Raw genomic sequence first — 288,358 nt, 5'->3', positions numbered from 1 at the left:
ATCGGTTACCTAAACGCTGCTGCATTCCTGCTGTCTAAGTCCGTTGCCACTCGTGGAAGCACTCACGGGGTCCCAGGTCGTAGAGGAGCTCCAGGTGCTAACAGCGGTCCCCGCAGCAGTCTTCATTTCTTCAAAGTCCAAGTTCTTCAGCCTCGTCTTTCAATCACAAACCACAGTCTTCATTTCTTCAAAGTCCAAGTTCTTCAGCCTCGTCTTTCAATCACAAACCACAGTCTTCATTTATTCAAAGTCCAAGTTCTTCAGCCTCGTCTTTCAATCACAAACCACAGTCTTCATTTATTCAAAGTCCAAGTTCTTCAGCCTCGTCTTTCAATCACAAACCACAGTCTTGAGTTCTTCTTTACCGGAGTTCTTAAGCTTCACTCTTCAAGTCATTTAACCATAGACTCTAATTCTTCCAGTTTCTTCAATTTCTCCAATATTCGTGTACAGCCTGATTATTCATTAAAACTACAGTTATCTTCCTACGAAGTCGTCCTTTTTTTTACGCCCTCCGGCCAACGTTAACACTAAAGGTGTGTACACACGGTGAGATTTTTTCTTGAGATTTTGACTATATAGTCAAAATTGCAAGAAAAGTTAGTGCAAATCGCAAGGTGAAAGTCACCTTGCGATCCCGATGCGCGGCCCCGCCAGGTCGGCATCGCAAGAAAAGATAGACTGTACAGGCAAGTCAATTCTTGCTAGATCGGTGTACTATCTAGTTCATCTCACATGTCAATGACATCTCACATAAGCCAAAATCTCACATAAGCCAAAATCGTAAGCACACATAGTCCATATCTCAAGAAAAGTTAGTCAAAATCTGTCCTATCTGGGCTCCGGGGAGTTCAAGGGAAATCGCAAGTAAAAATCGAACATAGCAAGAATCTCACCGTGTGTACACACCCTTAGTTTGGCTTCCACCCCATGAGGAGGAATTACATTCAGCCACCTCGTTTACTCTCCTCACAGGTAGCTGTCCCTTCAGCCAAAACTCGGTTGTCGGAACCCCAACTTTTTCAAACCCAGCCTGTAACATGACAGCTAGGAGCTGATTGGCTGTTACATTATCACCGTGCAATTTATCACTCTCCAAGGTTTGATAAATCTGGGTCTTTGTAAAGTGTCATATCCACCGTTCCACTTACATACACTATCAATATGCCAACATGCTATTACCGTCAAGTAATGCGAGTTCTCATATATATCAGTAGTTGGGATCTCAGTCATTTAAATAGGAGGCTTCATAGTATAAATATACTGTAGGTTTACAATGGTTAAATGTAAAACCAATGCAGTAAGAATTGATTTAATACATATACAGTATACGGTATGTATTACTTACCTATGGAGATAATGCAATCCAGGATTGAGGCAATTCCCACGCTATTCTGACCCATTGCATACATCGCAACTTTTAATATTTTAGATTTGGGACCCCTCTGCATGGCGAAACAGCGCCTGCTGGAAAAGAGGGCGTGGCCTCAGTAAAAGGAGGTGAAGCTTCGCAAGAATGCCACGCCAGGGTCGGACTGGCCCACTGGAGAACAGGGGTAACCACCGGTGGACCCCACTGCCTGTGGGCCCACCTCCTCCTGTTATTAATCTTCTACATTAACATGCACGTACAAGCAGTGTTTACTATATATACTTATCAAGGGACACAGCCCATGTACTCTCTACTGGTTAGCCGGGACTCTGTGTTGGTTGGCCACAACCTTAAGCATGGGCCCCTACCACTGCATTTCCCCGGTGGGCCATTATTGCCCCAGTCTGACACTGTGCCACGCCACCCGTTTTCGTCACTGCGGGGGCATGCCCAGTGCTCTATGAGCTGCTGGCATGCCCCCAGTCCCTCTGTGTCCTGTGAATAGACGCTGTGCACATGCGCACAGCATCTGTACACCGCTGCTGCAGCCAATGACAGGAGCCTCCCAACTGCCCCCCGCCCCCGCCCCCCTCCACCACCATGGGACACTGCGGCCTGAGGGTGGGACAGCAGGATAGTCCCCAAAAAAGGGACTGTCCTGCGAAAATCATGACAGTTGGGTGGTATGCCATTGCTTGTTCTCCAGAACTGACCTAGGGGGTAATTCAGACTGGATCGCTGCAGCGATAGCAGTCTGAATCCCTTTGTGGAGTGCGCCCTCGCACAACGGGAGACCACTGAGATGCCAACAGCATCTCAGGACTGCAATCGCCTCTGCCTGATTGACAGGCACGCCAGGCCAGCGGCGTTAGAACTGCATTGGTGGCTCGCGGTCCATACAGCGCAACCGTATCCGGACCATTGCGGGGGCGGGCTGCGGTGGCAGCCGCTGAGACCCGGGACACTGAGGGTAGCCGCCTGCCAGCACAGTTAGGCTGTGCAGGCAGGGAGCTACTCGCCGGGTGCAAAAGCATCGCCGCTGTGCACCCTTGCGGGGTGGGGAGGGGGTAGGGCCTGACATGTGGAATGGATATAGCCCTGTGCTGGGCGTCACCACGCATTAAGTGATTGTAGATGTGCTAAATTTAGCACATCTACAATCAGATCTTAATTACCCCCCTAGCTCTATGTATTAATAATTGTGGCAGTGCCGTGATTACTAGTAGTCCATATTCAAAATGACTTTTTCATTTTACCACAAATGTCCTTTTTATGTACTAGGGACTGTCCCTGCGAGGGGTGGTCTTCAGTATGCCGGCCGTCGGGCTCCCGGCGACCAGCATACCGGCGCCGGGAGCCCGACGCCCGGAATATCAACACTTATTCTCCCTTGTGGGGGTCCACGACCCCCCTGGAGGGAGAATAAAATAGTGTGGTGCGCGTAGCGCGCCACCGTGCCCGTAGCGAGGCGAGCGCAGCGAGCCCGCAAGGGGCTCATTTGCGCTCGCCACATTGTCGGTAAGCCGGCGGCCGGCCTCCCGGCGCCGGTATGCTGGTCGCCGGGAGGCCGGCCGCCGGCAGATCGTAGTGAACCCCCTTGCGAATTACACCACAATCGACCACAGTGGAGTCTGTCACATTTCTGAAAGACATCTCGAGAGAATCTGACTCTGCGCATGCGCACATCTGCCCTGATTCTGATTTGGAAGTAGAGCAAATAAAAAGCTGTGCACCTAGGTTACACCATGCTGCACTGCAGGTGAGGCAGATGTAACATGTGCGGAGAGAGATTTGGGTGGGGGGTGTCCAAACCGAAATTGAATTTCCAGTGTAAAAATAAAGCAGTCAGTATTTAGTTACCCTGCACAGAAACAATATAACTGGATTTGCTCCCTTTGCATTGCACATTGGTTTGTTCCAGATACAAAGTTATACCACTTTCACCAGACAAGTGTGACAATCCTGGCTTTTAAGTATCGGGTCATTTTGCTGGTCCTAGCCTTACCCCCTTCCACACAGGAAAGCAAATTACCAGGTGAAGCAACTACCCGGTAATTTTCCAATCAATGCTGGTATTTCTCTGTGTGGAGGGGTCAACCCGGGTTGCAATTGCCGGGTCTCTGACCCTAGTAAAAACCAGGGTTGAAATCCGCGAATTTTGACCCGGGTTGACTTTTTCACACAGAGAGCCGGATGTACTAAGCAGAAAATGCGGTAAACCCCCTGTTTACCGCATTATCCTGATGTACTAAGCCCCGGCCGGCTGGTCAGCGCTGCGGCGGGGTTCGCCAGCTTTAGCCTATGGGCTTCTCTCCACGGCGCTGTGTGAGGGATCCGATCGGATCCCTCCCAGCATGCCCTGCGGCCGCCCCCCGTCACCCCGCGCATGCGCAGACTGACTCCTGGGGACGAATCCCGGAAGTCGGGCTGCCGCTGCGCATCGCGGAGGACAGCTCTTATCGGAAGAGCTGTCCTCCGCAATGCTGATCGCATATGTTAGTGCATATGCGATCAGGGCGGCGATGGGCAGCGATGTACATTAGTACATCCCGCCCAGAAAAAGGACCTGTGTTAATTGGCAAATTACCATGTAAAAGTGCTTTACCCGGTAATTTGGTTTTCTGTGTGAAAGGGGTATTACTTGTCTTTTTTGCTTTACTTCCAAAGCAGAATCAGACTCTGGTCAGTTGCCTGAGTTGGATGGAGGCTGTAGGACAGGGGCCCTCATTCCGAGTTGTTCGCTCGTTAGTGGTTTTCGCAACGGAGCGATTTGTCGCAAACTGCGCATGCGCAATGTTCGCAGTGCGTCTGCGCCAAGTAAATTTGCCAAAAAGTTAGGTATTTTACTCACGGCTTAACGAAGAAATTTCTTTGTTCTGGTGATCGGAGTGTGATTGACAGGAAGTGGGTGTTTCTGGGTGGAAACTGGACGTTTTATGGGTGTGTGCGGAAAAACGCTGCCGTTTCTGGGAAAAACGCGGGAGTGGCTGGAGAAACGGGGGAGTGTCTTGGCGAACGCTGGGTGTGTTTGTGACGTCAAACCAGGAACGAAACTGACTGAACTGATCGCAGTGGCAGAGTAAGTCCCGAGCTACTCAGAAACTGCAAAGAAATTTCTATTCGCAATTATGCAAATCTTTCATTCGCAATTCTGCAAAGCTAAGATTCACTCCCAGTAGGCAGCGGCTTAGCGTGTGCAAAGCTGCTAAAAGTAGCTAGCGAGCGAACAACTCGGAATGAGGGCCCGGGATCGTACCCCTCTCCTGTGAAGCTGCCTCCGTAGGCATAAAGCTTTGCTGTTCAGGATTTGGAAAATAGCAGTCAGACTGCATCCCCCATTAATATTAATTAATAACGGAGACTGCAGTCTGCAGCGCTAACTAGCCTTTTGCAAGAGAATTCTCCGAAATCTGTATTAGTACATAGCAAGTAAACATACAATTATGCAGAAATTTCAGGTTCTACTTAGTTTTATGAGGTAAAAAAAGCTTGATAAATAGTCCCCAGCTTTAGCAGCCATGGAGAGCGGAGTATTTTGTGAAAGGAATCTCAGACCATTTCACTTTACTGACTACCATAGATACTAATCCTGTATAACCCCTTTCTGTCGTCTCTTTCCCCAAATCAGTGATCTGACGTCAGCTGCGCTCTAGGAAACGTTATAAGTTTTAAATAGTGGCTTGACAGTTCCTGTAATGGTCTGGGACGCGGCTAAAGCGTACCTGAGGGGAACGTTTATTGCCGCTCTCTCCTCATAAAATAAACTAACGCTCTGAGGACGATGAATTATCCAGAACACTGTAAACTGCAGAGCCAAGATATTTAGCTCCTGATACTTCTGCTGTAAGATCACAACGGGAACGAGCTCGTAAAGCACATTTTAGTAGGCTAAGAACAGTCACTGCTGACCTTTTTTTTTTTTTTACGATAATCATAAATTTATTTCATGTGGGGATTACGTGGGTAATATGGTGGCTCTGCTATGCAAGCCGCCTGGGAGTAGTTCTGCCGTTATGTCAAGCGGATACAGAGTCACATGTATCACATGTAGAATTCTAATTATCTCATACGGTAATCTATAAGGGTGCATTATTCCCAGTATTCGGTATAGACACTCCAGTCTCCATAAGTGCATGCTTTAATGAATTCTTACCTAGACACCTTAACCCTGTTGTATTGTGGGACCAACATGAAGACGTCTGAAAAATATGGCATTACATTCCCTCAGAGACAGACTAAGGAGGCACAGGATGCCCCCATGACACCGGGGGAAATGAATGATGTCATCTGGTTGGTTTAGTGAAGGAAAACTGCAGGAGCAGACGGGATATCAGTAGACTCACATATTATATTACATTTATTGATATTGTGGGCCCTATGGGGCTGATTCTCATTCGGACGGATCTCTGTGCACGGATGCAATGGCGAGTTTTAGCGTACAACCAGTAGTGGATATTGCTACGGGCACGCAGGATTTTTTTTGCCCGCGGTGCCACTTTCCGGAGGGCGCCGCCACCATGGCAAGATCTGCTACTGGTGCCCCCCGGTGCTCGGTAGATGCGGTGCTGTGCGGTGCGCGATGAAGTCATCACGCATTGCATTGTGGGAGTGGCACATAGACACTAGGGGTCATGATTGACCTCTAGTGTCTATGCGGTGCTATGGGAGGGACGTCATGAAGTCTCTCCCATAGATCAGAGGAGCGGCAGCAGCGGTCGGGAAGCAGGAGCGGGGATTGTAAGTATTAATTTTTTTTTTTTTTAAGCGGCGCAACTAGGTGGCACAACTCTACAGGGGGCACAGTACTGGGGGCACGGTGCAACTAGGTGGCACAACTCTACAGGGGGCACAGTACTGGGGGCACGGTGCAACTAGGTGGCACAACTCTACAGGGGGCACGGCGCAACTAGGTGGCACAACTCTACAGAGGGCACAGTACTGGGGGCATGGCGCAACTAGGGGGCACAACTATACAGGGGGCACAGTACTGGGGGCACGGTGCAACTAGGTGGCACAACTCTACAGAGGGCACAGTACTGGGGGCACGGTGCAACTAGGTGGCACAACTCTTCAGAGGGCACAGTACTGGGGGCACGGCGCAACTAGGTGGCACAACTCTACAGGGGGCACAGTACTTGGGGCATGGCGCAACTAGGTGGCACAACTCTTCAGAGGGTACAGTACTGGGGGCATGGCGCAACTAGGTGGCACAACTCTACAGAGGGCACAGTACTGGGGGCATGGCGCAACTAGGTGGCACAACTCTACAGGGGGCACAGTACTGGGGGCACGGTGCAACTAGGTGGCACAACTCTACAGAGGGCACAGTACTGGGGGCATGGCGCAACTAGGTGGCACAACTCTACAGGGGGCACAGTACTGGGGGCACGGTGCAACTAGGTGGCACAACTCTTCAGAGGGCACAGTACTGGGGGCATGGCGCAACTAGGGGGCACAACTATACAGGGGGCACAGTACTGGGGGCACGGTGCAACTAGGTGGCACAACTCTACAGAGGGCACAGTACTGGGGGCACGGTGCAACTAGGTGGCACAACTCTTCAGAGGGCACAGTACTGGGGGCACGGTGCAACTAGGTGGCACAACTCTACAGAGGGCACAGTACTTGGGGCATGGCGCAACTAGGTGGCACAACTCTACAGGGGGCACAGTACTGGGGGCACGGTGCAACTAGGTGGCACAACTCTACAGAGGGCACAGTACTGGGGGCATGGCGCAACTAGGTGGCACAACTCTACAGGGGGCACAGTACTGGGGGCACGGTGCAACTAGGTGGCACAACTCTACAGAGGGCACAGTACTGGGGGCATGGCGCAACTAGGTGGCACAACTCTACAGGGGGCACAGTACTGGGGGCACGGTGCAACTAGGTGGCACAACTCTACAGAGGGCACAGTACTGGGGGCATGGCGCAACTTGGTGGCACAACTCTACAGAGGGCACAGTACTGGGGGCATGGCGCAACTAGGTGGCACAACTCTACAGAGGGCACAGTACTGGGGGCATGGCGCAACTAGGTGGCACAACTCTACAGAGGGCACAGTACTGGGGGCATGGCGCAACTAGGTGGCACAACTCTACAGGGGGCACAGTACTGGGGGCACGGTGCAACTAGGTGGCACAACTCTACAGAGGGCACAGTACTGGGGGCATGGCGCAACTAGGTGGCACAACTCTACAGGGGGCACAGTACTGGGGGCACGGTGCAACTAGGTGGCACAACTCTTCAGAGGGCACAGTACTGGGGGCACGGCGCAACTAGGTGGCACAACTCTACAGGGGGCACAGTACTTGGGGCACGGCGCAACTAGGTGGCACAACTCTACAGGGGGCACAGTACTTGGGGCACGGCGCAACTAGGTGGCACAACTCTTCAGAGGGCACAGTACTGGGGGCATGGCGCAACTAGGTGGCACAACTCTACAGAGGGCACAGTACTGGGGGCATGGCGCAACTAGGTGGCACAACTCTACAGGGGGCACAGTACTGGGGGCACGGTGCAACTAGGTGGCACAACTCTACAGAGGGCACAGTACTGGGGGCATGGCGCAACTAGGTGGCACAACTCTACAGGGGGCACAGTACTGGGGGCACGGTGCAACTAGGTGGCACAACTCTACAGAGGGCACAGTACTGGGGGCATGGCGCAACTAGGTGGCACAACTCTACAGAGGGCACAGTACTGGGGGCATGGCGCAACTAGGTGGCACAACTCTACAGAGGGCACAGTACTGGGGGCATGGCGCAACTAGGTGGCACAACTCTACAGAGGGCACAGTACTGGGGGCATGGCGCAACTAGGTGGCACAACTCTACAGGGGGCACAGTACTGGGGGCACGGTGCAACTAGGTGGCACAACTCTACAGAGGGCACAGTACTGGGGGCATGGCGCAACTAGGTGGCACAACTCTACAGGGGGCACAGTACTGGGGGCACGGTGCAGCTAGGTGGCACAACTCTTCAGAGGGCACAGTACTGGGGGCACGGCGCAACTAGGTGGCACAACTCTACAGGGGGCACAGTACTTGGGGCACGGTGCAACTAGGTGGCACAACTCTTCAGAGGGCACAGTACTGGGGGCATGGCGCAACTAGGTGGCACAACTATACAGGGGGCACAGTACTTGGGGCACGGCGCAACTAGGTGGCACAACTCTACAGAGGGCACAGTACTGGGGGCATGGCGCAACTAGGGGGCACAACTATACAGGAGGCACAGTACTGGGGGCACAACTCTACAGGGGGCATAACTGACCACGCCCCTTCTCCGTGAATCCACTCCCCTATTTTTTCGCCCGGGGCGCCACAAAGTCTAGATCCGGCTCCTGTGTACAACACATAAGCAGAAGTGGATTCACCCATTATTGCGTAAGCATCTCCAGTTGTGGGTTGCATAGAACTTGGCCAGATCTGTCTTTCCGTGAAATTGGTCTTTTTGGGGTGGCAACAGGGCAGCAACGAGTGCACGGGACCACACAGACTATGGCCATTACGGCTATATATATATTGGTGCATCTGGCTGGGTGTACCGTACACTTGCTGTAGGGACTGCCAGCAGAGCAGTAGAGAGCCTGCTGGGCCCAGGTATTTTTCAGGAGGCGTGGCCTAGTCACAGGGGGAGTGGTCATGCACCCTTAGAAAAAAAAAAGATTTTTTTTTTAGTTTAAGCACTACCTGGACCACACTGCAGCGTGCTGGACTGAGGGGAAGAGCTGCAGATGCTGCTGCCAGGTAATAGGGGGACCTGGGCCCCCACTGGGCCCCTCCATCAGACCTGGGCCCCGGGTAATTAGTACCCTCCCTCTCTCTGCGCCAATGACTTTCGGTGACTGACATATAAACTGGGCGGACATATTTAAATGCCCACCCATGTGTGACGTCAGGCACGACACATCGTGCGGACGATTGGTAAGTGTGTCTGCAGTTACCCGTCATTAGGTCGGCGGATGGACCCGTCGGCCAGATGTGTACCCAGCTTCTCTGTCTCCGAGGCTTGATACATCTGGCCCATTGATTTTCCTTTCTCTTATTGAAAATGGATAATTCAGTAAAATGCAACAGACTTGTTACATATATGTCAGTAAAACCTTAGGAAGGAAGTCCGTGGGCAAGTCAAGAACATTCGGGTTAGTCAACAAAAAAACCCACAGTATTTTGATTTCACATGTCTGCTCTTCACATGTCTATTTTATTTATAGTTTATAGTACCGTACATAAAATACTTTATTTTTAATTATTATTATTATTATTAAAATTTTTTTAGATTATGTGGTGTTTTTTAGATTATGTGGTGTTTTTTAGATTATGTGGTGTTTTTTTAGATTATGTGGTGTCTTTGGTTATTTCATTACAACTGTAAAAGAGAAGTGATAGAGGAAGTATTATCAGTATATGACTATAGCGTGACAGGTCATCACCCATGTTGTGTCATATTTATGACTCCCAATCACACAGGGTTTTTGTGTAATTTGAGCAGTGGCGGAACAAGCAAGCGGTGGGCCCAGGTGCAACAAAATGCTTTGGGCCCCCCCCCCATCCCATCCAAGTCCACCCCACGGGCAGTGCACGCCGTAGGCGCGCGCAAAAATACATAGTGGCGTGGCTTCGTGGGGAAGGGGTGTGTCCACAAAATAATACCAATTCATAAAACGGTGCACAGTAGTCTCCATTCTTCAAATTACGCCGCACAGTAGCACCACTACACCAGGTAGAGACCCTTTTACTCCTTACAGCGAACAGATTCCCCTTTTTACACATAACGGCAGACAGCGTGCACTTTTTACACATAACGGCAGACAGCGTGCCCTCGTTACACATAGCGGCAGACAGCATACACTTTTTACACAATGGCAGACAGCGTGCCCTCGTTACACATAGCGTCAGACAGCGTGCACTTTTTACACATTACGGCAGACAGCGTCCCCATTTTACACATTACGGCAGACAGCGTCCCCATTTTACACATTACGGCAGACACCATACACTTTTACACATAACGGCAGATAGCGTGCCCTTTTTACACATTACGGCAGGCAGATTCTACCTTTTTACACATAGCGGCAGGCAGATTCCCCATTTTTATACATAGCGGCAGGCAGATTCTACCTTTTTACACATAGCGGCAGGCAGATTCCCCATTTTTATACATAGCGGCAGGCAGATTCCCCATTTTTACACATTGCGGCAGGCAGATTCCCCATTTTTACATTGCGGCAGGCAGATTCCCCATTTTTACATTGCGGCAGGCAGATTCCCCATTTTTATACATAGCGGCAGGCAGTCCCCCCTTTTTACACATTGCGGCAGGCAGTCCCAACAAATAAAGAAAGAAAGAAAGAAAGAAAGAAAGAAAGAAAGAAGAATTATACTTACCCTCTCTGTTGGCTCAGGCTCCTCGGTGCAGCTTCCCGGGCAGTAGAGAAGAAGGAGGAGGGAGGTGAAGGAGGTAGCCGCAGCAGCGCTGTGTTACTGGTGGAGGCGCTGCTGCTGCTGCCCCTCTGCTTCCCTATAGGCTGTTCTCAGAGACAGCCTATAGTGAAGCAGAGGAGCAGCAGCAGCAGCGCCTCCACCAGTAACAAAGCGCTGCTGCGGCTCTCTCCTTCACTGAGAGACTGTGACCTGTTTGTATATGAGGGAGGGAGGGACGGACCCTCCTCCCTCCTTCGTGTGTGGGTGGCCAGAATCGTTCCTTATGACGGACGGGTCACGGGAGCGCTGGTGTGCGGCTGCGGCATGACATACAATGAGTCATTGTGACTCATTCATGTAATGCCGGCCGGCGGCTGTGGGCCCTTGAGTGCGGCGGGGCCCCAGTGCAATGCACTGCCTGCCCCGCCAGTAGTTCCGCCCCTGAATTTGAGTACTAAGCAGCCAGCAGAACGACACACATTACATCACTTCATTACCTGTTATTGGGACTAATTTAAGACTGATTGCAAAAGCAAAATCTTCCTCTAATGGGCAAAACCATGTGCACTGCAGTTGGGGCGGATGTAACATGTGCACAGAGAGTTAGATTTGGGTGGGGGGGTGTTCAAACTGAAATCCAAATTGCAGTGTAAAAATAAAGCAGCCAGTATTTACCCTGCATAGAAACAATACAACCCACCCAAATCTAACTCTCTCTGCACTTGTTAACTTATATCTATCCCCCCTGCACTGCACATGGTTTTGCCCATTAGAGGAAGATTTTGCTGTTGCAATCAACCTTGATTTAAGCCCATTGTGCATTAAATTGAGTCTGGTGGCTTTTTTATGATATGCTAATTCGCGTTGGGTATGGGTGACCGGCGGCTGGCATCCCAGCGGTCAGCATCCGGCAGCTGGGATCCCGGCAGTCAGCATACCGACACCGAGATCCCGGCTGCCAGAATTTCAGCAGGGGGGGAGAGAGCGCAATGAAGCACATTGCGGGCTCGGTGGCTCGCTGCACTCGTCACAGGTTCTATTCCCACTCTATGGGTACCGTGGACACCCACGAGTGGGAATAGTCCTGGGCCCCATGCCGGCATTCTGGCAGCCGGGATCCCGGTGTCGGTATGCTGACCGCCGGAAACCCGACTGCCTGGATGGTAACTACATACCGCTAATTCTATCACAAACAATGACATATGTGATTTCACCTTACACATGAAACTTTTGACAATATGGGGGCGGGAATTTCACCATAGGGGTAACATCACTCGCAATGACTCACACAAATTCCCGCACCTCCGGAACTCAGACGCTATCACATTTACCCATTGGTCTTACACACAGACTGGCTCATGTGTTTTGTATACTGTATATATATGTACTGTCAAAGTCAGAAAAATGTCTCTATGCACGTTGCCATATTTGCACCGCACACTGGTCCGCGCTGCGCATGCGTACGCTCTCCCGTGAAGGCGCATACCCGCGATAGCGTGCACTCGCAGGCGCGGTATGCGTATTTACGGTAGAGTTTATGTAGTCGTAGCGTGCGACTCATTCGTTACAAATGTTCACAATTAATGTAGTTTGTAGATCATGGTCACCTTGATAGATTCTGAAAGTTTGGTTAATATAGAATGTCCCTGAGCTGAGGAATCCCTCTTTGCATCGTACGAAGGGTCTAACAGGAATCATACAGCAGTGTTTGGTACCCATCGGAAGAGTATTTAATTAGCAATATTCCGGTGTTGGTTTGGAGCGTATTAATCGCTCGTGCGAATAGTTATGGACATAAGAAGTTTATGTCCATTTCTATTATTTACACATACTCAGGTATGCGGCGGGAAACCCAGTTTCCCACCCACCTGAGCTGTTGGAAATCGTCACAGCCCACCTGTATGAATCACCCTATGACCTTTTGTTATGATGCAGGGCCGAATTCCTTCGGCCAATGGACAATGGGATTGTAGGACCAGGAGATTGCATTGTGTGTGGGGCATAAATAGGCAGGCCGACCACATCCAGCTCTCACTCTTCAACGGTTCTCATTGCTGAAAATCGGGTGCTGGATGTCCAGGCGCATGCGATCGTTTCCCCTTGTGCGTAAGTTTTCTCTCCGTAATCATTGTCTTTCTGTGTGCCAATTTCTCTCATCTCTCTCTCTCTCTCTCCCTGTTCTGTTCTCTCATATCTCCCCTAGACTAGGCTAGTATTGTATTGTATTAGATAGTATTGTATTGTATTGCATTTAGGTCAGTGTAGTATTGTCCTTTTGTATTTATTGTTTAGTTCTGTGGTTAGGAAGTCTCTGTTATATTGTAGTGTATCATTTGTACTGTTATCCCCTTTTACAAATATATTAGATATAATACAGTTAATAGGCTTTGGAACCTAAACCAGTATCTGTGTATTTTCTATAGTGTTAAGTGTTCACTTGAGCGTCGGTGACGCTCAAGCAGCCTTGTAGTTAGTCAGGTTACACAAGGTTGCACTTACACCCTGTACTCACATTAAGGTATTCTGTGTATTTCATTTGTATAAGGTTTAAACATAAAGGTATAGTGCTGTGAGCGTCTGCGCCGCTGGTGACCTCCTCGTGGTCTCGAGCGTATGCTACGCTACAGCGAATCATTACTCTAGTCATAACCAATAACGTATCCTGTGATCACTGGGCCGTGAGCGAACGTGACGCTTGAGCGTCTCGCTTACTGCTGAGCGATCGTTACGCAAATAGCGTACCATTACGGTACTTCTTAAGTAAACAGCGTACAGTGTTCTTAGACTTCATAAAGGGTTGTTTATACGACAAAGGAATTTAGCATTGTCAATTGGGGACTCGTCCGGTCCTTCTCATATCTGCACTAGGTAGATCAGCAGACATTATCCCCCAGCAAAGGGTGGGAGGTTGTCTCACAGTTGCTGACGGGATAAGCGTCTGCTTCGCTTAGATAAAGAGTGCTGAAGGAATCCGGGAACCAGAAGTAAGAACAAAACGCTTGTGTCTTTTAAAACTGTTTTATTTCTCTTCTGTCTTGCGTATACACGCACGCATACATATATCTGCATTTTCTGTTTCATTTTCGTATATCACTATTCCTGTTTGCCAAATTTTATAGTTGATAGAAAGTGCTAAAAGAGATTTGCTGTTATTTCATAGTAGAGGTGATAGTTAAAGTATAGAACAACACACGATCTGCCTGGGAGATAAGGCAGTCAGTGTGGATTGCGGTAGATGATCAGGGATCATCTACATTGATAAAAGTATATATTGTGTTACGGTGGATCTTTACATTGCGTACACGTGTCTATAACAAAGACTAGCGTACGCAATCCAAAAGGAAGACGCACGCAGCGTTCACTACGCAACGTAGCGTCCGGTTACGCCCACGTAGCTCAAGTCACGAAAAGTTGAATTAGCGCAAAGCGATAATTAGCGCAAAGGCGATAAGTAACGCACAGCGGTAGATAACGCGAAGCGGTAAATAACGCAAATCTATTTTTGGAAAAAAAAATCTGAAATTTAGTTTAACAGATCCTGCTCCTAATTGGTAACACTGCTGGCCTGAAGAAAAATTTCTGCGCAGAAATAGATATAGAAACAAAGCGTACATGTGTTGAGTGAGTGTGGTTTTGTATACATAAGTTTATACAACTTTAAGGTGGAACCAAAAGGAAAGTCGGGTACTCGTCAAGGGACATACGTGTAAGTGACATATACGGTGGCTAAGGAGGCATCCTTGGTTAAATAATATTTGAGCATTAGAGTATAGCGGACCATAAGGTAACAAGACCAGGAGGTCATAAGGTAACAAGACCAGGAGGTCATAAGGTAACAAGACCAGGAGGTCATAAGGAACAAGACCAGGAGGTCACAAAATAGACAAAGAGGTCCGCTATAAAAGTCCAGTGGCACAACGCCTGGGGTGTTGGTGCAGAACCCATATAGGCCATAAGCTCTTGCTGAAGGAATCGCGGCCGGAAACATCGATTCCATTGATCTTTCAGTACATGACAAGTAGTGCTTGTGTACTGAACGATTGGACCGCACGTAATTGTGTGCAGTAGTTAGTAATCTGACCTAATACCATTAGAGTAAAGTGGTCACAAACGCTATTTGTACACTCTGACGTGATTTGTGTAATTTTTTATTTTTAAAGGGAAGTTCGCTGGTCACTCGGGAACTATCCAACAACCGATACTTGCTGGGGACTGGTAGGTCCAGCACGCCCCAGTAAATAAAGGTTCACAGGGGCCCTGGGTTGGGTACCGCAGCTCTGGTTACAGTTATTGCAGTACTGGCCAACGTGGGCGAGAAGTAAGTGGGGTACTTGGTAAACCACCACCGCCGGCCTGCCCAGGACATCTTGGTTTGTTTGTAAGGGTTCGCTGAAAACCTTGAGATAAAGATCCAAGGAGGAATAAGCAACACCTGCAGATTATGGGGGCCATTTGTTCAGGTAGGGGGCGATCAACCTCGGTTCGGGTTGATTCAGGGAACCGGCCAGTCGGGTCGGCACGATATGTGATGTGTGAGAAATATGGAAATCACGCTGAAGTTTTATGTGATGAATGGGAGAGAATGACTGTACAAGACAGGGACAAATTCCCAAGAATAGGTAGCTTCAGTCCAGAAGTGTTACAAAATTTAAGGAGGAGGATATGTCTCATTGACCCAACAAAGAGACAAAGTAAACATTATGATTATTTGCAGTTAGGGCAACAGGAAGGTGAATTACAAAGAGATTCAACTGACTTTTCTGAGAGGAGAGACAGTGGCATCGGGAGAGGAGTTGATTGCGGAGAGAAAAACACAAGGTTGAACAATAAAAACGCTCTTAGCAACTGTAGTATAGAGTATAAGAACAAGTGTAATAAATGTAACAATGATTATTGTAATACTGTTGAATGTACAACTATTAACCTATGCAAGTTGCATCCCATGTCAAACTTCCCCCAGGAATACACTCATGAAAGTGAACCCAGAACGATGTCAGCACCTCTTCCAGCAACCATCACAAAAGCCATCCAGGTGGACGCGACCAAATTGGTAAAGGCAATAATCGAACCCCCTAACGGAGGGTCAGGTGAGGTCGTGTCCACAGGTACGTACAATGTTTCATGTCACGCACAAACAAATATACCCCAAAATGTAAGACCAACACAAGATGATGTAACTGAGCTCGATCTGGCCAGGGTGATCTCAGTCCCCAATGGGAAGACTGACGATCAGGGAATCATTCCCGTCAAGGACAGTGCAATGCGCTGTCTCTGGTCCCGGACCGAATTGAGATCAATTATGTCTGAATTTCCTGATCCTAGGAAAAATCTAGCCAAATGTCAAAGGTTTATTAAAGAACTAGGAAACGCCACAGAACCCACCAACAAAGAGTGGCGGACAGTGCTGAGGGCATGTTTGCCCTCCAGGGTTGACCCTGAAAAATTCATTGCTGATTGTAAATTAAACACAGAGGTACTTTGTAGGGAGGAACACAATCAGGAATGTATTAGGCAGATTAACCGACAGTTAGGAATATATTTCCCAGCTGCTGTCAAGTGGAATGACATTTTCTCCATAAGGCAAAACGAAAGGGAAAATGTTTCTAATTATTTCAATCGAGCACTGCAAATAATGGCTAGAAACACTGGGATCGCAGACATCAAGACAAATGCACAACATAAAGGAATAGCGGTTAAGGTATTGATGCATGGTTTAAAAGATGAATTAAAAACAAGGGTACAGACCACCAACCCAAACTGGAGAGATATCTCGGTGACCGCACTAAGAGAGGCCGTCATCAATCAGGATCAGAATATCACCAGATACAGAGAGTCTCAAAGAGATAAGTTAATGGCAGCAAATATACAGGCCCAAACCACAAGACCACCCCAACAAAAGCCCCACACCCCTGCGAGAAATCCAGATATGGAAGTCTGTTACAATTGTCATAAAAAGGGACACTTTGCAAGAGATTGTAGATCAAGAGAAAGACAACACCATAATCATAAAATCCAAGGAATCAGGGAAGTACAGGGGAAACGATTGATGATGATGAGCATCCGAGCGTTTGAGGAGGCATCAAATCAACCAAAACCTCAGGTCATTGACACGTGGAGGAAGCCCAGGATTTGTTATCATTGTAGAAGAGAAGGGCATTGTGCCAACAACTGTAATAACCCACATAAAGTTAGACCCCCTAGACCAAGAAATGAGCAAAATTACAACACACACCATTATAATCAAGAATCACATAGGCAGGAAAGGTGATCATACGACTGATGGTAAGCCTGAGGTAACGGTTAATAAAGTGGGAGGTCATTCACTGAAGACACAGGAATGACCAGGTTAAACGTTGTAAATGTATTTGTGAAAAATGTTTTTTTTTTTTTTTCTCTCTCTCTCTCTATCCCCATCTCTGACGAGTATTGGTAAGAATTCACACATTGCATACCCACTTGGTCCTTGCAGAAGTCTACCAAACCCCAGCATGACCTCCGCCACAATGTATTTCTGGCCAGATACAGACAGTGGAGTAATGCAGGTGCTGGTGGGGAGGGACTGCTCAAGGAGACCATTAGACACATAGATATGACAGCCTAATAAGTCTGACAATGTTTTTCTAATGCTAACAATGTTTTCTTAATGTTGACAATGTTTAAAAATGCTTTGTTTCTCTTTTCTTATTTGTGGTTATTGTCGAGTTATGTAATGTATATATGCACATGAAGTGTTCTCTATCTCTTTTGTTTTTTTGTTGTCTCTCTCTTCCCACTCATGTTTCCATGGTTTAAAGATGGTATGTCACCCCTCAGTTGGACCAATGGTAATGTCAGATTTTTTGCTCCTTACAGAAAGATCGCCGGTTAGGAAGGAATATTGTATCACCAGAATGTTCGTTTGGAAGACTGAGAGACAGCACCTTTGAGAGGATAGCAGAACAAGAAGAACAACAAGACGAGAGAACTTATTATCGTAACAAGTTCTCTCCCCCTCAAACTGTTTTCTTATACCCCCTTTACAAATTTCTTCTTTTCTCCTCCTGTAAGATGGACTTGCCCCAAGAGACTGTGATATGGATTTTTCTGTTAACCATGATGTTGACCAGAGCAGTCTGTTTCGGTGAGAGTACCAGTGAGGTCGAGAAAGGATCCAGAAAGGTCCTGATGACTGAGACGGAGGTGTAAATTTCCAATAGCAACCCAATCACCAAGCAAAGGCGAGTACCGGGCACGATCTAACAACCATGTTATCTGTAAACATTTTCTTTGAAGGATTGTTAGTTCAAAAAGAAAAACTGTATCTGTAGGCTCTGTGACAATGGTTGAAGATGGAGGCATAAAGAAATGCCAATCCAGTTTTAATATCCATATGGACCAGCATCCATTGAGTGACCATCACTCCTTAGTGGGTAACGTGTTAAATAAAACAGATTGTTGGGTATGCTCTCAAGTACCTCAGGGTCATAGCAAATCAGGGCTAGTACCATTTCCTTTAACGTTAGGGGAGGTACTTGAGCTAAGGGGTGGGAGACCGGTGGACCGGAGGTTTAACATCTCCAGCCCTCCTAGTTTGAAGCTCCACCAATACCATGTGGATAGGTCCCTCATATGTTTTAACATCTCCAATCCCAGAAAACCGGGAAATTGGGAAGTGTCATGGAGCAACCTTACCATGACCTTTTCACACAAGAGCAGATAGAATGCCTACAGATACAGAGCTCGTACGCCATATAGCCAGTAGAGGAAAATCTTTTCGGTATCGATATACCTTAGGAAATAGGATTACTAGAGTTGGAGAGGTATCACCAGGATACTGTGCACATATCGTACAAACCGATACGTGCATTAAGCAGATGGAAGAATTAGGGTCAGGAGATTTCACCTGGAAGGTTTGTAACATGATCATGTCCTTCTCCGTCCCTTATGTTCTCCCCGATGATGCATATTTCATATGCGGGAGAAAGGCGTACAAGTGGCTTGCCCCAAACTCTGAAGGATTGTGTTATATTGGAAAAGTATTGCCTGAAGTGATGACTGTTACACATGACAAAATGAAGGACATACACCGTGGTGCCCAAGCTCCTTATACTCACACTCATTACGAGCACCGAGTTAAACGACAACTGTCAGAAAGGTTAGAGCATCCGGCCTCTGAGCTTATCCATGAATCCACCGGGATTCAGGTTCTGGTAGCGTTAGATTTCACTCGCACCGCTCGAGGTGTGATGAATTATAGATACATTTCCGCACTCGCCAATTTGTTAGATAATATCACTGAAATGTACGATGACACGTTTAGATACACTGGAAGAGAACTTCAAGCTTACAAAACAGAACTAGTTCAGCATAGGATGGTTCTTAATTATCTTACAGCAGTAACAGGCGGATATTGTGTTACATTGGCAACACAGTACGGCATAAAGTGTTGCACGTATATCACAAATAGCACCGAGGATCCGGTAGAGGTCATAGACCAAAAGATGGATGATATTCTGCAATTAAAGTGGGAATTTCGTCGAAAACACAATCTCACCCTTGCTGCTGTAGGTAATGAGCTGACTGGTTGGGTGTCATGGTTGAACCCGCGAAATTGGTTCTCCGGTTTGGGAGACTGGGCTCAAGGAGTCATAATGGATGTTGGAAAGTTTCTACTATGTATCTTGGGTGTCATTATATCGATTGGATTGATATTTAGATGCGGGCAGGCTTTAATGAGGTGCAAACAAAGTACAAGAGTGATGAGCTTGAGGAGCGAGGAAACTGTAATTAACCTGGATTTGATTTATGACCCAATGATAGAAACCAGAATGTGATGAAAATGCGATTATACGGTCCGTTTCTTTCACCTGTTTTTCTGCTTTTCTCCAAGATACAAAGACCCCCTTGGACGAGGAAGTTGACGAGACGCTATACAGACAACAGACAAGCACCAAAGAAGAAGATTTGACAACTTTAAATATGGACACTTGATGAACTTTGCCATGGATCCCCAGTTTCCCTAGTATTTTTAAACTCACGCTAGCCCAACATTTCTGTAAATCTGATGGCTCAGACAAAGCTATTTGCTCATGCCTAAGGAGCAAAACAGCGCAAAGAAGACGACTCTCAACAGATACCGAACACAACTTCAACAACAGATGTACATTTCCCTGACATAGAATATCATTGCATTTTTCGTAAGTGTTCTTTATCTTCATCTCTACAACCCTCAGGTAACGACACACATAGACGATAGGGAATACAGGCACAGATATCAGCAACCACATACCTCCCCCATTCATGTATCATCAACTAAAATGTGCATCCCCATTTTGTTACAACCACAGCCGAAATGAGCTCGGTAGAGTTTGACAGCCCATCCACAGACCTGTACCACAGGATAAGAAGGAATTCAAATGTATACTTCGCAATACCTCGAAGCTTGATTTACCACACGTACGGCACGATGATACATGACCCTCCAAACATGGACTCATACACACATGCTTCTGCTTTCTCACTAGGTCATACCCTCTTCACACCTACTCCACTCTTCTCCCCTACCCAACCATGGAAATCAATTAACCCCTGACTTACATTTTTCTCCTTAAATATTTTAGAAGGTGGCAGTTATTATTGACTGCCAAAGGGTGGACTGTCAAAGTCAGAAAAATGTCTCTATGCACGTTGCCATATTTGCACCGCACACTGGTCCGCGCTGCGCATGCGTACGCTCTCCCGTGAAGGCGCATACCCGCGATAGCGTGCACTCGCAGGCGCGGTATGCGTATTTACGGTAGAGTTTATGTAGTCGTAGCGTGCGACTCATTCGTTACAAATGTTCACAATTAATGTAGTTTGTAGATCATGGTCACCTTGATAGATTCTGAAAGTTTGGTTAATATAGAATGTCCCTGAGCTGAGGAATCCCTCTTTGCATCGTACGAAGGGTCTAACAGGAATCATACAGCAGTGTTTGGTACCCATCGGAAGAGTATTTAATTAGCAATATTCCGGTGTTGGTTTGGAGCGTATTAATCGCTCGTGCGAATAGTTATGGACATAAGAAGTTTATGTCCATTTCTATTATTTACACATACTCAGGTATGCGGCGGGAAACCCAGTTTCCCACCCACCTGAGCTGTTGGAAATCGTCACAGCCCACCTGTATGAATCACCCTATGACCTTTTGTTATGATGCAGGGCCGAATTCCTTCGGCCAATGGACAATGGGATTGTAGGACCAGGAGATTGCATTGTGTGTGGGGCATAAATAGGCAGGCCGACCACATCCAGCTCTCACTCTTCAACGGTTCTCATTGCTGAAAATCGGGTGCTGGATGTCCAGGCGCATGCGATCGTTTCCCCTTGTGCGTAAGTTTTCTCTCCGTAATCATTGTCTTTCTGTGTGCCAATTTCTCTCATCTCTCTCTCTCTCTCTCCCTGTTCTGTTCTCTCATATCTCCCCTAGACTAGGCTAGTATTGTATTGTATTAGATAGTATTGTATTGTATTGCATTTAGGTCAGTGTAGTATTGTCCTTTTGTATTTATTGTTTAGTTCTGTGGTTAGGAAGTCTCTGTTATATTGTAGTGTATCATTTGTACTGTTATCCCCTTTTACAAATATATTAGATATAATACAGTTAATAGGCTTTGGAACCTAAACCAGTATCTGTGTATTTTCTATAGTGTTAAGTGTTCACTTGAGCGTCGGTGACGCTCAAGCAGCTTTGTAGTTAGTCAGGTTACACAAGGTTGCACTTACACCCTGTACTCACATTAAGGTATTCTGTGTATTTCATTTGTATAAGGTTTAAACATAAAGGTATAGTGCTGTGAGCGTCTGCATCGCTGGTGACCTCGTGGTCTCGAGCGTACGCTACGCTACAGCGAATCATTACTCTAGTCATAACCAATAACGTATCCTGTGATCACTGGGCCGTGAGCGAACGTGACGCTTGAGCGTCTCGCTTACTGCTGAGCGATCGTTACGCAAATAGCGTACCATTACGGTACTTCTTAAGTAAACAGCGTACAGTGTTCTTAGACTTCATAAAGGGTTGTTTATACGACAAAGGAATTTAGCATTGTCAGTACATTATTTGCATCATTATGAGGGGGCACCGCACATAGCACTGCAGGGTAGGGGGCGCTGTTGGCAGCACTTGTCAATTATCTGTTTTAATTAATTAATTGCAGCTTCCCCCCTTTTTGAAGCCCGGCATCTCCTGACCACCCCTGTCTCCTACCCCCACCGCTTCTGTCACTAATACCTATACAACATTCATGAACTTAACTTGAGAGCTCTTTGTTATTCAGTCACACTGTCCTTTATTACATTTCGGGTGCGGTGGTGCTACGGGTGGGGGAGGGAGTCCAGAGCCACCGCGGGTGCTGGAGGGGGGGTGTGGGGGTGCAGCGGATTGGGCCCGGAGGTACTGTGAGTGGGTGAGAGGCTGGTAATGCTTCTCCTCCTGGAAGCAGCTAAGCTGCTGTCCTCCCTTTGGCAGTGGCTCTCCCGGAGACTCGCACAGCAGCCAGTCACTATTGTTAGCACCAGTGTCCCAACGCTCCGCATTACAGGGAAGAAGATGCACTCAATAAACTGCAGCTCCCAGCAGCCCTTAGTGCTAGAGTGCTTCGGTGCTAAGGGCTGCTGGGAGCTGTAGTTTATGTAGTGCGTGCACTTCCCTGTAATGCGGCGCGTTGGGACACCGGCGCTAACAATAGTGACTGGCTGGCAGAACTGACTGACTCGCTGAATCAATGTAAAAGGTGAGAGTGCTATGCAGTGTACGTGACACTACACACCCACTGCACTGCACAGCACTGTCACCTTTTACATTGATTCAGCGTCCAGACATTACCCTCCGCGATATCACCCACTCTATCCGTTACATTAGCCATCTCGGGGCTTCCAGGCTGGCAGCCCAGGTGTTGTGTTGCGGAGTCAGGGCCTCTGGGGAACTAGGCGCGGCTGTGGTGGGGAGACACTTCTGTGACATCACACGCAGAGGAGACTCCGGGGCTCAGAGAGTATGCGGTGCAGGGAGGGCTATGAAAGTCTTCCGCTGTGCAGCTTTAATACACATCTATTGCGGTGGCCGCAGCAGCTTTTGTTCCACCTGCGCCGCGGCTAGGGAGTGGGGATTGTTGATGCCGGAGGGGGCAGGTGGACTGGCAGCAGGACATAGGACGCTGCAATAAAAGGATTTTTCCCCCCCTATCTACAGCTCAGAGACTTGCTGCAGATGCAGTGGCATTCCCTCCAGCTGCACCTTTTTGGCAGGTACAGTACCTTTTTTTTATGGTCTGTACCGATTTTTGGCTCTCCAAACTTCCATTGAAAGTATAGGAAAAGGGGTGTGACCATGCCCTTTACCTGTGGCCACGCCCCCTTTTCGAATTTGTAGCTATGTTTATGTGTAAAGTGTTGGAGGGTATGTTGCTGTAGATGCATGGGGCCTATTTTGTGGTGTGGGGCTGGAGCTGCAGCTTTATCAGTCCCACTGTTAATCCTGCTCTGCGAACACACATCAGCCAATAGCCAAAGGGCAGAGCCTCCCATTGGATGTAAGCTATGTGGGAGGGCGTTTCTCTCCCAATCTGCTGTGGACTGGGTGTGATAGACCTGCTGCTAACCCAATGAGAGCTCCTAGCCTGTTATCCACACAGTCATTCTGAGCTATTATATAGGATATATATATATATATCTATACTGTATATATATAAAATGTGGGAAGGGGCATCATGGCATCAGATTGAGGTTTTCTCTGGGATCTGTCTTGCTATGTCCCTTTTCCACGAGACATGCGCCTTATGTTCCTATTGAAAAAATAGAGGGGAGGGGGATGCCAATTTTCTCTCTGGCACAGGGCTCCAAAAAGCCTAGTTACGACTCTGCAAGCTGATATGCTGGTACATTATCTGTCTGCACTTTATTTCTCTCCAAGCTGTGATAAATCTGCCCCTATAATGTACTGAGAGAGTAATAATGTGATGAGAGATAAAGGTCTGTATGTACTAATCTTGGAGAGAGATAAAATGGAAAGAGATAAAGTACCAGCCAACAGCTTCTAACTGTCATGTTTAAAACACAGCCTGTAACATGGCAGATAGGAGCTGATTGGCTGGAACTTTATGTACTCAATTATCGCAGTACGAGTTGGGCCGAGTTTATCACCTGTCAGCCACATCATCAGATACGGATGGTGATAAATAGACCCCTTTACCCAACTCCACTTTATGTCTTGTTAAAGCTTAATACATTTGGGCCATAGACTCCTAACTACTGTACCAGCCAATCAGCTCCCAACTGCCATGTTACAGGCTAGGTTTAAAAAATGACAGTTAAGAGCTGATTGGTTGGTACTTTATCTTTCTCCAATTCATAGTACATCTGCCCCTATATGTTCTATACTGGTACATACAATGTAAATATACCTGTATCCCCCAACCCTGCAGTACGTATCCCCATATTCACATCTTCCTCCCAACCAAATTTCATTATTTACTCATCCTGTTCTACCCAAAGTCACCATTGCCAAGACGTTCACAGCCAGACGTCAAACTTTTTCTTGCCAAATACACAACTAACTAGGTGCTTCATCGCGCCCTACGGGCGCTCTTCACACCGTCGCAAGGTACTATGCCCCCTTAACCCTTGCATGCCTTTCTGGGGTTCAATATTTGTATTATATGGAGTATTACCTGCATTCCTTTGATAGTGGTTAAATATTGCACAATGAAAGGGCGTGCGATGGTGAAGGAGGCGCAGCCCCTTGCGACGGCGTGAACAGCACCTGCAGGGCACGATGTACAGAATGCAGCGGGTGCGGGGGGGGGACTGCGGATGGGGGAGGGTGTCTAGATGCTGCGGGTGGAGGGGGGGCGGATGCGGGGGGGGGGCCAGATGGGGAAGGGTCGGGAGGTGCTGCGGGTGGAGGACGGGCAGGTGCGGGTGGTGCGACGGATGGGGAATGGGGTCCGGAGGTGCTGCAGATGGTGGAGGGGGGTGCCGTGGGTGAGGGAGGGGGGGGGCGCGGATGGAGGAGGGTGTCTGCAGATGCTGCGGGTGGAGGGGGAGGCAGGTGTGGGGGGAGACATATATGGGGGGTGGATGGTGGAGGGGGTCTGGAGGTGCTGTGGGTGGTGGAGGGGCGGGGGAGTGGGAGCCATGGGTGGTGTAGGGGGTCTGGAGGCACTGCGTGTGGGAAAGGGGTGGGTGAGGGGGGGGGACCGCGGATGGAGGAGGGTGTCTGCAGATGCTGTGGGTGGAGGGGGAGGCAGGTGTGGGGGAGACATATATGGGGGGTGGATGGTGGAGGGGGTCTGGAGGTGCTGTGGGTGGTGGAGGGGCGGGGGAGTGGGTGCTGCGGGTGGTGGAGGGGGTCTGGAGGCATTGCGTGTGGGTGAGGGGTGGGGTGCCACATGTGGTGGAGGGGGAGGTGTGGTGCATTGGGGAGGGGTCTGGAGGCGCTGCGGGTACTGTACCTGCCAAAAAGGTAATTGGAGGGTATGCAGCAACAGGGCCAGGACAGGGGTGACAGGGTCAGAAAAGGGGTGACAGGGTCAGAGAACAGGGGTGACGGGGCCAGGACAGGGGTGACGGGGCAAGGACAGGGGCGACGTGGCCAGGACAGAAATGACAGGGACAGGATAGGGGTGACAGGGCCAGGATAGGGTTGACAGGGCAAGCACAGGGGTGACAGGGCCAGGATAGGGGTGACAGGGCCAGGATAGGGGTGACAGGGCCAGGATAAGGGTGACAGGGCCAGGATAAGGGTGACAGGGCAAGGCCAGGGGTGACAGGGACATGACAGAACACAGGGCACGGGAGAGATTGGTATTAGGGACAAAACAGTGGTGACATACAGATGTGTCTTACCGGAGTCACTGCTGCTGGCTGCTGCTGTTCCACTCCAACCTGTTGGGATCTGCTGCTGCTGGAGACTTGGCATGGCTGACTCTCTCAGGCTGGAGTCCTGCTTCCTCTGCCCGCCCGCATCCCTCACCCCACTCCTCAGTCACACACCGCGGACCTCGCGGCTGCCGGGCACTGTGGTAAGCGGAGACTGGGAGTGACTGGTTAGCCCCCAGGAGAAGCTGCGGCTGGAGGGAGGAGGAGGTCGGAGCCTGCAAGCAGCGCGGACTTCTGCAGCGCTGCCCGCCGGCTAAAGTGTGAGAAGAAGCTGGGCGCACCTCACAGAGGGCGGCAGCGCTGCAGCTAGCGGTGGGGTTGCTGGGGCTGGAGATAACAGAGGCAGTACGGAACCTGCACAGCGGCAGGTGCCCCACAAAACTGCAGCTAAGAAGCGTGGAGTGTGCCAGAAAGTGACACTCCTCCACGCCAGAGAGCCCCTGCTGAGTATGCTGATGTGGGGGGTCAAGCACACAGTGAGCCGGTGCCTGTCTGTCTGTACGGCATACCCCCTCACAACCCCCCGTACCTCCCCACTGTCCCGATTTTCGCGGGACAGTCCCATTTTTTTTGGGTCTGTCCCACTGTCCCACCCGTGGGGGGGGGGGGAGGGCAGTTGGGAAGCTCCTGTACTCGCTGTTCTGCTTAGCAGAGCAGCGGTGAATAGACGCTGTGCGCATGCGCACAACGTCTATTTAGTGGAGACAGGAGGAGAGGGGGCATCAGGGGGTATGAATTAAGGGGGGGCCCGGCAGCAGAGACGAATTAAGGGGGGCCCAGGGGGTACGTACCGCGGGCCCCACAGTTTTAGGGCACCTCCCCCGGCTGGAGTAGCTCTGTCCCAGCTCTGAAGCTCCCCCGTCCTGCCAGCAACAGCAGCAGCATTGTGCTGCAGTCAGCACACGCTGCTGTGTGTTGGCAGGTCTGTGGTGTTGCAGGGAGGCAGCAGCCTCCCTGCTTTTTTCTGCCTGTGCCGGTGTGTAGGGGGGAGCAACCAACCCCTCTGGATTTACCCCTAGCTGAGGGGCCAAAATCCCATTTAAAAAAACCAACAATTCCCGGAATTTGCATAAGGGGGCATGTCCACGCGTCCCACGATTAGGCCACGCCCCCGAACCCACAGCAGGCACAGCAATGAGATAGGGCCCCCCGTCTCAAGTGCCCTGGGCCCCCCGGACTCATAATCCGCCCTGGAGGCATGCCAGCAGCTCACAGAGCGCTGGGCATGCCCCCTCACTGACGAAAACAGGGGCATGGCTCACAATCGCGGGTCCTCCCGTGAAGCCACGCCCCCTTTTCGCCGACCACACCCCCTTTTTTGCCACGCGTGTGTCCCTCCTTCTGCCTGAAGAAAGTTGGGAGGTATGCACCCCTGCCTGTGCCATGCCCATACCATCTGCTTCTGCTCCTAGGGCCAGATGCATCATGGCTTGGAGAGTGATAAAATGGAGAGTGAAAAAGTGGCAGCCAATCAGCTCCTAACTTCCATGTCACAGGCAGTGTTTGAAAAATGGCAGTCAGGAGCTGATTGGCTGGTGCTTTTCCACTCTCCATTTTATCACTCTCCAAGCGATGATGCATCTGGCCCCTAGTCTCCTATAGATTTGCCCAGATCTGTGACTCATTTGACTAACTCCGCCCAGTGTTGTGACTCCGCCCAGCGTTAACAAATGAGGCACAAAGTCACAGATCTGGGCTAATATATAGGAGATGGGCTATTCAATTGTTGCTCCGATCAGACGCCCATTAGCCGAGGCAGTCACATCTCAGCTCGCAGCCCCGGAGGCAGCAAGCTGAAATGTGCGAGAAGTCGGCTGTTTGGGTGACCAAACAGGACTCTTCCCCGTCACGCCCATTAGTTTAGACAGGCTTTGCCGCTTTAAGGGGACAAATCCCTGTCTACCTGGGCGCAACAAGCATGCTAATGGAAGGGTGCCCAAAACAATTGAATAGCAACGATGGGCGTCCTTTAATTATCGCATTCGGACAAACAATTGAATAGCCCCCAATGTGTCCAGCTGCACATTTTACCGATGTCCACGTCACTAGCAATTGGATTGCTCCACTACGCAAAATTCACTAGATAGGAGACTTAACCTGCAGAACTTTTTTTTTTTATTGGGAAAATCTATCAAATTTAATTGTAGTGATTAATTTATATAGGCTAATCATTGATTATAGTCTTCTTCTTCTTCTTCTTCTCCTTTATAAAGTGTTATCATTTTCTGCAGTGTGGTACAACAGCAAGTATACAATGATTACTATGCTAGAACATCAATGTAGACAAACGTTATCAGGACACTGCTTTCTAGAGCTTACAGTATAAAAGAACCAATCCATTTAAAATCAACAATAAAATCAGCCCCGCTTCTCTAAATCGGCACATATTAAGAAAGAATAAATGAGATGTGACCCTTTAATATGGCAAATGCAGTTAAAATCTCCGTGAGTACGTAAATCCCTGTTCCAGCACAATCAGTGATAATGAACACAGGAGGAATGGTGCAGTGCTTAGGGGTGGGTGAGGCTGGCTCAGTGGGTACATTTTTTTTCTGCTGATCTACGTATTGAATTAATCTCCGCTGCAAATGAGTTATTAAAAAAAAAAACCAACAACCCTGCCTTTTACATTCTTCTATGGTTGTGCTTATCAGGTAATGGACTTTTCTAGTCCTTGAAAAATCTCATTAATGTATCTAGCCCAGAGACTGTCTTTATCAGCGGACTCAGATCTGACTGCATTCACCTCCCTCTGCAGAGGAAATGTAAAAAAATGAAATTGGATTCACACAAGACGTGGACTGCCTCACTTTTAACTGGTGCCGGCAAGAGGATCTAAACTACAAGAGTCATTTGTACTAGTTAGGAAAATTATCTGTAACATTTTTCTTTTTTTTTCTTTCTTTTTTTTAATGGATAATTGTAAAATTTCATTTCTAATTAAACGTGCCTTGTGTGGAAGAATGATTTATCTTTATTTTATAACACATATACATTAAATGTTTGGGAATGAATGATGCTGCATAGAACCTATGATTTGCATTTATTTGTAAGGCTTGTTTCTTTTTCTTCCTCTGCAATGTACAAAGGGAAAGCAATCAATTTGCCAGCTGTCGGGATTTCGGCGGTCAGGATACCGACGCCGGAATCCCGATAGCTGGCGATGCCACCAGCCGGAATACAACGACCTCAATGGAAGAATGTACAAAGGGGGGTTATTCAGAAATGGACGCAGATGATTGATTATGCAGCCAGATCTGTGTCCATCTCCTCACATGCTGGGGGCCACCTAGCAAAGGGCAAGGCAGCCCAGAATTTGCGGCGCCGCCTCATGATGCGTCCGGAATTTAATTGTGGACGCGTCGATTAGAGGTTGACCCCTGCCAGCGCAGCCTGGCAGGTGGTACGTCGAAACATTTTTTATCGGAGCAGCTACGTGTGACGTCACGCAGTTGTCCCGAAAATGCTTGCAACCCCCCCTGTCCCAATCTCACGCAATGCCGCCACCCGAACACCCGCAGCTGTCAGTCATCTTCAGGATGCGGCCTCAAAGAGAACGATTGAACACTGCGGCTGGTGCGCGTGCACAGACTAGATGGACACGGCTGCTGCATACAGACGCGATACTACGTCCATCTCTGAATTGCCCTCAAAGTGTACTATTTTTTAATAATGGGGGTCATTCCGAGTTGATCGCTAGCAGATTTTGTTCGCTGCGCAGCGAACAGGCAAAAAATCTGCACTTCTGCGTATGCTGCGCAATGCGCACTCGCGTCGTACTATTACAACGAACAATGTCGTTTCACACAAGGACTAGCGAAGATTTTCAGTCGCTCTGCTGGCCGCAGAGTGATTGACAGAAAGAGGGCGTTTCTGACCGTTTTCAGGGAGTGTTCGAAAAAACGCAGGCGTGCCAGGAAAAACGCAGGCGTGGCTGGGAGAACGCAGGGCGTGTTTGTGACGTCAAAACAGGAACTGAACAGTCTGAAGTGATCGCAAGCACTCAGTAGGTCTGGAGCTACTCTGAAACTGCACAAAATGTATTTGTAGCCGCTCTGCGATCCTTTCGTTCACACTTCTGCTAAGCTAAGATACACTCCCAGTGGGAGGCGGCATAGCGTTTGCACGGCTGTTAAAAACTGCTAGCGAGCGAACAACTCGGAATGACCCCCAAGGATGTGGAGAGTTAAACTACGTTATGTTTTAGACTGTTGTTAAAGCATGGGTTGTCAATGTCAAATGACATTCCTGTGTAATGGGATTATTTCCCCATGTATGGAGTCATTATTCCTCTCATTTGCTCCTTTTCGGAAAGAAAAAAAAACAAAAACAGCAGTTTGTCGCCTCTGTTCTTTTCATTTACCCATCATCACATCCCAGAGACTCCTGACATACTTTAATTCTCTCGTTCTTGATATTTTTACTTCACCCCAGTAGGCAAGCCTTGGGGTTTATTTTTTTATTTTTATTTTTTTTAATATATTGATACTATTTTTCCCTGAATCTATGCCTTATAAGTGTTTGGTATTGTTCTATTTTTTGATCTGTGTTGTATTTGTTTAACACTTGCTTTTACAGAAAAAAATGAAGCTATAATTAATAAATAAATCACAAATTATGGTAAAACTACATTTCTGGTAAATATTTGCATGTTACTTAGGATACAGAAAATTGAAATCTGGATTAAAGATGACGTTAAAATATATATCTGAGTCATTAATAATAACTAGTTATTACTATTAGCTTGTTAAAATGACGGAACAACATAGCAGAAATGTCGGTGCCAGCGACTGTGCGTGTCCATATAGAACAACACTTGAATTGATCTATCGGGCGCCATCTAGTGGCTGCTGATGCGCAAAACACTTGAATTCCCCCCATAGAGGTGAGGAGCAGCGTTACGCTTTTATATTTTATATAGGATGTTTCCCTTTGGATAAAGAAGAAAAGTTTTAACCAGAAAGGGTCATTGATTGACCGCTATTTTAAAATATTTCTCCAAACCCTGTGTCATATAAAAAAAATTACTCCCATCTCCGATCATTCAATCCAGTGTTTTCCAACTTCAGTTCTCAAGGCACACTAACAGTGCAGGTTTTAAGGTGAGCGCATAAGCAAATGCAGGGGAGGGGGGGGGGGGGGGGGGTTCTCGTTGCCCGGAAACCCCTCCTTCTCTTCAGGGCTGTCTTTTCGTATGGGCTCAATGGGCTCTTGCCCAAGGGCCCCAGGACTATAAGGGCCCTAGGCTGATAGCTGAGGGTCACCTAGGGAACCGGAGATATCTGACTTGAAAGCAGGGGTCCCCAACCAAGACTGTTAATTGCTCTTCCCAGTCTGATATCTCGGGTTCTGTCTGACTTAGAGTATTTGTGAGGATATAAGCCAATAGCTGCAACTCTCCCCTTTTGGTGGAGTCTGGCAGCTTGTCTCTACTATGCCCAGAACCAGAGATATCAGCCTTCAAGCAGCTGATCCCTGCTCCAGCTCCACACGCCTAATATGCAGTTTTAGATTTTTGTTGGTTAATTGCTCTGGCTCCTGAACTCTGACCCCCAAGTCACTAATACCCAGAGCCGGCGCCACCACTAGGCAGCTTTAGGCAGCTGCCTATGGGCGGCGGCCACTGGAGGGCGGCAGGTCACGCTTACTCTTACTCAGCTCCTCCTCTTAAGAGGAGGAATATTTCAAGCGTTACCGGAGACGCGGAGAGGAGCAGAAGAACTGTACGTACGGTACCACTAGCCGGCAGCACGCCCCGTAAGCAGAGTGTGTTCTTGTGGTGCGGGGCGGGAATATGTCGGCGCGGAGAGGAGCAGAAGAACTGTTACAATAGCCGGCAGCACGCTGCATACTCTATGTGCATAGAGTATTAGAGCTGCTGCCGATGGGTTACACTCACACTGACAGCGCTGGCGGGCGGCTGATAACAGTTGGGCGGTCGCGGCATCCCTGCAGCGCTGTCAGTGTGAGTGTAACCCATCGGCAGCGGCTCTAATACTCTATGCACATAGAGTATGCAGCGTGCTGCCGGCTATTGTAACAGTTCTTCTGCTCCTCTCCGCGCCGACATAATATTCCCGCCCCGCACCACAAGAACACACTCTGCATATATGACGAGTCCTGCAGGGATAATTATGTTGTGCTAAGTGAGGGACTGGTGCTACACTGCGGAGCAGACTGCGGGCGGCTCCCCTGCTGCTGTTCCCTGTCTTCTGCAGCCTGCAATGTAGTCGCCTCGGATTGGTCCCTATTATACAATTTTATGGGCAGAATTCTTTGCTTTACTGGGGCTCCTTGTCAGTGCTCCATTCCTCTACTGGTGTGTGTGTGATAGATATATATATATATATATATATATACTGCATTGCATTGAATGTATAAATCTTCATTTCGGCCGCACTCAGGAGTAATCTATCCTACGGTGTCCAGACACATTGTAGCCTGTCTGGGGGTCCCCGCAAAATGTCACACATAGTGGCTTTTTAAAATATAATTTTTAGAGGCTGTGTGAGGGTTGTTTTTTTTTTTTTTGGGGGGGGGGGTGCAGCAGGTATATGTTTTGCCTAGGGTGCCGAAGAACCTTGCACCGGCCCTGCTAATACCTCCTGAAAGGTGGGACTCTTCTAGTTTTTTTTTTATCCCATTCAAAGCTAAAAAATATATTTTCAGGAACTTGAGATATCTGCAGTCAAGCAAGCTGCCCTCCCACCAGAAAATGATAAATATTAAGCCCACTCCACTATCCACCCCTCCCCTACGTATTAAACACCCCCTACCACCCTGCAAGTCATGTACCAGGGCTTTTTCATTCAACCCAATGCCCCCTTCTACAGTTTAGCCCCATCTGTGCAGTAAAGGAGTAATTAGCAGAAATTACTGTTCCAGGTCCTACATGCTGAGCGGAAGATAGAACACCCCCTACCACCCGCGGGACATCAAAGCTGCCGCTGATAGCACCTCCCACCCCTACCGCTGCAGGATGGGTAGGGGGCCCAGTACATTGCTGTGCCCAGGGGCCTACACTGCTGTTAAGACGACCCTGCTTCTCTTGGCAATTGGCTCAAATTTTGACAATAGCAACGGTGTATAATACGATTACTAGAACTGCTGCCACATCATGCAAGTTAAGAGACAGAGCAAAGCTGCTACAGGTGCCCAGTGGTAGCAGCTTCTTCTATCAAGTTTGCTGTGTGTGGATCTGAGCACTCAGTCAGTGCACTGGACCAGAGAGTAGCTACCAGGAAGAAGAGACAGGAGCCTTACCATGAGGTGGGAGAATGTGTGCTTAGAAAGTGTAGTACTGGTTCCATTGTGTTGGCGTATTTATTTATTATAGTATGTTTAACCTTTTTCATGACAACTTAGCTTATTTATATTCATTAAATGTTTGATACAGTCTATACTATAGACAGTCTATACAGTGTTACATATTAATACTGTATTCCATGTTCTGCAGAGTGGTAGACTGTGGATTACATTTGGAACCCCCCCCTCTAGAAATCCTGCGTTTGCCACTGGAGCCCAACTTAAATAGTACCTGTTATTTTTACTTAACCATCTATGCTCAAGCCTGGATATCCTTAAAACCTGAACTGTTAATGTTCTTTGAGGACAGAGGTTAGGAAACACTAATCTAGTCTAATTGTTTCCATGACATAACTATTACATCATCATACGCCGCTACTGTCATGTCACCCATCATTGTAGGAGCTTTTGTCATTCACCTACTGAGGATTGATGCTACTTTATATTAGGTCTTCGTAACATATGTCTTTGGCATGAATTGTGGCCTCATTCTACTGATATTCAAACTGAAGCCATCATTAAAAACGGGGAAGAAACATTTGGTGCATTTACCATTTTTCAACAAGCCACCGATTTACTTCCAGCCAAGAAAGATGATACAAGTAAGGGGCTAATTCAGACCTGATCACAGCTGTGTGTTTTTGCACAGCGGCCGATCAGGTCTGAATTGCGCATGCGCAGGCACCGCAGTGCGCCGGCGCATGCCATAGATGCGATCGGCATCTCAGCCCAGTGATCGCCTCTGCCTGATTGACAGGCAGAGGCGATCGCTGGGCGGAAGGGGGCGGGCCGGCGGCGTTGGGCTGCCGTTTTGGAGGTGCGGTCCGGGCAATGTAGGCATGCCCGGACCGTGTGGGGGGCAGGCCGCGGCAGCTGTGTGATGTCGCACGCAGCTGCTGCGACCCGGAGAGCGATGGGTAGCTCTGCTGGCAGGAGGCTACCCTTCAGGTACAAAAGCATCGCCGCTGTGCAATGCTTTTGTACTTGTGCGCGGGGAGGGGGTGGGGGGGGCTGAGCCAGACATGCGGGGCGGACTAGCCCTGTGCTGGGTGTCCTCCCACATGTCTGTGAAAGTGATCGCAGATGTGCTAAATTTAGCACATCTACAATCGGGTCTGAATTACCCCCAAAGACAGATATACTAGAAAATGCAGTGAAAGGCCCAAAAGACCCTGTACTTATGATTAGGGGAGATTAGTTCTGTATAACAGCAGTAGATTTATAGACAATGCGGTGCAAGACTAGAGGCAGCCCCACAGTGTTAGATGTGTAGAAGGACCAGGCACTGAGACCATATAACTATAGACAACCAAGAACATTATAAAGACAAAGCTTTACATTTACTTTTATGATGGTTGGGGGCCAACCAGTAGGATAATTGAATAAAGAAGGCTCAGGATATCCACAGCTGATTTAGTGAGGAAGTATCCCATCATTGGTGGACGATTTGGTGGCCTGTCTATACGGCACACACAGAGGACAACATAACAGTTTAAAATATGTTTCTTTTTCTTGATTAATGATCCAGTATCTATTGATATCACTATGGGTGGTTATTACTTTAACAGTGGCTGTAACCATTCCAGGGGCAGGCATTGTACAGATGGAATTGAGTTGTGTAGAAAACTCTTGCACCTAAGGCCATTATCATTGTAGAAGAATTGTCCAGAGTGAATAAAAGAGCTGGACAGAGTCCTTTTTCATGGTAATTGCAGAAGGAGAATTGGATTGGGACGGGATTCTCACACTTAAATTATTTAAGTTACCATTCATCAAGATGTTATGCCATTCCGAGATATTTTCTAGGTATTTCCATCAAATGAACAGTGTAACAGTTTAAAGGCCAATAAAAACTAGCCTATGACCAGTGGCACCGAGAGAGGGGGGTACAAATTACCTGGGCCCAGGTCTGAGGCCCATGCCTCCTTTGATTTGGCCATGCCCCCTGAAAACTACCTGGGCCCAGCTAGGCTCTCTACTGGGGAGGCATGCCCTGTGAGTGGATGCTTCTCATGTGCTAGACACGCCCCCAAAGAGGTGTGGCCATGCCCCCTGCTTGCTGTGGTCACACCCCCCCCCCCCCCCCCTCCAGGGGGCTGGGGGGACCAGAAAGTTGTTGTATCAGGGCCCAGGAATTCTCTTGGCAGCCCTGCCTATAACTAATATGTTTACCAAGGAAATATATGGCAGCCATCTTTGTGACACAATATTCATTTATATATGGAATGCATTTGAGTCAAATATAATGTTTTAGACAAAATGTATTTTGTCAACTTTCCGATGTATTGATTTATTTGATCAGTGAGGGATACCGCACATTTGCAAGGTATTATTTTCACTGCCTGAAAGGCCACAACTATTTAAGCTGCAAGAGGGTGTGGCTATAAGGAAATACTAAAACCCCCAGAATGCATTTGGGTCGTCTACAAAGAGAGGGGTCAGCCAGGTCAGTGATGCTGAGGGGTCTGGCGTCATTAAGTGGGCGGTGTGGGAGGTATGATGTCATAACTGTGTCATCATGTCCTCGCTATACAATGCCATGTTTACCGACATTACAAAGTGGGAGGATGAGCTTTGATGACAGATTTCAGCTCATATCGATGCATTACGCTGACCAGACCGCCCACTTCAACATTTCTCAAATGTTCTAAAATTCACATATTTATTAGTCATTCCGTTTTCCCCGCAAATGTCATTTTTTTTTTCCCTGAATAAATAAATAAATAAATATTTCTATTTTATATCACAGTATTTACATACCTTACAATGAGCCGGGGAAGCAACCTTTTACCATCTCAAACCATTTAGTGGTTGCTGTACCGGGCAGTGGAGACCATAGCAACCAATATTCTTGGTAGTGGCATTTATCAGGTACATTGTATAAAATTATAGGTAGCGGCTGATTGGTTGCCATGGGCAACTACTTCACTGGCCCACGTCTCTATTCTACACTGCTTGATACTGTACATTAGCCTCTTCGTATCATCCTCATTGTGACGTTTTAAGTAAAGTGCTTTTTAATGTTCTAGCTCTTCAAAAAGAAATGTATGTACGGCTATAGCGTAGTCAAAAACAAGTTTTAGAGGACAAAATGTACAGCTATATTGTACACTTAGGGGGGTATTCAATTGTTTGAACAGTCAGTTGGGTGTCTGTTTTTTCCTATCTAATAGACAGGAAAAAACAGACACCCAACCGACTTTTCAAACATTTGAATTCCCCCCTTAGGGTGTGGAGAGCGAAATATAATTGCAGAAAATGAGGCAGATAAATCATCTGACATGGTATCCAATAATGAAGTTGATAATATTGCCAAGTTAATTGATTTATTGTAATACCTAAAACAAAACTCATAAAAAACGAACAACAGAACATACATATTTATCTATACATATAATAAAGCATTTTTTGTAATATATTTTAGAAAAATATACTTTATAGTATTGATATGTTTAAATGGTATATGTTCAGGATCCCGGCTGTCGGGATCTGACAGCCGTCAGAACACCAACAACGGAATCCTGAAAGGATCAGGATCCAGACGACGGAATCCCGACTGCATCCCGAAGGTAAGTATTAAAGGCCGCCTTAGCTTTAGGTTGCTGGAGCGGGGCTTAGGTTTAGGCACACTCCAGGAGGGTGGTTAGCAGGGCCGGTGCAAGGTCTCTCTGCACCCTAAGCAAAGCTCCAGCCTAGCACCCCCTAACCTGCAACTCCCCCACCGGCAACCTCCCGGAGACAAGATACAGGTGACTACTTGTTGGGAGGGGGGGGGGGGGGGTGAATTACATCATTATACATATACTGAGAAAAGGGATGACACTCAGGCCTTTTAAAGTAAATAAGGAAATTGTAAACCAAGTCACAAAATTTTGTGACATTGTTCACAATATACTTTCCCATTCAAATCCTTCAGTGATGACCATTATTTCTCCCCATGTATACACACTAACTGGCATGTTGGGAATCGTATAGGACACTGAGACCAATTTCACATTTTGCTGAGTGCCGGATATATATATTGCATCCAGTGGCGTGCAGTGAGGTCAGTGGCTGGTGAGGCACTACAGCCATAATGTCCACCGGATCCTGCCGATGACCCCTACCGCCACCGAGCCAATGCCCGCTACTGCCTCTGAGCCAATGCCTGCTGCCACTGCCAATGGCTTACAAACTTGCCCACCATCAACTGACCCAGCCCTCCGCCACTAATTTGCATCTCAGTCCGATGCCGCCAATGCCCGCTGCCTGCCTGCTCATCATACTTGTGATATATTGTACATTTTTATAGAAAAAAAATAAAAATGAGTGTTTGGGACTGGGAAGGGAGTGGGAGAAGGACATGAATGCAATTTTGTTGTCCAGGGCTTCCATTAACTTAATGGAGAAGGGTCTTAATGGGTTAAAAAATGTAAAAAAACTGCATGAGGTCCCCCCTCCTAAGCATAACCAGCCTCGGGTTCTTTGAGCCGGTCCTGGTTGTTTAAATACTGGAAAAAAATTGGACAGGGGTTCCCCGTATTTAGACAACCAGCACCGTGCTCTTAGACCGGTCCTGGTTCCAAAAATACGGGGGACAAAAGATGTAGGGGTCCCCCGTATTTTTAAAACCAGCACCAGGCTCCACTAGCCAGGGACATAATGCCACAGCCGGGGGACACATTTATGTAGGTCCCTGCGGCAGTGGCATTACCCCCCCAACTAGTCACCCCTGGCCAGGGTTCCCTGGAGGAGTGGGGACCCCTTAAATCAAGGGGTCCCCCCTCCAGGCACCCAAGGGCCAGGGGTGAAGCCCGAGGCTGTCCCCAGCACCCCTGGGCAGTGGGTGCCGGGCTGATAGCCATAAGTGTGTAAAAAAAAAAAGAATATTGTTTTTTGTTGTGGAGCTACAAGGCCCAGCAAGCCTCCCCCACTTGCTGGTACTTGGAGAACCTCAAGTACCAGCATGCAGGGAAATAACGGGCCCGCTGGTACTTGTAGTCCTACAACAACAAAAAATACCCAAATAAAAACACAACACACACCGTGAAAGTCAAAATTTATTAAAACACACTTACACACTCACACATACTTACCTACATCCCACGCCGGTCACGTCCACTTGTCCATGTAGAATCCAATAGGTGGTTCCTGTAAAAATGTGAGAGAGATTACTTACCTACATCCCACGCTGGTCACGTCCACTTGTCCAGTAGAATCCAATAGGGCCGGTACCTGTAAAAATGAAAATTATACTTACAAACGAAGTAATCCACAGGGGGAGAGAGAGAGAGAGAAAGAGAGAGAAATGAATGAATATTATGCCCTCACTGACGCGGGAAGATGTTAGCACAGACAGGGGAGAGTGCTGCTGCTGGCTGGGAGGATGGAGCAGGCGCCCCCAATAGTAATGAGCCCAGTAGCTGTGCCCTTCAGTAGTTGTGACCCCTCTAGCTGTGCCCCCAGTAGCTTTGCCCCCTGTAGCTTTGCCCCCTGTAGCAGTGCCCCGAGTAGTTGTGACCCCTGTAGTTGTGCCCCCAGTCACTGTGCCCCTTGTAGTTGTGCCCCTTGTAGTTGTGCCCCTGTAGCTGTGCCCCTTGTAGTTGTGCCCCTTGTAGTTGTGCCCCTGTAGCTGCGCCCCTTGTAGTTGTGCCCCTGTAGCTGTGCCCCTTGTAGCTCTGCCCCTTGTAGTTGTGCCCCTAGTAGTTGTGCCCCCAGTTGCTGCGCCCCTTGTAGCTGTGACCCTTGTAGTTGTGCCCCTCGTAGTTGTGCCCCTGTAGCTGTGCCCCTTGTAGTTGTGCCCCTGTAGCTGTGCCCCTTGTAGTTGTGCCCCTTGTAGTTGTGCCCCTTGTAGTTGTGCCCCCTGTAGCTGTGCCCCTTAAAGTTGTGCCCCTGTAGCTGCTCCCCTGTAGCTGTGCCCCTTGTAGTTGTGCCCCCAGTTGCTGTGCCCCCAGTTGCTGTGCCCCTTGTAGCTGTGCTCCCCTGTGCCCCTGTAGCTGTGCCCCTTGTAGCTGTGCCCCTTGTAGTTGTGCCCCTTGTAGTTGTGCCCCCTGTAGCTGTGCCCCTTATAGTTGTGCCCCTGTAGCTGCTCCCCTGTAGCTGTGCCCCTTGTAGTTGTGCCCCCAGTTGCTGTGCCCCCAGTTGCTGTGCCCCTTGTAGCTGTGCTCCCCTGTGCCCCTGTAGCTGTGCCCCTTGTAGCTGTGCCCCTTGTAGTTGTGCCCCCTGTAGCTGTGCCCCTTGTAGTTGTGCCCCTGTAGCTACTCCCCTGTAGCTGTGCCCCTTGTAGTTGTGCCCCTGTAGCTGCGCCCCTTATAGTTGTGCACCTGTAGCTGCTCCCCTTGTAGTTGTGCCCCTGTAGCTGCGGGGCGGACTAGCCCTGTGCTGGGTGTCCTCCCACATGTCTGTGAAAGTGATCGTAGATGTGCTAAATTTAGCACATCTACAATCGGGTCTCTGAATTACCCCCAAAGACAGATATACTAGAAAATGCAGTGAAAGGCCCAAAAGACCCTGTACTTATGATTAGGGGAGATTAGTTCTGTATAACAGCAGTAGATTTATAGACAATGCGGTGCAAGACTAGAGGCAGCCCCACAGTGTTAGATGTGTAGAAGGACCAGGCACTGAGACCATATAACTATAGACAACCAAGAACATTATAAAGACAAAGCTTTACATTTACTTTTATGATGGTTGGGGGCCAACCAGTAGGATAATTGAATAAAGAAGGCTCAGGATATCCACAGCTGATTTAGTGAGGAAGTATCCCATCATTGGTGGACGATTTGGTGGCCTGTCTATACGGCACACACAGAGGACAACATAACAGTTTAAAATATGTTTCTTTTTCTTGATTAATGATCCAGTATCTATTGATATCACTATGGGTGGTTATTACTTTAACAGTGGCTGTAACCATTCCAGGGGCAGGCATTGTACAGATGGAATTGAGTTGTGTAGAAAACTCTTGCACCTAAGGCCATTATCATTGTAGAAGAATTGTCCAGAGTGAATAAAAGAGCTGGACAGAGTCCTTTTTCATGGTAATTGCAGAAGGAGAATTGGATTGGGACGGGATTCTCACACTTAAATTATTTAAGTTACCATTCATCAAGATGTTATGCCATTCCGAGATATTTTCTAGGTATTTCCATCAAATGAACAGTGTAACAGTTTAAAGGCCAATAAAAACTAGCCTATGACCAGTGGCACCGAGAGAGGGGGGTACAAATTACCTGGGCCCAGGTCTGAGGCCCATGCCTCCTTTGATTTGGCCATGCCCCCTGAAAACTACCTGGGCCCAGCTAGGCTCTCTACTGGGGAGGCATGCCCTGTGAGTGGATGCTTCTCATGTGCTAGACACGCCCCCAAAGAGGTGTAGCCATGCCCCCTGCTTGCTGTGGTCACACACCCCCTCCCCCCCCTCCAGGGGGCTGGGGGGACCAGAAAGTTGTTGTATCAGGGCCCAGGAATTCTCTTGGCAGCCCTGCCTATAACTAATATGTTTACCAAGGAAATATATGGCAGCCATCTTTGTGACACAATATTCATTTATATATGGAATGCATTTGAGTCAAATATAATGTTTTAGACAAAATGTATTTTGTCAACTTTCCGATGTATTGATTTATTTGATCAGTGAGGGATACCGCACATTTGCAAGGTATTATTTTCACTGCCTGAAAGGCCACAACTATTTAAGCTGCAAGAGGGTGTGGCTATAAGGAAATACTAAAACCCCCAGAATGCATTTGGGTCGTCTACAAAGAGAGGGGTCAGCCAGGTCAGTGATGCTGAGGGGTCTGGCGTCATTAAGTGGGCGGTGTGGGAGGTATGATGTCATAACTGTGTCATCATGTCCTCGCTATACAATGCCATGTTTACCGACATTACAAAGTGGGAGGATGAGCTTTGATGACAGATTTCAGCTCATATCGATGCATCACGCTGACCAGACCGCCCACTTCAACATTTCTCAAATGTTCTAAAATTCACATATTTATTAGTCATTCCGTTTTCCCCGCAAATGTCATTTTTTTTTTTCCTGAATAAATAAATAAATAAATATTTCTATTTTATATCACAGTATTTACATACCTTACAATGAGCCGGGGAAGCAACCTTTTACCATCTCAAACCATTTAGTGGTTGCTGTACCGGGCAGTGGAGACCATAGCAACCAATATTCTTGGTAGTGGCATTTATCAGGTACATTGTATAAAATTATAGGTAGCGGCTGATTGGTTGCCATGGGCAACTACTTCACTGGCCCACGTCTCTATTCTACACTGCTTGATACTGTACATTAGCCTCTTCGTATCATCCTCATTGTGACGTTTTAAGTAAAGTGCTTTTTAATGTTCTAGCTCTTCAAAAAGAAATGTATGTACGGCTATAGCGTAGTCAAAAACAAGTTTTAGAGGACAAAATGTACAGCTATATTGTACACTTAGGGGGGTATTCAATTGTTTGAACAGTCAGTTGGGTGTCTGTTTTTTCCTATCTAATAGACAGGAAAAAACAGACACCCAACCGACTTTTCAAACATTTGAATTCCCCCCTTAGGGTGTGGAGAGCGAAATATAATTGCAGAAAATGAGGCAGATAAATCATCTGACATGGTATCCAATAATGAAGTTGATAATATTGCCAAGTTAATTGATTTATTGTAATACCTAAAACAAAACTCATAAAAAACGAACAACAGAACATACATATTTATCTATACATATAATAAAGCATTTTTTGTAATATATTTTAGAAAAATATACTTTATAGTATTGATATGTTTAAATGGTATATGTTCAGGATCCCGGCTGTCGGGATCTGACAGCCGTCAGAACACCAACAACGGAATCCTGAAAGGATCAGGATCCAGACGACGGAATCCCGACTGCATCCCGAAGGTAAGTATTAAAGGCCGCCTTAGCTTTAGGTTGCTGGAGCGGGGCTTAGGTTTAGGCACACTCCAGGAGGGTGGTTAGCAGGGCCGGTGCAAGGTCTCTCTGCACCCTAAGCAAAGCTCCAGCCTAGCACCCCCTAACCTGCAACTCCCCCACCGGCAACCTCCCGGAGACAAGATACAGGTGACTACTAGTTGGGAGGGGGGGGGGGGTGAATTACATCATTATACATATACTGAGAAAAGGGATGACACTCAGGCCTTTTAAAGTAAATAAGGAAATTGTAAACCAAGTCACAAAATTTTGTGACATTGTTCACAATATACTTTCCCATTCAAATCCTTCAGTGATGACCATTATTTCTCCCCATGTATACACACTAACTGGCATGTTGGGAATTGTATAGGACACTGAGACCAATTTCACATTTTGCTGAGTGCCAGATATATATATTGCATCCAGTGGCGTGCAGTGAGGTCAGTGGCTGGTGAGGCACTACAGCCATAATGTCCACCGGATCCTGCCGATGACCCCTACCGCCACCGAGCCAATGCCCGCTACTGCCTCTGAGCCAATGCCTGCTGCCACTGCCAATGGCTTACAAACTTGCCCACCATCAACTGACCCAGCCCTCCGCCACTAATTTGCATCTCAGTCCGATGCCGCCAATGCCCGCTGCCTGCCTGCTCATCATACTTGTGATATATTGTACATTTTTATAGAAAAAAAATAAAAATGAGTGTTTGGGACTGGGAAGGGAGTGGGAGAAGGACATGAATGCAATTTTGTTGTCCAGGGCTTCCATTAACTTAATGGAGAAGGGTCTTAATGGGTTAAAAAATGTAAAAAAAATGCATGAGGTCCCCCCTCCTAAGCATAACCAGCCTCGGGTTCTTTGAGCCGGTCCTGGTTGTTTAAATACTGGAAAAAAATTGGACAGGGGTTCCCCGTATTTAGACAACCAGCACCGTGCTCTTAGACCGGTCCTGGTTCCAAAAATACGGGGGACAAAAGATGTAGGGGTCCCCCGTATTTTTAAAACCAGCACCAGGCTTTACTAGCCAGGGACATAATGCCACAGCCGGGGGACACATTTATGTAGGTCCCTGCGGCCGTGGCATTACCCCCCCAACTAGTCACCCCTGGCCAGGGTTCCCTGGAGGAGTGGGGACCCCTTAAATCAAGGGGTCCCCCCTCCAGGCACCCAAGGGCCAGGGGTGAAGCCCGAGGCTGTCCCCAGCACCCCTGGGCAGTGGGTGCCGGGCTGATAGCCATAAGTGTGTAAAAAAAAAAAGAATATTGTTTTTTGTTGTGGAGCTACAAGGCCCAGCAAGCCTCCCCCACTTGCTGGTACTTGGAGAACCTCAAGTACCAGCATGCGGGGAAATAACGGGCCCGCTGGTACTTGTAGTCCTACAACAACAAAAAATACCCAAATAAAAACACAACACACACCGTGAAAGTCAAAATTTATTAAAACACACTTACACACTCACACATACTTACCTAAATCCCACGCCGGTCACGTCCACTAGGCCATGTAGAATCCAATAGGTGGTTCCTGTAAAAATGTGAGAGAGATTACTTACCTACATCCCACGCTGGTCACGTCCACTTGTCCAGTAGAATCCAATAGGGCCGGTACCTGTAAAAATGAAAATTATACTTACAAACGAAGTAATCCACAGGGGGAGAGAGAGAGAGAGAAAGAGAGAGAAATGAATGAATATTATGCCCTCACTGACGCGGGAAGATGTTAGCACAGACAGGGGAGAGTGCTGCTGCTGGCTGGGAGGATGGAGCAGGCGCCCCCAATAGTAATGAGCCCAGTAGCTGTGCCCTTCAGTAGTTGTGACCCCTCTAGCTGTGCCCCCAGTAGCTTTGCCCCCTGTAGCTTTGCCCCCTGTAGCAGTGCCCCGAGTAGTTGTGACCCCTGTAGTTGTGCCCCCAGTGACTGTGCCCCTTGTAGTTGTGCCCCTTGTAGTTGTGCCCCTGTAGCTGTGCCCCTTGTAGTTGTGCCCCTTGTAGTTGTGCCCCTGTAGCTGCGCCCCTTGTAGTTGTGCCCCTGTAGCTGCGCCCCTTGTAGTTGTGCCCCTTGTAGTTGTGCCCCTGTAGCTGTGCCCCTTGTAGTTGTGCCCCTTGTAGTTGTGCCCCTTATAGTTGTGCCCCTGTAGCTGTGCCCCTTGTAGTTGTGCCCCCAGTTGCTGTGCCCCCAGTTGCTGTGCCCCTTGTAGCTGTGCTCCCCTGTGCCCCTGTAGCTGTGCTCCCCTGTAGCTGTGCCCCTTGTAGCTGTGCCCCTTGTAGTTGTGCCCCCTGTAGCTGTGCCCCTTGTAGTTGTGCCCCTGTAGCTACTCCCCTGTAGCTGTGCCCCTTGTAGTTGTGCCCCTGTAGCTGCGCCCCTTATAGTTGTGCACCTGTAGCTGCTCCCCTTGTAGTTGTGCCCCTGTAGCTGCGGGGCGGACTAGCCCTGTGCTGGGTGTCCTCCCACATGTCTGTGAAAGTGATCGCAGATGTGCTAAATTTAGCACATCTACAATCGGGTCTGAATTACCCCCAAAGACAGATATACTAGAAAATGCAGTGAAAGGCCCAAAAGACCCTGTACTTATGATTAAGGGAGATTAGTTCTGTATAACAGCAGTAGATTTATAGACAATGCTGTGCAAGACTAGAGGCAGCCCCACAGTGTTAGATGTGTAGAAGGACCAGGCACTGAGACCATATAACTACAGACAACCAAGAACATTATAAAGACAAAGCTTTACATTTACTTTTATGATGGTTGGGGGCCAACCAGTAGGATAATTGAATAAAGAAGGCTCGGGATATCCACAGCTGATTTAGTGAGGAAGTATCCCATCATCGGTGGACGATTTGGTGGCCTGTCTATACGGCACACACAGAGGACAACATAACAGTTTAAAATATGTTTCTTTTTCTCGATTAATGATCCAGTATCTATTGATATCACTATGGGTGGTTACTTTAACAGTGGCTGTAACCATTCCAGGGGCAGGCATTGTACAGATGGAATTGAGTTGTGTAGAAAACTCTTGCACCTAAGGCCATTATCACTGTAGAAGAATTGTCCAGAGTGAATAAAAGAGCTGGACAGAGTCCTTTTTCATGGTAATTGCAGAAGGAGAATTGGATTGGGACGGGATTCTCACACTTAAATTATTTAAGTTACCATTCATCAAGATGTTGTTATGCCATTCCGAGATATTTTCTAGGTATTTCCATCAAATGAACAGTGTAACAGTTTAAAGGCCAATAAAAACTAGCCTATGACCAGTGGCACCGAGAGAGGGGGGTACAAATTACCTGGGCCCAGGTCTGAGGCCCATGCCTCCTTTGATTTGGCCATGCCCCCTGAAAACTACCTGGGCCCAGCTAGGCTCTCTACTGGGGAGGCATGCCCTGTGAGTGGATGCTTCTCATGTGCTAGACACGCCCCCAAAGAGGTGTGGCCATGCCCCCTGCTTGCTGTGGTCACCCCCCCCCTCCAGGGGGCTGGGGGGGACCAGAAAGTTGTTGTATCAGGGCCCAGGAATTCTCTTGGCAGCCCTGCCTATAACTAATATGTTTACCAAGGAAATATATGGCAGCCATCTTTGTGACACAATATTCATTTATATATGGAATGCATTTGAGTCAAATATAATGTTTTAGACAAAATGTATTTTGTCAACTTTCCGATGTATTGATTTATTTGATCAGTGAGGGATACCGCACATTTGCGAGGTATTATTTTCACTGCCTGAAAGGCCACAACTATTTAAGCTGCAAGAGGGTGTGGCTATAAGGAAATACTACAACCCCCAGAATGCATTTGGGTCATCTACAAAGAGAGGGGTCAGCCAGGTCAGTGATGCTGAGGGGTCTGGCGTCATTAAGTGGGCGGTGTGGGAGGTATGATGTCATAACTGTGTCATCATGTCCTCGCTATACAATGCCATGTTTACCGACATTACAAAGTGGGAGGATGAGCTTTGATGACAGATTTCAGCTCATATCGATGCATCACGCTGACCAGACCGCCCACTTCAACATTTCTCAAATGTTCTAAAATTCACATATTTATTAGTCATTCCGTTTTCCCCACAAATGTCTTTTTTTCCCCCCTGAATAAATAAATAAATAAATATATATTTCTATTTTATATCACAGTATTTACATACCTTACAATGAGCCGGGGAAGCAACCTTTTACCATCTCAAACCATTTAGTGGTTGCTGTACCGGGCAGTGGAGACCATAGCAACCAATATTCTTGGTAGTGGCATTTATCAGGTACATTGTATAAAATTATAGGTAGCGGCTGATTGGTTGCCATGGGCAACTACTCCACTGGCCCACGTCTCTATTCTACACGGCTTGATACTGTACATTAGCCTCTTCGTATCATCCTCATTGTGACGTTTTAAGTAAAGTGCTTTTTAATGTTCTAGCTCTTCAAAAAGAAATGTATGTACGGCTATAGCGTAGTCAAAAACAAGTTTTAGAGGACAAAATGTACAGCTATATTGTACACTTAGGAGGGTATTCAATTGTTTGAACAGTCAGTTGGGTGTCTGTTTTTTCCTATCTAATAGACAGGAAAAAACAGACACCCAACCGACTTTTCAAACATTTGAATTCCCCCCTTAGGGTGTGGAGAGCGAAATATAATTGCAGTAAATGAGGCAGATAAATCATCTGACATGGTATCCAATAATGAAGTTGATAATATTGCCAAGTTAATTGATTTATTGTAATACCTAAAACAAAACTCATAAAAAACGAACAACAGAACATACATATTTATCTATACATATAATAAAGCATTTTTTGTAATATATTTTAGAAAAATATACTTTATAGTATTGATATGTTTAAATGGTATATGTTCAGGATCCCGGCTGCCGGAATCTGACAGCCGTCAGAACACCAACAACGGAATCCTGAAAGGATCAGGTTCCAGACGACGGAATCCCGACTGCATCCCGAAGGTAAGTATTAACGCCAACGGCCGCCTTAGCTTTAGGTTGCTGGAGTGGGGCTTAGGTTTAGGCACACTCCAGGAGGGTGGTTAGCAGGGCCGGTGCAAGGTCTCTCTGCACCCTAAGCAAAGCTCCAGCCTAGCACCCCCTAACCTGCAACTCCCCCACCGGCAACCTCCCGGAGACAAGATACAGGTGACTACTACTTGGGAGGGTGAATTACATCATTAAACATATACTGAGAAAAGGGATGACACTCAGGCCTTTTAAAGTAAATAAGGAAATTGTAAACCAAGTCACAAAATTTTGTGACATTGTTCACAATATACTTTCCCATTCAAATCCTTCAGTGATGACCATTATTTCTCCCTATGTATACACACTAACTGGCATGTTGGGAATCGTATAGGACACTGAGACCAATTTCACATTTTGCTGAGTGCCGGATATATATATTGCATCCAGTGGTGTGCAGTGAGTTCAGTGGCTGGTGAGGCACTACAGCCATAATGTCCACCGGATCCTGCCGATGACCCCTACCGCCACCGAGCCAATGCCCGCTACTGCCTCTGAGCCAATGCCTGCTGCCACTGCCAATGGCTTACAAACTTGCCCACCATCAACTGACCCAGCCCTCCGCCACTAATTTGCATCTCAGTCCGATGCCGCCAATGCCCGCTGCCTGCCTGCTCATCATACTTGTGATATATTGTACATTTTTATAGAAAAAAAATAAAAATGAGTGTTTGGGACTGGGAAGGGAGTGGGAGAAGGACATGAATGCAATTTTGTTGTCCAGGGCTTCCATTAACTTTTTTTTTTTTTTTTAAATAACTTTTTATTGAGTCATCATGAAAGTCACAAAAAGCACATAAATCATAAGGTTATACTACACAAACATTAAGAACAAGTAGTATACATCAACAGTGTCTACATTAATCATCGGTTAAGACATTATTCTTCAAGAAGAAAGGTTTACAGTAATCATGCTAGTGTTATCGTACATAATATAAGCAACCCAGAGGGAGGCCGCCACAGCCACCCACACCTAGACCAGGGATACCGGTTGTTCCTGTGTGGCTAGTTAGGTACCACGTGGTGTTTTTGAGGCTGTTATGAATGTTTAGGCGTGTGGTAAGGGGCAGGGTGGGGATGTAGGATTCCCACAGATGAAAGAATCGTTCCACTTGTTTACCCCTGTCTACAATGACCTCCACCCAGTCCATCCTAAATATATGATGTAACTTGTTTAGGAATAGTGGTATCTGTGGCGGTGTACTATCTATCCAACCCTGTAGTATAGTCTTTTTCCCCGCAGCGCTTAGGGCTATCAGTAGTTTTTTACATTCCGATGGCAAGCGGAGGGCAGGATCAATAATGCCCAAGACTGCCCATTCAGGGGTGAAGGGCACGTGGGTAATTAGATTTGCCTCCGCATATCTCCTAACCAGGTGCCAGAAGTATTGCACAATCGGGCATGTCCACAAACAATGAAAAGTGTCTGCTTCACTCTGATGACATTTTGGACAAGAGTGCGAGTCGGTCGCTCCCATGTGGAAGCGCCGTAGTGGGGATAAGTAGGTGTTATGATATACATTAAGAAACAACTCAGTGTACATGCTTGCCGGGAGGACCTTTCTGGAGTAAAGTAGAGATGAGCGCCGGAAATTTTTCGGGTTTTGTGTTTTGGTTTTGGGTTCGGTTCCGCGGCCGTGTTTTGGGTTCGACCGCGTTTTGGCAAAACCTCACCGAATTTTTTTTGTCGGATTCGGGTGTGTTTTGGATTCGGGTGTTTTTTTCAAAAAACACTAAAAAACAGCTTAAATCATAGAATTTGGGGGTCATTTTGATCCCAAAGTATTATTAACCTCAAAAACCATAATTTACACTCATTTTCAGTCTATTCTGAATACCTCACACCTCACAATATTATTTTTAGTCCTAAAATTTGCACCTAGGTCGCTGGATGACTAAGCTAAGCGACCCTTGTGGCCGACACAAACACCGGGCCCATCTAGGAGTGTCACTGCAGTGTCACGCAGGATGTCCCTTCCAAAAAACCCTCCCCAAACAGCACATGACGCAAAGAAAAAAAGAGGCGCAATGAGGTAGCTGTGTGAGTAAGATAAGCGACCCTAGTGGCCGACACAAACACCGGGCCCATCTAGGAGTGTCACTGCAGTGTCACGCAGGATGTCCCTTCCAAAAAACCCTCCCCAAACAGCACATGACGCAAAGAAAAAAAGAGGCGCAATGAGGTAGCTGTGTGAGTAAGATAAGCGACCCTAGTGGCCGACACAAACACCGGGCCCATCTAGGAGTGTCACTGCAGTGTCACGCAGGATGTCCCTTCCAAAAAACCCTCCCCAAACAGCACATGACGCAAAGAAAAAAAGAGGCGCAATGAGGTAGCTGTGTGAGTAAGATAAGCGACCCTAGTGGCCGACACAAACACCGGGCCCATCTAGGAGTGTCACTGCAGTGTCACGCAGGATGTCCCTTCCAAAAAACCCTCCCCAAACAGCACATGACGCAAAGAAAAAAAGAGGCGCAATGAGGTAGCTGTGTGAGTAAGATAAGCGACCCTAGTGGCCGACACAAACACCGGGCCCATCTAGGAGTGTCACTGCAGTGTCACGCAGGATGTCCCTTCCAAAAAACCCTCCCCAAACAGCACATGACGCAAAGAAAAAAAGAGGCGCAATGAGGTAGCTGTGTGAGTAAGATAAGCGACCCTAGTGGCCGACACAAACACCGGGCCCATCTAGGAGTGTCACTGCAGTGTCACGCAGGATGTCCCTTCCAAAAAACCCTCCCCAAACAGCACATGACGCAAAGAAAAAAAGAGGCGCAATGAGGTAGCTGTGTGAGTAAGATAAGCGACCCTAGTGGCCGACACAAACACCGGGCCCATCTAGGAGTGTCACTGCAGTGTCACGCAGGATGTCCCTTCCAAAAAACCCTCCCCAAACAGCACATGACGCAAAGAAAAAAAGAGGCGCAATGAGGTAGCTGTGTGAGTAAGATAAGCGACCCTAGTGGCCGACACAAACACCGGGCCCATCTAGGAGTGTCACTGCAGTGTCACGCAGGATGTCCCTTCCAAAAAACCCTCCCCAAACAGCACATGACGCAAAGAAAAAAAGAGGCGCAATGAGGTAGCTGTGTGAGTAAGATAAGCGACCCTAGTGGCCGACACAAACACCGGGCCCATCTAGGAGTGGCACTGCAGTGTCACGCAGGATGTCCCTTCCAAAAAACCCTCCCCAAACAGCACCTGATGCAAAGAAAAAAAGAGGCGCAATGAGGTAGCTGTGTGAGTAAGATAACCGACCCTAGTGGCCGACACAAACACCGGGCCCATCTAGGAGTGGCACTGCAGTGTCACGCAGGATGTCCCTTCCAAAAAACCCTCCCCAAACAGCACATGACGCAAAGAAAAATTAAAGAAAAAAGAGGTGCAAGATGGAATTGTCCTTGGGCCCTCCCACCCACCCTTATGTTGTATAAACAGGACATGCACACTTTAACCAACCCATCATTTCAGTGACAGGGTCTGCCACACGACTGTGACTGAAATGACGGGTTGGTTTGGACCCCCACCAAAAAAGAAGCAATTAATCTCTCCTTGCACAAACTGGCTCTACAGAGGCAAGATGTCCACCTCATCATCATCCTCCGATATATCACCGTGTACATCCCCCTCCTCACAGATTATCAATTCGTCCCCACTGGAATCCACCATCTCAGCTCCCTGTGTACTTTGTGGAGGCAATTGCTGCTGGTCAATGTCTCCACGGAGGAATTGATTATAATTCATTTTAATGAACATCATCTTCTCCACATTTTCTGGATGTAACCTCGTACGACGATTGCTGACAAGGTGAGCGGCGGCACTAAACACTCTTTCGGAGTACACACTTGTGGGAGGGCAACTTAGGTAGAATAAAGCCAGTTTGTGCAAGGGCCTCCAAATTGCCTCTTTTTCCTGCCAGTATAAGTACGGACTGTGTGACGTGCCTACTTGGATGCGGTCACTCATATAATCCTCCACCATTCTTTCAATGTTGAGAGAATCATATGCAGTGACAGTAGACGACATGTCCGTAATCGTTGTCAGGTCCTTCAGTCCGGACCAGATGTCAGCATCAGCAGTCGCTCCAGACTGCCCTGCATCACCGCCAGCGGGTGGGCTCGGAATTCTGAGCCTTTTCCTCGCACCCCCAGTTGCGGGAGAATGTGAAGGAGGAGATGTTGACAGGTCGCGTTCCGCTTGACTTGACAATTTTCTCACCAGCAGGTCTTTCAACCCCAGCAGACTTGTGTCTGCCGGAAAGAGAGATCCAAGGTAGGCTTTAAATCTAGGATCGAGCACGGTGGCCAAAATGTAGTGCTCTGATTTCAACAGATTGACCACCCGTGAATCCTTGTTAAGCGAATTAAGGGCTCCATCCACAAGTCCCACATGCCTAGCGGAATCGCTCCGTGTTAGCTCCTCCTTCAATGTCTCCAGCTTCTTCTGCAAAAGCCTGATGAGGGGAATGACCTGACTCAGGCTGGCAGTGTCTGAACTGACTTCACGTGTGGCAAGTTCAAAGGGCATCAGAACCTTGCACAACGTTGAAATCATTCTCCACTGCGCTTGAGACAGGTGCATTCCACCTCCTATATCGTGCTCAATTGTATAGGCTTGAATGGCCTTTTGCTGCTCCTCCAACCTCTGAAGCATATAGAGGGTTGAATTCCACCTCGTTACCACTTCTTGCTTCAGATGATGGCAGGGCAGGTTCAGTAGTTTTTGGTGGTGCTCCAGTCTTCTGTACGTGGTGCCTGTACGCCGAAAGTGTCCCGCAATTCTTCTGGCCACCGACAGCATCTCTTGCACGCCCCTGTCGTTTTTTAAATAATTCTGCACCACCAAATTCAAGGTATGTGCAAAACATGGGACGTGATGGAATTTGCCCATATTTAATGCACACACAATATTGCTGGCGTTGTCCGATGCCACAAATCCACAGGAGAGTCCAATTGGGGTAAGCCATTCCGCGATGATCTTCCTCAGTTGCCGTAAGAGGTTTTCAGCTGTGTGCGTATTCTGGAAACCGGTGATACAAAGCGTAGCCTGCCTAGGAAAGAGTTGGCGTTTGCGAGATGCTGCTACTGGTGCCGCCGCTGCTGTTCTTGCGGCGGGAGTCCATACATCTACCCAGTGGGCTGTCACAGTCATATAGTCCTGACCCTGCCCTGCTCCACTTGTCCACATGTCCGTGGTTAAGTGGACATTGGGTACAGCTGCATTTTTTAGGACACTGGTGACTCTTTTTCTGAGGTCTGTGTACATTTTCGGTATCGCCTGCCTAGAGAAATGGAACCTAGATGGTATTTGGTACCGGGGACACAGTACCTCCAACAAGTCTCTAGTTGGCTCTGCAGTAATGATGGATACCGGAACCACGTTTCTCACCACCCAGGATGCCAAGGCCTCAGTTATCCGCTTTGCAGTAGGATGACTGCTGTGATTTCTCTATCGTCCTAAGTGGATGCTGGGGTTCCTGAAAGGACCATGGGGAATAGCGGCTCCGCAGGAGACAGGGCACAAAAAAGTAAAGCTTTTACCAGATCAGGTGGTGTGCACTGGCTCCTCCCCCTATGACCCTCCTCCAGACTCCAGTTAGATTTTGTGCCCGAACGAGAAGGGTGCAATCTAGGTGGCTCTCCTAAAGAGCTGCTTAGAGAAAGTTTAGCTTAGGTTTTTTACTTTACAGTGAGTCCTGCTGGCAACAGGATCACTGCAACGAGGGACTTAGGGGAGAAGTAGTGAACTCACCTGCGTGCAGAGTGGATTTGCTGCTTGGCTACTGGACAAGCTCCAGAGGGACGATCACAGGTACAGCCTGGATGGTCACCGGAGCCGCGCCGCCGGCCCCCTTGCAGACGCTGAAGAGAGAAGAGGTCCAAAATCGGCGGCTGAAGACTCCTGAGTCTTCATAAAGGTAGCGCACAGCACTGCAGCTGTGCGCCATTTTCCTCTCAGCACACTTCACACAACAGTCACTGAGGGTGCAGAGCGCTGGGGGGGGCGCTCTGAGAGGCAAATAAAAACCTTATTAGAGGCAAAAAATACCTCACATATAGCCCACAGAGGCTATATGGAGATATTTAACCCCTGCCTAACTTCAAAAATAGCGGGAGACGAGCCCGCCGATAAAGGGGCGGGGCCTATCTCCTCAGCACACAGCGCCATTTTCTCTCACAGAAAAGCTGGAGAGAAGGCTCCCAGGCTCTCCCCTGCACTGCACTACAGAAACAGGGTTAAAACAGAGAGGGGGGGCACTGATTTTGGCGATATTGTATATATATAAAAGATGCTATAAGGGAGAAACACTTATATAAGGTTGTCCCTATATAATTATAGCGTTTTTGGTGTGTGCTGGCAGACTCTCCCTCTGTCTCCCCAAAGGGCTAGTGGGTCCTGTCCTCTGTCAGAGCATTCCCGGTGTGTGTGCTGTGTGTCGGTACGTGTGTGTCGACATGTATGAGGACGATGTTGGTGAGGAGGCGGAGAAATTGCCTGTAATGGTGATGTCACTCTCTAGGGAGTCGACACCGGAATGGATGGCTTATTTAGAGAATTACGTGAGAATGTCAACACGCTGCAAGGTCGGTTGACGACATGAGACGGCCGACAATCTATTAGGACCGGTCCAGGCGTCTCAGAAACACCGTCAGGGGTTTTAAAAACGCCCATTTACCTCAGTCGGTCGACACAGACACAGACACGGACACTGAATACAGTGTCGACGGTGAATAAACAAACGTATTTCTCATTAGGGCCACACGTTAAGGGCAATGAAGGAGGTGTTACGTGTTTCTGATACTACAAGTACCACAAGAAAGGGTATTATGTGGGAGTGAAAATACTACCTGTAGTTTTTCCTGAATCAGATAAAATAAAATGAAGTGTGTGATGATGCGTAGGGTTACCCCGATAGCAAATATTGGCGTTATACCTTTTCCCGCCAGAAATTAGGGTACGTTGGGAAACACCCCTTAGGGTGATAAGGCGCTCACACGCTTATCAAGTGGCGTTACCGTCTCCAGATACGGCCGCCCTCAAGGAGCCAGCTGATAGGAAGCTGGAAAAATATCCTAAAAAGTATATACACACATACGGTGGTTATACTGCGACCAGCGATCGCCATCAGCCTGGAGATGCAGTGCTGGGTTGGCTTGGTCGGATTCCCTGACTGAAAATATTTTATTCATGTAGAGCATTTAATAGGATGCATTCTATATATATGTATGTGAGATGCACAGAGGGATATTTGCTCTCTGGCATCAAGATAAGTGCGTTGTCCATATCTCCCAGAAGATGTCAGGGACACGACAGTGGTCAGGTGATACAGATCCCATACGGCAGATGGAAGTATTGCTGTATAAAGGGAAGGAGTTATTTGGGGGTCGGTCCATCGGACCTGGGGACCACAGCAACAGCTGGGAAATCCAACCTTTTTTACCCCAAGTTACATCTCAGCTAAAAAAGACACCGTCTTTTCAGCCTCAATCTTTCCTTTCCCATGAGGGCATGCAGGCAAAAGGCCAGTCATATCTGCCCAGACATAGAGGTAAGGGAAGTAGACTGCAGCAGGCAGCCCTTTCCCAGGAAAAGAAGCCCTCCACCGCGTCTGCCAAGTCCTCAGCATGACGCTGGGGCCGTGCAAGCGGACTCAAGGTGGGGGGGTAGTCTCAAGAGTCTCAGGGCGCAGTGGGATCACTCGCAAGTTGACCCCTAGATCGTACGAGTATTATCCCAGGGGTAAAGATTGGAGAGTCGAGACATCTTCTCCTCGCAGGTTCCTGAAGTCTGCTTTACCAACGGCTCCCTCCAACAGGGAGGCAGCATTGGAAACAATTCACAAGCTGTATATCCAGCAGGTGATAATCAAAGTACCCCTCCTACGACAAGGAAAAGGGTATTATTTTTCCACACTATATTGTGGTACTGAAGCCAGACGGCTTGGTGACACATAGTCTAAATCTAAAATGTTTTGAACACTTACATAAAAGGTTCAAATCGAGATAAAGTCACTCAGAGCAGTGATAGCGAACCGGAAAAAAGGGGACTATATGGTGTCCCTGGACATCAAGGATTACCTCCATGTCCAAATTTTGTCCTTCTCATCAAGGGTACCTCTGGTTCGTGGTACAGAACTGTCAATATCAGTTTCAGACGATGCCGTTTGAATTATCCACGGCACCCCGGGCCTTTTTACCAAGGTAATGGCCGAAAAGATGTTTCTTCAAAGAAAAAAGGCATCTAAATTATCCCTTACTTGCACGACCTAAAAAGGGCAAGTTCCAGAGAACAGTTGGAGGTCGGAAGAGCACTATCTAAAGTAGTTCTTCGACGGCACGACTGGATTCTAAATATTCCAAGAATCGCAGCTGTTTTCCGACGATACGTCTGCTGTTCCTAGGGATGATTCTGGACACGGTTCAGAAAAAGGTTTTTCTTCCCGAGGAAAAAGCCAAGGAGTTATCCGACCTGTCAGGAACCTCCTAAAACCAGGAAAGGTGTCTGTACATCAATGCACAAGAGTCCTGGGAAAAATGGTGGCTTTTTACGAAGCAATTCCATTCGGCAGATTCCATGCAAGAATTTTCCAAAGGGATCTGTTGGACAAATGGTCAGGGTCGCATCCTCAGATGCACCTGCGAATAACCCTGTCGCCAAGGACAAGGGTATATCTTCTGTGGTGGTTGCAAAAGGCTCATCTATTGGAGGGCCGCAGATTCGGCATACAGGATTTGATCCTGGTGACCACGGACGCCAGCCTGAGAGGTTGGGGAGCAGTCACACAAGGAAGAAACTTCCAGGGGGTATGGACGAACCTGGAAAAGTCTCTTCACATAAACATTCTGGTACTAAGAGCAATCTAAAATGCTCTAAGCCAGGCGGAACCACTCCTGCAAGGAAAACCGGTGTTGATTCAGTCGGACAACATCACGGCGGTCGCCCATGTAAACAGACAGGGCGGCACAAGAAGCAGGAGTGCAATGGCAGAAGCTGCCAAGATTCTTCGCTGGGCGGAGAATCACGTAATAGCACTGTCAGCAGTGTTCTTCCCGGGCGTGGACAACTGGGAAGCAGACTTCCTCAGCAGACACGATATTCACCCGGGAGAGGGGGGTCTTCATCCAGAAGTCTTCCACATGCTAATAAACTGTTGGGAAAGACCAATGGTAGACATGATGGCGTCTCGCCTCAACAAGAAACTGGACAAGTATTGCGCCAGGTCAAGAGATCCACAGGCAATAGCTGTGGACGCACTGGTAACACCTTGGGTGTACAAATCAGTATATGTGTTTCCTCCTCTGCCTCTCATACCAAAGGTATTGAAGATTATACGGTGAGGAGGAGTAAGAACAATACTAGTGGCTCCGGATTGGCCAAGAAGGACTTGGTACCCGGAACTTCAAGAGTTGGTCACGGACGACCCGTGCCCTCTACTTCTGAGAAGGGACCTGCTACAACAGGGTCCCTGTCTCTTTCAAGACTTACCGCGGCTGCGTTTGACGGCATGGCGGTTGAACGCCAGATCCTAAAAGGGAAAGGCATTCCAGAAGAAGTCATTCCTACCTTGATTAAGGCAAGGAAGGAAGTCACCGCGAAACATTATCACCGCATTTGGCGAAAATATGTCGCGTGGTGCGAGGATCGGAGTGTTCCGACGGAGGAATTTCAACTGGGTCGTTTCCTACATTTCCTACAATCAGGATTGTCTATGGGTCTCAAATTGAGATCTATTAAGGTTCAAATTTCGGCCCTGTCAATATTCTTCCAAAAAGAATTGGCCTCAGTTCCTGAGGTACAGACTTTTGTTAAAGGAGTACTGCATATACAGCCTCCTGTGGTGCCTCCGGTGGCACCGTGGGATCTAAATGTAGTTTTAGATTTCCTCAAATCCCATTGGTTTGAACCATTGAAAAAGGTGGATTTTAAATATCTCACATGGAAAGTGACTATGTTACTGGCCCTGGCTTCCGCCAGGAGAGTATCTAAATTGGCGGCTTTATCTTATAAAAGCCCTTATCTAATCTTCCATTCGGATAGGGCAGAACTGAGGACTCGTCCGCATTTTCTCCCTAAGGTGGTATCAGCGTTTCACCTGAACCAACCTATTGTGGTGCCTGCGGCCACTGGCGACTTGGAGGACTCCAAGTTGTTGGACGTTGTCAGAGCCTTAAACATATACATTTCAAGGACGGCTGAAGTCAGAAAATCTGACTCGCTGTTGATACTATATGCACCCAACAAGTTGGGTGCCCCTGCTTCTAAGCAGACGATTGCTCGTTGGATTTGTAACACAATTCAACTTGCTCATTCTGTGGCAGGCCTGCCACAGCCTAAATCTGTTAAGGCCCATTCCACAAGGAAGGTGGGCTCATCTTGGGCGGCTGCCCGAGGGGTCTCGGCATTACAATTCTGCCGAGCAGCTACGTGGTCGGGGGAAAACACGTTTGTAAAATTCTACAAATTTGATACCCTGGCAAAAGAGGACTTGGAATTCTCTCATTCGGTGCTGCAGAGTCATCCGCACTCTCCCGCCCGTTTGGGAGCTTTGGTATAATCCCCATGGTCCTTTCAGGAACCCCAGCATCCACTTAGGACGATAGAGAAAATAAGAATTTACTTACCGATAATTCTATTTCTCGGAGTCCGTAGTGGATGCTGGGCGCCCATCCCAAGTGCGGATTATCTGCAATACTGTACATAGTTATTGTTAACAAATTCGGGTTATATTGTTAAGGAGCCATCTTTAAGAGGCTCTTTCTGTTATCATACTGTTAACTGGGTTTAGATCACAAGTTGTACGGTGTGATTGGTGTGGCTGGTATGAGTCTTACCCGGGATTCAAATTGCCTCCCTTATTGTGTACGCTCGTCCGGGCACAGTACCTAACTGGAGTCTGGAGGAGGGTCATAGGGGGAGGAGCCAGTGCACACCACCTGATCTGGTAAAAGCTTTACTTTTTTGTGCCCTGTCTCCTGCGGAGCCGCTATTCCCCATGGTCCTTTCAGGAACCCCAGCATCCACTACGGACTCCGAGAAATAGAATTATCGGTAAGTAAATTCTTATTATTTCATCTTCCTCGCAAAGGACTGTTGGACAGTCAATTGCTTGGTGGAAGTAGTAAAAGTGGTCTTACGACTTCCCCTCTGGGATGACCATCGACTCCCAGCAGCAACAACAGCAGCGCCAGCAGCAGTAGGCGTTACACGCAAGGATGCATCGGAGGAATCCCAGGCAGGAGAGGAATCGTCAGAATTGCCAGTGACATGGCCTGCAGGACTATTGGCATTCCTGGGGAAGGAGGAAATTGACACTGAGGGAGTTGGTGGGGTGGTTTGCGTGAGCTTGGTTACAAGAGGAAGGGATTTACTGGTCAGTGGACTGCTTCCGCTGTCACCCAAAGTTTTTGAACTTGTCACTGACTTATTATGAATGCGCTGCAGGTGACGTATAAGGGAGGATGTTCCGAGGTGGTTAACGTCCTTACCCCTACTTATTACAGCTTGACAAAGGCAACACACGGCTTGACACCTGTTGTCCGCATTTCTGTTGAAATACTTCCACACCGAAGAGCTGATTTTTTTGGTATTTTCACCAGGCATGTCAGTGGCCATATTCCTCCCACGGACAACAGGTGTCTCCCCGGGTGCCTGACTTAAACAAACCACCTCACCATCAGAATCCTCCTGGTCAATTTCCTCCCCAGCACCAGCAACACCCATATCCTCCTCATCCTGGTGTACTTCAACACTGACATCTTCAATCTGACTATCAGGAACTGGACTGCGGGTGCTCCTTCCAGCACTTGCAGGGGGCGTGCAAATGGTGGAAGGCGCATGCTCTTCACGTCCAGTGTTGGGAAGGTCAGGCATCGCAACCGACACAATTGGACTCTCCTTGTGGATTTGGGATTTCGAAGAACGCACAGTTCTTTGCGGTGCTTTTGCCAGCTTGAGTCTTTTCAGTTTTCTAGCGAGAGGCTGAGTGCTTCCATCCTCATGTGAAGCTGAACCACTAGCCATGAACATAGGCCAGGGCCTCAGCCGTTCCTTGCCACTCCGTGTGGTAAATGGCATATTGGAAAGTTTACGCTTCTCCTCCGACAATTTTATTTTAGGTTTTGGAGTCCTTTTTTTACTGATATTTGGTGTTTTGGATTTGACATGCTCTGTACTATGACATTGGGCATCGGCCTTGGCAGACGACGTTGCTGGCATTTCATCGTCTCGGCCATGACTAGTGGCAGCAGCTTCAGCACGAGGTGGAAGTGGATCTTGATCTTTCCCTAATTTTGGAACCTCAACATTTTTGTTCTCCATATTTTAATAGGCACAACTAAAAGGCACCTCAGGTAAACAATGGAGATGGATGGATACTAGTATACTTATGGATGGACTGCCGAGTGCCGACACAGAGGTAGCTACAGCCGTGGACTAACGTACTGTGTCTGCTGCTAATATAGACTGGATGATTGATAATGAGATGAAATCAATATATATATGTATGTATATATAATATCACTAGTACTGCAGCCGGACAGGTAGATAATATATTTATTAGGTAATGATGACTGATGACGGACCTGCTGGACACTGTCAGCTCAGCAGCACCGCAGACTGCTACAGTAAGCTACTATACTCTATAGTAGTATGTACAAAGAAGAAAGAAAAAAAAAAGCCACGGGTAGGTGGTATACAATTATGGATGGACTGCCGAGTGCCGACACAGAGGTAGCTACAGCCGTGGACTAACGTACTGTGTCTGCTGCTAATATAGACTGGATGATTGATAATGAGATGAAATCAATATATATATGTATGTATATATAATATCACTAGTACTGCAGCCGGACAGGTAGATCATATATTTATTAGGTAATGATGACTGATGACGGACCTGCTGGACACTGTCAGCTCAGCAGCACCGCAGACTGCTACAGTAAGCTACTATACTATAGTAGTATGTACAAAGAAGAAAGAAAAAAAAAAAAACCACGGGTAGGTGGTATACTACAATTATGGATGGACTGCTGAGTGCCGACACAGAGGTAGCTACAGCCGTGGACTAACGTACTGTGTCTGCTGCTAATATAGACTGGATGATTGATAATGAGATGAAATCAATATATATATATGTATGTATATATAATATCACTAGTACTGCAGCCGGACAGGTAGATAATATATTTATTAGGTAATGATGACTGATGACGGACCTGCTGGACACTGTCAGCTCAGCAGCACCGCAGACTGCTACAGTAAGCTACTATACTATAGTAGTATGTACAAAGAAGAAAGGAAAAAAAAAAACCACGGGTAGGTGGTATACAATTATGGATGGACTGCTGAGTGCCGACACAGAGGTAGCTACAGCCATGGACTAACGTACTGTGTCTGCTGCTAATATAGACTGGATGATTGATAATGAGATGAAATCAATATATATATGTATGTATATATAATATCACTAGTACTGCAGCCGGACAGGTAGATAATATATTTATTAGGTAATGATGACTGATGACGGACCTGCTGGACACTGTCAGCTCAGCAGCACCGCAGACTGCTACAGTAAGCTACTATACTCTATAGTAGTATGTACAAAGAAGAAAGAAAAAAAAAAAAACCACGGGTAGGTGGTATACAATTATGGATGGACTGCCGAGTGCCGACACAGAGGTAGCTACAGCCGTGGACTAACGTACTGTGTCTGCTGCTAATATAGAGTCTAGACTAGATGATAAATTATTGATAATGAGATGAAATCAATATAATATCACTAGTACTGCAGCCGGACAGGTACTATATATATTTATTATGTAATGACTGATGACGGACCTGCTGGACACTGTCAGGTCAGCACAGCACCGCAGACTGCTACAGTAAGCTACTATAGTAGTATGTATAAAGAAGAATGAAAAAAAAAAACCACGGGTAGGTGGTATACAATATTATATATATATATATATATATATATATTATATACAATTATATATATATATATATATATATATATATAAAATTGGTGGTGATTGATTATTAAACTGGTGGTCACTTCAGGACAGGTCACGTTGCAACTTGCAACTAGTACTCCGAGGCCTAAGCAGACAATCACAAAATATATTATTATACTGGTGGTCAGTGTGGTCACAACAATGGCAGTGTGGCACTGACTCTGGCAGCAAAAGTGTGCACTGTACATTATATGTACTCCTGAGTCCTGCTCTCAGACTCTAACTGCTCCCCACTGTCAGTGTCTCCCCCACAAGTCAGATAATACACTTACAGTCACACTATCTAATCTATAAATATCACTTCAGCAAGTAGTATAGTAGTATACAGTAGTACTCCTCCTAATAATGCTCCCCGAAAATACTGTGTCTCTCTCTTCTCTAAACGGAGAGGACGCCAGCCCCGTCCTCTCCCTATGACTCTCAATGCACGTGTGAAAATGGCGGCGACGCGCGGCTCCTTATATAGAATCCGAGTCTCGCGATAGAATCCGAGCCTCGCGAGAATCCGACAGCGGGATGATGACGTTCGGGCGCGCTCGGGTTAACCGAGCAAGGCGGGAAGATCCGAGTCGCTCGGACCCGTGTAAAAAAACATGAAGTTCGGGCGGGTTCGGATTCCGAGGAACCGAACCCGCTCATCTCTAGAGTAAAGTAGCGATTTTTCCATAGTTGGTATGGTCAGATCAGGAAAGTGAGCCAACCAAGAGGACATGCCACCCCTCACAGTAGCGTGATCTAATATTTTTCTCAAGAAAGTGTAGTGGATAGAAATGGCCTTATATCTCGGTACTGGATGTGTTAAGAGGCTATCCAGGGAGTTGGTCCAGTCCCCCTCCGCAAAATGTGCGAGGACATGTCTGACATAGAATTGTGTCTGTAGATATGGAAGGGAAGATGAGACAATCACCTCATGCCTCGCTGAGACCTCTGAGAGGGTGAGCGGGCTGCGGTCTCCCACTGCCACTAGTGAGCGAATTGATGTTATGCCCCCCTCCCTCCAAGTCTGGAAGGGGTGAGCAGCCATGCCGTCTAAGAAGTCTGGGTTTTTAATTAGGGGTAGATGTAAGGAGTAATACGGATTTAGTTTTGCATTGTGTCGCAGTATGTGCCACATCTTCCTGGTAGACCATAGAAGAGGGTTAGACCGAATGTGTTCAGGTATTTCCCAGTCATGCTGATGGAGGAAACATGTCAAGGCTACAGTCGGAAGGAAGCTTTGTTCGACGGATGTATTTGTGTAAATAGAGCTGTTTTGCAACCAGTCCCTCAAGTGTCTTAAAAGAGCAGCGTGGTTATAAACCACTACATCTGGGAAATTAATACCCCCATTGGATTTAGGCTGAGTAAGCTTACGTAGCGCGATACGAGCTCGGCCCCCCTTCCATATGAAGGTTCTAATAAATGTATTAATCTGCTGTGAGTCCTGCTTCGTTAACAGTATGGGAAGTGTTTGCAAGGGGTATAGTAGGCGAGGTATTGCCACCATTTTCAGAAGATTGGCCCTACCAAGGTATGACAGTGGAAGGCGTTCCCATCTCTTGACATCATCGGTCAAGGTGTGTAATGCCTTATGTACGTTGATTTTATAGAGTTCTGAAATATAACGTGGGACACAAATACCCAAGTATGTGATATATGTGGACACCCAATGAAAGGGGAAACGTGTGGCCCAAGTTGGACATGTTACAGCGCCGCACAACAGCAGGGCCTTCGATTTGTCCATATTAATGCTAAAACCCGATATGCGGCCAAATTAAGTAATCTTGTCCATGATCTGAGCTAGGGAACATTCGGGGTCCGAAATATAAAGGAGGATGTCGTCAGCGAATTTCCTGACTACCCACTTTTATCCCTCTAAAAACAGACCAGTCCTGCAATGTTCTAAGCAGTGGGTCAAGGGCCAAGTTAAATAGGAGGGGCGATAAAGGGCATCCCTGATGGGTTCCCCTTTCCAAGAAAAACCGTTGACCTCTGATCCCGTTAATTAGGAGCGAGGCGGATGGAGTGCTGTAGATATATCGTATATAGTTAATAAAACTCACATCAAACCCCCTTTTCTCCAACACAGTAAATAAGTGTGGCCATAGTACCATGTCGAAGGCCTTATTGGCGTCGAGGCTAAGAAGCATGTTAGAGTCTGTGCAGGGAGACTGGGATGCCGCCACCGCCGCCAGTGCCGTGCGGATCGCCTTAACCGCATGTCTGCCAGTCACAAAACCCATTTGTGTCGTGGTGAGAATATCAGGAAGGATGGATTGGAGTCTCGTTGCCATAATCTTAGCTAAAAGTTTGTAATCTACATTTAGGAGACTAATTGGTCTGTAGGAGGAGAGGAAACTTGGGTCCCTGTCAGGTTTAGGGATAAGTGTAATAAAAGCTTCATTAAAAAGCGGGGACGGGGAACTCCGTTCGTGTATTGCATGAAACAGTTCCAGTAAAGAGGGGACAATTTGGGCCTGTAACATGCGGTAATAATCACCCGACAAACCATCTGGGCCCGGGGACTTACCATGGGGCAAATTAGAGATGGCGGCGTTAACTTCCTCCGCCGTTATTGGACCCATAAAGGCTTCTCTCTGGTCTCTGGTCAGAGGGGGCAGCACGTCATCCGTGAGCAACTGTGTTTGTGTTTCAGTGTCTATTTGTGTCGATTGGAACAAGGACTGAAAGTAGGAATGGAATTGTTCTACTATTTCCTGCGACTTTGTGATAACCCGACCGGTCCTGGGGTGATGTATGGTAGTTATAACATGACGTTTTTGGGGAGGTCTAGAGATGACCGCCAATAATCTACCAGCCCTATTGCCCCATCTGTAGAATTTGTTTTTGGTGTAGTCTAAGGAATGTTTCGCTTGGGTGGCTAAGTAGGTTTCAAGTAGGCGCCTGGCCTGTTTGTATTCGTCAAGAGTAGCCTCTGTAGGGTTAGCAGTATATGTTTGGAAGGTCCTGGACATAGTAGCTTTTAACGTTGTGTATTCCAATTTACAGTCTCTTTTCTTCCGAGAGACATAACTAATAATATGACCCCTCATCACTGCCTTTGAGGCATTCCAGGAAATCTCGGGCTTGTCCCAATATTCTATGTTGTCATCAACGTAATTGGTCCAATGATAGGTTAGGTATTATTATTATTATCCTTTATTTATATGGCGCCACAATGGTTCCGCAGCGCCCAATTACAGAGTACAAATGCACATAAAAAATAGGAAAACAGTGACTTACAGTTGAATACAATATAGGATAAGTACAGGGCAACTAAGCATAACTACACCAGTAAACATAGAGATAAGTTCCAGGTGGTCAAAAACTGTGGGATCTGGGCAGTTGAGGATTATTAAAGTAAGAAAAGTATAAGCACATGAGGGAAGAGGGCCCTACTCGTGAGAGCTTACATTCTAAGGGGAGGGGTAGACAGACAGGGATGACACAGATGGGGTACATAGAGAGCGTGGATATCACTGACCTGGTTTGGGAGTGTTGTGGACTCGGGGCTTCTTCCGATGACCGGGAAGAGGAACCGCCACTGGGTCGTAGTAGAGATGGCCGGATGTAGGTCTTCCTCATGCAGAACTAAGACGGCAGGCGGGAGGCCCAGAGGAATTCTTGTAGGTCTCCTGTAAGACAAGACTTGTAGAAATAATGAAGGCTGGGGTACTGAGATATTGGAGACACTGTGGTATTGAAGGCACTGAGGTACTGGGAGTACAGGGAGTGCTGGGAGACCCTTGGAGGCACGGAGGTGTTTGGAGGCACGGAGGTGCTTGGAGGCACGGAGGTGTTTGGAGACACCGAGGTGTTTGGAGGGACGAGGTGCTTGGAGGCACGAGGTGCTTGGAGACACGGAGGTAACTGGAGGCACGGAGGTGCTTTGAGGCGCGGAGGTGCTTGGAGGCACGGGGTGCTTGGAGGCACGAGGTGCTTGGAGGCACGGAGGTGCTTGGAGGCACGGAGGTAACTGGAGGCACGGAGGTAACTGGAGGCACGGAGGTAACTGGAGGCACGGAGGTGCTTGAGGCGCGGAGGTGCTTGGAGGCACGAGGTGCTTGGAGGCACGAGGTGCTTGGAGGCACGGAGGTGCTTGGAGGCACGGAGGTGCTTGGAGGCACGAGGTGCTTGGAGACACGGAGGTAACTGGAGGCACGGAGGTGCTTGTAGGCACAGGATGCTTGGAAGCACAGGTTGCTTGTAGGCACAGGATGCTTGGAAGCACAGGTTGCTTGTAGGCACAGGATGCTTGGAAGCACAGGATGCTTGCAGGGACAGGATGCTTGGAAGCACAGGATGCTTGCAGGGACAGGATGCTTGGAAGCACAGGATGCTTGCAGGGACGAGGGAGCTCTGGATCATAGCTTCCACAGGAGAAACGAAGATACTCAGGCATCGGATCTCTGCCTGGTATCTGATTTTAAATTCCCCGCCCTAGCCTGATTGGCGGAGCAGGCAGGTGACGTCAGACCTGCTCCGCCTCCTTGCCCTTGCTTGTGATGGCGGCGCCCTTGCTTCCGGGAAGCCGCCGGAGAGCAGCGCCGACCCGCCGCTGAAGCCGGAGACTGACAGGGGAAGAGAGGCGCCGGGCAGACCAGGCCACCCGCAGGGACAAGCGCGGTCGCCGCTGCCCGAGGTTCGTGACAGTACCCCCTCCTCCAGGAGTGGCCCCTGGACACTTCCCGGGCTTAGTCGGATGTCTGGAGTGGAAGATCCGAATCAGACGAGGAGCCGTTACTTCAGTAGCCCCAATCCAACTTCTCTCCTCAGGTCCATAACCCTTCCAGTCCACCAAGTACTGTAATTTTTTATGAAGATAACGAGAGTCCAGAATAGCTTTGATTTCAAACTCCGCTCCAGCTTCTGCCACTACGGACGTTGGCCTTGGGAGTGCTGAGTGGAATCGATTCAGTATGAGGGGACGGAGTAGAGAAACATGGAAGGCGTTAGGTATGCGAAGATGGGCAGGCAAACCCAGTTTACAGACCACAGGATTTAAGACTTGTAGCACAGGGTAAGGACCGATGAACCTTGGAGCGAATTTCATGGTGGGCACCTTCAACCGGAGATTCCGTGTGGACAGCCATACCCTGTCCCCAACTTTATATTGAGGTGCGGCTTGCCGTTTCTTATCTGCAAAGAACTTGTACCGAACAGAAACCTGCTTAAGATTAGCATGAACCTTTCTCCAAATTTGTCCAAAGTGTCGTAGAGTGGACGCTACAGCAGGAACCTCTATTATCGGAAGGCTTGGAAATTCCGGAACACGGGGATGGAACCCGTAGTTGACGAAAAATGGTGATTCCCCAGTGGAAGAATGAAACAAATGGTTATGGGCAAACTCCGCCCAAGGCAACAACTCCACCCAGTTGTCCTGTGAAGGAGAGAGATACAACCGAAGAAAAGTCTCTAGATCTTGATTGACTCGTTCCGTTTGTCCATTTGTTTGGGGATGATAAGCCGACGAAAACTTAAGTTTAATGTGTAGAGTTGAACAAAGGGCTTTCCAAAACCTGGCGGTGAACTGTACTCCACGGTCAGAAACAATCTCTTGTGGCAACCCATGCAAACGAAAATGTTCTCGGATAAACAATAGAGCCAGTTTCGGTGCTGTCGGAAGACCAGTCAAGGGCACAAAGTGTGCCATCTTCGAAAAACGGTCAACGATAACCCAAACGGTGTTGCAACCCTTGGAACAGGGCAAGTCAGTGATGAAGTCCATGGAAATGTGAGTCCAGGGTCTCACAGGGATAGGCAGAGGACGAAGTAACCCTGCAGGAGGCAGACGAGGAGATTTATGTTGTGTACATTGGGGACATGAATTAACGCAATCTTGTACATCCTTCCTCATGGTGTTCCACCAGTAAGACCTTTGCAGAAACTTGTACATCTTCTGAGCGCCGGGATGACCGGAAAACTTGGAGTTATGGACCCACCGTAGTATTCCTGGGCGGAATCTAGCTGGTACGGACATTCTTCCAGGAGGAGGAGCTGGAGTAGTTAAAGCAGCAGAGACAGAAACTGGATTCAGAATTAAACCCCGCTCCGGAGGTTCATCCTCGTCTGTGGGAACCTGTGAACGGGAAAGCGCATCTGCTTTAATATTGAGAGTCCCGGCACGGTACTTGATAATGAACGAGAATCGGGAAAAGAAAAGTGCCCATCTCGCCTGGCGAGGATTCAAACATTGTGCGGATTTGATGTACAGTAAATTCTTGTGATCCGTGTAGATGGTAAACACATGTTTAGCCCCTTCTAGAAGATATCTCCATTCTTCCAAGGCAGATTTGATTGCCAAGAGTTCCTGGTCTCCAATAGAGTAATTTCGTTCGGCTGGAGAGAATTTACGAGAGTGGAAGCCACACGGATGTAATTTCTTATCAGAGGAATGCTGGGAGAGGACAGCCCCCACCCCGACTGAAGATGCATCAACTTCTAAGAAGAAGGGTTCCTCGAAATTTGGTTGTTGGAGAACTGGAGCCGTCGTGAAAGCTAACTTTAAGCGAGAAAAAGCTACAATGGCTTCCGGAGGCCACAAACTAGGATTAGAACCCTTTCTCGTCAGGGCAGTAATGGGTGCAACAATGGTGGAGAAACCTTTAATGAATTTCCTGTAGTAGTTCGCAAAGCCCAGGAACCTTTGTATTGCTTTCAGGGAAAGAGGCTGAGTCCAATCACGAATGGCCGACAACTTTTCCGGATCCATGCGAAGCTCCGTCCCCGAGATGACATAACCGAGGAACGGAATAGATGTTACTTCAAAGGTACATTTGGAAAGCTTGGCGTAGAGATGATTCTCTTGTAAACGGTGTAGCACCTCTTTGACTTGAGTCCTGTGTTCGACAAGATTCTTGGAAAAAATCAGTATGTCGTCCAGATATACCACAACGCTCTGATACAGCATATCACGAAAGATTTCGTTGACGAATCCCTGGAAAACCGCGGGAGCATTACTAAGACCAAACGGCATCACCAAGTATTCGTAATGCCCATCTCGGGTATTAAAGGCAGTCTTCCATTCATCCCCCTCTCGGATGCGTATAAGATTATAAGCTCCTCTCAAGTCGAGTTTTGAAAAAATGCGGGCACCACGAACCCTATCAAATAACTCTGTGATTAGTGGCAAGGGGTATTTATTCTTAATAGTAATGTCGTTTAGGCCGCGGTAGTCGATGCATGGTCTCAACCCCCCGTCCTTTTTCTTCACGAAAAAGAAGCCTGCACCAGCAGGGGAGGAAGAGGGGCGAATGAATCCCTTGAGCATATTGGACTTAATATACTCCGACATGGCTTGAGTCTCGGGAAGAGACAGAGGATATGTGCGACCACGAGGTGGCGTCTTCCCTGGGACAAGGTCAATAGGGCAGTCCCAAGGCCTGTGAGGTGGTAACAGGTCAGCAGCTTGTTCCGAAAATACGTCCTTGTACCCTTGATATGCCTCCGGAATGTGCTCTTCATCCGTTTTGGAGGTAACACGGAGCGGACAAACAGGAGTAAGACAATTAGTGTGACAAAAGGAACTCCAGGACAGAATTTGTGACGACTTCCAATCGATGTGGGGGTTATGACTTTTCAGCCAAGGCATTCCAAGAACCAGATCATGGGGCATTTCTGGGATTACCAAGAGTTCCAAATCTTCCTGATGTAGAGCCCCGACCCGCAGCTTAACTGGCCCCGTGCGCCACATTATGAGACCTTTGGAAATTCTAGTCCCGTTGATAGCCGTCAGTGAAATTGGCCGCTCGATAGGCCGTAACTTTAAACCCAAACTTTGGGCACAGAAGGAAGAAACGAAGTTCCCTGCAGCTCCGGAATCCAATAGGGCTTCACAAGACCTGGAGACTGAATTGGAGACTAGAGTTACTGGAAGCAAGCAGTCCGAAGTTGGAGAAGCTTTTGTCGTAACTCCCAGCTTGACTCCTCCGGAACAAGCTAGGTCTGCCCGTTTCCCGGACGGACTTTACAAGATTTAAGAAAATGATCTGCGGCTCCACAGTAAAGGCAGAGTTTACCCTCACGACGACGCTGTCGTTCTTCCGGAGACAGTCGGGAGCGGTTAATTTGCATGGGCTCATCTGAGCTAGGTGAGGCCACCGGCCTAGGAGTAGGATTCCGGAACCTGGAACGATCCGAACGGTTACGTTCTCTTCCACGCTCCTGCATCCGAAGATCCACCTTGACGCAAAGGGAAATCAAATCTTCTAATGGATCCGGCAGATCTCTAGTAACCAGCTCGTCTTTCAGCCGGTCGGAAAGACCGTTCCAGAAGGCAGCTCTCAGGGCATCATTATTCCAGCGTAGTTCGGAAGCAATGGTCTGGAAATGAACCACGTACTGGCCCACGGAACGGGCGCCCTGCCGAACACGGAGCAAATCGGAAGAAGCAGTGGTCATTCTGCCGGGCTCGTCGAAAATCCTTCGAAAGGACGAGATGAAGTTGGTGTAGTTGGAAACCATGGGATCAGATCGTTCCCATAATGGAGACACCCAATCCAAAGCAGAACCTTCCAACAGAGAAATAATATATGCTACCTTGGACCGGTCTGTAGGAAAGTTGTGTGCAAGTAGCTCGAAATGTACCTCGCACTGGTTCAAGAAACCACGACAATTTTTGGGATTCCCATTATAGCGGGACGGAGTAGGCAACTGAAGGCGTGGAGTGACACCGGCCGATGGTTGAACATTGCTGGCAACGGCAACTGGTGCGACTGCTGGAACAGGAGCCGGAATTACTGAGGCCAGAGACGCCTGAATCTGATCCAGACGCCCGGACAACTGCTGGAGGTACTGCATCACCTGACCTTGTGCTGCTTCCTGACTTTGCACTCGAGAAGCCAGGTTCTGGATGGCACTAGAGTCCGTGTTCCGATCCCCCGAGTCCATGAGGCCTGAGTATACTATCACTGACCTGGTTTGGGAGTGTTGTGGACTCGGGGCTTCTTCCGATGACCGGGAAGAGGAACCGCCACTGGGTCGTAGTAGAGATGGCCGGATGTAGGTCTTCCTCATGCAGAACTAAGACGGCAGGCGGGAGGCCCAGAGGAATTCTTGTAGGTCTCCTGTAAGACAAGACTTGTAGAAATAATGAAGGCTGGGGTACTGAGATATTGGAGACACTGTGGTATTGAAGGCACTGAGGTACTGGGAGTACAGGGAGTGCTGGGAGACCCTTGGAGGCACGGAGGTGTTTGGAGGCACGGAGGTGCTTGGAGGCACGGAGGTGTTTGGAGACACCGAGGTGTTTGGAGGGACGAGGTGCTTGGAGGCACGAGGTGCTTGGAGACACGGAGGTAACTGGAGGCACGGAGGTGCTTTGAGGCGCGGAGGTGCTTGGAGGCACGGGGTGCTTGGAGGCACGAGGTGCTTGGAGGCACGGAGGTGCTTGGAGGCACGGAGGTAACTGGAGGCACGGAGGTAACTGGAGGCACGGAGGTAACTGGAGGCACGGAGGTGCTTGAGGCGCGGAGGTGCTTGGAGGCACGAGGTGCTTGGAGGCACGAGGTGCTTGGAGGCACGGAGGTGCTTGGAGGCACGGAGGTGCTTGGAGGCACGAGGTGCTTGGAGACACGGAGGTAACTGGAGGCACGGAGGTGCTTGTAGGCACAGGATGCTTGGAAGCACAGGTTGCTTGTAGGCACAGGATGCTTGGAAGCACAGGTTGCTTGTAGGCACAGGATGCTTGGAAGCACAGGATGCTTGCAGGGACAGGATGCTTGGAAGCACAGGATGCTTGCAGGGACAGGATGCTTGGAAGCACAGGATGCTTGCAGGGACGAGGGAGCTCTGGATCATAGCTTCCACAGGAGAAACGAAGATACTCAGGCATCGGATCTCTGCCTGGTATCTGATTTTAAATTCCCCGCCCTAGCCTGATTGGCGGAGCAGGCAGGTGACGTCAGACCTGCTCCGCCTCCTTGCCCTTGCTTGTGATGGCGGCGCCCTTGCTTCCGGGAAGCCGCCGGAGAGCAGCGCCGACCCGCCGCTGAAGCCGGAGACTGACAGGGGAAGAGAGGCGCCGGGCAGACCAGGCCACCCGCAGGGACAAGCGCGGTCGCCGCTGCCCGAGGTTCGTGACAGTGGAACAGAGGGTTATGTTGAGATTTGGCTAGGTTTGGTAAAGAAATGGGTCTTAAGAGCCCGTTTGAAGTTTTGTAGAGAGGTGGAGAGTCTGAGGGGGAGAGGTAAAGAATTCCAGAGAAAAGGAGCAGCACGTGAAAAATCTTGGAGATAGGAGTGGGAGGAAGTAATCAGAAGACAGGAGAGTCGGCGTGCATTAGCAGAGCGAAGAGGACGGGTGGGAGAGTAAAGGGAGATAAGGTCAGAGATGTAGATGGGAGAGCAGTGGATGATGGCTTTGTAAGTGAGTGTGAGATGTTTGAATTGGATTCTGAAAGGGAAGGGGAGCCAGTGGAGGGCCTGTAGGAGAGGGGAGGTAGACTTAGTGCGTTTGGTGAGGAAGATGAGCCGGGCAGCAGCATTGAGGATAGATTGGAGTGGAGAGAGGTAATTGTCAGGGAGGCCAGTTAAGAGGAGATTACAGTAGTCCAGTCTGGAAATAATCAGTGAGTGAATAATGATCTTAGTGGCATCCTGGGTGAGAAAAGGTCTGATTCTAGAAATGTTTTTGAGATGAAAATGACAGGTTTGTGAGAGGTGCTGAATGTGCGGTTTGAAGGAGAGGGAGGAGTCAAGGATTACGCCAAGACAGCGTACTTGGGGGCTAGGGGAGATAGTCGTGCCATCAATGGATAATGAGATTGTGGGAGGTGAGGCTGTGCGGGAGGGTGGGAAGATGATCAGCTCAGTCTTAGACATGTTGAGTTTAAGAAAGCGCTGAGACATCCAGGAAGAGATAGCAGAAAGACAGTTTGAGGTACGAGTGAGGAGAGCCGTGGAGAGATCAGGGGAGGAGAGGTAGATTTGAGTGTCATCAGCATAGAGGTGGTATTGGAAGTTAAAAGAACTAATGAGTTCACCTAAAGAGGACGTATAGAGAGAGAAAAGGAGAGGACCAAGAACAGAGCCTTGGGGGACACCAACAGTTAGTGGAAGTGGGGGGGGAGGTAGCATCATGAGAGGAGACAGAGAAGGAACGATCAGAGAGGTAGGAGGACAGCCAGGAGAGGGCAGTATCACGCAGACCAAGAGAGTATGATTTAAAATCCTCTGAATTTGCCAAATATTGTGTGAACCGCCAAGTACGATCTGTCGGGTGCATATGGGGATGGGCCAGCGCTAGCGTGACGGGGGCATGATCAGAGATCAATATATCGAGTATGTCTACCCCTGCGATCTGGGATACTAAGTCATCAGCTATTAAAAACCTGTCAATACGAGACAAGGTTCCATGTGCTAGCGACAAATGAGTATGTGTCCTGTCAGTCGGGTGCAGCAATCTCCATGGGTCAGAGAGGTCTAGTGAGTCTCGAAAGGCTAATAGATGCCTGCTCTGGGAGTCAGTAGTTCTCGGCACACTTGGTGATCTGTCAACTGTGGGGTCGTCCACCATGTTATAGTCCCCCTTCACTATCAAGGGGTAGTTAGTTCTGCTTAAAAGAATGTGGGCAATGTCCTGAATAAATGTATGTGTATTGACATTGGGGGCGTATAAATTGACAAGTGTGTATTTGGTATGAAAAAGCTCTATGTCCATAATGATGTACCTGCCTTCGGGATCTATGATTTCTGACAGGATAGTAACAAGTAGGTTTTTCTGAAAAAGTATCGCTACCCCTCTGGACTTCGTTCGAAAGGGGGCAGCTATACAGGGGCCAAGCCATGGTGCCTTCAGGACATTTTCCTCCCCCACCAGCCAGTGGGTCTCCTGTAAGAAAATAACATCTGGGTGGAAACGTTTGAGGTGTGCGGTCACACGTCGTCGCTTGATTGGGGAGTTAAGTCCCCCTACATTCCATGAAATGAATTGTATCGGCTTCGGGGGTAGTACCTCATCTGAGGAAGGGACTACAGATGGCATGGCTACCCAATCCCCTCAGGGCAATGTGAAACTTGACTGGTAATCAATAAATTCAGGCGGACAGCGGCGGCCCCCATCCCACACCAAGGTCGCCAGGACATCAGCAATTTCAACCATACAAACACCAGCATGACATAACATCTAAAAAACAGTCTTAATGTGTGAAACAACAATAATGAACCATGGCCCTCATTCCGAGTTGTTCGCTCGGTATTTTTCATCGCATCGCAATGAAAATCCGCTTAGTACGCATGCGCAATGTTCGCACTGCGACTGCGCCAAGTAACTTTGCTATGAAGAAAGTAATTTTACTCACGGCTTTTTCATCGCTCCGGCGATCGTAATGTGATTGACAGGAAATGGGTGTTACTGGGCGGAAGCACGGCGTTTTAGGGGCGTGTGGCTGAAAACGCTACCGTTTCCGGAAAAAACGCAGGAGTGGCCGGAGAAACGGTGGGAGTGCCTGGGCGAACGCTGGGTGTGTTTGTGACGTCAACCAGGAACGACAAGCACTGAACTGATCGCACAGGCAGAGTAAGTCTGAAGCTACTCCAAAACTGCTACGAGGTTTGTGATCGCAATATTGCGATTACTTCGGTCACACTTTTAAGAAGCTAAGATACACTCCCAGTAGGCGGCGGCTTAGCGTGTGTAACTCTGCTACATTCGCATTGCGACCGATCAACTCGGAATGAGGGCCCATGATGACTCGTAACTCCTTTTTCCAACATTTTCTCAACCACCAAAACCGTAGTGGGCACCAACTGGGTCCAGTGGTGCGCACACAAAAATTCAACAAAATAGGTATTAAATTATTAAGGTGAACACTTATAGTATAGTACTATATTATCTATAAACTGAATACTACACCAATCAATGGCTAGCACATATCCGCCCGAGGCGGGAGTTGCCGATACAATCGACCCGTTGTTCCCTCCCGACCAACACCCTATTTGACAGGTGATCTTGATGGGGACTTATGAGTCAGAAAGTGAGATCTCGCTACCTCCGGGTCTGTGTAAAACACTTGATTACCATTCTCTGTGACTCGTAGTTTGGCTGGGTACAACAGAGCGGCTTCCATTAATTTAATGGAGAAGGGTCTTAATGGGTTAAAAAATGTAAAAAAAAAATGTATGAGGTCCCCCCTCCTAAGCATAACCAGCCTCGGGCTCTTTGAGCCGGTCCTGGTTGTTTCAATACTGGGAAAAAATTGGACAGGGGTTCCCCGTATTTAGACAACCAGCACCGGGCTCTTAGACCGGTCCTGGTTCCAAAAATACGGAGGACAAACGATGTAGGGGCCCCCGTATTTTTAAAACCAGCACCGGGCTCCACTAGCCAGGGACATAATGCCACAGCCGGGGGACACATTAATGTAGGTCCCTGCGGCCGTGGCATTACCCCCCCAACTAGTCACCCCTGGCCGGGGGTTCCTTGGAGGAGTGGGGACCCCTTAAATCAAGGGGTCCCCCCCTCCAGGCACCCAAGGGCCAGGGGTGAAGCCCGAGGCTGTCCCCAGCACCCCTGGGCAGTGGGTGCCAGGCTGATAGCCATAAGTGTGTAAAAAAAAAAAAAGAATATTGTTTTTTGTTGTGGAGCTACAAGGCCCAGCAAGCCTCCCCCACTTGCTGGTACTTGGAGAACCTCAAGTACCAGCATGCGGGGAAATAACGGGCCCGCTCGTACTTGTAGTCCTACAACAACAAAAAATACCCAAATAAAAACACAACACACACACCGTGAAAGTAAAAATTTATTAAAACACACTTACACACTCACACATACTTACCTACATCCCACGCCGGTCACGTCCACTTGTCCATGTAGAATCCAATAGGTGGTTCCTGTAAAAATGAGAGAGAGATTACTTACCTACATCCCACGCTGGTCACGTCCACTTGTCCAGTAGAATCCAAAAGGGCCGGTACCTGTAAAAATGAAAATTATACTTACAAACGAAGTAATCCACAGGGGGCGAGAGAGAGAGAGAGAGAGAGAGAAATGAATGAATATTATGCCCTCACTGACGCGGGAAGACGTTAGCACAGACAGGGGAGAGGGCTGCTGCTGGCTGGGAGGATGGAGCAGGCGCCCCCAGTAGTTATGAGCCCAGTAGCTGTGCCCCTCAGTAGTTGTGACCCCTCTAGCTGTGCCCCCAGTAGCTTTGCCCCCTGTAGCAGCGCCCCCTGTAGCAGTGCCCCGAGTAGTTGTGACCCCTGTAGTTGTGCCCCCAGTCGTTGTGCCCCTTGTAGTTGTGCCCCCTGTAGCTGTGCCCCTTGAAGTTGTCCCCCTTGTAGTTGTGCCCCTGTAGCTGCGCCCCTTGTAGTTGTGCCCCTGTAGCTGCGCACCTTGTAGCTGTGCCCCTTGTAGTTGTGCCTCTGTAGCTGTGCCTCTTGTAGTTGTGCCCCTGTAGCTGTGCCCCTTGTAGTTGTGCCCCTGTAGCTGCGCCCCTTGTAGTTGTGCCCCTGTAGTTGTGCCCCCAGTTGCTGTGCCCCTTGTAGCTGTGCCCCCTGTAGTTGTGCCCCTTGTAGTTGTGCCCCTTGTAGTTGTGCCCCTGTAGCTGCTCCCCTGTAGCTGCGCCCCGTTGCAGTTGTGCCCCTGTAGCTGCGCCCCTTGTAGTTATGCCCCTATAGCTGCGCCCCTTGTAGTAGTGCCCCTGTAGCTGCGCCCCTTGTACTGTGCCCCTTGTAGTTGTGCCCCTGTAGCTGCGCCCCTTGTAGTTATGCCCCTGTAGCTGTGCCCCTTGTATTTGTGCCCCTGTAGCTGCGCCCCTTGTAGTTGTGCCCTTGTAGTTATGCCCCTATAGCTGCGCCCCTTGTAGTAGTGCCCCTGTAGCTGCGCCCCTTGTACTGTGCCCCTTGTAGTTGTGCCCCTTGTACTGTGCCCCTTGTAGTTGTGCCCCTGTAGCTGCGCCCCTTGTACTGTGCCCCTTGTAGTTGTGCCCCTGTAGCTGCTCCCCTTGTAGTTGTGCCCCTGTAGCTGCGCCCCTTGTAGTTGTGCCCCTGTAGCTGCGCCCCTTGTAGTTGTGCCCCTTGTACTGTGCCCCTTGTAGTTGTGCGCCTGTAGCTACGCCCCTTGTACTGTGCCCCTTGTAGTTGTGCCCCTGTAGCTGCGCCCCTTGTACTGTGCCCCTTGTAGTTGTGCCCCTATAGCTGCGCCCCTTGTACTGTGCCCCTTGTAGTTGTGCGCCTGTAGCTACGCCCCTTGTACTGTGCCCCTTGTAGTTGTGCCCCTGTAGCTGCGCCCCTTGTACTGTGCCCCTTGTAGTTGTGCCCCTATAGCTGCGCCCCTTGTACTGTGCCCCTTGTAGTTGTGCGCCTGTAGCTACGCCCCTTGTACTGTGCCCCTTGTAGTTGTGCCCCTGTAGCTGCGCCCCTTGTACTGTGCCCCTTGTAGTTGTGCCCCTGTAGCTGTGCCCCTTGTACTGTGTCCCTTGTAGTTGTGCCCCTGTAGCTGCGCCCCTTGTACTGTGCCCCTTGTAGTTGTGCCCCTGTAGCTGTGCCCCTTGTACTGTGCCCCTTGTAGTTGTGCCCCTGTAGCTGCGCCCCTTGTACTGTGCCCCTGTAGCTGTGCCCCTGTAGCTGTGCCCCTTGTACTGTGCCCCTTGTAGTTGTGCCCCTGTAGCTGCGCCCCTTGTACTGTGCCCCTTGTAGTTGTGCCCCTGTAGCTGCGCCCCTTGTACTGTGCCCCTGTTGCTGCGCCCCTTGTACTATGCCCCTTGTAGTTGTGCCCCTGTAGCTGCGCCCCTTGTACTGTGCCCCTTGTAGTTGTGCCCCTGTAGCTGCGCCCCTTGTAGTTGTGCCCCTGTAGCTGCGCCCCTTGTAGTTGTGCCCCTGTAGCTGCGCCCCTTGTAATTGTGCCCCTTGTACTGTGCCCCTTGTAGTTGTGCGCCTGTAGCTACGCCCCTTGTACTGTGCCCCTTGTAGTTGTGCCCCTTGTAGTTGTGCCCCTATAGCTGTGCCCCTTGTACTGTGCCCCTTGTAGTTGTGCCCCTATAGCTGTGCCCCTTGTACTGTGCCCCTTGTAGTTGTGCCCCTGTAGCTGCGCCCCTTGTACTGTGCCCCTTGTAGTTGTGCCCCTGTAGCTGCGCCCCTTGTACTGTGCCCCTTGTAGTTGTGCCCCTGTAGCTGCGCCCCTTGTACTGTGCCCCTTGTAGTTGTGCCCCTGTAGCTGTGCCCCTTGTACTGTGCCCCTTGTAGTTGTGCCCCTGTAGCTGCGCCCCTTGTACTGTGCCCCTTGTAGTTGTGCCCCTGTAGCTGCGCCCCTTGTACTGTGCCCCTGTAGCTGCGCCCCTTGTACTGTGCCCCTTGTAGTTGTGCCCCTGTAGCTGCGCCCCTTGTACTGTGCCCCTTGTAGTTGTGCCCCTGTAGCTGCGCCCCTTGTACTGTGCCCCTTGTAGTTGTGCCCCTGTAGCTGCGCCCCTTGTACTGTGCCCCTTGTAGTTGTGCCCCTGTAGCTGCGCCCCTTGTACTGTGCCCCTTGTAGTTGTGCCCCTGTAGCTGTGCCCCTGTAGCTGCGCCCCTTGTACTGTGCCCTTTGTAGTTGTGCCCCTTGTAGTTGTGCCCCTATAGCTACACCCCTTGTACTGTGCCCCTTGTAGTTGTGCCCCTATAGCTGTGCCCCTGTAGCTGTGCCCCTTGTACTGTGCCCCTTGTAGTTGTGCCCCTATAGCTGTGCCCCTGTAGCTGCACCCCTTGTACTGTGCCCCTTGTAGTTGTGCCCCTGTAGCTGCGCCGCTTGTACTGTGCCCCTTGTAGTTGTGCCCCTGTAGCTGCGCCCCTTGTACTGTGCTCCTTGTAGTTGTGCCCCTGTAGCTGCGCCCCTTGTACTGTGCCCCTGTAGCTGCGCCCCTTGTACTGTGCCCCTGTAGCTGCGCCCCTTGTACTGTGCCCCTGTAGCTGCGCCCCTTGTAGTTGTGCCCCTGTAGCTGCGCCCCTTGTAGTTGTGCCCCTGTAGCTGCGCCGCTTGTACTGTGCCCCTTGTAGTTGTGCCCCTGTAGCTGTGCCCCTGTAGCTGCGCCCCTTGTACTGTGCTCCTTGTAGTTGTGCCCCTGTAGCTGCGCCCCTTGTAGTTGTGCCCCTGTAGCTGCGCCCCTTGTAGTTGTGCCCCTTGTACTGTGCCCCTTGTAGTTGTGCGCCTGTAGCTAGCTACGCCCCTTGTACTGTGCCCCTTGTAGTTGTGCCCCTTGTACTGTGCCCCTTGTAGTTGTGCGCCTGTAGCTACGCCCCTTGTACTGTGCCCCTGTAGCTGCGCCCCTTGTACTGTGCCCCTGTAGCTGCGCCCCTTGTACTGTGCCCCTTGTAGTTGTGCCCCTGTAGCTGCGCCCCTTGTAGTTGTGCCCCTGTAGCTGCGCCCCTTGTAGTTGTGCCCCTTGTACTGTGCCCCTTGTAGTTGTGCGCCTGTAGCTACGCCCCTTGTACTGTGCCCCTTGTAGTTGTGCCCCTTGTAGTTGTGCCCCTATAGCTGCGCCCCTTGTACTGTACCCCTTGTAGTTGTGCCCCTGTAGCTGTGCCCCTTGTACTGTGCCCCTTGTAGTTGTGCCCCTGTAGCTGCGCCCCTTGTACTGTGCCCCTTGTAGTTGTGCCCCTGTAGCTGCGCCCCTTGTACTGTGCCCCTTGTAGTTGTGCCCCTGTAGCTGCGCCCCTTGTACTGTGCCCCTTGTAGTTGTGCCCCTGTAGCTGTGCCCCTGTAGCTGCGCCCCTTGTACTGTGCCCCTTGTAGTTGTGCCCCTGTAGCTGCGCCCCTTGTACTGTGCCCCTTGTACTGTGCCCCTGTAGCTGCGCCCCTTGTACTGTGCCCCTTGTAGTTGTGCCACTGTAGCTGCGCCCCTTGTACTGTGCCCCTTGTAGTTGTGCCCCTGTAGCTGCGCCCCTTGTACTGTGCCCCTTGTAGTTGTGCCTCAAACACACACACATAAAAAAAAAAAATACACACACACATACTTACCGCTCCTGCAGCGCTGCCTCCGCCTCCGTCCGCCGGCTCCTCTCTGCTGTACTATGGGAGAGACGTCATGACTCACGACGTCTCTCCCACTGTAGCGCCGCTCAGACACTAGGGGTCAATTATGCTGCAGCCGGGAAGGGGGATCGCTAGTGATTGGACAGCGGATCCAGCACTGGATCCGCTGGGCCAATCACATCTGGGGGAATGACAGTGGCGTGCATTCATCGGGGCTGAATGCACGCCCCTGTCATTGAGGCATCAGTAAAGGCCGCTTCCCCGTTCTTTTTCAATGGGCTTTCACAGCCCATTGCTGCGCCCCGCCCCCCGCTGCCCATTGCTGCGCCCCGCCCCCTGCCCTCTCCCGCTGCCTCCCAGCCTAACATTTTCACGGGTGGGGGGAGGAGATTATTAAAATAATAAAAGAATATATTTATCACAGACTCTGTTATAAATATCTTCTTTTTATTATTTTAATCATTATGACAGGGGAGGCACTGCCTCCCCTGCCTCCCCTGACTACACGTCCCTGATTGCATCTGCATATGGGGTCTGGCGGGGATATTTAATCGTATATGACTATATGTGTACAGGGGCGGATCCAGAAGAAAATGATAGGGGGGGCACCATAGAAGGGGCAAGTACATTTGCGTGCGGCTTCGGTGCATGTGAGGTGGCGCTTCTTATACAATGCCCACAGTTGTAGCGCTCATTATGCAATGTCCACTGTACTGGTAGTGCCCCTTATATAGACCCCATAGTAGCGGTGCCCATTATGCAATGCCCGTATTGCCCCCAGTAGTAATATTGCCTGTAGTAATGCCCCCAGTCATTTAGCGCCCTAGTAGTTATGCCCCCAGTGGTAATGCCCCTGCAGTTATGACCCCAGTAGTTTACCCCTGCCCCCTTTAGTTTAGCCTCTCAGTGGTAATGCCCCCAGTAGTTTGCCTGCTTGTAGTTTAGCCACCAGTAGTAATGCCCCCCTGTAATTTGCCCCATTGTAGTTTAGCCACTGTAGTTATGCCCCCCTTGTAGTTTAGCCCCCAGTAGTAATGCCCCCAGTAGTTTGGCCCCTGTAGTTATCCCCCAGTGGTTTGGCCCCTGTAGTTATCCCCCAGTAGTTTGGCCCCTGTAGTTATGACCCCAGTAGTTTGGCCCCCTGTAGTTTAGCCCCCAAGTAGTAATGCTCCTGTAGTTAAGCCGCAAGTAGTAATGCCCCTGTAGTTACACCGCCAGTAGTAATGCCCTCCTGTAGTATGCCCCCAGTAGTAAGCCCCTTTGTAGTTGGCCCCCAGTACTAATGTCCCCCAGTAGTTTACCCCCAGTAGATGCCCCCCAGTAATAATGTCCCCCAGTAGATGCCCCCAGTAATAATGTCCCCCAGTAGTTTGCCCCCAGTAGATGCTCCCCAGTAATAATGTCCTCCAGTTGTTTGCCCCCAGTAGTAATGCCCCCTAGGAGTTTGCCCCCACTAGATGACCCCCCAGTAGTAATGCCCCCAGTAGATGCCCCCCAGTAATAATGCCCCCAGTAAAAATGTCCCCCAGTAGCTGCCCCCAGTAGTAATGCCCCCAATAGATGACCCCCCAGTAGTAATGCCCCAGTAGATGCCCTCCAGTAATAATGCCCCCAGTAGTAATGCCCCCCCAGTAGTAATGCCCCTTGTTGATGCCCCCCCAGTAGTAATGTCCCCCCGTAGTTTGCCCCCAGTAGATGCCCCAGCTGCACTAATGAAGAAAAAACCATCATACTTACCGAGCCCCGTTCCCGCTTCCAGACCGCTGCAGTCCTCCTCTTGGCGTCCGCTCCTCAGCACTATGAGAGAGACGTCATGACCCTCAAAGCGCTCAAACCCAAACTCAGAAGATCAAAGAATACAACTTACCCTTTGAAACACTCAAAGTCTCAAATATCTTAAATCAAGAATCAAGTGAGACTTCAGACTGACCTATACAACCAACACTTCTTTTGAATATTCTGGGAGCTGCACAGGCAGGGTACTGACGTCCTCAAGTTTCAGCCCCCCCCCCCAAAAAAAAGATAATTAATTACTAGCGTGATACCACAGGAACCAACAAAGAGCACCAATATTAGAGGTCACATCAACAAAATAATCAAACCAAGGGCAGAAAAGCCCTCCGGTATTGTGCTAAATGTTACTCAGTATAAATAATGCTATGCATCTTGCTGTTCTGGCATCTCTTCCAAAGAGGAGGAAAATAGAAGCAATAATCATTATTAAAACAAGTGATAAAACAATAGCATAACTACATAGAACACAAGTAAGTCATGGAACCGTACCAGAGGGAAGCAGTGTTAACTAGATAAGAAGTTCTGGATCCTTCTATCCTCCATGGGTCCCATAGGTTCTGAAACACCACTTTAGGACTCCTGTGTTGATGATGCGTGTGTCACAACTGAGGGTTGGTGTTGGCCTGGGTCAGTTGTAAGGGCTGGTGTAAAGGTGAATCTAGGTGGCAGAATAGGACTCCTAGACATAGATGACTTCTACCACCAATACCCGAAGATGTGACCATGACAACAAAGATAAAATGAATGTTGGTTTATTGAACACAGTTCTGGTGGTACACCGGCAGTTGTACAGTAATGATATAAGGAATGGTTATAAACAGTACATAGTTCCACAAGAAAAGCAGTTGTAATATTCCCTTAGGTGTGGTATCTGCACAAGGCTAGCTTGGGCGGTTAGGAGATGGAAAGTCCTTTATCAACACCTAGGTGCTGTAGAGTAGATGGAAGCTGGAACTGGTCAGCAGGTGTAGTACAGAGGCTGAGCGTACTGCAGAATGAGTGATACTTGTAGACTGACGGTTTTGTCGGATAGAACGGATAATGCAGAACTGTGAATGAAGTGCGGATGGACCAGTGTTAGCAGAGGGGTAGGATGACACTGGTGATGCTAGGGATCGATGGATAATGAAAACAGATGACTTGAATACTGTAGACAGCAGGAACACAGATGGCGGAGCACCGATGGTGATAGATAGCTGAACACCACTGGAAGCCCAATGCTGGAAGCTGGTGTTTTTGGAGCACTGCCAATAGCAGAAGGCACGGAGGATACTATGGAGTCAGGCAGGCACCGAAGGGTGGTGATTGGTGTAGGTCTCTGCAGAACTGGAGACTTCAGGAGCTGGAATACCTGGAACACAGTTAGAATCACAGAGAGCAGAGACAGGATACACTGGTAATGACAACCAAAGCACTGACAACTTCCTGGCCTCGGGTCAGTCCCTTTATACCCTAAGCAGTGCAGGGATTGGATCAGCAATTAGGCAGAGCTCAGCAAGACTGTAGATTGGTGGAATTATCATGTGATCAGAACCAACATGGCTGCGCCCATACTGGTTCTTGGAGGGAAACCTGGTTTGTAATTCCATGTGGAGCTTTCACAGTAATGGCAGTGGCGGCCGCAGGACACAGCAGATGTTAAACTGCACAACAACCTCCGAGAGCCGGCAGCGGAAGCTACCGCGGGTGAGAGGCGCCACACAGACCTGTAGTGCTTTACTGTAGTAATCGCGGCAAGGCCGCAGCTGACAGGAGACGCCACACAGATCTGTCCACGCGCTGAGAGTTCAGGAATGGCGGCGGAGGCCGCGATGAACTAGAAACGCCATTCCATTTAAGAGTTCCCTGAAACAACATTTGCAGACTGGCAGAGAGGAAATATGAAGTGAGGACATTTAGCAACATGATTGAGACCCGGCCCTGGAAGGCTGAGCCAGCCTCAGAAGACACCTGAAAGGTAAAAATGAATGTCCAGTAGTCCGGATCGTGACAGCGTGTGGGTCAAATGCTCTAAGGCGCTTTGATTGTCTGCACTCCTGGGCACCGTTATCTATAATCAGCTTTCCCCATATCTAATTAGTTGACTTGTGAGGAACAATTTAACAGGTACTTTCAACAAGAACAAATTACATTGGCTGTGTTACAATATCTTCTAAATATCAGAATGCCAGATGAAGACTTGGAATTATCTTGAATAATACACTTAACTAATTTTCTCATACGTCCTAGAGGGTGCTGGGGACGACATCAAGACCATGGGGTATAGACGGGATCCGCAGGAGACATGGGCACTCCAAAGACTTTTCATTGGGTGTGAACTGGCTCCTCCCTCTATGACCCTCCTCCAGACCTCAGTTTTAGAAATGTGCCCAGGTCGACTGGATGCACTCTGAGGAGCTCTACTGAGTTTCTCTGAAAAGACTTATGTTAGGTTTTTTATTTTCAGGGAGATCTGCTGGCATCAGACTCCCTGCTTTGTGGGACTGAAAGGGCAGAAGAAGAACCAACTTCCTCAGAGTTTCATGGCTCTGTTTCTGGCTGACAGGACACCATTAGCTCCTGAAGGGAACTGAACGCTAGCCGTGTCTAGATGCTCACTTCAACAGCACGCAGTCACCCCCTCACAGAGCCAGTAGTCAGAAGACAGGTGAGTATGAGAAGAATGATCTTCAACAATCAAGTAAGTGACGGCTAAGGTGCGGAGCGGCTGGCGGGAGCGCAGCGCGCCATTGCTGCCCACACACAAAGGCACTGCAGGGTGCAGGGCGCGCGGGGGGCAGCAAGAAAAATACCTCAGGGGGGGCGCGGGGGGGGGGGGGGGGGCCTGGGCAGCAAGAAAAATACCTCAAACTGGCTAAAAGGGGGCATAAGATGCCCAGGCACAGCCCTACCCCCGCCAGTATAAATATTGTCATGGATACTGAGAGGCGGAGCTTCTTCCTCAGGCAGCCAGCACACTACTCAGCACCATTTTATCTCTCTCGTCAGGCTGCAGAGAACATGCTGGTCCTCTCCTCCACTTCTGACAAGTACAGGGTGCTATAAAGGGGGGGGGGCACAAAGCGATTGTGGTGCATTTGATAGTGTATATTACTATTTAAAAGCGCTTTTGGGCTGTGGACATACTGTGTTCACAGGCAATACTGGCGCTGGGTTTGTGAACTGGCTGCTCCTATCCTGTGTCCCTCTGACAGATTTTCCTGTGGGTCTCTCCCCAAATTAAGACCCAGTGTGTCTGTGAGTGTGGTGTACACGTGTGAGGCATGTCTGAGGCAGGGAGTTCCTCCCCGGAGGAAGCCATTTTAGGGGCACACAGTTGTAATGTGGTGGCGCTACCGGCACACCAAGAGCCTGCATGGGTGAAAGAGCTACGTGACAGTATGCATCTGATTAACCGTAGATTAGATAAGTCTGAATCTAAGGCTGCATGATGGAGAAAATCTGTGGAAGATGTGATTTTTCAGGATGCTGTTATTCCTTATGCGGGCGGCCCCTCTGGGTCACATAAGAGACCATTTGCAAATGTTGTAAACAATGATACCGACACGGATTCTGATTCTTGTGTTGACAATAGTGAATCCAGAGAGATAGATCATAAATTGGCAAAAAGTATACAATATATGATTGTGGCTATAAGGGACGTGTTGGAGGTTACAGAAAGCACTCCTGTACCTCAGGAGAAAGCTTATTTATGTAAGGAAAAGAAATCCAAAGTCACGTTCCCTCCTTCACACAAACTAAATGCTCTGTTTGAAGGGATGTGGGTGAATCCTGATAAAAAATGTTGTATTCCCAAAAGGATTCACATAGCTTATCCTTTCCCGGTTGAAGACAGGAAAAAATGGGAGTCACCCCCTGTGTTAGACAGTGCACTTTCCAGGTTGACAAAGAAGGTAATTCTCCCTGCTCCTGGCACGGCTTCTCTTAAAGAGCCGGCAAACCGCAAAATGGAAACGACATTGAAATCCATTTATGTTACCAATGGTACACTGCTCAGGCCCACTATTGCCTGCGCATGGGTGAGTCGCGCTATTGAAAAATGGTCAGAAAGCGTGTCATCAGAAATTGATACGATTGATAAAGATGAGATACTCCTTAAGTTAGGGAATATCAAGGATGCTGCCGCCTACATGCTGGAAGCAATGATGGATATTGGACTCTTGAGTTCACAAGCCGCTACCATGGCAGTATCGGCTAGGCGGGCGTTATGGATTTGCCAGTGGAACGCGGATGCAGATTCCAAAAGAAACATGGAACCTCTCACATATAAAGGTGAGGCCTTATTTGGCGATGGCCTGGATGCGTTAGTCTCCGCGACTACCGAAGGTAAGTCAACATTTTTGCCCTCTGCGCCTGCATCGGCAAAAAAGACCTATCACCCGCAAATGCAGTCCTTTCGGCCCAATAAATACAAAAAGGCGAGAGGTTCCCCCTTCTTTGCAGGTAGGGGAAGGGGAAAGGGAAGGGGAAAGAAGCTCACACCGGCTCCAGGTTCCCAAGAGCAGAAGTCTACCCCTAATTCTGCCAAATCCCCAGCATGACGCTGGAATTCCCTTGCGGGAGGTCGCTTGGGTGGGGGCACGTCTCAAACTCTTCAGCCAGGATTGGATTCTGTCTGGCCTGGATCCCTGGGTGTTGCAAATAGTATTCCAGGGATACAAACTAGAGTTTCAAGACGTTCCCCCATGCCGATTTTTCAAATCGATCTTGCCAGCTTCTCCGCCAGAGAGAGAAGCAGTAACAGCGGCAATCCAAAAATTATGTCAAGACCAGGTTATAGCCCTGGTACCATTGTCACAACAAGGGCGGGGTTTTTATTCAAGCTTCTTTGTTGTTCCGAAGCCGGACGGCTCGGTCAGACCGATCCTAAATCTAAAAGATCTGAATTTCTTCCTGAAAAGGTTCAAGTTCAAGATGGAATCACTTCGGGCGGTGATTGCCAGTCTGGAAGAGGGGGACTACTTAGTGTCGGTGGACATAAAGGATGCTTACCTGCATATTCCCATTTATCCTCCTCACCAGGCTTATCTGAGATTTGCGATTCAGGATTGCCATTACCAATTCCAGACGTTACCTTTCGGTCTCTCCACGGCGCCGAGGGTATTCACCAAGGTGATGGCAGAGATGATGGTCTTCCTTCGTCAGAAAGGAGTCAATATAATCCCTTATCTGGACGACCTCCTGATAAAGGCGAGATCCAGGGAGCAGTTGTTACAAAACATATCCCTCTCCCTGTCAATACTCCAACAACACGGGTGGATCATAAATTACCCAAAGTCACAGTTGGAACCGACGACAAGGTTGTCTTTCCTCGGGATGATTCTGGACACAGAAGTTCAGAGAGTATTTCTTCCGCTGGAAAAGGCTCTGGAAATCCAGAAAATGGTAAAACAGATATTGAAACCATCAAGTGTGTCGATCCATCATTGCATTCGGTTGTTGGGGAAGATGGTGGCAGCCTACGAGGCCATACAGTTTGGCAGGTTCCATGCCAGAGTATTCCAGTGGGACCTGTTGGACAAGTGGTCGGGGTCACACCTACACATGCACAGAAAGATAATCCTGTCGTCAAAAAACAGGATTTCGCTCCTGTGGTGGTTACACAGCTCTCACCTGCTAGAGGGACGCAGGTTCGGGATTCAGGAATGGGTCCTAGTAACCACGGATGCAAGTCTCCGAGGCTGGGGAGCAGTCTCTCAGGGAGAAAACTTCCAGGGACGTTGGTAACAACAGGAAGCCTGCCTTCACATAAACGTTCTGGAGCTAAGAGCCATTTACAACGGCCTTTAACAAGCGGTACATCTTCTTCAAGACCGTCCCGTGCAGATTCAGGCGGACAATGTAACAGCATTCGCATACATAAACAGCCAGGGCGGAACGAAAAGCAGAACGGCAATGGCAGAGGCGACAAAAATCCTCCGCTGAGCAGAAAAACATCTACAAGCTCTGTCGGCAATATTCATTCCGGGAGTAGACAACTGGGAAGCAGACTTCCTCAGCAGACACGATTTCCATCCAGGAGAGTGGGGCCTCCACCAAGAAGTCTTCGCAGAGGTGACAAATCTTTGGGGAGTTCCTCAAATAGACATGATGGCGTCTCATCTAAACAAGAAGCTTCAGAGATACTGTTCCAAGTCGAGAGACCCTCAAGCAGTAGCAGTGGATGCACTGGTGACCCAGTGGGTGTTTCCTTCTGTGTATGTTTTCCCTCCACTTCTGCTGATCCCAAAAGTACTCAGGATCATAAGAAAGACAAGGGTTCAAGCAATCTTCATTGCCCCAGACTGGCCAAGAAGGGCTTGGTACCCAGATCTTCAGCAGTTACTCATAGGAGATCCTCGGCCTCTTCCTCCTCGGGAGGACCTGCTGCAGCAGGGGCCCTGTGTGTACCAAGACTTACCGTGGCTACGTTTGACGGCATGGCTGTTGAGTGGCGTATCCTAGCCAGGAAGGGTATTCCTAAGGAGGTCATCCCCACCCTTATTCAGGCCAGACAGGGAGTAACGTCAAAACATTACCACCGTATTTGGAGAAAATATGTGTCTTGGTGTGAATCCAAGAAAGTTCCTACGGAAGAGTTTCACTTAGGACGTTTTCTCCATTTTTTTTGCAGGATGGTGTGGAGACGGGCCTACGATTGGGATCAATCAAGGTCCAGATTTCGGCCTTGTCAGTGTTCTTCCCAAAACAATTGGCCTCTCTTCCAGAAGTTCAGACCTTCGTGAAAGGGGTTCTGCACATCCAGCCTCCATTCATGCCTCCAGTGGCACCATGGGACCTTAACGTGGTATTGTAGTTCCTTCAATCGGATTGGTTTGAGTCTCTACAAAAGATAGAGTTGAAGTTTCTCACTTGGAAAGTGGTGATACTTTTGGCATTGGCATCCGCAAGGCGGGTGTCGAAATTGGGGGCCTTGTCTCACAAGAAGCCTTACCTGATTTTCCATGATGATAGGGCAGAGTTGCGAACTCGCCAACATTTTCTTCCAAAGGTGGTTTCTGCTTTTCACATAAACCAACCTATTGTGGTGCCAGTAGTTACTGACACATTCACTGATTCAAAGTCTCTAGATGTGGTTAGAGCTTTGAAAATCTATGTTGCTAGAACAGCTCGTATACGGAAAACAGAGGCTCTGTTTGTCCTGTATGATCACAACAAGATTGGCTGTCCTGCTTCCAAGCAGACTATTACACGTTGGATTAGAAATACGATTCAGCAAGCTCATACTACAGCTGGATTGCCATTACCGACGTCCACTAGGAAGGTGGGCTCATCCTGGGCGGCTGCCCGGGGGTCTCGGCATTACAACTTTGCCGAGCAGCTACTTGGTCAGGGTCAAACACATTTGCTAAGTTCTACAAGTTTGACACCTTGGCCGATGATGACCTAAAGTTTGGTCAATCGGTGCAGCAGGGTCATCCGCACTCTCCCGCCCGTACTGGAGCTTTGGTATAGACCCCATGGTCTTGATGTCGTCCCCAGCATCCTCTAGGATGTATGAGAAAATAGGATTTTGATAACCTACCGGTAAATCCTTTTCTCCTAGTCCATAGAGGATGCTGGGCGCCTGTCCCAGTGCGTACTTTACCTGCAGTTTAGTTATTACAGTTACACAAGTTGCGTTATCTTGGTTTCAGCACGTTGCTGCAATTAGTTCATGCCTGTTGGCGTGTGTTATGTTGAATGCCATGTGTGCGGCATGGTTGAGGGTGTGAGTTGGTAGATATCTCACTACTAGTTAAGTAATTCCTTTCCTCGAAATGTCAGTCTCCCTGGGCACAGTTCCTACAACTGAGGTCTGGAGGAGGGGCATAGAGGGAGGAGCCAGTTCACACCCAATGAAAAGTCTTTGGAGTGCCCATGTCTCCTGCAGATCCCGTCTATACCCCATGGTCTTGATGTCGTCCCCAGCATCCTCTACGGACTAGGAGAAAAGGATTTACTGGTAGGTTATCAAAATCCTATTATTTGACAGTAGTCATTATGGACCAAGCTGGCTGGCTTTGGAGCATAGAAAGGTGCCTCAGAGCTAAAGGACCAGTATTGCTGAGCCAGCCTCCCCACCAGGTTCCATACCAGCTGCAAATGCTCATGTGGTGGTAGTTACGCCGCTGGTAGCACATAACCATGTTTCACCTTGCTGTACCTTTATGGGACAGAGAAGGAAAGCTTTTACCAGGAAGAGACACTGACGCACTGGTTTTAAATTCTTCACCCCAGCCCTGACAATTATAATAAATGCCTGGTACACTAGTTGGGCTGGTGCCAGATCACCCACTATGCAACCTACAGTAGTTCCCCTCCTAGGGCCTTGTGGACTCTGAGGGTCCAGACTGGGGACTGGATTTTATTCTACAGATTAATATCAATCAGAGCCCTATCCTCAGCCTGAGAGGGCATGAATTCAGAAGTCATAGGAAGGAGGGGGCACAGATGGTAGTGCATAGTCTGTGTGGCCCAGTGTTATCAAGAGCCGGCATATTTCTACTTTAAAATTCTACGTCTGTGGGACTGTCTTCATTTGTGAACTCCATAATGTCTGTGGCTGTGCAATAATTTGACCATAGTTTGGGAGGATCTGGGATTGTTGAGTCCTACCTGACTGTAATTTGAGTGGATATAGGGTTGCTGGGTCCAACCTGGATGTGGTTCAGATGGATATGTAATGGTTGGGGTGGATCACAGTGTGGCTTAGATGAGACTGGGGAGGTGGGGTTCAATCTTGGGTGTGGTTTGGGTGGGTCCAGGGTGTTTGTGTTAGGATGTGGTGTGGTCTGTGCCTGTCCCCTTCTACACAGCAGTCTATGGGCGCATCCCCTAGTGTTAATTCGCTAGTGCCAAGAGTCACTCGGAGGCGGAGCTATGTGATGTAATGCTCTGATCCTCCATCATAGAGTGAGTGAATAAGCGTGCAGAGTTGAGACCGGAAGCGGAGTTCAGTGAGAGAGACTTACAGCGTTTCCATGCATGTACCGCGGCTCTGGAGCTATCACAGAGCCGGGCGCCCCACCTTCTCTACAGCAGGAGTCAGAGTGCACGACTGTGCAGTCCTCCGTCCCTTTTCACCGGAGACAGCTTATGCTGAGATTCCGCGGCCACACAAACAGACTAAGTACCACTGCCATTGCTGTGTTACCTTGTATGAAATAAGGGGACCAATAACCTATATCAATCATACATCCAAGTCACCTGTGTGTTTACTGAATATACCTGCACTACTGTTTAAGTTCATCACTGTGAGCAATGCTGAAAGACCCATGTGTGAGACTTGCATAAAAGGCAAGCAAACTCGCAACCCATTTCCAAAGTCAGATATTAGATCAGAGACACCGTTAGCTCTAGTGCACGCAGACGTGTGTGGTCCAATGGAGGAAGAATCAACCAGTGGCTACAGGTATTTCATGACTCTCATTGATGACGCCACAAGAATAATACATGTGTACTTCCTTAAAGAGAAGAGTCAATTGGTCAACAAAATTGTGGAATACAAAAACCTAATGGAGAATCAGACAGGTCTGAAACTAAAGCTCCTGAGATCAGACAACGGTGGAGAGTATGATAACAAAGTCTTAGCCGCATTCCTTAGTAAATATGGCATAAAGCATCAGCTAACAATTGCCTATGCACTGGAACAGAATAGCGTGGGTGAGCGGGCAAGCCGCACAATTGTTGAAAGAGCACGGACTATGTTATGTGATGCTGGCTTGGAAAATAAGTTTTGGGCAGAAGCAGTATCTACTGCAGTATACCTAAAGAATCGTGCACCTACAGTGGCTGTAAAAGGAAAAACGCCACTGGAGGCATGGTCCAGGAAAAAGCCAAGTATCAATCATCTTCGGGTGCAAAGCTTTTGCACATATACCAAAGGAGAAAAAGAGAAAGCTAGATCCAAAATCAACAGAATGTATAATGCTTGGATACTGAGACGAAAGCAAAGGATACAGACTTTGGAATGTTACAAATAAACATTGTCTTAAATCCAGAGATGTGGCATTCTACGAGACAGCACCACTAACTGGAGTCTTGGAGCAACAAGAAAATGTATTATTGGATGTACAGGCAGCAGAAAGCGTGTCTGAATCTGAGAGTGTCAAAGCAGACAACAAGTCAGGGAACAGAAGTTCCATGAGGAGCTGAAAAGGTGTTCCAGCCAAGAAATACAGTGAGGAGTATACAAACATAGCTTACTGTGAACATCAAAACATACAGTAAGCAAGTCAAGCAGTGATTGGACAGAGTGGAAGTCAGCAATTGATACAGAACTGTCAGCACTAAATGATAACAGTACATGTACTATGGTTGATAGACCAAGTGACCGTAAAACGATTAAAAACAAGTGGGTTTCTGCAAGAAGTTTAACATAGACGGGACAGTAGCTCGTTACAAGATCCGACTTGTTGCCAAGGAATACACCCAGAAGTATGGAATCGATTATGGAGAGATCTACTCACCAGTCACAAGGTATAGCTCCTTAAGGTTAGTGATTGCTATTGCTACACTACATGATCTACTGTTATATCAGCTAGACTTTGATTCTGCATTCCTAAAGGCAATAATTTTCAAATACGGAATGACAGGTGCAAAACCAGTAAGTACTCCCATTGACAAGAGTGTAAAGATGGTCAAGGCCATGTCACCAAGTAGCAAGGGGGGGATAGAGGAAATGCAAGACATCCCTTTTTAAAATGCTATTGGTAATTTGATGTATGCAAGCATTGGGACATGACCTGACATCACACATGCGGTGAGTCGGGCAAGCCAGTTCGCAAATAATCCTGGGAGACAACACTGGATTGCAGTAAAGAAAAAACGAATGTACCTCAAAGGTACAAGTTCACTAAAGCTGAGATTTACAAGATCAACAGATACCAGCTTAAAAGTATTCTGTGACACCGACTGGGGATCAGATGAGGATGATAGAAGTTCTTATACTGGATACCTGTTTGCACTAACAGGTGCAGCCATACCTCCCAAATTTGCCCGCTTTCAAAGAGGGACACACACGTGGCGAAGCCACGCGCGCTCCCGAAAAGGGGGAGTGGTCTATGAAAAGGGGTGTGGCTTCGTGGGAGGACCCACGATCACAAGCCACGCCCCGTTTCCATCACTGAGGGGTCATGCCAAGCGCTCTGTGAGCCGCTGGCATGCCCCCTCTCTCCCTGTCTGCACTGAATAGATGCTGTGCGCATGCGCACAGCATCTATTCACCGCTGCTCTGCTAAGCAGGGCAGCGACAGACAGAGCCTCCCAACTGTCCCCCCCACCGCGGGACACTGCGGCCCGCGGGTGGGACAGCGGGACAGTCCCCAAAAAATGGGACTGTCCCGCGAAAATCTGGACAGTTGGGAGGTATGGGTGCAGCCATAAGCTGGGAAAGTAGGAAACAACCCACAGTTGTTCTTTCTACAACAGAGGCAGAGTACATGGTACTCACAGAAACTTTAAAAGAAGCACTTTGGATAAAAGAGACTTTGTGTGAATTAGGTCTTCTTTACCACAGTGAGATCATCAACATAAAATGTGATAACAAATGAGCAATTGATCTTTCTTGTAGCACAGAGCATCATGGATGGTCTAAGCACATTGCTATAAGACATCACTTCATCCATGAGTTGGTGGAAAATAAGTCCGTCAATGTGGAATATGTTGCAAGTGAAGAAAATATTGCCGACATGTTGACAAAAGGACTGTCATCACACTTGTTACATGCATTCCTGAAGGAATGTGGACTAGAATAAGGTTAATGTTGATTTATTCTTACTGTTTTGCTTTACATTATGTTTTCGGTTACAGGAGTGACTTTATTGATCTGTTTGATATAATGTCATGTTCTTTAAATTTGTGACCAGAGACAATCTTAAGCAAGGGGGAGTGTTACTATATGGTGTGGTCTGTACCTGTCCCCTTCTGCACAGCAGTCTATGGGCGCATCCCCTAGTGTTAATTCCCTAGTGCCAAGAGACACTCGGAGGCAGAGCTATGTGATGTAATGCTCTGATCCTCCATCTTAGAGTGAATGAGTAAGCACACAGAGCTGAGACCGGGAGTGGAGCTCAGTGAGAGAGACTTACAGCGTTTCCATGCATGTACTGCGGCTCCAGTGCTATCACAGAGCCGGGCGCCTCACCTTCTCTACAGCGGGAGTCAGACTGCACGGCTGTGCAGTTTTCAATCCCTTTCAACCGGAGACAAATTCTACTGAAATACCGCAGCCACACAGAATGATAAGTACCACTACCACTTCTGTGTTACCTTGTATGATATAAGGGGACCAATTCCCTATATAAATAATACATCCAAGTCACCTGTGTGTTTACTGAATAAACCTGCATTACTGTTTAAGTTCATTAAATGTGTGGACTGACGTCACTGCACCAGGCAATCCAATACACTCTGACAACAGTTTGGACCTGACCTGATGTGGGTTGGTGGGTCTGGGGTGGTTGGATATGATCTGGTTGTTGTTTAGATGGGTCTGGGTGTAGTGTGGGCCTGATCTGGCTGTGGTTTGGAGTGGTCTGGGGTGGTTGGGTGTGATCTGATTGTGTTTTGGGTGAATCTGGGGTGGTCGGGTCTGATCTGGTTGTGTTTGGATGGTCTAGGTTTAGCTTAGGTTTGATCTGATTGTGGTTTGGGTGTATTTGGGTCTCATCTGTTTTTTTTTGGTTTGGAATTTGCATGGGTCTGGGCAGAGGCGGATTGGCCATAGGGTTTACAGGGAAGATCCCCGGTGGGCCGACGCACCTGCGGGGCCTGTTTTGTTTGAGGACATGTGGTCCTTTTTATAGACATAATGAATAAGATACAAAATAATTTGCATATATGAAAATTATTTTGCCACTTAGCCTGTGATTGCAGATAATCTAGTGTATGCTCTGTCTGCCTGCTTGGCTGACATATAAGATTGAGTGAATAGTGATTGGGATACGGTTGGTGTAATCAGGGCCGGTGCAAGGTCTCTCGGCACCCTAGGCAAAGCTTCAGTCTAGCGCCCCCTTACCTGTAAACCCCACCACCTCTTGGGAGATGCAGATGGCCGCTAGGTGGGCTGTGGTGAATAGCATCATTATACATTTACAGAGAAAAGGTACAACACTCAAGGACTTTTAAAGTGATAGTATATGAAGTATATTGTAAACACAGTCACAAAATTTTGTTACTTTGGGGTTTTTTCGGGTTTGTTAGCAAGCCAAAAAAGCACACTAATGGGCAAAACTATGCTGCCCTGCAGGTGGGGCAGTTGTAACATGTGCAGAGAGTCTAGATACTACTATGTGGTACAGCCTGATAGCGGCAGCTGTACCTGATTAGATCTGCAGCAGCAGCAGCCAGCTTAGTATAAAAGGAGGAGGCCACATACAGATACTTCCTTCAGATTTTGCTAGATGAATTCAGCAGCGCCCTCCAGGAGCTGGCGCCCCTAGGCAGCCGCCTAAAGCTGCCTAATGGTAGAGCCGGCCCTGGGTGTAATAAGCAAGAAAATACTGTATATCTTTCTAAAGAATGATATAGTTATTAGTTTCCTAAATTCTGAAGGTGTATCCTATAAAGTGCTCATAATATTTATTTTTTTTTTTTTTTTTTTTAATCAATAGTTTTTATTGAAAAGATAAACATTTTTATGGGGTACAGAACGAAGAAAAAAGGGGGGGTGATACATCAACACAGTGTAAGGGTCGGTATGGTAGGGATGTAGAAGAAAGAGGGAGGGGTGGGGGGGGAGAATAGGGGTCCAGACTAGAATTGGAGAGTGTTACATCGGAGCCTTGTATACATAATACATCAGAGAACAGAGAAGTTGGGACATATAGAAAAACTATACATTGCAGTAAGGTAGTAGTGGCCTAATCCTGTTGAGCAGAAGTTATAGGTACGCTTTAGAAGATGGTATTGGGGGGAGACCTAGTAGGGGTCGACTCTTAACAGGGAGGGGAAGGTGTAACTGCCTAGGTAATGGGGGGTGTGATGATAGGTGTTGTATTTTAGATCCCGAATGGGCTAAGTGGGGGTGAGGTGGATTTATGAAGATACTGAGACCCTTCAATCGAGGAAATAAAGGTTTGCCACGCGAGCCAGCGCGTTTTGAGGGAAGAGAAGTTGGGGGAGGAGGAAGCTGAATCTGTCTCCATATGGAAATGGTGGTTTATCTTATGTATAACTCTTAGCAGGGTAGGGGGAGTGGATTGTTTCCACATTTGGGCTAGGTTTGCTCGAGCGGCTATCAGGATGTGGCCCAGGACATATCTGGCAGGTGGCGTTATTGAAGCGGGGACGACTTGTAATAATGCTAGAGTTGGGTCTGGAGCTAGGTGGGTGGACAGAACTTTGTTTATTAGCTCAAATACATCTAACCAGTATTTAGTGATCTTTGGGCACGACCAGAATATGTGGAAGACATGTCCTACCGAGCCGCATAGTCTCCAGCATTTATTACTGTGAGAGGGCCAGAATTTATGTATTCGGTCCGGGGTTTGGTATAGTCTGTTCACTAGTTTAATATGCATTTCAGTGTGGTTTAGGCACTGGGACATGGAGTGCGAGGTTAAAAAGATTTGACGCCAGTCGTTTGGGGATAGGGTTTTTCCTAGGTCCTGTTCCCATTTCTTTTGGGCGTTTGACTTGGAAGGAGAGGTAGGGGTAATCCGAAGTTTATACCAGTATGTGATGTCGCCTTTGGAATCTGGTAAGGAGAGACGAGAAAAGAGAGTATGTGAGGATGTGTGGAGCGTTGCGTAGGTAGGAGGAATCGTCTTCCACCAGTGTGCTACTTGCACATAGTGGAAGAGTTCTGTAGCTGGAAGAGAGTAATGTGACTGGAGAGTAGAAAAAGATTTTAGAGAAAGTCCATCGAGGAGGTCTCCTAGGGATAATACTCCTGCGCGTCTCCATTTGGATAGGTTGAGATGTGGAATCATCGATGCTAATGTGGTGATGGATATCTGGGAAATATGGGAAATGGGCGATGTTAGGGAGGTCGATAGGGAGTCCCAGGTTTGTAAAGCAGCTTGCGTGGAGGGAAGGAGGGACGGTTGCGTAGGTCGGAGCGATTTTGGGATACGGAAAAGGTCAGCTAGGGGGATTGGGTTTGATCGAATTTGCTCCAGCTCCATCCAACCACTGTGCAATTGGGTTGAGAAATAGTATTTAATGGGGGCTAGGAGGGAGGCTTCTTGGTATAGAAGAATATTAGGTATATTAAGACCCCCAAACGCTCTTGGCAAGGTCATTCTTGAAAGAACCATTAAGGGTGGTTTTGCAGACCAGATATACTTAGTCATGATAGAGGAACAAGTTTGGATGGCTTTCTTTGGGAAGGGGTATGGTATAGTTCGGAAGAGATACATTAGTTTAGGGAGTAGGGACATTTTAAATGCCGCCATTCGTCCCAGCCAAGAGACCTCATAGGATGACCAGGCTTTCGTAAGTGCTTCTAATGACTTCATCAAGGGGGTTAAGTTGGCAGAGAAGGCGTCTGTAGTGGAGATAGGGATGTTGATACCCAGGTATTTAATTGTATGAGTTCGCCAGTTATATGGAAAGGTAGTTTGGAGTGCTGGGGTGGAGTGAGATAAATTGAAGGGGAGGGCGTCCGTTTTAGTAGTGTTTAGTTTATAGTAAGAAGCGAGGCTGAAGGCTTCTAGGACAGAGTGTAAGACTGGAAGAGTTGTAGTGGGGTTGGAGATAAATAGGAGGACATCGTCTGCAAAGAGGCTCAGTTTATGGAGGGATGAACCGAACTGAATCGCCGGAATGTTGGGATTGTCTCTTATTTTAGCTGCTAGGGGTTCAATTGATAGGACGAAGATCAGGGGGGATAGGGGACAGCCTTGCCTGGTGCCATTTGTAATAGGGAAAGGGTCGGATAGGAAGCCTCCATTGAACACCCGGGCCGTGGGGAAGCTGTATAACGCTAAAATAGAGGAAAGAATACGATCCCTAAATCCGAATCTAAGGAGGGTTTGGCGCATGTATGTCCAGTTTAATCTGTCAAAAGCCTTCTCTGCGTCTAACGAAAGCAAGAGAAGGCCCTGGTCTTCAGATAGGGAGTCTATCAGGTTGAAGACCCGACGTGTGTTGTCAGACGCTTGTCTCCCAGGGACGAAGCCAGTCTGATCCGGGTGTATCAGTGAGGGTAGGAATTTGTTAATGCATGTTGCAATCATTTTGGCGTATAGTTTGATGTCGCAGTTTAGTAGCGCTATTGGTCGGTAGTTGTGTACGTGGGCGGGGTCTTTGCCGGGCTTAGGAATAGTAACAATACGCGCTTCTAAGAGTTCTGGGGGAAGGGAGCCTCGATCTGAGAATGTATTGTATAGCGAGGTCAGGAGGGGAGAAAGGACGTCATGGAAAGTAGTATAGAAGTCAGAGACAAAGCCGTCTGGGCCGGGGGCTTTATTCCTGGGTGTGGATCTAATAGTTGTAGAGATTTCATCCGCCGACCAAGGGGCATTCAGAGAAGAGAGCTGGTCCTGCGTAAGAGTAGGGAGGGAAAGGTCATCTAGGAAGGACGAGATAGACGGAGGGGAGGGTTGTGGGGTGGACGGGTCAGTTGCTAAGTTGTATAATTTGGCGTAATAGCTTGCAAATTGGTTCGTTATATCTTTTGGGTTCAAGATCTTTTGTTTGGTGGGAGAATAAATACATTTAATTCTATTTCTGGCTTGCTGAACGCGGAGTTTGCGCGCAAGCATTTTGCCAGTTTTATTTCCTAGCAGGTAAAACTTGTGGCGCATTCTATTCAAGGCCGCTTGGGTGCGTGCGAGGAGTAGCTTTTGTAGTTGTCCTCGGACATTAGAGATCTCAGTTTTAAGTGTTTTGGAGGGATGGGCCCTATTCTTAGTCTCAAGGTCTAACAGGTCAGCCTCCAGAGTCTTCTGCTTTTGAAGGGCTTGTTTTTTGAGAGTGGCTCCGGCCTGAATGGCGGCTCCACGGGTGACGGCTTTAAAAGCACACCAGTGATTGATAGGAGAGGTATCTTGGGGAGAATTAGTGGTTAAATAGGAGTCAATAGAGTCAGAGATTATTTTTTTAGACAAAGGGTTATTTAGTAGGTAGGGATAAAGGCGCCATTGTCAGGGAGGGTTGTAGTTGCCCTGAAGGTTCCATTTCCAGAGAACTGGGGCGTGGTCCGACCATGTGATTGGTAAGATATCTACGTTATTAGTTCTCTGGAGAGACCATTTATCACATAGAATCAGGTCTATTCTGGAGTAGGAGTTATGGACAAGGGAGTGAAATGTGTATTCTCGACCTGAGGGGAATTGTGTCCTCCAGACATCGTATAAATCGAATTCTGCAAGCAGGTTGCGGAAGGCTAGGGAGGGGCCAGAGATAGTGGTTGGAACAGGCTGGGGGAATTGGCGGGACTTGTCCAATTTAGGGTCTAGAACAAGGTTAAAGTCCCCCAAAACTACCAAAGATCCCCTTAGAGCATTCCGTATATTGAGGAATAATTTTCGCAAAAAGGGGACCTGGTTAGAGTTAGGAGCGTATAGGGATACCAGGGTAACCGGTTTGTCATTGAGGAGGCCAGTTATGATAATATATCGGCCATTTTTGTCTGAAAGTTGAGAGTGTAGGGAAAAGGAGACATTTTTGTTAAAAAGGATGGCTACTCCGTTTCTTTTGGATGGGCCATTAGCATAGTACCCCACTGGGAAATGGCTGTCTTTAAAGAGGGGGGGATTAACAGAAGAGAAGTGGGTTTCTTGTAAAGCTACGACATCAGCTTTTTGCTGGTGGAAGAAGGAGAGGGCCAGCCTACGTTTGTTGGGAGAGTTCAGTCCCTTGACATTGAGAGATATAAGGTTCAACATTGAAAGTCTATATTAGACATGAGAAAGAGGGGTCTATGGAGATCTATTGGAGCGTATCTGCTCCGAGTGCTAATAGGCACTGGTAGCCAGGGATATGATTCAAGTCTGGAGCTTGAGGAGGAGGGGAGCATGCGGGAAGTGGATGGGTCGGGTTTAAAACAGGAGAGGTAGAGGTAAACAACGAAAAGAAAAGGTCCGGTATATTGGACCTGCATGACTACTGCAGGGGAAGGGAAAAAAAATTCTGGGGAATGCAGTAGTGCAGAAAAAGGTGAAGGCGGGCTGGATTAACCTGCGCCGCCACTCCAAAACAACTTCTGAGAAAGTAACCTTAGGGCATAGGCATCTATTGAAGGCTTCTCTAATTAGGAAACATATGCACCCTAGGGCATAGGCAGGTAATTAGTATGTGTCAGTAAATAACTGGGCAAAGTGTCGCCCCTTAAGATATAACAACAGTTGAACAACATGTGAGGGAGTAACCCCGTAACTTATAGACCTGGAAAACAAACTTATAATAAGGCACAACATTGCATTTGTAGAAAAGAGCATAATGAGGATATTTTCAACTCCCCACACTAGGGGGGGAGGAGGTCTACAGCCTCCGTGACTCGGAGGTTTTGGTGCATGGATTCCGAAAAGACCCAGCTCGGCAGTCCAGTGATTCAGGTGTTCGTCCAATCATGGCTGACGTTAGCAGCACGAGACGATGAAGACGGCTTCGAGATGGAAATGTCCCAGTCCATCAATAATTTCACACCTGCATCTAGGGAGGAAATTATGTAGGTCGAGTCTTCATACGAGACTATCAGTTTAACTGGGAATCCCCAGCGGTAGTGGATGTCGTGGGATCTCAAAGCAAGGGTGATAGGGGTGAAAGCACGTCTCTTTGCTATGGTAGCGGCAGAGAAATCTTGGAACAACTGAAGTCCCCCCAGAGTGTCTGAATTTTTGGATTCTCTAGCGGCCCTCATAATGCGTTCCTTAACTGGGAAGAAATGGACTCGAAGGAGGGTATCTTTAGGGAGGTCGGATGAGACAGTTCGGGGTCTGGGGAGGCGGTGAATGCGGTCAATCAGGAGTTCCGAAGGATCCGCCTTTGGGAGGAGTTTCTTGAATAGGACAGTGGCGTAGGCTTCCAGTTCAGAGTTGGTGACTGAGTCTGGGATGCCTCGAATTTTGATGTTGTTCCGCCTTGATCTGTCCTCCATATCTGCCAATTTAGATTTGAATTGGTCTAGATCTTGTTGTTGGCGATCGTGAGATGAGAGTAGGTCGTTGTGGGAGGTAACCAATTCCTCCATCTTGCGTTCCAAATGATCCGTCCTATCTCCCAGAGATATCAGCTCAGTTTTGACCTCATGGATGGCAGAGGTCAGATCTTTAGAGAGTTCAGACTTGAAGGCGGAAAGTATCTGGCAGAGGGATCTCACGGTTAGGGGGGCATCCGACTCGCAGTCTACTCCCGAAACTGAGAGAGCTGTGGACAGGACACTAGATCCCAAGGGGTCCAGTGTGGCGGAGGGGGAAGGAGCATTTTGTAGCGGGGAGATTTGGAGAGATTTTCGCGAGGGGTAGGCGACTTTCGGGGGAATTGTCTCCTTTTTTTTTGTAGGAGCCATTTCTCGTCAGTAGCAGCGCACTTAGAGTACTCGGAGAGACGTGCTTCAGGGGAGGGTTTAATCGGCTGGTAATAGTGAAACAGGGGTGCTCAGTCACATTGATGGATATTTCGTGTTATTTAGACAAGCATGAGTGGCGACAGACAGGTTAGAGAGCGCTCACATTGTGGAGGTCACTGAGGTCATAAAGCCGGAGGGTGTGATTGCAGGAACAGATCTGAGCTGGGCGGGATGACAATCAGGCCTGTTAATCCAGAGGGGTAAGGGATCTGGTTTTGTCCCGAGGGTGGTGCGGCAAGAGTAGTGGGAGTGCTTCTGGTCTCCGATCTCGTGGTGTTTGGGGTGGTCTGAGTGTTGGGTGCGGGGTATAATAATCGCCGCACGCAGCCGCTAGAGCTATTCCGTCTGCCTTTCTCTGGAGTAGGTGCTGGCTTCAGGAGATAAGAGAACAGGCAGGGTTATAGAGATAAAGTATAGTGGCTGAGTTGACTATACCAGTATTCGCCACAAGAGGGAGCCTTAGTTACAGCCAGCACCAGTCAGGGAGTGAGATGTGTGCTTTGCCAGTCCCAAGATGGCCGCCGCTTATCAGTGAGAGTTAGGCCCACCGGAGGACTCCCGGTCGTCGATCCCCGCCAGCGGGGGAAGAGATCTTGCTAGATCTTGCTAGCAGTGTTGTGTGAGACGGGGGAGGAAGGGCAGGCGCCTGGAGAGGTCGGGAATCGGCCAGGTAAAGTCTAGAGGCCGGGCGGCGCCAACCGCAAGATGGTCGCCGGCTGCCAGCCAGACACTTCTCGGCCCTTACCTCCAGCCGATCGTCCGGTCCCTGGTCTCCTGCGAGGATCAGCGCCCGGTGGGTGAGTCCCCCAGTGCCAGGGAGAGCCTTTCAGGTGGGTGGGAGAGTCTGCAGGGTCGCCGAACCGGGTCCCAGGAAACGCCGGCACAGCTCCAAAATCGAGGCCCCGGCTTCTGGGGCGGAGGTAGGCCGCAATCCGCAGGGGGCAACGCAGGGCCCCCCCGATTCCGCAGCTTCTTCCTCCAGGTGCTGGGTGTAGTGGTGGGGCTTAGGGGACTAGTCCCTTGTCGGTGGGCCTCCAAATCTGGTCAAAAAGTGGGTTTTAATACAGTGCCAGCCAGAGCTCAGCAGAGACCCGACCTTCCTCTATGCTAGCCAGGCCACGCCCCCCCCCATTTTTATTTATTTTTAACTTCCCCCTTGATGCTGGACATGCCCACTATCTGGAAAGTCTTGGGGGGAGGGTGCTGCTGCCATGGCCCATGGCTAGACCTTACACCTCTGGTGCTGCCCATGTGGGGCCACTAGTACAAATTTTTCCAGGACCGCTTTTTGTTCCCAATCTGCCCCTGGGTCTGGGTATAGTTTGAGTCTAATCTGGTTGTGACTTGGGTGGGCCTGGGATGGTTGTGTCTGATCTGTTTGTGGCTTGGCTGGGTCTGGGGTAGTTGGGTCTTATCTGGTTGTGGCTTTGGTGGGTCTGGGGTGGTTGGGTATAAACTTATTGTGGCTTGGGTGGGGCTGTGGTGGTTATGTCTGATCTGGTTGCAGCTTAAGTGAATCTGGAGTGATTGGGTCTGATCTAGTTGTGGTTTGGGTGGGTCTCGGGTGGCTGGGTCTAATCTGTTTATGGTTTGGATGTATCTGGGGTGGTTGGATCTGAACTGGTTGTGGTGGGTCTGAGATGGTTGGGTCTGATCTGCTTGTGGTTTCAGTGGGTATGGTGTGGTTGGATCTGATCTGGTTGCAACTTGGGTGGGTCTGGGGTGGTTTGTATTTGATTTGGATTTGGCTTAGGTGGGTCTGGGGTGGTTGGATCTGATCTGGTTGCAGCCTGGATGAGTCTCGAGTGGTCAAGTCTGATCTGGTTATAGTTTGAGTAGGTCTTAGGTGTTTGGCTTCGATTTGGGTATGAGATGGACGAATCATTTGTGTCCAAGTTTTGTGTTTTGCAGTGTTGGGAAGTACAGTATGTAATAATAATAATAATAATAATAATAATAATAATAATAATTATTATTATTATTATTATTATTCTTATTCTTATTATTCTTTATTAATAACATACCCACATATTACACAGTGCTGTACATTGATGGGATCTGTGATATACTGTAACATCAGATCTGTGAATTGGCTTGTTTAATTTTACTTTTAATTTTTTAATTATTATACACTAACCATTTGTGATTATTATATATTATCCACAGTCTCCATCCAGTACTGAAGCAAACAGTGAAAGGGTTTATCTTCCAGTCTTTGATGCTGTACAGATATATCCATTATCCTCTTCTCATTTATAGTTTCCTCGTTTTCTTTAGACGACGCATAAATCTGCGCTGTGGATAATAATTTGCATACATATCCATTAGTTTACTTATTGCTTTCCAGTGGATAATTAGAAAACATCTTTCATTGGACAGTAGTATTATATGCATCCCTCTAGTCAATACATTTCTCTGTAGAATTATAACAACTAAATATCTCTTTATGGGAAACCGAACTCAGATATTATGATGTGGGAGATAAATATCATAAAAAGCTCTACGCTGGATAATAACTATCTTGAATTTGCCTTTAGAATGATAATTCAAGCATACCTTATTGAAATTATTTGTTTACCTCCCAACGGGGTCTATGTACTAAGAGTTAAAGGGGTCTATTTACTATGCCTTGGAGAGAGATAAAGTTCCAGCCAATCAGCTCCTAACTGCCAAGTTACATGCGGAGTTTGAAAAATGATAGCTAGGAGTTGGCTGGTTGAATGGGGGTCTAGTACATACACAGCCGGCCCTAACCAATATGATGTCCTAGGCAAGATTTTGGCTGGTGCCCCCTAGCACCGCCGCTAGTTCTGCAGGACATGCCTGGCATGAGTCAGCTGGCAGCTCTGCTAACGTTGAGGCGCCTTTTATTTATGAAAACGTGTCTTATTTGCATTACTATGTGGCTAGGATGCACAAGCAGCTTTTGCTGATTAAAATGATATGCAGCATGCCTATATTCTGTGTGCAACTGCGGCTGTATCTGCATACGAAATGCTACATTAAAGTTATTTCCACACAAATATAGGCATGCCGCATATCATTTTAATCAGCAGAAGTTGCTGGTGCCCTTAAGCATACCAAATGCCCTAGGCATTTGCCTAGTTTGCCTATACCTAGGGCCGGCTCTGAGTACATAGACCCCCATTATTTCCTATATCCAGAGACATTCGAAATAAAGCAAAATGGGATTATGTTTCTTCAACATCATTACAGCTGGGGGGATGGCCCAGTGCTAACACTACACTACTTCTAGAGTAGCTATAAATTCATGAACTGTCTACGTCCAACTCCAGATAGCTTTAGAACATTCTGCCCCATTCCAGTTGCCTATTAACAGATAGATTTAAAGATGAAGATGGTCTCCTAACAACATCTCGTATCATCCAATGTCCTGTTATCTGTATTAATTTAGACTTATTGCTCGACAGGAATTTCATGAACAAGTATCTCAAATATTTGTTACAGAAGCTCTGTGTCACCTGTGTCTCCTACTAGTGAGGGGAACTGTGCTACAGTACTGAATAGATCATTAGTTTTGTGTCAAAGTTGCAGCTGACTTTCTAGTAAGAATGCTCCGTCTTACCATCACCTTTAAGAGCGTCACAGTTCTTTGCTCCTACACAGGAAGGGAAACATATTCAGGAAAACTTATCCGGGCATTAAAGATTCATACTGAAACACTTCTTTTTAAATAATTGATTTATTTTTTTAGTGCTGCAATGTATTTTCTTTCCACTTACACAAACTCTTACTACTGTGCTCTTAATATCTTACTTCATTGCCACTATTGTTGATGACTGAAGGCAAAAGTTGGACTCTTGATCAGGGGAAAATTCAGATTGTTCCCAATTTGTCCCATTGTTCACAATGTCCCAATTTGCCTGTGATCCACCCCTCCGACAGGGAGGCAGGTGGCGGTCAACTTATCAATGTAAGCGCCTTGAGTCCTATTGGAGAAAGAGCGCTATATAAATAAAATTATTATTATTATTATTATTAATCCTATTGATTGTGATTGTGATCGAACAGCACTGTAATTTTGGGGGACTCGCAAGGCAATTGACCAATATTCCCTCTGACGTCAAGGCTTGCCCATTACCAGGGGTTAAAGTGGGGGGGAACGAGGTGGAACTGAGTTCCACCACCTGTAATGGTAGGGGGAACTAGTTCCACCTCCTACATTGCCCTGCACAGTAATTCCAGCAGAAAAACCTGCCCCATCGCCTACATCAATAGGTGTCGCTAATGTTACTGATGAGCTGCAGCCACCTCCCACTTCCTCAGGTCCTGGTGGTACCATGGTCTTTCTCCATTTACAGCCCACCCTCCTGGTACTCACACACGCTGTGTCTGTTGGACCGCATTCATCCCCTCAACAGGACCAAGTGGCTTCAATTTCCAGCACGGTGTATGTGATGTCATGCCATCACCGCTGCTGAAGTGAAAAGGAGCCATGAAGAGGTGCAGGCTCTATGCATATTGAAGACAAGATGAAAGGGGGCTGGAGGGACAAGAGAGCCGGGGAAGCTGCTGGAGGGACACAGGCGGTGAGCTGCTGGAGCGACAGAGGCAGATATGTGTGTAAGGGGCACTACTGTGGGCAATATGTGTATAAGCGGCACTACCGTGGTCATTATGTGTAAGGGGCACTACTATTGTGAGCATTGGCCCTCATTCCGAGTTGTTCGCTCGCAAGCTGTTTTTAGCAGATTTACTCACGCTAAGCCGCCGCCTACTGGGAGTGAATCTTAGCAACTTAAAATTGCGAACGACGTATTCGCAATATTGCGATTACACCTCTCTTAGCAGTTTCTGAGTAGCTCCAGACTTACTCGGCATCTGCGATCTGTTCAGTGCTTGTCGTTCCTGGTTTGACGTCATAAACACACCCAGCGTTCGCCCAGACACTCCTCCGTTTCTCCAGCCACTCCCGCGTTTTTCCCAGAAACGGTAGCGTTTTTCCGCACACACCCATAAAACGGCCAGTTTCCGCCCAGAAACACCCACTTCCTGTCAATCACATTACGATCGCCTGAACGATGAAAAAGCCGTGAGTAAAATACCTAACTGTATAGCAAATTTACTTGGCGCAATCGCAGTGCGAACATTGCGCATGCGCACTAAGCGGAAAAACGCTGCGATGCGAAGAAATTTACCGAGCGAACAACTCGGAATGGCCCCCATTATGTGTAAGGGGCCTACAACTGTGGGCATTATGTGTAGAGGGCACTGTGGCAATTGTGTATAAGGGGCACTACTATGTGGCATAACATGTATAGAGGGTACCATTGTGTCGTGCAATGTGAATAAAGGGCACTACTTAGTGACGTAACCTGAATAAGGGGCATTACTATGTGGTGTAATATGAATCAGGGGCAATACATGCGGTGTAATGTGAATAATATTGTGCCAATGTGTGGTGTAATCTGAACTGGGGGAATTGGGGGTACTATTATGTGACCATGCTGCTTCTTTGTGAGATCAATGTCCTTTTATACAGTATGGGAAATATGGCACTAATTTACAGTTTGCAGGGGTGTGCCGAAAAGCACTAGCACTGGCTCTGGCTCTGATTAATGTAGGGTGGGGGGGCAGGTGGCTGGGTAAATGAGTTCCACCACCTCTCCAGAACCACTTTAAGCCATACACACATGTCTGAGCCAAAATAGGCTCAGCACAGGCATGAGAACCCTCAGTGGTGAAGGGTGAAGGAAGCGCAGATCAGGACTGTTTGCGGTTATTACATGAATCGTTCGATCTGTGCGGGGACGTACATTTTCAAAGATGAACAAAGGGTAACAGGGAACGAGAGGGCATAGGACATGACCTTTTATTAAATTCTGATTCAAGAGATAAAGCGTTCTGAGATACGATACAGGTCTGAACACTGTAATACACAATACAATAGACGTCGTTAATAACAACTTGCAGCACAGCAGAAATTAATGTTGTCAGTAATGCAGAAGCCAGAGCTGAAATTAGGTTTCTGTATCCAATTAGAAGTAAATTAAATCATACAAAAACAATTGGAGGAGTGCGGATACTTATGTCTGAAGGGCAAATATAACATGATTACAGTTCGTATCTTTTCAGTGTAAGTCCAGTTAAATGTAGCCCTGAAGAACATGGTAATTACAGAGTAAGATCTAGTAGTTTATTAAAAAAAACAAAAAAAAAACACCTCAATATACTGGAGACAGGCAGAGCTGTAATTGGACATTTTGGTGCCATGGGCCCGAAAAAGCATTGGTGCAACCCCCCCCCCCCCCCCCCATATTTTTCACGTATACTTACAGAGCACTCCCAAGAAAATGGATTTGGACACGAATCCTCTTATACCATCATTTATGCACTTAATTTGGGATCTCTTTGTCATTTAGTTACATTATCCTTTATTTTAAATCACACATTTCTGAGCAGTCATACCCCAGCACCTTTGGTCACATCCTCTTTTATGTAAAGCACGCATTTCAATATACTGTCATGCACAGGATTCAAACCCATGCCCTTCCATATTGCAGTCAGACACCTTACTCGTGGATCTATTTGCTCCTGTATGGGAAGTATGAGATTATTTTGAAGTGTGTGCTTTAAATAAAGCAGTGTGTGGCTGAAGGTGCTTGGGAACGTGATGGGAAGATGGGGACGGCCAGATGATGCCTGGAATTAAAGAGGAGGAAGTTGCAAGTGAGATTGAGTAAAACAGAAAATTGACAGGTGCTGCAGAACAGCGGCCCCTGGCTTGCCGTGCCCTGTGCAGTGGCAGATATAACACCACCCTAGTTACAGCCCTAGTGACAGGTAACAAATAGCAGATGGAAAGGAGGGTTCAGTGTACCCATGATCAACCAATGCCCTGAAACAGTACATAAATACAGATGAACAACAAGCTGTCTCATTGGCACCTTTTCAAAACTCTAAAGAAATGTACCTTTGTTATTTTAAATTTATGTCCAGAAAACCTCAGGTATTTGGGCGTGTCCATGTCCCTACCATACCGTAGACCCCTCCCCCATCCTGATACACAAATCATAAATGTTGGGAGTTACAGTAGGTTGATAGGTTCAAAACGTCCACATGACAATGATCGTTATACAAATGGTCGACACATGTTCTTTGGGATTTTCAAATTTTTCCAACATTTGCTTGATGTACTATCCACGTCGACATCTATTGGGAATAGCAACCCGTGGCGAGCGCAGCGGTAGCCACCTTACCCGAAGCATGGTGAGCAATGCAATACTTTACCGGAGTCTTCTGTACTTGTCCTTATTTCCGACGTTATCTCCGGAAATATTGCAACAGCGCCACATTCTAAATGCAGTAAACCAAGGATATTCATATTTAGTATAGACACCATGATGGCGATTGTAGCGACCTCAGGTTCCACTGAGATGTTGCCGCGGGTGACGCACGTAGAAGCTCAGCAGCTATGATTACATTGGGTTATATCAACATGTTTTATATTTAGAGTTTGGTTGTTGTTTTTTTTCCTGGGAGATCTTTTTGAGCTGAAAAAGTGTCTGTCCTGCCAAAATACTAGAGTGCATGTTTATGTAACCCGAGCGAAGGAAATATAAACTTGATTAAGGAATCTTGTGTAGTTTATGTTACCAGTTCCGTAGTGGAAAGGAAATGTTTTATAAACTATCCATTAGTTATCATCTTGTTATCAGGATGTTCATAACAAGGCCCAGTGTAGGGTGTTGCTTAGCAAAGGGTTCATATTTACTAGTGATGTGCACCGGAAATTTTTCGGGTTTTGGTTTTGGATTCGGTTCCGCGGCCGTGTTTTGGATTCGGACGCGTTTTGGCAAAACCTCCCTGAAATTTTTTTGTCGGATTCAGGTGTGTTTTGGATTCGGGTGTTTTTTTACAAAAAAACCTCAAAAACAGCTTAAATCATAGAATTTGGGGGTCATTTTGATCCCATAGTATTATTAACCTCAATAACCATAATTTACACTCATTTTCAGTCTATTCTGAACACCTCACACCTCACAATATTATTTTTAGTCCTAAAATTTGCACCGAGGTCGCTGGATGGCTAAGCTAAGCGACACAAGTGGCCGACACAAACACCTGGCCCATCTAGGAGTGGCACTGCAGTGTCAGGCAGGATGGCACTTAAAAAAAATAGTCCCCAAACAGCACATGATGCAAAGAAAAAAAGAGGCGCACCAAGGTCGCTGTGTGACTAAGCTAAGCGACCCAAGTGGCCGACACAAACACCTGGCCCATCTAGGAGTGGCACTGCAGTGTCAGACAGGATGGCACTTCAAAAAAATAGTCCCCAAACAGCACATGATGCAAAGAAAAAAAGAGGCGCACCAAGGTCGCTGTGTGACTAAGCTAAGCGACCCAAGTGGCTGACACAAACACCTGGCCCATCTAGGAGTGGCACTGCAGTGTCAGGCAGGATGGCACTTCAAAAAAATAGTCCCCAAACAGCACATGATGCAAAGAAAAAAAGAGGCGCACCAAGGTCGCTGTGTGACTAAGCTAAGCGACACAAGTGGCCGACACAAACATCTGGCCCATCTAGGAGTGGCACTGCAGTGTCAGACAGGATGGCACTTCAAAAAAATAGTCCCCAAACAGCACATGATGCAAAGAAAAAAAGAGGCGCACCAAGGTCGCTGTGTGACTAAGCTAAGCGACACAAGTGGCCGACACAAACACCTGGCCCATCTAGGAGTGGCACTGCAGTTTTCTAGCGAGAGGATGAGTGCTTCCATCCTCATGTGAAGCTGAACCACTAGCCATGAACATAGGCCAGGGCCTCAGCCGTTCCTTGCCACTCCGTGTCGTAAATGGCATATTGGCAAGTTTACGCTTCTCCTCAGACGCTTTTAATTTTGATTTTTGGGTCATTTTACTGAACTTTTGTTTTTTGGATTTTACATGCTCTCTACTTTGACATTGGGCATCGGCCTTGGCAGACGGCGTTGATGGCATTTCATCGTCTCGGCCATGACTAGTGGCAGCAGCTTCAGCACGAGGTGGAAGTGGATCTTGATCTTTCCCTATTTTACCCTCCACATTTTTGTTCTCCATTTTTTAATGTGTGGAATTATATGCCAGTATCAATAGCAATGGCCTACTACTATATATACTGCGCACAACTGAAATGCACCACAGGTATGGATGGATAGTATACTTGACGACACAGAGGTAGGTAGAGCAGTGGCCTTCCGTACTGTACTGCTATATATACTGGTGGTCACTGTCAGCAAACTGCAAAACTAAAATGCACCACAGGTATAGAATCTAGATGGATAATATACTTGACGACACAGAGGTAGGTAGAACAGTGGCCTTCCGTACCGTACTGCTATATATACTGGTAGTCACTGTCAGCAAACTGCAAAACTAAAATGCACCACAGGTATAGAATCTAGATGGATAGTATACTTGACGACACAGAGGTAGGTAGAGCAGTGGCCTTCCGTACCGTACTGCTATATATACTGGTGGTCACTGTCAGCAAACTGCAAAACTAAAATGCACCACAGGTATAGAATCTAGATGGATAGTATACTTGACGACACAGAGGTAGGTAGAGCAGTGGCCTTCCGTACCATACTGCTATATATACTGGTGGTCACTGTCAGCAAACTGCAAAACTAAAATGCACCACAGGTATAGAATCTAGATGGATAGTATACTTGACGACACAGAGGTAGGTAGAGCAGTGGCCTTCCGTACCGTACTGCTATATATACTGGTGGTCACTGTCAGCAAAACTCTGCACTGTACTCCTCCTATATAATACTGCTGGTCCCCAGTCCGCACAATAAAGCAGTGTGGGCACAGATATATGCAGCACACTGAGCACAGATATGGAGCGTTTTTCAGGCAGACAACGTATAATACTGGTGGTCACTGGTCAGCAAAACTCTGCACTGTACTCCTCCTATATAATACTGCTGGTCCCCAGTCCCCACAATAAAGCAGTGTGAGCACAGATATATGCAGCACACTGAGCACAGATATGGAGCGTTTTATAGATGGAGAACGGATAAAACTGGTGGTCACTGATCAGCAAAACTCTGCACTGTACTCCTCCTATATAATACAGCTGCTCCCCAGTCCCCACAATTAAGCAATAAGCACAAATATTTGCATCAACATTAATAAACGGAGAGGACGCCAGCCACGTCCTCTCCCTAACATTTCCAATGCACGAGTGAAAATGGCGGCGACGTGCGGCTGCTTATATAGAATCCGAATCTCGCGAGAATCCGACAGCGGGATGATGACGTTCGGGCGCGCTCGGGTTAACCGAGCAAGGCGGGAAGGTTCGAACCTGCCTCGGACCCGTGTAAAAAGGGTGAAGTTCGGGGGGGTTCGGATTCCGAGGAACCGAACCCGCTCATCACTAATATTTACTTATTCCTTTAAGGGACTGTTTATCAAAGCATATTTGTTGCATATCCTCCACCCCGAAAACACCCATTGCAAATATTAATATTATTATCTCCTTTCTTTGCAGGTAATCTACACTCATCCCTTACAGTTTGGGTCTGCTTAGAAAATACATGCTGTAGTGATATTTTATTATATTAGGTAATCTACACTGTCAATTTTTATATCATAAGCTATATTGTATTCTAGGATGATACTTTATTTCAACATTTAAATAGTTTGCATGCTGTGTAACTGGGGGTGGGATGTTTGGCCTTGATTGCAATTATCAGACAGACATGGATACTTTCCATTGTTAAGGAATGATGCTAGGCTGAAAAGTCTGGCTGAACAGGGTTGTCTTAGAAGAGTTGTTTAAAAGGGTTAAGAAAATATTACAAAATAGACTTATCCAGGACATAAACAGGACAAAAACAGACAGAAACATCTAACCAACTTTGCAACAAAACAATCACCCTTGCTTTCATCCTCAAACAAAATCATCTGTGCATTTAAACGTATGTATATAACTTTCAAACTATAATCCTCATGACCTCTAAGAACAGAATGCAACCAATTTTGTATAAGAAACCGGTTATATTGTGAATTGCATGTGACTGTACATACCTGTGTTTGTCATTTTGCTCTGTCATGCTCAGTTAACATACAGCGGAACACCAGTAAACAGGCACCTGAACTTTTTAATTTAACAAGTAAAACCTTATACTCTAAGCCTAGATAACTTTGCTTTAATCTCAATTGAACCATGTAACACAAATTGATTTTCTGCATTGCACTTTGTGGAATTTTCATAAAGGCCATTACATCATTCAGTCTACCAGCAACTCACCCCTCTGTACATGTTGCCCCCTCAATTATTCACTCCCCTCTTATTAACACTCATGAGCTTTTTACTTCCCTATATTAATTGACAATAACATCTACAACTTCTCACCATGAAAAACTTTTACAAACCTCAGACACCCACATTTATACTCATTTCTGCTTCTGATAGCTGGTGACATTTCACCAAATCCAGGATCCAATCACTTGCATCGCTCACATTCACCTGATTCACAGCAACATAGAAGTCAAGCTAACCTCATAAACATCACATGTCTTCCATCACCCTCTAGATCACTAAAATGTGCCTTATGCAATGCATGCTCTCTTTGTAACAAATTAACATCCATCCATAACCTCTTCATATCTAACAACTTCAATCTGCTGGCTATAACAGAAACATGGCTTACACAATCAGACACGGCCTCCCCTGCAGCACTGTCAAACGGTGGTCTTCACTTCACACACACCTCCAGACCAGGTAACTACAAAGGAGGTGGGGTTGGATTATTACTTTCCCAATCCTTCGCATACACTGTTCTACCACAGGTTCCATCACTAACATTTACATCATTTGAAGTACATTCCATCAGGGTCTACTTTCCTTTCTCTCTGCGTGTTGCAGCTATCTATCGCCCACCTGGGCATCCCAAACAATTTCTGTAAGATTATTCTGCCTGGCTCCCTCACTTCCTGTCCTCTGACATCTCCACCATCATCATGGGTGATTTCAATGTTGCTATTGATTGTCCAAAATCTGCTGCTCATGCCTCCAAACTACTCTCTCTAACCTCCTCTCTTGGCCTCTCCCAATGGACTGACTCCTCTACTCATCAGGAGGACCACTGCCTTGATATAGTATTCACAAGACTATGCTCTGTTTCTGAACTCCCTAACACTCCTTTCCCCCTCTCAGATCACAACCTTATCACCTGCCTGCTCTCCTCCATTAATTCCAACTCCGTGTTGCTGAAGTCCTCCAATCCTCCTCAAACCTGCAGAAATATTAACACAATTAATCTTCAAGAACTTTCCACCTCACTCCAACAACTGCTTTTACCTATTTCTGCATTCACGTCTCCTGGGATGGCTGTATCACACCTGAACCAGACTCTAGAACTAGCCCTTGATGAAGTGGCTCCAGCTACCCATCACATTCCACATAGGCCTAGATGTCAACAATGGCATTCTAAATTATCAAGACATCTACAAAAACTCACACGTAAACTTGAACATCAGTGGCATAATGTCACAACTGAGGGCCTGAGCTGACGGGAGGCAGCCTCAGTTGTAGGGGCTGAGATGTACCGGAACCTGGGAGGTTGTATCAGACCCCTGGACATGTAAGTAACATGAATAATAACTGCCCGAAGGCGTGACCACGACAACTTGGATAAAAGTCAATGATGTTTATTATGACAACTCCGCAACACAGCAGCAGTAAAAGAAAACGTAAAAGTCAGCAAAGAATAAATACAGTTCCTGGGTACTACAGGATGGCAGGAGCCACAGGGCACTGGTAGTGTGAGATAGTTCTTATGATCTTCTAGATGGAAAGTCCTTACCAGGCCCGACTGTAGCAATGGAGATAACCCAGGATTGTGCCAGCTGGTGTTCCAGGAAAAGCTGGGTTGCTGAAGATAAAACAGCTGCTGTGGATACTGGCTGGAACCAGACTGTTGTTAGCACGGAGTGGATACTGGCTGGAACCAGTTAAATAATAAATGAACTTGGGAGCGATGAAATATGAACTGAAATGTAGAACTTGAGAGCGGAGAAATAATAATACCGGTGGAGAGTGGTAAAGTGTAGAAAGGACACCGGCCCTTTAAGGGAAGCTGTACTCTGCTGGAAGCTGAGCTGGAAGCAGGTAATGTTGTAGCTGGAAACAGATGAATCCACAATGGATTGGAGAGTCAGGCTACACCGCAGGTGGAATGCTGGTGCGGGTCTCTATGGTGGAAGTCTTGAGACAGGAGCTGGAACCTGGAAGACAATCACAGGAGAGAGACAAACAGGAACTAGGTTTGACAACCAAAGCACTGACGCCTTCCTTGCTCAGGCACAGTGTATTTATACCTGCAGCAAGGAAGGGATTGGCTAGGCAATTATGCAGATTAACAATACTGACAACAGATTGGAGGAAATGATCAGCTGACAGAATCCAAGATGGCTGCGCCCATGCAGACACTTGGAGGGAAGTTTGGTTTGTAATCCATGTGGTAATGAAAACAGTAATGGCGGCGCCGGCCACTGGAGACAGGAGACGCCAGGCTGACAAGTGCACATCCAACCACGCGGACACAGCGGAGGCCGCGGCTGACGTAATCGCCACTCTGACACTCTGCATGCAGAAGCTCAGGGACGGCGGCGGAGGCCGCGGGAGACGCCATGCCAGATGTAATAAGGCGTTACTGTGACAGCGTCTCAGAGAGACAGGAGAGGATGCAGGAATGTGAACATTAGGATAACAGATGGGATCCGGTCCTGGAGCGCTGAGCCAGCCTTAGGAGGCATCTGATGGGTAAGAAATGGCGTCCAGATACCCGGATCGTGACAGCACCCCCCCCTTTAGGAGTGGCCCCAGGACACTTCTTTGGCTTTTGAGGAAACTTGGAATGGAATCTCTGGACCAAGGCAGGAGCATGGACATCAGAAGCATTGGTCCATGAACGTTCCTCAGGGCCGTAACCCTTCCAGTCAATAAGATACTGTAGTTGACCGTAACGGTGACGTGAGTCCAGGATCTTGGCCACTTCATACTCAACGCCTCGTTGAGTTTGGACTTTCGGAGTTGGAGGAAGTGAGGAATGAAACCGATTCAAGATCAGCGGTTTCAACAGGGAAACATGGAATGTCCTGGGTATTTTTAAGAAGGGAGGCAACTGGAGTCTGTAAGCAACAGGATTGATGACTTGTTCAATCTTGAAAGGACCGATATAGCGAGGTGCAAACTTCATACTGGGAACTCTTAACCTCAAATTCTTCGTGGATAACCATACCCGATCACCCACCTTGAGAGCAGGAACTGCTCGACGCTTCTTATCCGCAAATTTCTTGTACCTGAACGATGCCTTGAGCAGAGCTGATCGTACGCTCTTCCAGATATTGGCAAACTGATGCAAGGTGATATCCACTGCGGGAACAGAAGTTGCTGGAAGCGGTTGGAACTCAGGAACTTTAGGGTGGAATCCAAAGTTAGTGAAGAATGGTGTTGAAGCAGATGAAGAATGATACTGGTTGTTATGACAGAACTCGGCCCAGGGAAGTAATTGAACCCAGTCATCTTGAGAGGAGGACACATAGATGCGGAGGAAGGCCTCCAAGTCCTGATTCACCCTCTCGGTTTGACCATTGGTCTGAGGATGGTAAGCCGTGGAAAACTTTAGCTTGACTTGGAGGACTTGACATAAACTTCGCCAGAATTTGGCTGTGAATTGAACTCCTCGATCTGAGATAATTTCTTCAGGAAGACCGTGGAGTCGGAAGATCTCTTGTATGAATACTTGAGCCAACTTGGAAGCTGACGGAAGACCGGTGAGAGGAATGAAGTGTGCCATCTTGGTGAACCGGTCAACTACCACCCAGATGGTATTGAACTTGTTGCACATGGGTAAGTCTGTAATGAAATCCATCGACAAGTGGGTCCATGGTCGACGGGGAACGGATAGTGGAACCAGTTGCCCCGCAGGCGACTGGCGGGATACTTTATGTTGGGCACACTTTGGGCAAGATGCAATAAACTCCAAGACGTCCTTTTTCAGAGTTGGCCACCAATAGGACCTAGAGATAAACTCCAGGGTTTTTTGGATACCTGTATGTCCGGCAAAACGGGAAGCATGAGCCCAATGCATGAGCTTCTTCCTTAGCATCGGCTTCACAAAACTTTTCCCTGATGGGGGCGTAGAGTCCATCCCTACCGTGGAGAATGCCAACGGATTTATAATAGGATGCTTGTCTGAAGACTCTGACTCATTTTCTTGCTCCCATGAGCGGGAAAGGGCATCGGCCTTGCGATTCTGAGAGCCCGGACAGAACTGGAGTTTAAAGTCGAATCTGGAAAAGAAAAGTGCCCATCTGGCCTGACGAGGGTTGAGACATTGTGCGCCCTTCAGGTATAAAAGGTTCTTGTGGTCTGTAAGTATGGTGATTGAATGAGAAGCTCCCTCCAACAGATACCTCCACTCTTCTAGAGCGAGCTTGATGGCTAGCAACTCCTGGTCGCCAATGGCATAGTTGCGCTCAGCTGGGGAGAACTTCCGGGAGAAGAAACTGCAAGGGTGTAAATGGCCATCTTTAGCCCTCTGAGATAACACCGCTCCTACTCCAACGGAGGAGGCATCCACCTCTAAGATGAAAGGAGAGTCGATGTCAGGCTGTTTCAGAACAGGCGCAGAGATGAACCTTTGTTTTAAAAGATGAAATGCTTGCATGGCTTCTTCAGACCACTTGGACGGGTTAGCACCCTTCTTAGTGAAAGCAGTAATAGGCGCCACAATGGTGGAAAAGTCTCGTATAAACTTTCGGTAATAGTTGGCGAACCCTAAGAACCTCTGGACCCCTTTGAGGGTTAAGGGTACCGGCCAATTTTGGATTGCTTGTAGTTTCTCAGGATCCATCTCTAGTCCGGAACCGGACACAATGTACCCTAGAAACGGAATGGACTTGACTTCAAAGACGCATTTTTCTAATTTGCAATAGAGATGATTGACACGGAGACGGGACAGAACCTCTTTAACCCAAAAACGATGTTCCTCTAAATCGTTGGCAAAAATGAGGATATCGTCTAGATAGACCACGACATGACGATATAGAATGTCTCTGAAGATCTCATTGACAAAATGCTGGAAGACAGCTGGAGCATTGCTCAATCCGAAGGGCATGACGAGGTACTCATAATGTCCGTCACGGGTGTTAAAGGCGGTCTTCCACTCGTCACCCTCACGGATCCGGATGAGATTGTATGCACCTCGCAAGTCCAGCTTTGTAAAGATGGTAGCTCCGCTAACTCTGTCAAAGAGCTCAGTAATCAGGGGTAAAGGATAACGGTTCTTGATGGTAATGTCGTTCAAACCTCTGTAGTCGATGCACGGCCGCAGACCACCATCTTTCTTTTTTACAAAAAAGAAGCCTGCGCCGGCTGGAGAAGAAGAAGGTCGAATGAACCCCTTTGCTAGGTTCTCTTTAATATATTCCTCCATAGAATGCGTCTCAGGCAGAGACAACGGATAAGTTCGGCCTCGAGGTGGAACCTTCCCTGGAACGAGATCAATCGGACAGTCCCATTCTCTATGAGGAGGAAGGATATCAGCAGAAGCTTTACTGAACACATCCGTGAAATCTTGATATGGAGGAGGTGGAACATCAGACGACCTGGGGGAGGAAGAACAGACAGGCAATACTTTAAACAAACATGTCTCAGCACAGGAGGAACCCCATGCCAGGATTTGCGTAGTCGTCCAATCAATTGTAGGATTGTGAAGACGGAGCCATGGAAGGCCCAGGACCACAGGATGTGTGGCTCTTGGAATCACTAAAAAAGAAATAAGTTCGGAATGAAGAACTCCCACTCTCAGACGAACTGGTAGAGTCCTTAAAGAAATAACTGCATCAAAAATTTTGCTGCCATCCACGGCAGTTAAAGAAATGGACGAAGGAAGTCTCTCGGTGGGTAGGGACCACCGTTTAACATAGGCTTCGGTAATAAAGTTCCCAGCTGCTCCGGAATCAAGGAGGGCAATGACGTTCCGATAACGTTGAGCAACTTGAAGCGAGACTGGGAGATTACAATCTTGAGGAGATGGAGAGGAGATCATTACTCCTAGCCGGCCCTCTCCTTGGCGAGCTAGGATTTGGAGTTTCCCGGACGTTTGGGACAGGCATTAATGGTGTGAGACGGAGCTGCACAATAGAGACAGAGAAACTCGGAGAGACGTCTTCGGCGCTCAGCAGGAGTTAAACGGGAACGGCCAAGTTGCATGGGCTCATCTTTAGATGGTGACAGTTGACGAGGAGGAGGAGCAGAAGATTTTGAAGCAGATGATCTTCCACGCTCAGTTGCTCTCTCTCTGAAACGTAAATCAACTTTCGTGCAGAGTGAGATTAGCTCATCTAACTTAGAAGGTAAGTCTCTGGTAGCTAACTCATCTTTAATACGCTCAGATAAGCCATGCCAGAATGCAGCATACAGGGCCTCGTCGTTCCATGCCAGTTCGGATGCCAGGATCTGGAACTGTATCAGATATTGTCCTACAGTACGTGACCCCTGGCGTAAACGGAGAATCTCGGATGAAGCTGAGGTTACCCGGCCTGGCTCGTCGAAGATGCGCCTGAATGTTGACACGAAGGCAGTGTAGGAAGATAGCAGGGTGTCGGACCTCTCCCATAACGGTGATGCCCAATCAAGGGCTGAGCCACTGAGAAGAGAAATAATGTAGGCAATTTTTGTACGGTCACTGGGAAAATTGCCAGGTTGTAGCTCAAACTGAATCTCACACTGGTTGAGAAATCCCCTGCAGAATCTTGGAGATCCGTCAAATTTTGCTGGCGTTGGAAGATGAAGACGTGGAGCAGAAATGGGTAAGGTGGGTGGGGTTATAGCTGGAGTCACTGTGGTTGACGCACCAGACGCGCCTGATCCACGGAGAGTTGTCTGAATCCCATCCAGCCGAGTAGAGAGATCCTGGAGACAGCGGATGATGTGGCCCTGTGCAGCCTCCTGATGTTCTAGTCGGGCTGCCAGTTCTTGCATTGGCCTGGCCGCTTGATCCTGGTCTCCGGCTGGATTCATTAGGTCAGTGCTTACTGTCACAACTGAGGGCCTGAGCTGACGGGAGGCAGCCTCAGTTGTAGGGGCTGAGATGTACCGGAACCTGGGAGGTTGTATCAGACCCCTGGACATGTAAGTAACATGAATAATAACTGCCCGAAGGCGTGACCACGACAACTTGGATAAAAGTCAATGATGTTTATTATGACAACTCCGCAACACAGCAGCAGTAAAAGAAAACGTAAAAGTCAGCAAAGAATAAATACAGTTCCTGGGTACTACAGGATGGCAGGAGCCACAGGGCACTGGTAGTGTGAGATAGTTCTTATGATCTTCTAGATGGAAAGTCCTTACCAGGCCCGACTGTAGCAATGGAGATAACCCAGGATTGTGCCAGCTGGTGTTCCAGGAAAAGCTGGGTTGCTGAAGATAAAACAGCTGCTGTGGATACTGGCTGGAACCAGACTGTTGTTAGCACGGAGTGGATACTGGCTGGAACCAGTTAAATAATAAATGAACTTGGGAGCGATGAAATATGAACTGAAATGTAGAACTTGAGAGCGGAGAAATAATAATACCGGTGGAGAGTGGTAAAGTGTAGAAAGGACACCGGCCCTTTAAGGGAAGCTGTACTCTGCTGGAAGCTGAGCTGGAAGCAGGTAATGTTGTAGCTGGAAACAGATGAATCCACAATGGATTGGAGAGTCAGGCTACACCGCAGGTGGAATGCTGGTGCGGGTCTCTATGGTGGAAGTCTTGAGACAGGAGCTGGAACCTGGAAGACAATCACAGGAGAGAGACAAACAGGAACTAGGTTTGACAACCAAAGCACTGACGCCTTCCTTGCTCAGGCACAGTGTATTTATACCTGCAGCAAGGAAGGGATTGGCTAGGCAATTATGCAGATTAACAATACTGACAACAGATTGGAGGAAATGATCAGCTGACAGAATCCAAGATGGCTGCGCCCATGCAGACACTTGGAGGGAAGTTTGGTTTGTAATCCATGTGGTAATGAAAACAGTAATGGTGGCGCCGGCCACTGGAGACAGGAGACGCCAGGCTGACAAGTGCACATCCAACCACGCGGACACAGCGGAGGCCGCGGCTGACGTAATCGCCACTCTGACACTCTGCATGCAGAAGCTCAGGGACGGCGGCGGAGGCCGCGGGAGACGCCATGCCAGATGTAATAAGGCGTTACTGTGACAGCGTCTCAGAGAGACAGGAGAGGATGCAGGAATGTGAACATTAGGATAACAGATGGGATCCGGTCCTGGAGCGCTGAGCCAGCCTTAGGAGGCATCTGATGGGTAAGAAATGGCGTCCAGATACCCGGATCGTGACACATAAATCTCGTATTTCAAGCGAATTCCTCATATATAAGACTGTCTACCACTCTTATCGTAATGCCCTGGACACTGCTAAACAAACATATTTCCAAACTCTCATCTCAGTGTGGCATACTGGAATGTTAACAGATATTGGAAAGTTCCAAAAGCCATTTGATTCTTATCAGTGAGTGGGGGAGTTTATGGCCCCAAAACCAGTTAAAAGACCCTGCCACATGTAGGAGGTTAGGACAGGAAGTGTAAGTTTTTTTTAGGACAAGGAACAAAGCACAGGCTAGAGTTCAGTGTGAGCTGAGAACTGGGATGGAGGGCACATCCTAGTGTCCAGGAGAAACGCAGTCCGGGGACCGTGGACAGGCAAAAGTGAGTTCCATGGTCCCTGGCATTATGAAGAGAAGAGCAGCGTGTGGGTGTTGCTATGAAGAGAGGAAGAGCCCATATCTGCAGTGTAACAGGAGAGCCAGCAGCTTCAGTGAGAGAATGGAGAGTGCAGTGGGAGAACCACAGTATGCAGAGTAGAGGGGCTGGAACCAGGAACAAAGGGGATCCCCACCTTCAGGGGTACCCAAGAAGCAGGATGGGAGGTGTGAGTCTTCGGGAGAGGACTGCCTGGGTGAGTGGTAGGAAACCACGTGTGGCAGAAGGCCCCCAGTGATGAGGCCATGAGAAATCCCGTTTATATAGACTTTATATAGACCCGTTTCCCCCCAAGTGAATTGGGGGAAAACGCACCAAAATGAATCTCAGTTTGCAGCACCCGCACTACTGATTCCCAGAGACTGCGCTGGTATGTACTGTAATGCTGTCCCATCATTGTTTACACTGTTATTGCCATTGAAGCGAATTAAAGGAAATGTAACCTGATGTAACCCATATGAATATTACTCTGGAAAGAGGAGAACAAGAAATCAAATGTTTTTGTCGTGATAACCCTGTCTGAACTGTGAATAAACTGTTTGCTTATGTGATGAGACGGCCTGGTGTGCAATGTTTTAAAATCACTGATGGACCTGGCTCTGCCCGTCTATCACAACTCGGCATCTGCGAACAGTATCGGTACTGAAGATTTATTTGACAATTTGGGGAAAACTTTATTGGGAGGGACCCATGAAAGCCACCTACCTCTTTTGACCCAGTGAACTGGGGGAGACAAGGGCCGGCACGGGCAGGAAAAAGGCAGCAATATATGTGATTTGTGTTTCATGTGATGTTTTGCATGCCATGTTTTTCTGCTCATGTGATTGTTATATTGTGTGTGATGTATACTGCAATTATGCTTGCTTATTGTGTGTTATGTTTTGACCTTGCTGTAGAGTAAAAGAGACTGTTCCATGCTAGACTTTTTGCAAGCTCATAGGTATATTGTGGTCGACCTAATGACTGTCGACCTAAGTCTTGGCGACCTAATGACCGTATCCCCTAGGTCCCTACGGGGACTGCTTCATTGAGGAATGTACCAAGCTCGCATTCCGGAGCATAGTCCCAGTAGCTAACCATCTTCCAATGGCATTAGCCATTGGAGCCTATGGGTTACAGTCCACAGATTTCTTCAGAACAGGAATTCATACAATCATAAATGCTAGCGGACTATTAACAAACCCTAAGGCTAGGCACACACTCTGCAAGTCTCAGCTAGTCAGTCTGATTATTGCATAGCCTGCACACAGCACCCGGAACCGAAAGTCGTTCACAAACGCGTCAGTCCGGCTCCCAACATCAGGAGTGCTGTACAATATTAGTAGGTCCCGAGAAGCCGATGTTGTGCAGCAAAATTAGTATGTATAGTACAGACATCATCTGACAAACAGGGCCGGTTCTAGCCCTTGTGGCGCCCCGGGGGAAAATAGGGGTATGGCTTCATACAGGGGCGTGGTCAGTTATGCCCACTGTAGAGTTGTGCCCACATTTGTGCCCCCTGTAGAGTTGTGCCCCCATTTGTGCCCCCAGTTGAGTAGCGCCGCTTACAAAAAAAAAGAAAAAAAAAAGAATTAATTAATACTTACTATCCCCGCTCCTGATTCCTGACCACTGCTGACCTCATCGCGCACCGCACAGCAAAGGTCCTCTCCATGAAGGGAAACTAGACGGGTAGAGTCTAGTTTCCTTCACAGCATCGCACAGCACCGGGTGGCACTGACCAACAGTAGCGGATCTTGACATGGCGGTGGGCAAAAATCCTGTGTGCCCGTAGCAAGTTCCGCTACTGCTGACAAACTGCATGTAAAAAACATCTGCCCAATGATCTCCAGGGAAATGTTGGGCAGCTTTGTTTTTTACACTGCAATTTAGAATTACGCTAGGACACGCCCCTTCCCAACTATAAATATTTATGCAAATCTTAAATCTTCCCGAACCTGACGTGCAGCATGTTATGCCAAATTAACTTTTTTTGTGCATGTATTACTTCATTTTACTAGAAAATGTTATTTAGGATCTGATTGGTTTCTATGGCTTACATGCAGGGCAGCCATCAGGGGGGGACTGCGAGGACTGGTGTCCCGGGCTCTTACAGAGAGGGGCCCACCGCTGGCTCCTACCGCCGATACCTGGAGAGCTGCACCAGGTGTGTACAACAACAGCAGGCTGGTGGGCAGGGAGGACTTCTTAAATCAAGCCTTCCCTGCTCATCAGCTCTCTGTGATCCGTTCCTGCAGGTCTGTAACGCTCCACCCATATGTGGAACGGTGCAGCAGAATCTATTTTTTGAAGGTCGGAGGATCCTGTCTACTTTGTCAGTCCCGGGCCACACAATTTCTGATGGCAGCCCTGGTTACATGCATCACCTTGTGCACCATCTTTACACCAGTTTTAATAAAGACCCAAGTGTATTTAAAAAAAACAACAACAAAAAAACCCAAAAGGGAGTGTTCGGGGCTCAATGTCAAATCTGACGTCCTTGAAAGCTTATTATCGTAGACATCAGACTCACGGAAAATGATATTTAATTGTCCTTCAAGACTGGAACTGTGGAGCTTAATTAGAGATGTAGTTATGGTGATTTAAACAATCTGCTCTGGGCACAAGCGGATCATATTTTATGTTCCCATCTCTTTTTACAATAGCAAACAGCCAGAGAGTAATAGATTTTGTGTAAGTACTTAGAGCCGGCGCTGGTGAATGTTTGCCAATATATCATAAAACCCAGATGGGGGTATTGAGTTTCTAGATACTGTCGTTTGCTTAAAAATGTTTAAAGATAAAGCAACAGATGTGGCTAAAAAGGTCAAAAGCGATTTGCCAACATGTTACATGGCGTCCGCAGATCACAGAACCCCGTTCCCTAGAGGCAGGGCTGTAGAGCGATTGCTCAGGCCCTGGTAAAGGGGGTCATTCCGACCCGTTTGCACGCAGTGGTTGTTCGCTGCGGTGCGAACGGGTAGGAACTGCGCATGCGCGGTACACGGCGTTGCCTGGTGACGTCCGTCGCTGGACAACGATGTGCACAACGAAAAAAAGGAGACGCAGCCCCGATCGCATGAAGTTTGACAGCGGAGAGGCGTTCCGGCGCAGATACTCACCGTTGGATGCCGTTTACGGGGAGTGGTTGTCTGAACGCAGGCGTGTCCAGGCAAACGGAGGGCGGATGTCTGACGTCAAAGCCGGGAGGAACGTCGCTGGATCCGTCGCACAGGGTAAGTAGCTCCATCCTTACTCCTAGGTTGATGAAAACTTTTCTTGCTTAGTAGGGCTGCACAAGCGATCGCAGCCCTGCTAAGCTAAAATATACTCCCCCATAGGCGGGGATTAGTTGATCGCACCAGCAGCAAAAAGTTGCTGGCTGCGATCAACTCGGAATCACCCCCAAAGTCGGGGCCGTGGTCTAGTCATGGACGTGTAGCCAATGCCCCGCTTTTTTAAAAAAATTGGAAAAAAACGACTAATTGTGCACTGCGGAGCGGTACTGATTTGATCGAGGGGGCTCCCGGAGCCGCTCAGCAGGGGCAGATACAGGGGGAGGACTGGCCAGTGCGATTTCTAAACCGCCCAGCAGGCAGAGGAGACTGCAATGTGAGCGGGGCTAGGGAGAGAGGCTGCAGCTGGCTGACAGGTAAGAAGGGGGATTGAGGGGGGAGTGCAGACCCAGGCCCCTCCAATAAGCCCTGGCCCAGGAAATTAGTGCCACTCCTCTCGGCACCACTGACTAGAGATGGCCATCAGAAATGTGCCATGGTATAACTATTTGATTATCAGTATTCCTAGTGGTTAGAGCAGTGGTTCCCACATGCAGTCCTCAAAGCATCCTAACAGTCCAAGTTTTACGGAAATCCATGCTACAGCACAGATGGTTAAATCAAATTGACTGAAGTACTAATTAAGTCACCTGTGCTCTAGCACGGATATCCTTAAAACCTGGACTGTTAGGGGTAACCAATCATATTATAGCTATTATATTATAGCTATTATCTTCTAGAAGGTGCTAGATAAGTAGAATCTGATTGGTTGCTATGAGCAACTTCTCCACTTCTATAAACCCGCACTTTAGTAAATATACCCCTTAGGGTGTCTTAAGGACCAAGTTTCGGGAGCTACAGTATGGCTTAGATTAGGCCTGGCCAACCTATGGCTCTCCAGCTGTTGTGAAACTACACATCCCAGCATGACCTGCCAGAGTTACAGCATTCCCTAATAGCCAAACTGTGGCAGAGCGTTCTGGGACTTGTAGTTTCACAACTAGAGAGTACATTTTATTTTTTCCCTTCATGATGAAAGGCCTAGTTTGTTTTATTATAGAGGCCTGTTTCTGTGGTCCCCCCCCCCCCCCCCCCCCCCCCCCACCCTCTTGTTACTCTGGCCGGAGCACATCTTCTCAGTTTATAATAAAGTTTATCAGTCTTCTATGTCAGATAACATCTAAGGTTGATTAAAGTTATTATTTGATATATTGGATTTTTTTTTCTTCATTTATATTGCTATGTTGTTGTTTTCTTAGCAAAGCTGTAGATAGGCGATATCCTAATTTGTGTGTATATAAATGTGGGTGGGGCTTGCACTGCACCTAGCGAGATCACATGCCACCTAACTATACCCCTTTCACACCGCAGCTTATACCCGGTATTTTGCCGTTTTAACTGGCTTCCTAAACGGGTCAAGCTGCGATGTGAAAGGGTCCCCTTCAATTTACCGTTTTCAAAATACCGGTATTTTGAAACGGTAAAAAAGAAGGGTCCTACCCGTTTCAGTCCCATTTCACTGTGCAGTGTGAAAGGGTCTGAAACGGTATTTGCAAGCCCCAGAAGATGATAGGCTGTCTCCATGTGTGATGTCACCAGCCACAACCAGGAAACAGCTTGGAAAACACAGGAGACACATGAGAGAGTGGCTTTATAAACGTTTAAATGTGAAAAACACGGAAAAAAATGGCGTGGGGTCCCCCCTCCAAAGCATAACCAGCCTCGGGCTCTTCGAGCTGGTCCTGGTTCTAAAAATGCGGGGGAAAAATTGACAGGGGATCCCCCGTATTTTTAAAACCAGCACCGGGCTCTGCGCCTGGTGCTGGTGCAAAAAATACGGGGGACAAAACGAGTAGGGGTCCCCCGTATTTTTCACACCAGCATCGGGCTCCACTAGCTGGACAGATAATGCCACAGCCGGGGGTCACTTTTATGCCGTGCCCTGCGGCCGTGGCATTAAATATCCAACTAGTCACCCCTGGCCGGGGTACCCTGGGGGAGTGGGGACCCCTTCAATCAAGGGGTCCCCCCCCCCCAGCCACCCAAGGGCCAGGGGTGAAGCCCGAGGCTGCCCCCCCCCCATCCAATGGGCTGCGGATGGGGGGGCTGATAGCCTTTGTTGTAAATGAAAAGATATTGTTTTTTCCAGTAGTACTACAAGTCCCAGCAAGCCTCCCCCGCAAGCTGGTACTTGGAGAACCACAAGTACCAGCATGCGGGAGAAAAACGGGCCCGCTGGTACCTGTAGTTCTAATGGAAAAAAAATACCCAAATAAAAACAGGACACAGACACCGTCGACAGTAAAACTTTATTACACACTGCCGACACACACATACTTACCTATGTTCACACGCCGACATCGGTCCTCTTCTCCATGTAGAATCCAGGGGTACCTGAAAATAAAAGATCAATATACTCACCTCAACCAGGCTCCAGAGATAAATCCACGTACTTGGAGAAAAAAACAAACCGGACAACCGACCACACGGACTGAAAGGGGTCCCATGCTGACACATGAGACCCCTATCCCCAAATGAGACCTGTCAGTGACAGCTGTCACAGAAAGGTCTCTTAAGCCAATCAGGAAGCGCTACTTCCGTGGCGCTCACCTGATTGGCTGTGCGCTGTCTGTGCTGTGACAGCGCATCGCACAGCTCCGTCCATTATATTCAATGGTGGGAAGTTTGCGGCTAGCGGTGGGGTCACCCGCCGGTCAGCGGCTGACCGGCGGGTGACCCCACCGCTAGCCGCAAACTTCCCACCATTGAAAGTAATGGAGCGGCTTTGCGATGCGCTGTCTGACAGCTCAGACAGTGCACAGCCAATCAGGTGAGCGCCACGGAAGTAGCGCTTCCTGATTGGCTGAAGGGACTTCAGTGACAGGAGTCACGTGATGTCCCGGCATTCGGGGAGAGGGGTCTCATGTGTCAGCATGGGACCCCTTTCGGTCCGCAGGTCCGGGTGTTCGTTTTCTTTTTTTGCCAAGTCCGTGGATTTATCTCTGGACCATGGCTGAGGTGAGTATATTGAACTAATATTTTCAGGTACCCCTGGATTCTACATGGAGAAGAGGACCGATGTCGGCGTGTGAACATAGGTAAGTATGTGTGTGTCGGCAGTGTGTAATAAAGTTTTACTGTCGACGGTGTCTGTGTCCTGTTTTTATTTGGGTATTTTTTTCCCATTAGAACTACAGGTACCAGCGGGCCCGTTTTTCTCCCGCATGCTGGTACTTGTGGTTCTCCAAGTACCAGCTTGCGGGGGAGGCTTGCTGGGACTTGTAGTACTACTGGAAAAAACAATATCTTTTCATTTACAACAAAGGCTATCAGCCCCCCCATCCGCAGCCCATTGGATGGGGGGGGACAGCCTCGGGCTTCACCCCTGGCCCTTGGGTGGCTGGGGGGGGGGACCCCTTGATTGAAGGGGTCCCCACTCCCCCAGGGTACCCCGGCCAGGGGTGACTAGTTGGATATTTAATGCTACGGCCGCAGGGCACGGCATAAAAGTGACCCCCGGCTGTGGCATTATCTGTCCAGCTAGTGGAGCCCGATGCTGGTGTGAAAAATACGGGGGACCCCTACTCGTTTTGTCCCCCGTATTTTTTGCACCAGCACCAGGCGCAGAGCCCGGTGCTGGTTTTAAAAATACGGGGGATCCCCTGTCAATTTTCCCCCCGCATTTTTAGAACCAGGACCAGCTCGAAGAGCCCGAGGCTGGTTATGCTTTGGAGGGGGGACCCCACGCCATTTTTTTCCTGTATTTAACCATTCCATCTAAAAAAAAAAATAATAATTTTAAAAAATATATAAATAATACTTGTGCCTCCAAAAAAGACAAACCAAGTACCTAATTCCATCTAATAAAAATAGATATGCTTCAAGCTGCTGGGTTCCATCGTACGACTATCCAAATTATTAATAATGAATTAATTAGTGATTAATAATAATGTGTGGGCCAGAAAAGTCCATTTATAATGACAACCACTGTTTTCTATGGGTGAAACGGGTTCAGTGTGAAAGGTACCAAAACGGGAATGAAATGGTAATTTACTGGTTACAACATGAGATGTGAAAGGGGTTTAACTGCTCAGACCCGTTTTAAGAACCGTTTCAAATACCATTTCAAAAGCAGGTTTTGCGATGTGAAAGCAGCATTATTCTGCTTAGGGCCTATCTGTGAGCTACATTAGTGTGTGCTGCAGTGTTATTGCTGGGTCTCACGCTGTTATCTGAGCCCTGTGTAACTGTATAACTCCTGCTCCGCCTGTGTACGCAGCCCTACAAGTGGCTGCAGTCCTGTCATTCCCACCCAGGTCTTGCAGCTGTTTCTATGAGGTGGTCTCTTATTGATCACAGTTCCCTAAATAGTGTAGTTGGTTGAGTCGGCCCCCCCATAGGGCCAGCTGCAGACCTGGGAAGTGCAGACGCATAATACACCCTGTGTGTGGTAAGCTGCATACTCCGGCTGTATGTTCCTGTTGCTGTATTTGTGTGATACTGCTGTGCTGTGTTTGCGCTCTGCCGGCTGACAATGCGCATATGAAACCGACTCTTATTTCAATGAGTTTTCAGACTCCTTATTACCATGTTTTTGTAAACACGCCCTGTGAGAAGACAGACTAGCTGCATGGCTTACTGTAAACCGTGTCATGATGCATCATACTGTGCAGTCCCAGAACACTTTCACATCACTTTGCTGTGATATGACTCTTTCAAGAGATCCGGACTTTTTGGCTTTGACCCCTTGTTGTTGTTTTTTAGGGAAGGTCGCGGCCTACCAGGTTGCCTAAATCAGCAGGGCCAGATTTATTAGCAATGGTGTGGATGGGGATGGGACTGCAGCCCCAGACCAATACACAAAAATGATCACAGTAATACAATGTCCCCACACTAATGCCTGCTGCCCCCCAGTGATACACTGTGCCCACACTAATGCCTGCTGCCCCCCCAGTGATACAGTGTGCCCCCACTAATGCCTACTGCCCCCCCAGTGATACACTGTGCCCACACTAATGCCTACTGCCCCCAGTGATACACTGTATCCCCACTAATGCCTACTGCCCCCAGTGATACACTGTATCCCCACTAATGCCTACTGCCCCCAGTGATACATTGTATCTATACTAAAGCATACTGTCCCCAGTGATACACTGTACCCACACTAATGCCTGCTGCCCCCCAGTGATACACTGTAACCACAATAATGCCTGCTGCCCCCCAGTGATACACTGTATCCCCACTAATGCCTACTGCCCCCCAGTGATACACTGTATCTATACTAAAGCATACTGTCCCCAGTGATACACTGTACCTACATTAATGCATACTGCCCCCCCAGTGATACACTGTGCCCCCTCTAATGCCTACTGCCCCCCCAGTGATACAGTGTGCCCCCACTAATGCCTACTGCCCCCCCAGTGATACACTGTGCCCACACTAATGCCTACTGCCCCCAGTGATACACTGTATCCCCACTAATGCCTACTGCCCCCAGTGATACACTGTATCCCCACTAATGCCTACTGCCCCCAGTGATACATTGTATCTATACTAAAGCATACTGTCCCCAGTGATACACTGTACCCACACTAATGCCTGCTGCCCCCCAGTGATACACTGTAACCACAATAATGCCTGCTGCCCCCCAGTGATACACTGTATCCCCACTAATGCCTACTGCCCCCCAGTGATACACTGTATCTATACTAAAGCATACTGTCCCCAGTGATACACTGTACCTACATTAATGCATACTGCCCCCCCAGTGATACACTGTGCCCCCTCTAATGCCTACTGCCCCCCAGTGATACACTGTGCCCACACTAATGCCTGCTGCCCCCCAGTGATACACTGTGCCCACACTAATGCCTGCTGCCCCCCAGTGATACACTGTGCCCCCACTAATGCCTACTGCCCCCCAGTGATACACTGTGCCAACGCTAATGTCTACTGCCCCCCAGTGATACATTGTACCCACACTAATGCCTACTCCTCTCAGTGATACCCTGTACCTCCACTAATGCCTACTGCCCCCAGTGATACACTGTACCCACACTAAAGCATATTGCCCCCCAGTGATACCCTGTACCCACACTAATGCCTACTGCCCCCAGTGATACACTGTACCCACACTAAAGCATACTACCCCCCCAGTGATACTCTGTACCTCCACTAATGCCTACTGCCCCCAGTGATACACTGTACCCACACTAATGCCTACTCCTCTCAGTGATACCCTGTACCCACACTAAAGCATACTGCCCCCCAGTGATACCCTGTACCCACACTAATGCCTATTCCTCTCAGTGATACCCTGTACCCACACTAAAGCATGCTGCCCCCCCAGTGATACACTGTGCCCACACTAATGCATACTGCCCCCAGTGATACACTGTACCCACACTAATGCATACTGCCCCCCCCCAGTGATATACTGTACCCACACTAATGCCTACTCCTCTCAGTGATACCCTGTACCCACACTAAAGCATACTGCCTCCCCAGTGATACACTGTGCCCACACTAATGCATACTGCCCCCCAGTGATACACTGTGCCCACACTAATGCATACTGCCCCCAGTGATACACTGTACCCACACTAATGCCTACTGCCCCCCAGTGATACCCTGTACCCACACTAATGCCTACTCATCTCAGTGATACCCTGTACCCACACTAATGCATACTGCCCCCAGTGATACACTCTGTACCCACACTAATGCGTACTGCCCCCCAGTGATACCCTGTACCCACACTAATGCCTACTGCCCCCCAGTGATACCCTGTACCCACACTAATGCCTACTGCCCCCCAGTGATACCCTGTACCCACACTAATGCCTACTGCCCCCCCAGTGATACACTGTACCCACACTAATGCCTACTGCCCCCCAGTGATACCCTGTACCCACACTAATGCCTGATGCCCCCCAGTGATACACTGTGCCCACACTAATGCCTGCTGCCCCCAGTGATACACTGTGCCCCCACTAATGCCTACTGCCCCCCAGTGATACACTGTACCCACACTAATGCATACTGCCCCCCCAGTGATACACTGTACCCACACTAATGCATACTGTCCCCCAGTGATACACTGTACCCACACTAATGCATACTGCCTCCCAGTGATACCCTGTACCCACACTAATGCATACTGCCCCCAGTGATACACTGTACCCACACTAATGCATACTGCCCCCCAGTGATACCCTGTACCCACACTAATGCCGCCTCCTCTAAGTGATACCCTGTACCCACACTAAAGCATACTGCCTCCAGTGATAAACTGTACCCACACTAATGCCTACTGCCCCCAGTGATGCACTGTGCCCACACTAATGCCTGCTGCCCCCCAGTGATACACTATGCCCACACTAATGCCTGCTGCCCCCCAGTGATACACTGTGCCCCATTAATGCCTACTGTCCCCCAGTGATACACTGTGCCAACGCTAATGTCTACTGCCCCCCAGTGATACACTGTACACATCACTAATGCCTACTGCCCCCAGTGATACATTGTACCCACACTAATGCCTACTCCTCTCAGTGATACCCTATACCTCCACTAATGCCTACTGCCCCCAGTGATACACTGTACCCACACTAATGCCTACTGCCCCCCAGTGATACACTGTACCCACACTAATGCCTACTGTCCCCAGTGATACACTGTATCTACACTAAAGCATACTGCCCCCAGTGATACACTGTACACACACTAATGCATACTGCCCCCAGTGATACCCTGTACCCACACTAATGAATACTGCCCCCCCAGTGATACACTGTACCCACACTAATGCATACTGCCCCCCCAGTGATACACTGTACCCACACTAATGAATACTGCCCCCTAGTGATAAATGCTCAATCAACATCATTATAGCCTACACGTGTGGAGCATGGCATCATCAGGCCCCATAATAAATTTTTTTAGACAGGGCCGTGCAATGTCAGTCCACCATGAAATTGCCCTGCTCTGACAAGGCCCACCACTCAAGTGCTGACCCCCTGCAGTACTCGGAAGAATAGGATGGCCACTGCAAGGGTGCCATCAAATAGGGTGGCATTGCCGCCATAGCAACATGCTATGACATCATACAATAGCTTGCTGGTGGGACACCTGAATCTTGCACATACACAGTAGAGCACTGCTATGGACGCTCTATCCTTGTGTACGAAGCAGAAAGGCAGAATTTAGGATGCGATAGTGGCAACCATTGTGACCTTGGCATCTATTGGATAAAGCATCTCCATAGGATTGGGCCTATCAATGACTGCCAACCATATGTTTACAATGTGCAATCGTAGAACGAAGCCTCAGTACGGGAGTGGTATGGCCGACCGATGGTCTCCTGACCGCCGGTCAGCATACCGACACAGGGATCCCGGCGCGGGGGAGGGGGTGAGAGTAGCAAGCCTCTTGCGAGCTTGGTGGTGACCATCGGGATAGTGTGGGGGCGGGATGTTCGGGGAGGTCATGTGATCGTCGGTCTCCTGACCGCCAGTCTTATGAATACCACCCCCTTGGGACGGGTGTCCGATTTATAGTTGAGGGACCACCTGATCCACCATGGCTGGCCAGCACCCTGCTCCATGTTGCTGGAGGAAAAGCGCCAGGAGCTGTGTTATAAACAGCTAGTAGTCAGGATCTGACAATGTAATTGCATAATAGTACTCTCAGTTCACTGTACAAAAAGCTCAGTCAGCTCTATGAAGTAATTAGGTGCTGGATGCTGTATGCTAGTTATTAATTACAGTACTGGGAGCACAAAGCAATGCTGAGATCCAGACAGGCTTAAAATATTCCTTTCAACTCTCAGATTTGCCCAAGGTATCTATATACTTCTGACTGTTGCAAGAAACCAGTATTTTGTGGGGAAGATAGGGGGGCTCAGGTAGTGTCAACGTTTCGTTAGTTTACTCCTAACGTTATCATGATATCTTTATGTCCTGGTGCCGTTAGGAGTATACTAACAAAGCGTTGACACTACCTGAAGGGGTGTAGTATGGTATGCCGGCGGTCGGGCTCCCGGCGACCAGCATACCGGCTAGCCGGGAGCCCGACCGCCGGCTTACCGACAGTGTGGCGAGCGCAAATGAGCCACGCTATTTTATTCTCCCTCCAGGGGGGTCGTGGACCCCCACGAGGGAGAATAAGTGTCGGTATGCCGGCTGTCAGGAATCCGGCGCCGGTATACTGTGCGCCTGGATCCCGACAGCCGGCATACTGAAGACCACCCTACCTGAAGGTGTGTGATGCTTTATTACCTGAGTGCTACTGGTTGTTTGCATATTATCGGACCCCAGCAGGGGCAACCTACGGAGGGCACCAGGGCCATTGAATTGAATTTGCCGTTGTACCGCCTTAACCTCTATACATATATCTATTCCCCAGCTGCTGCAGCACCTCTCTCTGTCCCAGTTGCTGCAGCACCTCTTTCTGCCTCAGATGCTGCAGCACCTTTCTCTGCCCCAGTTGTTGCAGCACCCCTCTCTGCCCCAGCTGCTACAGCACCTCTCTTTACATTGATGCTGCAGGACCTCTCACTATCCAAGCTGCTGCAGCACCTCTCTCTGCATTAGAAGCTGCAAAGTAACATGGATAAGCGGCACTACTGTGGCATAACATGTATAGGGGGCTCTACTGTGTGGTGTAATGTGTATAGGGGCTCTACTGTGTGACATAATGTGTATAGGGGCTCTACTGTGTGGCGTAACGTGTATAAGGAGTACTACTGTGCGGTGTAATGTGTATAGGGGCTCTACTGTGTGACATAATGTGTATAGGGGCTCTACTGTGTGGCGTAACGTGTATAAGGAGTACTACTGTGTGGTGTAATGTGTATAGGGGCTCTACTGTGTGACATAATGTGTATAGGGGCTCTACTGTGTGGTCTAATGTGAATAACAGACATTAATGTGCGGTGTAATCTGAATTGGTACTATTCTGTGGCCACACCCCTTCTCCATGAAACCACACCCCTATATTTTTGTTGCGCGCCTTCACATGCACTGTCCCTATTTTAGGAAACTTTGAAAGGAAACTTTGGAAGTTTCCTTTCAAAGGAAACTTTCACCCTGAACCGGCCCTGTCACCAATTTAGGATTTTCAAATATTTTTTCTTTTCAAATGTAACATGCCCCCAATTCAGCAAAGGGGAGGGGGTGTCGAAACATACCCTTGCTCCGGGCACCATGGCGCCTAGTAACACCTCTGGCCAGCGGTACCATCACACAAGCCGCAGCCCGCAGAGCCCTGGGACACTCCAGCCAGTGCTCTTCTTCTCAGAGCCAGCAGCCACGCCCCCTAAGTGTGAAATCATGACATCGCAGGTTTAGGGGGAGGGGCGACATTGGGCTCACTGTCGTCCTGTTTCGGCGCTGAACTCTATATTCATTTTAGATGCATTTTTTATAGCATTGGACCATGATTTCTAATATCACAATTATATGCCTATAATATGCTCATATGGTTAATTGAGTGAAGTCTTTATATTACTACTGATCAGTAATTACTAATTTAAAATTGCCGGATCGCATGAGTAGAACTTTTAATATTTAATTGGTTCATCATTGAATTCTGAAAGCCAGTATACTTAAAACTTTATTTGATTGACTTGTATCTGTGTAATTACCTTTGCTGAGTGCAGGGGTGAAGTCTCCAAACTATTCACCCGTAGACTAATTGATGGGCCATAATGATTGGTCACCGCATTCATAAATACTCAGGCCGGATCTAATCTTCTATCATACTGATGAAAATGCCAAGATAAATGGGGAAACGCATTAAGGGATTTGTCTGAGATTGTGCTTATTGCTACCTGCCAGATGCTTCGCCATTATCTGATGGTGGATACAGTAATTTATGCTGAGGACAAACAGAGACATTGGTTTGTGAGAGCGGAGATCCGGCTTCTCCTCTGTAGCCTCAGGCAAATACGGATGGGACTCGCAACTAATTAGGACTGAATATTCATTGGGGATTGCTATCTGCCTTTATTGATCCCCCATTCATTACTGCTTACATATTGCTCTGCCTAGCAGCGACTGTGCATCGTTTGCAATACTTTTATATTTATTGTGTTTTGTTTTTAATTAATGCCATTTTTTGTTTTTTTTATATCTGTCTTTTTACTGATTTCTGAGATGGAATATAGGTCTTCATTCCGAGTTGAGTGCTAGCTGCTTTCGGTCGCAGCGCGGCGATTAGGAGAAAAAGCAGCATTTCTGCGCATGCGTATGGGCCGCAGTACGCACGCACGAAGTACTTTCACACAAATCTATGCAGTTTTGCACAAGGTCGAGCGACGCTTTTCTGTCGCTCTGTTGATCGGTGAGTGATTGACAGGAAGTGGGTGTTTCTGGGTGGTAGCTGGCCGTTTTCAGGGAGTGTGCTAAAAAGCGCAGGCGTGACAGGTAAAAACGCAGGGGTGCCTGGGGAAACGGGGGAGTGGCTGGCTGAACGCAGGGCGTGTTTGTGACGTCAAAGCAGGAACTAAACTGACCGAGGTGATCGCAGTCTAGGAGTAGGTCTGGAGCTGCTCAGAAACAGCATGAAAATTTTTACGAGCAGTTCTGCTAACCTTTCGTTCGCACTTCCACTAAGCTAAGATACACTCCCAGAGGGCGGCGGCCTAGCGTGTGCACTGAGGCTAAAAGCAGCTAGCGAGTGATCAACTCGGAATGAGAGCCATAGGGTCTAATAATTCAGACCTGATCGCTAGGGTGCGTTTTTTGCATCCCTGCGATCAGGTAGTCGCCGCCTACAGGGGGAGGGGGAAATCGCTGTGCAGGGGTGCGATCGCATGTGCAGGAGAGCTGCACAAACAGAAGTTTGTGCAGTCTCTGCACAGCCCAGGACTTACTCTTCCAGAGCGATGATCGGGGCCGAAGCTGACGTCAGAAACCCTCCCTCCAAACGCCTGGTCCCTCCTGCGTTTCTCTGGACACTCCTTAAAAACGGTCAGTTGCCACCCACAAACGGCCTCTTCCTGTCAGTCACCTTGCGATCGCCCGTGCGATCGCCTTTCTCGCACCATCTCGTCGCTGCCCGCCGATTCCCGTCGATGCGGACCGACGCACCTGCGCATAGCGCAGTTCGGTGCTGAACGCAGGCTGTACGAAAACGCAGCCTAGTGGTCAGGTCTGAATTAGGCCTATAGTCTATTATAGTAGTTTGGACATAGAGATATGGTGGTGGTCTGTTAGTGCTTCCAATGATCCGCACTCTCCTGGAATGTCCGGGAAACATTTGATTCCTTTCAGCGTCACTGCTGTTTTCTCTCCACTTTATCTCTCTCCAAGGCTTTAGTACATCACCCTCAGAATCTGTAACTATACACTGAAATAAACACATTATTTAAGAAAAGTGAACGTAAAATTTCAGACTACCCAGCGCCAACATCCGACGCTACATCAGAAGGTGCCACATGTAATAAGGGAATCCGGGGTCTATTTACTAAGCCTTGAATGGAAATAAAGTCACTGGAGATAAAGTACCAGCCAATCAGCTCCTAACTGCCATGCCACAGGCTGTGTTTGAAAAATGACAGGAGCTGATTGGCTATTACTTTATGTCCATCCAAGACTTAGTAAATAGACCCCTAATATGATATCCCGGCTGTCAGGATCCGGGCGGTAAGTAGACCTATGCCGGAATACCTAAAAGCGGAATACCAGCGGCGAGCGCAGCGTGTCCCCTTGTGGGCCCCATGGCAATCTTAGATCGCCACACTAATCTATTCCCCCTTGGTTGGTGGCGTGGACCACCCAAGTGGGGATTCCGGGTGGCGGTTAGGATTCCAACAGCTGGCATTTCACCGGGTGCCAGGATTCCGGCGTCTATATCCTGACCGCCGGGATCCCAACAGCCGGCAAATTGATTGCCTTGTGTAATCAGACAGGGCCGATGTCCCTTCACTGTCATGTTGAATTTAAGACATACGGTGGTTAAACCCAGCAGTATTTGAGGGTAAGGAAAGAAGATACTTTGGACGTACAGTGTTTATTTTACTTATTGCTAATTGAGTATTGTGTCACATTTAGGGGGATATTCTATTAGCAGAGGTAATTTAGGGGGCTATCTTATTAGCCCCAATTCCAGCGCGCGTATCCCCTGATGCTGGCACTTATGGGGGATTCTGCTTCACTTACCTCAGACCAGTGGTGCAAGTAGAAATATTTTCTTAGTGGTACTGAGTGCTGGAAAAATGGGCGTGGTCATGTGTTGTGAGGGGGTGTGGCCACATGCTGCTAGTGTGAGTGGCTACATGACACTAGCGGCGTGACCACACGACAGCCCATTTTTTGGGGGGGAAATCTGGAGGCAGGGCTTAAAATATATAGTAATGCCTCCAGTATAATAGAAATATATAGTGATACCTCCAGTATAATAGAAATATATAGTAATGCCCCCATTTAATAACAATATATAGTAATGCCTCCATTATAACAGGAAAATACAGCCACTGTCGCACTCCCAGTAACCCTGACAAAGTGGGAGGAGCCGTCATGCTGCCAGGCACCATGGTCTTGTTGCTTTGTGGCACATTATAATTGTGGTAATGGCAAAGTGTGTGGCAGGTGGTAGTGCGTTCCCTGCTGCCAAATTCTTAAGGGTACTCCGTACCCGAGCGTACCCGCATACTTGCACCTCTGCCTCAGACACGCAAAGCATAATCCCCAATAAGCAGCCCTTCAGAGCCGCAATAACACATGAGTCCTGGAACCTATCCCGAATCCTACGTCTTGTCGCCCCAAAAACTGGAATTTTTCAGCTTGCTTTCTTTGCGTCTGAAAAATTAACAGGGCTCATAGGATACCCAGTAACGGATCTTGCCACGGGCAAGCAGGACTTTTGCCCGGGGCACCGGCGCCATCCAGAGGGCGCCGCACCATGGCAAGATCTGCTACTGTGCCCCCCGCTGTGTCCCCCGCTGGTCAGGGAACTAGACGCTACCTGTCTAGTTTCCCTGCGTGGAAAGGACCTTTGCTGTGCGGTGCACGATGACATCATCACGCACAGCACAGCATTGTGGGACTGAGACAGACGCTAGGGGTCATAATTGACCTCTAGTGTCTATCTGTACCATAAATCCGAGGAGAGGAGAGGAGCGGCGCCGGCGGAGGTCTGCAGCGGTCAGGAAACAGGAGCGGGGATAGTAAGTATTATTTTATTTTGTATAAGCGGCGCTACTCCTACAGGGGGCACAAATGGGGGCACAACTCTACAGGGGGCGTAACTGACCATGCCCCCTGTATGAATCCACGCCCCTTTCCCCCCGCCCGGGGCGCCAAAAGGGCTAGCATCGGCCCTGAGGATACCCCCCCTTATTCCCTATCCTCTAGAGATCTTCTGTGTCTTGCAAGGGGTATTCCTACTTTCTTTCTAGGAGGCCTGAAGATGATTACGGTCTACTCTCTAGAGGCCCCTACTCTGCTCTGCTAAACACGCAAGGGTCCCATTGTATACACAGTAAAGGGGTGGACCGGCATTATTGGGCACTACCCCAACTTGGCCTTCCACAGTATCATCAACCGACATTTAGTGTGCCGACGGGGAGATGTATCAAAAAGTGAAAAGAGTGGACAAGTGGAAGAGTTGCCCATAGTAACCAATCATCGTCAAGGCAGCATTTATCATGTACATTCTGTACAAGCTGATTGGTTTCTATTGGCAACTACTCTACCCTTTTCACAGCTTGATACATGTCTGTCTTCTGATCTTTTTGTCAATAACCTTTCACATACAGTAATAAGTCAATGGTGCTGGAAGACATGGCTTCTCCTTTAGATTTAACATAATATATCTTCTGATAAGTTCTATCAGGGATCTGGAGGATGCGTCGACAGTAAATAGGCCGACAGTCAACAGGTGGACCCCTTATGGAAGACATGCATTATTAGGTCAACAGGTTCGAAAGGTTGCAGTGGTCCAAAGGTCGACAGGTACAAAATGTCAACAGGTTCAAATTGGTGACATGACATATGGTCGACACAAGTTTTTAGGGGGGGTCAACTCTTTTATCATTTACCACCCATGTGGACTACAATTGGCAATAGTAACCTGTGTCGAGCGCAGCGGAAGCGGAACCCGAAGCATAGCGAGTGAACGAACGAGGTACGCTAATTGGGGTCACACGTGGTTTAATATAGAAAATAACACCCAAAAAACTTAGGTCAACTTTTTTTGTGTTGACCATTTCCATGTCTACCTTTTGACCCTCTCGACCTTTTGTACTGTCAACCTTTTAAATGTCGACCTATTGAGCCTGTCGTCCATATGCGATCGTACTACTTACTGTCGATCTATTTCTGGTCGACCCAATGATCCACACCCGTTCTACCAATAGATTTTTTAGTGTGACTATTAGTTCTTTAATGGTTGTTTTTGCATACACATGTTATATCATGAACAATTAATGTTTATGCTAATTTTTCTCCAGATTCGCGGCATGATGCCTCTTGTTCCTGGACCCACCTGGTAAATACTTCCAACGGGGTAAAATCTTCACCTTCCAAACATAACGTTCTAGGGTGTCCATTCTTCCTCATCATGGAGATGGACTTTGAGTATAAAAGGAAGCAGCAACATGGCAATAAGCTTCTGGAACATGTAAACAGCTTGCGTGGGTCAGCGGAGCTCATTGACATAGTCCTGGTTGCTGAGGGACAGAGGTTTCCATGTCATCGGGTGGTGTTGGCTTCCTTCAGTTCATACTTCCGGGCAATGTTCACCTGTGGCTTGGTGGAATGTAACCAGACAGAGGTGACCCTCCATGATATAACTGCTGAGAGTGTCTCTATCATATTGGAATATGTGTACACTTCACAACTCTATATCAACAACCTAACTGTCCAAGGAGTGGCCACTGCCGCCTACTTCATGCAAATGGACGACATCTTTAAAGCCTGCCAAATGTACATGATGGACCACATGGATGCCTCAAACTGCATTGGGATCCATTATTTTGCTAAACAGATCAGTGCAGATGACTTGGAGGAGAAGTCCAAGAAGTATTTATACAACCACTTTAGTGAAGTTGGCATGCATGAAGAAATATTGGAGGTTGATTTTCAGCAGTTGACGGCAATGATCAAGTCTGATGACCTCAATGTTTCTCGAGAGGAAAGCATCCTGGAGCTGGTCCTGAAATGGGTGAACCATGACAGAAACCAACGTTCTCAGCACCTCATGGATCTCTTGAAACAAGTCAGATTACTACTTGTAGACCCATCTTTCCTCCGAGAAGCTAGAAAGAGGAATACGGTGCTCTTGTGTAATGCTCAATGCTACGACCTGGTTGAACAGGTCCTAGAGACCATGGAGAAATCTGCACAGGTATCTCCAAGCCTCCGGTATGGAATGGAGACCACTAGCCTTCTTCTGTGTCTGGGTAATAACGCTATGGGCATAAGGTCTAAATATGGAAGTTATGGAGACGCTAGCTTCTGTTTTGCTCCTGCCACAGGAAAAATCTGTTACATGCCATCTCCAAAACAGGGAGAGGTTCTGGGCTCGGTCTCCACAGGTGTGGTTACAGAAAATAATGACATTATTTTGTCTGGTGAAGCTACAGCGGTCCGGTTGTCCAGGCAAAAGGATAAGCGGGTTGAGATCTGCAGGTCAGTAGATACTAGCTAAAGCCTTAACATAGAGCCCTAGCCGCTTTTGGGCTGATTCAGAGTTGCACCCAAAATTGTCCGCAATTGCAACTGTTCTGTATGCACGGACCTATATGTGACTATTTTTCAGCCTATCAGGTTGCATGTATATATGTGACCGACCCTCCCAAATCCATCAGCTGGTTTAAATAGCTATAGGACTAGTCCACTCTGCATAGCCTGCAATGTCACCTACGCCCCCAACACGCCCTTACTCAGTTTAGTTTACATGCAAATGCCCTGTTATTACACAGTTGTACCCACTCGCCCCAAGTAGAGGCGAGACTAAGGTGGACATGCATGCAACTCCGGATCACCAGGAGTCACATGGAGAGTGATAAAGTACCAGCCAATCAGTTTCCAACTGCCACGTCACAGGTTGTGTATGAAAAATGTCAGTTAGGAGCTGATAGGCTGGTAGTTTATCATTCTTCACTCATCACTTTTCAAGGCTTAGTACATCTGACCCTTAGGGGGACATGTACTAAGCAGTGATAAAAGTGGAGAAGTGAGCCAATGGAGAAGCTGCCCATTGCACCCAATCAGCGGCTCTGTTTATATGTTTATAGTATGCAAATTATAAATGTTACGTCAATGCTGATTGGTTGCCATGGGCAACTTCTCCACTGGCCCACTTCTAAACTTTTATCACTGCTTAGTACATGCCCCCCTTAGTCCTTTTATGGAACAACCAGAATAAGAATCCAATGTGCACTGTGATGTTAAAATGATAAATGACTGACGTTTTATTGCCTTAACATACTTGTGGCATTGAAACCCCCCACATAGGACTGCAGACGGCCAGCGTAGGAGCCTCTACTACCAGAAACAAGGAAAAATAAATAAAATCCAACCACCAGGTGGTTACGCTGAAGACACCTTGCACGATACAGGCTGAAGAGCTGTAAAGTATAAATCTAGTGAAAACAAGGATGAGGTACATCATAAATATTTCCTCAGTAATGACGCCTCAGCTGTGTGTGTGGGCCGCATCCTCATGAATATTTGGTTCATTGACAAGATGGCGGTTCTGCTATGTCATGAGCGCTTGAAATCATAGACTAAGGCCGGCTACACATCAGAACGATGAGTATCCGGCTGATCTGACAGGTGACGAGACCCTGCAAATCGGGCATACACACACACACTTAATGATATGCCTAATTCGTCATTCCGATTTGCCTGGAAACGACATATAGGGCAGTTATCGTTCTAGTGTGTACCCGCCCTAACATATGTACATAGCACATGATTCAGAGATGGACGCACACACGATTTTCACACAGTTGTGCGATCAGCAGTCATCTACGCATGCATCTAAGGTCTATTTATCACCATCCGCATCTGATGATGCGGATGACAGGTGATAAACTCGACCAGGCTCGCACTGCGATAATTGACTACATCGCATGGATGTATCAATTATCGCATGCAGAGACTGAGCTTGCGGGCAAGCTTTATCCCTGCGATGATACTCTGCAGCATTATCGGGGTATGTCCTGCTGTACATGTGTCGTCGCCTGACTCTACCGCTGGGTGTGTGTGTCCCCGTTGTTACTACTCCAGCACCACAAAAGACCCCCCCCCCCTTAGATTTTAATCTTACCAGTCCAGGAGCCGTTGTCCGCTGCTCCAGGAGGCTGCCGGGCGCCAGGTACTTCTTCTGTGCTCTCACCCCCGGTGCTGTAAAGTGCGCTGCCACTTTGCAGCATCACTTTACTGCATCGGGGTCACAGAGCAGCATATGGGGGACCTGGCGCCTGGCAGCGCTCACTGGAGCAGCGGACAACGGCTCCTGGACTGGTAAGTATGGTTTTGTTTTTTTTATTTTTTGTTTATTTACACTGTGATCAGCTTGTGTGTCCATCGGGTGTGAAAACACCCTTTTTCGCATTATTTTAGTAAAAATAATGTTAATAAATAGGCCCCTTGTCACACTGTGCCGGTGTCACGATGGTCTCGCGATGGACTCTCGCTGTGTCACAAATTGGACTCGCATACCCGCAGGTTGGCCTCTCAATACAAATCCAGGCAGCTGCGTATTTTCGCACAGTCGCTGTGTACACATTGGGAGTCATTCTGACCCGTTCGCTCGCCGCTGTTTATCGCAGCCGAGCGAACGGGTCTCTACTGCACATGCGCCGGCGCTGTAGTGCGCCGGCGCATGCCAGACGGCCGAAGGCCGTAGCAGGGATGCGATCGCCTCTGCCTGATTGACAGGCAGAGGAGGTCGCTGGTCGGGAGGGGGCGGAACGGCGGCGTTTGGCCGCCGTTTCGTAGGCGCGGTCCGGCCAACACAGGCGTGGCCTGACCGAACGGGGGGCGGGCCGCAGTGGCTGCGTGACATCACACGCAGCCGCTGTGGCCAGCGGCAGCGACAAACAACTCTCGGCCAGCCGCAGGAGCTGCGTTGGCCGGGAGTTACTCCTGAAATACACAAGCATCGCCGCTGTGCGATGCTTTTGTATTTGTGTGGGGGAAGGGGGGCGACACTGACATGCGGGGCGGACTAGCCCTGTGCTGGGCGTCCCCCCGCATGTCAGGGAAGATGATCGTAGCTGTGCTAAATTTAGCACGCCTACGATCAACTCGGAATGACCCCCAATAGCAGCTGTGGTGGTGGCGGCATTGTACAAGTCTGACTCAGGCCTATAACTTGCTTCTGTCTGTATTATGTGATCCTAGCTATTCCTGTCTGGACTGTTTTACAGTGTAGAGTCATTTAAATGACAGGATATAAAGCAGAGGCAAATTAAGATTAAAAGCTCTTCAGGGGAAGGGATAATGTATACACCAGGTTTCATTAGAGCACATTTGTATTTTAGCGTTTCACTTTTATTCTATCTCCCAAAGACCATTCATTTTCAGCCGGTTGACCACCTAGCGCTGAGGAAGAATGATTAAAGCTGTGTTTCTCGCACACTTCTCACTGCTAGGTATCACAACCGGGGGAACTACTGCTGGGAGAAGGTGTGCAGCGCCGAGTACCGGGAGCTCTACGCTCTGGGCAGCGTTTACAACGACATCTATCTGATCGGCGGCCAGATGAAGCTGAAGAACCAATACGTCATCACCAACTGTGTCGAAAAGTATTTGGCGGATAACGACAGCTGGAGGAGCGTGTCGCCGCTTCCGTTTCCCCTGGCGTGTCACGCCTCGGTCGCCCTCAAGAACAAGTTTTATGTGATGGGCGGCTGGACGCCACAGGTTTGTGGAACAACTCGGTATTCTGATGTAGTCACAGATATTGGGGACGATGACGGATTAAATGCAACGCTCCTATATGTGCTCATGCATTGGACCTGATACTGAGCCGGATGGAGCTTCGTGCGTAGATGCAAATTGCTGCGTAACTCCGCCCCGGGACAATATGTAGTAGCCTGCGAGTATGCCCGTATTTTTAAAGCGGCAAGCCTTGGAGAGTGATAAAGTGGAGAGAGATAAAGTAGCAGCCAATCAGCTCCTAACTGCCATGTTACAGGCTGTGTTTGAAAATGACAGGAGCTGATTGGTTGGTACTTTGGGCTAGATGTACTAAGCCTACTTTATCACTCTCCACTTTATCACTAGTTTTCAATGGTTAGTACATCTGGCCCTTTATCTCTCTTGACCTTATCTCTCTCCAAGACTTAGCACACAGACCCCTAAGTGTAGGGTCCTGATGACTTGAAGTCGCTCTCATATTATCATGCATTCTCCAAAGCTATATTACGGGGGCATGTAGTGAAAATGCCGTTGAAATACCGACGCCGGATCCTGAGTGGCGGCATCAAAATCCTGACGGTGCTCAGGAACCCGGCATCAAAATACTGACACCTGGAACCCTGAACGGTAGTGTGTGTGTGTGTGTGTGTGTGTGTGTGGGGGGGGGGGGGGGGGGGTTAGGACTATGTATTAGTAGGGGTGTTAGGGTGCAGGGATGGGAAGGGGACGCTTAGGTACCAGTGGGAGATGGGGGGTTAGGGTTAGGCACCTAGCGGGGAGGGTTAGGTATAGGCAGTGGGGAAGGGAGGGTTAGGGTTAGGCACCTAGCGGGGAGGGTTAGGTATAGGCAGTGGGGAAGGGAGGGTTAGGGTTAGGCACCTAGCAGGGGAAGTTAGGTATAGGCAGTGGGGAAGGGAGGGTTAGGGTTAGGCACTTAGCAGGGAGGGTTAGGTTTAGGCAGTGGGGAAGGGAGGGTTAGGGTTAGGCACCAAGCAGGGGGGGTTAGGTATAGGCAGTGGGGAAGGGAGGGTTAGGGTTAGGCACCTAGCAGGGAGGGTTAGGTTTAGGCAGTGGGGGAGGGAGGGTTAGGGTTAGGCACTTAGCAGGGAGGGTTAGGTTTAGGCAGTGCGGAAAGGAGGGTTAGGCACCTAGCAGGGGGGGTTAGGTTTGGGCAGTGGGAAAGGGAGGGTTAGGGTTAGGCACCTAGCAGGGAGGGTTAGGTTTGGGCAGTGGGGAAGGGAGGGTTAGGGTTAGGCACCTAGCAGGGGGGGTTAGGTTTGGGCAGTGGGGAAGGGAGGGTTAGGGTTAGGCACCTAGCAGGGGGGGGTTAGGTTTGGGCAGTGGGAAAGGGAGGGTTAGGGTTAGGCACTTAGCAGGGGGGGTTAGGTTTGGGCAGTGGGAAAGGGAGGGTTAGGGTTAGGCACCTAGCAGGGGGGGTTAGGTTTGGGCAGTGGGAAAGGGAGGGTTAGGGTTAGGCACCTAGCAGGGGGGGTTAGGTTTGGGCAGTGGGAAAGGGAGGGTTAGGGTTAGGCACCTAGCAGGGGGGGGTTAGGTTTGGGCAGTGGGAAAGGGAGGGTTAGGGTTAGGCACCTAGCAGGGGGGGTTAGGTTTGGGCAGTGGAAAAGGGAGGGTTAGGGTTAGGCACCTAGCAGGGGGGGTTAGGTTTGGGCAGTGGGAAAGGGAGGGTTAGGGTTAGGCACCTAGCAGGGGGGGTTAGGTTTGGGCAGTGGGAAAGGGAGGGTTAGGGTTAGGCACCTAGCAGGGGGGGTTAGGTTTGGGCAGTGGGGAAGGGAGGGTTAGGGTTAGGCACCTAGCAGGGAGGGTTAGGTTTGGGCAGTGGGGAAGGGAGGGTTAGGGTTAGGCACCTAGCAGGGGGGGTTAGGTTTGGGCAGTGGGGAAGGGAGGGTTAGGGTTAGGCACCTAGCAGGGAGGGTTAGGTTTAGGCAGTGCGGAAAGGAGGGTTAGGGTTAGGCACCTAGCAGGGGGGGTTAGGTTTGGGCAGTGGGAAAGGGAGAGTTAGGGTTAGGCACCTAGCAGGGAGGGTTAGGTTTGGGCAGTGGGGAAGGGAGGGTTAGGGTTAGGCACCTAGCAGGGGGGGGTTAGGTTTGGGCAGTGGGAAAGGGAGGGTTAGGGTTAGGCACCTAGCAGGGGGGGTTAGGTTTGGGCAGTGGGAAAGGGAGGGTTAGGTTTAGGCACCTAGCAGGGGGGGTTAGGTTTGGGCAGTGGGGAAGGGAGGGTTAGGGTTAGGCACCTAGCAGGGAGGGTTAGGTTTGGGCAGTGGGGAAGGGAGGGTTAGGGTTAGGCAAAACCGGGGAGGGTTAGGGTTAGGCACCCACAAGCAAGGGTTAGGGTATGGGAGGGTTAGGGTACTTTCTGGGCTGCTGTCGGGATTCTGAAGGATGGGATGCCGCTGTCGGTATTCTGGCCGCCGGCATCCCGTCCATCTGTATATTATACCGAATCCATTACAGGAACCAATTGCATCTTTTCCACTACAACATTCACCATCACTTTACTGTGACCATGGAGAAAGATCCTCTATGTTCCTGGACATGTTTTTATATTTTCCTTACAAGGCGATGAATATTCCTTTAAGCCTCCATTGTCTTTGAACACAGCGCACACTTGTACGAAGGCCTTTGTTTATCCCGGTGACATGATATTCCGCTGGCGCCGAGTTGTTCTATAACGCACAGAGCCTGTAAAGCTGTATAAAGTCTTTGTCATTTGTACAGCAGGACTCCAGGAGCCTATGAATCAAATTCCTGCAGCGTCCAGAGCCGTACGCAGTGTTAACTTCCAGCCCAGTGAAAGATATAAAGGCTTATTATAAAAGAAAGCAGATCTGTCTGAATCTCAGTGTTTCTGTTATAGCGGCACTGAGATTCAGCAGGTGAAAAACCTTTATCATCACATGTAAACTTACTATATACGCTGGACCCAAACTTCAAGGACTGGTAAAACATTACACCAGCAAGGACTAAAAACTGATTTTATTTTATTTTTTATATATGCCCCCAATATCGTACTTACCAACTGTCACCTGGGCCTCCCGGGGGGTGATCCTAGAGGGGGAGAAGTGGGGGTGGCGCAGTGAATTTAATCATGCCGCTTCCACCCCCTGCTGTACACTGGCGTGATTCACCACAAGACAAGTCATGGAGAACGCCATGGAGCTCCCGGAGAACCTACGTCTCTTTGAAAGTGGTCGGGATCCAGGAAGCTGGTTTAGAGATGGTCATCAATGGGTTAACAATTGGGGGGAAACCCAGGATGCTTCTGTACTGTGCATGCGCAAAAGAATGGAGCCTGCCGCCATGCATGCGCAGTACCGAAAAGCGATGGCATTTTGTCGCCTGAATTGCTCCCATCATTAACATATTTACCACACGCAGATTGTTACTAGCCATCGAAGGTTGATGGCCATCTCCAGGCTGGTCCGTTCACCCGGGTGTCCTGTACAATTCCCGATATTCGTGGGTGTCTCAGGATTGCCGGGATAGTAGAAGTATGCTTCACATTCACATTGGCTGACTATGGGACTTATCAACCAGTGATAAAACTCATTGCGTATGATAAATGGTTCTCCAGCCAATCAGCTCCCAACTGTCATTTTTCAAACACATGATGACAGGAGCTGATTGGCTGGAGAACCATTTATCATATACAATGAGTTTTATCATGCACAATGAGTTTTATCACTCGTTGATAAATGGGTCCCTGTGTTTTAACATGTTCATAATAACCCAACCCTTAATGAAACCCTACCCACTATTTATTTATCACGAGTCCTCTCACTACTTTCCTATAATGCACTTTGGGCCTAATTCAGACCTGATCTCTAGGGTGCGTTTTTTGCATCCCTGCGATCAGGTAGTCGCTGCCTACAGGCGGAGGGGGAAATCGCTGTGTAGGTGAGTGATCGTATGTGCAGTCTCTGCACAGCCCGGGACTTACTCTTCCAGTGCGATGATCGGGGCCGGAGCTGACGTCAGAAACCCTCCCTTCCAATCCAAACGCCTGGCTCCTCCTGTGTTTTTCCGGACACTTCTCTAAAACGGTCAGTTGCCGCCCACCAACGGCCTCCTCCTGTCAGTCACCTTGCGATCGCCCGCTTTGTTCGCACCATCCCAACGCTACCCGACGCTCCCCGTCGCTGCGGACCAACGTGTCTGCGCATTTCGGTGCATACGCATGCGCAGTTCAGACCCGTTTGCCCGTTGTGCGAAAACACACAGCAGCGATCGGATCTGAATTAGGCCCTTTGTGACCCCAAACATGTTAACTTTCTTAACAATGGGGGTAATTCCGAGTTGATCGCAGCAGGAACTTTGTTAGCAGTTGGGCAAAACCATGTGCACTGCAGGGGAGGCAGATGTAACATGTGCAGAGAGAGTTAGATTTGGGTGTGGTGTGTTCAATCTGCAATCTAAATTGCAGTGTAAAAATAAAGCAGCCAGTATTTACCCTGCACAGAAACAAAATAACCCACCCAAATCTATCTCTCTCTGCACATGTTATATCTGCCTCCCCTGCAGTGCACATGGTTTTGCCCAACGGCTAACAAAATTCCTGCTGCAATCAACTCAGAATTACCCCCAATGTTAGGAGCCCATTTATCAATGAGTGATAAAACTCAGAGCCAGCCCTATCCAATATGATGCCCTAGGCAAGATTTTGGCTGGTGCCCCCTAGCACCGCTGCTAGTTCCGCCTCTGACCCCGCACCCCTTTCCCAGCACCATCACCCCTCACACATAGCAGTCCCAATTTTGGTGCTCCTACCCCCGATATTTTCAGTAGGAACAGTGCGTACATTTGGTGCACCGCTCAAAAGGGGGCGTGTTCTTGTTGAGAAGGGGCATGGCCACACAATAGTACCCCCAATTCAAATTACGTCAGACAGTAGTGCATCTTTATTCACATTTTATCATGTGATAGTGTCCCTTATTCACATTACATCACACAGTACTACCACTTTACCTTATGGGCCAATTCAAGGTTGATTGCAAAATAACATTTTCCCCTAATGGGCAAAACCATGTGTACTGCTGGTGGGACAGATATAACATGTACAGAGAGATTTAGATTTGGGTTGGTTATATTGCTTCTGTGCAGGGTAAATACTGCCTGCTTTATTTTTACACTGCAATTTAGATTTCAGGTTGAACACACCCTACCCAAATCTAACGCTCTCTGCATATGTTATATCTGTCCCACCTGCTGTGCACATGGTTTTGCCCATTAGAGGAAAATGTTGTTTTGCAATCAACCTTGAAGTAGGCCCTATATACGTTATTTCTCACAGTAGTGCCCCTTATTCACATTAAATCACAATGAATTGCTCCTTGTTCATATTACACCACACCATATTGCTCTTTATTCACATTAGACCACACAGTAGTGCCCTTTCTATACGTTACGCTGCACAGTAGAGCACTTTACACACATAATGCCACACAGTAATGTCCCTTACACATATGACACACATTAGTAATATGTATCCTTATAAACATAATGCACCATACACATTATGCCAACCTTTATTAATGCCCTTATACACATAATGCCCCTTACACATATGCCGAACATTACTGCACAACCAATCCACCCACACACAGCACTCACATGGCCGCTAACACTGTGACCTCTGCCTCTGCTTGGATTCAGATGTGTCCTCATACATCTTGCCTCAATACACCATGCAGAAGGAGATGCCTGGCGTGAGTCATCTGGCAGCTCTGCTAACGTTGGGCGCCTTTTGTTGACGAAAATGCTTCTCACTTGCATTACTATGTGGCTATAGGTGGGTACACACTAGTAGATATATCTGCAGATCAATTGATCTGCAGATCTGCAGATATATCTATGTACGGATTGGGCAGTGTGCTGTGCATACACACTGCCCGATCCGTCGGGGGACTGACGTCATGAACTGGGCGGGCGGGCGTGCGCCCGCCCAGTTCACCTGTCAATCACCGCCGGCCGCCGCAGCATGTGTACGGGCGGTCGGACGACTGCCCAGTACACACACAGCGACGCGCCAATATATCGTTAGATATATTGGCCGTCGGCTGTGCTGCGCGGCCGACGCGATACGTCTGTGAACAACACACTGTCCGACGGTCCCGCGATATATCGGCCGTTCAAGAGAACGGCCGATATATCGACCAGTGTGTACGGGCCTTAAGATGCAAACACAGCCACAGTCACACACATAATATAGGCATGCCGCATGTCATTTTAATCAGCAGAAGCTGCTTGTGCCCCTAGGCATACCAAATGCCCTAGGCATTTGCCTAGTTTGCCTATGCCTAGGGCCAACTCTGATAAAACTCATTGCGTATGATAAATGGTTCTCCAGCCAATCAGCTCCCAACTGTTATTTTTCAAACACATGACAGTTGGGACCTGAACACATGACAGTTGGGAGCTGATTGGCCTGCCTCTTTTCCTTGCGAGGATGAAACCTTACCCCTGCTTACTATCCAGCCATACATGTGGGTTTGCCAGTTTGAAAGAGATCCAACCCTTCGGTGCCGAAGCCAGGTCAATTCCGTCTCACACGGGTTCTGTTAGTGCAGTCGAAAAGATGGTCAAATTCTGGCCACATTGTATAAGATGCCTGATATTGATCTGCTCAAATTCGATCGGAGCGTTCTCAGTCATCCTGCTACCAATCAGCCCCAAATCTCCGGCAATAATGGATAACGGTGGTGGGTGGTTTAAGAAATCAACCAAGAGCTATGTTTACACAAAACTTTCCAGGCAGAGAAATACATTCCCCATCTCTGCAGTTCTGGTGTACTGCAACATAGAGAATAAAGGGGTAATTCAGACCTGATCGCTCGCTACCGTTTCTTGCAGCACTGCGATCAGGTCAGAACTGCGCATGCGTCTGCACCGCAATGTGCAGGTGCGTCGCACAGGTACAAACCGGATCGCCGCTCAGCGATGGGTTTGTGCGAAGAATCCATTCGCACGGGCGGTTGCAAGGAGATTGACAGGAAGAAGGCGTTTGTGGGTGGTAACTGACCGTTTTCTGGGAGTGGTTGGAAAAACGCAGGCGTGTCCAAGCGTTTGCAGGGCGGGTGTCTGACGTCAATTCCGGGACCAGACAGGCTGAAGTGATCGCAGCGGCTGAGTAAGTCCTGGGCTGCGCAGAGACTGCACAGGATCTGTTCGTACAGCTCTGCTACACATGCGTTCTCACACTTGCAAAGCGAAAATACGCTCCCCTATGGGCGGCGACTATCTGTTCGCAGCGCTGCGAAAATTGCTGCCCAGCGATCAGGTCTGAATTAGGCCCACAGACAGAACCACAGTCTGAGTCTCTGAGCTCATTACCCGGATATCCCAAACTGTCTGAGCACAACTAGATCGGCTGAGTTCCATTACGTGCCTCCAGCCCTGGAACGGTTAAGACTCTCAGATAGAATAATGACAACTTGTCAAGAAATGTGTGCGGTTATTTATAGTCACAAGGCAAGGAGGAAAGCAAACCCGACTCACTTTGTATGCCAGAGGCAAACTGGAACAGGACAGTTTGGGCAGCCTGCGGCCATTTGACCATCCGTGTGGAGAATGCAGCCAAGCTTATTGTTGCACATGGAAAACCTCGGAGAAAAGAGCTGTAAATTACCATTGTATCTCCTAATGTGAACTCTTGTCAGTGTAATAGTATCAGCTGCCAATCACCAGCCGCATTTATAATGCACCACACTTGTTTCTCTCCAAGCTTTGATAACTGTGGGCCTTAGCAATGGCCGGCCTTACATCTGGGGCACCAATACTTAGGGCCTCATTCCGACCTGATCGCATGCTAGGTTTTTTTTTCGCTGCAGTGCAATCAGGTCCAAACTGCGCATGCATATGCAACGCTATGTGCATGCGCGTCGTACGGGTACAAAGCGGATCATTGCAGAGTGATGGGTTTTACGAAGAATCCATTTGCACAGCCGATCAAGGAGATTGACAGGAAGAGGGCGTTTGTGGGTGTCAACTGACCGTTTTCAGGGAGTGGTTGGAAAAACGCAGGCTTGTCCAAGCGTTTGCAGGGCGGGTGTCCAACGTCAATTCCGGGCCCGGACAGGCTGAAGTGATCGCAGCGGCTGAGTAAGTTCTGAGCAACTCAGAAACTGCACAAAACTTTTTTGGACCGCTCGGCTGCACATGCGATCGCACACTTGCAAAGCGAAAATACACTCCCCTATAGGCGGTGACTATCTGATCGCAGCGCTGAAAAAAGTAGCTAGCGAGCGTTCAACTCGGAATTACCCCCTTAGTTACTGGCTGTAGTTGAGCAGAGAGGGGGTTCCATCAGATATATTGCCAGTGGGTATTTATTGATGGACCGGGACTGCCACTAATATGAGACATTCTGCTTTTGTCAGCCGTTACTCAAAACAGATGGCAGCCGTTAGTTAGAGAGAGCTCAGCAGGCTCCAGTCGCTGATTTCCATAAGAACGGCTTGCCTGTTGCTTTCACATAAGGACATGTTATGTTTGGAATACATTATAATGATCTGCATTGTGTGCGACTTACCATTCTCCGTAGTTCCCCCTGCAAGGTAAGTGATGGATATAAATGACAGTGACACCTGGCAGATGCAGATGTTTTGGGTTAGTTGGAAGATCCTTACGCTCAGACTGAGGAACTGTGGATCAAACAGCCAATGAGAACATATTGGGCAGGATGCACTAACGGGAAAATGCGTTAAAACATTTTCGTGGTTTTATTGCATTACCCGTACGTACTTTGGGAGTGATTCAGACCTGATCGCTGGGCTTCTAACTTTGCTGTTCTGCGTTCAGATAGTCACCGCCCCCGGGGGAAGTGTAAATTCGCCGGGCAAGTGTGCGATCCCATGTGTACGCCGAGCTGCAAAATGCAACGGTGTGCAGTCTCTGCGCAGCCCAGGACTTACTCCTCTAGTGTGATGAGAACAGGCTGATCCGGGCCGGAGCTGACGTCACACACCCTCCCTGAAAACGCTTGGGCGCGTCTGCAATTTTCCGAACACTCCCAGTAAACGGTCAGTTGCCACCTACAAACGGTCTCTTCCTGTCAATCTCCTTGTAAATGCCCGTGTGAATGAAATTTTCGCTCTATCCTGTCGCTGTCCGGCGATGTCCTTTGTTGTTGTCCGGTGTGCATTGCGTGCATACACAGGCGCAGTTAAGACCTGATTGCCCGCTGTGCGGAAACGCACAGCAGTCGATCAGGTCTGAATCAGGCCCTATGCCCAGATGCCGGGGCTTCGGTGCGGTTGGTAACGCCCCCATAGAAGCCTATGGGCTTCTTTCTGAATCTGTGATGTCAGACAGATCTGATCAGATCCCTCCCAGCATCCACCATGGCCGCCTACTATTAAATTAAATTAGCACCATCCTCAAATAATAATCCCCACAAATAAATGATTAGCTCCCGTCCGCTAATATTTTAATAGCCCACACCCACCTACATTACATTAAGATATAAAAACACTTATACACAGGCACTTACCTTCTTCCATCCAACACCGCAGAGGCAGATTGTTCCGTCTGCCTCTTTACAAGGCTACAGGTGGCACACATCAGCTGACAAGTACCTTGACAGTATGCCCTGTGGTCAACAGAGGAGAGAGGGCCAGGGGTCAGAGGTGTGTCTGCAAGAAATAAGAAGCGACCACCCCTGACCTTTGCCGCGGGGAAGGGGTGGGGGTTCAGATGGAACAACCTGGAACCCCGGCTGTAGTGTGCCCCCAAATCCTTGCACCCTAGGCCGCAGCCTAATTGGCACATTGGTTGATCAAAATGTTTGCAAGCCCAAATCAGGACAGTTGGGTGGTGTGCACAAGCTCTGAGCATTACGCCAAGTGTGTCGCTCTAGACATCAACGGGGTGGTGTCTCAAGCAGTAAAAAGAGTGCAGAGTGGTCCAGTGGAGGTGTGGCCTTTCACAACCAATCAGCTTTGAGGTAGCATTTATGGGCAATTTCTCCATTGGTCCAATTCTCCACTCTTTTAACTTCTAGATACAACAACCCCCAAGTATGTATTGTCTTGGTTGCCTCATCCAGCTGCACCATGTTATGTATACGTCTGTTCCTATACACACAGACAGAGCGTCCTGATGATGAACCCAACCGCTTGAGTAATCGCATGTTGCAGTATGACCCCATCATTGATAAATGGACAGAACTGGCTCCTATGAAGTATTCAAAGTATCGATTCAGTGTTGCTGTGGTTAACGGAGAAGTCTACGTCTTGGGTAAGCGTCTACACGGACGATGGTCAACCAAGTGACTCGCATGACTAAACTGCTGTATTATAATAATAATGATTGCTGGAGCTTGGCCTGCTGAGGGGCATTACTGTTTAGTTTGGCAACTTTCGAAGACTGTTGACCGGCCACACTTTGGGGGTCATTACGAGTTGTTCGCTCGTTATTTTTTTCTCGCAACGGAGCGATTAGTCGCTAATGCGCAATGTCCGCAGTGCGACTGCGCCAAGTAAATTTGCTATGCAGTTAGGTATTTTACTCACGGCATTACGAGGTTTTTTCTTCGTTCTGGTGATCGTAATGTGATTGACAGGAAGTGGGTGTTTCTGGGCGGAAACTGGCCGTTTTATGGGTGTGTGCGAAAAAACGCTACCGTTTCTGGGAAAAACGCGGGAGTGTCTGGAGAAACGGAGGAGTGTCTGGGCGAACGCTGGGTGTGTTACTGACGTCAAACCAGGAACGACAAGCACTGAACTGATCGCAGATGCCGAGTAAGTCTGGAGCTACTCAGAAACTGCTAAGAAGTGTCTATTCGCAATTCTGCTAATCTTTCGTTCGCAATTTTGATAAGCTAAGATTCACTCCCAGTAGGCGGCGGCTTAGCGTGTGCAAAGCTGCTAAAAGCAGCTAGCGAGCGAACAACTCAGAATGACCCCCTTTGTGTTGCCTTCTCTGCAGATGTTTGCACTGTGTTTGCACCAGTGGGCGTCTCAGTACAGATTGCGGCGGTGTTGACATTGGTATATTTTCACACAGACGCTGTGTATTTATTCGTAGCTGCAACAGCGTTTGTGTACATTTTCGAATCAGACCTTTAGTCCGGGCGCTGGCAAGGTAACGTTACACACCCCAAGCAGATGGCTTAGCGCTGATTCCTGGAGGCACAATCCTACAGATATCCAAATCAGGGCAGGTCTCGGTTCCCGCTCTGCACCCTCTGTGGGAACTGACAACACCCCCAACCTTCCCGTCAGTGGAGGCACCCTGATTGGCTTACTGCTATCTGCAGCCACACCTCTCAGTGCTGTGCGGGTGTGGCTAGTGCTGTGCGGGTGTGATCACTGTTGTGTGGGAGTGGCCAGTGCTGTGTGGCTGTGACCAGTGCTGTGTAGGTGTGGCTAGTGCTGTGTGGGTGTGGCCAGGGCTTTGTGGCTGTGATCAGCACTGTGTGGGTGTGAGCATTGTTGTGTGGGTGTGGCCACTTCTGTGTGGGAGTGGCCAGTGCCGTGTGGGCGTAAACACCTCCTACATGTATCTCTAAATACATAGAAATAGTAAAATGCCAGAATTTTGTTGGGGGGAAAAATAGAAATATAATAGTAATACTTATAATCAGCAACGGCTGCAGATCCAAATACCTTTTGCAGGGGGAGGACCAGGACCGGCAGCCTCCATGCAGAAGCAGGGACTCGGCATTAGGCTTCACTGTAGTGTCGCAGGAGTCTGGGGGCGGGTTTGGGAGAGGGAAGCCTAATGTCTAATGCACGGCAGCTGTGATGCCACTGCCAATCCCGGATACACGCTAGCACATGTATTACATACATCTTTTGTTCACTTTTCTGCACTCTAAATAAAGCTTTCTTTGATTTGCATATAATGTTACATTTTAATGGGATAATGTATCCTTATCCTGTCATAATATACAGTGTGTGTGTGATTTTATATATATATATATATATATATATATATATATATATATATATACAGTGCATCCGGAAAGTATTCGCAGCACTTCACTTTTTCTACATTTTGTCATGTTACAGCCTTATGCCATAATGGAATAAATTCATTTTTCCCCCGCAAAATTCTACACACAATGCCCCATAATGACAACGTGAAGAAGAAAAAAAACTTTGTTGTTGAGATTTTTGCATATGTATTAAAAATAAAAAAACGAATAAATCACATGTACATAAGTATTCATAGCCTTTGCCATGAAGCTCAAAATTGAGCTCAGGTGCATCCTGAAACAATACTTTCCAGATGTAATATATAAATAAATATATATATATATATATATATATATTGTGTATATGTATATATATATATATACTAGTGTACTGTATCAATAGGAATGTTTATATATTAATGTTACTTGTGTATTATACTTCTAACAACTCCCCCACCCCACACACAAACACACACCTTTTACAGAATTGCTGTCAGCAGGCAGTAGTCTTTATTGCTTCATGGAAAGCAATTAATCCTAAATTATTTAGCATAATCCTGTTCTCTCATATACCTCGCCCATGCTGTATACCCCTGCCTGCCTCTGCCGGCTCGCGCACACAGCTCAGACTGTATATAAATAACTGCTAAAGTCACCTTTGCCTCTCCGAAGCCATTAACACTATGTGGCAGGCAGGCACCCGCTCCTGTGTCATGCATCGCTGAGCCGGAGAGGCAAGTGACAATTGAAGGACACTCTGCCAGCCAAGGCCCCGGTGGAGCTGAATTTAACATGAGCCTCTGCTGCTGCTGTGAGGGATGAAGACAGGAGATTTGCTTTACCAGCCTGCCAGAGGCGGGGATACAGTTACAGGCCTTGCAGCTGAATGGCCTCCTTAGACCGGATTATGATTCAGCAGCATTCAGAAAGTTCCGAAGATGCTGTGTAACCGAGCTATAGAGCACCCAACAAGTCCTTTGGAGAGTTCAGTTGGTTTATATAGTAGCATAACGTAGTAAATACGGCAGGGGGAAGCTTTGGGACAGTTGCTTTGGGATAGCCTGAGTTGGTTTAGTTCACCTGTAAAGCATACTTGCCTACTGTCCCGGAATGGCCGGGAGGCTCCCGAAAATCGGGTGACCCTCCCGCCCCCCCGGAAGAGCAGGCACGTCTCCCGGAATCAGGGGTCTCCCTGCCCGTCCGCCCACTTAGTGTGTAAAGTGGGTGGTCCGGGCAGTTGATGACGCGATTCTTGCTGAATCACGTTATCATAGCCACGCCCCCTGCAGTGTAATGCCGGGGATCGCGTCATTACAGAGTGGGGGCGTGGCTTAAAGGATGTGCCGTGGAAACTCCGCCCCTGCTCCACCCCCGTCCCACCTCCGGTCCACCTCCTCCCCAAGTCACAGCCCTCCCCTGCCCCCTTGCTGAGCCGACCTGGCTGCTCTCTCCGGCAGAGAGCAGCCAGAATGTCGGCAAGTATGCTGTAAAGTGTGATGGGCATAAGGCGCTCATAACTTTATTGTGATTACATAAACCTTTTCTTTAAGCTAGCTTATCACTAAAATAAACAACACCACACACTGAAATAAAGACACGGACACGGTAGCTGGAGTTAAAGGTCAGACGATGTTTATTGATCGCTGACCAACTCTTTAAACTATAATTGTGATCGAATTAGAATTGATTTAGAATATAGGCCCTCATTCCGAGTTGTTCGCTCGGTATTTTTCATCGCATCGCAGTGAAAATCCGCTTAGTACGCATGCGCAATGTTCGCACTGCGACTGCGCCAAGTAACTTTACTATGAAGAAAGTATTTTTACTCACGGCTTTTTCATCGCTCCGGCGATCGTAATGTGATTGACAGGAAATGGGTGTTACTGGGCGGAAACACGGCGTTTCAGGGGCGTGTGGCTGAAAACGCTACCGTTTCCGGAAAAAACGCAGGAGTGGCCGGGGAAACGGTGGGAGTGCCTGGGCGAACGCTGGGTGTGTTTGTGACGTCAACCAGGAACGACAAGCACTGAACTGATCGCACAGGCAGAGTAAGTCTGGAGCTACTCTGAAACTGCTAAGTAGTTAGTAATCGCAATATTGCGAATACATCGGTCGCAATTTTAAGAAGCTAAGATTCACTCCCAGTAGGCGGCGGCTTAGCGTGTGTAACTCTGCTAAATTCGCCTTGCGACCGATCAACTCGGAATGAGGGCCATAGATTTAAATTTAGCTTGGAGGATGGCAAACAGAAAGTCGCTACCAAACACCAGCACCAGTCACCTAGATGAAACCACCAAACCAAGGAGGGGAGTACCCAAACCCCGCCTCCTTCCCGCATAACCCGCATTGTGCTGGCCTCACCCCTCTTTTCTCTGGCAAACGTTCGGTTCCCGCAGGGGAACGTCTAATGTCCAACCGCAAGAGAAGGACACACCTGCCGTCCTTCTAAAGAGGGAGCCCCACAATGACCACTTATGCCTGTGTGACAGTTGGTTGGTAGCGACTTCCCGCTACCAAGGTTTACAAAACCGCCACCGCCATCCGCAACCAGCAACAATAACCAACTAAGAACAACTAAATAGCCCTACCGAAAAAGACCAAAAATATCCTCCAGGAAAATCTGCACTCCTACCGGAGAAAGATGAACCCCATCCTCCTTGTAGAACTGCCTATTCCTTAGCACAAGTAGAGGATGCCTGATCACCACTCCACCTATGGCCCTGACAAAAAGAGACACCGCCGAATTCACCTTCTTGCGTGCCTTCTCCAGCGCCGAGAAACGCACCGCACCACGCCAATGGAAACGTGGCACCATTTCCGACCAAACAATGCAGACTCCTGGCCAGTGACAACGGATCGCCACCAAATCCGCCTTAACAGACAAAATCAAGTCTATGCCCTTAACTCGACCTAGATCATTACCACCTAAATGAAGGACGATACTGACAATGCTAAATTCCTTTGTCGTATAAACAACCCTTATGAAGCTAAGAACACTGTACGCTGTTTACTTCAGAAGTACCGTAATGGTACGCTATCTGCGTAGCGATCGCTCAGCCGTAGGCGAGACGCTCAAGCGTCACGTTCGCTCACGGCCCAGTGATCACAGGACACGTTATTGGTTATGTCTAGGGGAATGATTCGCTGTAGCGTAGCGTACGCTCGAGACCACGAGGAGGTCACCAGCGGTGCAGGCGCTCACAGCACAATACCTTTATATTTAAACCTTTTAACAATGTAATGCGCTATATATCTTAATGTGAATACAGGGTGTAAGTGCAACCTTGTGTAACCTGACTAACTACAAAGCTGATTGAACGTCACCGACGCTCAAGTGAACACTTAACACTATAGAAAATACACAGATACTTGTTTAGGGTTCCAAAGCCTATTATCTGTATTATATCTAGTATACTTGTAAAAGAGTAACACAGTACAAATGATACACTACAATATAACAAAGACTTCCTAACCAAACACCTAACTAAGGGATAAACTACAATACTATCCTGATCTAATACAATACAATACAATACAATAAAGTTTAGTCTAGGGGAGATATGAGAGAAAAGAGAAAATAGAGAGAGAGAAATAGACACAGAGGGAGAGAGAGAAATTGGCTCACAGAAAGACAATGATTACGGAGAGAACTTACGCACAAGGGTATGATCGCCAGCGCCTCGATATCCAGCTCCCGATTATCAGCAGATAACCGTTGATGAGAGAGTGAGAGCTGGATGTGGTCGGTCTGCCTATTTATGCCCCACACACAATGCAATCTCCTAGTCCCTACAATCCTACAGTTTATTGGACACAGGAATTCGGCCCTGTACTGTAACCAAAGGTCATAGGTTGATTCATACAGGTGGGCTGTGCTGATTTCCAACAGCTCAGGTGGGTGGGGAACTGGGTTTCCCGCCGCATACCTGAGTATGTGCAAATCATAGAAATGGACATAAACTTCTTACGTCCATAACTATTCGCACGAGCGATTAATACGCTCCAAACCAACACCGGAATATTGCTAATTAAATACTCTTCCGATGGGTACCAAACACTGCTGTATGACTCCTGTTAGACCCTTCGTGCAATACAAAGAGGGATTCCTCCGCTCAGGGACATTCTATCTAAACCAAACTTACAGAAACTATTGAGGGGAACATGATCTATAAACTACATTAATTGTGAACTTTTGTAACGAATGAGTCGCACGCTACGATCACATAAACTCTACCGTAAATGCGCATACTGCGCGTGCGAGTGCACGCTATTGCGGGTATGCGCTTCCACGGGAGAGCGTACGCATGCGCAGCACGGACCAGTGTGCGGTGCAAATATGGCAGTGTGCACTAAGACATTTTTCTGACTTTGACAGTCCACCCTTTGGCAGTCAATAATAACTGCCACAAAATATTTAAGGAGAAAAATGTAAGTCAGGGGTTAATTGATTTCCATGGTGGGGTAAGGAAGAAGAGAGGAGTAGGTGTGAAAAGGGTATGACCTAGTGAGAGAGTAGGAGCATGTGTGTATGAGTCCATGTTTGGAGGGTCATGTATCATCGTGCCGTACGTGTGGTAAATCAAGCTTCGAGGTATTGCGAAGTATACATTTGAATTCCTTCTTATCCTGTGGTACAGGTCTGTGGATGGGCTGTCAAACTTTACCGAGCTCATTTCGGCTGTAGTTGTAACAAAATGGGGATGCACATTTTAGTTGATGATACATGAATGGGGGAGGTATGTGGTTGCTGATATCTGTGCCTGTATTCCCTATCGACTATGTGTGTCATTACCTGAGGGTTGTAGAGATGAAGATAAAGAACACTTATGGAAAATGCAATGATATTCTATGTCAGGGAAATGTACATCTGTCGATTGAGGTCTTGATTGGTGTCGGTTGATTGGAGTCTTCTTCTTTGTGCTTTTGCTCATAAATCGTGAGTAAAGCAAACAACGTCCATGGATTTACAAAAAAAAAATGTTGGGCTAGCGTGATTTTAAAGTTCCTAGGGAAACTGGGGTACCCATGGCATTGTCCATCAAAATCTTGTATAACAGGTCGTCTGCTCTTCTTCTTTCCATCTTTCCGTTGTCGGCCCCTTGGCTCATCAAATCCTTCGTCTACGTGGGTCTTTGTACCTCGGAGGAAAACATAGAAATGGGTGAAAGACGGACCGTATACTCATTACATCATCACATTCTGGTTTCTATCATTGGGTCATAAATCAAATCCAGGTTAATTACAGCTTCCTCACTCCTTAAGCTCATCACTTTCGTACTTTGCTTGCACCTCATCAAAGCCTGCCCGCATCTAAATATCAATCCAATAGATATAACGACACCCAAAATACATAGGAGAAACTTTCCAACATCCATTATGACTCCTTGAGCCCACTCTCCCAAACCGGAGAACCAATTTCGCGGGTTCAACCATGACACCCAACCAGTCAGCTCATTACCTACAGCAGCAAGGGTGAGATTGTGTTTCCGACGAAATTCCCACTTTAATTGCAGAATATCGTCCATCTTTTGGTCTATGACCTCTACCGGATCCTCGGTGCTATTTGTGATATACGTGCAACACTTTATGCCGTACTGTGTTGCCAATGTAACACAATATCCGCCTGTTACTGCTGTAAGATAATTAAGAATCATCCTATGCTGAACTAGTTCTGTTTTGTAAGCTTGAAGTTCTCTTCCAGTGTATCTAAACGTGTCATCATACATTTCAGTGATATTATCTAACAAATTGGCGAGTGCGGAAATGTATCTATAATTCATCACACCTCGAGCGGTGCGAGTGAAATCTAACGCTACCAGAACCTGAATCCCGGTGGATTCATGGATAAGATCAGAGGCCGGATGCTCTAACCTTTCTGACAGGTGTCTTTTAACAAGGTGCTCGTAGTGAGTGTGAGTGTAAGGAGCTTGGGCACCACGGTGTATGTCCTTCATTTTGTCATGTGTAAAAGTCATCACTTCAGGCAATACTTTTCCAATATAACACAATCCTTCAGAGTTTGGGGCAAGCCACTTGTACGCCTTTCTCCCGCATATGAAATATGCATCATCGGGGAGAACATATGGGACGGAGAAGGACATGACCATGTTACAAACCTTCCAGGTGAAATCTCCTGACCCTAATTCTTCCATCTGCCTAATGCACGTATCGGTTTGTACGATATGTGCACAGTATCCTGGTGATACCTCTCCAACTTTAGTAATCCTATTTCCTAAGGTATATCGATACCGGAAAGATTTTCCTCTACTGGCTATGTGGCGTACGAGCTCTGTATCTGTAGGCATTCTATCTGCTCTGTGTGAAAAGGTCATGGTAAGGTTGCTCCATGACACTTCCCAATTTCCCGGTTTTCTGGGATTGGAGATGTTAAAACATATGAGGGACCTATCCACATGGTATTGGTGGAGCTTCAAACTAGGAGGGCTGGAGATGTTAAACCTCCGGTCCACCGGTCTCCCACCACTTGGCTCAAGTACCTCCCCTAACGTTAAAGGAAATGGTACTAGCCCTGATTTACTGTGACCCTGAGGTACTTGAGAGCATACCCAACAATCTGTTTGGTTCAACACGTTACCCACTAGAGAGTGATAGTCACTCAATGGATGCCGGTCCATATGGATATTAAAACTGGATTGGCATTACTTTGTTACAGAGCCTACAGATACAACTTTCTTTTTGAACTAACATTCCTTCACAGTTGTTTACAAATAACATGGTTGTTAGATCGTGCCCGGTACTCGCCTTTGCTTGGTGATTGGGTTGCTATTGGAAATTTACACCTCCGTCTCAGTCATCAGGACCTTTCTGGATCCTTTCTCGACCTCACTGGTACTCTCACCGAAACAGACTGCTCTGGTCAACATCATGGTTAACGGGAAAAATCCATATCACAGTCTCTTGGGGCAAGTCCATCTTACAGGAGGAGAAAAGAAGAAATTTGTAAATGGGGTATAAGAAAATCAGTTTGAGGGGGAGAGAACTCGTTACGATAATAAGTTCTCTCGTCTTGTTGTTCTTCTTGTTCTGCTGTCCTCTCAAAGGTGTTGTCTCTCAGTCTTCAAAAACGATCATTCTGGTGATGCAATATTCCTTCCTAACCGACGATCTTTCTGTAAGGAGCAAAAATCTGGCATTACCATTGGTCCAACTGAGGGGTGACATACCATCTTTAAATCATGGAAACATGAGTGAGGAGAGAGAGAAAATAAAAAACAAAAGAGATAGAGAACAATTCATGTGCATATATACATTACATAACCCGACAATAACCACCAATAAGAGAAGAGAAACAAAGCATTTTTAAACATTGTCAACTTTAAGAAAACATTGTCAGACTATTTGGCTGTCGTATCTACGTGTCTAATGGTTTCCTTGAGCAGTCCCTCCCCACCAGCACTTGCATTATTCCACTGTCTGTATCTGGCCAGAATACATTGTGGTGGATAGGTCATGCTGGGGTTTGGTAGACTTCTGCAAGGACCAAGCGAATATGCAATGTTTGAATTCTTACCAATAATCGTCAGAGATGGGGATAGAGAGAGAAAAGGGAAAAACATTTTTCACAAATACATTTACAACGTTTAACCTGGTCATTCCCGTGTCTTCAGTGAATGACCTCCCACTTCATTAACCGTTACCTCAGGCTTGCCTCCATTCCTAACAATCACCTTTCCTGCCTATGTGATTCTTGATTATAATGGTGTGTGTTGTAATTTTGCTCATTTCTTGGTCTAGGGGGTCTAACTTTATGTGGGCTGTTGCAGTTGTGGGCATAATGCCCTTCTCTCCTACAATGGTAACAAATCCTGGGCTTCCTCCAAGTGTCAGTGAAATGGGGTCTTGGCTGATTTGATGCCTCCTCAAACGCTCGGATGCTCATCATCATCAATCGTTTCCCCTGTGCTTCCCTGGTTCCTTGGTTTTTATGATTATGGTGTGGTCTTTCTCGTGATCTACAATCTCTTGCAATGTGTCCCTTTCTATGACAATGGTAACAGACTACCATATCTGGATTTCTCGCAGGGGTGTGGGGCTTTTGTTGGGGTGGTCTTGTGGTTTGGGCCTGTATTTTTGCTGCCATTAACTTATCTCTTTGTGACTCTCTGTATCTGGTGATATTCTGATCCTGATTGATGACGGCCTCTCTTAGTGCAGTCACCGAGATATCTCTCCAGTTTGGGTTGGTGGTCTGTACCCTTGTTTTTAATTCATCTTTTAAACCATTCATTAATACCTTAACCGCTATTCTTCTATGTTGTGCATTTGTCTTGATGTCCGTGATCCCAGTGTTTCCAGCCATTATTTGCAGTGCTCGATTGAAATAATTAGAAACATTTTCCCTTTCGTTTTGTCTTATGGAGAAAATTTCATTCCACTTGACAGCAGCTGGGAAATATATTCCTAACTGTCGGTTAATCTGCCTAATACATTCCTGATTGTGTTCCTCCGTACAAGGTACCTCTGTGTTTAATTTACAATCAGCAATGAACTTTTCAGGGTCAACCCTGGAGGGCAAACATGCCCTCAGCACTGTCCGCCACTCTTTGTTGGTGGGTTCTGTGGCGTTTCCTAGTTCTTTTATAAACCTTTGACATTTGGCTAGATTTTTCCTAGGATCAGGAAATTCAGACACAATTGATCTCAATTCGGTCCGGGACAAGAGACAGCGCATTGCACTGTCCTTGACGGGAATGATTCCCTGATCGTCAGTCTTCCCATTGGGGACTGAGATCACCCTGGCCAGATTGAGCTCAGTTCCATCATCTTGTGTTGGCCTTACAATATGGGGTACATCTGTTTGTGCGTGATATGAAACATTGTACGTACCTGTGGACACGACCTCACCTGACCCTCCGTTAGGGGGTTCGATTATTGCCTTTACCCATTTGGTCGTGTCCACCTGGATGGCTTCTGTGATGGTTGTTGGAAGAGGTGCTGACATCGTTCTGGGCTCACTGTCTTGTTTGTATTCCTGAGGGAGGTTTGACATGGGGTGCAACTGGCACAGGTTAATAGTTGTACATTCAACAGTATTACAATAATCATTGTTACATTTATTACACTTATTCTTATAATCTATATTACAGTTGCTAAGAGCGTTTTTATTGTTCCACCCTTGTGCTTTTCTCTCCGCAATCAACTCCTCTCCCGATGCCATGTCTCTCCTCTCAAGATAAGAGTCAGAAAAGTCAATAGACTCTCTTTGTAATTCACTTTCCTGTTGCCATAACTGTAAATATTCATAATGTTTATTTTCTGAAATATATACACAGAGGGCGAATGGCGCTCGTGTATCCGGATATTTTTAGTTGTTTGGGCTGCAACCTATGGTTGAAGTACCTCCAAAAATACTTCACTCAGGTAAGTTTAACAAAAGGTTTTCATAGGTGCGCCTGATGTGTGAAATGTATAACAATTGGTTAAATGCTTTATATAATAAGCAGTCAGAAAACTAGAACTAATAAATAAATAGCAATATAGAGAAATGGGATGAAAAAAGAAGAATATATCTTTATTTATAAAGAAATTTATGAAAAAAATATTAATAATAATAATAGAATATTCATGTAGAAAAAATGGGAGGAAAAAATCCCGGGGGAGGGGAGGTCGGGGGATGAAACAAATGTAGTACTGATTAACTGGTGGTCAAGATATATGTTGTTTCACAGAATGCTGGTCACTCCAGAATGGTGGCGTCCCACCTCTGGGTGAATCATGAAGGTGTGCAAAAAAATGAAAGTCCAGAGCTTTAAGTCAATTAATATAGAGTCAATTATAATACTGAAAATTGTATTAAGATCCTAAAAAGGTGAAAAAAGCGAAAAAAATGAGAAAAATATTTTTGGGGTACCCCTGGATTGCCGCTGGCGATAGGGGTCGGGGTGTGGTGAGTGCTAGGTAATTAGGACTCCTGGACAGGCTGTGCCCCTCTAAGCCCGGTCCACCCCGCTGTCGCTCTAAGAGCGCAGCACGGTGCCCTGGTGAGAGGAGAACAGTCGTGAGTCTTGGAGAGGGAGGTAGGGGCTGCTTCTAGCACAGTTAGTGCTGTCCGCCGCGCCTTCTCTCCTCCTACAGGGTCCCTTACCTTAAAGCTCCTGCTCCGTCTCCTCGTTCCCCCGCCAGCGGTCTCTTCCGTCTCGGCCGCGGCCCGGCGATCTCCTGCACTTCCGGGTTGGGTCACGTGACCGGTCTCGGATGCCTGTGGGTCCCGTCTATTTCTCGTCGTTCTTTCGTTCTCTCTTTCCTCCGTCCTTGGATTCACGCTCTGTCAGAGCGTGAATCCAAGGACGGAAGAAAGAGAGAACGAAAGAACGACGAGAAATAGACGGGACCCACAGGCATCCGAGACCGGTCACGTGACCCAACCCGGAAGTGCAGGAGATCGCCGGGCCGCGGCCGAGACGGAAGAGACCGCTGGCGGGGGGAACGAGGAGACGGAGCAGGAGCTTTAAGGTAAGGGACCCTGTAGGAGGAGAGAAGGCGCGGCGGACAGCACTAACTGTGCTAGAAGCAGCCCCTACCTCCCTCTCCAAGACTCACGACTGTTCTCCTCTCACCAGGGCACCGTGCTGCGCTCTTAGAGCGACAGCGGGGTGGACCGGGCTTAGAGGGGCACAGCCTGTCCAGGAGTCCTAATTACCTAGCACTCACCACACCCCGACCCCTATCGCCAGCGGCAATCCAGGGGTACCCCAAAAATATTTTTCTCATTTTTTTCGCTTTTTTCACCTTTTTAGGATCTTAATACAATTTTCAGTATTATAATTGACTCTATATTAATTGACTTAAAGCTCTGGACTTTCATTTTTTTGCACACCTTCATGATTCACCCAGAGGTGGGACGCCACCATTCTGGAGTGACCAGCATTCTGTGAAACAACATATATCTTGACCACCAGTTAATCAGTACTACATTTGTTTCATCCCCCGACCTCCCCTCCCCCGGGATTTTTTCCTCCCATTTTTTCTACATGAATATTCTATTATTATTATTAATATTTTTTTCATAAATTTCTTTATAAATAAAGATATATTCTTCTTTTTTCATCCCATTTCTCTATATTGCTATTTATTTATTAGTTCTAGTTTTCTGACTGCTTATTATATAAAGCATTTAACCAATTGTTATACATTTCACACATCAGGCGCACCTATGAAAACCTTTTGATAATGTTTATTTTGTCTCTTCGTTAGTTCAACGAGACTTATCCTCCTCCTTAAATTTTGTAACACCTCTGGACTGAAGCTACCTATTCTTGGGAACTTGTCCCTGTCTTGTACAGTCATTCTTTGCCATTCATCACATAAAACCTCTGTGTGACTACCGTATTTTTCACACATAATGTATCTTGCCGACCCAATTGGTCGGTCCTCCGAATCAACCTGAACCTGGGTTGATCGCCCCCTACCGGAACAAATGGCCCCCATAATCTGTAGGCGTTGCTTATTCCTCCTTGGATCTTTTATCTCAAGGTTTTCAGCGAACCCTTACAAACAAACCAAGATGTCCTTGGGCAGGCCGGCGGTGGTGGTTTATCAAGTACCCCACTTACTTCTCGCCCACGTTGGCCTGTGCCGCAATCACTGTAACCAGAGCTGTGGTACCCAACCCAGGGCCCCTGTAAACCTTTACTTACTGGGGCGTGCTGGACCTACCAGTCCCCAGCAAGTATCGGTTGTTGGATAGTTCCTGAGTGACCAGCGAACTTCCCTTCCAAAAATAAAAAATTACACAAATCACGTCAGAATGTACAAATAGCGTTTGTGACCACTTTACTCTAATGGTATTTAGGTCAGATTACTAACTACTGCACACAATTACGTGTGGTCCAATCGTTCAGTACACGAGCACTACTTGTCATGTACTGAAAGACCAATGGAATCGATGTTTCCGGCCGCGATTCCTTCAGCAAGAGCTTATGGCCTATATGGGTTCTGCACCAACACCCCAGGCGTTGTGCCACTGGACTTTTATAGCGGACCTTTTACCTTACGACCTCCTGGTCTTGTTCCTTATGACCTCCTGGTCTTGTTACCTTATGGTCCGCTATACTCTAATGCTCAAATATTATTTTAACCAGGGATGCCTCCCTAGCCACCGTATATGTCACTTACACGTATGTTCCTCGACGAGTACTCGACTTTCCTTTTGGTTCCACCTTAAAGTTATATAAACTTTTGTATACAAACACACTCACTCAACACATGTACACTTTGTTTCTATATCTATTTCTGCGCAGAAATTGTCTTCAGGCCAAAAGTGTTACCAATTAGGAGCAGGATCTGTTAAACTAAATTTCAGATTTTCCAAAAAAATAGATTTGCGTTATTTACCGCGTCGCGTTATCTACCGCTGTGCGTTACTTATCGCTTTTGCGCTAATTATCGCTTTGCGCTAATTATCGCTTTTCGTGACTTGGGCTACGTGGGCGTAACCAGACGCTACGTTGCGTAATGAACGCTGCGTGCTTCTGCCTTTTGGATTGCGTACGCTAGTCTTTGTTAGCGACACGTGTACGCAATGCAAAGGATCCACCGTAACACAATATATTTATTTATCAATGTAGATGATCCCTGATCATCTACCGCAATCCACACTGACTGCCTTGTATCTCAGACAAACCGTGTGTTTGTTCTATACTTTAACTATTACCTCTACTTTTAAATAACAGCAAATCTCTTTTTAGCACTTTCTATCAACTATAAAAAAATTGGCAAACAGGAATAGTGATATACGAAATTTGAAAAAGAAATGCAGATAAATGTATGCGTACGCAAGACAAAAGAAAAATAAACAGTTTTAAAAGACACAAGCGTTTTGTTCTTACTTCCGGTTACCGGATTCCTTCGGCACTCTTTACCTAAGCGAAGCAGACGCTTATCCCGTCAGCAACTGCGAGACAACCTCCCACCCTTTGCTGGGGGATAATGTCTGCTGATCTACCTAGTGCAGATATGAGAAGGACCGGACGAGCCCGCAATTGACAATGCTAAATTCCTTTGTCGTATAAACAACCCTTATGAAGCTAAGAACACTGTACGCTGTTTACTTCAGAAGTACCGTAATGGTACGCTATCTGCGTAGCGATCGCTCAGCCGTAGGCGAGACGCTCAAGCGTCACGTTCGCTCACGGCCCAGTGATCACAGGACACGTTATTGGTTATGTCTAGGGGAATGATTCGCTGTAGCGTAGCGTACGCTCGAGACCACGAGGAGGTCACCAGCGGTGCAGGCGCTCACAGCACAATACCTTTATATTTAAACCTTTTAACAATGTAATGCGCTATATATCTTAATGTGAATACAGGGTGTAAGTGCAACCTTGTGTAACCTGACTAACTACAAAGCTGATTGAACGTCACCGACGCTCAAGTGAACACTTAACACTATAGAAAATACACAGATACTTGTTTAGGGTTCCAAAGCCTATTATCTGTATTATATCTAGTATACTTGTAAAAGAGTAACACAGTACAAATGATACACTACAATATAACAAAGACTTCCTAACCAAACACCTAACTAAGGGATAAACTACAATACTATCCTGATCTAATACAATACAATACAATACAATAAAGTTTAGTCTAGGGGAGATATGAGAGAAAAGAGAAAATAGAGAGAGAGAAATAGACACAGAGGGAGAGAGAGAAATTGGCTCACAGAAAGACAATGATTACGGAGAGAACTTACGCACAAGGGTATGATCGCCAGCGCCTCGATATCCAGCTCCCGATTATCAGCAGATAACCGTTGATGAGAGAGTGAGAGCTGGATGTGGTCGGTCTGCCTATTTATGCCCCACACACAATGCAATCTCCTAGTCCCTACAATCCTACAGTTTATTGGACACAGGAATTCGGCCCTGTACTGTAACCAAAGGTCATAGGTTGATTCATACAGGTGGGCTGTGCTGATTTCCAACAGCTCAGGTGGGTGGGGAACTGGGTTTCCCGCCGCATACCTGAGTATGTGCAAATCATAGAAATGGACATAAACTTCTTACGTCCATAACTATTCGCACGAGCGATTAATACGCTCCAAACCAACACCGGAATATTGCTAATTAAATACTCTTCCGATGGGTACCAAACACTGCTGTATGACTCCTGTTAGACCCTTCGTGCAATACAAAGAGGGATTCCTCCGCTCAGGGACATTCTATCTAAACCAAACTTACAGAAACTATTGAGGGGAACATGATCTATAAACTACATTAATTGTGAACTTTTGTAACGAATGAGTCGCACGCTACGATCACATAAACTCTACCGTAAATGCGCATACTGCGCGTGCGAGTGCACGCTATTGCGGGTATGCGCTTCCACGGGAGAGCGTACGCATGCGCAGCACGGACCAGTGTGCGGTGCAAATATGGCAGTGTGCACTAAGACATTTTTCTGACTTTGACAGTACAACTAGGGCGACCCCAGCGGCGCTCCCGAGAAAAAAGGAGCCGCAACAAATCACCCCACAACATACCTCGAACATCTAACCATCGCAATTGCCTGGACCCAAAAACATCAGCTGCCCTAAGCGCCATGGGATGCCTTGCCGCCCAAAAAATATAGGAATGGCCAACCAGCCATACATGTTCCCCAAAATTGCAGATAGCTGCAAAAGAAAACATCCTAACATCAGAATTGTGAACATAGGAGGTCATTCCGAGTCGTTCGCTCGGAAAATTTCTTCGCATCGCAGCGTTTTTCCGCTTAGTGCGCATGCGCAATGTCCGCACTGCGACTGCGCCAAGTAAATTTGCTATGAAGTTTGGATTTTCACTCACGGCTTTTTCTTCGCTCAGGCGATCGTAGTGTGATTGACAGGAAATGGGTGTTACTGGGCGGAAACAGGACGTTTTATGGGCGTGTGGGAAAAAACGCTACCGTTTCCGGAAAAACGCAGGAGTGGCCGGAGAAACGGAGGAGTGTCTGGGCGAACGCTGGGTGTGTTTGTGACGTCAAACCAGGAACGACAAGCACTGAACTGATCGCAGATGCCGAGTAAGTCTGAAGCTACTCAGAAACTGCTACGAGGTGTGTAATCGCAATATTGCGAATACGTCGTTCGCAATTTTAAGATGCTAAGATTCACTCCCAGTAGGCGGCGGCTTAGCGTGAGCAACTCTGCTAAAATCGCCTTGCGAGCGAACAACTCGGAATGACCTCCATAATACATACATAAAGCACAACGTAACAAAAACCCAAGTGAAGGAGAAAAATCAAAAAACCTCCCGTGGACCTTGATAGAACAGCCAATTGAAATTAGGCCCCCTCGGAGGAAAAATTTTAAAAATTCACTTCACACCCTCGATTCCTGAACGGTAAGCGTTCAAAAACCGACGAGTAAACACGTTTTTGGGTTAGCGCAACAGGCGCACCTATAACTTATCCAAACGGGCATAGGACCTATAGGAGGCCGACTTCCAATGGCCCAGCTCCCGAATAGCCGCAGGGGATGAACCTGTAGCCGCTGCATGGGTAGCCGCCCCAATCCGAAAGGAATGGGTACCGAAGTCCGCCCCCTGCAAGCCCAATGCCGCCAAACATTTTTTGAACACAGCAGCAAATTGAAACTTTGTCAGAGGGTCAGCCTGCCCGTGCACCAGCAACTGGTCGCCCCCCGGAGGCCTCAACCGTACATACTCCTGCGTCAACCGCAGCGGGCAAACACCCGTTTCCTCCTGAGCCTCCAAGGACAACCAGCGACCCCGACCTGTTTGATCTGTCTTGGATCGCACAATCCTACAGAGCAACAGGCCCCCCTGCAAGCGCACATTTTCGTAAAGCAAACCTGACTCCCGAGACGCCTTGCTGCATGCCACCAACTCGCTCACTCGGAAAGCCCCAAAAAAGGCCAGGGCATACGCACAACTAAACAACGCCACCTCAAAATCCGAGGACGCAATTTGGGGCAGCACCCGCAGTAACTCTGCTAGAAGCTGCAACGTCATGGGTCTACGTGAGTCCGCAGGCGCCGGGCGCAACCTAGCCCAACCTTTCAGCGCTCTGGAAAGGACAAAAGACCCCGTGGGGTCCGTCATCCCGTGGAGCCGCAAGTGAAAAGAAATGCCCGCAAGGGCAGATGCTATGGCCGCTTTTGACCTACCGTTTTGGTAATGTTCCCAAACAAAGGTCATCAGGGCGTCGGCCGAGGACTCACCTGCTACCCCGTATCTACGCTGAAAGACGGACCAATCCCGCCAGGCAGCATCATACGCTCTGAGAGTGGAGGGAGCCAGAGCACACCTGGCTAAAGCAGCCAACCCGACTCGACAATCTGCCAGACAGAAGGTGGGCACTGTAACCCCTCCGCCGCCGCTCCCGGAACCAACGCCCTGAATTTGTCAAATTGGAACCGAGACAATGCATCCGCAATTCCATTGTCAATTCCGGGAACGTGGCGGGCCCTGAAATTAATATTGCGCCGCAAGCAAACTAACACTAGATGCCGTAGCAGCCTCAGAGCCTGCGGCGAGGAGGAACGCTGATTATTAATCGCATGTACCACCCCAGAGCCGGCCCTAATCAATATGATGCCCTAGGCAAGATTTTGGCAGGTGCCCCCTAGCACCGCCGCTAGTTCTGCCTTTTTTCTCGCATTCGCTTACGAACCCCCCGCGCAACCGCCGTGTTGGCGCAATGCACCATCTCCGCATAACGGGGAGGGTCCAGGGGAACTGCTGACGCTGGCGCTGCAACTTTCTGCGCTTCCTTCGCCATGCGCCGCGCGATAAGTCTAGCTAATTTACGCGGGCGCCGCGGAGAACCTGACGGAACACTGCTAGATGAGGAAGAACTACAGGATGAACTGTGTAAAGGAGGGGCATGCTCACCAGTGTTAGAAGGACCAGGAACCGCGTCGTCCGTTGCACTCGACTCCGTTGGCGGCCTAACTTCTCCCGTCGATGTCGCAGCCGCGGCCCCCTGCGGCCTTCGTCCCCGACGTGACGTAGCCCCGGAGTCAGCCAGCATCTGTGAGGGAGAAACAGAGGGAACAACAGGCGCGGGGGAAACCAGCGCATCATTCGCAATGGGGTGAACATGCGGGGGAGGAGGCCAAGCCCATTCGCCCTGCGGCGGAGGGCCGGCGGGAAGCTGCAGGGGAGGACCCCCGCCTGAGGGGTACGTAACGACGTGGGGAAAGACAGCCCCGACCCCCGAAGCGACCCCCATGGAGCAAGCAGGCCGCCATGACGTATGCGGCGCGTAACCGCCCGCCCCCGAAAGTCCGGACGATACCGGGAGGGACCCCGGAGGGGCAGGGGGGGGGGGCGGCAAAATGTGCGCCAACTGATTCGCTCCAGACAGGGATGGCCAGTGCTGCGAGCCCGCAAAAGCAAGGAGGGGAACCGTAACCCGGGGGCCGCCGACCGACCATGTGGTCTGGACGCCGGCGCCCGAGCCGGCAAAGTAGGGAGAAAATTGCGGAGCGGACGCCACGGTTAGGCCCATGGAGGACGCCCCAGCAGCTGCCGGGAACGCCGTCGCCAGGGGCCAAGGAAGGCCACCGGGGAAAAACTGGCCCCCAGCGAAGCCTTGCGGTGTGGCAAACGAGGGAGCAGGGCCGGGTAGGTGGTAAGTTGCCGCAATGGACGACTGAGTTGCCACCATCTGCAATGCCCCCGCCGGGCTGGGGGGAGGCGCCTGAAGCCCGACGTACGGGGACGCCGCCAAGGGCAGCCGATCAGCCAAAATGTCCCCGATGCGGGATTCCCCTCCGGGCAAGCCTGCCCTGGAAATGTAGGAGGGGCGGGCGTTGCAACAGCCCCAGCCCCGCCCCCCGCCGCGGGAACCTCCGACATCGCCCCCATCACCCCGTGCACCATTCTATACCTGGGCGCCACCGGCCCCTCCGCAGGGAGGGGTACATGCCCAATAGCACACGTACTGGGGACAGCGGGCACCTCACCCTGCTGCCCCAGGACCATATCTCCCTTTGGTGAGCCAGCCCCCCCTCACCCTCCGCAGCCCCGCCGCGGCCGCCCGGCACCACGTGGGCGCCCGAGCCGCCGCTGAGAGCCGCTGGCGGGGAAGGTGGGGAAGACCCGACGCTGCCTAACGCGCCGGGCAAGTGAGCCGTAGAAGTAACAGAGGGCGCGTCCCGACGCCACGTGCCGGGAGGCCGCCGGCCGCTGGTCTCCCGCTGGCAGGGTAGCGGGCCGTCGCGGCCCGACCCCGCCGCATGCCAGCCGCCGTCGTAGGCAACCTCCGGGGGGGAGCACTACGGGAGCGGGCGCGGGGGGTGCCCACAGCCTCCATGAGGTGGCGGGGGGGAGGGGCAGAGCGGCGTGGACGCGGCATCACAGGAGTGGGGTGAACCGCAGATAAACCATACAAAACTATGCAGCAGTGAGAACCCAATGGAGGGGGGAGAGCGTGCAGAATTAACAAGGCAGTATATAACAGGAACAAAGCAAGTGCTGTGACATGTACTTATCCTTCCTGGGCCATACAATGAATGGCAAGAGGAAGTCTAGGAAAATGGCCCTGACCTATATACTATCTTAAGACCCACCTATTAAGCTTGATGTACAACCTTCTAATCCAATAGGAAAAACCACAGGGAAAACTGATCTGCCTAGCAACTGCTTAGTCATTAAACAACCAATCACAAAAAGTAGAGCTCTTATATGGCCTCAGGCTTATGCAGCCTTCAGCTTATCTTAGGCACCAATGATCCCATTGGGATTCTGCTAGTTGCAATTATTAACCTGAAATCCATATTCTCCTTGAAAGCCTTCATGTCCCACTATGGACGGAAGCAGCGAGAAGAGGTAACGTCTGGCACCTAACAGAGCATTTTACACTTAGCTTCTCCGTCTCCTCCTTTCTCGCCCTCTCCCGGGAAAATATGACTATATTAAGCTTGTTCAAGGTGAACGTCTCCTTTATACGTTTTCATAAGGCAGACTGAGGGGTCTATTTATTACCCTGCAAGTAGCCAAAACTCTGGAGAAAGTGTAGAACTTCCCTCCAGAGAAGGCTATGCAATTTATTAAAGAGATGTCTCTATCCCTTAACGTATGATAGGGAGAATTGTCACCCCCCTCCTCCCTCCCCATATTTTTCCAATAGGGACATAAGGCGTATGCCTCGTGGGGAAGGAGCATGACAAAATTGATCCCAGAGAAAGCCTACGCTATGATGCTCCTATAAGAAGCTACTGGTGCTTTGTAAAAAAAATAAAAAATAAATAAGCATTGCAGTTGAGCAGATCTATGTAGTGTGCAGCCACACATCCAATCTCTTGCAGCCACACACTACATAGATCTGCTCACCCACAATGCTGATCATTTTGTCACAAAGTACAAGGTAAGCTTCAAATAGAATTCTCTAGCTTAGAATTATCTACCTTTTTATGCAAGGGCAGATAGCTCAATGAATAGATTGTCTGACTGCAGTGCCACAGGCAATGGGTTTGAATCCTGAGTATGTCAGCATCTTGAAATGTAATATAGGACACTGTGACCGAAAAACAAAAACCTCAAGTTGAGTTAATGAATGTTGTATAGGTTTTAGCGACAGAAGGGGTGGGGGTAGGAGACAGCGACGGTCAGGAGATGCTGGGCTTCAAAAAGGGGGGAAGCTGCAAGTGAAAGTAATTAAAATATATAATTGACAAGTGCCGCCAACCGAGCCTCCTACCCTGCAGCGCTATGTGCGGTGCCCCCTCCGCACACACCTAGTTACGGCCCTGACATACTGGCTTTACCCTTATTCCCATCATTCGGTGATACAGTCAATGGCTCAAGGCCACTCGGGATGGCGTTACCGTACCTTTGACATAGAATTTCTACGATGAATAAAGATAGTTACAGCAGCTATGTAGACACCATCCAGGAAATCGATACTCACTTTGCCCACATTGAGTATGTCACCTTGACAATGACGGCACCAGGATCCCAACACAGGTGCAATGCTACTTACAACATTTAAACCATTTGGGTGTTGCTTAGGCTACCAGCATCCGCATGTTTAAAGTTATAACACCCAGACGGTTTAAATCCCCTGACTACATTTACACCTGTGCTGGGATCTAGAGATGAGCGGGTTCGGTTTCTCTGAATCCGAACCCGCCAGAACTTCATGTTTTTTTTCACGGGTCCGAGCGACTCGGATCTTCCCGCCTTGCTCGGTTAACCCGAGCGCGCCCGAACGTCATCATGACGCTGTCGGATTCTCGCGAGGCTCGGATTCTATCGCGAGACTCGGATTCTATATAAGGAGCCGCGCGTCGCCGCCATTTTCACACGTGCATTGAGATTGATAGGGAGAGGACGTGGCTGGCGTCCTCTCCGTTTAGAATTAGAATAGATTAGAGAGACACTTGATTTACTAATTTTGGGGAGCATTAGGAGTACTCAGTAGTGTACAGTGCAGAGTTTTGCTGATAGTGACCAGTGACCACCACTTTTATTTATAATCCGTTCTCTGCCTGAAAAAAGCGATACACAGCACACAGTGACTCAGTCACATACCATATCTGTGTGCACTGCTCAGGCTCAGGCCAGTGTGCTGCATCATCTATTATCTATATATAATATTATATATATCTGTCTGACTGCTCAGCTCACACAGCTTATAATTGTGGGGGAGACTGGGGAGCACTACTGCAGTGCCAGTTATAGGTTATAGCAGGAACCAGGAGTACATAATATAATCCGTTCTCTGCCTGAAAAAAGCGATACACAGCACACAGTGACTCAGTCACATACCATATCTGTGTGCACTGCTCAGGCTCAGGCCAGTGTGCTGCATCATCTATTATCTATATATAATATTATATATATCTGTCTGACTGCTCAGCTCACACAGCTTATAATTGTGGGGGAGACTGGGGAGCACTACTGCAGTGCCAGTTATAGGTTATAGCAGGAGCCAGGAGTACATAATATATTATATAGTGAGTGACCACCAGACACACAGTGCAGTTTATTTAATATATCCGTTCTCTGCCTGAAAAAAGCGATACACACAGTGACTCAGTCAGTCACATACCATATCTGTGTGCACTGCTCAGGCTCAGGCCAGTGTGCTGCATCATCTATATATATTATATATCTGTCTGACTGCTCAGCTCACACAGCTTATAATTGTGGGGGAGACTGGGGAGCACTACTGCAGTGCCAGTTATAGGTTATAGCAGGAGCCAGGAGTACATAATATTATATTAAAATTAAACAGTGCACACTTTTGCTGCAGGAGTGCCACTGCCAGTGTGACTAGTGACCAGTGACCTGACCACCAGTATATAATATTAGTAGTATACTATCTCTTTATCAACCAGTCTATATTAGCAGCAGACACAGTACAGTGCGGTAGTTCACGGCTGTGGCTACCTCTGTGTCGGCACTCGGCAGCCCGTCCATAATTGTATATACCACCTAACCGTGGTTTTTTTTTCTTTCTTTATACATACATACTAGTTACGAGTATACTATCTCTTTATCAACCAGTCTATATATTAGCAGCAGACACAGTACAGTGCGGTAGTTCACGGCTGTGGCTACCTCTGTGTCGGCACTCGGCAGCCCGTCCATAATTGTATATACCACCTAACCGTGGGTTTTTTTTCTTTCTTTATACATACATACTAGTTACGAGTATACTATCTCTTTATCAACCAGTCTATATATTAGCAGCAGACACAGTACAGTGCGGTAGTTCACGGCTGTGGCTACCTCTGTGTCGGCACTCGGCAGCCCGTCCATAATTGTATATACCACCTAACCGTGGTTTTTTTTTCATTCTTTATACATACATACTAGTTACGAGTATACTATCTCTTTATCAACCAGTCTATATTAGCAGCAGACACAGTACAGTGCGGTAGTTCACGGCTGTGGCTACCTCTGTGTCGGCACTCGGCAGCCCGTCCATAATTGTATATACCACCTAACCGTGGTTTTTTTTTCTTTCTTTATACATACATACTAGTTACGAGTATACTATCTCTTTATCAACCAGTCTATATATTAGCAGCAGACACAGTACAGTGCGGTAGTTCACGGCTGTGGCTACCTCTGTGTCGGCACTCGGCAGCCCGTCCATAATTGTATATACCACCTAACCGTGGTTTTTTTTTTCTTTCTTTATACATACATACTAGTTACGAGTATACTATCTCTTTATCAACCAGTCTATATATTAGCAGCAGACACAGTACAGTGCGGTAGTTCACGGCTGTGGCTACCTCTGTGTCGGCACTCGGCAGCCCGTCCATAATTGTATATACCACCTAACCGTGGTTTTTTTTTCTTTCTTTATACATACATACTAGTTACGAGTATACTATCTCTTTATCAACCAGTCTATATATTAGCAGCAGACACAGTACAGTGCGGTAGTTCACGGCTGTGGCTACCTCTGTGTCGGCACTCGGCAGCCCGTCCATAATTGTATATACCACCTAACCGTGGTTTTTTTTTCTTTCTTTATACATACATACTAGTTACGAGTATACTATCTCTTTATCAACCAGTCTATATATTAGCAGCAGACACAGTACAGTGCGGTAGTTCACGGCTGTGGCTACCTCTGTGTCGGCACTCGGCAGCCCGTCCATAATTGTATATACCACCTAACCGTGGTTTTTTTTTCTTTCTTTATACATACATACTAGTTACGAGTATACTATCTCTTTATCAACCAGTCTATATATTAGCAGCAGACACAGTACAGTGCGGTAGTTCACGGCTGTGGCTACCTCTGTGTCGGCACTCGGCAGCCCGTCCATAATTGTATATACCACCTAACCGTGGTTTTTTTTTCTTTCTTTATACATACATACTAGTTACGAGTATACTATCTCTTTATCAACCAGTCTATATATTAGCAGCAGACACAGTACGGTGCGGTAGTTCACGGCTGTGGCTACCTCTGTGTCGGCACTCGGCAGCCCGTCCATAATTGTATATACCACCTAACCGTGGTTTTTTTTTCTTTCTTTATACATACATACTAGTTACGAGTATACTATCTCTTTATCAACCAGTCTATATATTAGCAGCAGACACAGTACAGTGCGGTAGTTCACGGCTGTGGCTACCTCTGTGTCGGCACTCGGCAGCCCGTCCATAATTGTATACTAGTATCCAATCCATCCATCTCCATTGTTTACCTGAGGTGCCTTTTAGTTGTGCCTATTAAAATATGGAGAACAAAAATGTTGAGGTTCCAAAATTAGGGAAAGATCAAGATCCACTTCCACCTCGTGCTGAAGCTGCTGCCACTAGTCATGGCCGAGACGATGAAATGCCAGCAACGTCGTCTGCCAAGGCCGATGCCCAATGGCATAGTACAGAGCATGTCAAAACCAAAACACCAAATATCAGTAAAAAAAGGACTCCAAAACCTAAAATAAAATTGTCGGAGGAGAAGCGTAAACTTGCCAATATGCCATTTACCACACGGAGTGGCAAGGAACGGCTGAGGCCCTGGCCTATGTTCATGGCTAGTGGTTCAGCTTCACATGAGGATGGAAGCACTCAGCCTCTCGCTAGAAAACTGAAAAGACTCAAGCTGGCAAAAGCACCGCAAAGAACTGTGCGTTCTTTGAAATCCCAAATCCACAAGGAGAGTCCAATTGTGTCGGTTGCGATGCCTGACCTTCCCAACACTGGACGTGAAGAGCATGCGCCTTCCACCATTTGCACGCCCCCTGCAAGTGCTGGAAGGAGCACCCGCAGTCCAGTTCCTGATAGTCAGATTGAAGATGTCAGTGTTGAAGTACACCAGGATGAGGAGGATATGGGTGTTGCTGGCGCTGGGGAGGAAATTGACCAGGAGGATTCTGATGGTGAGGTGGTTTGTTTAAGTCAGGCACCCGGGGAGACACCTGTTGTCCGTGGGAGGAATATGGCCGTTGACATGCCAGGTGAAAATACCAAAAAAATCAGCTCTTCGGTGTGGAGGTATTTCACCAGAAATGCGGACAACAGGTGTCAAGCCGTGTGTTCCCTTTGTCAAGCTGTAATAAGTAGGGGTAAGGACGTTAACCACCTCGGAACATCCTCCCTTATACGTCACCTGCAGCGCATTCATAATAAGTCAGTGACAAGTTCAAAAACTTTGGGTGACAGCGGAAGCAGTCCACTGACCAGTAAATCCCTTCCTCTTGTAACCAAGCTCACGCAAACCACCCCACCAACTCCCTCAGTGTCAATTTCCTCCTTCCCCAGGAATGCCAATAGTCCTGCAGGCCATGTCACTGGCAATTCTGACGAGTCCTCTCCTGCCTGGGATTCCTCCGATGCATCCTTGCGTGTAACGCCTACTGCTGCTGGCGCTGCTGTTGTTGCCGCTGGGAGTCGATGGTCATCCCAGAGGGGAAGTCGTAAGCCCACTTGTACTACTTCCAGTAAGCAATTGACTGTTCAACAGTCCTTTGCGAGGAAGATGAAATATCACAGCAGTCATCCTACTGCAAAGCGGATAACTGAGTCCTTGACAACTATGTTGGTGTTAGACGTGCGTCCGGTATCCGCCGTTAGTTCACAGGGAACTAGACAATTTATTGAGGCAGTGTGCCCCCGTTACCAAATACCATCTAGGTTCCACTTCTCTAGGCAGGCGATACCGAGAATGTACACGGACGTCAGAAAAAGACTCACCAGTGTCCTAAAAAATGCAGTTGTACCCAATGTCCACTTAACCACGGACATGTGGACAAGTGGAGCAGGGCAGGGTCAGGACTATATGACTGTGACAGCCCACTGGGTAGATGTATGGACTCCCGCCGCAAGAACAGCAGCGGCGGCACCAGTAGCAGCATCTCGCAAACGCCAACTCTTTCCTAGGCAGGCTACGCTTTGTATCACCGCTTTCCAGAATACGCACACAGCTGAAAACCTCTTACGGCAACTGAGGAAGATCATCGCGGAATGGCTTACCCCAATTGGACTCTCCTGTGGATTTGTGGCATCGGACAACGCCAGCAATATTGTGTGTGCATTAAATATGGGCAAATTCCAGCACGTCCCATGTTTTGCACATACCTTGAATTTGGTGGTGCAGAATTTTTTAAAAAACGACAGGGGCGTGCAAGAGATGCTGTCGGTGGCCAGAAAAATTGCGGGACACTTTCGGCGTACAGGCACCACGTACAGAAGACTGGAGCACCACCAAAAACTACTGAACCTGCCCTGCCATCATCTGAAGCAAGAAGTGGTAACGAGGTGGAATTCAACCCTCTATATGCTTCAGAGGTTGGAGGAGCAGCAAAAGGCCATTCAAGCCTATACAATTGAGCACGATATAGTAGGTGGAATGCACCTGTCTCAAGTGCAGTGGAGAATGATTTCAACGTTGTGCAAGGTTCTGATGCCCTTTGAACTTGCCACACGTGAAGTCAGTTCAGACACTGCCAGCCTGAGTCAGGTCATTCCCCTCATCAGGCTTTTGCAGAAGAAGCTGGAGGCATTGAAGAAGGAGCTAAAAGGGAGCGATTCCGCTAGGCATGTGGGACTTGTGGATGCAGCCCTTAATTCGCTTAACAAGGATTCACGGGTGGTCAATCTGTTGAAATCAGAGCACTACATTTTGGCCACCGTGCTCGATCCTAGATTTAAAGCCTACCTTGGATCTCTCTTTCCGGCAGACACAGGTCTGCTGGGGTTGAAAGACCTGCTGGTGACAAAATTGTCAAGTCAAGCGGAACGCGACCTGTCAACATCTCCTCCTTCACATTCTCCCGCAACTGGGGGTGCGAGGAAAAGGCTCAGAATTCCGAGCCCACCCGCTGGCGGTGATGCAGGGCAGTCTGGAGCGACTGCTGATGCTGACATCTGGTCCGGACTGAAGGATCTGACAACGATTACGGACATGTCGTCTACTGTCACTGCATATGATTCTCTCAACATTGATAGAATGGTGGAGGATTATATGAGTGACCGCATCCAAGTAGGCACGTCACACAGTCCGTACTTATACTGGCAGGAAAAAGAGGCAATTTGGAGGCCCTTGCACAAACTGGCTTTATTCTACCTAAGTTGCCCTCCCACAAGTGTGTACTCCGAAAGAGTGTTTAGTGCCGCCGCTCACCTTGTCAGCAATCGGCGTACGAGGTTACATCCAGAAAATGTGGAGAAGATGATGTTCATTAAAATGAATTATAATCAATTCCTCCGCGGAGACATTGACCAGCAGCAATTGCCTCCACAAAGTACACAGGGAGCTGAGATGGTGGATTCCAGTGGGGACGAATTGATAATCTGTGAGGAGGGGGATGTACACGGTGATATATCGGAGGGTGAAGATGAGGTGGACATCTTGCCTCTGTAGAGCCAGTTTGTGCAAGGAGAGATTAATTGCTTCTTTTTTGGGGGGGGTCCAAACCAACCCGTCATATCAGTCACAGTCGTGTGGCAGACCCTGTCACTGAAATGATGGGTTGGTTAAAGTGTGCATGTCCTGTTTTGTTTATACAACATAAGGGTGGGTGGGAGGGCCCAAGGACAATTCCATCTTGCACCTCTTTTTTCTTTTCTTTTTCTTTGCATCATGTGCTGATTGGGGAGGGTTTTTTGGAAGGGACATCCTGCGTGACACTGCAGTGCCACTCCTAGATGGGCCCGGTGTTTGTGTCGGCCACTAGGGTCGCTAATCTTACTCACACAGTCAGCTACCTCATTGCGCCTCTTTTTTTCTTTGCGTCATGTGCTGTTTGGGGAGGGTTTTTTGGAAGGGACATCCTGCGTGACACTGCAGTGCCACTCCTAGATGGGCCCGGTGTTTGTGTCGGCCACTAGGGTCGCTAATCTTACTCACACAGTCAGCTACCTCATTGCGCCTCTTTTTTTCTTTGCGTCATGTGCTGTTTGGGGAGGGTTTTTTGGAAGGGCCATCCTGCGTGACACTGCAGTGCCACTCCTAGATGGGCCCGGTGTTTGTGTCGGCCACTAGGGTCGCTAATCTTACTCACACAGCTACCTCATTGCGCCTCTTTTTTTCTTTGCGTCATGTGCTGTTTGGGGAGGGTTTTTTGGAAGGGCCATCCTGCGTGACACTGCAGTGCCACTCCTAGATGGGCCCGGTGTTTGTGTCGGCCACTAGGGTCGCTAATCTTACTCACACAGCTACCTCATTGCGCCTCTTTTTTTCTTTGCGTCATGTGCTGTTTGGGGAGGGTTTTTTGGAAGGGACATCCTGCGTGACACTGCAGTGCCACTCCTAGATGGGCCCGGTGTTTGTGTCGGCCACTAGGGTCGCTTATCTTACTCACACAGCGACCTCGGTGCAAATTTTAGGACTAAAAATAATATTGTGAGGTGTGAGGTATTCAGAATAGACTGAAAATGAGTGGAAATTATGGTTTTTGAGGTTAATAATACTTTGGGATCAAAATGACCCCCAAATTCTATGATTTAAGCTGTTTTTTAGTGTTTTTGGAAAAAAACACCCGAATCCAAAACACACCCGAATCCGACAAAAAAAATTCGGTGAGGTTTTGCCAAAACGCGTTCGAACCCAAAACACGGCCGCGGAACCGAACCCAAAACCAAAACACAAAACCCGAAAAATTTCAGGCGCTCATCTCTACTGGGATCCCGGTGCTGGCAAAGTCAGGTAGACTTACTGACGGCATACTGAGTGTCGACCTCCCGTAAGAGCCAGATTAACAATGGAACTCTACCTCCCATATTGAAACACCCCTCCCAATAATTAGCAGACCCTTAACGTTTTGAGCAATATGTGCAATAAGTTAGACATCATCACTGTTGTACGGGCTCACATTGACAGGCAGTTGTTGAGTTGGGTTGGGTGCATTGTCTTACCATATCACAATCAAAATGATGCAATGAGAGGAGCTGTTCAAGGTGCACGCTTGACGCAGAAAGAAGAGCAGAGTAAGAGCCTCAATCACCACCGCTTCCTTCTGCATTTATATGTGAGGAAAAGGTGGAGGACTGTCTGACTGGGGTGGGAGACTATGTCTCCTGTACGGTCTAAAGTATTGGGTTACATTACAAGTAAAAAGGGGCTGCAAGAGGGAACATGGGTGACTGAGAGGACTGCCATTAGAAATTGTGGGGCCCGGAATTGACAAAATAGACAGGGCCCCTCCCCCCAAAAAAATAAAAAAACATTCTGCGGCACCGCTCCACCCCTATGTGATGTCATACATTGTGACATTACATATAGGTGGAGCATGTGGACCTACAGGAACAGTTCACAGAGAGCTGATGCACAGCTAAGACTTGTTTTAAGAAGTCCTCCCTGAGCATCAGCCTACTGTTGTTTTATAGCCTGGTGCAGCTCTCCAGGTATTAGTGGTAGGAGCCAGGGGTGGGCCCCGCTCCCTGTAAAGGCCCGGGACACTAGTCCCCACAGTCCCCCCCTGTTGGCTGCCCTGGTGACTGACATCCTAGTTTGGTCTACTTCATGTCATTGGCTGTTGCAGAGCTTGGTGGTTTTGGGAAGGAAAAGGAGATGGTTGGAGGGGAGTCCTAACTTCCTCATGGGTGCAAGGGCTCACCCACAGTCCTATCACTGACCAGGAGAACTTGTGTGACCTCATATGTACAGAACATCCCGTCACCCAGTTATCGCTTCACTTTGCAACCGACAAGGATTTACAGTATGCAGTTTCAGTTTGATACCGTCTGCTATTCCCTATTTATAAAATCCACCCGCCTCTCTCTCCGAGAAAAATCCGGGTAGCGCTGTACTAAATGGAGATCAATTCCGTTTCCGAGAAAAAGTTCTAAAAATGTAAAGCAAGAACATGATTTTTTTTCTTTTTGCATAATTAAGACAATCGCTGTTTATTTCAGTCTATTTAAGTTTCTATAAAAAAAAAATATATATATATATATATATATATATATATATAAATATATATTCCCGGCGAGCAATGTGCTTCAGTAGCCTGGAAGGAAGGAAATGATATTCTTCTAATAGGACCTCTTAATCAATATGTGCTTGTTGCTTTTCTGTTTAGCATTAGAGAATTGAAAACCAAAAAGAGACTTATGTAGAATCTGCATTTACTGTTCCCCCTCAGTTTTTGGTTTCCTGAGTGGGCCTCTAGAAGACTCAGAGAATTGTGTTTGGTAGGAACGACATAGGGAAAAACAAAAGTGGCTGCTAACAACCCCTTCCCCTTCCCCTCCCAAATCAGGGCCTGTATTGTAAGGATGTCTTTATTCCGAACATTCCTGTAGAAAGCTTGTCCTGAGATCCAGCCTCTGCTACTGGGGCCCGTCCAAGACGCTCTGAATCGGCTCTCTCATTAATATGACAATGGCGCTATTTCTAGTGCATCCTGCAAACAGTAATCCGGGCCTGGGAAAATATGCCGTATTGGGATAAGAATTCTGGGGGTTGGTGCTGGAGTTTTGTCTGTGACAGCGGAGGATAGTAATTACAGGTTACTCTGTGCTGCGTCCCATTGTGTAACACAGTAACTGGATGTTTTTACATTGATCCGGAGATTATAGCTAGCATTACTTATGGATGCATAACTCTGCTTTAGGGTCACAAGGACAGAATGACATATACCAAATTCCAGCTGACAATAGAGGTTGAAGGTCTATTATTGTAGGGATTTGGAACATAGAAGAAACACAAAGTAATTGAGAGGAACGTTATGGGTTGAATGGATTTTCAGGCCCCTGTGCTGCTGTCGGAGGCATGGCCAAATGAGTAGAGGTGTGGTCTCATTCTGTTGTAAATATCAGGGTTCTCCCGGATAGACTCAGGTACGTAGTACAAATTCCCCTCCCTCAGGGCCTCTGTAGATCAGCAAAACAGAATGTCAATTTCCTTCATACTCATAGACTTCGGTTTATGCTGCATTCTTAATAGATCACGGTGTCATGCAACAGGCAGCGTGGGGAGCCGGTACTGACAAGCATAAGAAGGTGCTTATTTGAGCATAGGGGGGTTTCTGAGTAACTGGAAACCCCCTCTAAGTGTGCCACTGGTTATTATACTCACTTTTATATAAATCAGTTTCCTACACCAAAGCCCAATGAAGACTCCATATGGCCCAATTCAACATACTGGCACAGGCCCCTTCCGACACAATATAAAATGGGTTAAGGTAATACGGACCCACTCGTGTCCGCTGGGCTTTTGGTTGCATAGTTGATAATTAAGCTTCAACCCCAAAATACATTATATGACCACACACACTACAAAAGTTGTTAACTTTGCTCTTTATTTTTAGGATTACATAACTATGGAGGAATAGTTTTGACTTCCTCCTTTCCGTGGAACATGGGATCACGTTGTATTCTGTGCCTTGCAGGTGGCATTGGCTGTGTTGGCCCAGACAAAGGGCAGGCACGAAAGTGTCTTGATGCCGTGGAGATTTACAATGTTGATGGCAATTTCTGGAGAGATGGTCCCGCTATGCCATACCCATTACTCTCTCTGAGAAGTAACTCGAGCAATGCGGGGACGGTGGAAGGCAAGCTGTATGTCTGCGGAGGATATCGGGGAGCAGGTATCACTTTTAAAATCTCATGAATGCATCCATTGATTTGCTGGATAACATACGGTTTTGCCCATATTCATAAAGCAGCAACGTTGTCACCTTATGGTGTCATTTATAGGGCCACAGTGGAGCCTTGTATGAAAAAAAAAAAAAATAGGCTTCTCACATCTCCAAAGTGTTTTACGAATTACTTGCCTAATTCTACACTATGCGGGTCATTCCGAGTTGATCGTAGCTGTGCTAAATTTAGCACAGCTACGATCAGGCACTCAGACATGCGGGGGGACGCCCAGCACAGGGCTAGTCCGCCCCGCATGTCAGTGCCGGCCCCCCTGCAGAAATGCAAAAGTATCGCACAGTGGCGATGCTTTTGCATCTCAGGAGTTACCTGCGGCTGGCCGGGAGATCCTCTTCGCTGCCCCGGGTTGCAGTGGCTGCGTGTGACATCGTGCAGCTGCCGCGACCTGCCCCCCCCCCCCCTCCCCAACGTTCCGGCCTCGCCTGCATTGGCCGGACTGTGTCCCCTAAACGGCGGCGTTAACAGGGCCGGCTCTACCATTAGGCAGCTTTAGGCGGCTGCCTAGGGGCGCCAGCTCCTGGAGGGCGCTGCTGAATTCATCTAGCAAAATCTGAAGGAAGTATCTGTATGCGGCCTCCTCCCTTTATACTAAGCTGGCTGCTGCTGCAGATCTAATCAGGTACAGCTACCGCCATCAGGCTGTACCACATCAGAGCCGCAACTAGGGGGGGGGGGGGGGGGGGGCTAGGGGGTCACGTGCCCCGGGTGCTGGGCAGTAGGGGGGCGCTAATGAGACCACTTCTGGTGCAGCACTGGCCTCGCTAGCTCCCCCAACAGTAAGTTACCTGCTGAATTTGTGCCTTGCCCCGGGTGACAGAAGTCCTAGTTTCGGCCCTGACCACATAGTAGTATCTAGACTCTCTGCACATGTTACAACTGCCCCACCTGCAGGGCAGCATAGTTTTGCCCATTAGTGTGCTTTTTTGGCTTGCTAACAAACCCGAAAAAAACCCTAAAGTACCAAAATTTTGTGACTGTGTTTACAATATACTTCATATACTATCACTTTAAAAGTCCTTGAGTGTTGTCCCTTTTCTCTGTAAATGTATAATGATGCTATTCACCACAGCCCACCTAGTGGCCATCTGCATCTCCCAAGAGGTGGTGGGGTTTACAGGTAAGGGGGCGCTAGACTGAAGCTTTGCCTAGGGTGCCGAGAGACCTTGCACCGGCCCTGGGCGTTAAGCCCCCTCCACCTCTGCCTCAGGCCGTCTGGCATGTGCCGGCGCACTGCGATAAACTGCAGCGAGCGATTGGGTCGGAATGACCCCCTTGACCCAATATTTTGCACGTTTGACCTTTACGTGTTCTCAGCTCCACTTAAAAGCAGGTACTAAATGTAATCATCCCAGTTCTATTCACAGATCACAATTTGGCGAAACGCGCATTTACAAATACTGTATAGTGTGGAATGGGCTTCCACAGAATGGTGAAGCAAATGTGTACTTTGCACTAGAGATGAGCGGGTTCGGTTCCTCTGAATCAGAGGAACCGAAATCAGGTTTTTTACACGGGTCCGAGCAGGCTCGGATCTTCCCGCCTTGCTCGGCTAACCCGAGCGCGCCCGAACGTCATCATCACGCTGTCGGATTCTCGCGAGGCTCGGATTCTATCGCGAGACTCGGATTCTATATAAGGAGCCGCGCGTCGCCGCCATTTTCACACGTGCATTGAGAGTCATAGGGAGAGGACGTGGCTGGCGTCCTCTCCGTTTAGAGAAGAGAGAGACACAGTATTTTGGGGAGCATTATTAGGAGGAGTACTACTATACTGTATACTACTATACTACTTGCTGAAGTGATATTTATACTAGATTAGATAATAGATAGTGTGACTGTAAGTGTATTATCTGACTTGTGGGGGAGACACTGACAGTGGGGAGCAGTTAGAGTCTGAGAGCAGGACTCAGGAGTACATATAACGTACAGTGCACACTTTTGCTGCCAGAGTCAGTGCCACACTGCCATTGTTGTGACCACACTGACCACCAGTATAATAATATATTTTGTGATTGTCTGCTTAGGCCTCGGAGTACTAGTTGCAAGTTGCAACGTGACCTGAAGTGACCACCAGTTTAATAATCAATCACCACCAGTTTAATATATATATATATATATATATATATATATATATATATATAATTGTATATTATATATATATATATATATATATATATATATATATGACATTGTATACCACCTACCCGTGGTTTTTTTTTTTTTTTCATTCTTCTTTATACATACTACTATAGTAGCTTACTGTAGCAGTCTGCGGTGCTGTGCTGACCTGACAGTGTCCAGCAGGTCCGTCATCAGTCATTACATAATAAATATATATAGTACCTGTCCGGCTGCAGTACTAGTGATATTATATTGATTTCATCTCATTATCAATAATTTATCATCCAGTCTGGACTCTATATTAGCAGCAGACACAGTACGTTAGTCCACGGCTGTAGCTACCTCTGTGTCGGCACTCGGCAGTCCATCCATAATTGTATACCACCTACCCGTGTTTTTTTTTTTCTTTCTTCTTTGTACATACTACTATAGAGTATAGTAGCTTACTGTAGCAGTCTGCGGTGCTGCTGAGCTGACAGTCTTCCAGCAGGTCCGTCATCAGTCATCATTACCTAATAAATATATTATCTACCTGTCCGGCTGCAGTACTAGTGATATTATATATACATACATATATATATTGATTTCATCTCATTATCAATCATCCAGTCTATATTAGCAGCAGACACAGTACGTTAGTCCACGGCTGTAGCTACCTCTGTGTCGGCACTCGGCAGTCCATCCATAATTGTATACCACCTACCCGTGGTTTTTTTTTTTTTTTTTCTTCTTTGTACATACTACTATAGTATAGTAGCTTACTGTAGCAGTCTGCGGTGCTGCTGAGCTGACAGTGTCCAGCAGGTCCGTCATCAGTCATCATTACCTAATAAATATATTATCTACCTGTCCGGCTGCAGTACTAGTGATATTATATATACATACATATATATATATTGATTTCATCTCATTATCAATCATCCAGTCTATATTAGCAGCAGACACAGTACGTTAGTCCACGGCTGTAGCTACCTCTGTGTCGGCACTCGGCAGTCCATCCATAATTGTATACCACCTACCCGTGGTTTTTTTTTTTCTTTCTTCTTTGTACATACTACTATAGTATAGTAGCTTACTGTAGCAGTCTGCGGTGCTGCTGAGCTGACAGTGTCCAGCAGGTCCGTCATCAGTCATCATTACCTAATAAATATATTATCTACCTGTCCGGCTGCAGTACTAGTGATATTATATATACATACATATATATATATTGATTTCATATCATTATCATCCAGTCTATATTAGCAGCAGACACAGTACGGTAGTCCACGGCTGTAGCTACCTCTGTGTCGGCACTCGGCAGTCCATCCATAATTGTATACCACCTACCCGTGGTTTTTTTTTTCTTTCTTCTTTGTACATACTACTATAGTATAGTAGCTTACTGTAGCAGTCTGCGGTGCTGCTGAGCTGACAGTGTCCAGCAGGTCCGTCATCAGTCATCATTACCTAATAAATATATTATCTACCTGTCCGGCTGCAGTACTAGTGATATTATATATACATACATATATATATTGATTTCATATCATTATCATCCAGTCTATATTAGCAGCAGACACAGTACGTTAGTCCACGGCTGTAGCTACCTCTGTGTCGGCACTCGGCAGTCCATCCATAAGTATACTAGTATCCATCCATCTCCATTGTTTACCTGAGGTGCCTTTTAGTTGTGCCTATTAAAATATGGAGAACAAAAATGTTGAGGTTCCAAAATTAGGGAAAGATCAAGATCCACTTCCACCTCGTGCTGAAGCTGCTGCCACTAGTCATGGCCGAGACGATGAAATGCCAGCAACGTCGTCTGCCAAGGCCGATGCCCAATGTCATAGTACAGAGCATGTCAAATCCAAAACACCAAATATCAGTAAAAAAAGGACTCCAAAACCTAAAATAAAATTGTCGTCGGAGAAGCGTAAACTTGCCAATATGCCATTTACCACACGGAGTGGCAAGGAACGGCTGAGGCCCTGGCCTATGTTCATGGCTAGTGGTTCAGCTTCACATGAGGATGGAAGCACTCAGCCTCTCGCTAGAAAAATGAAAAGACTCAAGCTGGCAAAAGCAGTAGCACCGCAAAGAACTGTGCGTTCTTCGAAATCCCAAATCCACAAGGAGAGTCCGACTCCAATTGTGTCGGTTGCGATGCCTGACCTTCCCAACACTGGACGTGAAGAGCATGCGCCTTCCACCATTTGCACGCCCCCTGCAAGTGCTGGAAGGAGCACCCGCAGTCCAGTTCCTGATAGTCAGATTGAAGATGTCAGTGTTGAAGTACACCAGGATGAGGAGGATATGGGTGTTGCTGGCGCTGGGGAGGAAATTGACCAGGAGGATTCTGATGGTGAGGTGGTTTGTTTAAGTCAGGCACCCGGGGAGACACCTGTTGTCCGTGGGAGGAATATGGCCACTGACATGCCTGGTGAAAATACCAAAAAAATCAGCTCTTCGGTGTGGAAGTATTTCAACAGAAATGCGGACAACAGGTGTCAAGCCGTGTGTTGCCTTTGTCAAGCTGTAATAAGTAGGGGTAAGGACGTTAACCACCTCGGAACATCCTCCCTTATACGTCACCTGCAGCGCATTCATAATAAGTCAGTGACAAGTTCAAAAACTTTGGGTGACAGCGGAAGCAGTCCACTGACCAGTAAATCCCTTCCTCTTGTAACCAAGCTCACGCAAACCACCCCACCAACTCCCTCAGTGTCAATTTCCTCCTTCCCCAGGAATGCCAATAGTCCTGCAGGCCATGTCACTGGCAATTCTGACGATTCCTCTCCTGCCTGGGATTCCTCCGATGCATCCTTGCGTGTAACGCCTACTGCTGCTGGCGCTGCTGTTGTTGCTGCTGGGAGTCGATGGTCATCCCAGAGGGGAAGTCGTAAGACCACTTTTACTACTTCCACCAAGCAATTGACTGTCCAACAGTCCTTTGCGAGGAAGATGAAATATCACAGCAGTCATCCTACTGCAAAGCGGATAACTGAGGCCTTGGCATCCTGGGTGGTGAGAAACGTGGTTCCGGTATCCATCATTACTGCAGAGCCAACTAGAGACTTGTTGGAGGTACTGTGTCCCCGGTACCAAATACCATCTAGGTTCCATTTCTCTAGGCAGGCGATACCGAAAATGTACACAGACCTCAGAAAAAGAGTCACCAGTGTCCTAAAAAATGCAGCTGTACCCAATGTCCACTTAACCACGGACATGTGGACAAGTGGAGCAGGGCAGGGTCAGGACTATATGACTGTGACAGCCCACTGGGTAGATGTATGGACTCCCGCCGCAAGAACAGCAGCGGCGGCACCAGTAGCAGCATCTCGCAAACGCCAACTCTTTCCTAGGCAGGCTACGCTTTGTATCACCGCTTTCCAGAATACGCACACAGCTGAAAACCTCTTACGGCAACTGAGGAAGATCATCGCGGAATGGCTTACCCCAATTGGACTCTCCTGTGGATTTGTGGCATCGGACAACGCCAGCAATATTGTGTGTGCATTAAATATGGGCAAATTCCAGCACGTCCCATGTTTTGCACATACCTTGAATTTGGTGGTGCAGAATTATTTAAAAAACGACAGGGGCGTGCAAGAGATGCTGTCGGTGGCCAGAAGAATTGCGGGACACTTTCGGCGTACAGGCACCACGTACAGAAGACTGGAGCACCACCAAAAACTACTGAACCTGCCCTGCCATCATCTGAAGCAAGAAGTGGTAACGAGGTGGAATTCAACCCTCTATATGCTTCAGAGGTTGGAGGAGCAGCAAAAGGCCATTCAAGCCTATACAATTGAGCACGATATAGGAGGTGGAATGCACCTGTCTCAAGCGCAGTGGAGAATGATTTCAACGTTGTGCAAGGTTCTGATGCCCTTTGAACTTGCCACACGTGAAGTCAGTTCAGACACTGCCAGCCTGAGTCAGGTCATTCCCCTCATCAGGCTTTTGCAGAAGAAGCTGGAGACATTGAAGGAGGAGCTAACACGGAGCGATTCCGCTAGGCATGTGGGACTTGTGGATGGAGCCCTTAATTCGCTTAACAAGGATTCACGGGTGGTCAATCTGTTGAAATCAGAGCACTACATTTTGGCCACCGTGCTCGATCCTAGATTTAAAGCCTACCTTGGATCTCTCTTTCCGGCAGACACAAGTCTGCTGGGGTTGAAAGACCTGCTGGTGAGAAAATTGTCAAGTCAAGCGGAACGCGACCTGTCAACATCTCCTCCTTCACATTCTCCCGCAACTGGGGGTGCGAGGAAAAAACTCAGAATTCCGAGCCCACCCGCTGGCGGTGATGCAGGGCAGTCTGGAGCGACTGCTGATGCTGACATCTGGTCCGGACTGAAGGACCTGACAACGATTACGGACATGTCGTCTACTGTCACTGCATATGATTCTCTCAACATTGAAAGAATGGTGGAGGATTATATGAGTGACCGCATCCAAGTAGGCACGTCACACAGTCCGTACTTATACTGGCAGGAAAAAGAGGCAATTTGGAGGCCCTTGCACAAACTGGCTTTATTCTACCTAAGTTGTCCTCCCACAAGTGTGTACTCCGAAAGAGTGTTTAGTGCCGCCGCTCACCTTGTCAGCAATCGGCGTACGAGGTTACATCCAGAAAATGTGGAGAAGATGATGTTCATTAAAATGAATTATAATCAATTCCTCCGTGGAGACATTGACCAGCAGCAATTGCCTCCACAAAGTACACAGGGAGCTGAGATGGTGGATTCCAGTGGGGACGAATTGATAATCTGTGAGGAGGGGGATGTACACGGTGATATATCGGAGGATGATGATGAGGTGGACATCTTGCCTCTGTAGAGCCAGTTTGTGCAAGGAGAGATTAATTGCTTCTTTTTTGGTGGGGGTCCAAACCAACCCGTCATTTCAGTCACAGTCGTGTGGCAGACCCTGTCACTGAAATGATGGGTTGGTTAAAGTGTGCATGTCCTGTTTATACAACATAAGGGTGGGTGGGAGGGCCCAAGGACAATTCCATCTTGCACCTCTTTTTTCTTTAATTTTTCTTTGCGTCATGTGCTGTTTGTGGAATGTTTTTTGGAAGGGCCATCCTGCGTGACACTGCAGTGCCACTCCTAGATGGGCCCGGTGTTTGTGTCGGCCACTAGGGTCGCTTATCTTACTCACACAGCTACCTCATTGCGCCTCTTTTTTTCTTTGCGTCATGTGCTGTTTGGGGAGGGTTTTTTGGAAGGGACATCCTGCGTGACACTGCAGTGCCACTCCTAGATGGGCCCGGTGTTTGTGTCGGCCACTAGGGTCGCTTATCTTACTCACACAGCTACCTCATTGCGCCTCTTTTTTTCTTTGCGTCATGTGCTGTTTGGGGAGGGTTTTTTGGAAGGGACATCCTGCGTGACACTGCAGTGCCACTCCTAGATGGGCCCGGTGTTTGTGTCGGCCACTAGGGTCGCTTATCTTACTCACACAGCTACCTCATTGCGCCTCTTTTTTTCTTTGCGTCATGTGCTGTTTGGGGAGGGTTTTTTGGAAGGGCCATCCTGCGTGACACTGCAGTGCCACTCCTAGATGGGCCCGGTGTTTGTGTCGGCCACTAGGGTCGCTTATCTTACTCACACAGCTACCTCATTGCGCCTCTTTTTTTCTTTGCGTCATGTGCTGTTTGGAGAGGGTTTTTTGGAAGGGCCATCCTGCGTGACACTGCAGTGCCACTCCTAGATGGGCCCGGTGTTTGTGTCGGCCACTAGGGTCGCTTATCTTACTCACACAGCTACCTCATTGCGCCTCTTTTTTTCTTTGCGTCATGTGCTGTTTGGGGAGGGTTTTTTGGAAGGGCCATCCTGCGTGACACTGCAGTGCCACTCCTAGATGGGCCCGGTGTTTGTGTCGGCCACTAGGGTCGCTTATCTTACTCACACAGCTACCTCATTGCGCCTCTTTTTTTCTTTGCGTCATGTGCTGTTTGGGGAGGGTTTTTTGGAAGGGCCATCCTGCGTGACACTGCAGTGCCACTCCTAGATGGGCCCGGTGTTTGTGTCGGCCACTAGGGTCGCTTATCTTACTCACACAGCTACCTCATTGCGCCTCTTTTTTTCTTTGCGTCATGTGCTGTTTGGGGAGGGTTTTTTGGAAGGGCCATCCTGCGTGACACTGCAGTGCCACTCCTAGATGGGCCCGGTGTTTGTGTCGGCCACTAGGGTCGCTTATCTTACTCACACAGCTACCTCATTGCGCCTCTTTTTTTCTTTGCGTCATGTGCTGTTTGGGGAGGGTTTTTTGGAAGGGCCATCCTGCGTGACACTGCAGTGCCACTCCTAGATGGGCCCGGTGTTTGTGTCGGCCACTAGGGTCGCTTATCTTACTCACACAGCTACCTCATTGCGCCTCTTTTTTTCTTTGCGTCATGTGCTGTTTGGGGAGGGTTTTTTGGAAGGGCCATCCTGCGTGACACTGCAGTGCCACTCCTAGATGGGCCCGGTGTTTGTGTCGGCCACTAGGGTCGCTTATCTTACTCACACAGCTACCTCATTGCGCCTCTTTTTTTCTTTGCGTCATGTGCTGTTTGGAGAGGGTTTTTTGGAAGGGCCATCCTGCGTGACACTGCAGTGCCACTCCTAGATGGGCCCGGTGTTTGTGTCGGCCACTAGGGTCGCTTATCTTACTCACACAGCTACCTCATTGCGCCTCTTTTTTTCTTTGCGTCATGTGCTGTTTGGGGAGGGTTTTTTGGAAGGGCCATCCTGCGTGACACTGCAGTGCCACTCCTAGATGGGCCCGGTGTTTGTGTCGGCCACTAGGGTCGCTTATCTTACTCACACAGCTACCTCATTGCGCCTCTTTTTTTCTTTGCGTCATGTGCTGTTTGGGGAGGGTTTTTTGGAAGGGCCATCCTGCGTGACACTGCAGTGCCACTCCTAGATGGGCCCGGTGTTTGTGTCGGCCACTAGGGTCGCTTATCTTACTCACATAGCTACCTCATTGCGCCTCTTTTTTTCTTTGCGTCATGTGCTGTTTGGGGAGGGTTTTTTGGAAGGGCCATCCTGCGTGACACTGCAGTGCCACTCCTAGATGGGCCCGGTGTTTGTGTCGGCCACTAGGGTCGCTTATCTTACTCACACAGCTACCTCATTGCGCCTCTTTTTTTCTTTGCGTCACGTGCTGTTTGGGGAGGGTTTTTTGGAAGGGCCATCCTGCGTGACACTGCAGTGCCACTCCTAGATGGGCCCGGTGTTTGTGTCGGCCACTAGGGTTGCTTATCTTACTCACACAGCTACCTCATTGCGCCTCTTTTTTTCTTTGCGTCATGTGCTGTTTGGGGAGGGTTTTTTGGAAGGGACATCCTGCGTGACACTGCAGTGCCTCTCCTAGATGGGCCCGGTGTTTGTGTTGGCCACTAGGGTCGCTTATCTTACTCACACAGCTACCTCATTGCGCCTCTTTTTTTCTTTGCGTCATGTGCTGTTTGGGGAGGGTTTTTTGGAAGGGCCATCCTGCGTGACACTGCAGTGCCACTCCTAGATGGGCCCGGTGTTTGTGTCGGCCACTAGGGTCGCTTATCTTACTCACACAGCTACCTCATTGCGCCTCTTTTTTTCTTTGCGTCATGTGCTGTTTGGGGAGGGTTTTTTGGAAGGGACATCCTGCGTGACACTGCAGTGCCACTCCTAGATGGGCCCGGTGTTTGTGTCGGCCACTAGGGTCGCTTATCTTACTCACACAGCTACCTCATTGCGCCTCTTTTTTTCTTTGCGTCATGTGCTGTTTGGGGGGGGTTTTTTGGAAGGGACATCCTGCGTGACACTGCAGTGCCACTCCTAGATGGGCCCGGTGTTTGTGTCGGCCACTAGGGTCGCTTAGCTTAGTCATCCAGCGACCTAGGTGCAAATTTTAGGACTAAAAATAATATTGTGAGGTGTGAGGTATTCAGAATAGACTGAAAATGAGTGTAAATTATGGTTTTTGAGGTTAATAATACTTTGGGATCAAAATGACCCCCAAATTCTATGATTTAAGCTGTTTTTTAGTGTTTTTAAAAAAAAAACACCCGAATCCAAAACACACCCGAATCCGACAAAAAAAATTCGGTGAGGTTTTGCCAAAACGCGGTCGAACCCAAAACACGGCCGCGGAACCGAACCCAAAACCAAAACACAAAACCCGAAAAATTTCCGGCGCTCATCTCTACTTTGCACCTCTGCAAAACTGCCCAGCGCAAAACTAAATGTAATCATCGCTGTGATATTATGGGGCATGTCAACACTGATTTAATGTTGACATGGTGAGAATATCGACACTGTGTTATTGTGTTAAGTCTATACCTAACCCTAAACCCTGGCCCTAGCCCCTAAACCTAACATCTAAGCCTAACTTTAATACTGACGTTTTGACAATGTTCTCATTTCATACGCCGACATTCTGTATTGTTGAAATATTTTCACCACTTTGACATCATAAATGTCGACATTCTAGTGTCAACATTATATATATATTGACATGTTGAATTGAAGACTGCATCCCGATCACAGTAGACAGTGGCGTCACTGTGCGAGTGTGGCCACACCCGGGTGTCACCCATCAAGGGGTGATACCAAAATTCCAGCTCCTCCTCAGTGACAGGAGTCGGCTGCTGCACTGTAACATTACTGCTGTACTCGGCTCCTGTCACAGTGTGGGAGCCGACACTGCACCCAGTCTCTGGGGAGCAGCCCCGCATCTCCGGGACCCCCAGAGTGATGAAAATGGGGGTCAGGTCATGAGGCCATGCCACCTCCCGAGAGGCCAGTGGCGTAACTGCAGAGGGTGCAGGGGGTGCAGCTGCTATGGGACCCTGGCTTCTTCTGTCTGACCCCCCCCCCTCTCTCTCTCTCCTTGACACCCTTTATCTCTCTCTCACTGACGCTCTCACTCTCTCATTCTCTTTCCCTCCCTCCCTGACACTCTCACTCACTCTCGCTTCCCTCCCTCTCTCTCTTGCTTCTCCCACCCCTCACTCTCACACACCCTCTCTCTCTCCCTGATGCCCTGTCTCTCCCCTCTCATCCTTTTCTTTATCTTTCTTTCTCCCTGACAACCTCTCTCTCATTCTCTCTTTTTCCATGAAACCCTCCTCTCTCTTTCTCGCTCCTCTATCTCTTACTCCCCTCGACACCCTCTTGGTCTCTCTCTCTCTCTCTCACTCCCCTCGCACTCTTTCACTTGCTCCCCTAAGTGGCACAAGAGGAGGGGGGTCACTTTCAAGATTTTGCTATGGGGCCCACAAGGTTCTAGTTACGCCCCCTTTTTGCCAGGCACCAGGTGTCACAGACCATAGTGACACTCCTGACGGTAGGATCAAAAATAGAACAAAATAAATAAGTCTGTATATGGACCATAGTTTTATTGTTCATTTTTTACATTTTCCGTAATAATAGTATGTGACAAGTATATGTGAACAATGGATGCTGAGCTTGTGTTATGTTTTTTTATTTTTTTTACATTTTGTATATACAGTGTCCCGATCGCCCGCTGTCCCTGTGAATTAGGCCCATTGTGCTGCTGTCCCAGTCTCAAATCACAGGCAGACTGAAACAGGTTTTGCTCAAGAATATCCCTGTATTTAGCACCATCCATCTTTCCCTCGACTTGAAACAGTTTCCCAGTCCCTGCTGCTGAAAAACATCCCCACAGCATGATGCTGCCACCACCATGTTTCACTGTGGGGATGGTGTTCTTGGGTTGATGGGATGTGTTGGGTTTGCACCAGACATAGCGTTTTCCTTGGTGGCCGAAAAGTTCAATTTTAGTCTCATCTGACCAGAGCACCTTCCTCCATACATTTGGGGAGTCGTCCACATGCCTTTTGGCAAACTCAAAACGTGCCTTCTTATTTTTAACACTAAGTAATGGCTTTTTTCTGACCACTCTTCCATAAAGCCCAGCTCTATGGAGTGTACGGCTTATTGTGGTCACATGCGCAGATAGACCAGTCTCTGCTGTGGAACTCTGCAGCTCCTTCAGGGTTACCTTTGGTCTCTGTGCTGCCTCTGTGATAAATGCCCTCCTTGCCCGGTCTGTGAGTTTTGGTGGCCGGCCCTCTCTTGGCAGGTTTGTTGTGGTACCATGTTCTTTCCATTTGAATATGATGGATTTGATGGTGCTCCGGGGGATCATCAAAGGTTTTGATATTTTTTTATAACCCAACCCTGACTTGTACTTCTCAACAACTTTGTCCCTGGCTTGTTTGGAGAGCTCCTTGGTCTTCATGGTGTGATGCCTCTTGCTTAGTGGTGTTGCAGCCTCTGGGGCCTTTCAGAAAAGGTGTGTTTATACTGACAGATCATGTGACACTTATACCCCTTTCACATCGCACAAATAACCCGGTATCGACACGGCATATTGCCGTGTCGACCCGGGTCAGTGTGCGATGTGAAAGGTCCTTGGTCGTTTTAGCGGGTCGCCTGACCCGGTAATTCAACCCGGTAAAAAAGAAGGGTTTTACCCGGGTTGATTACCGGGTCAGGTGCGGTGTGAATGGGAGCCGTGTCGATGCGACACGGTTCCCATTCACAGCATAGGGAGAGGCGGCGCAGGAGATGAGCTCATCTCCCGGCGCCGCCTCCACCCCCGCCCCTGCTGCTGCTGCTCCTTCCGCTGCTATGGCAACCGACCCGGTATATTGCCGGGTCGGAAAGCCAGCAGCGGAGCGCAAATGCCGGATCCCACCCGGTAAGTACACGTTTGTCTTACCGGGTAGGATCCGGCATTTGCGGTCTGAAAGAAGCATTAGATTGCGCACAGGTGGACTTCATTTCACTAATTATGTGACTTCTGAAGGTAATTGGTTGCACCAGAACTTTTGAGGGGCTTCATAGCAAAGGGGGTGAATACAAATGCACATGCCAATTTTCAACTTTTTATTTATAAAAATTATTTTTTATATACATTTTTCTCATTTCACTTCACTAACTCAGACTATTTTGTGCAGATCCACCACATAAAATTCAGATTAAAAGAAAAAAATTAAATTACAGGTTGTAATGTAACATAGGTAAAAAGCCAAGGGGGGGAGGGGGAGGGGGGGGAATACTTTAGCAAGGCACTGTAGCACACGTATTGCATTTATACATAGCAGCAGATCTTATTAAATAGCACTTATATTCATTACATCACAAATGTAAAGCTTTGCAAATCTTGGTTGTACAAATTGCAAATGTCAGCGAAGGGTACCTAGGTAGGAAATGACTGAGATACACTGTTGTAGACTTTTTCCTGGTGACTTTAGGGGTACATTTACTAAGCAGTAATAAGAGCGGAGAAGTGAGCCAGTGGAGAAGTTGCCCATGGCAACCAATCAGTACTAAAGTTACATCTATAATTTGCATACTATAAAATGATACAGAGCTGCTGATTGGTTGATGGGGAAATTTCTCCACTGGCTCACTTCTCCGTTCTTATCACTGCGTAGTAAATGTCCCCCTGAAAACTGCTTGTCTGATACAAACTGGAGAGTAAGTGAGTCCTGTACTTTGCCAAAAAAAAAAAGGCATAGTTCCAGATAAGGAGATCTACGCAAGCCTGATGTTACATCATTGAGGTGTTCAGATCTGCGCAGATCTCAGCTGGAGGTGACGGTTGCTGTGCTCCTGCGTCATATCCAGATCTGGCCCTTAGTCCTTGGAAGGCAAATCACAACTTACTAAATAGATTTGTAATTAATAATTTTGTGATTTCAAATATGAATTTCCAGCAATTATGCAGTAAATATACCTGAGAAATACCACCCAACAGTCCCACCAGCTAAACATGGGCAATGTCCAAGCATTGTGGTAGTGCCCAGCAAAGGTAGACCCGTTCACTGCACAGCGTATTATGCTGTAATGTTATAATTTCTTCTCGGAAGAATCAGAAATAACACTGTGAGATCCATGGGAGATGCAATCTCTCCACAGCAGTTCCGTTGCAGTGATTTCAATTAGCTGTACTGTTCGTAGAGAAGAACGATTAAACATGGACCATTACTTCAAAGTGGATTAAAATCTCAGTGATAAGATATTTGCATTAGTGATTTCAAACTGCTGACACTAGCCTTATATCATGGAGCTGGGGGCAAGCCAGTCCGTATGCAGGGGATTAAACGCAGTATAAACACGCATAGCAATGAAACAAAACAAATATGCAAATTAAAAGTTTAAAACTAATATAGAAAGTAAAGATTGATGCATATCGTCTTACATAACCTCCCCAACATTTCTCCTCTACTCTTTCCATCAATACTGACCAACTGGGCCTTATTCAGGTGCAGTTGTAAATATGTAAAATCGCAGATCGGCCGATTATGGTCCGTCTGCGCATGCGCTGCCAATGCATTGTGCGTGCGTGACCCATGATTTGCAATTTTTATTGCGATCATATCTTGCAGGGATGGTTGACATGCGTCAGGCATTCGTGGATGTACACTTGGCATTTGCGGGGAGTGGTTGAGAAAATGCTGGCGTGTCTTGGCTGTTTTTTGGGGCGTGCATCTGGCGTCAGCTGCGATTGGTGCGACGTAAAACACAGGCGCCCGGAGCTACTCCATTCTCATTATTCTGAGTAGCCCTGGGTCAACCGCCATTGACGATGGTGCACGATTTTTGCTATGCATTTGCAATTCTGCAAAACACATAGGCGGGCGGCGGGTTCTGTGACTTTTAACATGCTGGGCTGTTCTTGCTGTGCGATTCTCAGCAGTTGCACTTCCAGCGACTCTAAACCCTGCTCACTTTCTTCATCCTTTGGATCACCTAGTGAACAACATCTCCCACCCTTTGTGATAGACCGTGGGGTAAATTTACTAAGGTGGGAGATTTTTAGAACTGGTGATGTTGCCCATCGCAACCAATCAGATTATATCTATGATCTGCTAGAAGCAGCTAGATAAATGGAAAGTAGGATCTGTTTGGTTGCCATGGGCAACATCACCAGTTCTAAAAAATCTCCCACCTTAGTAAATTTACCCCCATGTTCTCCTTTCTTTGTTATGTCTCCAGCTTTTCCAACCAGCCCTTCCTGCTTTCTGACCACAACGCATAGTTTCCTACCCTCCCGCATCCTGCGGGAGCCTCCCGTTTCAGCCATAAATCTCCTGATCCCCTGCTTTATAGGTCAATTCTCCCGGATTCTTCAGATTCTGTCAGGGGTGACACTAAGGAGGTTCTTTGCAAGAACAGTGAGTTGCTGTAGTTGCTCAGGAATCACTGCTGACGGCTCTCATTACCCCCCTTGTGTATCCCCTGAGAGAGAGAGAGAGAGAGATAGCAGTACCTGATCACACACTCCTCTTATCTGTGCTGGTGTGCACTGACCCATAGCATGCCTCTGCTGCTGCTGCTGCTGCTGCTGCTGGTGTAAGAATTGTTGTTAGTATAATCTTTCTGTAGTTAAACACATTTGTTTAATTAGAGCAGCTGGTATCTGTAATGATTTGGTTAATGCTGCAATGGAATGGAAAATAGCACATCCAATAAATATAGGTAATGCCTACAAGATGCAGACAATCAAGTGTTCCCAATAAAAATAACATCTACAACACCAAAATAATCATTTACTTATATGTTTAGGGATGAATTCACACACGGTCAACTTGCATTTGGAATTTATTGCTTTCTGTAGGAATCACATTTACCATGCATATTGTGCTGAGTGAGAAGAAAAGAAATATCACAGCGAAAACATATTGCAAATAAGAAACCCTGTATTTCAGGCAGTAATGTTAGTATCAATACTTGCAAAACTTCCCAAAATATATTGTTACTAATGTTATATAGAAATATCTTGCAACAACAAGCATTTAAGCATAGGCACGCCTATTTGTGGAACTAGACACGCCCTTTCGGTAGAGTTTGACACGCCCCCATGGCAGCACGCCGCGCTTTGCATGGCACATGCTACTGTAATCTCCCTGATTTTAGTTTTCAAAAGTAGGCAAGTATGCCACAACGTCCTTTCTTTCTTCCTCCTGCTGCCAAATCTATGTACTCACAACTACACCTAAACACTCCAGACCTGTTCTTCTCAGCCTTTCTTTTACCACTCCTCTCTCCTAAAAAATACCCTGTCCTGCCATGATGCAGCACTGTTCTTTTACAGTCCATCCGGAAAGTATCCACAGCGCTTCACTTTTTCTACATTTTGTTATGTCACAGCCTTATTCCAAAATGGAATAAATTCATTTGACAACGTGAATAAAGTTTTTTTGGTTATTTTTTTGCACATTTATTTAAAAAAACAACTAAGAAATCACATGTACATAAGTATTCACAGCCTTTGCATGAAGCTCAAAATTGAGCTCAGGTGCATCCTGTTTCCACTAATCATCCTTGAGATGTTCTGGCAGCTTAATTGGAGTCCACCTGTGGTAAAGTTGATTGGACATGATTTGGAGAGGCAGACATCTGTCTATATAAGGTCCCACACGTGACAGTGCATGTCTGAGTACAAACCAAGCATGAAGTGAAAGGAATTCTGTAGACCTCCGAGACACGATTGTATCGAGGCACAAATCTGGGGAAGGGTACAGAAAAATAGCTGCTGCTTTGAAGGTTCCAATGAGCACAGTGGCCTCCATCAGGACTCTTCCTAGAGCTGGCCGGCCTTCTAAACTGAGCGATCGGGGGAGAAGGGCCCTAGTCAGGGAGGTGACAAAAACCCGATGGTCACTCTGTCAGAGCTACAGCATTCCTCTGTGGAGAGAAGAGAACCTTCTAGAAGGACAACCACCTCTGCAGCAATTCACCAATCAGGCTTGTATGGTAGAGTGACCAGACGGAAGCCGCTCCTTAGTAAAAAGCACATGGCAGCCCACCTGGAGTTTGCCAAAATGCACCTGAAGGACTCTCAGACCATGAGAAACAAAATTTTCTGGTCTGATAAGACAAAGATTGAACTCTTTGGTGTGAATGCCAGGCGTCATATTTGGAGGAATCCAGGCACCGTTCATCACCAGGCCAATACCATCCCTACGGTGAAGCATGGTGGTGGCAGCATCATGCTGTGGGGATGTTTTTCAGCAGCAGGATCTGGGAGACTAGTCAGGATAAAGGGAAAGATGAATGCAGAATTGTACAGAGACATCCTGGATGAAAACCTTCTCCAGAGCACTCTTTACCTCAGTCTGGGGCGACAGTTCATCTTTCAGCAGGGCAACGACCTTAAGCACACAGCCAAGATATCAAAGGAGTGGCTTCAGGACAACTCTGTGAATGTCCTTGAGTGGCCCAGCCAGAGGCCAGACTGGAATCCCATTGAACATCTCTGGAGAGATTTGAAAATGTCTGTGTACCGACGCTTCCCATCCAACCTGATGGAGCTTGAGAGGTGCTGCAAAGAGGAATGGGCGAAACTGCCCAAAGATAGGTGTGCCAAGCTTGTGGTATCATATTCATAAAGACTTGAGGCTGTAACTGCTGCCAAAGGTGCATCAACAAAGTACTGAACAAAGGCTGTGAATACTTATGTACATGTGATTTCTTATTTTTTTATTTTTAATAAATTAGCAAAAATCGAAAAAAAATTTTTTATTATGGGGTATTGTGTGTAGAATTTTGAGGGAAAAAATTTGGTGCTCCCCCCCCCTACGTTTATCCACCCACCCCATGCAAGGAGCACTTACCCCCCAGATCACCGCGAAGAATCTGACTTCAAAACTCCGGCGCCACAGTGTGCTGCCCAGTGTCCTCCTGTCCTAGCCGGCTCTCAGATGCATTACTGGGAGGAGGAGAGGCCTTGCTGAGCCTGCTGGGACATCTCTGCCTCCTCCCAGTAATGCCTCTGTGAAGAGCCGGCTGGACAGGACACGGGGTAGCACGCTGCGGCGCTGGAGTTTTGAAGTCAGAGTCTCTGCAGTGATCTGGGGGTAAGCGCTCCCCCTCCCCATGCCTCACCTCTGACATGTTTGGGGGGGCATGCTGCCCCCTCACCCCCTCACCCCCATTCCGACACCTATGGTTGTAACATAACAAAATGTGGAAAAGTGAAGTGCTGTGAATACTTTCCGGATACACTATACAACACTACACTTACTAGAAACTCCAACATTGGCAATCCAAACCGACCCTCCATATGCAAAGTGTTACCAGACTGCCTTGCAAACTGTGTAGAAAATAGCACAAACTTTATCCTTTCTTCTTGACACTTTTCTCTCCAATTTATCCAAGTGAACTAATAACCAAATCTCTAACCCTCATTATCTCTTTGCCACTTTCATCCGTCTTCTCTGCCTTCCACCACCAAATTCTACATCTTCCTTCGCTACTCTTGACTTCAGCACTACTTCAAAGGCCAAATTGCCACTATTCGCCAATAAATCTTCTAATCTGACACCATACACTCACCTTCGCCTGCATTCCTCTATCCACCGGTTCTCCTCTGCCACTGAGGATGAGGTTCTCACAGTTCTCCTCTTCCCCTACAACCTGTACCCTTGACCGCATTCCTTGTAAACTGAAAGCCCCCACCCCACATTGCTAGTTTACTTTATTAACCTGTCCCTCTCCAGTGGTACTTTCCGTTCCATCTTCAAACATATATTAATCTCTTAAGATTGTTGATGCTTCGTCTTTCCAACTACTGGTCTATTTCTCTCCTTCCCTTTGATTCTAATCTACTTGAGAAGCATCTGTTTCTGTACTTTCACTCCCTCTTCAACACTCTACAATTGGGCCTCTGCCCTCTACTTTCCACCGAGGCCTGCCCTTACTAAGGTGACCAAAGATCTGCTCACAGCTATGTGCAATGGTCACGTTTCCATTCCATCCTCCTTGACCTCTCCTCTCCTCTAAGCACTGTTGCTCACCATTCCCTTCTGTGCACCCTACACTATCTTGGTTCTGCTCCTGCCTTTCTGAATGCCACATATGTGTCTCTACCTTGCAAGATCCTCCAATCTGTTGGCCAGGGGTGGTAATGTTGAAAACTGAATAAACTATGTGTAGAATATACACTGTGAGTTCTTCATAAATAAGTATATATCATGTAGTACTTGCTTGTAAGATAGATCTAGACCTCTGACAATCTTTCAGTTGAAGTACTCCATGGACAGTTCAGCGCAGTAGCGCAGGGTAACAGCGGACTGGCTGTCGTATACATCACGTCACTGTTGGCTCAGCCAAGACAGCCCCAAACTTGCCCCCCCTACCTCTAGCACCACAATTCACTATTGGCTGCAAAATTAAATATTAAGTTGTAATGACTAAAAAAAAAAATGTATCACCCCGGGCTCCAGATAGCTCCACCAGGCCAGCAGCCTACCGGGGGTCTCCTGCAGAGGGGCTTCTCTACTGCCCACAGCAAGTAGCACCCCTAGACATGCTCAATAGTTGAAAGCCACCACGGCTGTTGGGGTCCATCAAGGTTCTGTTCTTTGTAAGCTGCTTTTCGCTCTTTATGACTCTTTTCAAGGTTAGTATGTAATGCCGGTGCTTGGGATCCCGGTGCTCAGCATACCGGCGCCGGGATCCCGACCACCGGCAAACAGGCAGCGGGGTGAGCGCAAAAGAGCCCCTTGCGGGCGCGATGGCGTGCTATGTGTGCCACACTATTTATTCTCCCTCCAGGGGTGTCATGGACACTCCAAGAGGGAGAATAGTTGTCGGTATGCTGGCTGTTGGGATTCCGGCATCGGTACGGTGAGCGCCGGTATCCCAACAGCCGCCATATCAAATGCCTCCCCTATTCTCTTGTGTTAACTAATGCGCTTTTTGGGGAGCTACTAACCACCTCTATGCAGAATACATCCAAATCTATCTCTCCTTCTCTTTTATGCTATGTGACTTATAAATAACTTTTATTAAACGGTACTCTACTCTACTTCTATAGATTGTAAGCGTGCGAGCAGGGCCCTTCTACCTCTATGTCTGTCTGGTTTTACCCAGTTTTGTTCTATTACTGTCGTTCCAATGGTAAAGCGCAACGGAATATGCTGCGCTATATAAGAAACTGTTAATAAATCAATAATACTGAGATTGGGCCAAGGCAGGTCAGTATTCCGCGTCCCCTGATTATCATTACACTTCCTCTGCTGTTTAGTTAGCTGGTAGAGACTGCAATGGGATGCAATTGTCAATGGATTGGAAATTGTCAAAGAGCATATGAGAATTGTACCATGCAATACATAGTAATATGCCCCATAAATAATTTTATCCCTCAACCATATTTTTACGTTCAGCCGTTTTCTTTCAAAATAGGTCTCACAGTAAAAATCCTTACAGAATTAATATATAGATCTGCAGCAGAACTGCAGTAACACAAAACATTGTATAAAATGCAGCTTTGTGATACTATATTGTTTAAATCGCCCCCTGAGATTAGTTGCTCCCACAACATGTCATGCCGGAGAGAGAAAGAAGAAAGCCACAGATCATTTGGCTGACAAACCTCTGATAGTAATGCCAGATTCTTTCTTACTACTGTTGTAAGGAATCCATTGAGCGTGACAAGTGCTTTATTTGCACTGGAGAAATGTTCTCTTTTCCCTGGTTCTTCTTTGTTAATGAAAATATCATCGAATGTTCTTTGTGTTGAACTTAAATAGCACAGAATCTGTATACATCATATCTTCTTTCAAGTGCACAGGCAATGCCGGTCTAGATCGTCTATCCCATCCGCAAAACGGCTCCATTTCTTTTACAGTGAATAAGCAGCACACCCAAGGAGACTGGAGTGACACAGTGTGAGTGTGCCTGGGTGCTGTGGGGAGGAGAGACAGCTGTTTCCCTGCGCAGCGCGAATGTCAAGCGTTATATCACTGAGGATATAGGAGACATCATTAAGGGTCTATTGCAAATACACGTCTCCTGCAGTGCAAAAGCCGTCGGTACTGCTTGTAATTAACGTAATCGATTTTGTACACGATAATGGTGGCATTAGTAAAATATTGCATCTTCCAATAATCTAAACAGGTGATAAGCAACTTTATACACTTCAGGGGCACCTTGGTGGCACTATAATCTTCAAAAGGATGGCACATCATCCTGAATTGAAGTAATACATTGAGACAGCCAGGGGTTAAAGTGGGGGGGGGAGGAGGTGGAACTGAGTTCCACCACCAGTAATGGTAGGGGGTACTAGTTCCACCACCTTCATTTCCCTGCGCAGTAATTCCAACAGAAAAACCTGCCCCATCGCCTACATCAATAGATGATGCAGGCGGTGCTAGTGTTACTGATGAGCTGCAGCCACCGCCTTCTTCTTCAGGTCCTGGTGGTACTGTGGTCTTCCTCCATTTACAGCCCACCCCTCCTCAGGACCCAGTGGCTTCCTTTTCTGGCACGGCATATGTGAGGTCATGCTGTCACCACTGCTGAAAGAGAAGAGGAGCCATGAAGAGGAGTAGGCTCTGCGCATCTTGAAGACAAGATGAGAGGGGGCTGGAGGGACAAGAGAGATGGGGAAGCTGCTGGAGGAATACAGGACATGGAGCTGCTGGAAGAACACAGTCGGTGAGCTGATAGAGTGACAGAGGCAGAGATGTGTATGTGTCCCACTGTGGGCATTATGTGTATAAGAGACACTACTGTGGGGATTATGTGTAAGTGGCACTACTATTGTGGGCATTGTGTGTAAAGGGCACTACTACTGTGGGCATTATGTGTATAAGCGGCACCACTGTGGTCATGTGTAAGGGGCACTACAACTGTGGGCATTATGTGTAAAGGGCACTACTAATGTGGGAATTGTGTATAAGGGGCACTACTGTGGTCATTATGTGTAAGGGGCACTACTATTGTGGTCATTATGTGTAAGGGGCACTACTACTGTGGGCATTATGTGTAAAGGGCACTACTAATGTGGGAATTGTGTATAAGGGGCACTACTATTGTGGTCATTATGTGTAAGGGGCACTACAACTGTGGGCATTATGTGTAAAGGGCACTACTAATGTGGGAATTGTGTATAAGGGGCACTACTGTGGGTACTGTATATAAGGGGCACTACTGTGTGGCATAACATGTATAGAGGGTACCATTGTGTAGTGTAATGTGACTAAATGGCACTACTGAGTGATGTAACCTGAATAAGGGGCATTACTATATGGTGTAATATGAATCAGGGGCACTACATGTGGTCTAATGTGAATAGGATTGTGCTACTGTGTGGTGTAATTTGAATCGGGGGTACTATTGTGTGACCACGTTGCTTCTTTGTGAGATCACTGTGCCTAAGTATGGGAAGTAGGGCACTAATTTATAGTTTGCAGGGGGGTGCCGAAAACACTACCCTGGCCCTTGCTCTGCTTAATGTGGGGGTGGGAGGAGAATGGTGGTGGGATAAATGAGTTCCACCCCCTCTCCAGGACCACTTTAAGCCCTGGAGACAGCTATCTGTAATAAGACGTAAGAAGGCATATTACACAAGAGTTACAGTTATAACAAGTCTGGCAGTAAAGCAGGAAGGAGCTGGGGGTTGGGGTTGTAGATTCAGAGGTCTGTAATGGCCTAAACATTGCAGCAAATGTTTGTTTAAGGGCACAATGCTAGCACTGCATTTATAGTAATATACATAGGTCAGGGAATAATAAATAACTCACCCATCATTATGATAACAAATCCATATTGTAAATGATTGTGTACAGTATTAGTGGTATTAAATATGGGGATGTATTCATAATGTCAAGATTTCCACAGCATTGACAGTCATAATGGTGACACCACAGTGAGACAAGCTATGCTGTTGATGTTGTAGAAATGTCTACATTGAATGCGTCGGCATCTGCAGTATGTCAACATTCTGCACTGACTGGCAGTGGAGTATTATGGTGAAGCACTAGGGGGAGGGTTAGGCTGTGGGAGGGGAGGTTTGGGTTAGGCACTAGAGCAGAGATTTTCAACCTTTTACAACTTGCGGCACACTGAACAAGATTTAAATATTGCCAAGGCACACTCAAATATAATGGTGATGCATGGTGCAGTTGCGTGTCCTAGGATGTTATCTTGCAGCTTCTCCATAGGTAATTCCTGAGCCACATCTGAGAAAGCCAGAAGAGCCCAACACTGCCCGGGCCCAAAATTATAACTGGCTCAGCAACCACTAAACCCACCAGTATTGATCGTTCCAGGGCCTCAGTAGCGGCAAAACACTGACGGGCCTGGCTCTGTTTCTATGGTGGCACACCTGGAGACTGCTCAGGGCACACTAGTGTACCACGGCACAGTGGTTGAAAAACACTGCACTAGAGGGAGGGTTAGGCTGTGGGAGGGGAAGGGAGGGATAGACTTTGGAAGGGAAGGTTAGGGTTAGGCACTAGAGGGAGGGTTAGGGTTAGGCTGTGGGAGGGAAGGTTAGGATCAGGCATTAGGGTTAGAGTTGGGATTAGGCACTAGGGAGTGGGTTAAGGGTTAGGTTATAGGAGGGGAGGGTTAGAGTCGGGCACTAGAGGGAGGTTTAGGCTACTGGAGCAGTGGGTTAGGGGTTGTGCTATGGGAGGAGAGGGTTAGGGTCAGGCAATAGAGGGAGGATTAGGCTACGGGAGCAGTGGGTTAGGGGTTAGGCTATGGGAGGAGAGGGTTAGGGTCAGGCACTAGAGGGAGGTTTAGGCTATGGGAGCAGTGGGATAGGGGTTAGGCTATGGGAGGGGAGGATTAGTGTCAGGCACTAGAGGGAGGATTAGGCTACGGGAGCAGTGGTTAAGGGTTAGGCTATGGGAGGGGAGGGTTACAGTAAGGCACTAGAGGGAGGTTTAGGCTACGGGAGCAGTGGGTTAGGGGTTATGCTATGGGAGGGGAGGGTTACAGTAAGGCACTAGAGGGAGGCTTAGGCTACGAGAGCAGTGGTTAAGGGTTAGGCTATGGGAGGGGAGGGTTACAGTAAGGCACTAGAGGGAGGTTTAGGCTACGGGAGCAGTGGGTTAGGGGTTAGGCTATGGGAGGGGAGGGTTAGAGTCAGGCACTAGAGGGAGGTTTGGACTACGTGAGCAGTGGGTTAGGCTATGGGATGGAGGGGAGGGTTAGGGTCAGGCACTAGAGGGAGGTTTAGGCTACTGGAGCAGTGGGTTAGGGGTTAGGCTATGGGAGGGGAGGGTTAGGGTCAAGCACTAGAGGGAGGTTTAGGCTACTGGAGCAGTGGGTTAGGGGTTAGGCTATGGGAGTGGAGGGTTACAGTAAGGCACTAGAGGGAGGATTAGGCTACGGGAGCAGTGGGTTAGGGGTTAGGCTATGGGAGGGGAGGGTTACAGTAAGGCACTAGAGGGAGGATTAGGCTACGGGAGCAGTGGGCTAGGGGTTAGGCTATGGAGGGGAGGGTTAGGGTCAGGCACTAGAGGGAGGATTAGGCTACGGGAGCAGTGGGTTAGGGGTTAGGCTATGGTAGTGGAGGGTTACGTAAGGCACTAGATTGAGGATTAGGCTATGGGAGCAGTGGGTTAGGGGTTAGGCTATGGGAGTGGAGGGTTACAGTAAGGCACTAGAGGGAGGATTAGGCTACGGGAGCAGTGGGTTAGGGGTTAGGCTATGGGAGGGGAGGGTTAGGGTCAGGCACTAGAGGGAGGATTAGGCTACGGGAGCAGTGGGTTAGGGGTTAGGCTATGGGAGTGGAGGGTTACGTAAACCACTAGATTGAGGATTAGGCTATGGGAGCAGTGGGTTAGGGGTTAGGCTATGGGAGTGGAGGGTTAGAGTCAGGCACTAGAGGGAGGTTTAGGCTACGGGAGCAGTGGGTTAGGGTTTAGGCTATGGGGGGGAGGGTTAGAGTCAGGCACTAGAGGGAGGATTAGGCTACGGGAGCAGTGGGTTAGGGGTTAGGCTATGGGAGGGGAGGGTTAGGGTCAGGCACTAGAGGGAGATTTAGGCTATGGGAGCAGTGGGTTAGGGGTTATGCTATGGGAGGGGAGGGTTACAGTAAGGCACTAGAGGGAGGTTTAGGCTACGGGAGCAGTGGGTTAGGGTTTAGGCTATGGGGGGGAGGGTTAGAGTCAGGTACTAGAGGGAGGATTAGGCTACGGGAGCAGTGGGTTAGGGTTTAGGCTATGGGGGGGAGGGTTAGAGTCAGGCACTAGAGGGAGGATTAGGCTATGGGAGCAGTGGGTTAGGGGTTAGGCTATGGGAAGGGAGGGTTAGGGTCAGGCACTAGAGGGAGGTTTAGGCTATGGGAGCAGTGGGCTAGGGGTTATGCTATGGGAGGGGAGGGTTACAGTAAGGCACTAGAGGGAGGTTTAGGCTATGGGAGCAGTGGGTTAGGGTTTATGCTATGGGAGGGGAGGGTTACAGTAAGGCACTAGAGGGAGGTTTAGGCTACGGGAGCAGTGGGTTAGGGGTTAGGCTATGGGAGGGGAGGGTTAGGGTCAGGCACTAGAGGGAGGTTTAGGCTATGGGAGCAGTGGGTTAGGGGTTATGCTATGGGAGGGAAGGGTTACAGTAAGGCACTAGAGGGAGGTTTAGGCTACGGGAGCAGTGGGTTAGGGTTTAGGCTATGGGGGGGAGGGTTAGATTCAGGCACTAGAGGGAGGATTAGGCTACGGGAGCAGTGGGTTAGGGGTTAGGCTATGGGAGGGGAGGGTTAGGGTTAGGCACTAGAGGGAGGTTTAGGCTATGGGAACAGTGGGTTAGGGTTTATGCTATGGGAGGGGAGGGTTACAGTAAGGCACTAGAGGGAGGTTTAGGCTATGGGAGCAGTGGGTTAGGGTTTAGGCTATGGGGGGGAGGGTTAGAGTCAGGTACTAGAGGGAGGATTAGGCTACAGGAGCAGTGGGTTAGGGGTTAGGAAGAGGATTTGGGTTAGTCACTGCTAGACCACCAGGGATGTTTTGTCGACAATCTAATCATGTTGACATTTCAAATTCAATAGAGTTGACACGATGAGTGGACATAGTCAATGTTGACAAAATATACCAAACTCCTAAATATGTGCTGCGTTCCCTACTGCGCGCCCTTGTAACTCAATCTACTTGCAGTCCCTCATGCCCAATCCTCCACTGCCTGTGGGTCCTGTTTCCTATTTGCATTGCAGCGGGAAACGTTGGGGGCATTATAAATGATGTTTACAGTCATAATATAATTCAGTGACTCCAAACATAGAATGAAATTTGGTTTTAATCACAATAATGGACACATGTCCTAAACTATTATCCTTCAGTCCTGCTGCCATCCAGTAACCCGCTGAAATACCATTATGTAGTTTCACCTCTTTGAAAAGGATTAAATGTGTATTGCTCATTGCTGCACCCGCTGATAAAATTAGACTCTAATCCTTCATCCTGTCATTCTGAGGATTGCCCGGAGAGAGATTCATCTGGACGTTTGACACCAAGATGTACAAATATGCCAGCGTGATGTGATTTTGCCTGGCAGCATGACAGTCCGGTTGCTGCACACTGACATACGTGCCGGTGATCCTAAATGGTGGTTGGTGGGGGGAGAGGGTGTATTCCTAGTGCCCCCATTTTTAAAGCGACAGCTTCCTTGTACTGTCAGCACAGACAATGGGTAGTGGAAGATGCAGGGCACCGAATCTCTGCTAAACTGAGTAAATTTAACTTGCTGTTTTCAAATAACTCTTTTTTTTTTTATGGTTTTATGTCTATCTCAGCCTGGCAAGTAATATGCCACCCAGCACTGAGCTGGCCAGCTGTTGCCCCAAGCCAGAATCACATCATCCATCATGTAACCTAGGCACGGCTGCCATCAGAAATTGTGGGGCCCGGGACTGGCAAAATAGCAGGACCCCCCCCCTCTACCCCAAAACAAAAAGATTCTGCCGCACCGCTCCACTGCTATGTGATGTCATACATTGTGACGTTACATATAGGTGAAGCATTGCGGACCTACAGGAACTGTTGACAGAGAGATGATATGAAGGGAAGGCTATTTAAGAAGTCCTCCCTGCGCATCAGCCCACTGTTGTTTCACAGCCTGGTGCAGATCTCCTGCTATTGGCGGTATGGAGACAGGGGTAGGCCCCTCTCTTTCTAATGGCCCAGGACACCAGTCCCCACAGTCCCGCCCCCCCCCCCCCCCCCCCCCGTCCCCCGTTGAGGTGGACAAACAATATATTGTCTGGGGTCCTGAGGGATCTTACTCAGGCTCTTCCCCAATCCCATAAAGCCTGCCCACATTTTACCAAAGTTATGACTGCGACTCAGTAGGAAAGAGTGTGACATCCCCCAGTCGTATTACTACATGGCGACATAATGGAGCAGAAGTGGGATAGGTTCGTGAGCATCTCCATGCAAAATATGCATTCTTGTATTGCGCATGACCACAAAAAGCACAAGTTCCTGTATAGGGGGATATGCATATCTTGCGTCGCTTCTTCTTGGAGATTTGGAATAGGGTATGATACAGGCTGGTTTGCGAACCTTGGCCCAGATTTGTCAAGCCTTGGAGGGTGATAAATTGTGGTGATAAAGTACCAGCCAATCAGCTTTTAGCTGCCATGTTACAGGCTGTGTTTGAAAGATGACAGTAAGGAGCTGATTGGTTGGTACTTTATCGCCGTGCAATTTATCACTCTTCAAGGCTTAATAAATCTGGGCCCTTGTTTGTTGCTGTGGTACTGCACACTTGCTTGTGGTACCAGGATGAAGTGTGCCACACACCTTTATGATAACTTCTCCGTGCGAGTTTTGCTGGGGCAAACACAAACAGAAGGTCCCTGAATCCTCGGGGGCTTAGCAAATAGTACCTGGTGGTGTGGATACATGTGAATATATGTTACTGTGCAGTGCAGATAATGTTTGCCACCAGAACATCCTGTGAACTAACTTTTAGTGCTTCTTCCTGAGGCACAGTGAGCATAATTGTAAGTCCGGCAAATATGCAATTTCAAAAATGTACCTCACAGAGGGGGTCATTCCGAGTTGTTCGCTCGCAAGCTGCTTTTAGCAGCTTTGCACACGCTAAGCCGCCGCCTACTGGGAGTGAATCTTAGCATATCAAAATTGCGAACGAAAGATTAGCAGATTTGCGAATAGACACTTCTTAGCAGTTTCTGAGTAGCTTCAAACTTACTCGGCATCTGCGATCAGTTCAGTGCTTGTCGTTCCTGGTTTGACGTCACAAACACACTCAGCGTTCGCCCAGACACTCCCCCTTTTCTCCAGCCACTCCCGCGTTTTTCCCGGAAACTGTAGCGTTTTTTCGCACACTCCCATAAAACGGCCTGTTTCCGCCCAGAAACACCCACTTCCTGTCAATCACACTCCGATCACCAGAACGAAGAAAAAACCTTGTAATGCCGTGAGTAAAATTCCTAACTGCATAGCAAATTTACTTGGCGCAATCGCACTGCGGACATTGCGCATGCGCATTAGCGACTAATCGCTCCGTTGCGAGAAAAAAATACCGAGCGAACAACTCGGAATGACCCCCAGTGTTTGTAGAGTAATGTATGATATACAAGAGATACGCTGCTGAGTAAGTACCTCCCTATGGTTCTGTGGATGCCGGGAATGGGCTAACGAACAATGGGAATTTGAGATGAGGATGGAATGTTTGTATTTCAGCACCAAGGACAGTGGGTTATGGCCAGTAGCGGATCTTGCTATGGGCACACAGGATTTTTGCCCGGGGTGCCACCGCCATCCGGAGGGGCGCCGCCGCCGTGGCAAGATCCGCTGCTGGTGGTGCCCCCTGGTACTGTGCAGTGCTGACTGTGCGGTGCGCGATGAAGTCATCGCGCACTGCACTGCATTGTGGGAGCGTCACATAGACACTAGAGGTCATGATTGACCTCTAGTGTCTATTCATGATTGACCTCTAGTGTCTATGCGGTGCTATGGGTGAGACATCATGACGTCTCTCCCATAGATCAGAGGAGCGGCGCCGGCGGCTGGACACGGAGAGCAGCAGCGGTCAGGAATCAGGAGCGGGGATTGTAAGTATTATTATTATTTTATTTTTTTTGTAAGCGGCGCAACTCTACTGGGGGCAATACTGAGGGCACAAACTACGGGGCACAACTCTACTGGGGGCAATACTACTGGGGGCATAACTGACCACGCCCCTTCATGAAGCCACACCCCTATTTTTTCGCCCGGGGCGCCACAAGGGCTAGATCCGGCCCTGGTTATAGCATACCCTCCAACAATTTACACACAAAAAAATCGGTGCAAATTCAAAAAGGGGCGTGGCCACGGGTAAAGTGGTGTGGCCACGTCCCTTTTCCTATACTTTCAATGGACGTTTGGAGAGCCAAAAATTGGTACAGACCATTAAAAAAACGTACTGTACCTGCCAAAAAGGTACAGTTGGAGGGTATGTTATGGGCACAGATATTTGCCAGCGGTGGCCTGTTTGTACAGTTTATTTTGAACCAGATTAACCATGGCCGCATGGTCATCCATAAATCATATGTACTGTTATTGTATTTCAATTTTCCTCACAAAATTTTGCAATTTTTAAACTTTTTACATATTTAGGGAGAGATTGGGGCTGATAGTGTAGGGGTATTCACGCCACGTCCACATGGCACTAGCCGCACCCACCCGGCACTGGCCACACCCATGTATCACTAGTCACGCCGCCATGGCACTGGCTACACCCACACAGCACTGACCACACCTACACATTACTGGCCACACATCCATGGCACTGGCCACACCCACCCAGCACTGGCCACACCCATGTATCACTAGTCACGCCGCCATGGCACTGGCTACACTCACACAGCACTGACCACACCTACACATTACTGGCCACACATCCATGGCACTGGCCACACCCACCCAGCACTGGTCACAGTTCATCTGTTTCTCATAATAGGCCCTTGAACATTTTCAGCCCCAGGCCCATGTTACTTTTAATTTGGCCCTGAGTTTATGTTACCATCAGAGGCACCAAGGTGGTGGGGATACTAGTTGCCCAGGGTAGCGGCAGTTTAAGAGAGGAGGGGACCCATGTCTACTGCGCATGCGCAGGTCTCCGGGAAAATGGCATCCGCACTTGTCCCAAGGACATTTCGAATGTGCATAGGCAAATCACTGGGAAAATGGCCACCGCTGAGGAGGAGAAATGCCTCAGTTTGCAGTACAGTGCCACTTGCCAACAATGCGCATATTATTGTTTTCTGCGTCAACTTTTTTTTTTGTGAGGTAGGGAGGAAGGGTCTGGAAGGGGTGTGACTACAGGGCCCAGACTTGACCACGTCCCACTCAGTACCCGGGCCCCATGGCTGTCTCAACAGTTACTATATCTACAGTGGCATATCTATAATGAGTGCAGAGTGTGTGATGCACATGGTGTGTGATGCACATGGGCACCCATGTCTTCTATATACTTACCTTTCTGGTCTCCGGGTGTGGGTCCCCTCCGCTCCCGAGTCCCGCTGTTAGCACTCTGTCTGAGCACTAGAGACTCTCTGGCACAGTGCCAGAGTCTACAGCGCATGCGCAGGTCTCTGGAAAAATGGCCACCATGCCATTTTTTCAGAGACTTGCACATGCGCTGTATATCCAGAGTCTCTAGTGCTCAGACAGAGCGCCAATATCGCTGCTGCCGGCTACGGGACGGGCGAGGAGGGGGCCCACGCCTGGAGACTACACACGGGTCCCCTCCTCTCTAGATACGCCCCTGCATACCCATTTTGAATAAATAGCTAATACTACGAGACAACTTGGGATTTGATACATACCAGCACATTTTACAGCAAACATGTAGTAAGTTCATAGGCTGTAGTATCATATCACAGTGTATAGGAGGAACGGCACACAAGAGGTTATACAAGAATAATCTACGTTCACCTCCCCCGCCCATGCTTGGTCCTATAATTTATTGATTATTATATAATAAGGAAGACCTTTGGTCATAAGACAACAAATGTTTCCAGAAAGCGTTGCAGGATGGCGGGATGAGCCGATTTGTCACTGTCATACTGTGATGCCGTGTTTCCCAACTATGCCATTTATCAACGTAACCTCTGCATATAGATCACGTGCAATTGAATTAGCATGATGTGCTAATTCAGGGATGAACAGATTAGCCATAGCCAGGTCAGAGAGAAGGGATATAATATAACCAGATAATAATTACCATGTGAAACGTTGAGATGTATCTGCTTCTCTGTTAGCATGCTGCACTCACTCTAAATTCAGCACAGAACCATTTGTTACTTTGATCTGTTGCGCAGGACGTGTGTACGCAATAGGCCACGCCCTCTTTGAAGACATTATTTTTTTAAATAAAGTATCCACAGGATAATGTATCACAGGTGTATCACTGTACATCTAGAAAAGAGGGATATGGGTAGGGTTGCTATGTTTACAAAAAGTAAAAATCCTGGACACACTGGAGAGGGGGGGTGGGGGGGGGGGGGGCATAGCCAAATCTGCCTCCTCCCCCAAAAAAGTTTTAAAAATATTATTTAAAACAAAACTTAAAAATTAGAAAAATTCTGCACACATGGATAGGATTCCGTATGATATCCTGATGGACGGGATGCTGGCAGTCTGAATCCCGACAGTGGCAACCTGGCCATCAGAATCCCCTGAAAGTACCGTAACCCTCCCCTACCCTAACCCTCTCCAGTGGTGCCTAACCCTCCCTTCCCTGCTGCCTGACCTTAACCCTCCCCGCTTGAGGCCTAACCCTAATCCCTCCTCCCCAAGTTGCCCACATTTTCTGGGAGTGCCTAGACCAGGGTCCGACGCAGACTTCCTTGCATCGGCTACTGAGTTACAAGGACCAATCTGAGTTACAGTACCTCAGGGTTACTCAAACAGTTGATGGTCTTGCACATGATCCGATGCTGCATCTTAGAATGCAGCGCTGGCAGGAGGCGTCTTTTTCCCTCAGGCACCTAATGCTACAATAGCATGGGTTATCCATCGATGACCACCATTGATGGTACCATTGTTTGATAGCATCGATGGTATAAAACCATTTGTTAGGGAACAATTGATTGCTTCATCCACCGATGGTCATACTTGCTTTACTATGGAATGGGCTGTAGTCCAATCAGCGACTGGGGGTGGGGCTTTCTTGGGTGTTGGGGGGCGGAGCTATGTTTCATGTCCTGACACATTGTGAAGGTAAAGAACACGATCTGGTTGTTTTTCCCTCTCGATGGCAAAAAAAATTCAACATCAGCCATAGACAATCAATGATTTTGAATCATCAATGGTCGATGGCCTACCCTATATTAAGGCCTGGGTGCGCCCACCTTTACCCCGCTTACCATTCAAAGTTGGGAAGTATGCCCTGCACTCATTATAGATACGCCACTGGGAGACAAACACTCATATTCATGAGGCTGAAGCCAATCAGGGACTGATTCAGTGAAGCACGCAGTGTCAATGTCGGACGCAGTGGAGCACGCGTCAGAGTCATACTGCGCACGTGCATACCTAATTTTGGCTGTCGTGGAAGAGGAACTGGTGCGTTTGCCGTAGGCATACCACCGAAATCAGGGGGTGTGGCCTTGTGGTAAGTGCCGTAATCACGAGCCACGCCCCTCATTATCATCACAGTGGGGGCAGAGCGGATGTGGCGTGCCGGTGGGACAGTGCCCTGAAAAACAGGACTGTTCCACCAAGTTAGGAGGTAGGCATGTCATGCGACGGTCGTGTGACAGCGGACGCGCAGAGGCAGGGGCATAGCCACAATTTTGTGGGCCCCATAGCAACATTTTTAAGGGACCCCTGTACTAATTGGCTCCAGGGAGACCCCGCTCCGCTGCAGTTGTTCATTTTATGCCCCATAATAGTGTCCTACAGCGCACTTTCTAATCCATAGTAGTGACTTAGTTACTGTATTCACCATAGTAGTGACTTAGTTACTGTATTCACCATAGTAGTGACTTAGTTACTGTATTCACCATAGTAGTGACTTAGTTACTGTATTCACCATAGTAGTGACTTAGTTACTGTATTCACCATAGTAGTGACTTAGTTACTGTATTCACCATAGTAGTGACTTAGTTACTGTATTCACCATAGTAGTGACTTAGTTACTGTATTCACCATAGTAGTGACTTAGTTACTGTATTCACCATAGTAGTGACTTAGTTACTGTATTCACCATAGTAGTGACTTAGTTACTGTATTCACCATAGTAGTGACTTAGTTACTGTATTCACCATAGTAGTGACTTAGTTACTGTATTCACCATAGTAGTGACTTAGTTACTGTATTCACCATAGTAGTGACTTAGTTACTGTATTCACCATAGTAGTGACTTAGTTACTGTATTCACCATAGTAGTGACTTAGTTACTGTATTCACCATAGTAGTGACTTAGTTACTGTATTCACCATAGTAGTGACTTAGTTACTGTATTCACCATAGTAGTGACTTAGTTACTGTATTCACCATAGTAGTGACTTAGTTACTGTATTCACCATAGTAGTGACTTAGTTACTGTATTCACCATAGTAGTGACTTAGTTACTGTATTCACCATAGTAGTGACTTAGTTACTGTATTCACCATAGTAGTGACTTAGTTACTGTATTCACCATAGTAGTGACTTAGTTACTGTATTCACCATAGTAGTGACTTAGTTACTGTATTCACCATAGTAGTGACTTAGTTACTGTATTCACCATAGTAGTGACTTAGTTACTGTATTCACCATAGTAGTGACTTAGTTACTGTATTCACCATAGTAGTGACTTAGTTACTGTATTCACCATAGTAGTGACTTAGTTACTGTATTCACCATAGTAGTGACTTAGTTACTGTATTCACCATAGTAGTGACTTAGTTACTGTATTCACCATAGTAGTGACTTAGTTACTGTATTCACCATAGTAGTGACTTAGTTACTGTATTCACCATAGTAGTGACTTAGTTACTGTATTCACCATAGTAGTGACTTAGTTAATGTATTCACCATAGCAGTGACTTAGTTACTGTATTCACCATAGTAGTGACTTAGTTACTGTATTCACCATAGTAGTGACTTAGTTACTGTATTCACCATAGTAGTGACTTAGTTACTGTATTCACCATAGTAGTGACTTAGTTACTGTATTCACCATAGTAGTGACTTAGTTACTGTATTCACCATAGTAGTGACTTAGTTACTGTATTCACCATAGTAGTGACTTAGTTACTGTATTCACCATAGTAGTGACTTAGTTAATGTATTCACCATAGTAGTGACTTAGTTACTGTATTCACCATAGCAGTGACTTAGTTACTGTATTCACCATAGCAGTGTACTAGTTTATTTTATGAACATTAGTAGTGCTCTAGTTCATACTATGGGGCCTATTTATCACCATCCGCATCCAGGATGCGGATGACAGGTGATAAAATTGCCCCAACTCGCACTGCGATAATTGATTACATCGCAGGGATGTATCAATTATCGCGTGCAGGGACAGAGCTTGCGGTCAAGCGCTGTCCCTGCGATGATACTCTGCAGCATCATCGGGGTATTTTTCTGAAAAAATACACCAATGTCCTGCTGCGCATGCGTCGCCCCCGCCGACATCGCCGCCACCCAGTCGACCCCCCCCCCCCCGTCGCGACTACCCCCGCGCGCCGTGGACCCTTCCTCCCAGAAGATCAATATACTCACCAGTCTAGGGAGCCGGTCCGCGCTGTTCCTGCTGGGCTGCCCGGAGCAGGATCCTGTGCGCTGCGGTGACCCCCGGTGCTATAAAGAGCGCTGCCGCTTTGCAGCGTCACTTTACTGCACCGGAGTCACATTGCAGCACATGTGGGACCCGGCGCCCGGCAGCGCTCACCGGAGCAGCGGACACCGGTTCCCTGGACAGGTGAGTATGTTTTTTTTTTAGAGATGAGCGGGTTCGGTTCCTCGGAATCCGAACCCCCCCGAACTTCAGCCTTTTTACACGGGTCCGAGGCAGACTCGGATCTTCCCGCCTTGCTCGGCTAACCCGAGCGCGCCCGAACGTCATCATCCCGCTGTCGGATTCTCGCGAGGCTCGTATTCTATCGCGAGACTCGGATTCTATATAAGGAGCCGCGCGTCGCCGCCATTTTCACACGTGCATTGAGATTGATAGGGAGAGGACGTGGCTGGCGTCCTCTCCGTTTATAGTTACTGTTAGTAGTTAGTTGATCTGATTGCTGCTTAGCTTATTGTGGGGAGGATTTGGGAGAGCTGTTAGGAGGAGTACAGTCAGTGCAGAGTTTTGCTAGCTTTTTTTAATCCGTTCTCTGCCTGAAAAAAACGCTCCATACCATATCTGTGCTCAGCCTCAGTGTGCTGCATGATATATCTATGTATATCTGACTGTGCTGAGTGCTCACTGCTCACACAGCTGAATTGTGGGGGAGACTGGGGTGCAGTTATAGCAGGAGTACAGTGCACACTTTTGCTGCCAGTGTGACTGACCAGTGACCACCAGTATATTGTCTGCCTGAAAAAGTTAAACACTCCTGTGGTGTTTTTTTTATTTATTCTATAAACGCATTCTGCTGACAGACAGTGTCCAGTAGGTCCGTCATTCATTATATTATATAAATATTTACCTGCAGTAGTGTTATATTTTTTTTGTTCATCTCTATCATCTTTATCATCTCTATATTAGCAGACGCAGTACGGTAGTCCACGGCTGTGGCTACCTCTGTGTCGTCAGTGCTCGTCCATAATTGTATACCTACCTGTGGTGGTTTTTTTTTTTCTATCTTCTTCATACTAGTAGTTTAGGAGTCTGCTGACAGTGTCCAGCAGGTCCGTCATTATATTATATATATACCTGCAGTAGTGATATATATATATATTTTTTATATCATTATCATCTCTGTACTAGCAGACGCAGTACGGTAGTCCACGGCTGTAGCTACCTCTGTGTCGTCAGTGCTCGTCCATAATTGTATACCTACCTGTGGAGGGGTTTTTTTTTCTATCTTCTTCATACTAGTAGTTTAGGAGTCTGCTGACAGTGTCCAGCAGGTCCGTCATTATATTATATATACCTGCAGTAGTGATATATATATATTTTTTATATCATTATCATCTCTATACTAGCAGACGCAGTACGGTAGTCCACGGCTGTAGCTACCTCTGTGTCGTCAGTGCTCGTCCATAATTGTATACCTACCTGTGGTGGGGGTTTTTTTTCTATCTTCTTCATACTAGTAGTTTAGGAGTCTGCTGACAGTGTCCAGCAGGTCCGTCATTATATTATATATACCTGCAGTAGTGATATATATATATTTTTTATATCATTATCATCTCTATACTAGCAGACGCAGTACGGTAGTCCACGGCTGTAGCTACCTCTGTGTCGTCAGTGCTCGTCCATAATTGTATACCTACCTGTGGTGGGGGTTTTTTTTCTATCTTCTTCATACTAGTAGTTTAGGAGTCTGCTGACAGTGTCCAGCAGGTCCATCATTATATTATATATACCTGCAGTAGCGATATATATATATATATTTTTTATATCATTATCATCTCTATACTAGCAGACGCAGTACGGTAGTCCACGGCTGTAGCTACCTCTGTGTCGTCAGTGCTCGTCCATAATTGTATACCTACCTGTGGTGGGGTTTTTTTTCTATCTTCTTCATACTAGTAGTTTAGGAGTCTGCTGACAGTGTCCAGCAGGTCCGTCATTATATTATATATACCTGCAGTAGTGATATATATATATTTTTTATATCATTATCATCTCTATACTAGCAGACGCAGTACGGTAGTCCACGGCTGTAGCTACCTCTGTGTCGTCAGTGCTCGTCCATAATTGTATACCTACCTGTGGTGGGGTTTTTTTTTCTATCTTCTTCATACTAGTAGTTTCGGAGTCTGCTGACAGTGTCCAGCAGGTCCGTCATTATATTATATATACCTGCAGTAGTGATATATATATTTTTTTATATCATTATCATCTCTATACTAGCAGACGCAGTACGGTAGTCCACGGCTGTAGCTACCTCTGTGTCGTCAGTGCTCGTCCATAATTGTATACCTACCTGTGGTGGGGTTTTTTTTCTATCTTCTTCATACTAGTAGTTTAGGAGTCTGCTGACAGTGTCCAGCAGGTCCGTCATTATATTATATATACCTGCAGTAGTGATATATATATATATTTTTTATATCATTATCATCTCTATACTAGCAGACGCAGTACGGTAGTCCACGGCTGTAGCTACCTCTGTGTCGTCAGTCACTCGTCATCCATAAGTATACTAGTATCCATCCATCTCCATTGTTTACCTGAGGTGCCTTTTAGTTGTGCCTATTAAAATATGGAGAACAAAAATGTTGAGGTTCCAAAAATAGGGAAAGATCAAGATCCACTTCCACCTCGTGCTGAAGCTGCTGCCACTAGTCATGGCCGAGACGATGAAATTCCATCAACGTCGTCTGCCAAGGCCGATGCCCAATGTCATAGTACAGAGCATGTAAAATCCAAAACACAAAATATCAGTAAAAAAAGGACTCAAAAATCTAAAATAAAATCGTCGGAGGAGAAGCGTAAACTTGCCAATATGCCATTTACCACACGGAGTGGCAAGGAACGGCTGAGGCCCTGGCCTATGTTCATGGCTAGTGGTTCAGCTTCACATGAGGATGGAAGCACTCAGCCTCTCGCTAGAAAAATGAAAAGACTTAAGCTGGCAAAAGCACAGCAAAGAACTGTGCGTTCTTCGAAATCACAAATCCACAAGGAGAGTCCAATTGTGTCGGTTGCGATGCCTGACCTTCCCAACACTGGACGTGAAGAGCATGCGCCTTCCACCATTTGCACGCCCCCTGCAAGTGCTGGAAGGAGCACCCGCAGTCCAGTTCCTGATAGTCAGATTGAAGATGTCAGTGTTGAAGTACACCAGGATGAGGAGGATATGGGTGTTGCTGGCGCTGGGGAGGAAATTGACAAGGAGGATTCTGATGGTGAGGTGGTTTGTTTAAGTCAGGCACCCGGGGAGACACCTGTTGTCCGTGGGAGGAATATGGCCATTGACATGCCTGGTGAAAATACCAAAAAAATCAGCTCTTCGGTGTGGAAGTATTTCAACAGAAATGCGGACAACATTTGTCAAGCCGTGTGTTGCCTTTGTCAAGCTGTAATAAGTAGGGGTAAGGACGTTAACCACCTCGGAACATCCTCCCTTATACGTCACCTGCAGCGCATTCATCATAAGTCAGTGACAAGTTCAAAAACTTTGGGCGACAGCGGAAGCAGTCCACTGACCAGTAAATCCCTTCCTCTTGTAACCAAGCTCACGCAAACCACCCCACCAACTCCCTCAGTGTCAATTTCCTCCTTCCCCAGGAATGCCAATAGTCCTGCAGGCCATGTCACTGGCAATTCTGACGAGTCCTCTCCTGCCTGGGATTCCTCCGATGCATCCTTGCATGTAACGCCTACTGCTGCTGGCGCTGCTGTTGTTGCTGCTGGGAGTCGATGGTCATCCCAGAGGGGAAGTCGTAAGACGACTTTTACTACTTCCACCAAGCAATTGACTGTCCAACAGTCCTTTGCGAGGAAGATGAAATATCACAGCAGTCATCCTGCAAAGCGGATAACTGAGGCCTTGGCATCCTGGGCGGTGAGAAACGTGGTTCCGGTATCCATCATTACTGCAGAGCCAACTATAGACTTGATTGAGGTACTGTGTCCCCGGTACCAAATACCATCTAGGTTCCATTTCTCTAGGCAGGCGATACCGAAAATGTACACAGACCTCAGAAAAAGACTCACTAGTGTCCTAAAAAATGCAGTTGTACCCAATGTCCACTTAACCACGGACATGTGGACAAGTGGAGCAGGGCAGACTCAGGACTATATGACTGTGACAGCCCACTGGGTAGATGTATTGACTCCCGCCGCAAGAACAGCAGCGGCGGCACCAGTAGCAGCATCTCGCAAACGCCAACTCTTTCCTAGGCAGGCTACGCTTTGTATCACCGCTTTCCAGAATACGCACACAGCTAAAAACCTCTTACGGCAACTGAGGAAGATCATCGCAGAATGGCTTACCCCAATTGGACTCTCCTGTGGATTTGTGGCATCGGACAACGCCAGCAATATTGTGTGTGCATTAAATATGGGCAAATTCCAGCACGTCCCATGTTTTGCACATACCTTGAATTTGGTGGTGCAGAATTATTTAAAAAACGAGAGGGGCGTGCAAGAGATGCTGTCGGTGGCCAGAAGAATTGCGGGACACTTTCGGTGTACAGGCACCACGTACAGAAGACTTGAGCAACACCAAAAACCCCTGAACCTGCCCTGCCATCATCTGAAGCAAGAAGTGGTAACGAGGTGGAATTCAACCCTCTATATGCTTCAGAGGTTGGAGGAGCAGCAAAAGGCCATTCAAGCCTATACAACTGAGCACGATATAGGAGGTGGAATGCACCTGTCTCAAGCGCAGTGGAGAATGATTTCAACGTTGTGCAAGGTTCTGCAACCTTTTGAACTTGCCACACGTGAAGTCAGTTCAGACACTGCCAGCCTGAGTCAGGTCATTCCCCTCATCAGGCTTTTGCAGAAGAAGCTGGAGACATTGAAGGAGGAGCTAACACAGAGCGATTCCGCTAGGCATGTGGGACTTGTGGATGGAGCCCTTAATTCGCTTAACAAGGATTCACGGGTGGTCAATCTGTTGAAATCAGAGCACTACATTTTGGCCACCGTGCTCGATCCTAGATTTAAAACCTACCTTGGATCTCTCTTTCCGGCAGACACAAGTCTGCAGGGGTTCAAAGAACTGCTGGTGAGAAAATTGTCAAGTCAAGCGGAACGCGACCTGTCAACATCTCCTCCTTCACATTCTTCCGCAACTGGGGGTGCGAGGAAAAGGCTCAGAATTCCGAGCCCACCCGCTGGCGGTGATGCAGGGCAGTCTGGAGCGACTGCTGATGCTGACATCTGGTCCGGACTGAAGGACCTGCCAACGATTACGGACATGTCGTCTACTGTCACTGCATATGATTCTCTCCCCATTGAAAGAATGGTGGAGGATTATATGAGTGACCGCATCCAAGTAGGCACGTCAGACAGTCCGTACGTATACTGGCAGGAAAAAGAGGCAATTTGGAGGCCCTTGCACAAACTGGCTTTATTCTACCTAAGTTGCCCTCCCACAAGTGTGTACTCCGAAAGAGTGTTTAGTGCCGCCGCTCACCTTGTCAGCAATCGGCGTACGAGGTTACTTCCAGAAAATGTGGAGAAGATGATGTACATTAAAATGAATTATAATCAATTCCTCCATGGAGACATTCACCAGCAGCAATTGCCTCCACAATGTACACAGGGAGCTGTGATGGTGGATTCCAGTGGGGACGAATTGATAATCTGTGAGGAGGGGGATGTACACGGTGATGAATCGGAGGATGATGATGAGGTGGACATCTTGCCTCTGTAGAGCCAGTTTGTGCAAGGAGAGATTAATTGCTTCTTTTTTGGTGGGGGTCCAAACCAACCCGTCATTTTAGTCACAGTCGTGTGGCAGACCCTGTCACTGAAATGATGGGCTGGTTAAAGTGTGCATGTCCTGTTTATACAACATAAGGGTGGGTGGGAGAGCCCAAGGACAATTCCATCTTGCACCTCTTTTTTTTTTAATTTTTCTTTGCGTCATGTGCTGTTTGGGGAGTGTTTTTTGGAAGGGCCATCCTGCGTGACACTGCAGTGCCACTCCTAGATGGGCCAGGTGTTTGTGTCGGCCACTTGGGTCGCTGAGCTTAGTCACACAGCTACCTCATTGCGCCTCTTTTTTTCTTTGCGTCATGTGCTGTTTGGGGAGTGTTTTTTGGAAGGGCCATCCTGCGTGACACTGCAGTGCCACTCCTAGATGGGCCAGGTGTTTGTGTCGGCCACTAGGGTCGCTTAGCTTACTCACACAGCTACCTCATTGCGCCTCTTTTTTTCTTTGCGTCATGTGCTGTTTGGGGAGTGTTTTTTGGAAGGGCCATCCTGCGTGACACTGCAGTGCCACGCCTAGATGGGCCAGGTGTTTGTGTCGGCCACTTGGGTCGCTGAGCTTAGTCATCCAGCGACCTCGGTGCAAATTTTAGGACTAAAAATAATATTGTGAGGTGTGAGGTGTTCAGAATAGACTGAAAATGAGTGGAAATTATGGTTATTGAGGTTAATAATACTTTGGGATCAAAATGACCCCCAAATTCTATGATTTAAGCTGTTTTTTAGGGTTTTTGAAAAAAACACCCGAATCCAAAACACACCCGAATCCGACAAAAAAAATTCGGTGAGGTTTTGCCAAAACGCGTTCGAACCCAAAACACGGCCACGGAACCGAACCCAAAACCAAAACACAAAACCTGAAAAATTTCCGGTGCACATCTCTAGTTTTTTTTGGGGGGGTTTTACACTGTGATCAGCTTGTGTGTCCATCGGACACACAGAGCTGATCACTCTGCCGGGTCCCTGCTCGGCTTTCTCTGCCAGGGGCAGAAAAGCTGGGCAAAACGGTGCTTTTTGCAGTGCTGCCCTGTGATCTCGCCAACCTGAGCTGGTGTTATTATCACAGGGCACACTGCGGTATTTTTAAACTTTTTTTTTTTAGTAAATTCGGCCATGTCACATTTTCCATTATAAGTATGGGGAATGTGATGTGGGTTACTAAAATAAAGTGAATTAAAGGGTTTGGAGCAGTTTTTCATGAAAACTGCTCCAAATGCCCTTTAATACATTCAGGTGATACTAAAATAATGTGAAATGGGTGTTTCTGCTGCGGGGTACACTGGGCTCCACAAGGATTGGACAATGGGGTGTAGAACAGGATCTTGATCCGAGGCACCAAAAGGCTCAAAGCTTTGACTGTTCCCAGAATTCACAGCGCCGCCTCCTATATCACCCCGCCTCCCAGCATCCAAGCTCAGTTTTGTAAGTTGGTGCTGCAGTAAGCAGGCACTGAACAGAGGGGCTGCTCCAAGCAGCCCTAAGAAAAGCTTTTTATGAGGTAAAAAGTGAAGACTTCAAGGGCAGCAGCGGTGGTAAATGTCTTGTGACATTCACTGCTGCAGCTCCAGCTCTCCCCAGCGGCGCTGTACACTCCCGAGCCCTGGTTGCCGGGTACCTACAGCGGAGGCTCCGGTTTTCTTCACGTTAGACACACACGGCTGGGGCTCTCCAGGATCGCGTGGCCGCGCTTCGGGAGGTGGTAAGTAAGTCCCGCTTGCGGGACCCGGTCTTTATCGCGATCCGGCGCGGTCAGTGGAATGCGGGCCGCGCGCGCTGGCGGTGGACACTGTGGCAGTACAGGCGATCCCACTAGATCACCAGGGCATGGGCGCAGGTCAGGTTTTCTCTCTAAACCAATTCTTATATCGCCCACAGTACCCGGTGGTTTTGCCAGCAGAGGGGATAAGGCTTAGACCTGAAGCCCCTCCCCCAGCCCTAGGGCGCATTTTCTAGCAAGTGTTGCCGCCCTGGAGCTGCATATCTGTCTTTTCCTCACTCCCTGTCAGTGTCTGCGGCGCCATTATCCCTCAGCTCACTGTTCCTGGGACTGCTTGGACAAATCCTCCTATGTAAAGCCGCCTGGTTGTCAGCGCTGTGCCTTTACACATACCTCCCAACTTTGATCTCAGCGGTGGAGGGACAGCAGCTTCCTTTCTCGTCCGCAAGTGTCGATACATTTGGCAATGCAGGTGCTGGGCCTAATGGTATCAGCATTCGACATGGTGGAGTATGCTCAATTCCATTCTCGCCCCCTCCAGAGACTGATTCTAGCCAAGTGGGACAGCCTGCCTCAACGGATCAGATCTCAAATGATTTTCTTGACTCCGGAGGTCCGTCTGTCGCTACACTGGTGGATCCGGGACCAACAATTGTGCAAGGGTCTTCCCTTCTGGATATCCAACTGGGTCCTGTTGACGACAGATGCCAGTCTAAGAGGCTGGGGCGCGGTGCTGGAGCAACACTCCCTTCAGGGTCGGTGGACCAAGGAGGAATCTCTCCTCTCGATCAACATTCTGGAATTGCGGGCGGTCTTCAATGCGTTGCACCTGGCCCAGCATTTAATTCAGAACCGTCCTGTTCAAGTACAGTCGGACAACGCCACCACAGTGGCTTACATAAATCATCAAGGCGGCATTCGAAGCCGTTTGGCAATGAAGGAAGTCTCACGGATTCTACGTTGGGCGGAACGCCATCTACCGGCCATATCGGCAATCTTCATTCCGGGAGTCCTGAATTGGGAAGCGGACTTTCTCAGTCGTCAAGACGTGCATGCCGGCGAGTGGGCCTCCATCCAGAAGTGTTTCAACTCTTCGTGGAAAAGTGGAGCCTTCCAGACGTGGATCTGATCGCGTCTCGACACAATCACAAGGTTCTGGTCTTCGGAGCAAGGACAAGGGATCCTCAAGCAGCATTCGTGGATGCGCTGGCGGTGCCGTGGAGGTTTCGGCTGCCATATGTGTTCCCTCCGGTGTCACTCCTGCCCAGGGTAATCCGGAAGTTCAAGCAAGAAAAAGGAAATCTGCTTCTCATAGCTCCAGCGTGGCCCAGGCGGCACTGCTTCTCAGACCTGCAGGGCCTATCGTCAGAGCATCCAATTCTACTTCCACAACGCCCAGACCTCCTCGTTCAGGGCCCCTGTGCAGAGCCGGCCATAGGCATAGGCAAACTAGGCAATTGCCTAGGGCATTTGATATGCCTAGGGGCATCAGCAGCTTCTGTTGATTAAAATGATATGCAGCATGCCTATATTCTGTGTGTAGTATTTCATATGCAGACACAGCCACAGTCTCACACAGAATATAGGCATGCTGCATATCATTTTAATCAGCAGAAGCTGCTTGTGCTTCCTAGCCACATAGCTATGCAAATAAGATGCATTTTCATAAAAAAGGTGCCCGACGTTAGCATTGAAGCAAGATTTATGAGGACACATCTGTTTCCAAGCAGAGGCAGAGGTCACAGTGTTAGTGGCAGTGTGAGTGCTGTGTGCATGTGAGTGGGTTGGTTGTGCAGTATTGTTCGGAATATGTGTAAGGAGCATTATGTGTGTCTTGTAAAAATGCATTAATAATGTGCAACATATGTGTAAGGGGCACTATGTGTGTCATTAGGTGTATAAGGGCGTTAATAATGTGCGGCATATGTGTAAGGGATATTATGTGTAAATTGACATTAATAAAGGTTGTCATAATGTTTATAAGGACATTAATAATGTATCTCATATGTGTAAGGGGCATTACTGTGTGGAATTATGTGTATAAGGTGCTCTACTATGTGGCGTTGCGTATAGAAAGGACACTACTGTGTCGCCTAATGTGAATAAAGAGCAATAAGGTGTGGTGTAATGTGCATAAGGAGCAATTCAGTGTAATGTAATGTGAATAAGGGGCTCTACTGTGAGGACTGGGAGTAACGTTTATAAGGTAAAGTGGTACTACTGTGTGATGTAACGTGAATTATAGACACTATCGCATGATAAAATGTGAATAAAGTTGCAGTACTGTGAGGCGTAATTGGAATTGGGGTTACTATTGTTTGGCCATGCCCCTTGCCAACAAAAACATACTCCTTTTTGGGCTGTGCGCCAAATGTGCGAACTGTTCCTATTTAAAATATAGGGGGTACAAACCCCAAAATAAGGACTTCTATGGGTGAGGGGTGATGGTGTTGGTAAAGAAGTGCAAGGTCAGAGGTGGAACCAGCGATGGTGCTAGGGGGCACCAGACAAAATCTTGCCTAGGGCATCCTATTGGTTAGGGCCGGCTCTGCCCCTGTGTCTACCAGGACCTAGCCCGTCTGTCTTTGACGGCGTGGCTCTTGAAGCTTCCGTCTTGAGGGCTAAGGGTTTTTCTGAAGAGGTCATTAAAACTATGTTGCGGGCCCGGAAACCGGCTTCTGCTCGGATTTACCATAGGGTCTGGCATTCCTACTTTGTTTGGTGCGCATCTAACAATTATGACGCTTCCAAGTTTAGTACAGCCAAGCTTTTGGCTTTTCTGCAGCAAGGCCTAGAGTTGGGCCTGCGTCTGGCCTCCCTAAAGGTTCATATTTCTGCCTTGTCGGTGTGGTTTCAGCGAAAAATTGCGACTTTGCCTGATGTTCATACTTTCACTCAGGGTGTATTGCGTATCCAACCTCCCTATGTCCCGCCTGTGGCTCCTTGGGACTTGTCGGTGGTTTTGGAGGCGTTGCAGGAGCCTCCGTTTGAAGCCCTTGGTTCAGCTGACCTTAAGTGGCTTTCCCTTAAGGTGGTGTTCTTGCTGGCTATTGCCTCTGCTAGAAGAGTGTCGGATCTGGGTGCCTTGTCTTGTAGTTCCCCATATCTGATTTTTCACCGTGATCGGGCGGTTCTTAGGACTCGTCCCGGATATTTACCTAAGGTGGTTTCTTCGTTTCACCTTAATCAGGAGATTGTGGTTCTGGCTTTTGTCTCTCCTGATTTGTCTCCCAAAGAGCGGTCTTTGGATGTGGTACGGGCTCTCCGTATATATGTGAAGAGAACTGCTTCTATCCGAAAATCTGATTCTCTCTTTGTTTTGTTTGGATTTCACAAACGTGGCTGGCCTGCTCACAAGCAGACCCTGGCCAGATGGATTAGAATGGTGATTGCACATGCTTATGTGAAGGCTGGTCTCTCTGCTCCTGTTCACATTAAGGCCCATTCTACTTGGTCTGTTGGACCTTCTTGGGTGGCCCAACGTGGTGCGACCCTTGAACAGTTGTGCAAGGCGGCTACGTGGCCTTCCGGGAACACGTTCATAAGGTTCTATGCCTTCGATACTGCCGCTTCCCAGGATGCTTCCTTTGGACACCAGGTTCTTGTGCCCGCTACAGAGCGTCCCCTCCCATAAGGAGCTGCTTTAGGACATCCCCATTGTCCAACCCTTGTGGAGCCCAGTGTACCCCACAGCAGAAAACGAGTTTTATGGTAAGAACTTACCTTTGTTAAAACTCTTTCTGCGAGGTACACTGGGCTCCACAAGGCGCCCACCCTGACGCACTTAGATTCTTTGGGTTGGTATGGCATTAGCCGCTGACACTTCTCTTGTCGTGAGAGTGTGGTGTATGTGGCTACTAACTGTTGTCGTCTCTTTTCCTGCTACTGCATTGGGCTGGTTAACTAAAAACTGAGCTCCTGTGCTGGGAGGCGGGGTGATATAGGAGGCGGCGCTGTGCATTCTGGGAACAGTCAAAGCTTTGAGCCTGTTGGTTCCTCGGATCAAGATCCTATTCTACACCCCATTGTCCAATCCTTGTGGAGCCCAGTTTACCTCGTAGAAAGAGTTTTAACAAAGGTAAGTTCTTACCATAAAACTAGTTTTTCACACCCTTTTCACATAATTTTAGTAAAAATCATTTTAATAAATAGACCCCTATGTCACTTAGCAGAGCTGCCAATTCATATTATGTAACACAGTACCCCCAATTCACATTATGACATACAGAGTCCCCATTTCATATTATGCCACATTACAGTGCCCCCAGTTTATATTATGCCACAGTACAGTGTACCCACTTCCTATCATGCTACACTATAGTGCCTCCACTTCATATTGTGACACATTACAGTCCTCCAGTTCATGGCCCTCCAGTCAATTGTATACCACATTACAATGAGCAGTTCCAGGGGCATAACTAGATATATTGTAGGCCCCAGGGCAAAAGTTTGTAAGAGCCCCGATGCACCTCCCAATGGTGAATTTTTTGTATAACACATGCAACTGTGACAGGGAAGGTGGCCCCTCTCAGCTCTGGGTCCCATAGCAGCTGCACTCCCTGCACCTATGGCAGCCACACCCCTGTATATAACACACATGTAACTGTGACAGGGAAGGTGGCCCCTCTCAGTTCTGGGCCCCATAGCAGCTGCACTCCCTACACCTATGGTAGCTACACCCTTGTATATAACACATCTAACTGTGACAGGGAAGGTGGCCCCTCTCAGCTCTGGGCCCCATAGAAGCTGCACTTCCTACACCTATGGTAGCTACACCCTTGTATATAACACATCTAACTGTGACAGGGAAGGTGGCCCCTCTCAGCTCTGGGCCCCATAGAAGCTGCACTTCCTACACCTATGGTAGCTACATCCTTGTATATAACACATGTAAGTGTGACAGGGAAGGTGGCCCTTCTCAGCTCCTGTCCCCATAGCAGCTGAACTCCCTGCAGCTATGGTAGCTACACCCCTGTATATAACACATGTAACTGTGACAGGGAAGGTGGCCCCTCTCAGCTCTGGGCCCCATAGCAGCTGCACTCCCTGCACCTATGGTAGCTACACCCCTGTATATAACACATGTAACTGTGACAGGGCAGGTGGGCCCCTCTCTCAGCTCTGGGCCCCATAGCAGCATCCTTGTATATAACACATGTAAGTGTGACAGGGAAGGTGGCCCTTCTCAGCTCCTGTCCCCATAGCAGCTGAACTCCCTGCAGCTATGGTAGCTACACCCCTGTATATAACACATGTAACTGTGACAGGGAAGGTGGCCCCTCTCAGATCTGGGCTCCATAGCAGCTGCACTCCCTGCACCTATGGTAGCTACACCCTGTATATAACACATGTAACTGTGACAGGGAAGGTGGCCCCTCTCAGCTCTGGGCCCCATAGCAGCTGCACTCCCTGCACCTATGGTAGCTACACCCTGTATATAACACATGTAACTGTGACAGGGAAGGTGGCCCCTCTCAGCTCTGGGCCCCATAGCAGCTGCACTCCCTGCACCTATGGTAGCTACACCCTGTATATAACACATGTAACTGTGACAGGGAAGGTGGCCCCTCTCAGCTCTGGGCCCCATAGCAGCTGCACTCCCTGCACCTATGGTAGCTACACCCTGTATATAACACATGTAACTGTGACAGGGAAGGTGGCCCCTCTCAGCTCTGGGCCCCATAGCAGCTGCACTCCCTGCACCTATGGTAGCTACACCCTGTATATAACACATGTAACTGTGACAGGGAAGGTGGCCCCTCTCAGCTCTGGGCCCCATAGCAGCTGCACTCCCTGCACCTATGGTAGCTACACCCTGTATATAACACATGTAACTGTGACAGGGAAGGTGGCCCCTCTCAGCTCTGGGCTCCAAAGCAGCTGCACTCCCTGTACCTACTGTAGCTACACCTTGTATATAACACATGTAACTGTGACAGGGAAGGTGGCCCCTCTCAGGTCTTGGCCCCATAGAAGCCGCACTCCCTGCACCTATGGTAGCTGCGCCCTTGCGCAGGGGATATATTCTCAAAATGATTGACAGGTAGCCAGCGTTTGGGGGAGTAAATGGGGAATGGCTAGAAAAATGCAGGTATGTCAGGACAGGTTTCTGGGCAAGTTTAAGTGTTGCAAATTCATTCGCATCTGGAGAGGTCCAGATGTCTCAGATGAGACGCAAATTCTCAGGCCGCATAGACTTGCTTAGAGATCTGATGTGCAACTGATGATTCCGCGTTTGTGCTTGACCGGTGGATGTGAACTGCCGGCAGTGGGAGCCTCTATACACAAGACGGCGCCTGGTGCAGTGTATTTATAATGGGTGCAGTGTGTGAGGCGCACACGGGGCCAAACCACACACCCTGCACCCATTTTTTTTTTTCAATATTACACTCCGGAGTCCAGCGTCAACAGCAGCAGGAATCACCATTTTCCCGGCATTTCGCGCATTCGCAGTATGAAAATCTCTGGGAAATGGCTGCCACGCCATTTTCCCAGAGACCTGCACATGAACACTAGACTCTGGGAGTCTACAGCGCTGCCTATAAGAGAAGAGGGGCCCACACGGATCCTGCACACGGGCCTTCACCTTTCTTTATATGCCCGTCTGGTGTCATTAGCCTATTTTTGTACTTACACTGCAAACGCAATTGCAGCAGCGCAAGTCACTGCACCTCTGCCTCAGGCCCTCAGGTCACTAGGAGCTAAGGAGAGCCCAGGCTCAGTGTCGCCACTAGTTCCTTATGAACTGACATACTAAACATTTATTCAGCTCACAAAACAACTACCCCCACTGAGGGCAGGTGATGGGTCTATTCCACTGCATTAACCAAACGTGACGTCAGTCAGAATGTGGGCAGGGCAAGAAAAACATGGCTATTTTTAGATTTACCTCAGGAGTAGTGAGTTACAGATCCCTATATGCTAATCCCAGTGGTACATTTTATGCAACCCTGGATTAATGTACAAATCAGCATCCTGTTCACTGGATGTGAATATGTAACAAGGCATGATGGTGAATAAGCCTCAAGAAAGATGAATCTTAGTCCAAAAACCGTAGACTTTTTTTTTCCTTCTCTAACCTTTCACCTACTTTCATAGGACCTTAGTCATTCTGTAAGTGTTGGGTTAAGTAGAAATCACAATGGCCTATTGTGACTTTAATAGTTTAAGGCACCATGGGGCTGAACGGTCAAACAAACATGAACTATATGCCAAGCACACTCAAACTAAAAGAAAAAAGGGGAAGGAAGTTCCGGCATCTGCTCCGAAAAGGTGACACAAATCAGATTTTACTACAGGAATATATGAACAGGCCCCAACCCATCCGTTGTTTGCCTCAGACAGGAAAGGAAAACATAACGACCGTCACATAACTGACAAGACGCAAGGCGTCATCTCCGGGTAGTGTTGCATGTTTACACCAACACTACAGACAGGACAGTGACATTGGGGCTAGGATGCTGGAACAGTGGTGCCGAGAGAGGGGGGGAGAGGATACAAATTACCCTGGCCCAGGTCTGATGGAGGGGCCCAGTGAGGGTCCAGTAGGGGCCCAGACCCCCTCCCCCTTACCTGGCAGCAGCAGCTGCAGCTCTTCTCCTCAGCCCAGTACACACTGTGTACTGGGCTGCAGTGTGACCATGGAGGTGCTTAAAATACAATTTTTTTCAGTATTTTTTTTCTAAGAGTACATGACCACCTCCTGTGATTAGGCCACGCCCCTTGAAAAGTACCTGGGCCCAGTCTGGCTCTCGACCACCCTGTGCTGGAAGGCCGAACTGTCCTGCTCACTTGTTCACCGGGCCATTTAAATAAAGTTTCATGTATATAATTGAGGAGGAAGTACGCCCATTGCTAAAAACGTGCAGATTTAAATAATTGGGCCCGTAGACCAGTTCCCCACCCCACCCCCTCCCCCTGTTCCCAGCCAATATTGCAACATACTCCAAGTTACTGGATGGAATACCCTACCATGGCCCATGGCCTCCCAATATACAGGAGTGTCACACGCCATCAGTCTGTAACTACTAATGCAAAATGGTTTGGCTATTACGTTACTGATGTATACTGTGTGTAATGAGAAAGCTGCTTATTCCTGACAGGTGTGATATAATTAGATTACCATCACTACTACAATCCAAACATCAATGATAATTTGGCCACTCTTCATGCCGCTGCCTTCTGTGCCTAATTAGCGAGCTGCGCCTTTTTCATGTGCCGTAGGATTTATAGATCCAAGCTGCAGAGATGAATTCATATGTGTAATCAGGTTAGCGGGTACTTTGTTGTTCACAATCAAATCCTTATGTCATTGTTGCAGCAGTTGAATAAAATGATTCATTACACATGAGAATTATGTGGATTAATAACTGAAAAGGGGGCTATAAGGAATTATCAACCTTTATATCTAATCTATTTACCTCTTATGAACACAATGAGGATTGCACAATTGTTATTGATAGTGATTGTATATATCATCACCAAACTTCTCGAGCGACTCGTGTACAACTGCCCAAAGGCTTCTGGGGGAGGGGGAACGTGTGCTGTGGCCAAGCTGGTATATCCCCTTCACGCAATGTAGACTGTGGCACATTTTCCCAGTAATCTTTTTTTTTTTTTTTTCATACTTGTGTAATTTTTTTATTGAAGTTTTTCAGAGGGAAAAAAAAAAATTAAATACAGAACAAAACCAGAACATCAAACAAAACAAAGAAAAAGATACAGGAAGAATACAGTAAATAATACCATCTGTGTCACAGTGTCACATAGAAAAAGATAATAAGTGTCACGGCAATATCGCAAATTCACATAGTAAGCCTCAATCAGTCAGAGAATATTGCTCCAGTTGTAGCCAGACGGGAGGTATTCCACCTATCCCACTTGCTAAAGTAATGGGGTAGGGTCCCTCTAGACCTATGTGTAAACCTCTCGTGTCCTGACACCTCATTTACTAGGGCTCGCCAGTTGTACACACTGGGGGAAGAAGTAGCAAACCAGTTACGCGCTATAATCACCTTAGCTAAGGTAGTCAGGCAAAGAACATATTTGTATAGTGCCGGGCAGTAGGATTCCTCTAAGTCTAGCGCAAACATACATATAGTAGGAGAGAGGGGGGGCAGCGTAGGTTCAGTGAGCAGAATGTCCGACCAAACTGCTTCCCAAAAGGCATATACAGTGGGGCACAGCCATAATAAGTGCCAAAAGGTAGCTTCAGGGGCACCACATCTTGGGCAGGTACTACCAGGCCATAGACCTGCTTTACATAAAGAAACTGGAGTTCTATACGTCCTATGCAAAACAAAGAAATAAACCTGCTGGTATTTGACACACTGGGTAGAATATTTAAGTGAGCACAACACCTGTAGCCACTGGTCATCTGTAAGTGAGCCAATGTCTTGCTCCCATTTAAGTTTAAGTTGGTCAAATATATTCGGACAGATGTGGGCATTAAGACTACCATATAAAATGGAAACTTGGTGTCTTGCACCCAAATTCATAACCATATCTTTAATCGGGGAAGCAGAAATGGACGGGGGCGAGGTCCCAAACTGTGCCTGCACCGCATGGCGGAGCTGTAGATAGCGATAAAAGGATCTATTGGATATTTCAAGCTCCTCCTTCAGTTGTGTGAAAGATTTGAAAACACCGTTATCATACAGTTGCGAAACTGTGGTAAGGCCTGCCCCAATCCATATGTTGTCCTGTGAGAGCTGCAATAACTCCCTATGCGCTGGGTTGAACCAAAGTGGCGTGTCAGAGTCTGTACCTTGCCATGCATAGTAGGAGTGAGCTTGGCGCCATACAAGTAGCGACTGACGGAGTAAAGGAGGAAGACCAGCAGTAGAAGAGGCAGAGAGAAGGAACTGGAGAGGGGAGAAATGAGACCCCACATACTCGGCAAAGAATCTCTCAAACGTGGGACCATCCCTACTGAGAGTCCAATTAGACAAATGTGCAAGTTGAGCAGCTAGATAATAGGCCCGGAGATTGGGAAAGCCCAAACCTCCATCCAATTTAGCCCTAACCAGAGCTCTCAGGGCAACCCTAGGCGTTTTGTCGCCCCAAACAAAGGAGGAAAGCACACTATCAATGTTAGTGAAAATTTTCTTGGGGATATAGGTAGGAGAGTGCTGCAATAGATAAAGATATTTTGGTTGCATCACCATCTTGATCATGTTAATGCGACCCGTGACAGTAAGGGGAAGCTTCTTCCATACATGAATCCGTCGCTTAAGATCCACCGTGACCTGGTCAATGTTTTGATGTACAAAAGACTTAACATTAGGAGTGATCCAGACACCAAGATAGCGAGGGGGTCCAGGCCAAGGAGGACACAACTGGCAACGGGTCAGGAAGAATACCAGATATGGGAAAGACATTAGATTTATTCCAGTTGATAGTCAGGCCAGAATAAAGGCCAAATGTATCAACAATACCCAGGAGGGAGGTCAGGGAAGCATCAGGGTCTCTGAGGAACAAGATCATGTCATCGGTATATAATGCAATAACATCCTCATGTCCGTGAATAGTGATGCCCCTAACATCAGGGGACGCTCTGATGAAACATGCCAATGGTTCCACAGCCAGGGCAAAAAGGGCAGGGGACAGTGGGCAGCCCTGTCTAGTACCACGGGACAAAGCAAATGGGGACGTCACATAGCCATTGACAGATATTCGAGCCACGGGGGAGGAATAGAGTAATTGTACCCAGCGTATGAATTTGGGGCCAAAAGCAAACCGTCTAAGGACTTCCCACAAATACTCCCATTCCACAGAGTCGAAGGCCTTGGCAGCATCCAAGGAAACCACCACAGCCCCCGACTCGGGCTGGTCCCCCATCTGCAGGTGACAAAACAGTCGCCTCAAATTTTGGAGAGTGGACTTGCCTGGCATAAATCCTGTCTGATCATCATGAATGATCGAGGTGATAACACTATTGAGTCTAAGTGCCAGAATTTTGGCCAAAATCTTGACATCAGTAGGTAGCAATGAGATTGGGCGGTAGGATTCTGGGGCCGTAGGGTCTTTACCTGGTTTGAGGATCACCACAATAATAGCTTCGGACATAGAGGGAGGCAAACGAGCACCCTCCAACAAGGCATTAAAGAGAGTCAAAAGATAGGGGACAAAGTATGCACGATATTGTCTATAGACTTCAACCGGTATACCGTCGCTACCCGGGGCCTTTTTATTAGGGAAGGAGGCAATAGCAGCCTTAACTTCCTCTGGAGTGATATTAGCATCTAAAATATCTACAGATTGTTGGGACAACTGCGGCAGGGCAATGCATGAAAGATATTGCTGTAGTTGAGTGGGGGTATAAGTGACTTTAGAGGCATACAATGAGGAATAAAAGGACTGGAAAACCTGAGCTATTTCAGGAGTGGCATATACCTTTTCACCCAGGGTATCACAGATCTGCTGTATGGAACCCCCAGTTCTCTCCCCCCGAGCCAGAAAAGCCAAGTAACTACCCCCGTGTCCGATTGTGAATAGAGGGTGTGCTGGGAGAAAAGTAATTTTCGCCTTGATTTATCAAGCAAGTGGTCAGACCAGGCTTTCCTGGCCAAATCCCACCTTACTCGATCACCAAGGGTCTTAGTAGTAAGGTAAACAGACTCGGATTGGGAACAGGCAAGCTCCAGGTGCACCTCCTCCTCCCTACTAGATTTCTTGACATTAGCTATTTGTCGTATGAAGGAGCCCCGTAGTGAAGCCTTAAATGCGTCATGTTTAACCAGTTGATCAGAACAGGACGCATTATGAACCCCAAAATCACTCCACTCACGAGTCAAGGCCTCGTGGTCAGTCAGCAAGGTCAACCAAAAGGGATTCAATTTCCACAGTTTAGCCCCACAGACAGGCACAGAATCTAGGGCCACCAGCAAGGGTGAGTGGTCCGAGATTCCCCTCTGAAGGTACTGGACATCCAGTATTCTAGCAGTGAGATCAGGGGAAACGAGGGCCAAATCTACTCTCGAGAACGTGTGAAAGCTGGCCGAGTGGCAAGAGTATTGGAGTTGTTTGGGGTGTCTCAACCTCCAAACATCCAGGAGTCCAAGCTCGGAAACCAGCCTCGCAAACGGTGTGGGGGACGGGGAAGCAGAGGGTAGAGAAGGGGGAAGTTCAGCCCACCGATCTAAATCTTTATCTAAAACATTATTGAAGTCTCCGATGCAAAGGACCGGTGCTGAGGGAGAAGTAGCAATAAACGACATTGCCTGCCTGAGTACTTCATTATTGTAGGGGGGGGGGACATAAACAGCAAGTATGTGCAAAAGTGTACGGTTAACATAGGCCCTAAGAAATACATACCTGCCGTATTGGTCAATTTGGCTATGAACTAAATGGAAATTAACCGACTTCCGCACCAAAACTGAAACCCCCCTGGAGTTAGCAGAGAAGGTGGAATGATAGGAGAGACCCACCCAGGGCTTCCTGAGAGCCAAGGTTCTAGTACCAACCAAGTGCGTTTTGGAGAGGCATATGACATCTGCCTTATACTTTCTCACCTGAGATAGAACCAGAGCCCGCTTGATGCGGTCGTTCAGGCCCCTCACATTCCAGCCGAGTATGCGGAGTCCATCAATCCCTGCAGCCATGAGTGTAAGAGAGAAAGGACAGAAGGAGAAAAGAAGCAAGGGGCAAATATGGAGAAGCAGGAGAAGAGGAAAATCCAAGGCAAGCAAGGCATGCAACAGAGAGGAACCCATAGTGTAGAGGAGGAATGAGCAAAGGGATCGCTACGGCCCCCCGCCAGCAAACAGGCAGAGCATCCGGAGACCAGAAGGCATATATAAAAAAAATCATGGACACATTACAGTTCAAGAAAAAAAATAACACAGTGACACATGGAGCAATACATATACAAAAAAAAAAGAACAAACCCAAAACGGCCCAAACCCCCCCCTCCCTGCATATCTTAGTGATGTGCACCGGAAATTTTTCGGGTTTTGTGTTTTGGTTTTGGGTTCGGTTCCGCGGCCGTGTTTTGGGTTCGGACGCGTTTTGGCAAAACCTCACCGAAATTTTTTTGTTGGATTCGGGTGTGTTTTGGATTCGGGTGTTTTTTTCAAAAAACCCTAAAAAACAGCTTAAATCATAGAATTTGGGGGTCATTTTGATCCCATAGTATTATTAACCTCAATAACCATAATTTCCACTCATTTTCAGTCTATTCTGAACACCTCACATCTCACAATATTATTTTTAGTCCTAAAATTTGCACCGAGGTCGCTGGATGGCTAAGCTAAGCGACCCAAGTGGCCGACACAAACATCTGGCCCATCTAGGAGTAGCACTGCAGTGTCACGCAGGATGGCCCTTCAAAAAAATACTCCCCAAACAGCACATGACGCAAAGAAAAAAAGAGGCGCAATGAGGTAGCTGTGTGACTAAGCTAAGCGACCCTAGTGGCCGACACAAACACCTGGCCCATCTAGGAATGGCACTGCAGTGTCACGCAGGATGGCCCTTCAAAAAAATACTCCCCAAACAGCACATAATGCAAAGAAAAATGAAAGAAAAAGAGGTGCAAGATGGAATTGTCCTTGGGCCCTCCCACCCACCCTTATGTTGTATAAACAGGACATGCACACTTTAACGAACCCATCATTTCAGTGACAGGGTCTGCCACACGACTGTGACTGAAATGACTGGTTGGTTTGGGCCCCCACCAAAAAAGAAGCAATCAATCTCTCCTTGCACAAACTGTCTCTACAGAGGCAAGATGTCCACCTCCTCCTCATCGTCCAAATCATCACCCCTTTCACTGTGTACATCCCCCTCCTCACAGATTATTAATTCGTCCCCACTGGAATCCACCATCTCAGGTCCCCGTGTACTTTCTGGAGGCAATTGCTGCTGGTGAATGTCTCCACGGAGGAATTGATTATAATTCATTTTAATGAACATCATCTTCTCCACATTTTCTGGAAGTAACCTCGTACGCCGATTGCTGACAAGGTGAGCGGCTGCACTAAACACTCTTTCGAAGTACACACTGGAGGGAGGGCAACTTAGGTAGAATAAAGCCAGTTTCTGCAAGGGCCTCCAAATTGCCCCTTTTTCCTGCCAGTATACGTACGGACTGTCTGACGTGCCTACTTGGATGCGGTCACTCATATAATCCTCCACCATTCTTTCAATGGTGAGAGAATCATATGCAGTGACAGTAGACGACATGTCAGTAATCGTTGGCAGGTCCTTCAGTCCGGACCAGATGTCAGCACTCGCTCCAGACTGCCCTGCATCACCGCCAGCGGGTGGGCTCGGAATTCTGAGCCTTTTCCTCGCACCCCCAGTTGCAGGAGAATGTGAAGGAGGAGCTGTTGACAGGTCACATTCCGCTTGACTTGACAATTTTCTCACCAGCAGGTCTTTGAACCCCTGCAGACTTGTGTCTGCCGGAAAGAGAGATACAACGTAGGTTTTAAATCTAGGATCGAGCACGGTGGCCAAAATGTAGTGCTCTGATTTCAACAGATTGACCACCCGTGAATCCTGGTTAAGCGAATGAAGGGCTCCATCCACAAGTCCCACATGCCTAGCGGAATCGCTCTGTTTTAGCTCCTCCTTCAATGTCTCCAGCTTCTTCTGCAAAAGCCTGATGAGGGGAATGACCTGACTCAGGCTGGCAGTGTCTGAACTGACTTCACGTGTGGCAAGTTCAAAGGGTTGCAGAACCTTGCACAACATTGAAATCATTCTCCACTGCGCTTGAGACAGGTGCATTCCACCTCCTTTGCCTATATCGTGGCCAGATGTATAGGCTTGAATGGCCTTTTGCTGCTCCTCCATCCTCTGAAGCATATAGAGGGTTGAATTCCACCTCGTTACCACCTCTTGCTTCAGATGATGGCAGGGCAGGTTCAGGTATTTTTGGTGGTGCTCCAGTCTTCTGTACGCGGTGCCTGAACGCCGAAAGTGGCCCGCAATTCTTCGGGCCACCGACAGCATCTCTTGCACGCCCCTGTCATTTTTTAAATAATTCTACACAACCAAATTCAAGGTATGTGCAAAACATGGGACGTGCTGGAATTTGCCCAGATGTAATGCACGCACAATATTGCTGGCGTTGTCCGATGTCACAAATCCCCAGGAGAGTCCAATTGGGGTAAGCCATTCTGCGATGATCTTCCTCAGTTGCCGTAAGAGGTTTTCAGCTGTGTGCGTATTCTGGAAAGCGGTGATACAAAGCGTAGCCTGCCTAGGAACGAGTTGGCGTTTGCGAGATGCTGCTACTGGTGCCGCCGCTGCTGTTCTTGCAGCGGGAGGCAATATATCTACCCAGTGGGCTGTCACAGTCATATAGTCCTGAGTCTGCCCTGCTCCACTTGTCCACATGTCCGTGGTTAAGTGGACATTGGGTACAACTGCATTTTTTAGGACCCTGGTGAGTCTTTTTCTGAGGTCTGTGTACATTTTCGGTATCGCCTGCCTAGAGAAATGGAACCTAGATGGTATTTGGTACCGGGGACACAGTACCTCAATCAAGTCTATAGTTGGCTCTGAATTAACGATGGATACCGGAACCACGTTTCTCACCGCCCAGGCTGCCAAGGCCTCAGTTATCCGCTTTGCAGCAGGATGACTGCTGTGATATTTCATCTTCCTCGCAAAGGACTGTTGTACAGTCAATTGCTTACTGGAAGTAGTACAAGTGGTCTTCCGACTTCCCCTCTGGGATGACGATCGACTCCCAGCAGCAACAACAGCAGCGCCAGCAGCAGTAGGCGTTACACTCAAGGATGCATCGGAGGAATCCCAGGCAGGAGAGGACTCGTCAGACTTGCCAGTGACATGGCCTGCAGGACTATTGGCTTTCCTGGGTAAGGAGGAAATTGACACTGAGGGAGTTGGTGGTGTGGTTTGCAGGAGCTTGGTTACAAGAGGAAGGGATTTACTGGTCAGTGGACTGCTTCCGCTGTCGCCCAAAGTTTTTGAACTTGTCACTGACTTGTGATGAATGCGCTGCAGGTGACGTATAAGGGAGGTTGTTCCGAGGTGGTTAACGTCCTTACCCCTACTTATTACAGCTTGACAAAGGCAACACAGGGCTTGACACCTGTTGTCCGCATTTGTGTTGAAATAATTCCACACCGAAGAGCTGATTTTTTTTGTATTTTGACCAGGCATGTCAATGGCCATATTCCTCCCACGGACAACAGGCGTCTCCCCGGGTGCCTGACTTAAACAAACCACCTCACCATCAGAATCCTCCTTGTCAATTTCCTCCCCAGCGCCAGCAACACCCATATCCTCATCCTGGTGTACTTCAACACTGACATCTTCAATTTGACTATCAGGAACTGGACTGCGGGTGCTCCTTCCAGCACTTGCAGGGGGCGTGCAAATGGTGGAAGGCGCAAGCTCTTCCCGTCCAGTGTTGGGAAGGTCAGGCATCGCAACCGACACAATTGGACTCTCCTTGGGGATTTGTGATTTCGAAGAACGCACAGTTCTTTGCTGTGCTTTTGCCAGCTTAAGTCTTTTTTCTTTTTTCTAGCGAGAGGATGAGTGCTTCCATCCTCATGTGAAGCTGAACCACTAGCCATGAACATAGGCCAGGGCCTCAGCCGTTCCTCGCCACTCCGTGTCGTAAATGGCATATTGGCAAGTTTACGCTTCTCCTCAGACGCTTTTAATTTTGATTTTTGGGTCATTTTACTGATCTTTTGTGTTTTGGATTTTACATGCTCTGTACTATGACATTGGGCATCGGCCTTGGCAGACGACGTTGATGGTATTTCATCGTCTCGGCCATGACTAGTGGCAGCAGCTTCAGCACGAGGTGGAAGTGGATCTTGATCTTTCTCTATTTTTTTAACCTCCACATTTTTGTTCTCCATATTTTAATACACACAACTAAAAGGCACCACAGGTATACAATGTAGATGGATGGATACTTAGTATACTTATGGACGACGAGTGACGACACAGAGGTAGGTACAGCAGTGGCCTACCGTACTGCTATATACAGTATAATGGACCTGGTGGACACTGTCAGCAGACTGCGTTTATAGTATTTAAAAAAAAGACACCACAGGTATACAATGTAGATGGATGAATAGTATACTTATGGACGACGAGTGACGACACAGAGGTAGGTACAGCAGTGGCCTACCGTACTGCTATATACAGTATAATGGACCTGGTGGACACTGTCAGCAGACTGCATTTATAGTATAAAGAAAAAAAGACACCACAGGTATACAATGTAGATGAATGGATAGTATACTTATGGACGACGAGTGACGACACAGAGGTAGGTACAGCAGTGGCCTACCGTACTGCTATATACAGTATAATGGACCTGGTGGACACTGTCAGCAGACTGCGTTTACAGTATTAAAAAAAAAGACACCACAGGTATACAATGTAGATGGATGGATACTTAGTATACTTATGGACGACGAGTGACGACACAGAGGTAGGTACAGCAGTGGCCTACCGTACTGCTATATACAGTATAATGGACCTGGTGGACACTGTCAGCAGACTGCGTTTATAGTATAAAAAAAAAGACACCACAGGTATACAATGTAGATGGATGGATACTTAGTATACTTATGGACGACGAGTGACGACACAGAGGTAGGTACAGCAGTGGCCTACCGTACTGCTATATACAGTATAATGGACCTGGTGGACACTGTCAGCAGACTGCGTTTATAGTATAAAGAAAAAAAGACACCACAGGTATACAATGTAGATGGATGGATAGTATACTTATGGACGACGAGTGACGACACTGAGGTAGGTACAGCAGTGGCCTACCGTACTGCTATATACAGTATAATGGACCTGGTGGACACTGTCAGCAGACTGCGTTGATAGTATGGAAAAAAAAAAGACAGCACAGGTATACAATGTAGATGGATGGATACTTAGTATACTTATGGATGACGAGTGACGACACAGAGGTAGGTACAGCAGTGGCCTACCGTACTGCTATATACAGTATAATGGACCTGGTGGACACTGTCAGCAGACTGCTAAACTAGTACTACTAGTATAAAGAAAAAAAGGCACCACAGGTATACAATGTAGATGGATGGATAGTATACTTATGGACGACGAGTGACGACACAGAGGTAGGTACAGCAGTGGCCTACCGTACTGCTATATACAGTATAATGGACCTGGTGGACACTGTCAGCAGACTGCGTTTATAGTATAAAGAAAAAAAGACACCACAGGTATACAATGTAGATGGATGAATAGTATACTTATGGACGACGAGTGACGACACAGAGGTAGGTACAGCAGTGGCCTACCGTACTGCTATATACAGTATAATGGACCTGGTGGACACTGTCAGCAGACTGCGTTTATAGTATAAAGAAAAAAAGACCACAGGTATACAATGTAGATGAATGGATAGTATACTTATGGACGACGAGTGACGACACAGAGGTAGGTACAGCAGTGGCCTACCGTACTGCTATATACAGTATAATGGACCTGGTGGACACTGTCAGCAGACTGCGTTTACAGTATAAAAAAAAAAGACACCACAGGTATACAATGTAGATGGATGGATACTTAGTATACTTATGGACGACGAATGACGACACAGAGGTAGGTACAGCAGTGGCCTACCGTACTGCTATATACAGTATAATGGACCTGGTGGACACTGTCAGCAGACTGCGTTTATAGTATTAAAAAAAAAGACACCACAGGTATACAATGTAGATGGATGGATACTTAGTATACTTATGGACGACGAGTGACGACACAGAGGTAGGTACAGCAGTGGCCTACCGTACTGCTATATACAGTATAATGGACCTGGTGGACACTGTCAGCAGACTGCGTTTATAGTATAAAGAAAAAAAGACACCACAGGTATACAATGTAGATGGATGGATAGTATACTTATGGACGACGAGTGACGACACTGAGGTAGGTACAGCAGTGGCCTACCGTACTGCTATATACAGTATAATGGACCTGGTGGACACTGTCAGCAGACTGCGTTGATAGTATGAAAAAAAAAGACACCACAGGTATACAATGTAGATGGATGGATACTTAGTATACTTATGGATGACGAGTGACGACACAGAGGTAGGTACAGCAGTGGCCTACCGTACTGCTATATACAGTATAATGGACCTGGTGGACACTGTCAGCAGACTGCTAAACTAGTACTACTAGTATAAAGAAAAAAAGGCACCACAGGTATACAATGTAGATGGATGGATAGTATACTTATGGACGACGAGTGACGACACAGAGGTAGGTACAGCAGTGGCCTACCGTACTGCTATATACAGTATAATGGACCTGGTGGACACTGTCAGCAGACTGCGTTTACAGTATTAAAAAAAAAGACACCACAGGTATACAATGTAGATGGATGGATACTTAGTATACTTATGGACGACGAGTGACGACACAGAGGTAGGTACAGCAGTGGCCTACCGTACTGCTATATACAGTATAATGGACCTGGTGGACACTGTCAGCAGACTGCGTTTATAGTATAAAAAAAAAGACACCACAGGTATACAATGTAGATGGATGGATACTTAGTATACTTATGGACGACGAGTGACGACACAGAGGTAGGTACAGCAGTGGCCTACCGTACTGCTATATACAGTATAATGGACCTGGTGGACACTGTCAGCAGACTGCGTTTATAGTATAAAGAAAAAAAGACACCACAGGTATACAATGTAGATGGATGGATAGTATACTTATGGACGACGAGTGACGACACTGAGGTAGGTACAGCAGTGGCCTACCGTACTGCTATATACAGTATAATGGACCTGGTGGACACTGTCAGCAGACTGCGTTGATAGTATGGAAAAAAAAAAGACAGCACAGGTATACAATGTAGATGGATGGATACTTAGTATACTTATGGATGACGAGTGACGACACAGAGGTAGGTACAGCAGTGGCCTACCGTACTGCTATATACAGTATAATGGACCTGGTGGACACTGTCAGCAGACTGCTAAACTAGTACTACTAGTATAAAGAAAAAAAGGCACCACAGGTATACAATGTAGATGGATGGATAGTATACTTATGGACGACGAGTGACGACACAGAGGTAGGTACAGCAGTGGCCTACCGTACTGCTATATACAGTATAATGGACCTGGTGGACACTGTCAGCAGACTGCGTTTATAGTATAAAGAAAAAAAGACACCACAGGTATACAATGTAGATGGATGAATAGTATACTTATGGACGACGAGTGACGACACAGAGGTAGGTACAGCAGTGGCCTACCGTACTGCTATATACAGTATAATGGACCTGGTGGACACTGTCAGCAGACTGCGTTTATAGTATAAAGAAAAAAAGACCACAGGTATACAATGTAGATGAATGGATAGTATACTTATGGACGACGAGTGACGACACAGAGGTAGGTACAGCAGTGGCCTACCGTACTGCTATATACAGTATAATGGACCTGGTGGACACTGTCAGCAGACTGCGTTTACAGTATAAAAAAAAAAGACACCACAGGTATACAATGTAGATGGATGGATACTTAGTATACTTATGGACGACGAGTGACGACACAGAGGTAGGTACAGCAGTGGCCTACCGTACTGCTATATACAGTATAATGGACCTGGTGGACACTGTCAGCAGACTGCGTTTATAGTATTAAAAAAAAAGACACCACAGGTATACAATGTAGATGGATGGATACTTAGTATACTTATGGACGACGAGTGACGACACAGAGGTAGGTACAGCAGTGGCCTACCGTACTGCTATATACAGTATAATGGACCTGGTGGACACTGTCAGCAGACTGCGTTTATAGTATAAAGAAAAAAAGACACCACAGGTATACAATGTAGATGGATGGATAGTATACTTATGGACGACGAGTGACGACACTGAGGTAGGTACAGCAGTGGCCTACCGTACTGCTATATACAGTATAATGGACCTGGTGGACACTGTCAGCAGACTGCGTTGATAGTATGAAAAAAAAAGACACCACAGGTATACAATGTAGATGGATGGATACTTAGTATACTTATGGATGACGAGTGACGACACAGAGGTAGGTACAGCAGTGGCCTACCGTACTGCTATATACAGTATAATGGACCTGGTGGACACTGTCAGCAGACTGCTAAACTAGTACTACTAGTATAAAGAAAAAAAGGCACCACAGGTATACAATGTAGATGGATGGATAGTATACTTATGGACGACGAGTGACGACACAGAGGTAGGTACAGCAGTGGCCTACCGTACTGCTATATACAGTATAATGGACCTGGTGGACACTGTCAGCAGACTGCGTTTATAGTATAAAGAAAAAAAGACACCACAGGTATACAATGTAGATGGATGAATAGTATACTTATGGACGACGAGTGACGACACAGAGGTAGGTACAGCAGTGGCCTACCGTACTGCTATATACAGTATAATGGACCTGGTGGACACTGTCAGCAGACCGACAGTCACATGACCTCCTCCACCAGCCCGACGAGTCACTGTCCCGATGGTCGGCATGCCGACCAACAGGGACTATTTCCACTCGTGGGTGTCCACGACACCCATAGAGTGGGAATAGAACCCGTGGCGACCGCAGGTCGCCACCGAGCCCGCAGCGTGGCGAGCGCAGCGAGCCCGCAAGGGGCTTGCTGCACTCGCCCCTGCCCGCCGGGATCCCGGCGTCGGTATGCTTCCGGGATCCCGGTGTCGGTAAGCTGACCGGCGGTCAGGAGACCGGCGGTCAGCCGTACTACACCCCCTGCTATAGCTGCTCCCCAGTCCCCACAATTAAGCAGTGTGAGCACTCAGCACAGATATATCATGCAGCACACTGAGCACAGATATGGTATGGAGCGTTTTTTTCAGGCAGAGAATGGATAAAAAAAATGGTGGTCACTATTAGCAAAACTCTGCACTGTACTCCTCCTAACAGCTGCTCCCCAAACCTCCCCACAATAAGCTAAGCAATCAGATCAACTGTGTAACTATATAAACGGAGAGGACGCCAGCCACGTCCTCTCCCTATCAATCTCAATGCACGTGTGAAAATGGCGGCGACGCGCGGCTGCTTATATAGAATCCGAATCTCGCGAGAATCCGTCAGCGGGATGATGACGTTCGGGCGCGCTCGGGTTAACCGAGCCATACGGGAGAATCCGAGTATGGCTCGGACCCGTCTAAAAAGGGTGAAGTTCGGGGGGGTTCGGTTTCTCGGAAACCGAACCCGCTCATCACTAATATCCATCCCAAACTAGACACGTCTGGATCCCAAAAAAAACCTAACTAAACTAAGGCTGAAAACCTATAACAACCCCAGGGAGTAGAGACAACTATTGCCTCTACAAAAAAGGCTATATCCTAGCATTCAGCTCCTAAAATTAAAGATCATCCCCGCTACATGGATAGGAGGAGTACAAAACCCAGCAGACAATGCGACCCCTGAGGGAGAAACAGTCCTCAGATAGGGGGCCGGGGTCTACGCTCCAGCCAGGCCTCCGCCTCCTGAGGGGTATTGAAGAAGTGTGTGGAGCCATCATACACCACCCTTAAACGTGCCGGAAACAACATGGCATATTGAATTTGATAGTCACGAAGCTTTCTTTTGACCTGAAGGAACTGCGCACGCGACTTCTGGACATCTACGGCAAAGTCCGGATAAACAGAAATATCATGGTTGTCAAATTTCAAAGGACCCTGTGTGCGGGCCAGCCGCAGGACCGCATCCCAGTCCCTGTAGTGTAGAAAACGGGCTATGAAAGTGCGTGCAGGTGCGCCCGGGGGAGGAGCCCTGGCAGGCAATCGGTGGGCCCTCTCCACAGAAAACTGAGGACCAAAGTCATCGCGTTGAAATAATCGGAGAAGCCATGTTTCCAGGAACGATTCTGGGGAGGAACCCTCCGCTCTCTCCGGGAGGCCCACAAAGCGGACGTTATTACGACGTAGTCTTCCTTCAATATCGGAAAGCTTCGCCTTAACCGCCGACATCTGGATTGTGAGATTGGAAACTGTATCTTTAAGAGGATTGGTGACGTCTTCTAGGTCGGAGATACGGTGCTCCGCCTCCCCCACCCGTTCACGCATCTTTTGCATGTCCTGTCTGATTAAAGTGATATCCACCTGTACTTGGCTGATTTTATCCATGACTCTGTGTTCGGACGTGGATATGGCCAAAAGAATTTGCTGCGTCGACTGAGACGTGTCGTCCTCTCGAGGAGGTGACCCCGAGGGGGAAGGGGGGGATGGGGGAGCAGCACCCCGGGTGGGTTGGGAGGAGGACTGAGAGCCTCTAGCATATTTTTCAAGCTTAGCAGCAAGCGGTAGCAGCAGCAGCACTGCCCCCACGCACCATGATGGGACACGGGTGGAACACGGGTGCAGAGAGAGGACTCCCTCAGCGATGATATAGAACAAACAATACGTGCTCACCACAGGCTGTAAAATCTTCAGGCCCCCAGAGTCTCACGTAGGTGAATGAACCCAAGCAGGGAAAAGGAAATCTTTAGTGACAGCAGTCAGGCAGTATAATCAGCAGCAGGCTTTCGAGTGGACCCTCCTGGAGAGTAGTGTAGATAAGGAAGCGTCAACCAACAGTGTAGGTAGAGTAGGATAGCTGCAGGTATCTAGGCAACTCCGCAGGCAGAGTGGTGTAGACTGGGAGGCTTCGACCAGCAGTGCAGGGAGGCAGGGAACGTGAGGAGGGACGGTCCGTGCAGATAGATGCACCCCCGCACCGTCAGCAACAATCACCAATCACCGCCACACAGGGACATTCAGCCCGCCAGACGCAAGGTGGAGGGAGACAGGGACACACGCCGACCTCCGGATCAGCAGAAACAGCAGAGGGTACGAGTGAAGGGAGCTCCGTCCCAGAGCGGCTCCGGCCTCCGCTGTTAGTTCTCAAGATGGCGCCGGGCGGAAGGAGTGAGGCCGAGCGGTGTAGGCCGCGATCCGTCCAGCGGCAGCCCAGGGTAGAAACACAGTCCCGCAGACCCCTCAAAATGAGCAGGGTCAAGAGTCACAAAGGGTGAGCCAGGTCAGTAGCGGTCACCAGCGGGGGAATCAGGATAAAGAAAGCAGGATAGACGGAGCTCTAACTCCGAGCTCCTTACTCCATGCTCGGCCAAGCCACGCCCGTCCCAGTAATACTTTTAATGCACATGCACATACTGTATCTCCTGGAGAATGAGGCCCGACACATTTTCCCAGCTATTTCCTCTTGTGCGTACGGGTGCAGGATGTGCCCCCCCCCCCCCCCCCCCCTGGACCCTGGGGTGGGTGTGCATGGCATACTCTCTACACAGTATAGATATGCCATTGCAGCCGCTTATCTCCGTTTACCAAATCCCAGTCCATTCTTGACTCTCCGCAATCGGGCATCCTTCCAAACATTCCATTTATTCCGAATTTATATTGATCTACGCAAAGACTTCTGGTCTCTTCTTCATACTCTTCCTCTCCTGGACCCCTCATGGCTCACTTCCTATCCTATTAGGGAGGCCAATCCCGGGGCATTTTTTCAATCCCGGGATTCGGGATTGAAAAATGCTCAATCCCGGGATTCCCGAGATCCCGGGATTGCAGTAGGGATCAGTGTAGGGAGCAGAGAGACTATATGTGGAGGGCAGCGAGGGGTGGAGGGCAGCGAGGGAGGGAGGGTGGGTGTAGGGAGCATGTAAGGAGCAGGAAGGGAGGGTGGGTGTAGGGAGCAGCGGGAGAGTGGGTGTAGGGAGCATGTAAGGAGCAGGAAGGGAGGGTGGATGTAGGGAGCTGCGGGAGGGTGGGTGTAGGGATCAGCAAGGGTGGGTGGGTGTGTAGGGAGCATGTAAGGAGCAGGAAGGGAAGGTGGGTGTTGCGAGCAGGGAGGATGTCAGGAGCAGAGAGGGAGGGAGGATGTCAGGAGCAATGAGGCAGTGTGGGTGTAGGTAGCGAATGCGATAACACTTACTAACTAGGCGGGCCGCGGGCAGCAGCCATGGACACACACTCACACAGACCGCGCTGGCGGCATTTCAAATGTAGCGCCGGCCGCCAGCCAGTCAGAACTGGCAGACCGGCAGCCTATCAGGAACCGCGGCTGCTGCCGCTTCCCTGATTGGCTGCCGGTCTGCCAGCTCTGATTGGCTGGCGGCCGGCGCTACATTTAAAATGCGGCCAGCGCGGTCAGTGAGTGTGTATTTGGAAATACCTGTGGCTGCTGTAACTACCTCCCTGACAGCCGGCAGCGCTGTGCTATAGTGCTCAGCGCTGTCCGGCAAAACTGCGCATGCGCACTCTAATCCCGTGAATCCCGGGATTGGAGACTCCAATCCCGGGATTCAAATCCCGGCATTTTTGGGCCCAAATCCCGGGATCCCGCCGATCCTGATCCCGGGATTGGCCTCCCTACTTCCTATCACACCGTTCCTTCTGCATACCTCCCAACATGACCCTCTCCAGGAGGGACAAATGCTTTACTTCTGGACTTTTCTTTTAACTTATGATTGCCATCTCTTGTGTTGAACAGGTATATAGATAAGAAAGGTGTTTCAGCACAGGTGATGGCAATCACAAATTAAGAGGGAAGTCAAGGAGCAGAGCATTCTGTCCCTCCTGGAGAGGATCATGTTGGGAGGTATGCTTCTGTGTCTCTACTCCTGTCCCATCCTTCCCATCCGTTGATGGCCTACTTGCTCAGTTGGCCTCCAGTATAACCTCTATGCAGATGACACCCAGATTTACCTCTCCTGTACTGTCACAAGTAACCTGGTGTCTCTCTGCTGTGGAGGTCCCAAGGTTACCTGAAGCACAACATGTCCAAAACTCCCAGAATCCTCACCTCCACTCATGTCATCCTCACGGTCAACACCTCAACTTCCTTAGGCACCCAAAACATGTTGATGGCTGATCACTCAATATCCATGAGCCTTTGTGCCTCAATGGGTGTGGTTCATCAAATCGACAGTGTCTAGGTCGACAATGTTTAGGTCGACCACTATAGGTCGACAGTCACTAGGTCGACATGGATGGAAGGTCTACAGGGTTTCTAGGTCGACATGTGCTAGGTCGACAGGTCTAAAGGTCGACATGAGGATTTTTTATTTTTTTTTTGTCGTTTTCTTCGTAAAGTGACCGGGATCCCAAATTAGTGCACCGCGTCCCCTCGCATGGCTCGCTTCGCTCGTCATGCTTCGGGCATGGTGCCTTCGCTCCGCTACCGCTTCGCTCGGCACACTTTACCGTTCCAATCGTAGTCCACGTGGATCGTTAAGTATGAAAAAATTCAAAAAAAGAAAAAAATTTTGAAAAACTCATGTCGACCTTTAGACCTGTCGACCTAGCACATGTCGACCTAGAAACCCTGTCGACCTTCCATCCATGTCGACCTAGTGACTGTCGACCTATAGTGGTCGACCTAAACATTGTCGACCTAGACACTGTCGATCTTCAGACCGGAACCCGCCTCAATGTGGTCACTTGATCCTAGAGAACTGGAAGGCTTAATATTCATTCAGCTGACAAAGCGACTTCTACTGCTACGTTTAGATACACAGTCCTATTACACCGTGATAACCAAATGTGACGTCAGACAGCATGGGGACCGACGCAAGAAACCTTCAGATAAATTTAGATTCACGTCAAGAGTTTTGATGGATAACCCCACCAAATGTTAATCCCAGTGCTACATTTAGGCAGCTGCGTTTATGTAACCCTGAATTAACATACAAGGTCCGTATCCTTATAGCTGCACGGAAGTATGGAAAGAGGCATTGTGGAGGAGAATAAGCCTTGGGAACGACGGGAGCTTAGCTGCATACAGACTGAAGACTGTTTTATTCCGTTACCTTTTACCTACTTTCATCATCCCAATGCTTTACATTCCTCCTCCCACCTATTAAACATGTATAGTAAAGCCGTTAATTAAGACTATTTCTGTATTGTATTATATTGATTCATTTGTACTCTGAGTATAAAATAAATAATAAACATACTCTACAAGTACAAATATATTTAATTGGTTAGTATGTTTTATACTGGCATATATAAGAGCAAAAAACCTGAAAGAGTATATAAGCTCTTATGGGCAGGGTCCTCCTCCCTCTTGTTCTCCCCTAGCATACGCAATGGGGGTTATTCCGAGTTGTTCACTCGCTAGCTGTTTTTAGCAGCCGTGCAAACGCTATGCCGCCTCCCACTGGGAGCGTATTTTAGCTTAGCAGAAGTGCGAACGAAAGGATCACAGAGCCGCGGCAAAGTTTTTATGTGCAGTTTTAGAGTTGCTCAATACCTACTCAACGCTTGCGATCACTTCAGACTGTTCAGTTTCGGATTTGACGTCACAAACACGCCCTGCGTTCGCCCAGCCACGCCTGCGTTTTTCCTGGCACGCCTGCCTTTTTTCGAACACTCCCTGAAAACGGTCAGTTGAAACCCAAAAACGCCCTCTTCATGTCAATCACTCTGCGGCCAGCAGTGCGACTGAAAAGCTTCGCTAGACCTTGTGTGAAACTACATCGGCCGTTGTAATAGTACGTCGCATATGCATGCGCAGAAGTGCCATTTTTTTGCCTCATCGCTATACAGCGAACGAATGCAGCTAGCGATCAACTCGGAATGACCACCAATGTCCCTGTTGCTCTACTCCTTCGTCTTCTTCTCCCCATCAGACACTCGGATTGTGTTTTCTTGCTCATATGTTGGGCACAGGTCTCTGAATGTTGAACAGATTGTCAATGTATGGTCCTGCTAACTTCAGAGAGTTGCCCTGCCCTTGCCCCATATATCTCTATCCTACCCAGTCTGTGGTGCTATCGCAATGTGTGGTGCTTACGCTATGGTATGCCCTTGTATACTGTACATATGATCAGACACCCTGTTACTGTTTTCTCTGTTTACCTTGTACGGTGCTGCATACACTTTGAGGCGTCTTATAATCAAAAGTTAATATTATTATGATTATTATTAATATTAACAATAAGGGGATGATCACTGCCCCTATAATTCTGCTAGCACAGGCCTGCTATCAGTCCTATATATACCCCAGAAGTCACAATTTTTACAGAACAATCACTTTTAAAATATAACTAGTCTTAAAAATGATAAGTACAATCAGTGCTATTTTTGTAGAAAAAGAGTTTCAGGAACTCCCGTGGTTGGGCAGTTGTGGGCAGAGCTGTGGGTGATGTGGGAGGAGCTACAGGGGGGACCTTTGCAAGAATAAAGAATTTGTGTGTGCTGTAAAAAAGGGGTGTGGCCTCGATGTAAGGGGGTGGCTTTGCTGCAAGGAGCATGGCCTTGCAGGAAAAGACTACCTTATACCCCAGTTTTGCAACCCACACACCCAGACATTGGCCACCACAGGAAAAAATAAATCCTGATTCATGCCCCTTACATTATTTGTCATTTTTCCTCCTTATAGTAATGCCCATTACACATTATACCACTCACTGCAATGCCCATTACACAATATGCCACACACCATAATGTCTATTACATGTAATGCCACACACTGTAATGCCTATTACACATTATGCCACACACCGTAATGCCTATTACACATTATGCCACACACCGTAATGCCTATTACACAATATGCCACACACCGTAATGTCTATTACACGTTATGCTACACACCGTAACACCCATTATGCGTTATGCCACACACCGTAACGCCAATTACATATTATTCCACACAGTTATGTACCTGACACCATTTTATGCCCCACACACAATAATGCCCCTTACAAATTATGCCACACAGTAAGGCTTCTAATTACTTTTAAATTACCTGCCTGTTGTCAGGAGTCTCATGCTCATTGCCAAGGGTTCATGCACATTGTCAGGAGTTTCATGCTCTGGGTTTCATGATCGTTGCCAGGGGTCTCCTGCGCATTGCCAGGGGTCTCCTGTGCGTTGCCAGGTGTTTCATGCGCATTGTCAGGGATCTCGTGCTTGTTGTCAGGGGTGAGGGCCGGTGCGGGCTGTGAGTATAGCCCCCACAGCCCAAGTAAACGACCTGGCAGCTGCCCCATTAAAGTTTGGGAGGGTGGGTCTGGGCATGAGTAAGTATATTGCTAGTCCACCGCAGCCCCCACAGTGGATTGAGATGCGCTGGGGGCTGCAGAAATGCATCCGTCCATAGCACTGTAAAAAAAACTCTTAAAATGCCCGCCGCCGAGGAGACAGGTGCTAGAGGCCAAATGTGACCTCTAATGTCTGTCTCCTCCTCTGCAGTGGCCATTTTTGGGGCAGCGGCCAGGACGTTCCGTAACGCCGTTCCAGGTGACGTCATTTTGAAGAACACCTTCAGGAAAGACTGTGTAGGGCATCTTGTGTGCCTGAACAGCATAAACTCACCGGACTGGGCATTTTAGCAGGTCAGTCAATGTATCACTGTGGCTTGTCAGGGGTTAAGGCTTTTGGGGGTGGAACGTTGTTAATGTGCTGTTTGGATTTTATTGGTGGTGATAGAGTTAGGGGTGATGCTGCTAGGGATATAGGAATTCAGCCTAGAAGTTTCTGCCTCTTTCCAGTTTTATCGTTGGAAGGATAAGTACAGAGATTCTATTAAAATGTGGTATTCACTGTATTCTATATTTCTACCTTTATATTGCTGCTCTATTCTGTCCCTTCGTTCTACTTCTTATTCCCTTTCTTTCCTTTCCTTTCCTCTTTTTCTATCAGTTTGAACAATGTCTGCTAGGCCCAGGCGCAGCGCAGGTCTGCCAGCGCGCTTAGCTGACGTGGACCTGGTCTCACAGGCGGGCATCATGGGTCGGGGCTGGACGGTGTCGGTGAGGAGTGGCATGGGACTTTGGGGACGGGCTCGTCTTCTGAGCTGCTCCACGCATAGGGCCACTTCTTGGTCTCCCATGCGGTCCTCTCTGCTCGTGGGAGATGCCGGGTGGCGTCAGCAGTGTCAGGCCCGGCCTCCGGTGTGGGGGCCGGGCTCAATGGTGGCTGTGGCGCTCCCTGCTGGGTGGACTTATTGAGGAGCGTTCCCGCTCCGTGCGGTCGTCTGGCATCGTCGCAGGCTCCAGGACTGGTGGCATTGTGTCCCGGGCCCGACGGGCCTGGGTGCTCCACGGTGCAGGGGGCGTGGCTTCTCACGGCCGCGGGCGGCGGGTTAGACCTCCGCTTAGGGAGCTTGGGGAGGCTTCGGATGAAGCTGTGAGGCTAGGTGCCGAGGTTGCTGCGGGTACTGTCAGGTCAGGGAGGTTGCGGTTGACATCACGCAGCAGGCCTGATTCAGAGGGTCGTGCTGGAGCAGTGGCAGGGGGATACTGGCGTCTCCATGGCAACAGTAGTGATCAGGCAGTGCTGAGAGGGACCAATGCTAGGGACAGACGGAGAGTTGCAGCCCACTTGGGGTGCTATTTCCTCTCTCTGGAACCGTAGGACCTATGCGGAGGTAGTAAGTGGCAGACCGTCCTGCGTTGCTGCTCCTGCTTTGAATATTTCTGTTTTATCGTCAAATGCGCTGTGGTAGTGTTGGCGGTAGTTCCCCTGATACCACCGTGCCAGGTGAGCAGGGTGTTGATGCGGTTACATTAGCTATTGATGTAGCGCGGGCTCTTACCCCGGTGTTGGCATCAATAAGTTTATCTTGTGACCTGGGCCAGGTTTCTGGTCTGACCGGGGCGCCTGCGCCTGCGACCGGGAACGATGTCTCTCTTGTTTCCACAGAGCCAAGGTCACCAATCGAAATGGAAAGAGCAGAAGCGTCCGGACGTGGTCAAGGTGGAGCAGAGTCAGCGGCCGTGGCTGCGCAATCTGGTGAGTCTTCTTAGGATCCGGACTGGTCCGGGGAGAGTGTGGGTAGCCCTGGTAGTGGAGTGGACTCTGGTACCCGGTCCTCCTCCTCGGGTGCAAGCAGGTATACGGGTAAGGGCTCCGCCAAGCGCAGTAGGAAGAGGCGCAGGCGGCGGGGTACTGACTCTTCCCTGGTTTACACGTCGTCAGAGGGGGTGTCCTCTTCTGATGGCGGGGTTCACAGGGTGAAGAGGAGACGGCGGCGTTTCGCGCAGGTATTCCAGTTCTAATTCTTCCCAGGTGTCGGTAGAATCGGATACGGTCTACTGTGCGAACACAGCGGTAATGCGAGGGTTGAGGCCCCGGGACCGGATCCGGAAAGGTCGTTAGATTACTGTATTCGCACTGACCAGTGATGATAGTGAAGTGTATGCTGATATTTGCGGCTTGTTACTTGGCGTTTCGGCCCGATGAGTATATGAAGGTGGTGCGCTACCAATTTCTGATTCATATGCTTTTCACTACGTATAAGGGATATGCGTGGAGACATTATGATGAGGGTTTTATAAGAAAGCAGTATGGGCGCGACATTTATGATTTAGGTAAGAAGGATGTGTAATTATATGTTGAGGTTACCGAGGTGGCTGGAGGCGCGACTGAAGGTAACGGCATTAAAGTTGGGAGAAGCAATCTAGCCCGAGGCTCTCTAGCTTTAGGGCAGGCCCGTCGCGCTCGGGACACGGTAACTGCTTTGCATGTCACAATGGCCAGTGTGAGTTGGGAGGGGGGTGTCGTTTTGGCACTGCCGCATTAGGTGCGATGGGAGCCACGCTATCAAAGACTGCAGCAAAGCAACGGCAAAGGGGGCTGCTACGCCATTGACTCGGCAAAACCGCGGTCCAGCGGGCCCTGTCGTTGGGTAGGGCTCCCACTCCGATTAAACTGCCGGCGCTTTTGCCCTGGCTGCGAAGATATCAGTGTCGGGCTGACGCGGGGTTTCTGCGATCAGGCTTTACCAATGGTTTCCCCTTACCTATTGCTGGGTCAATCCCATGTGGTTTCGTGCGGAAATTACGCTCCGCGCGGATTTCCCAGACTTTTTGAAGGCGACAGTCTCTGCTGTGGTTAGTTTCGGACGCGTGGTGGGGCCCTTTCAGGAGGCTTCCATTCGGGATTTAGTGCTGTCACCGGTGGGGGTGGTCCCAAGAAAGGTTGTTGGGAAATTTAGGCTTATTCAGCATCCTTCCTATCCTCTGGGGGGCATCAGTGAATGATGCTATCCCTGAGGTGCATTGTAGGGTGGTTTACCTGTCATTTGACTCGGCGTTGGAGATTGTCAGGTCGTTTGGTAGTGGGGCGCTCATGTGCACATTGGATGTCGAGTCAGCTTTCCGCCTCCTTCCTTTACACCCGTCAGGGTTTCGCTTTAGGGGTTTTCAGTTGAATGATGGGTTTTTATGTCGACGGATTCTTGCCTATGGGTTGTTCAATTTCTTGCGCGTATTTTGAACGATTTAGCACATTCTTACACTGGTGTTTACAAGAGGCCTCTGGGTAGCCAGGAATTACGCACTACCTGGATGATTTTCTTTTAATTGCCCCCCCAAATTCGGATCGGTGTCTGATTCTACTAAACTACTCGCTTGAATTGTTTGAGGTTTTTGGAGTGTCAATTGCGGGTAAAAAGACTGAGGGTCCTACGGATTCTTAGGTGTATTTGGGTATCCAAATTGATACTCAGGCAGGTTTGTGCAGGCTTCTGGAAGATAAAGTGCGCCATCTTCATGATGGAATATTGTTGGCGCTTGTGGTAGGCAAACTCGCACTTCAGCAGGCTCAATTTCTAGTGGGTTTGTTTAACTTCACCGGCAGGGTGTTTTTTGTAGGAAATTAGAAAGGGCAACAGTGGGAATTAGACATATACATCATTTTTGAGATTATCTCGTGAGATTTGTGCGTCTGGGTCGCCTTTCTTTTCCAACTTAACGGGGTATGTTTGTAGCAAGAAACAGCTGTTCCCAGTACTGTCTTGGAGATTTTTACGGACGCAGCAGGTGCCTTTGGCTTTGGCGCTTATTTCTCGGGTAGGTGGTGCGCCGCGAGTTGGCCAGAGGATTGGATTGTCAATCGCTTAATAGGAAACATGTTGTTGCTCTAAATTTTCCTATTAGGTTTGCGTTGGAATTATGGGGCCACTGCCTGCGGAATAAGGAGGATATATTTTGGTGTGACAACATGGGAGTGGTCTTTGCCTTGAATAGGTAGAAGTCTACTTCCTTGCCGGTCTTTAGGGTTCTTGCCCAAATAGTGTTGACATGCTTGGTGAACAACATCACGTTGCGAGCCAAGCATGTTCCGGGTGTCCGTAATGAAATTGCTGATGCCCTTTCCCGTTTTGAGTGGTTACGCTTCAGACGGTTGGCTCCCTCGGCACGTTCTTTAGGTGATGAAAGTCCTGATTATGTGTGTCAGGTTATCCAACAGGACTGGAGGACCTAGCACACAGGTCCTTGGCTCCAGCAACATTCGCAACTTATTTGGCTTCCTGGGAGCGCTGGAACCGTTTCCTGCTGGAAAGGGGCCATAGGGGTAAGACCATTCCTGACTTACTTTTTGCCTTCGATTGGCGATTTTATGTCAACGGGACGTCGCGTACGTATGTCGGACGGGTGCTTGCGGGCATCTCACACTTTTTGCATCTTCGCAGGGAGAGGGACTTTACTACGTCCTTTTTCCTGGCGCTGGTTCCTTGTTGAGTCGAATTTTGGGGTCGCTGAGGAGGATCTGCTCCTCGGACTACGAAGTTCGCCTTTTCAGGATGGCATTTGTGTTGGCTTATCATGGTGCGTTCAGGGTGGGCGAGCTGGTGGCACTCTCCCGTGCAGCAGCTTCACCCAGGCTGACGAGCCAGGTCGTCGTACGCCCCGACGGTTTGTGGTGTAAGGTTCAGCGTTCCAAGAATGACGTAGTGGGCAGGGGGCAGTGGGTCCGCATGGGTCAGGCCAGTATACGCCGTATTTGTCCGGTGGTCGTGGCCAGGGCTTATTTGGGCTTTCTGTCTCATTCGCCTGACGGGTGTCTCGTTCATAGTGACGGTTCCCTGCTGACTAGGTACCATTTCCGGTCGGTTTTTGGAGCGCTGTTTATTGGACCTCGGTCTGTCACCGGTCGATTAAGGGACTCACTCTTTCCGCATCGGCGCTGCTTCTGCTACCGCTGTGGCGGGTTGGTCCGAAGTCGAGATCCGGTCACTGGGTAGGCAGAGGTCTGGTGCAGTTAGATGCTATATCATGCCTTCTCCTGGCACTGCGCCCCTTTGAGGATTAGCTGCTCGTCGCAATTGCCTTTGCGATTGTGAGGGCCTTGAGGAATTTTTGTTTTACCGTCGGTTTTAATTACGGCTTTTGCCGGCTGACGGATGTTTTTTTTTTGCCTCAAGTCAAATTGGGTGACCCAAACTCCCCCTCCCTCCCCGTCATCCTGTCACGGTTAGGGTTTTTTCCTCTCATGTTATGTAAGAGTTTACACTTATTAATTCCTTTCTACACAATTCTTTTACAGGACAGCGGTTAGATCTGCTAATTGTTTGGTTGATTGGCCATTCTTATAGTTACTGGCTATCCATTTCATCTGTGGCCAGTGATGTTGAGAGGTTCCCGGAGCTGCAGCTCATTCGCTGGTTGGGGGCACAGGTGCCTCAGGTGGGACGGTTTCCGAGAATGGTTGCTATCGGCTGTGGATAGTTTTGGTTATCCACTTTTCCTGATTGTGCATGTAGGGGGCAACAATTTAGTGCGTAGGTCTGGCCTAGATATGCGCTTTGAAATTCGACGCCATCTTTTGCAGTTGATGACCGACTGGCCAATTTGTACTGTCATCTGGTCGGACATCGTGCCCCGGGGGGTTTGGCAAGGAGCTTTTAACCCGGGTGCGATTGAGCTGGTCAGGAGGTTGGTAGGGCTGTCCTGCAACAAAGGGGTCTAGTTGGGACTCACGGTGGGATTTCCTGTACTGGTCAGATGGAGTTCACCTGTCAGCTGCAGGTCTGCCCGTATTTTTTAGGACATCATCAGAGTCTTGAGGTCCTGTTAGTTTGCCGAGTTTAGGGTTTTTGGTGGCGGTGGCTGGTTTGGAGGAACCTGGCAGTTGGCCGGTTCAGAACGGTTATTTAATTTTGATTTATTAGGTTTAATTTTCTTAAGTTTTGGAATTTAGTTGTGGTTACTTTTATATTTTTACTATGGGCATCACCGTACCAGGTGAGCCCATATGCTATTAGTTGGTGAGCATCATATGTGGATCTTGGGGCTGGTGGCCCAATTTTTTATTCCGTAGGGGTGGAGTTTAGCTCTGTCCTTACAAGTTGTGTTATGGTGAGGGGTAGTGGCAGGAGGTCGACCCCTGGCCATGGAGGGGCAGATGGCCCATGGTTGGGTTGGATTCTGGATGGTCAGGGATGGTGGCAGAAGGCCGATCCCTGAACATCTGGGCAGAAGGTCCTCCAACATTTAGGATATTATTTCAATTGTCATTTTTGGATATTTTATTTTCATGTGCTGTCTGCTTTATGCTATGTGTTATAAATATTTTAACTGTTCTTCTCCACGCCACCTTAGTTAGAGAGGGAGTTTTTGATCCAAGTTTAGCTTTATGTTAGGGTCTCCTGCCCTGTGCTGCCACGTCGTCATGGCAACCGGGAGACAAGTGCTAGTGGAGTAACCTGAGCGCAGCTGATACTCCGGTTCGGGTCTTTTGCTGTGCAGTGGTTATAGGCTCTGTGCACGGCAGGGGATCCGGTGCTGGTTTTTGTGCTCACAGTCTGTGAGGTCTGAGTGGGGCGTGGACAGCACCTGCTTTATAAGGCCTCTTTTCAGGGTAAGCAGATGCTGCTGAATCTTTGTTGGTTAGTCAGTTCATGAACGTTAGCCAGTACTGTGTAGCTTTGTATTTGTTTGTTGCTTACTGCAAATAGGCCTGGGAATTTGGTATTACACTCTGCCAATCCAGACCTAGCAGTAAGACTGGAGTCAGTCGTTTAGCTTGCTGGGGTTCTGTTACTACTCTGTGAACTTAGCAAGTTTGCGGCTGTATTCTAAGACTTGCCTGTCTAATCCTGTCTCACTGTGCTAGGTGTCAGGGGTCAGTTTAGTGGCAGTAAGCTAAAACCTGTGCACTGCAAGTGAGAATTAGGATTGTGGAGATTCTCCTTGTGTCTATCATTCCATCTCTGACCAAGGAGTTTACTGCCACACCCGTTGGTAACCCTTTAAGGTTTTGCTGTTGCCCTTAGCAACAGCATTTCGGGTACTCTACGTATTAAAACACAACATCTTGCTTTTTCCATCTTAGCAGTTCTAATACAAGGGAGATACCCAGTTCCTTAGCCTCTGGGCTTCTCTGTTCACTTTGTGTGTATTTTGTTACCCTATCACCTTCTGTGTACGTTATGTCATATCCCCCAGTTTGTCTGTGAGTCCATCTGTTTTGCATAACAGTTCAAACACCAGTACATTCCTGCAGACACTGGAGTGCATAACAGTTCTGACACCAGTACTTTCCTGCTGGCACTGGTGTGCATAACATATTCAGCAGCCCACTAGTTTGAAGGCGCTTCAGCGTTTCCTGGGCTTTGCGAATTTTTATAGACGATTTATCGCTGGATTTTCGTCTATAGTGGCGCCCTTGGTGGCACTCACTAAGAAAGGGGCGGATGTTGCTCACTGGTCTTGTGAGGCTAAAGCGGCTTTTGCCCGTCTCAAAAGGGCATTTGTTTCGGCCAAGGTGCTGCGACACCCAGATCCAGAGCGTCCTTTTGTGGTGGAGGTGGATGCCTCTGAGATGGGTATTGGGGCAGTGCTTTCTCAGATGGGAGTGTCTGATAATCGCCTTCATCCCTGTGCTTACTTTTCCCGTAAATTTTCGCCTGCCGAGATGAATTATGACGTGGGTAACCGGGAATTGTTGGCTATTAAGGATGCACTCGAGGAGTGGAGACACTGGCTTGAGGGGGCTAAGTTTGTGGTCTCAATTCTCACTGACCATAAGAATCTGGCATATTTAGAGTCAGCGAAGCGTCTCAATGCCAGGCAGGCACGATGGGCTTTGTTTTTTGCTCGCTTTAATTTTTTGATAACATTTCGCCCTGGGTCAAAAAACATCAAGGCTGATGCGCTCTCGCGGAGTTTTGCTCCAATTCCAATCCAGGAGACCACCGAGGAGCCGTTGCCCATTGTTTCCCCATCATGTATTAAAGTGGGCATTACCCAGGACCTCTTATCATTAGTCCTTAGAGCACAGGAGCAGGCTCCTCCAGACCTTCCGGTAGGTCTTTTGTTTGTGCCTCCTAGGTTAAGACAGCGAGTGTTCCTGGAATTCCATGCCAAGAAGTCGGCAGGTCACCCGGGTATTGCCAGAACTCGGGAGTTGCTATCTAGGGCGGTGTGGTGGCCCTCGGTGGCTAAGGATGTGGATCAGTGGGTTCGGGCATGTGACATCTGTGCCCGAAATAAGACTCCTAGAGGGGTTCCTGTTGGCCCATTACATCCACTCTCTATCCCATCTAAGCCATGGACCCACATTTCAATGGATTTTGTGGTGGACTTGCCCAAATCCTCGGGGATGACAGCCATCTGGGTTGTCGTTGACAGGTTTTCGAAGATGGCGCACTTCGTTCCACTGGTTGGGCTGCCATCAGCCAGACGCCTGTCTGAATTATTTATGCTGCATGTTGTGCGTCTCCACGGGTTGCCACTTGATGTGGTCTCTGACCGCGGATCCCAGTTTGTGGCCAAATTCTGGAGGGCATTTTGTTCCGATCTCCAGATTTCTGTCAGCTTGTCGTCAGGCTACCATCCGCAGTCTAATGGGCAGACTGAAAGGGTGAACCAGTCCTTGGAGCAGTTCCTCAGGTGTTATGTCTCCAAGTGTCAGACTGACTGGGTTGCTCATCTGTCCATGGCGGAGTTTGCCTATAACAACGCGGCTCACTCTGCTACAGGGATCTCTCCCTTCCTTTGTGTGTATGGGCATCATCCTAAGGCCAATTCTTTTGACCCCCTGGACTCCACGCCTGGTGGTTCCTCTGTGGTTTCGGTCCTTAGAGGTATTTGGCGGAAAGTGAAGAAAGCCCTTGTGTCTGTGTCATTAGTGACCAAAAGGGTTTTTGATAAGCGGAAAAGACCCTGCAGCTTCAAATTAGGAGACTTCGTCTGGTTGTCTACCAAGAATTTGAAGTTGAGACAGCCATCTCATAAGTTAGGGCCCCGGTTCATCGGCCCTTATAAGATCACCAGGGTTATCAATCCGGTGGCATTTCAGTTAGATCTGCCCCGTTCTTTGGGTATCAATAAAACATTTCATTGTTCCCTTTTAAAACGGGCGATTAGTAATCCTTCTACCAGTGGAAGACCTTCCCCTCTTCTGATACGTGGCCAGAGGGAGTTTGTTGTTGAAAGGATTCTTGACTCCAAGGTGGTTCGGGGTCGGCTGTCATTTTTGGTGCACTGGAAGGGGTATGGCCCGGAGGAGCGGTCGTGGGTGCGCAGTTGTGATCTTCATGCCCCCAGACTGATACGCTCTTTCTTCTCGCAGTTCCCCGATAAACCCGGTGGTAGGGGTTCTTTGACCCCTCGTCAGAGGGGGGGTACTGTTAGGGTCTCCTGCCCTGTGCTGCCACGTCGTCATGGCAACCGGGAGACAAGTGCTAGTGGAGTAACCTGAGCGCAGCTGATACTCCGGTTCGGGTCTTTTGCTGTGCAGTGGTTATAGGCTCTGTGCACGGCAGGGGATCCGGTGCTGGTTTTTGTGCTCACAGTCTGTGAGGTCTGAGTGGGGCGTGGACAGCACCTGCTTTATAAGGCCTCTTTTCAGGGTAAGCAGATGCTGCTGAATCTTTGTTGGTTAGTCAGTTCATGAACGTTAGCCAGTACTGTGTAGCTTTGTATTTGTTTGTTGCTTACTGCAAATAGGCCTGGGAATTTGGTATTACACTCTGCCAATCCAGACCTAGCAGTAAGACTGGAGTCAGTCGTTTAGCTTGCTGGGGTTCTGTTACTACTCTGTGAACTTAGCAAGTTTGCGGCTGTATTCTAAGACTTGCCTGTCTAATCCTGTCTCACTGTGCTAGGTGTCAGGGGTCAGTTTAGTGGCAGTAAGCTAAAACCTGTGCACTGCAAGTGAGAATTAGGATTGTGGAGATTCTCCTTGTGTCTATCATTCCATCTCTGACCAAGGAGTTTACTGCCACACCCGTTGGTAACCCTTTAGGGTTTTGCTGTTGCCCTTAGCAACAGCATTTCGGGTACTCTACGTATTAAAACACAACATCTTGCTTTTTCCATCTTAGCAGTTCTAATACAAGGGAGATACCCAGTTCCTTAGCCTCTGGGCTTCTCTGTTCACTTTGTGTGTATTTTGTTACCCTATCACCTTCTGTGTACGTTATGTCATATCCCCCAGTTTGTCTGTGAGTCCATCTGTTTTGCATAACAGTTCAAACACCAGTACATTCCTGCAGACACTGGAGTGCATAACAGTTCTGACACCAGTACTTTCCTGCTGGCACTGGTGTGCATAACACTTTAATAGGCCTTCCTCTCAGTCAATAAAAGCCGACCCCTTTCACGCCACATTTGGTTGTCAGTGTCATTATGTATTTAGATAAGTGTGAAGTTTATGGCATTCTGGAACGTTTCGGACGAAAAATAGCCCTGAGTACAATTATGCTGGATGCAAAAGCATATTACAATAACTCCTAATGCTTAGGACTTCTGCATGAAATCACCTCTCGAAAACTCAAGAAAACACTGTTCCTGCTATCCGATAGATCTTGAACAAAATCGGTGAGATATAAATGTCATTTTGGAGACAAACTGTGAACCGAACTGATTCTGAATAACTGACCTTCCTAGTGATATTAATAACCATGGGAAACGTGCATGATTTGTTTCTATGAATAGAAATGTGTTGCTAAAGATGATTAATTCATTTACTACTGTCATGTAATAGCTACAGTGTATTCAAGAGTTTTCAAGAGTGAATTTCAGGCAAAATCCGATCTCAAATAAGACCAGGTCCTATTTGAATAACATTTAAAAATTTCCAAATAACTTTCCGCTCTTACTTTTGTTTGCTGTTATTCATGCTGCACATTAAGGGATGGCAGGAGAAGTAAGATGTACAGGGATGAAATAAGCCACTATTGGGTTGGAGGTAGATAGATAGATAGATAGATAGATAGATAGATAGATAGATAGATAGATAGATAGATAGATAGATACTAGAAATAGATATAGATAAATACATATATGCCTGTGTATTTATATATGTGTTTTTATATGTATCTCTCTCTCTCTCTCTATGTGTGTGTGTGTGTGTGTGTGTGTGTGTGTGTGTGTGTGTGTGTGTTATTTTGTAACCCAATACCACGCCATATTTCTCTATGACCCTGAACAAATGTGTTAATAAGGTGTACAGGATGCACAGAGAGGAGTATGTAATCTGCAGAGACAAATAACATTTCTGCTGCGGAGTACACTGGGATCCACAAGTCTGGACAATGGGGTGTAGAGTAGGATCTTGATCCGAGGCACCAACAGACTCAAAGCTTTGACTGTTCCCAGAATGCACAGCACCGCCTCCTATATCACCCCGCCTCCCAGCACAGGAGCTCAGTTTGTCAGTTGGTGCTGCAGTAAGCAGGCACTTAACAGAGGGGCTGCTCCAAGCAGCCCTGAGAAAAGCTTTTTATGAGGTAAAAAGTGAAGACTTCAAGGGCAGCAGCGGTGGTAAATGTTTTGTGACATTCACTGCTGCAGCTCCAGCTCTCCCCAGCGGCGCTGTACACTCCCGAGCCCTGGTTGCCGGGTACCTACAGCGGAGGCTCCGGTTTTCTTCATGTTAGACACACACGGCTGGAGCTCTCCAGGATCGCCGGACCCGGTCTTTATCGCGATCCGGCGCGGTCAGTGGGAGGCGGGCTGCGCGCGCTGGCGGTGGACATTGGCAGTACAGGCAATCCCACTAGATCACCAGGGCATGGGCGCAGGTCGGGTTTTCTCTCTATACCACTTCTTATATCGCCCACAGTACCCAGTGGTTTTGCTAGCAAGGGGGATAAGGTTTAGACCTGAAGCCCCTCCCCCAGCCCTAGGGCGCCATTTCCCGCAAATGTTCCCGCCCTGGAGCTGCATATCTGTCTTTTCCTCACTCCCAGTCAGTGTCTGCGGCGCCATTATACCTCAGCTCACTGTTCCTGGGACTGCTTGGGCAAATCCTCCTATGTAAAGCCGCCTGGTTGTCAGCGCTGTGCCTTTACATGACACTTAAGCAGAGTCGGCCATAGCTATAGGCAAACTAGGCAATTACCTAGGGCATTTGATATGCCCAGGGGCATCATCAGCTTCTGCTGATTAAAATGATATGCGGCATGCCTATATTCTGTGTGTAGCATTTCATATGCAGATACAGCCACAGTCTCACACAGTATAAAGGCATGCTGCATATCATTTTAATCAGCAGAAGCTGCTTGTGCATCCTAGCCACATAACAATGCAAATAAGATGCAATTTCATTAAAAAATTTGCCCGACGTTAGCACTGAGGCAATATTTATGAGGACACATCTGTATCCAAGCAGAGGCAGAGGTCACAGTGTTAGCGGCAGTGTGAGTGCTGTGTGCATGTGAGTGTGTTGGTTGTGCAGTAGTGTTCGGAATATGTGTAAGGAGCATTATGTGTGTCATGTAAAAATGCATTAATAATGTGCAACATATGTATAAGGAGCACTGTGTGTGTCATTATGTGTTTAAGGGCATTAATAATGTGTGGCATACTGTATGTGTAACAGGGTACTACTGTATGTGTCATTATGTGTATAGGGGCACTAACAATGTGCAGCAAATGTGTAGGGGGCACTGTGTGTGTCATTATGTGTATTAGGGCATTAATAATGTGCGGCATATGTGTAAGGGACATTATGTGTAAAAGGGCATTAATAAAGGTTGTCATAATGTGTAAGCACATTATGTTTAGAAGGACATTAATAATGTGTCTCATATGTGTTAGGGGCATTACTGTGTGGAATTATGTGTTTAAGGTGCTCTTCTATGTGGTGTTGCGTATAGAAAGGGCACTACTGTGTCATCTAATGTGAATAAAGAGCAATAGGGTGTAGTGTAATGTGAATAAGGAGCAATTCAGTGTGATGTAATGTGAATAACGGTCTCTACTGTGAGGAGTAACGTTTATAAGGTAAAGTGATACTACTGTGGGATGTAATATGAATTATGGAAACTGTCGCATGATCAAATGTGAATAAAGTGCAGTACTGTGTGGCGTATTTGGAATTGGGGTTACTATTGTGTGGCCATGCCCCTTGCCAGCAAAAACACACCCCTTTTTGGGCCGTGCGCCAAATGTGCGAACTGTTCCTATTTAAAATATAGGGGGTACAAACACCAAAATAAGGACTGCTATGGCTGAGGGGTGATGGTGCTGGGAAAGAAGTGCAAGGTCAGAGGCAGAACCAGCAGTGGTGCTAGGGGGCACTAGCCAAAATCTTGCCTAGGGCATCATATTGGTTAGGGCCGGCTCTGCACTTAAGTATTCTACCTGCCTTTTTAGTCAGTGTTAGTAAGAAAGAGTGCATTTAGTCAGGGGTTTATAGTACAATTACCCTGTGATATACATCCAGTTTCTTACTGTGTACTGTTATATCTACTGTTATATAGCTGTGTAAGATAGTCCAGTGCAGTATTATTGTCTGTAATAACCTCTGCATTGTACAGACTGTGACTATTTGTGTGTGCATTTGATTGCTGAGTGGTGTTCATCTCGTGTCTTTCACTCAACTTGCTATCCCTATATTCTATAACCTGAGGGGGCTTGTGGCGTTAGGTGTTATCTAATATAGGATTTTCACAAAGATATACTGTATTACGTATTTTTCTCTGTGATTTGGTCATCATATTTCTCCTTTATCTCTGCTGGTGCTGACTACACTGCGCAGGGGTTTGGGTTTAGAGATATAGTGCTGCTGATAATTGTACTGTGTTACCTCATACTACAAGTTATATCATGTCTGCTTCTGAGGGTAACGGTTCTGGGGCGGAACACACTGCTGGTGTTGCTGAAGCCACAGGCACATATGAGGAGAATATAGCAGCTGTGGGCTCTGGTTCTGGGGGCTCCTTGCACTTCCTGTGTCTTTATCAAGGCATCTATCCACGCGTCGGCAGGAGGACCATAAGAGGGGAGACGGTGTGGATATCTCTCCATAGGATTTGGGACAGCTGGTTCCAGGGACGCCTGCATTTGACAACTTACCCATGCTGTTTTTGTCTGCTCTTGTGGTGGACCATTTCCATTGGTGAGAGACCATTTCATATCCCCCCAAACTTTATTTTAATGTATATTTTAAAGGAATAAAACAGTGTTGCACTATTGGAGAATTTCTTCTCTTGTTTTGGTATGAAAACGATCTGCAAGGATATACTGACAATAGAGAGCCTAAACTGGTGATATCCAGCTCCATGAAAAGCGTGCTTGTCTACCTGTAAAACGGTAGACCATCCTGTGGGGTACGAGCAATTACTTATTGCATTTTAATTGAATTGATGTGGAAAATAGAATACACTATGGTTGTTCTTTTTTCTTTTCTTATTGTATGAGCGCCAAGTGGACTCAATTGGGAATACCTGAGGTTTGCTATTGGCAACATCCATTACCAGTTTCGGGCGTTACCTTTTGTTTTAACAACGGCTCCGCGAGTCTTCACCAAAGTTATGGCGGTGATGACGGTGGTACTCCGCCGTCAAGGGGTCAGGATACTGTGTCATCTGGATATGACGGTCTGGTTTCTACAAGCCCACGGGTGGCTCATCAACTGGAAGAAATCCTCCCTGGTCCCTGCTCAGAGCATGGTGCACCTGGGAGCGCTGTTGGACACTCACAACCAGAGGTTGTTCTTGTCTCAGGAGAAAGTCCTAAAGCTTCAGGACAGGATTCGTTGCTTCCTTTCTCGTCCGCAAGTGTCGATACATTCGGCGATGCAGATGCTGGGCCTCATGGTGTCAGCATTCGACATGGTGGAGTATGCTCAATTCCATTCTCGCCCCCTCCAGAAGCTGATTCTAGCCAAGTGGGACGGGCTGCCTCACCGGATCAGGTCTCAAATGATCTCATTGACTCCGGAGGTCCGTCTGTCGCTGCTCTGGTGGCTCCAGGACCAACAATTGTGCAGGGGCCGTCCCTTCTGGATATCCAACTGGGTCCTGTTGATGACAGATGCCAGTCTAAGAGGTTGGGGCGCGGTGCTGGAGCAGCACTCGTTACAGGGTCAGTGGACCAAGGAGGAATCTCACCTCTCGATCAACATTCTGGAGTTGCGGGCGGTCTTCAATGCGTTGAACCTGGCCCAGCATTTAATTCAGAACCGTCCTGTTCAAGTACAGTCGGACAACGCCACCACAGTGGCTTACATAAATCATCAAGGCGGCACTCTAAGCCGTTTGGCAATGAAGGAAGCCTTACGGATTCTACAGTGGGCAGAACGCCATCTACCGGCAATATTCATTCTGGGAGTCCTGAATTGGGAAGCGGACTTTCTCAGTCGTCAGGACGTGCATGCCGGCGAGTGGGGCCTCCATCCAGAAGTGTTTCAACTCCTCGTGGAAAGGTGGGGTCTTCCAGATGTGGATCTGATGGTGTCTCGACACAATCACAAGGTTCCGGTCTTCGGAGCAAGGACAAGGGATCCTCAAGCAGCATTCGTGGATGCGCTGGCGGTGCCGTGGAGGTTTCGGCTGCCGTACGTGTTCCCTCCGGTGTCACTCCTGCCCAGGGTAATTCGGAAGTTCAAGCAAGAAAAAGGAAATATGCTTCTCATAGCTCCGGCGTGGCCCAGACGGCACTGGTTCTCAGACCTGCAAGGCCTATCGTCAGAGCGTCCACTTCTACTTCCACAACGCCCAGACCTCCTCATTCAGGGCCCTTGTGTCTAGGACTCGTCCCGGATATTTACCTAAGGTGGTTTCTTCGTTCCACCTTAATCAGGAGATTGTGGTTCCAGCTTTTGTCTCTCCTGATTTGTCTCCCAAAGAGCGGTTTTTGGATGTGGTACGGGCTCTCCGTATCTATGTGAAGAGAACTGCTTCTATTTGAAAGTCTGATTCTCTCTTTGTTTTGTTTGGATTTCACAAACGTGGCTGGCCTGCTCACAAGCAGACACTGGCCAGGTGGATTAGAATGGTGATTGCGCATGCTTATGTGAAGGCTGCTTTGTCAGCTCCTGTTCATATTACGGCCTATTCTACTCGGTCTGTTGGACCTTCTTGGGCGGCCCAACGTGGTGCGACCCTTGATCAATTGTGCAAGGCGGCTATGTGGTCCTCCGGGAACACGTTCATAAGGTTCTATGCCTTCGATACTGCCGCTTCCCAGGATGCTTCCTTTGGACGCCGGGTTCTTGTGCCCGCTACAGTGCGTCCCCTCCCATAAGGAACTGCTTTAGGACATCCCCATTGTCCAGACTTGTGGAGACCAGTGTACCCCGCAGCAGAAAATGAGTTTTATGGTAAGAACTTACCTTTGTTAAAACTCTTTCTGCAAGGTACACTGGGCTCCACAAGGCGCCCACCCTGACGCACTTAGCTTCTTTGGGTTGATATGGCATTAGCCGCTGACACTTCTCTTGTCGTGAGAGTGTGGTGTATGTGGCTACTAACCGTTGTCGTCTCTTTTCCTGCTACTGCATTGGGCTGGTTAACTAAAACTGAGCTCCTGTGCTGGGAGGCGGTGCTGTGCATTCTGGGAACAGTCAAAGCTTTGAGTCTGTTGGTGCCTCGAATCAAGATCCTACTCTACACCCCATTGTCCAGACTTGTGGAGCCCAGTGTACCTCGCAGAAAGAGTTTTAACAAAGGTAAAAAAAACTTGTTTTTCATGGGAGCCCACTGTTATCCCTCTAATGTCTGAAGAAGCTCTAGTAGTCGTAGTAAGAGGTATAAAGATCAGGGGAAGAGTCTTGTTAATCATGTTTATGATGTCTGAAACAACACCAGACAGTAATTTATCTCAGGGGTTCCTGCACAACGGTTGAGCCCCGGTAGGAAAGTCTCCTTGAATTCCAAAGTTGCTCAGCGTTTCCACCATAAACTAAAAGACGGTTGAGCATTATCTCCGTGTCCGGCGACATAATCACAGGGGTGGTGTGCGGTGTGAAAAATGAAATGAATTAAACAAATCAGGACCATGATTCAACCTGCTTAATAACCCAAGGTGATCCCCTTCGGATTGCTGTGTATGAGGGACAGTAGAACTGCATTAAATTGCATAGCAAAGATTTTTACATATATATTTGTATGTAATTATTCAAGAGGGATATGGGCCGGTTACATTAATGGATGAGTACAATTCAGGCTTCCAGCGCCGGTTTGATTTGACAACGAGCCACCCTGTGGAATTTTCTTAAACATGGGATGAATGAAAAAGAGGGGACAAGATTGTCAGGGAATTGTTTTATAATAAGCATCAATTCCGTACAGACCGTGCGTGTTTCTTGTTTTTTTTTGCCCTCTAATAAACAATGACCTCTGCTGACATCTCAGCGCTGAGTTTTTCCGCCACTTGAGACGAAAGTTTGGCCAATATACAATTAATTAAAATATCATTTGAGGTTTCGCTAATAGCCAAATCCTGTGCATTGTACAGATTATGACAATATTTCTGAAATTCTTCTCTAATTAGTCTGGGATCAAAGGTCGTTTGTCCAGATCTAGTTTTAATTGCTAGTATGTTGTGCTGCGAGGTTTTGTGTCTAAGCTTAGATGCCAAAAGTTTGTCTTTTGTGGCCTTCTCATAGGACTTTAGGTTTGACAACCTCAGTATATAAATGCTTAGATAGCCTCTTACTGTTTCCATCTGCTGCAATGTGGAAGTTGCTCTTTAGGCCCAGGGGCGGATTGGCCATAGGGCTCAACAGGAAGATTCCTGGTAGGCCGATGTGTCTGTGGGGCCTGTTTTGTGTGTTGTCATGTGACCCCACCCCCCACATGACAGGCAGCCCACCCCACTCAGTACACTGCATTTCCCATAGGCGTTTCTATAATGGGTCCAGGGGAGGCCCACACTGCACCCATATTATAATACTCACCTTTCCAGATTCCCGCGTTAGGCGTTACATCCGTGGCAAAAATTACAGCCAAAATGGCCGTAAAGCATGTGCTGTAATGAAATTGGTCTCAGGAATATGGTGGTCGCCATGTTTCCTGAAACCTGCACGTGCACAGCATGTTGGGGTCCTGAAGAAGGAACTAATATAATTGTCAAATGGGCCAGGTGAAGTAATTAAAGACCTTTCTTCATAAATGTACCAGCATTTTACATTTGGAGCCAGAGCACAGGATGGCAACCTGTGAGTATTCCATCATCAAAGCACAAATCCCCTAGCAGGGTTCACTGAAGCCAGGGTGCTCATTAGATGCTGCGTGTCTGCTTCTGCTAGTGCAAATCCAGATTGGCACAAGCCAATCCACTGAAGTGGTTGGAAGTCCTGACAGGGAGAATATATGTGGCAAGGGGAGCATGGCAGTCCTAACCGTGGCCCTCATTCCGAGTTGATCGCTCGCAAGGCGATTTTAGCAGAGTTACACACGCTAAGCCGCCGCCTACTGGGAGTGAATCTTAGCTTCTTAAAATTGCGACCGATGTATTCGCAATATTGCGATTACAAACTACTTAGCAGTTTCAAAGTAGCTTCAGACTTACTCGGCATCTGCGATCAGTTCAGTGCTTGTCGTTCCTGGTTTGACGTCATAAACACACCCAGCGTTCGCCCAGACACTCCTCCGTTTCTCCAGCCACTCCTGCGTTTTTTCCGGAAACGGTAGCGTTTTTAACCACACGCCCCTGAAACGCCGTGTTTCCGCCCAGTAACACCCATTTCCTGTCAATCACATTACGATCGCCGGAGCGAAGAAAAAGCCGTGAGTAAAAATACTTTCTTCATTGTAAAATTACTTGGCGCAGTCGCAGTGCGAATATTGCGCATGCGTACTGAGCGGAATTTCACTGCGATGCGATGAAATATACCGAGCGAACGACTCGGAATGAGGGCCCGTGTACACTTACATGGCACCAGCAAATATTTATCCACTTGGTCTTTCTAGTCAGTATAACCCCTGCCTGTGGCCTACAGTGGGACATAGCAATGAAAATAAATGATATAGAAGAAGGAATAATAAAATGGTTAAATATCTACCAGGCTATTGAATGTTTGGCCTGAGAAAAATCATCCTAGAACAAGTTGTTCTAAACATATAAGACGGATTATGTGGAAACAAGAGCTGCATAATCTTATACACTCATCTAACATCAGCAAATATTTCTATACTAGGAAATATAACCCACCCTTTGTCTCTTCTGGAATATAGCTGGGGAAAAAAAGGTCCGGAATGTTGGGCCTGGGAAAAACAATTTTACAACATAGTCTTATAGACATCAAGTATAGAAACCATAGACATTGTCCCTGCCCAGGGTGAGCTTACTAACGTTAGACACCATTGATGGTGGAAGCAATCCTGTCAGTGGGCTGGAGCTCTGCTTACCAAGTAAAGCATGACAGCTCATGATGTAGACAAGACATAGGACAGCCAGCAGCAACTTTATCTAGATTGCATATAGGTATATATCGTAGATTCTATTGCCGCTACTGCTGGCTGGAAGTCCAGCTACGACCTTAAGGCTTAAGAGATACTTTCGATCTCTTGGCCCTGGATACTGTAGTCCAGACATTTCTGAGGGTCTTCTATTACCGATTTAGGGTTGCCCCAGTGTCTTGTTGTGAGGGTGAGGAGACTTAAATGCCTAGGTCCCAAACTAGCTTCCAAGCATCCTCTTACATAGATGAAGAGCATTGTGTGGTTTCAGAGGTCAACCTGGATCTATAAGGTGTACACCTATGTTGGATACCTTTGTCCCAAAGAATTAGCCTCACCTTCCAGAATGGTGCCAGGTCTTGGGAAACGTGCAATAGGGCATTTTCACCCGGAATACATCAATGACTTATGTGTTATCTGGAATAATATTTTCCTTAGTCTGGAATTTGTGTTGCCACAGTATGAGGTTCGTTTGGCGTCAATGAGCGACGATACACTCTGAAAATTGCTAGATGATGTTAATTAGCATGTTGGCCAAAGTCTCAATAGGTAAGATCACAGTCTTGCTCTATCTCCTCTGGGCTATTCTTCATTCTTAACTTATAGCTCCAGGGACAGTTTTCATTGTCCTTTTACACCAAAGCCAAGTCTGTTCTCACCTGCGTGCTGGTAGGTCCACCATGTGTTCCATAGAACCTTGCTGTGTGTGTGTCTGGTGTCAGGATGACAGTTGCTTTCTGTTGCTCCAATAGGAGGACAGATTTCTGCAGCTCAGGCAGGTGGTCTAGTGCCTGGCACAAGGTCCTCGTCTTCTATGCGTCAGCCTGACCGCGAAAGGGCTCCTGTTGCTCCAGCTGTGTCTTAAGTTATCCCTACTTCTTGAAAAATAATTCGACCGAGAAGGATTTCTTTCCTCCTGTCACATATCATCTGTACGTTCCCCTGACATCTATCATAGTGGTGACAGTCACATTGACTCAAAACATTGCTTGGTGGTACAAACTATTACGCAAGGCTGCTGTAAAGAGTCAGGTTTCTGTCAGCATGGGTCCAACACATGAGCCATATTGGGTATGCAGTTCCCTGGTATACATCCGTGCATCCAAATATGCAAGGACAGAAATGCCAGCTTTCAGTGTCTACAGACGCTGCAGTCATGTTTTGTGCGTCTTTAGACGCCACCATCGGTCGCACCATTGAAACGTTCACCAGCCCTATGCTAGGTGTAGACCATCCGTCTGAGTGTGACCTCCAATGTGAGCAATTCAACATGCCCACACTACGTTAAAGCTGTCTGATTAGCCAACCCCATGTAACCACACAAGAATGGCCAAAATATTTCTAATACACATCTTGGTGCGCGTGTCTAACGCTGTACTGCAACTCTGTACAAACACCATCGCAGTACATGCGTACAGGGTGCACCTCAGACGCAAGCACCAATGAAAAACATTGCACAAGGAAAACATAAAACACATTGGCCCCCACAGGAAAAACACACACATTGGCCCCACAGAAAATAATAAAATAAATGGGCCCCCCACAGGGGAAAAAAAATGTATAATATAGCTTTTGGTATTACAATTTGTTTCAAATTACCACTGCTGTTTGAAAGGCCCAGTGACACCAAGAGGTTTTATAATTCTTGGCTGTAATATCTATATATTCATTTATTTATCAACAGTCATACAACACTAGCATTTTCCATTGCATCTTCAAAGTCGGCGCAGGGGCGGATTGGGAACTGACAGTAGCCCTGGAAAAATTTGGAGAAGTGGCCTCAAGTGGGCAGCACAAGAGGTATAACATGTAACCATGGCAGCAGCACCACCCCGCTCATGTCAACAAACAAAACAGGCCCCACGTGCGCACTGGCCCACCGGGGCTCTTCCCTGGGAGCCCAGTGACCAGTCCACCCCTGTTCAGATCCTATATCGGTATGCAAAGCCTAGGAAAAAAAATAATATAAAAATAATTTACCCCAATTTGCACCCTCTGTTTGCACAGACTTCATCTTGAAAAATAACCTCCAATAGTATTCAACTAAGTAAAGTGTTTTGTTTCTGAGTCTCAGTAGAAGGCTGGTAGCATTCTGCGGTGGAAGCTTTTACACGTCATTTGAACGCAGCTGTTGTTCATGGGTGTTTGGCTGTAGAAGGGTTTCTTGGCTAGCATTAACTCTGCTGTTTTCATCACAATCCAGGCGTGGTAATAGCTGTGCAGGTAATTATATGATTGCTTCAATGCACAATATAAATCCCCTGTAGACCTTCCATGTGTTGTAGTCTCTATCTCTAGTGAGAAATCAATGTCTGTGCTGGGGCGAAATGAAAGATTGATGATGTAACTCACAGTCCCTGTGCAACTCCCAGGTAACCCTCATATGTAAACTGGTGCATTCAGACCAGCAGGTAAAAGGTGACACGTTAGTATACTGTATAAACACCCAGATTGATTATGTTATCAGTTGTAACGTATTGTCTGTTCTGTTCTTTCAACGTCAGAGCAGCTCTGTGTGCTCAGACAATAATTCAATGGTTGTCTGCTATACATTGTCATATTTCTGTGAATGTCTGCCCCAGTTCCTGGCTCTGTGTCTCCCACCTGAAAAATGTATAAACACCCCCTTTGTTTCACATTCTCTTCTAAAACAGTACTCTGATTGGACCTATTTATTTACATCTTAAGTTAATAATGAGTGTGAGAGGAAATTGGGGGTGTCTGTTGTTATATTGGTAGAAAAACATACTTCAAATTGCACTTTCCCAATTAATGTGGTCTTTTAAGGTGCTAGAGGAGATTATGTATCCCCCACCTCCAAGGAGTCCTTGTTGAAAGATGAGTGGTTACTGCACAGACTCCAGTCTTCCTGTTTTCCAGGGAGGCTTCATGCCCTATCTTAAGATGGCCACCAATATTTCTACTGAGCATGTGTGGGAGCCATCTGAGACTTAGTGAGAGACTGTGTTAAAGACACGTTTTCCACTTAGCTCCAGAGAGACTTGCAATTACCTGCAATCCATAACGATTCCAGTGTTCTTGTACCACTACCCATTGCCGACATACACTCGACGGCTGGTGAGCTGTATGAAACTCTGCTCAAGCTATGCTCCATCACCAGACCAGAGTACATATAACAGTGAGTACACTGTATCCGATATCTATCAATAAACCAACACCACTGGTTAAGTAACTGGACTGTTCACAGTTTGAGTCATCTCCTGGTGTGTACCTATATAACATCAGCACCTGCACACACATCAGTCAGAGCCGGCTCTAGCCAATTTGATGCCCTAGGCAAGATTTTGGCTGGTGCCCCCTAACACCGCCGCTAGTCCGCCTCTGATCCAGCAACACTCAGGCAGTGGGGCCCACCGGGGGGTTACCCCTGTGCCCCTGTGGGCCAGTTCAGCCCTGCATAATGCACCTTACACATATGCACCTCATTAGTAATGCCCATAATACCATAATTCCACACAATATTGCACCTTACACATATGCCCCACATTAGTAATGCTAGTAGCTTTTTATTTAATAAAACTTACTTTTGCTTGCTGGCAGTCAGTGTGTGTGTCCATGCAGCTCCCTGGATCCATGACTGCGTTTTGTGAGATGGGGGTGGCAGGAAGGGTGGTTGCGTGCTTGCGCTTGCACCCATTAATGGGGCACCCATACAAGGGATGTGACCTGACACGGTATGCCGTCCTTTGCAAGCCTCATCTTTATTTTTGCTTGCTGATTGGACACAGATGGCAGCAATGTCAAGATACTGCCATACCTGCTGGTTATACAAATAGACCAATAACAAACATGTAGCAACTCTTCCTTCTCATCAATGTTCAGTGTTTGCTGGTGTCTGTTACTCCCGGCAACTGCATGCCCTTTATTTTATACTGCGGGCAGGGCCGGAGCTTCCACTAGGCAGCTTTAGGCAGCTGCCTAGGGGCACCGGGACCTGAGTTGGTGGCCCACTAAAGCTGGATGAAAAAGTTAGCATGGTCCTAGCTCTCACAGCCACCGCAATCCCCCTGGAACCCGTATCTACAGTAGCCACAACTGCCAAGCTTCTGTAGTGCAGCCTCCAGCTCCACCTCCACCCAGCACAGGCAGTAATTTTGACAGCTCCTGGAGTCCTGGCTCGGGGTGACTTGCAGCACTGCTCTTCAATCCAGGCTCTTTCACAGACTACTCAGTCCCAACTCTGCACTGCAGCCTGCACAGTGCTCTCTCTGCATTTGATAAGGAAAGAGGGGGAGAGCAGCAGTCTGGAGGAAAGTGGTGGGGGGGGGGGGGGGGGGGGGGGGGGGTTGGGGGGTTGGGAGTGGGGATGGGGATAAGCAGCAGGCATGCACACAGTGTGGAGGGTTAAGCAGCAGCATGCACACAGGTGGTGGATGGGAGAGAACAGAAGACATTTAAAAGAGTAGGGTGGGGTGAGAGCAGCAGGAAATGACACAAACTGGGGAGATGGGGAGTAGAGAGCAGCCATGCAACTGGGGATGGAGGAGAGCAGCAGTATGCCTATCACCTGAAGGGTGGGTAGGGGGAAGGGTCAGTAGTCAGTAGTTTTGCCTAGGGTGCCAAGAAACCTTGCACCGGCCCTGACTGCGGGAGCGATATGCTCTGCTCTCCAATCTGACGCGTCTGAAAGTCACGCTGCGCTGACATTTCATATAGAAATAGCGCAACGCAACTTACTGACCACGTTACAGTGCTGGGTGACAGAGGAATTTTACGACGTGGACTGACTGAGAAATAAAGTGTGGGGAGAACACTGCCCATGTTACGTCCCTGCAGACACCTGAGGTTTGCACTCCCACATATGAACACTTTGGTGGTCATTCCGAGTTGATCGCTCGCTAGCAGTTTTTAGCAGCCATGCAAACGCTATGCCGCCGCCCTCTTAGCTTAGCAAAAGTGCAAACGAAAGGATCGCAGAGCGGCTACAAAAAAAATTTGTGCAGTTTCAGAGTAGCTTCAGACCTACTCAGCACTTGTGATCACTTGAGACCATTCAGTTCCTGACGTCTTTGACGTCACTAACACACCCTGCGTTCGCCCAGCCACACCTGCATTTTTCCTGTCACGCCTGCGTATTTCCTATCACTCCCTGAAAACGGTCAGTTGACACCCAGAAACGCCCTCTTCCTGTCAATCACTCTGCAGCTGCCTGTGCGACTGAAAAGCATCGCTAGACCCTGTGTAAAACTACAACGTTCATTGTAATAGTACGCCGCGCATGCGCATTGCACCGCATACACATGCGCAGAAGTGCCTTTTTTTGCCTCATCGCTGCGCAGCGAACGAATGCAGCTAGCTAACATCTCGGAATGACCCCCTTTAAGCACAAGCAATATAGGTGATTTCAGTATTATGTGAAACCGTCTTGCAAAATACACATGTGGTATCATAAGGAGCCATACAGTAATAACCTTATATAGTCAGTGAAAATGTCACAGGTCCAGGAATTGCCGTTACCAGACTTCTGCTGTCTGAGGTCTCACAAGTCAGGGGCATTCAAGCATATCAGCAGGATCTAATGCTATCAGGGAGTTTCACGTTGTCATTATGGGGTATTGTGTGTAGAATTTGGAGGGAAAAAATTAATTTATTCCATTTTGGAATAAAGCTGTAACATAACAAAATGTGAAAAAAGTGAAGCGCTGTGAATACTTTCCGAATGCACTGTACTATCAGCCACGTTTCTGCAAAAATAGGTCAGGAAGTCATAAAACAGCACTTGTGGTCAAGCCCTGGGTGAAACGCGTATCTTTTCACCTCCACGGGATGCCCGATGTGAACAAACGAGACCCCTCCTGCCCCGCAATCCGTTCTCGTCCTGACTGATGCATTGTCAGGTGCCTGCTCCCTGATATTCTGAAATCAACAGGGTAACATGTCAGAGAGACTGACCTACCAGCAGTTAGTGATGCAAGTGTTAGTGACACTCTTTACTGCAATCCACTGTTCACTGCAAATTATCTTGCACAACGTGGAAAGCCACAGCAGACGATTACCGCAACCAAGTGGTCTGTGTTCCGTTCCCCCAAACAATGAACTTCTTTGATGGAAGATAGACAGTAAATACAGTAGACAGACAGTTAGTAGGTCGACACCAGATGGTTGACAGTCAGTAGGTCAATAGGGTCAAAAGGTTAACTGGTTCAAACAATCGACATGCCAATGGTTGACACCTAAAAGGTTGACATCGTATTTCATTATTTTTAGGGTTAGGCAGCCAAAACCTAACATTGCAAGGATGTATCAATCTTTACATGCAGGGACAGAGCTTGTGTGAAACCTCTGTCTCTGCGAACCCACTTACCACAACTCTCACAACATTTTTTGTGAGATTGTGTCCGCGTATGCAACACCTCCCCCCTCACCCTCCCCTTTGTGACCCCATCCTCTTGCCACTTGCAGCCAGGATGGTGATCTGGGAGGGTAGCCGGTCAGCGGATCTTGTCATTTATTAAGGGTGTCCTGTTCTGGTACAAGCGTCCCTGCACTGGCTTAAAGTCCAGGAATTATTCAGGAATTGGGTTTAGGTATGGCCATCGGTAGGTTATCCATCGATGGTCACCATTGATGGTACCATTGATGGATAACCTCGATGGTGTAAAACCATCTGTAAAGGAACCATCGATGGTTTTATCCATCAATGTTCACCCCCTGCATTACTGTTAACTGTAATGCGGGCCAATCAGAGCCTGGGGGCGTGGCTTCATGGTTGTCATGTGGTGGGGCTAAGCTCCGTGCCCTGACACTATGAGGAGAAGAAAAAATTGGTAGCACTAAACCATCGATGGTGGGAAACCATCTGGTTCTCCCCATTGATGGTAAAAGTATTCGACAACGGTCATAGTCCATTGATTATTCATAATCATCGATGTTCGATGGCCATCCCTAATTGGGTTTACTTGACTGGAACCCGGGTAGATATAGCTGAACATCAGTAATCCAAACATACACTGTGTTATCTCCTGCTACTTGTACCATTGAGCATACATTGTTTTTTTGCAGACCGACATGAGGTGATTACAAAGGAAATCCTGGAGCTTGACCCGTGGGAGAATCGGTGGAACGTGGTTTGCACCAGAGCACCCATGCATGACTCTTATGACGTGTGCCTCGTGGCAAGACTGAATCCGCGGGACCTTCTGCCACCTCCTCGGGACTTAGTGGAGAGGTGACGCGATATGAGGAACTGGGGAATGCTATCAATGTTTTGGCAAAAAATAAACATGGCCCTCATTCCGAGTTGTTCGCTCGGTACATTTCTTCGCATCGCAGCGATTTTCCGCTTAATGCGCATGCGCAATATCCGCAGTGCGACTGCGCCAAGTAAATTTGCTATGCAGTTAGGAGTTTTACTCACGGCTTTTTCTTCGCTCAGGCGATCGGAGTGTGATTGACAGGAAGTGGGTGTTTCTGGGCGGAAACAGGCCGTTTTAGGGGCGTGTGGGAAAAAACGCTACCGTTTCTGAGAAAAACGCGGGAGTGGCTGGAGAAACGGAGGAGTGTCTGGGCGAACGCTGGGTGTGTTTATGACGTCAAACCAGGAACGACAAGCACTGAACTGATCGCAGATGCCGAGTAAGTCTGGAGCTACTCAGAAACTGCTAAGAGGTGTGTAATCGCAATTTTGAGAATCTTTCGTTCGCAATTTTACTATGCTAAGATTCACTCCCAGTAGGCGGCGGCTTAGCGTGTGCAATGCTGCTAAAAGCAGCTTGCGAGCGAACAACTCGGAATGAGGGCCCATGTTCTTTAGGTTGTGTAGACTTTAGTAATGGTGGATTATATGGAATATGAATTATTTACTGCGGAACTGCTTCTTTCTGGCTGCAGGAGATAGGGATCTGCTTAGCAACTTGCAAAGACATATTTAGTCAGTTTTGGTTATTTTATCTTTTTTTTTCCACAGAAAACGTATGACACACCACACAGTAATATGTGACCAGATTAGACAAATACTATGCAAGGCACCATTTTGGTTTTGCTGGTCAATGTTACAAACGTATCGGTGACAGCGGTGTTAGAATGCAGAAAGGGAATAAAACAGTAGAGGGGGGAGAAGTGAATTTGAAAGGCAGAAAACCTGCTAAAATGGCCGACAAGTCAGTCAGGACTAGACCACAGAAGGGAAAGTGAGGTGTGTAGGAGGTCACTCGCTGCCCCAGACTATCTGTCTGGATAATTATTTTTTATATCAAATCATACTTAAGAAATTGACTAATAAATGGTTTTACCCTTAGTTGAATTGTTTTATTATTTCTTTATCTTATTATGCTCCTTCTTGTTAGTGTTTTGCTGAGTCAGCGGCCTGCAGGTGTGGGGTTGCAGGTTGCTGACTAAGTGCTGCTTTTGGACAGGTTCAGACTATAGGCCGCCATGTTATCTCATACTGGGCCTGATTCTGAGTCTGCTGCAAAGCGATGTCAGACTCAGTGAAGCCACGTGTTGTAGGCACATAGGTCTGAGTCGCAGTGCGCATGCGTCACAGTTTTGTGCCTACAGAGTCGCAGTACAGAATTGGATGCTTGGTATCAGAAATGTAAGGGAGATACTGGATAATGACTGGGTGGTAACGGAGGTGGCATGCACAGAGATGGGCCATCTCCTGGGTGTGTGATGCTAGTGCCGCAGGCGTGCCGCTGAAAGCAGCTGCGTACAAAGGCGCTAGACCACTCACACAGGAGGCCACACTCTGACCAAGAAACTGCATCTGTCATAGGTCTGCTGCAACGCGCCAGGCGGTTTTTTAGTGTCTACGAACACCGACAGAGGACGTCTCAGTCTTGGCACATTCCGACGCATGGACGTACACTAGGGAATGGCTTTGCAGCGTCTGCGTCTGTCTCAGAATCAGGTGTGGTACAATATCTACAATGTCTAGCTAGAGAGTCAATAGGTCAGCAACACAGGATTGACATGCATTAGGTCGTCAGGTACAAAATGTCGACAGGTATAAAAGGTAGACGGGACAAATCTTGTATATTCCAAGTTATGTGACCACCATCTGTACAAACATCACGGTTCGGGAATGGTGGCTAGCTTCGCTCGACGCAGGTTACTGTTCACAGTAAATGTCCATGTGGATAGTAAATCAAGCTATTTTTGTGAAAATGTGAAAAACTTAAATTTGTGTCGACCTTCTAAACCTGTTGACATTTATCTGTCGACTTTAAGCACTGTCAGCCTTTCAGCTATCAACCTTTTATACCTGTTGAACTAATGCATGTCGGCCATATGGCAGCACATATAATAAGGTTTGAGTTTGCCGGAGGTGAGGGAAGCCGGAAGGTCTCAGTTTTTTTTTTAAAGCGCCTTGTAAATGATTGGCGCTTTAAAAAACTGTCCGAGATCGTGCAGCATCACGCACCTCCGGCAAACATTGATAATGCCTAACGGTGTCACCCAATTGACTGTTGACTAATACATTGTCGATCTATCATCCAGATACCTTCAGAACGAGCCACTGTCTTTCGGGCCGAGCACCAAATGAAAATATCTGTACAGTAGCTGATTATTAAAATACGTGGAAGAGCCGACTACATAGATAATTTTAGAGAACGGGCTAAACAACCTTGGGGGTGATTCTTTCAGACCTGGTCGCACAGCGGGCGATCAGCAATAGACCGCAATGTGCACGTGCATCGGCCAGCAACAACGTGCAACGCCAGTCAGCGATGGGATGGTGCGAAAATTTCGCTCGCACGGGTGTTCGCAAGGTGACTGACAGGAGGAGGCCATTTGTGGATGGTAACTGACCGGAAAAACGCAGGCGTTCCCAAGCGTTTTCAGGGAGGGTGTCTGACGTCAGCTCCGGTCCCTATCAGCTTGTTCTCATCGCACTGTAGGAGTAAGTCCTAGGCTGCGCACACACTGCACACACTGGATTTTTGCAGCTCGGTTTACACATGCGATCGCACACTTGCACAGCGAATTTACACTCCCCCTGGGGGCGGCGACTATCTGAGCGCAGGACGGCAAAGTCAGCAGCCCAGCAATCAGGTCTGAATTACTCCCCAGTTCCCAAAGTAACCCGTACAATCTAATCAGCAGATGACATTGCAAGGACAATCTAATCAGCAGATGACATTGCAAGGACAATCTAATCAGCAGATGACATTGCATTGCAAGGATGTTCATGTGTTGCCCTTCCAGCCAGATGTCTGATTTTCTATTTTTTTTACTTTATTGGTTATATCAGGCCTCAATTTTATGGGCACATATGATGCCATGTCGGACGTACATTGTCACAAATGATCAACTTTGGTTGGAGAAACCTCCGCCAATGAAAATGTAAACATTGGCCGTCCCATACATTATGTTTATTGCATTTGGCCAGGAGGTTTGGCAGTGGTAGAGTATAACTTATTAGATGTGTGATCATCTCACATCTTACCCTGGGGAACCTTTCTCCTGCTAGGTACTTCCCAATTGCTGTACCCATTTCCTCTGACCAATGATGATAAATATAACAATTCAGCTGATTCGTCAGGGTGCCGAGAGGGAGGTGCGGAGGATACTAATAACACACGGTTTCCTATTTAACAGAATATACAACTAAAAGAATGTCAAATTTTACAACTGGACACCATGGGGACAAAGAAACATAAAATGTGACGGCAGATAAGAACCACTTGGCCCATCTAGTCTGCCCCCCCTCCTATTTTTTTTTTTACCATATGTTTACCTCAAACCTTATTTGATCCTTATTTCTTTGTAAGGATATCCTTATGTCTATCCCATGCATGTTTAAATTGCTCTACTGTCTTAGCCTCTACCACCTCTGATGGGAGGCTATTCCAATTGTCCACTACTCTTTCTGTGAAGTAATTTTTCCTAAAATTTCCCCTGAACCTCCCCCCCTCCAGTGTCCGTGCATGTCCTCATGTTCTAATGCTTCTCTTCCTTTGAAGAGTGTCTCCCTCCTGAACCTCGTTAAAATCCTTGATATATGTGAATTTTTTATCATGTTGTCTCCCCCCCCCCCCCCCTTCCTTTTCCCTTCTCTGCTCCAAACTATACATATTGAGATTTTTTTTTGTCTTACTGGGTATGTTTTGTGATGTAGGCCATGCACCATTTTAGCTGTTCTTCTTTGTACAGTCTCTAATGTATTAATATACATCCGAAGATATGGCCTCCAGAATTGAACACAGTATTCTAGATGAGGACGTACCGATGACCTATACAGTGGCATTATTACTTCTTTGTGCTGCTGATTCCTCTCCCAATGCAGCCAAGCATCTGACTAGCCTTCCTCATTGTTTTGTTACATCACTTACCTGCCTTTAAGTCATCTGAAATAGTGACTCCTAGATCCCTTTCCTCCTCAGTACTTTCCAGTATAGTGTCATTAATACTATATTTATACTTTGTCACCTGAAATAGTGACTCCTAGATCCCTTTCCTCCTCTGTACTTTCCAGTATAGTGTCATTAATACTATATTTATCCTTTATGTCACCTGAAATAGTGACTCCTAGATCCCTTTCCTCCTCAGTAGTTTCCAGTATAGTGTCATTAATACTATATTTATACTTTGTCACCTGAAATAGTGACTCCTAGATCCCTTTCCTCCTCTGTACTTTCCAGTATAGTGCCATTAATACTATATTTCTCTAACGTCCTAGTGGATGCTGGGACTCCGTCAGGACCATGGGGAATAGCGGGCTCCGCAGGAGACAGGGCACATCTAAATAAAGCTTTTAGGATCACATGGTGCGTACTGGCTCCTCCCCCTATGACCCTCCTCCAAGCCTCAGTTAGGTTTTTGTGCCCGTCCGAGAAGGGTGCAATCTAGGTGGCTCTCCTAAAGAGCTGCTTAGAAAAAGTTTTTTTAGGTTTAAATCTCAGTGAATCCTGCTGGCAACAGGATCACTGCATCGAGGGACTTAGGGGAGAGATTTCCAACTCACCTGCGTGCAGGATGGATTGGAGTCTTAGGCTACTGGACACTTAGCTCCAGAGGGAGTCGGAACACAGGTCCTCCTGGGGTTCGTCCCGGAGCCGCGCCGCCGATCCCCCTTACAGACGCTGAAGACGGAGGTCCGGAAAGCAGGCGGCAGAAGACTCCTCAGTCTTCATGAAGGTAGCGCACAGCACTGCAGCTGTGCGCCATTGTTGCTACACGTCTCACTGATTCAGTCACGGAGGGTGCAGGGCGCTGCTGGGGGCGCCCTGGGCAGCAATATTAAATACCTTTAGTGGCAAAATAAATACATCACATATAGCCATTAAGGCTATATGTATGTATTTAACCAAGGCCAGTTTTCTTAAAACAC

General features: G+C 47.9%; 1 protein-coding gene across 2 annotated transcripts; it reads left to right on the top strand.

The window, feature by feature from the left end:
• Positions 1-127,568: 127,568 nt before the first annotated feature.
• Positions 127,569-284,320, top strand: KBTBD12 (kelch repeat and BTB domain containing 12). 2 transcript variants are annotated; one of them, XM_063941175.1, is made up of 6 exons: positions 127,569-127,670; positions 138,675-139,854; positions 142,830-143,100; positions 153,197-153,347; positions 185,303-185,500; positions 283,087-284,320. In XM_063941175.1, exons 2-6 carry the CDS (start codon positions 138,785-138,787, stop codon positions 283,254-283,256), a joined length of 1,860 nt encoding a protein of 619 aa, XP_063797245.1. In that variant the 5' UTR covers positions 127,569-127,670; positions 138,675-138,784; the 3' UTR covers positions 283,257-284,320. The 2 variants fall into 2 exon arrangements, with proteins under 2 accessions (XP_063797245.1, XP_063797246.1); XM_063941176.1 differs by lacking the exon at positions 185,303-185,500.
• The last annotated feature ends 4,038 nt before the right edge of the window (positions 284,321-288,358 follow it).

This window comes from Pseudophryne corroboree, chromosome 9 (assembly GCF_028390025.1).
Source record: "Pseudophryne corroboree isolate aPseCor3 chromosome 9, aPseCor3.hap2, whole genome shotgun sequence".
Lineage (NCBI taxonomy): Eukaryota > Metazoa > Chordata > Amphibia > Anura > Myobatrachidae > Pseudophryne > Pseudophryne corroboree.
This window is presented reverse-complemented; position numbering and strand designations above follow the sequence as displayed.

Coding starts and splice junctions, on each gene's coding strand:
- KBTBD12 (XM_063941175.1), top strand. CDS start 138,785: ATGGAGATGGACTTTGAGTATAAAAGGAAGCAGCAACATGGCAATAAG. Junction 143,101..153,196: donor TGGGCGGCTGGACGCCACAG/GTTTGTGGAACA, acceptor CTATACACACAG/ACAGAGCGTCCTGATGATGA. Junction 153,348..185,302: donor CGGAGAAGTCTACGTCTTGG/GTAAGCGTCTAC, acceptor TGTGCCTTGCAG/GTGGCATTGGCTGTGTTGGC.